Source organism: Falco biarmicus, chromosome 6 (assembly GCF_023638135.1).
Source record: "Falco biarmicus isolate bFalBia1 chromosome 6, bFalBia1.pri, whole genome shotgun sequence".
Taxonomy (NCBI): domain Eukaryota; kingdom Metazoa; phylum Chordata; class Aves; order Falconiformes; family Falconidae; genus Falco; species Falco biarmicus.
The window spans coordinates 34,636,356-34,924,713 of record NC_079293.1 but is presented as its reverse complement, the minus strand read 5'-3'; the positions used below and the strand labels follow the sequence as shown (position 1 = coordinate 34,924,713).

General features: G+C 41.0%; 3 protein-coding genes and 1 non-coding gene across 8 annotated transcripts; 3 read left to right on the top strand and 1 right to left on the bottom strand.

The window, feature by feature from the left end:
• The first annotated feature begins 74,998 nt into the window (after positions 1-74,998).
• Positions 74,999-199,619, top strand: LDAH (lipid droplet associated hydrolase). Of its 4 annotated transcripts, XM_056343111.1 has the most exons (8): positions 75,178-75,293; positions 86,961-87,141; positions 91,892-92,047; positions 112,396-112,530; positions 135,135-135,304; positions 158,992-159,232; positions 182,614-182,696; positions 196,374-199,619. In XM_056343111.1, exons 3-8 carry the CDS (start codon positions 92,035-92,037, stop codon positions 196,563-196,565), a joined length of 834 nt encoding a protein of 277 aa, XP_056199086.1. In that variant the 5' UTR covers positions 75,178-75,293; positions 86,961-87,141; positions 91,892-92,034; the 3' UTR covers positions 196,566-199,619. The 4 variants fall into 4 exon arrangements, with proteins under 4 accessions (XP_056199085.1, XP_056199083.1, XP_056199087.1 ...); XM_056343110.1 differs by lacking the exon at positions 86,961-87,141 and having other exon boundaries at positions 74,999-75,293; positions 112,396-112,512; XM_056343108.1 differs by lacking the exon at positions 86,961-87,141 and having other exon boundaries at positions 74,999-75,293.
• Positions 199,620-203,967: 4,348 nt separating this feature from the next.
• Positions 203,968-216,327, bottom strand: GDF7 (growth differentiation factor 7). The gene is made up of 2 exons (XM_056344601.1): positions 215,929-216,327; positions 203,968-213,235 (listed from the first exon to the last, which is right to left on the bottom strand). Exons 1-2 carry the CDS (start codon positions 216,260-216,262, stop codon positions 212,313-212,315), a joined length of 1,257 nt encoding a protein of 418 aa, XP_056200576.1. The 5' UTR covers positions 216,263-216,327; the 3' UTR covers positions 203,968-212,312.
• A 17,486-nt stretch (positions 216,328-233,813) lies between these two features.
• Positions 233,814-233,895, top strand: TRNAS-AGA (transfer RNA serine (anticodon AGA)). Its single transcript has one exon. It is a non-coding gene; the product is annotated as a tRNA-Ser (tRNA).
• Positions 233,896-233,965: 70 nt separating this feature from the next.
• On the top strand, positions 233,966-288,059 carry HS1BP3 (HCLS1 binding protein 3). Of its 2 annotated transcripts, none has more exons than XM_056343605.1 (7): positions 233,966-234,146; positions 239,301-239,466; positions 248,593-248,800; positions 251,097-251,307; positions 275,003-275,154; positions 275,857-276,058; positions 286,306-286,388. In XM_056343605.1, exons 1-6 carry the CDS (start codon positions 234,106-234,108, stop codon positions 276,021-276,023), a joined length of 945 nt encoding a protein of 314 aa, XP_056199580.1. In that variant the 5' UTR covers positions 233,966-234,105; the 3' UTR covers positions 276,024-276,058; positions 286,306-286,388. The 2 variants fall into 2 exon arrangements, with proteins under 2 accessions (XP_056199580.1, XP_056199579.1); XM_056343604.1 differs by having other exon boundaries at positions 233,971-234,146; positions 275,857-275,992; positions 286,306-288,059.
• Positions 288,060-288,358: the final 299 nt, after the last annotated feature.

The window sequence follows — 288,358 nt, the reverse complement described above, 5'->3', positions numbered from 1 at the left end:
TCTTGCACTGCAGTACTTGTAGTGCTTATGGACAGGACAGGCTCTGGGATTAATAACTAGAAAGAGTCAGTGGCACAGCATGTACAGCAAAGAGCCCTCAGCTCTTCCCATCTGGTCTCTAATTCTCATTCCTGAACCCTTGATCATTAAGTCTTAATTTATTGCAGTTTAAACAAAAAAAAAAAAAAGTTATAATGAGCAACATACAAGCTCATGTTCCTGGTAGCTCTCATTCCCTATAAATTCCCACTACACCTAGGAAACTGTGGTTTGATTTTCTGTATTGCTAATTGGTGAGTGCAGCCAAAGAAATTCCTAGCAGGTTTTCATCTCTTGAATTTATTTACCACCATGGAAGGGGAATGGGGGTATTCCTCTGGGAAGGAGGGAGAAACTGGAAAGCTTACATTATTTTGACCTTACATTTGAGCTGACATCTCGCACAGTACTAAATCAATGCCTTGGCACAGGAGACGGGATTAGCACGGGTGGGTTACAAGCAGTTTGCATGACTGCAGCTGTCCTGTGGCTACCAGTGGATGTCAGCAGAGGCTCCGCTTGCAAAGGAGCCAAAAGGAAAGAGACAAAGGAAAGAAAACCCTCCGGGTTCTTTTAGTATAGGCACAATGCACAAGTGCTCCAAAATGGCTTGTCTCTCCCAGCAAATGATTTAGGACTACCAGCGAGCAGTAGTACATTAAAGGATGTAGCGAAGCTGATAGGGCTGCTTGTAATTCTTTATGCTTTCACCTCTCAAAGGCAATATTTTTTCAGTTAATTTAGAAACAATGAACAAAGTCAGGAGGCCCACTGTTGGAATAGTAGTGATGCTGGACAACAGATTAAAAAGAAGCAAAACATATATCATCTGCTCCCTCTCTTCTGGCAGAGCAGCCACTGCTCCAGGAACACTTAAGTGCAACAATAAAAAGCAAAGCTCTCTAATTACTGCTTTGCAGGGGTTGGACTGCAACCTTTTAGTAAAGCAAACAATCTGGACAAGCTAAGCACAGGGTTTTAGCTAAACTCTTAACAATTTTATAAAGAACAAACAAACAAACAAACAAACAGCACACAAATGGAAAGGATTTCCTTTGTTAAATTATAGCCCATCACCTCATATAAGCAAAAGCTGACCTTGCTTCCCCAGTGAACATTCCTGGCAGTGGAGTCACAGAAGGGTGACTGAACTCCCCATTCAGGGACAGATTCTGATGCACTCACTTACACTGAAAAATGTGGTTCTTAGGGGCAATGAGGTGCTATCAAAGAAGAGAACAGGCATCTCACAGTTTAAAGAGGTTTCATCCAAGAAAAGTGGTGGGGGATGGGGAAATCCCATCACCCTAAGACTTTTCCTTAAAGTAAATGTGGACTTTTCAGGTCCTTCTAACCTGAAGTAATAAAAAATAGTTCATTTACTGGGTAGGAACCTGAAACAATACAGTTGTTTGTGGATGAAAGCTTTCCTACTCCTAGCTGATAGAAAGCAGTATCCTGTGACATAAGGACTAAGAATCCCTCTTAGTTATTCTAGCTTGGGTGGATGCTTGTTTGGTTTAACATTTTCTGCTCTTCCAGTCTGCCCAGTCTCTAAATACAAATTTATTATAACTCATATGGTAACTAGAGCTGGTCAAGTGTTTCAAGAAAATATTTTTTCATCAGAAAAAATGCCAGTCCTAGAAACTGACATGTTTCATGGGAACATACAAGTTGTAACAGACTTTAGTTGGGGAAATTTTCTTGGGTCCAGAATGGAATTTTTGGTCAAAACCACAGAGACAGAGGGAGAAAGTTCCACCTCATAATAACAAATACCTTGGTGATCACCTCTCCTCATATACCAGTTTTTTGAGGCTTCTAACTATTTTTCAGCTTACTTTCCTACAGAAATGAAAGTTACATGATTGCAGGATTTGTCTGTTTACTTCTCAGTCCTCCCTTACAACCACTGGAACCCACTGGCCAAATTCAGTATTTACAGGGGTAATTCTGCACTGTTTAGGAGTTTTGGTAAAACCAGGGGCTGAGTAGAGGACAGAAGTATAGCAACTCTGCCCACTGTGGGAAAGTCCTCTTCATGAGAACAGACATGGTGTTTTCTTGCTAGCTCGGGAAAGAGTCCGGCAGATGCAAGGTAGGGAATTGGAGCTACTCCAAAGACACTGAGCAGGGAGACGATCACAGACAAAATGAAGGAAGAATCTGAGATAATTGCAGTGGATGGGGGACAAGAAAAGGCACACGACTCATCTGTAGAAAACTTGAATTCTCTATTAGTTCTTCCCAGAACCACTTGCACTAATTTTCTGTAGGCTGTCAGCATTTTCCTGATGATGCTGTTTTCAGAACTGAGCAGCACAGAGGAGAAAGTACAGAGCTGAACAAAGAAGATCTACCACTTTTCTCTATTTTGAGCCCAAAAGTAATTTTCTGTATCTTTCAGCACTGCTTCTTCACAGGCACCCTTCTCTGCCTCAAGCACTTTCTGTCTTATTTTTCTCCGTGTCTTTTTGCTTGATTTTATTTCATTGGGATTCAAGACTATATCTCAGGTGCCCTGAAACCATTACTTTCCGCTTTTCTTGTTCCTTTGATTTCCACTAATATGAGAAGACTCTCACATCTGAACTGTGTTCCTCCTCAGTTATTTCTATTCTCCCCTTCTGTAGCTGTAAGAATACACTCACTGTGGATTATGAGGCATGACGATAACATCAGTCAGAGGGGTACAGCAGTCTTTTAGACAGGTGAAGTAGGACTTGGGAGATCAGACAAATCTCAATGGAGGAAAAAAAAGAAACAAGCTTTTGATTTTGTTTCTGTGGAAAAATACTGGGAAAAGCTACCAAAAATGAGCAGGTGTCTTACTCTAAAACTCTTCTGGTACCAGTTTAGACACAGAAAAGGGAGATTAGCTTCAATTCACCCTCTGAGTATTTATAGGTTATAAACAGATTTTGCCAAAGCAGCTGAGCTTCACACAGCCACAGGATACATTCTCTTTGGGGTCTGAATGGGCTGCTTTAAAAGTGTGATTGACGTGTATTGGCATCTTCAGAGAAACCCAAATGAATATAAAATAGCCCTAGAGCCTACTCCCTACTGGTTCATCTGAAAATATTTTATGATTGGAACAGGCTTTTTTCTTGTAGCACTCAGCACTAGAGTGGGCACATTGTCCCTCCTAACTAAATTTATCAAAGGGATGTGCAAACCCAAAATAACAAGAAGAGAAAACGAACATTGTTCATAATGAGTTATTTTATAGGGTGTTTCCCTTCTTTAGCTTCAGTGTTCTGGTAATTTAACACATGGAATAATACCAGCTAGTAATTTTGGCTTTGAATGTTGTTATTTTATGTCTTATGAGAAGTTAATTGCATCTTAGACACAGTCAAAAAGGAAAATAAAAAATCCCCGAGATATGGGATAGATTTCTTTATATTGCTGCTTTCTATTCATTCAGCACCAGTCCATGCTAGACCAAGCAGAACTGAAAATGAGGGTGGAAAAAAAGTGGACACAGCAGGTGTAAGAGAGAGCTCAGACCACAAAGGAGTGCTATCATTTTATAACATGAGCTGGTCTTCCATAGCGACCTGCAAAGAATGTGGCCTTTGAAATAGCTTCACTAGAATTAGTAGCCTTTCAGGAAATATTACTATTGTTCTGAATTCCACTTGAAAATTTAATTTGCCCCCTGTTATTTTCAGGCAAATTCCAGCAGAGCTTTATTCTATGAAATCTGCATAGGTACATAGGAAACACCGTCTTGAATCAGGAAATTCATATGCCTTGGTACGCAGAGTGATCTATTTATCATGTGTGTGTTTATCTGCTCACAATGAGAAAGCTTGCGCAGATATAACTCACATGGAGGTGCGTGTGTTCTGTATTGAAATCATATGCATTCTATAACTATATTGTATTATACCACAAAATGCCTAATTAACTAGGAAGTATTGAATTGTTAACCAGTAAGTATTGAAATGTTAACTAGTAAGTACTGAAATGTGAAACTTCAGAGTTTGATCTTAAAAACATGCATAATAGCAATACTGCAGTATAGAAAAAACATGATGTGATGCAGCTTTCATACAAGCAATAGGCCAGAAGAACACTTGCCTACTGGCCCGATGTCAGACTTCAATTCTGAACACTCTTGCTTTGAGGAGTATAAATCAGGTAGCTCTGAGCTGAATCCACTTGTGGTTATCTCAGACAGAGGCAGACAGATGTGATACAAGGATGGCTAGATTATCATTCCATCATTATCTCCGGAAAGATGTAAGTCTAGCTGGTTACATCGGTGTGGTGATCAGAAGGTGTGGTTGGCCTCCAGAGACCTGCTCAAGCTTGTTTGAACAGCAGCTAGCAAGGTGCCCATACTGGTGTGGCTGCAGTCCCACTGGTGGCATGCAAGAAGCTAGGGTAGCCAGAACTCCTGTGGGTGCCCAGTGTCCCCACTCCAGCGGGTCAGGAATGTCCTCGTGTGCTGGCATTGCACCTCCAAGCTGCAGTAAAGACGTGGCTAGCATCTCAAAGCCAGATGTTGTAATTTGTATCAATGAGTGGATTGCACATGCATTGCTAATTTACAGTGGCTCCAGTTGCAGATGACATAGCCTTTTATTTTACTCAGATTTTCCCCAAGCTTATAGGGAAAAAAATTTACCTAGATTTGTAGTCCTTTAGCAACCATCTCTTTAAAACTATTTATTTAGCTTATAAATCTAACTTTTAATAATATGAAAAATAGGTGGTGTGGGATACAATTTGGGAAGTAATTGAATTAATTAATTGCCATATTTCTGCATTGAAGGATGTCAATGTTTAGTTAAATATGTCAATGAAAATGACAGTGACTGGATCATCTGTGTAAGACTGAAACTTACTGCTTTATAAATGCAAAACTGATTTTGGATTGGATTCTGCTGAGATCAGATCAATAGTCAAATTTGTCACTTTAGCTAAACATAAAGGTGAACATATCTTCCTTTATTCTGCTTTGATATAGTATATAATGTGTATTTCTTTAGAGAAATATTCAGCAATACCATTTTGTTCAAAGTCATTGTATAATAACATTACTGCGTTTATATTTTTGTGTTATGCTAACTTTACTTTTTGCTATGAAACAATCTTTAAAAGGAAATGTGTCTTTTCCACCAGCTCTACAACTTTTCAAGTTATGACTGGCTACCAGCAGTCACACTGTGTTATTTCGTACTGCTATGTCTGAAAAGATGTAACAAAATATGGCAGAACACAAGATATGTCAGAAATTCAGGAGCTGAAATACACATTTTGGTGAAAAAAAATATGTACCAGTTCTCTGCAAAATCTATCCAAGTAGACAATATGTGATCAACTAATTGACTGCCAATTTGGAAAGGAACATATACCACTTCCCTCTCTATAGAATTAGTGGGTGAAAGGGGTCTGTCAGCAGGGGAAGAAAAAAGTGAAACTAAGGGCAAGAAAGTCCACAAGATCTGCTAATGCGGCCTCCACTTTATTTTGGGTTTGGTTGGTTTTGGTGGTTTTTTCTTCTGTCTAAATAAATTAACAGCTTATGGCATTTTTGCTTTTTCTGTGGAAAATGTGGGTCCAGAGAGACCCGACATCTTATAACTTCTTATCAATTCCAATAAATTGTTCATTAACAGAAAACAACAGGAAAACACCCTAGAAGTTGAAAGATTTCTGTTTCCCATTTGAAGTGACTTTGAGCTTTGAAATGTATTTCAAATGTATTTTTTCAAATGTCAAAATGTAAAATGCCTTAGGAATCAAAATAACTCATTTCAAGTGAAACAAAGCATTTTTTAACTCAAAATATTTTCATTTTTTTTCTGATTGAATAGAAAGCAAAATAATTTAAACTACCTTGACTGACAATTATTTCCCTTCCATGTTTTCTGAGCTGCCAAGCTAAACCAAAATTTATTACTTTCACTTCAATGTACTAAAATATGCATAAATCTATCTAGCTTTTTGTTGGATGTCAGTCAGGAAAAGCAGGTGGAAATTCAAATTCAGTCTGTACAGAGGGAAAAAAATGAAGTAGAGGTTAACCAATAATCTGTTATAGATAATGTTCATTAACTTTGGGAAGCATAACTTGGAAAAGAGCTTTTTCTCATAAAAACATGCTAGAATTATTGATAGCAATACCAAATAAGCAAGCACTTATGAACTTTCTATGATTTGGTCAGAATTTAAATGAAATCACAGTATGATAAAAAGCATCAGATATACATATATGTGTTTCAATTACACTCTAGTTTCAACTTTTGCTATAAAGTTTTGCTGTAGCACAAGCAAAGGGCAAATTTCCAGACACCTGGGGAGCCATGCTTAGCCCTGCTCCCTCTCGCTTGTAATGAGGTCATTCCTCACTCGTCACTCCCATAATACTGCTATAACTGCAATAAAGCTTGGAATAATCAGGGTAGATAAGAACCAAAAGATAATTTTTAATGAATTATCTTTTCTTTTTCTTCACTGAATATAGAAAATATTTACAAGTTTAGCAGTGGTTAAATCTCCTGCTTTTTATAACATAAAGTGGCTTGCTTTAACTTGGCAAAAGAAGAACTATGAAGAATTTTTAAAAGTGGAACTACCTCTTTCCAGTTTCTGACATTTGTGTGTCTGATCAGCTTTCGTTCTATGTATTTGTTTTGTTTATGAATGGTGTGCACACATACAGCCTAAATGCAATAACTTTGCAGATAACTAGTTAATGTAGCAGCTGAGTTTTTAGGATCTGGTTGCCACAGACTTTGGGATCCCTGCTAACCTTAGGACATGTCTTCCTTTCAAGGCAGAAATCTCCTAGACGCTGTTAGATCCAGAATCAGCGTCAGTGTAGCAGTGTCAGGGTAGGGCCACGGACAAGAAGATAAGCCCTGCTTCTCAGCAGCAGGGACACACACAGCTGTACTTCAACTGACCTCGCTTCTCATGGCGCTAGGCTGTAAAACATTTAATATCAGATGGTGTCAGTGGTAGTTTAGGTGCCTCTGGACATTGTTTAAATGCCTTCATATATGCCTTGTGTAAGACACAACTTCAGTTCCTGTGTCTGAGCTTCTTCCTGTAGGCTTTGCTCCTGATCTTAAAAGAGGACCCTTGTTCTCTGTAGTGTTTACTGCAGTGACACAGCATCTAATGCCAATCCAAAATGTTTCATGTTGGATGTACAAGCCCATTCTCAAAAGCAGTCAGACTGTGTCAATGCTGCTCCCTGTTCAAGCTGCTGAGGTGTCCCTCTCCAGAACATAGTTAAGCTCAGCTGTAGCACCGGTGTTGTGACAAGGCTTTTCAAGCCAGCCTGAAGCAAAACAATGGCAGAGGCCTCCCAACTCTTTGCTGGTACACAAACAGGGTCCAGCCCTCAGAAACGTCCCTTGGCACTGACTGATTCACTCGCACAGGCATAGTCATAGAATTCAGCTCGCTGCAGACTTGCAGAACTGATGCAACTGATCTTACACATCTAATCCATTAGACAAATGTGAAGTCAATTTGTACATCTGCAGTGGCCATTTGCTCAGGATGTCTGAGAAGAGGGCAGCTTCACTGGAGCTATTGAGCTTCTCCAACAAGCCTGCCAATTGCCTGGAATTCCTAGACTAACAGCCAAAAAAGCAGCAGGACAGTAGATGATGTATAAAGATTTGCTGCCAAATATGGTGGAGCTGGCACCTGTGACATTAGCTTAGTACTCAGTTCCCACTGTGAAGATCAGTGATTATTGCTTTAGTAAGCAGTTCTTAAGTGAGGTACCTGATATCTGTTGTTGCAAGAGATGAAGTGCCAAAGGCAGAAAGATGGGGAAGTTATATAAAAAAAAAACTAATCCTTGGGGCTCACCGTTCAACTTACCTTGGGTTTTATTATGCCTGAAAAAAATTCTTTGAGTTATTTCACCAAAAAAACAGTACACACAAAGAGATTTCTCAGTGGGTTGCTTATTAGTTGAAATTTTACAAGTTGCCAGGACTGCCTGGATTTCTGAGTCCCATTTTACAAGAATCAAAATTGCAGAAGGTCTCCAAAACGTGATACTAACCTGTTTGCAATAGCACAACACTGTTCACCACAGGAAGACATTGTCATGGGATTGGTTCATAACTCACTGATGCCAGTAAGACTCTGAAAAGATTCTTATTCAAAAACCTCCATTAAAGCCTGTGTCTCTTTGAACATCAGAAGTTGCCATGCATTTATGTGAATATATTATAGGTAGGTCAATTCTGTCAAGTGTATGTGTAGTTTCCCTAAGTTACACTAACAATAAAAGAAGGAAAGGGCTGGCAACGTGATGTTCAGCAACAGGTTAGTTGCTGTTTTATCTTCAGATTGGAAACATTAACTGTACAGTCTGAGACTTGGCAATAATTAATCCAGATGTAAAGAAAAATAACCTTTGTCTTTGATTCTATGTGCTATGCCTTTGAATAAATGCACATTAGTGAACTATTTTATATATGACTCATAGCATCGTAATTGGTCACATATTCTTCAGTTAATAAAGATACAATTAAAACATAAAGTTTGGAGAAAAGAGTAAAAGGTCAGTGTTGTAAAAAAAACCCTGTCCTTAAAACCAGAGGTTGGATGTCTTAAGATTGCCCCAGATAATGTCTCTCCCTGAAGCACAGAAGGTCACATTCTGTAGTCAAGTAAAATCTCTGAACAATGTGACTTGTGGCACATGTAAGTATTGTTCCCAGGTCCTATGCAAAAGTTGCAAAGAATGTTTCCATTACTAAATGGGGAACAGTTTACAAAGGTAGGTTTGTCTCAGCCTTACCAGCAGATGGAGTTGGAACCAGGATCTTGATATGCATCATCATTAATATGAATAAAGTTCTTTTCTAGAATAGCAGCACATAGCTGGTATACTGGTGGCATCTCAATTTATAATAGAACAAGTATGCAAGGTATAAGTGGACAGAGATTTTTATTCAAATGCAAATGAAAAAACACACTTGAGAAGCCTAGAATCTGTGCTGTAATGTCTAACGTGATTTGGAAAAGGTAAGAAAAAAGGCAGATATGGCATTTTCCATTCACAGGCAACTGACTGGGTTATGAAAGTGATGTGTAAGGCTTTAAACTACATCCAGAGAAAGTAAGCTTATGAAAAAAAAGCACTGTGCCAAAGAATACATTGTTACAGATCCTCTTTACATATAGTTAATTATTATAGTGCGTTTCTAATTTATCTACATCAATAAATCCAAAGACAAACATGTTACTTGGACAGTCTGGGACTGAAAACGTAAGTTATTTAATGAAATCAAGAAGTGAAGAAGATATGAAAAAACCTATAAATTTCCCCTTTTTCCCTCTCAGTGGACAATGCTTCAGCTGTAGGTATAGAAGCTTCTCACCTAAAATAATAATGGAACAAAAAGGCTAATTGCTTCCACTTTCATGAAAAGTATGAAATAAGACTCACCCTCTGACTATTGTATTTTGGTATCAGGACATTCCATGAGTCTTTACATTGGAAGAAGCTGTTCTGATTGCAGACCACAAACCTCTCGTTAAAATTCTTGGAGCAGAAACTGATTATCTGGCTGATACGTTACAGAAGTGGACATTAAGGCAAACTTCTTATCATTATATCACAGCTAAGTTATCTGAAAAACAAAGTAAAGTTGTACTTTCCCTGTTGACTATTAGAGATTAAAAGGTTGCCGCAAAGAATCCTTCCACTTACTCATCCTGCATCCCTCCCCTTTTGGGGAAGTGGGAACCTGTACCTTGGAATGAGCTACATCAGAAAGGGAAAAAGTCCCTCAGCATGATTTCCTGCTGCCCTGCAGCTTGTGTATGCTTTAAAACATGGGCAAAGTAGGTGAGAAGTGTTGCCATCTGGACGGGCAGTTTTCTACACTTACTCTATACAGGTGCAAATGCTTACAAGGTGTGGGGCAGTGAAGGAGCAAGAACATGCAGTTCAGAAGGATTCAGGAATTTGTGTACAAACGAGTCAAGCCATCCTGCTCACCAGCAGCCCCCAGATGAACTCTACCAGAATCACTGCAGCACTGTCTCCCTCCAGATGTTCTGGTAAGTGGGTAGAAGCAGAGTCAGACAGAGTAACAGACACAGAAGTCCATTAATTCTCAGTGGCCCACCTTGGTCCCAGTTTTGATGTCAGGGTCACTGGGACAAACACAGAAGTCAGTTAATTCTCAGTGGCCCACCTTGGTCCCAGTTTTGATGTCAGGGTCACTGGTACTGCTGCTATGAAGGTGAGAAAGTCTTTCTTTTGAGCACTAAGAGGCTTAACCACACCTGAAAGGAAACTTGTGTGATCACATAAACATAAAGCTTTTGCTTAGCTTCCTCTTCCCAGATGCTTTACCTGACCACAGGGAATGAACCTAGGAGCACACTGTCACTAGGTGGAACAGTGAAGTCCAGTAATTTGAAAACTACCTGCCTCTTCATTTTCATTTCCTTTCTACCTCTAATTTGTATTCTTTAAAGATAAAGCCTGGAGTAAAAGGTAAGTTTGTCCTTTGTGATCAAACATCACCAATGCACACACATGCCTACAACACTTGCTCTGACCACTGGAGCCTTCTCAGCTGCTTTTTAAGCTTTGCAATTCTCAGTGGTGCTTCCAGTTTGCCAAGCATCCAGCTTCCTACCCTAAGGGGCAAGCATACACCTGACTCTCACATCCCTGCTCAAATGGGTTTCATAAACTAGATACCTCCTAGTTAGATTTACCTGCAGTGTTTAATCTAGAGGAACCACGTGGCTGCATCTACATCAGTACCTTAAGCAGCATCAGCATGCTGGCATATGTCACTGCATTCAACAAGCTACTCTGTGAATTTATTAAAGTACCCCCTGGTATATATAGCCCAGGCCAGCTGGCACTCTCCTAAATTTCTGAGCAAGTCAGGAAGTTACCAAAGGCCAAGAAACATTCCCAACAGACCCTTTGCATCTGACCATCCTGTTCAATAGGAGGACATGGCCAGACTGTGCCAGCCTCTGCACTGTTAACATTTACAAGCTGAAATGTAAGCTCAGAGCTCACCTGCAAGACAGGAACCCAGAAAACCTCCAGACCAAAACTTTTCTTGAAAGAGTTAAAAAGGAGGAACTCCTCTGATTTTACTCAATTGCTCAGTAGCAGAAGCTCTAAATCTGTGTAGGGAAAATGATCCTTAGGGGATGGGTATCATCACTCACCCACACAGGACTGTATGGAATCACACTCACTCATGGTCCCTCTTAGCACAAGAAAGTGTTAAGGTCCTGTATACAAAGTGGCATAAATTTCATCGTCCCCATTTTAGAATTGCTCAGCATCTGATTTTTTTAAGTCATTTCTCAGTAGAAGAGAATGGATTCAAATCCTCATACATTTCCTACACTCCAGTGTCCTGATCTGCTGCAGGGAGGAGGGCACCATACACACATCCTGCTTCAAGAGCAGAAACCCCCTTCTAACCTACCACCCAAAAAAGACAGAGTGACAACCCAACTACAGATCCTGAAGGAAGAAATTTATACTACTAATTTCAGAAACATGCAGGTGTTCAGCATTCGGCAAGCAAAGGCAGCTCAGAGTGCTGCATATAGGGGTCCTCACTCCTGAGCATCTCCCCGCCAGGTGCTCAGGCACCTTCTCAAGGCTATGAAGCCCATGCAGGAGGCCAGGCTCCTTCAGGTGCATCATCATGTGTAGCAGGACAGTGACGTTCTTCTGCCAATCTTAGGGCAAGGCTTATGTGAGATCCAGTCTTTTCTTCCAATACTCACTTGGATACTTTGCAGATCCACATATTTCCATAATACACACTAAAAAATGATGGTCCTATTTCTTTTCTCATTTATGTCCACATAATTCTGGTACAACTCCACTGAAATGGGTGAGGCAAAAGCATATATAAACAACAGGAAAAATCAGGCTCTGCATTTCTTGGTTACAATTCTCATATGTGACAAACCATTCTGGGGCCCTCTTTTGGAAGTATCTAACTTGAAACAGCTTTTCAAACTGGAGTACTTAATACTGTCTATAGATCAGTCTTCTGTAGGGCACCCATAAGTGAAGTTCCCAGTATTGCAAGCCACTCTTAAAAATCTTGGCCATTTTTAAAAAGGATGTGTCAGTGTCTCAGACAGATGCAAAAGCAATGACCATTCAAATAGTTTGGTGTTTACAGATTCATCAATCAAAAAGAAACACTTTGATCACCTAACATGATTCAAACAACATACTTGATATCTGATACCAGACCAAGATCATACCGGTCTAATAAACTTTTGGCTCCTGCAAATTTCTTTTAAAAAGTATAAAAGAGGATCAGTTATAGAGAAGTTGATTAATATGTGCTCTGCTCAAACAGTCTTGAACATCTGTGTATTAAATTCATTTATTAAATTATACCAATCTGTATTTTAATGAGTAAAAGATACTTATTCTGCCATCCATCAAAATAAACTCAGGAAATACTTAACATTATAATCATTTTTCTTGTTTGAACATGAGTTATGAAATATGAATCCCACACTAAGAATGCTGTACTTGCCATTATGATCAAATATGTTTTTACAGGTGCACCAAATATTCTGTTTTCATTTCATTCTCAAACTGTTGAAAATATAAACCATGTTTTATATTTCTTATGTAGGTAATATTGCCTTTTTCCCCCCACATGGCACCCATTATTAGTGAGTTATTACCATGCCCTTTTTCAAACACACACTACATATCCTAAAGTTGCTTAGTAATGAAAATACAGATTTATGTAACATCTAGTATCAAATAACATTTAGGGCACACTTCGGTATTGAAAGGTTTGGGGCACTAATAACTTTCAAGTGCATGTTAATATTGCCAGATAAGGCGTATACAATCTGCTGGGTCAAGTTCAGTCTTTTACCACTTTGCTTTTTTTGCTCAAGGAGAGTTAACTTTTAGGTACAACAGGATTTAATATATGCATGCATTGAATTTTTGTTTCTTATTGTTCTGATAACTGTGATTTTTATTTCCATTTTCTTGGTCTCCTTTTATTAAAACAAAGAAAAGGAAAAAAAAAAAAACCTGGCAGACAGACAGCAAGCTCAGCTGGGACAGCAGGTGAGCTAAACTTCCCAGTATCAGTTTGACACCATATCAAACACTAAGTACAGTCATTAAAAAAATTCCTTCCTTCTATTTGTACAGAATGAATAGCCATTTAAAGACAGAACTTAGTGCTGGAAACCATATTCTCAAAGAAAACAGTATTTGGGAGAGCACAGTGAAGAAAAGCAAGATATGCCTGCAAGGCACAGAACCTCCCAGCTGGTATTGAATCCACATGCCTCTGGTGACTTCAGTGGAGCTACAAGTCCAGTCCAGAGGTTTGGCACCAGGACTCTAATAAACAGGTAAAACTCACCATATTAGTAAGCGAGGCTACAGTACTATCAATAAAGAGCTGGGAACTTCTCCATTGATTTCCGTGGGAGTAGGTTCAAACCATGAAAGAACGTATCAGCAATAGAGCCAACACACTTTAAAAAATCAGTCACATTCTGGAAAGCAAATGTAACCACCTGTTAATTCTTTTTTTTTGTAAAACAAATCAAGAGTAGGAAATAATTTGGCATTTTATTGGCAAACCCTTCAATGAAGCCATCACTTCATACAGGTGCAACCACAGCATAAGTTACCACCGTGCCAAAATCACAGCTGAGGCAATGTCAACCCTTTTCATGGGTACATGGAAAACAGCTGATATGAGGAAAGAGGAAAATGGTGTAGAGGAAAATCCATAAACAGAAGTTCCATGGTGAGTGAAAGACTCCAGCAACTCTGTTATAGCCGATTATGTCCAAACATGACACTAGGAATGGGAAAATTTACCACTTCTAACGTGAAGACAGTATTTAGAAAATGAATTTTCTTAAAGGAGATCTCACTGTTACCACTGCATTTATGATTTTTACTCCCTATCTAATCAGTCTGTATCATACATTACATTCTAAGTAATTTCTTGTTGAAAAAAACACCACATCCATCTTGTACCAACAGTTTGTGTTGATAGAGAAAGTGAAGAAAAGGCACTGGTCTGAACTCTCAAAATACACAGGACAAAGGCTTGTTTGCCGAGAACCTGTCATCCCAAGAAAAGACATACAGTCTTGACTGAAATACTTACAATAATGCAAAGAAGATATCACATCTTAATCTGAGTTATAACAACTATTACTTATGGGTATTGAATAATTTTCCACCTTATTTTTAAGCATAATTAATGTAGAATTATATTCTGAATGCTAGATTCCATTGAGAACACTTAAGCACCAGTCTTCAAAGATAAGAAAAAAACCCCACAAAACATCTGACAGAAGAACACAGCCACTATCAGATCTACTAGAAGCATCAGGGAATCTAGCAAGTTTCTATCTACTGCACATCTACTTAAAAGAGTAGACAAATTCCTCCAGTTGGAAAAGCCTACATCCTTTACTGACTTTTCTGTACTATACAGAATAAAATATGGGCATACGTACATGTGTGAAAAACCACAGAGAGCAGTTCATTTAACCACAGAAGGCATTTTTCCTGACAGTTGTGTACTTCTTGACTTCATTATTTGAAAAGCACCTTCCTGAATTGCATTCTGTGGATAGGCTGGAAATACTGGAGATGCCATATCAATTGTTTAGTTGGGATGATCAATACAGATTCCTGATAAAATGCTAATAAATTATTAATGGAATTTTCTCTCCTTTTTACCATTTCTAATCAACACATCAAAAGGAAAAACTTCAGCTTGAGTTGGCGGAATGCTTCCTGCGTCCCAATGGTCCCAACTGATTTTACGATGAATCCTCATCAATATAGAAATCCACCCTTGTCAGCCACAAATAGGGCTTTAACAGTCACAATTCTTATAAACTCCTCAACAAGAAACATATAGAAAAATAAATCTGCATTAAGTAGCAGCCCAAAAAATTAGTATAGATTGGGCACATATCAGAGATAATACTTAGTTAAATGCTGAACAAAGTTGTGTCAGAAATATTGAGGATTCTTTAAGTTAATTACTCAAGTCATTGAATTATTTTGGGGAATGTCCTTCACTGCAGGTTTCTTAGCATTCAGCTTCAGTTTTGATCATCAATTTCAGGCCTGCAACACATATGAAAACTTAGCAATTATTTTATGACAAAGCAGGAACCTCAGACTCTTCTGTAAACTTGTGAAAGTTGAATAGTTTGGTAATTTCTCCTCCCCAGTCTCCAGCCTGATTTGTAAACCAACCGGCATAAACCAGCATAACGTTTCAGGGTAAACTGATAAAAAGAGTCAGTGAGCTACTCTTGAACTATTTCTTACCTGACCCAAATCTGGAAGTTAAATTCTCCGCCCTTCCAAAAAAATTGCTCAACCTTCTGCCATCATGAGGAAACTCAAATAGAGGAAAGTTCCACTTCCAAGTGTGGGTGGCTATCCTGTTCACATGAAAAACTGGCAGCAAGTTTTCTTTCTTTTACTCCTTAGGACACCAGACAGCTGCAAAATATTTTTGGAGGAAGAATTTGTTAATTTAATTAATTTTTAAGACAATAAAATAAGAGGAAACAGCAGTGTGTTTAGGGGTGTTCCACAGAAGTAGTAACTGCTGCATCTACAGGCAAAGGAATACCACCAGGGTGTAACTCCTAGTCCCAAACACCCAGACACATTAACACCACCCAAGAATGCAACTTACAGTCTTCAGAATCAAAAATGTGTTTTTATATTTGTAAGCCTTTTCCTTTGCCTTTTATAAGGTATCATGACTATCTGTGAGACATTCTCCATTTTGGTGTCGTGTCCATGAAGTAAATGTAAACTTTGAGAGGAGAAAAAACACAAGCTAAAACTCTTAAGTGAACTGCCTACCACCACACTATTACATGTATTGGGTTTTGCATTTTTTCTATTTTTCTTCTTTTAAGAGTGATACTCCTGATTATTTCTTTGTCAAAGAGAACTTAAATTCCCTGTGCCCCAATCTGTTCCTCACATACCTGTTTTCAACTGCCATCTGAGGCCTTTGACAAGCAACACATTACTTAAACATTCTAATCATTATATTGAATAATTAGGTTTTCAAGACCCTCTGAATGCATATAATTAACACAAGGCTATGGAAAATAAAAAATCATGCTAAACGATAAAAATAGTATTATATAACATGAAAAACCTATTAGAACAAATAACTCCGAGAAGAGACACAGTTCACACTGAAGAAGATACCTAGCAAAGTAAGTAGTAATGCTGAAAAAGGATAAGAGGGAAATGCAAATCCAATGCAAATTTACAAAGTTACATGGCTGTAGCAGAGCTGAACTACACATACATAGAAAGAGGAATGTTCCTTTTCCTTTTATCTCCCAGAGTTTTCCATGGTCCTACCCACCTTGGGCCTTGGAAGTTAATGACACATTGGAGGAAATTCACAAGCAAGTATGCAGATTGTCCATACTTTTATAGTAGTTGATTTAAAATGAATGTGTGAATTTCAGAAGGTTAAGTGCTAAGCAAAGAGAGAGCACAATATCAAGATACATATATTTTAAAGTCCTAAACTCTGAACTTGTATTTAGGATGGTATTTATAGTTTCAGTGGAGTAGGATGGCAGCAGGGAAGTGTGAGATCAGGCAAACTTAACTGAGACATCTATCTGACCAAATAGTTTACAAAAGACAGTAAAGGAAGCTTCAGACTCTGAATATTTAAATGGGGCAGCCTAATCTAGTCAAAGTTATTCTTAAGAGAAAATAGTAATTTTTGCAAGGGAATAAGCTAGATCACTGGTGTTGAACCATTCTGGCTGGGTAAGTTACGTCTTTCATCAACATTTGAAAACACTTATGTCTTACTATAAAAGACTGGGTTCACACGTTAGGTTTTTATGTGTAGAGGTGCAGAGCTCCCAGAAAGCAGCAAAGGTACATCTGTGAATCATCTGAACTGCACACGCATTATTTCCACATACCTGAATCCTGGATTCATGCTGGTCTTGGAACCAGCACACTTACTGCATGTCCATTACTCAACACAAGTCCACCCAGAAATTTCTGGGAGTTCTTAGTTGGCTGTCAAAGATGATGTCTGAGAACGGGCTAATTCTACTATTAACAGACAGAATATTACTGGATGCCTTTTTCTTCCCAAGGCAACTTGGGGGTATACATGCTTCGAGGGCAACCTCAACTACTTCCTAGCCACCATCTTTCTTTAAGAAAGACCTTATCCCCCCAGCTTTAAGGAGAGGAGCATTGCTATTGCTGCCGTTGGTCAGATGAATATTTTTTTTTTTTATTGTTTGCAATAACTATCAGATTTACATCTCTCTCAGAAGCTGTATCTTGTCAAACTGTCTGCTAATGAGACCACTGTTGTTTATTCCCTGTATGCCATCTTTTTACATTTACTACACTGAGAAAAGCAATTGGCAAACAGCAGACACAACAAAGATAATGCAACTGTAGAGAAGATAACCATCATTGAAAGGTATTATTTACCAATTTGCTATAAAATCTTTTAAGTGAAGTATCAACTGAAATTTTGTCTTGGAGATAGTTGAAAATAGTCCCTTAAGACAAAGGAATAAGAGATTGTTTATAAAAGCTGGTTCTCAGCAGAGGTTTTGGGAAGGAAATAAGCATTCTTCACCAGTTGCACAGTATATTGCCTTAGGCAGCGTACATTGATACTAAAACAGCTTGTCTTATTATTCATCCCTGTTCATTTCTGCAGTTGGTTTTGGTGTTGACATGAAAATAAATGAATAACAGAGTATCTAAACAAATGTTTTGTCTAATGGAGATCTTATAAATTACATGCCAGTTACATAAAATGTCAGATTCTCTTCTGTCGCTGTGTTTTGCATCAAAACAAAGTATGTGATTTATGAGGAAAACAATTAAATACAACCAAAAGAGCATGGAATGACTCTCCCTAAATTCCACAGAGCTTCAACACGGATTTTTTTTTAAGAAGAAATAAAAGTTACTGACAAAAAGAATTTAACCTCAGAAGGCCCATGGGGATATTAAGAAACTTACACTACTCTGAAAAGAAAGACCTAGTAGAAGCTCCACAAAGTGCTTACAGAGGGGCATAGCAAAGCATGAAAATAAAAATAATTTAAAAAAAAATTAAAAAAAGACACATAGAGTAGATGTAGATTAGATTATAATAATGTAGTCCATTAGTCTTTTGTACACAACACTACAATTCCCCCAAACATACAATTACAGATATGAAAAGTTTGAGAGTGAACAGTATTTCTATGACCTCACTTACAGATTTCTTACAGTGTCAACAGAAGGAAAGAGAGTCTACTACAAGGAATGATTAAAAGCATCTAAGTGAGGCTTCTGGCCTAAATTCTTCAGTGGCACCTACAGAAGGACTTGCAGGAGTATGGATTTGCAGTGCCTAGTCTATACATCTCTCCTCTTGTTACAGCTAGTACCTATATATTTTCATATAGGTTCCTAAACATCTGTGGAACGCTTTTAAATTCAAATATTTATTAGACGTGAAGTGGAATGGTACAAGTGCTTGCACTATGTCTTCTTGACTGCTTTTGCCAATTCTTCAGTTCTGACTGGTCACCAGCTGCTCTTTGCCACCATTCAGTATGAATATTACTGATACTCCCAGAATCCTACAGCATCATGACAGGTCATGGTGGAACTTACTCACTGATTAATTACTGCTTCAGAACGCATTTCTAATTCCTCTTCTCCTCCAGGGACACACACTTGCCCAGACACATGACTAACTGTACACTCTGTGTGTTACAAAAACATCAGAAAGGTTGGTGCCTATAGTTAGATGGCCTTAATTCTTCCTGTGAGAACATAAAGGAAATCTTTCTGTTTGACAAAACTATGACACCCACAGATCCATTTGATTTGTGCCACTCAATGCAAAGCATACATTTTATTCTGATTGGTTTCTTTCAAACTCTTTAAAGGAAGGGAACAAGTAGATATTCAAAGACACTTGACAAAATTTGCTTTTCAAAAACATAAGGTACAACCCCTCCCCATACTTGTAGAGACATCTGAAACTAACTGCTTCTCAAAGAAAAAAGAATCTTGAATTAAGAAAGCTATGAATTATAAACTAATACATTCCTAGTTGTTTTAAAATTTTGTCAAATAAAAGAAGACTCGTACCAAACTAAGACATGGGTAAACTGTTGGCAGTTATAACTAACAGTGAGTTAAACCAAAGCAAAACAAAATTTTAAAAGCCAAATTTAGAAGAATTTTTAATCTTAAAGTCAAAAAATGGATTTGCATACCTCGGGAAATTGAGGCATGTTTTACTATAACCACTCAACAATAATTCTACCTATGCAGTTTTTAGAAACATGGTGATTTCATTCTTAAGTAATTTCTAAGATTCACCTATTGTAGAATCATACTGACCAGAAGGCTTTAACTGAATTTTTTACTGAGCAGCTGCAAAACAATACTTAATGCCAAATAACTATGCTGTATATACCAATAGCTAAACTTCAGAATAACTGTGGGATTTTGCATCCAGCAGGAAAAAAATCATGGCTGTGTATTCTTACTACATAAGAATGTCTATTTGAACTGATTTAAGTATTTTAAATTCTAATGTTAAATCATGAGACTCCTCTTGATTGGAAAATTTATGAGATCATTGACAGTCACATAAATTAAGCACATTAAAACACTGCTCACAAACTGAATTAAAATCTGGCTGGAAGAGGCCAGATTTCAAGTTTCATTTTAATATAAAAACTGTTGCTTTAGACTTCTATAGAATCAGAATAAATACATTGTTGAGCTCCATTGTTTTAAGTATTTTGATTTACTAAGTGATCTGATATAAACCACAACAAAAAAAAATCTTTATTTTACTTCATATTCCTTTTATTTAACTTTAAGTTCTGCTTTGAATTCATAGAGTTCCGAATTTCTTAAGTTGCAAAGCAAGTAAAATCAATAAATTCATAAGAAACATGTTACGGAAAATTGCCTAATTCAAATTCCTAAAGCACTATGGGTGTTTTGTACTGCACTTTCCCTGATATTTGCCCATTGCAGATATGTTCATTAACCTTTTTTATTTGATACTGCAGTTTCTTTCTTTTTGTGGGTTATATATTAGAAAAATAATGTTGCTACTGCTCATTTACATATTCAGAATATACTGTATTCCCATGAGTTGTGCACTTCTCTTTTCTAGCTTGATAACCTTATTAAAATTATAGGCCAGAACATGGCACGATGATTGGCAAACAGTGTTTTCTGGAAGACTGTGCTGGTTAGAACTGAAATCACCATTTGTTTCAGCATGTTCCAGGGAATGATTGCCCACTGAGATAATGTAAGTTAAGTAAAAAAAAAACAACCTTCAAACAAAATTTAACAACGAAGTTGTATCATGTATATTTAGGGGAAATTCTATGTATTTAATACAGTGTCCTGTGTTGCAGAGTGCAATACTAGTCTCTTTAAAGAGCTTTTCTTCCTACTTTTCTAACAGTACCATAAAAAAATCATTGTTAGAATTCATCATTCCAAATAGTCAAGGCTAGCATTTTATAGAAGCACAAGTAATTATAAGGAAAGGATATGTTATAGAAATAATAAAACCCTAGTATAAAGGTCAAGCTATGTGAAGTGAAAAGCTTTTATTAAAGAACCTCTAGTTCTGACCTAGAGACCCTCAAAATCATTATGATCATCCCTACCTCTCTTAAAATTAAATGGTTAGGTTACGAAACATATTTTAATATCATCAGCATAACTTTCACATAGAATGCACTCTTGAAACATCAAATCATAGCAATATCATGGGGATACGTGCAGAGAATATCAGTATTTATGACAGCAACTGCACCTAGTCTCTCACTTTATTTTGCTCTTCCTTGTGCTTCTGATTCTGTACTTTTAAGAACAATTTGGGGTCATATTTAGTTTAGTCTTAGTCTAAAAATTATAGAAACAAATTCACCCTGGATTAACCTTTCTATACACTGTTGCTAGAGCAGCTAGAAGTTCCCACTTTGACAAACTGAACATTATCATGTCTTGCAAAAAACACAATAACTGTACTAAAAAGCACCCCTCTTAGACAAGTGTTGCTAAGTTAATGAGCCCAAAAGACAGAGAACATAAAATAACAGTGAGGGGATTATAGACAGGAAGTGCTCAGGGACCACTCTTAACTGATCTGCAAAATGGCATGTGACAAAAAAAATAAAGGCTACAAATGTGTATTTGAAAAGAACACAAATGAACACAGTTCTCTAACTACAAAGGACAAATCATTGACAGCTCACTGTAACATACTCTACTGCCTTCCAATGTCAACTCTTGTGCAAAGTGTTTTCAGACATTTTTCTTAGCTATTACTTTAGCTTCACTAGCTTCACGATAAAAGGTGAGGGAAAAATATTTGCAATATAAGCTATAAAATCTAACACACTTGTAGCAGGAAAGTGTCAGTCAAACATGATGGAAGACGCTGAACAAGGTAGAAGCACATGGATAAGTGAATAACTGTGAACTTGTAGTCACTTTTTTGCTAAGCTACTGGAAAAGCAATATTGTTTAGGAAGTCAGTGGGATGTCAACGAAGTGCGTGCTGATCTGTAATGGATGTGGAAAACTCTAAGGCTAAAATTTTTTAAACATTGCCTAAAAGGTTCAACAGTTGACAAAATCAATAGGAATTCCACATCTAATGTTCAAAAGTGGATTTGAAAAACATTACTTTAAGTGCACTTTTCAACTGGAAATATGAAGTATTTATATGATAGAGAATGAAAGTCTTTCCATGTTCTCCTACAGACCTCCCAAGCATTGATCAGAACATCCATATTCTCCCCTTCTCTGCATCCACTTCATTCTTCTTCCCCCATTCATTGACACTCTTTTTCAGCATAACCGCCACATTTTTTCTATTTTCCCCATCTTTTTATCTCTATTGCTTATTGTACTCATTAAGAGGTGAGCATATATTTTTAGTGAACATGCATGTATAAAAATAATATTAAAAAATAATTTTAAAGTCATATGCAAAAGTGACAGCATGCCAGAATAAGCTTGCCCATGCAATCCTAGCTTATTTTTCTTGGGCATATGCATTTTGATACAGGCTTTAATTACATGATCACAAATAGCACCCCAGCCATTTCAGTGCTCAGATTGGGTAGTGTTTACTTAATGAACAGCTGTTCAATATTTACTTCATTATTCAATACATGGTCCTATTGTTCAATGATGGCTTCATGCCATCTTTGTTGCACGCTATTCAAACCCTTCTCTAAAGATATTTCTTAACTTCCCCACAAATTTGTTTTATGATGCTCATCAGTATAGTTTTGAAAGTTTTACAAATATTAATTATATCCACAATATCCATGTGAGTTGATGGGTACATCCTACAAATGTGGAACTGAAGTAGGCAGATTACAGCTAATAATTTCCATGAATTTTTGAATATCCAGTTTGAAATGCCTTGGGTTTGACTTACAGCTCCCACTGACCTAAGTTGCAGCAGGGAGTCTTCAGCACTTCCTCAAATTTGTTTCCACAATCTGAGGCTGAGTAACCAAGAAAATGAAGCGCTTCCTTTTAGCATCAATCTATGCAAAGTTTAGGTTACTTTCCCAGGATCGCAAACCTAAAGCTGAGATTGGAAGAGAATTCAATTGTGTAGACTAGCATCCACATCTTTGTTATGAGGCTCTCTCCCTTTCCCTTAATGAAATCTTGCTTCAGCTTTATATTCCTTCCCACTTCTGCAACAAATGGGTAACGAAGACAACCTTACCTATGATACAAACACCAGAGAGATAATCTCCATCCTGTCAGGGGGACAGAGATCCTACAAGTAAAAACATATGGATCTGTAATGAAAAGTTGTGCCATGATACATAGGCAAACCTTTAAAGTAGAATTTCCTGCTCTTTGATACCCTGAATTTTCAATCCTAATAACGTTTTACTTCCCACTTCCAGTTTTCCCCTATTATTGACTCTTTGCCCAGGTAATCTCAATTTTGTCTCTGTAGTTTCCTCTTTGTTTTCCTTTAGCTCTCCCCTACATCCCTGAGCCCTTGTTTCTCTAGACATATTGATTGAGTCCAGTCCTTTTCTTTCTCAAATTCAGCTTTTGTTTCTATTGCATCTGAACATGCAGAAAGGTTATAGCTGAAAACAGATAATGGTCATAAAGAGTGTAATGCAAGATCAGTTCCCTGCTCCTGTTTTAGTGTTCACATAAACCAGAAACTCCATCTTTGTCTCTATCACTGCGAGCTAGGGCACACTCAGTTTCTTGGTGAGGGATGGTGCCTATTGCGTAGAGAAAGACCTAATGACACTGAGACACCTGAGGATGCTTTGGAGTTTTTAATCCATAAGGCTTAAGGGGTTTTGCCTATATCTTTACTGAAGCAGGAAAAAAACCCCAAACAAACAAACAAACAAAAAAAACCCCAACCAACCAAAACAAACAAACAAACCAACCAACCAACAAACCCAAAAACAAAGGTACACCTTTTCTTGCCAAACCAACTCCCTGAAAATTTTATTTTTTCTGTCCCTAGGTTTAGGAGCACTGGCACTTTACAAAACATGTATTTCAAGAATTTCAGTGACAAGGGCAAAAATACATACTTTTTCCTTGCATCATTCTTAGAAATGGCAGAACTATTCTGGCTGGAGCTTTCCAGAAAAGTACAGCCTGGGACAGCTACTTGGCATGGGAAAGTTCAGTCAAAACAGTTACAGTTTGGCACTACTGTAAGCAGACAAAATCAAAGTTTCATAATAGGAAACATTAGGTAATTTTAATAATAGGCAGTTCTATCACCTATAAAACCTTTAAACATAACAAAATATTATGTGTGCAAACAAATATCAAGAAAAGTCCTATTAAAAAGTGTCCTAGTGAAATGAAAAGGAGAAAAAACAAACATGCAAAAATGTGAAATATCACATCCTGTCCTTGAAAAATAAAGACACATATACTTCTCCACCTTAACACAGCAAGTGTTCTGAGCTTTCTTCACCTCTGTCCAAAAACAGAACACAAAACATCGCTTTAATCTGCCAGGAAAAAAAAGAAAAGCAAATAACAAGTTAAAGTCCTTGAGCTTCCTTGCTTCCTTGTATTAAAGCATGGCAAGTCTAGGGCCTAACCTCTGACATTCTTCTGGCTGCTTTAATTTAGCATAATGAATGTCCAGATAATGTATTTTAATTTTCTCTGTGTATGACAATCTGGTGAAGCCTCTTTCTTCATATCTCTCTCTCTCTTATTTCCCCATTCTGTCAATACCCAAAATACCGAAGAACATCTGATTGCCCTGGTTTTGAGTCTCATGGGCCAGGACTTAATTCAAAAGTATAAAATGTCCTGTACTGATTTTTTAACAATTTTATTACAAAACAATGTCCTGGAATGAAATACAGTAGTGATATTCAAGGGATATCAGTTTGGAGTGCTTAAGATAGTTAAAATTCAATTTATTCAATAGTTCCTATCTTTTAAAGACAAAGAGGGTTTTATGACTGTCTAATCTCTCTTGCATAACATACTATAAATATCCCACAATAACTTCTGCATTACTCACATAATTTTATTATTTGCTACAGAACGTGATTCAGAATCATATTCATGCTGGATTTAAAATCTTCATGTAATGGCAAATATACTACATCTTTGGATTTAAGTCATGAAAAATAGATGTTCCAGCACTAGCCCTGCATTGAAAGAGAACCAACAAAGTCTGTTCTGTTGTACTAAGTGCGGCAAAGGACTAACTTGAATAAAACTGATCACAGGCTATGAGGATAGTTCAGAATTTGTATCAGCTAGCAGAAAATCCCCAGGATGAAAAGAGTTATCTAAAGTAAAGGGTTATATGAATATATACAATACAATATAACTTGTAAATATTGCTTCTATTGTTTACCATAATCCTAGGCAGTAAACTCACAGGACCTTGCTGGTTTAAATAAAATGCAAGAAGGAACTGACTGAAGGATACATTTTAATAGCCCTCTGTCAGAGAGAGTTAACACACTTGCACCTCTAACAACAGCATTTTTATTAAATCTTTATTATGTTGTATTAAAAAAGTCCCCTTAGCCCTCAGGTAGTTGGTTGATGCTGAGTTTTCAAATGAAATATTTATGAAGTTCTTTGTTTAGAAGTTTAATTGTATCTTTAAATGACTTTCATATGTTTATGTGCTTTACCCTCCAATATAAATGCCATATGATGCTCTATCATACTGTCCAGAATAATCATTATGCATTTCACCATCACAACTGTTACATAACAATAAGCAGAAAAAAAGGACAAAAGGATAACTAAGTTAAACCAGATCCTATACATACTTATTTTGTTGGTAACACAGATCGTATCTCCAACTAAATGTGCTTCTAATCATGTAACATAGCATAGTGCTGTAATACTTTCCATATTTAAACTTTTGGTCAATGTATATTACTATAAAAGATACTAAAATGTTCTGCGCACTGGCCTTTCAATCTCTCTGCCACGGGCAGGGGGAAGGACAAGGCTCTTGTGGATAAAGAACAGGGGTGGAATGAAGAGACCTAAGATCTACTCCTTAAATAAAATTCAGTTTTTCTTCTGTAAGGGCTGTAGAGATCCATCACTCTTTTGGTACAACATTTAAGGGAAAAGCATAGTTTAGATTTATTTTCTTTCAAAGTAATGAGTGATGATTTTGAAATTACCTTACTGGTTTAGGAGCTAAAGGGACATTTTCAAAAGTGAAAGCACATTAGAGATCATGCCACTTCATGCGAAAGCAGTGCTGCATTAACTCTGATCCCACTGTCTTCTACCATGCTGTTCAGGTGCTTCCTGTAGAGCAAATTTTGACACTGCTCCAGGAAGCCTCTATGATTAGTCTTCAAGGAGTTTAGACCAGATAGATAACATGATAGGAGATCTCAAATGAAGTTGTTCGCAGTTTTACACATGGAAGACACACACTCATCATCCCATGCAGCCCTTTTCTGACCCACAGCTAGGAAGTGATATAAAATCATAGAACCATGGAATAGTTTGGGTTGGAAGGGATCTTGAAGATTATCTAGTTCCAACCCCCCTGCCATGGGCAGGGACACCTTCTACCAGACCAGGTTGCTCAAAGCCCCATCCAACCTGGCCTATCAACACTTTCAGGGATGGGACATCCACAAGTTCTCTGGGCAGCCTGTGCCAGTGCCTCACCACCCTCACAGTAAAGAATTTTTCCTTATATCTATCCTAAATCTACCCTCTTTCAGTTTAAAGCCATTCCCCCTTGTCCTCTCACTACATGCCCTTGTAAACAGTCCCTCGTCAGCTTTCCTGTAGGCCCCTGAAATGGGGGCAGTGAAAGGTAGTATAAGGTCTCCCTGGAGTTTTCTCTTCTCCAGGCTGAACAACCCCAACTCTCTCAGCCTGCCTTCATAGGAGAGGTGCTCCAGCCCTCTGATCATCTTCTTGGCCCTCCTCTGCACTCATTCCAACAGGTCCATGTCCTTACATGTTGGGGGCCCCAGAGCTGAATGCAGTCTTGCAGTAGGGTCTCACAAGAGCAGAGTACAGGAGGATCACCTTCCTTGACCTGTTGGTCACACTTCTTTTGATGCAGCCTTGGATACAGTTGGCTTTCTGGGCTGCAAATACACATTGCTGGCTCGTATTGAGCTTCTTGTCCACCAACACACCCAAGTCTTTCTCCTCAGAGATGTGCTCAACCTATTCTCTGCCTAGCCCGTATTTGTGCTTGGGATTGCCCCGACCCATGCACAGTACCTTGCATTGATTCTTGTTGAACTTCATGACGTTTCATGGGCCCACCTCTCAAGCCTGTCAAGGTCCCTCTGGATGGTATCCCTTCCCTCCAGCATGTCCACCACACCACACAGCTTGGTGTTGTCAGCAAACTTGCTGAGGGTGCAGTCCATCCCACTGTCCATGTCATCAACAAAAATGTTAAACAGCGCAGGTTGCAATACCGACCCTTGAGGAACACCTCATCACTGGCCTCCATTTGGACATCAACCTGTTGGCCGCAAAAATTTGAGTGCAACAATCCAACCAATATCGTGAAACTGCTCAAATTTTTGCGAACAGTGATGCCCTTCTCCATGCCCTGGGCAGGCTGGAGAGCCATCACAGACAGAAAGTAGAGGAAAGAAAAAGGTATGAAGCAAACTTCAGGGCCAAAAGGGTGCAAAACTTGTCAAGAGCACAGGCTACTATCCGCTGCTATTCTTTCACGTAAGCATGAATGATGCTGCAAGCCAGAACCTGGGCAGAATTAAGGATAAATATAAAGCCGTGGGGGTGCAAGTGAAAAAGTTTGGTGCCTAAATTATTTTTTCTTCTTTTTTCATGCAGGGTGCAGCCAGAAATAGATGTATAATGCACATCAACTTCTGACTTTGTGGCTGGTGCCATCGTGAGGACTTTGGCTTCTATGACAACGGGACATTCTTTGACTATAAACTCTCAGGAAGGGATGGGATCCATCCATCTAGAAGAGGCAAGGGAATCTTTGGTAGCATGCTGGCAGCTTGGTAAGGTGGGCTTAAAAAGTGAAGGACTCTGGGGGAGGGGTCCAAAGTGGCAATGCTCATGCTATCGCATCCAACTGAGGAATATGCCAGAACAGCAATACATGTTCCTTAACTGCCTCGCAAGATGAGTACCAGAAGGCCAGCCACCTCAAGGGTGCGTGTGGCTATGATGGATCCACTTCCATCCCTCCTGGGAAACCTGCATGCTTGATTTACATGTCTGAAATGCCTGTACTCCAATGCATGCAGCATGGGGAAGAAACAGGAAGAATAAGAGATCTGTGTGCATAAGGGCCATAATCTCCTTGCAATTCCTGACATGGTGACATGATGTTTACACAGTACGAGGGCTGGCCTGCTGGAAGGCAGCTCTGCAGAGAAGAACCTGGGAGTTCTGGTGGGCATCAAGTTGCCCATAAGCCAGCAGTGTGCCCTGGTGGCCAAGAAGGCCAATGGGATACTGGGGAGCATGAGGAGGAGCATGGCCAGAAGGTCCAGGGAGGGGATCCTCCCCCTCTGCTCTGCCATGCTGAGGCTGCATCTGGAGTGCTGTGTCCAGTGCTGGGCTCCCAGTTCAAGGGAGACAGGGACAAAGATCATTAGGGGACTGGGGCATCTCCCTGATGAGGAAAGGCTGAGAGAGCTGGGCATCTTTAGCCTGGAGAAGACTGAGAGGGGACCTTATCAATGTCTACCAATATCTTAAGGGTGGGTGTCAAGAGGACGGGGTCAGGCTCTTTTCAGTGGTGCCCAGCAGCAGGACAAGGGGCAACGGGCACAGATTGCAGCACAGGCAGCTCCACCTGAATGTGAGGAGGAACTTCTTTACCTTGGTAGGGTGACAGAGCTCTGGGACAGGCTGCCCAGAGAGGCTGTGGAGTCTCCTTCCCTGGAGACATTCAAAACCTGCCTGGATGCGATTCTGTGCAACCTGCTGTTGGTGACTCTGCTTTAGCAGGGGGCTGGACTAGATGACCTCCAGAGGTCTCTTCAAACCCTGGCCATTCTGTGATTCTGTGCATCTGTGAATAAAGGAAATTGTGGATTCATTAGATGGGATACTTGCTTTGGTAGTTATCAGAGGGGATAGTGAAGGATATGATATCTATGGTTTATATTAACCACACATTACTATTGTACAGTTACAGGTATTAATACAGTATGTTAGCTCACAATACTACCTGAACACACTATGCAGAGTTCTTATTTTTTGGTCATGTGTTACATTAAAATCTTTTGAGCGGAGTATCAGTTTACAGCTCATGAAAGCCATTAGTTTTGCAAAGCCGGCAAAAAAAGGCCCTGTTGATCCAGAGGACTGTCAGTGTATGACTGAATAACATTCCCTGTTTTTCTACAACAGCAAATACTGCCTTGCTAAATTTGTCCTCCTGATGACAATTTTCATTGTAACAAACAGTCCCTAAAATCTGTCTTTCCTATAAGGAACTTACTCCACTTATTATCCTAACAGGCCACAACATCTAAGAAAAAATCTCACATATCATTTAAGGTAGAAAACAGTATTTTCCTATATAATATATTAGAATAAAATCTATGTGAAACAGGAAAAACTCTGGAAAGTACCTATGGGGACCACTGGTTTCAGAAATGCAGTTAAGGAGGATTAATTCTTTTTCTAAAGCAGCTACTAGTCTGTCACAAAGTCCAGCTGCAAGAAGTGATAATTTTGCAAGTTTTTATAACATTGCTCCAGCAATTGCTCCAGAACATGTATGTAACTTTGAAGTCCTGTATGTTAATTGCATTAGTTGAAAATTAATGGAACCCTTCTCATCAAAATTACTATCTTGGAAATACAAACTTCTAGCAAGACACGATCAAACTTGATAACCCTTTACATTACACCAAAAAAAACTAACTGCAGGTTTTTTCAATATTTTATAGTGTAAACAAAATTTTCTGCTATAATTTTACACCCAAATGACACAAGAGTTTCACAGATTTCAGTAACTAGTTAGTTAAATGTATCACACATAAAAAAGACATTTCCCCCCCTGTTTTGTTCCCGTACAAAGGCTGGATTTTATTCTAGTCTTATTGATATCATTCTATTTATTTCACAGTTGTTAAGACCAATAGGAAGAGAAACAGAACCATTAAATCAGAGTTTCCTCTTTTTTCCTTGATGCAACCTGATGCTTTTTGGTTTACCATGGAATGGTTGCATGGTGAGAGAGACAGATTTACTTGTGTTTTTAATAATGTGTTCTCTTGAGAGAGAGTCAATATTTGCCCTGCCTGGCTTGGCTGGCCTCACTTTGAAAATACTTAGTTATGGTTTAAAAAGATTGGAGATGGTAAAGAACACATTCATTAGGACTTGCTACCACTGGGGACATGTGACAGAGAGAAACATCCATTAGAGGAGCATCCATTTTCATCAGAGGGAATTGTATTATGCAATTTCTTTTGCAATGTGAGCAAGTTCTGCCCTAAAACTGTATAAAGCCCTTTATATCCACTGGAATGTCATGCAAGAACATGATGCTTAAAACCTTTCAATTCTCCATGTCAGACTTCATGAAATGACACCGTTTCATCTCAAATAGTTCTTGGTCCAGCACTGTCCAATAGTTGCTCCTTGTGTGTATTCATCCCATTCTGACACAGCACTCGACAGCCAGTGTACCCCTTGCCTTTGTTTCCTGCTCTGAATAAGCTTGGTACTTCCATCTCATCTGACAAGAACTTAATTGCCCTTATTGTGCTGGACTTGTCTGCTTTCTTGAAAATGCTTACCAGAACAGTACATGCTATTCCAGATAAGGTCTTATCAGAGAGCTGTATCAGGACAAATAGCCTATCTTTATGGAAGAACTGTTTTGGAAGTATTTCAATTGAAATTTAATGGAAATACCATTAAGCTTTGTTTGGCTTTGTAAAAGGTGATACAAAATACTCTGAATCACCACAGCTGAAAAAATACAGTCCTCACTGATGCTCGCTGGAAAAAAAAATTCCCTTTTGAGAGGACTTGGTTAATTATTTTGCTTATTTGTGACCCAAAATGAAAATAAAAAGCAAAAAGCGCTGTCATTACTTATTATGTACACAATTTATCACTGAACACAGCTCTGTTCCTCTGCTTATTAAGCCTCTCCCACATTTTTTTTTTGTGTTTTGGGCTTCTAAAAAGCCTTAAGTAAAACTGATGCTACCTAACAACTCAATCACTGCAGTCTTCTGCAAACCTCTGAGCTCGCTGCTGTTTTCTCACCAGTACATCAAAGCTGACTTAGGATTTTAAATATTTCATGTGCTGCATGAAACAAAAGAACTTGATTATTCATGCATCACATGGGTTACTCTCTTTTTTATTATGAAAAAAAATTAACTAATTGTACTTCTTGTTGTATTTCATTGTGCTCAGGCAGGAATCTACTCTGCTGACCTCTCCAGTGTAGCCTTCTAGTTAGTGAAATGTTACAAATGGCATGAAAGGGTGAGCAAATGTGCCGCATGAGAATGCAAAGGATCACTTTGCCTTTTACTTCTTCCTCCTTCTCTGACTAATCTCTCCTCTGAGAAACTCCTGAGGGCATTTGCCAGTGCAGTTGCAGTCCTCTGCTGCTCCAATAGTGTGTAGGTCTGTCAAAAAGATCCAGGTGGGTTGTGTTGATATTAGCTCAATAGACAAAGGCTAATTGCCCAGTGACCCTTGGAAACCATCTGGAGGGAGTCAGCTCCAGCAGTTAGCCAGGAGTGGTGGACAGGAGCAGCCCGCAAGAGTTCCTCAAAGGAGAGATCAGTCAGAGAAGGAGTCTGCAGATGTAGAGCAGGGAGGTGCTCTGTTACTGCTTTTTTTTTTTTTTTTTTTTTTTAAATGAAGTAGATTATTATTCCTTTAAGTAAATCAGGCTCACCCATGTTAGCCTTTTGGTTCAGCTCTGAGTGTTGTGTTGGAGCTCTATGCTGAAAATAAGGTGATTTTCAGAAAGCCTAAGGACTTTGAACAGACAGAACTCAGTTAAAAGCTGGGATATTTTATGTTAGTACCTTTTAAATTATTTTCGCAGTCATGCAGATGAAACAGAATCTGAGTTTGCAATGAGACCTATGCAATAGCTGAACCACATTCCCATTCCTCTGGCCTGCCGCTTCTCTCCTGTACTGCAGAGAACAAACAATAGGTCAGGAGCAGGCTGTGCTCTATCAGACAATGTTCTTCACTCCTTCCTCTTCCCCTGTGCCATTGCAAGAATGAGAGGGAACGTAATCCTTACACCACATCCAGGGTGGAACAGTCACAACTCAGTTTTTACCCACAGCAGACAGGAAATGTTCAGTCACAAATCATGAAGTCACAGGGCAAGATCATGCCTGTGGGCATGTTCAAGGCTTACAGGCTTTCCTAACCACAGCCCCTGGCCATGCCCTACCATCTGCCCCAGGGAGGCCTTGTGCAGCAGTTCAGCCCCTACTACTACTCAGTAGTAGTAAATAAAATGTAAATGTAGGTAGCTTGACTTTACAGTGCCTTTGCCTACTGTAATAACTTTTCTCAGGTGTAGGCCTATGGATGGCGTGACAGGCTCCCCCACAGTAGATGACACGAACAGCCAGCAATGGCTATTCAATTTCTAGCTTCTTAGCAAAAAGGCAACGACATTTCCTAGTTAAACTTTTGCCCTCGTCTTTGCAAGCCCCAATCCTCTCCCCTACCCCCAAAGCCCTAATCTTTTTATCTGGGGTGGGGGGAGAAGAAATAGAGAGGAAGAATATTTTTCTGATGGGCTTGTATGGTTAAAAATCATAAACAGTAAAGAAATCTATGTGCTAAGGTTCCAACAGAAACAGAGACTTGGCTGACTTCTGTAATCTGAACTTTGCATTAATTAAGTGTTTTGAATTTGATTAGAATAAATTAGCCATCTCATTTTGTCCAGCATTTGCCCCTTTCCAGCCATTTTAAAAGCCATATCCAAGAGGATCTGGGATCCTAACCAGAGGAATGAGAAGGGTGAGAGGAGGATGGGGAGTTGAGGGTAGAAAGATAAGCACAAACAAAACAGGAAAAACAGTTGTCATCTGCCCAGGATTTGCATTTGGATTGTGTGTCTGTCTTACCTTGTGAGGGCTGCACTGATGACACTCCCATTTTAATCCTGAATTCACATATTTTATGCATGTATTTTTTCATTGGAACATAATTATTTTATGAAACTAAGAAACATCAAATAAACATGGAAACAATTACTGGTGCTTTGTTCCTGCTTTTGTTGGATCTTGGAGAGGCACTTGACAAACCAGACCAGGGCTACTCTGACAATGTTTGAAGAACCAGTTCAGCCATAGGTTGATGTCAACTGTACTAATCAGAACTCTATCAGTCGATAACTACATTCACATGTTGCACTACACTACTCAGATATGCGTGGCAAGCTCCATGGGACACAGAGGCTATTTGACATTAGCTTTCTTTCCTAGACAATTTATTTTGAAACTGTTAATTCAGCTGTTGTGTCACTCTTATTTTTCCTTTAAACATAGATTCACACATTCCTGATAACAGGCGTAGAAGCGTGACTGCCCTACTCATTTTGAAACCTTGGAGAAGAGTTAATTGTTACAACACCATAACCTTGTAAGGAGAATGCAGAAGCAGGAGGAACATACCTGTGGTTCAGTTCCCCCTTCAGCTACAGAGAGCCTGAATCCTCAGCTCCCATTTCCCAGGCTATGCACCACGCTTTGTTTGTGCAAGCATGCGAGCATGTACACATAGAGAGGAGAGGGGGAAGGTGTTGAAATCTGTTCTGTGCCACAGCCAAGAATTCAAGATTCATAGGGCCAGACAGACACTTAACCAAGTCTGATTGTGTAATCTGCTAGGCAATCCACAGTCCTGGGAAGCAGGAGCAGAAGCTGCAGATCTGAATTTCCCATCTTCTCCCTCAACTTTGTATTTAAGTGTAGCTATGACTGTTATACTCCATTTTTGATTTAACATTGCCTGTGCATCAGGCAGCTCTGGCACCATGTGTTGTTTTCTTGCGTAAAAGCTATATGGCCTTCTGAGGACATGGTTTCAAAACATTCAGCTGCAGCAAAAGGTGCCTTAAAGCACAGGCTGCAGCTGAACTGTAGACACTTAAAGCTTTTACCAGAATATTTATGACCCTATAACAATCCCAGTTATTATCCTTGGACTTAGATGTTTCACATTAGTTGTGTTCTGGGCAACTTTGTGTTATTCTGGATCTCATCTTAGACATCCACAATTTAATAGATCTTTAGCTCCTGCTGTTAACCCCTGCAGTTCCCCAGTGCTTTAGGTTTTCTATCGAGTTGAGCAGAGGGATGTGTAAACTGAGTCCAGTAGTTTCATTACTGTGCCAATTAGGATGTATGTGTTCCTGTTCAGGAATTTAAGCACTGGTAGAAAAATTGGGTATGCTGAAATATTTTGCTTGTCTTTTGATCACCTAGAATATTTTTCCAAGTGGTATATGTAGCTTGAAAAGCAATTTTATGCTAAAAACTGCTGCTTTTTTAATGTGGAAGTGAAACAGAGAACCTGCAAACAGTTGCTTTTCCAAATAAATGGTGTGTTGTCAGAAAATTCCTATTCACTTGCATTAGGATCTTAGTCATGGAGTTTAATCACTTGAAAACTCAACTCATGGGAAGCACAAGACCCATGTCAGCAGGGGGAATACAGTATGCTGAGCAGAAGCTGGCAATAACATGTCTGTTGATCCTGCAAGCTGCCACTTAGCCTTTCCAATACTGTTGTGATAGTGGAAGAACAAACAAGGTTTCTTCCCAGTTTCTGACGTAACCACGTTCCTTTCCCTTCTGCATGGATCTGAAGCCTGCAGCCAAAGCCCATGGTCCCAGGCATTTCAAAGTATACACACAGTTTAATTTCTACAAAACTATCTACAGTCACTATTTCATATTGTAAAATACATTTCTTTTTATAATACCATGCCTATAACATGTCATGGTCCTAACTACAGTCCTCCTAGCCCAAGGCTTATGTATCAGCATTTTGCTCAGTAAGCCTTATTATGGTGTATCTCACTTGGAATTTTGTTTGCAAGACAAAGCTCACAGCCCCAGTGCTCTACTATCTGTATTGTTACTTGTCCCGTTGTTACACTATGAGGAAACTTGGTATCAGTCAATTTTAAATGGATTGTCCTACAATTGTAACAGACCACAAAAAGATTTCTGAATGCTTTGTTTATAATAGCAAACAGGAGTTTTGTTTCCACCCAATATTTTCCATGATGTCTACAAAACAACACTAGTGAGAATGCTACAGTGCTGAGATCACTTTTGTCATGATGACCAAAATTATTTGTTTCCCTGTGCTCCCTATTCCCCTGTAATTATCTGGTCTGTAATTACCAGACTGTAAATTCCTCCAGGTATCTTTTTCTTTGTTTTTACAGCACTTAGTATAACAGCACCCAGGATCTCAAATGTTTCAGTAATACTGCAACTAATCATGAAATTTTTGGAGTTCAGTCCAGTGTGTTTTAGTTGCAAATCTGTAAAGACAGAGAAAGCAAAGGATTATCTTTACAGTTCATCTTCCCACCTCCTTTCAGTATTGTTCACACAGTTCATATTGCTAGGGTTGGGCTTACTGTGTGGTCAGTCCGGCAGTACAGTTCTCACAAGCTTAGTTCTTTGCCTGCTGTACAAAGCCAAGCTCAATGGGCATTATTATCAGGAATTACATGGCTATGGCATCTTCTGCCTCTCTAGTTATATTTGCACATAATTATTTTAAAATTATTTAATCAAGAATATCCACTCATAATAAATAAGCTCGATTTTTAGATTCCTAAAGATCCTTTTCAGTACCAGAAGTGGGAGATTACACCAGCTGGCCAACAAGAAAGCATCCACCAACTACAAGCAGATTTCCACACAGAGCAGCTACAAGAGAAGTTAGATGACCCCATCTCTTCTACTACAGAGGAAACATTTAACTTCTGAGACATCAAATAGCCAATGCTTGAGAAGAGAGAATCTAGGAAAGTCCTAGGTTACAGCCAAGAAGGAACAAAAGGCATAGATTGCATTTGTGCAATATAATCGTACTACTCCCACCCTCTCACTGCTCATGTTAGACAAAAACTTTATTGGAAAACGTATTTGGAGTGGCTGCTGTGAAGGAAAAGGAGAAGAAAGCAGGGCTGATAGAATCTTTTGGCAATTGGATGAAGAGATAGGAATGAATTTTGAAGTCACAGTGGAGAAAGTAATGACAATAATCAGAAGAGAATTTTTAAAAATAAGCAAAATAACATCCATCGTGTGAATATAGACATCGGTGAGCAGGCACTATTGCAGGTGCTGACAGGTGGGAAGGAAAGCGAGCGGTTATGCTTTGGTTGATTCTTCTGTAAGGATGAAATGTTTTGCTGCATGTGTAAAAAACCAAAGTGGGTCAAAGAAAGGGAGGTGGCCAAAGATGAAGGTTCTGCGGTGCTACCTGGAGAACTAAGAGGCAGAACTAGGGAAGGAAGAGGGGAAAGGGTTAAAGAAGAGGGGAAGGGAAGGGAAGGTGGAAAGGGAAATGCAGAAAGCAGAAAGAGAGATGATCGAGCAGCATACCAATCAGTAACATCAGTGGCCTCAGGAACTTGCTATTAAAAATCACTCCTGTACATGGGAAGAACCGAAGAAAAAGCTCAAAAAGCTTCTCATTTTACTTTTCCTTCCCTACATTTCAGTAACATTTTTTCTGTATTTTTTCCATATGCCCAAAGTGAGTTTCTTAAATTACACTGTTTAGAAATAAACACATGGAAACAATAAACATCTAGAACATTAGCCTGCATATTTCCTTAACGTATGCATATTTCTCTCCAATTTTCCACATGAAATGAGACTAATTCACTTAAATTTCTTGGGATCCACCCTCTGTCAAAGTTTCCATGATTTCAGGGTTAGCTCAGTAGTTGATTAATACCTTTGAGAGTGTGGACTTACAAATTTGTAAGTCAGCTGCCCATATTGTGCATAGCAGAATATTTACACTGAATTCAAGTGACCTCTGTCAACTTAACCAGATGAGAAATGGCCTATTATTTCTTTTTCTTATTGTGAAAAAATAAGGAGAATATTATGCATACAGAAGTCACTCCTAAAGGAATACAATCAAGGTTTCTTAAAATATTTTTCTACTTTGGGGTATTTTCTGCCACATTTCTAATGTATTCTTTGAAATTTCAATGTGCTAGTTTTTATTCCACGGTTATTTGCAAATGTAAAATTAACTCGCCTCCACTCTGTTCACAGTCTTCCTCTGGATTAACACCAAAAGCAGAATTTTGTTAAATATGAGTGTTCCCTCACTACTTTTTTCTTGCATTCCTGGAGCAAAGAACTTGTCCTTAGACCTTCTAACCTTGCTGTCCCCAGCAGTGGCAAAAGCAGATGCACATGACAGCACATGATCGTGGCTACTTTTTGTAGTACATGCCCTTATAAACCACTCGTACCCCATAGCCATCATATGAGAGATGCCAGAGAGTCTTTCTAATATTTGTTAATGGAATGTTGTCCATTAATTTGACTAATCCTCTTTTGAACCTGCCGACACTGTCTCCAGAACATCCTGGTGCAGCACATTTCAGGATTTCATTACCTCTTTTATAAAGAACAACTTTTCCTGGTCTGTTTTCCCTTTTGTCATTATGCCCTGTGCCATTTCAGATTCTGTGTAGGTGACTCATGCCAAATTCTCACTGACTACTGTTAGGAATTACCTGACCCAATTCAACCAAAAGAGACTGTGGCCTGTTTTGCTTTTAATTTTGTGGTGACAATGAATTGTCTGGCTGGCAGGAAAGCCTGGCCCGTTTTCCAGGAAGAGGTAAAAGGGAGAGGATGTAAGCACAGCAGCATGCACTCCAGGTACCATGACCTAAGACAGCAGGTCACGGGCAGCTGAGAAGATATGTTGATATATTAAATTATTCTCAAGGACTAGCTTAATGTACGGTTTGGGCCAAGCAAAGACAGAAAAATCTCCTGAATTTGAGAGTCCTTCCCCTGTCACTTGTATTTTCATAAAGTTCTGATGTTACCAACAAAGATTTTATGCTGTTCTAACCCAGTGGTCCCCAACCATTACCAGCTCATATGCCGTAACACTAGTTAGAAAAAACCTGTGTGTACACCCTCTTTTGGACTTTCTGATTTATTTCAGATTTCTTAATGTCCTGCAAGCATGAACAATACCAAAAGACTAGTAAGATTTTACCTGTTGAACAGCACAGGCCCCATACATTTTACCATGTATTACAGGGCACCAGAGCTTGTTTACCAAGCCCCATAGTTTATCAACTGACAGCTAGATTTTATCTGTTAGAAAGACTTCTGTTATTTATTTATTCTACATGATGTCAAACTCATTACACTTCTCACTTCACAACACTCACTGTGAATTGCATCAACATGAAAATCAAGGAGCATACTTCTATTTTTTTCCTGGTCTTCAAATTCTGTGCTATTGTATTCTTTCATTCTTTTTCTTTGTTACATTGAAAAATGTTGGAATATTAAATATTTTGTTCTCTGGACATGGAAATATGTTTTTAAAAATCTGTTAATTTGTTTTATATATCACTGAACTCCTTTATGCTTTATTTTTCAAATCATGCACCATTCTTTTTCTTCTTAAATCTTCTGGTTTTATAAAATATAGACATGGAGAATGGACAGAGCATGCCAGAAGTGGTTGTATTAAGTGCAGAAGTTACATGAATGATAGAAAGACAGAATACTGCCCTCATTTCTGCCCACTATTTGCCACTCTCCACGTCACCTAAGGGTGTGAAACTGCATTTCAGTTGACCCTGGGATAGCTTACTGCTTGTTGCTATGGATTCATCATTATGTATATAACTACTTCAGCAGTGATTTTTCACGTAGGAGATTCTCATTGATGTTTATTTTTAGGCATCCAGTTTATTTTCTTACGCTCCATTTAAACCAGCATCTTCTTCATATGATACCTTCTTTTTCTGTGATCAACTGCCAGTGGTCCTCCCGTAGAATCTTATCTCCCTACTCCACCATACCCTTAAAGGTTGTTTCATGTAAAGGCTATAAAAACGTCAACGTGGATTAGCTACATTCATATTTTTAATTATCCAATCACTTGTTAAGGACCCACTTTCCACTGAATGGCTCTGCAATTGCTTCATTCCTTTCACTCACTGCTTTTATTAAAACCGACACACTATGTAGACTCTTTGACAGCCACACAGGAATCACACAAACAGAAGACAAGGAGATGAGAGTTTCACCCAGGTGTTTTGGTATCACCCCACCATATGCACCTCTCTGGAATATAAAGTTACAACTTTCTGGCCTACTGCAGGATAATCAAGTCTGTCAGACGATACTTCTTTCTGCTGCTGCCTCTACTCTCATAAATGAAAAAGGGATTTGCTCTACTTGAGAGTTACTAAATGAATTTTAATTTGGGCAGATAATTTTCTATAACTGAGCTACAGCTGAACTTATAAAAATATAGGGGGATCATTCTTATGAGTTTTATAACTTATTTTATCAGATATCATTGTTAATAGCTAAAAAATGAGTATTTCAAAAGTTGCCAAGTCCCAAAGTCAAAAAGAAACAGCTGAAACATTTAATAGGCAAGCTCTTGTTTGACAATATACCTACCTACACAAAAGTATAAGCTTAAGGCAGAAGATTCAAAGTAGGAAAAAGTTCTCATTTCCAAAAGTATTCACTGGAACAAATTACACGGCAATATAATACCTTTTTTCCTCTTAGTATCTTTAGATCAAGATTCTTCCTGCAATTACATGTTAACCAACCACAAGGTGTCACATGCAAGGAGGAGTAATTGTTTGAAATTTACCACGTATATTTTTCATAATAAAAATATATTGAATAATATAATACAGTTCTGGCCATGAACTCCAGGAACTTTAGAAGATGTACTTCTTGCAGTCTATGTTATTTTGAAATTCATGTCATTTTGATGCATGGTACACTCAATAAGACTTGGTCAACTCATCCTGTATGAAAGGCGTATGTGAAGTGCCCATTATCTTCCCCTCTCAGTTCCAGATGGATTTTTCCTTAATTGTTAGTACATTACTTTTTGTTTCATTCTTCCTTTGGCTATTTCTATTGGGAAAATATTCATATATTTCCTCTGAAATGGAAGCTGGATACCAGCGTGAGACACTGTGAGGTGAGTCTCTGTTAGCAGATGATCCCTCCCAGCCCTTTCACATACTCAAAGTGAACACTGGAGTTGGAGTGGAATACTTCAGTCCCACAGATTCAATGCAAAACAGATTTTAATCTACAGTTTGTATTTTTGCTGGTAACACACATTAAGATAATTGATTTCTTAATGAGTTGCCATATTCAAAGTACATCATCAGGAAAAATAGATTTCAGATGGAAGCTAAGACCCTGTAAGCATCCTGAAGCACAATGGCTATTCAGACTGTATGTTTTCCCTTTCAGAGAGGCACACATGCAAACAGATCGCTTCGGGCCTCCTCCAAGGCGGTACATACCTCAGGAACTTCAGTTGTGCCCCTGCCGAAAGCATCTTAATGGCCCCATTTACAGCAGTAATGAAAATGAACTATGACTTATTCTCTGCCCAACTGACACGGTAGAGCATTCACCCGTATGACTCTGCCATCTTACTCCCCAAACCAGGTGGTACCTCTGGACCTTTTTCTGGGAACCATCTCTGGTATGTACCACCCTTCAGTCTCTGTTCAAGCATCACCTGGAAGACAGCTTCTTGGCACAAGTGAAAAGCATGCCCGAACTGTGTGCTGACAAACAATATGAACCACCATGTGGCAATGCCTGGATCCATGGCAGCACTGATTATTTCATTAGTATAGATGGAGCCAATGTGTCTTGCTCTAATTATTTAATGTTAAATTGTTCAGTAGCCACGACAGCCTAGCCTGGGATACCTTCAGTGCTGCTTTTGGGTGCCTTATCCTCTAAGCCTCCAAACAGAAATACTGCAATGAACACATAAGCAATGTCTAGGACAATGCTGATTTGTCAGGATGAATGGCCAGGGCAGCTGTGTTTCCAGTAGTTTTTATTGTCATAAGAAAACCCAGTGGAGCTGTATTGGTCAAAGTAAGAGACCATCCATCCAGTCTGCTGTAGAGAAAAGAGTCTGAGATATCTTTTGTCCCTGGCAGTAATTCTTCCATAGTAACACAATGCAGTTGAATGGGTGCTTTCCAGACACAGTCTACACTATTCTCACAAGCCTGGAGAGCTTTTATTTATCTGTGCACAATGTTTGTTTTTTAATTGAACATTATGGAAACTCTGACAGTAATGTAAAAGATGATTAGCAATAAAACAAAATATAAACCAATGGCTTCTAAATTTAATAATAGGCTAAATGTCTACATTCAGACATGGTTAATCAAAACCAGTTTGTAACTTCATTTTATTCAGGTCAGCCAGTCAACAGTACATGTAATGCATACTATAAAACTGATTTAGGGCTTTTGGACACCCAAGCATCTACATAAACCAAGCAAGGATTAACTAGGTCTGTCTACTCATAAATTACTGCACATTGTTTTTAAGTGAACAGGATAAAAAGCAACATGCCGTGAACCATCTACATCATGCTTTTTTCTCCTTTGACCAATTTCCCAGTTACTCTCTCAAATTATCACTCCAGTTCCTTCTTTGTTCATCCCTGTATTGTTTCCATATAACTGTCCAAATCTGCCTGCAAGGCAACTAATCAAAAAAGGCTGAAGCACAAGAACATTGACCACTTGATAGTTTGCCCAGCTTATTAAAAATATGAGTTTGACATCCTGCAGCATGTTTTAACAATTGGTTCGCAAATTACAGCATGGCTAAATACAATTAAATTCATTCCATTGTACACAATAACTATTTAACATATGCTGTGAATCTTGTACACAGATCAGGACTCTGCAGTGTTTTTCTACAGCTGTTAGTCAACTCTTATTGCCTTGTACTGCAGACCCATCGGATCTCATAACATAAACAGGCTTGGGCTGGGTCAAAGCTTGGTTGGGATTTTAACAAAACAAAACAAAAAACCTCAAAAGACCATTCATATGGTTTTTAGAAGCAGTGATGACCTTCCATAAGCAAAGTTCTTCACTTCTCTGTACTCACTGAAAAGAAGTACTGAGCTCAGCTACCGCTGTGCTTGTAGAGGTGGAACCATCCCTAACCACTGGACAAGTGCCTTGACTCCTTATCTCAAATGCCTGAATACATGCAGAGCTGTAAGCACTTACCACTTATTCCTATAGCAGATCTCACATAACTTCATAAAAAGTTTTCCTCCCCTTTCACAGAGGCTGAGCCTGCAGAGCACATATTCTATCCAGCACAATGTATGTGATAATATATTGGCTCACATGGACAAACATGATATACTATCCATCCCACAGATACTACATGCCACTCTGTGCACCAGATTTGAGAAGCACATGATACACAACTCTCAGGGGATATGAAACACATGTGGGTCTGATTCACCACTTTTATTCCAACTGTACACCGTTGCAACTCTAATGAAGTTACACCAATGTAAAACTGTTGTACTAAAGTGGAGGATTAAACCCATATGTCTTTCTATACGAGCCAAATTTATGGGACAAAGTTATTCAAATAAAGTCACTAAATTCAGACTTCTTCAGAGTCCCATATCTGTTTAGTCTTCAGACAGTACTTTTCTTGCTTCAGGAAAAGCTTTACAGTAAAAGACAGTAGCTGTTATTTGTTAAAAGGATGTCAGTAAGAATCTGAGTTATTAAAAAAAAGTCAAAAAGACTGAGAAGATATGTGACCTACAAACATTTAAAAGAAGACGGCATTTCCTCAAACTCACTCAGCCATGATTAAAACGCCTTTTGCTTGCTTATATGCATACCTTTTTGTATAATTAAAAGCACAACCCATCACCATTTGCAAATTCTTATAATTTCACTGTGCAACTTTTCAAGTGTTTTTTCTGGCTTCTTTCCAGACAGTACACCTGCATATTAGTTTAGCAACATTTTACTGCAATTGAAAATTAATTAATTCTGTTTTATTTGGATTTGTATAAAATTCTGAAAACTTGTAAGCTATATGTTTATAAACTAAGTCAGATATATTTATCCACCAACAGATAAAAAGACATTTATAAAACATATCATACTGATTCTCATGAAGTGTCCTTTAGAAACAGGGATCTGTGCTGCTGTTCAGAGGGTACGTGACTGATCTAGTTCAATGGACAAACCCAAAATTTCAGATTAACTCCATATATATTTCTTCAGAACATTTCACTGAATTGAAAAAGTTGAAATTTCTTTCTGGCTGCAGAAAAATTATTCAATCAGCCTAAAGAATCAGGCTTCATTTCCTTTCACAATTGTGATTGCTGCTTTTAATGCTACACAAAAATACTGAGATAACATAACAACTATGCTACTACTACAACAACAACTACTTTCTTTGGAAGACATAAAAAGTGTGGCAATATTTTCTGCTTTAAAGTTATTTCTACAGTTCACCAAAAATATACTTTCAAGAAGTTAGTCACTTAGATTGTACATTTTCAGAAATAAAAACCTTTTTCTGAAAAATAAAAAAGTAATAAATAAATAATTTTATCCAGTCCCAGCCCCAGTATGTTCAATTCCAGTGCTACTGAATTCAGTTTGATTACTTAATGAGTAATTTTTATGTCATATATATGGTGACTGCAAGATCAGTTTTGTATATAAATTTCTGGGAAGTTTTACTATTAAAAACATTCAGAAATATTGTTCCAGTGTCAACCAAAATTATAAAATAATATGATGAAAAAAATCCTTACCTATTTTCATTCAAAACAATTACAGCTCACTTCTGACTATATGTTATGAATTCTTTTCCTCCTGGAAATGTCTTTAATAAAGGCATCTATTTATTTGTTTTGCTAAGTTTTTAAAAATTATTCTATACCTCCCTACTTATACCTGTAATGTGATTAGATATGGCAATCAATAAACTCTGTGACCAGCTTTATATTTAGTTATTATAATATTATATATTAATATAGTTATTAATATGGTCACCAAGAAACAATAGTGACTTCAGTTATTGAGGACCATAAATAGTATCTCATATAAATATTATTCATGAAGTACATTAGAACTAGAAGGGCATATCTAAACAGCAAAATTCCCGATATAAATACCTTTCTCTTTTTAAAAAAGTACATCTAGACACTTATTTAGGGTGTGATTCCTCTCACCTAATTCTAATACTGATGAATGTTAGGGAGCCGATTCACTCAAACTTATATGTTGTATACTTAGATGAAGTTGCTGAACACCTAGGGTACAATAGAGGACCCAATACACCCACAGAGCTGGCAGCTCTGATGTGCCATTAACATTCTTCTGAAGCAGCAGCTGGAGGTCAGTGGGGAAAATTATATTCCCATTATATTCTGAATTTCCAGTTTAATCAGTACAGTCAGCAGCACTGCAACAGCAATTCAACTCAGCCAGAACACTTAGGGTAGGATTCAGTTACTTAAACATAGGCATCTACTGCCATTAGGAAGTGTGAGGGTTCTCTAAGACTAACATCCAGTCATCCCATCCTAATAGAGATGTGTAAAATAGGACAGAGGAAATAACCATTCCTCTTCATTGAAAATAGAAGCTTTCATAAAGCTGAATTAGATGGTCACCCCTGGGATTACATTCAATTGCCTACATATAAGCATCTAGTGTCTTTGTAGATTCCCTGTTGCGCCTGAGATGACCACATGGTGATGGACATTCTGCAGTGGCAGCTAGGGTGCAACCGAATTGAGGTCTTATGGTGGGATCCAGGTATTAGAAGCCATCTTAGATGCCATTTCAGATATCTGAAACTCCTGCATGGAGCTGACAGGTATTAAACAGAACCTATAGAAAAGCCACATCTTTCACCAACTGAAAGCCAGATGGGCTCTCACATATAATACCTCATGAATCCCACCCATACAGTCTAACACCATTGTTCCATCCCTACATGGGATTTGATCTGACATCCATTAGCTGGTAGAAACTCTTGGACTGCTGGCAGGAGCTCTGCTGTATGGGAATTTACTTAACATAATTGACCAGCAAATCCATTTCACCTCCTCCTTGGTCTCCTCTGTGCATTCTCTGGGATCACTCCTTTTTCTAGCACAGTATTCCCACAGCTCTCTGGAGGATGACCAGTCACTTCACACGTGCTGCTGTTTACCAGAACATCAGTCTCACTAGATGGTATTTTGCAGTATCGGGCTCTCCTGGAAAAGATCTTACAACTAAAGCTGCTAGAAATACATTAATTTTGTGTAGTTTCACCTCTACATCCTATGAACACCAAGCCCAGGATTTGGGTTCTTCTCCCATACTTTAAGGATTCAACATTCTTATATAAGATTATTAAGCACCATTCCAAGCCTAAAATATTACAGAAATGGGTGAAGATGGCAAACCTTAGGACTGAGCCCAGGTAGGAAAACAGAAGGAACTGTTATGACACTTCATATATGTGAAAATGTATCAACATCTGAATCAAAGTAATTTCTACTTAAAGAATTACATTACAGGTACTTTAAGCAAATGCATACAGCATGAGACATCACAAAATACAAAAGCCTTCATGATGCCTTGGAAAAGCAACCAGAATTTAAATGAGAAAAACCAGATGCCTTCTAAACCTTCTTCAAGTTTTGTCCCTTCTTTTCTTCTTGTTCACAAGAAGACTGAGAGGGGCAGATCTTCACCTGATACAAAACAGTCAGTCCATCTTTATCAAAGTCAAAGAAGCTACCACCACACACACCACAGGAAAATCTGGCATGGTGCATGTAAATTGCAGATATAACATTAACTGTCACTAATTGTGAATTTCTAGATATTTCCTTCCTACACACGGTTATGTCTTTACCTGACTATCTTTCTGCTTTTTATTATTAGGCATCAAAGGTTATTTTTTTAAAGTCTGCATGGAAGAACGTCTCTCGTTTCCATACGATTTCTAAACTTATCCTTCTTACTTTAATTTGCTCCTGAGGACTTGAAAACATCTTATTGTCTGCAGTAGAAGAAACATCTGTTGAAGTCATATAGTTTATTGGCTGGAATCAGTGATAAAAGACAGTGTAGAGACTCACCAAAACATTTCATTGCTATCAATGTGAGACAAAATATTACAAAAAGCAAGCTGTTTTAAAAAAAAAAGAGAAACATGGAGAAAGTTTTGCAATCCAAACGGACAAGAAAAACAGTGACTTTAATTCATCAAGCCTCACACAACTGCATTTTGTATCCCAGCCAGCTAAGGCCTAACTGCACTACAAAAAAAAGTGGTTTTTAATTAGCTAAGAAGGAGAAACAATTTATGAACAATGGTACTTTTCTCCACAGGATTTCCTGTTTAGAGGAATTGCTTTCTGCACTAGAACTGATTTCTGCTCTTTCTACCTACTGGTCTGTTTTAGCACTTGCCTAGTGCAGCCTGATATTAATTACTACTTTTTTTTTTCTCCTCCTGGCATAACACACCAACAAGACCCCAACATCAAATTTCAGATCTAAGAGCCTCCTAGGAGGTGAGGTGGGAAGTATATGCAATGAATTTAGCACTGGCATATTTTTTCCTCTTTTTATTAGTCTTCTCCAGCACCTCTCTGTATTAGGCACAGAGAATTCAAGGAAGCAGACCACCTGGCAAGCTTACTGAAGCCCGACTATCTTACTGGCATGACAATACACAGGTAAATAATTTGACAAAAGCCTCTAGTAATGAGGAAGAACTACAAGATGGTATGTCTGAAGCTTCATTTCACAAATTACTCTTTTCACATAGGAGCAAGGATGACTATCAGTAAGGATATAGTTAGCAAGTATGGCCCTCTTCAGGTATTTTGGTTATTTGATACATTTGCCTATAAAATTTCCATCTACCTGCAGTTCTTCAAGCAGGCCTAGCCCCAGTACAGTCACCAATCCTCCACAAGGTTTCAAAGATTCATCTACTGTTCGTGCTGTTTCTTCATACTCTTCAGACCAGTCCACCCTGCTTCTTGCTTCTGCTGCATCCTTCTCCTTGTCTCTCCTCCATCCAGGAGGCTCTCCCACCTCCCTCCACTTCTTCCAGGTGTCTCTTCATAGGCTGCTCCCCTTCCCTACCCCTTAGAGCTATTTAACTACTTAGCAGGAACCAGTCACAGCTGTACATTATCCACATCGACCAACCCACCCCCCCTGAAGCCAGCCCACAGCTGTATATTATCAATGTTAATTAACCCAGCTTCATCCCTCTACAATTCCTCTACACTTTTCCTTCTTGTTAATTTTTGTATAGTTTCTTTTATTTTTCATTTCCTTTTCTGTCTTTTTTTTTTTCTTTTGAGGCTCTCTGTTGTACACCAGTTTCTGTTGTACACATATTAGTGTTAGAAAGTGTGGAATAAGGCAATGAATGAAATGAAGCTTACTGGCCAAAGCACTGGGGATCTGGTTGTCTCTTAGCATTTCTCTTCCATGTTCCTCACCACCTTGACAAAAAGTATTTTGCTTACGCATATACAAGTCTGCGAAAGATGCAACTGTGAACTATGTATGAACAGATAGGTTTTGCCTTTTTGTGGCAGATTTCTTAATTCCAAAGTTCAGAGGTTTATGACTTGTTTCTTGTAGTTCCAGATCTGCGGTCAGGATGCCCTAGCATTCACTTGGAAGGATCTATGCCTTCTTTAAATATTTGTTGTATTCTGCTATTTCAGACAACTCTGTAACATTTATGTCAAGCACCAATATTTTCATAAACCCATAGTAGCCATGAGGATCTTCTTTATACCCTTCCTTCTCAAGTAGGCAAGCATTCTGTCTCCTTCAAGGAAGCTGCAGAATATCAGAAGGATATTTAATATATTAAAATAAGTCAGTGTCACCAATGCAGAGCAGGATCTGTACAGAATATAGTTTAAGAAGGTAAGAAGTTATATGTTATAGGTATCTACAAAGTAAAAAACAGAATCTGTAGTAAAGAGTCATTACTACTTGATCCTACTCAGAAAAGTTTGTTTCTGCACTTTGCTTCTAGAGATGTTAGGAACAGCACGGAGCTGCTCTGTTTCTGTACCTGAGTTTCTAATCTCTTCCTATAGTTGTGGAAAAGAAAAAAAGTCTTAGGATACTACTGATTTAAACATAACAAGATTATGTTCCTCTGCAAAGGTGCACACTTTAATGGAACTCGGGTTTTAAGATGCTTATGGATACCTCTGGATTACGTGATGCGAAGAAGCTAAAAGATGCTATCAAGATTCATGGAGTCAGAAAACGTAGCTGTATTGTAACTTTACAATGAGATTTTAAAAGTCACACCATCATTTTTTCTTTTCTGAAAAGAGTAGTAAAGTTTGGCATAATAAGCAATATGGTGTATTTTCCAGTGCAACTTGTTGAATTTCTGTAGATGATCTTCCTAGAGCTGTACTAACTAAACTGAGCAGCCACACAATCTTGTTTCTAAACCTTAGTCTTGCACATTGTTAAGTTTCTGAGAATACAGACCTACTATATTTATGTCTATTATGGTGATTGTCAAGTACATAATGAGTAACAGCAAATAGATTGGGTCAGCATTCAGAAGGTAACCTAAGGCAACCCACCCACTTGCTGCTGCAACAGAGAGCTGTATTTTTGCTGAAGAGACCAAATGCTGAAGGGACTGTATGAACGTAACAGTAATGGAAGAAGTTATTATAAAATGTTGATATATAATTAAATGTTGCATTCTTTAAAACCAAAACCAAAACAAAACCCAAACAAAACAGGATCATTTCATCCCAGCTAAGAAGACCTGAGAATATAAACTAATCAACTTTTGGCTGCTGGTTAATACCATTTGACAGTTTTTCTATAGCCTGTGTAAAATGCAACGGTAGTCTTAGGCACCTCCTTAAGACTGCAGGACACAACTCCTTTTGTGCCAAACACTCTTTCCACAGGAACTAAAGGTGTGATTTGTCTCACCTAGCTCTGTGTCTTGATGGCAGTTGTCAATACAAAGGAGTTCCATGCCATTCTTGTGTCTTACAGTATCTCATCTGGCTTCCATATGGGTCTATTGTACATTGCATGCTGCTCTAGGTGGACATCTCAGGTACTGTAGGCCACAGGCATCAGGCACCTATACTTAGGCAACTGAATAGTTACCTACATCTTCACTAAGTACCAGGGAATCTTAGATACCCAGCTCACATGCAGATGCATAAATATTGACATATATTTAATTTTAGGTGCTGAACTGGAAATACTGTTCTGAATTTAAAGCTGATTTCTAACCCCTAAAATACAGTAGAATCCTACAATAGAATCCTACCCTTCATGTTATTCCCCAGCATTTACATCACACAGAAAAGATGCTGTTTTATAACTCTATAACTCAGCTATTGCTATGTCACTTACTCATTTGCAGGCTCTTAGGGTTCAAGTCTGTTGCCTAAACTTACATGCCTGAGATGGCCAGGAATATCTGAAACACTCACATGGCACTAGCAGATACAGCCCAGGAATGAGACGTGTTAGTTCAAGGCCACATGGGCATCTCAAGTAGCATGCTGGGGCAACTGAACTGCACCACAAGCAAAATTAGCTCACTCCTGGGAGTGGGTCTTCAAGATCAGAGATGAGGCACAGTAATGAGGTGATGCCTATTGAAATTTATGATCTATTTACCGAATAAACAGACAAGTGGAACATTTGTTCCTCCTTCAGTTGCATTGGCCTCTGTCAGATTTACACTCCCTGAGAAAACAGGGAAAAAAAACAAGCATAGCTGCAAGGCATCTCAAAATTGAATAAAAAGCAGGCTATAATAGGAAGGAATATCTATAGCCTCTGAGTTTAAGATGTGTTAAAATAGCCAAAATAGTAGACAGTATTGTATCAAAGGTTGTGTTCTTACATTTGTTCCCTAAATTACTGTCAGTAGTTTTCATCAAATAGAGCAGGTATTTTTCAGGTAAGTGCAGCTGACCTTCAGGGTCTGCAGCCCCTTTATAGCTGGTAGCCTCCACTAATGCTTTGGTTATATAGACCAAAAATGTCAACTATCATTAAAAGGTACATTATTTTTATTACAAAATGATGGAAGTGAACTCTCATGGAATTTTCAGTGGGATATACTGCAAATAAAACAGTTTACAAAAGGTAAGAGAAATCTTCCAGAATTTTCAGATCATTCATCTAACAAGCTCCATACATATGTCAAAATAAGATGAGAATGTTGGCAGATCATAATATGGCAAGGCACTCTCTGATGTTTAGTTGCATCACATAATGGCTGTTCAAAGAATTAACAGTAACAGCTGCTGTGTTTGATCCAGAGCTGGTAGCCAAAAGGAAGATTTGCTTATGTTATGCTCTTAAGCTAGTCTCACCACATTTAAATTGTTTAAATTATTTAAATTATTTTAATTCGTAAATCATTGACTCTGCTGGGGTCAGAATTTTGTTCATGAGGATTTACTATCACTGTTTCCTTGATCACTGATGATTGCCTGCAATAACTGAACCGTCACAGGTAGAGTATTTATTTCTGCATTTAAACAAGAGAACAAGATAAAAATTCCAGCGCTTTATACAATACTGTGCAAAAATTCACTAATATTTGGCTTTTCTGGTAACCAGTGAATTCAGGGAATTCAAAGAATTACAGATATTTTTATTATTTTTGGCTTCACAATGGACATTTACTTCAAGTTCATATAAGGTACACTAATTAAGTTATAGAGGCTTATGTATCTAAGTGCTTCAATATTCATTAACCTCACAAGTAATCACTGTCATATTCAGAGCTGAGTAAATGCAGGGCTATACAGGATACACATAATTCACTGAATTTACCTCTCTGCTTTGGTCAGTCTGGATCAGCTTTAAAGACTACCCTGAACTGATCAGTCACGTTATCAAGGTTATTTGCTTTCTGGTAATGTCAAGGAGATCAGTGAGGACTGAAACCCCGTTACCGCAGGCACTGTGCCCCCTTTCCTTTAATAACTGATCTCTGCAGCAGTGCTTCCAGACTTCAAAGGCAAAATCAACTAACTCTTTTCGTAAAATAGGCCAAAGTCTACCCAGAGAGTGCAAAAACATGTGTAAAATTGGATACAAACTGACAAGGTCTTCAGATGTACTGTAGGTAGTGAAAGAACTCTGAAAACATGAAATACGTGACTGAGGCTGGAGCTTGTAGAATTGCTGAGATTTTGCCAGCATAACATTCTGCTACAGACTTGGAAACACACAAGAAATTTAAACATTATAGAACAAAGCTAGGATAAAATGAAGCAAAAAATATGGGATTTTATGCACTTTATGGTGAATTATAATTTTAGGTAAATTTAGGTAAAATTTAGATCAATGCAACAGATAAATTTCCAAGATTATACAATGAAAGAGGTCCTACTCAATTTAAGTAATTAATTAGCCAATGTGGTTGACCCTTGCCAGCAGCCAAACATCCACCCACCCACTTGCTCACTCCTCTCTCCTGTGGGATGGCGAGAAAGTAGAAGGAAGGTGAGAAAACCATGGACTGAGATAACAGCTTAACAGGGAAAACAAAAGTTGCATGTGCTAGCAAAGCAAAATAAGGAATTAACTCACTAATTCCCATCGGCCAGCACATGTCCAGCCTCTTCATGGGAAGCAGGGCCTCTGCACATGCAATGGTTACTTAGGAAGACAAACGCTGTAACTCTGGACAACCTCCTTTACTCCTTTCCTTCAGATTTTGTTGCTGAGCACAGTGTCATGTGGTATGGGATATCCTTTTGGTCAGTGGGGGTCAGCTGTCCCAGCTGTGTCCCCCTGCAACCTCTTGCCCTCCCCCAGCCTACTCACTGGGGGTAGGGAAGAGGGGAGAAAGCCTTGATGCTGTGCAAGCACTGTTCAGCAAGAGCCAAAACACTGTTTCAGCCACAAATCCAAAGCACAGCACCACATAGGCTGCTGTGATGAAAATTAACTCCATCCCAAGCAAACTCAGTACAGGCAAAGTAACAACAAATGAGAATTTGTCTCCATGGCTGGATAACAAATACATAACAAAGAAAAATTCAAGTATAACTGGGTTGATGACTTGTGGAAGGAAGAAAGGTCTAGAAGAGTCACCAGCTACCAGTAAACAGGGACTTAAATGAGTATCTCATTGTCCAACAAAGCACAGGCTGCAAGAGCTTCAGTGACCCAACAAGAGGGAATGGAAGAGAAAGTGTTTCATGAAGGTGAAGGATCTTGTCATCATGCAGTAATACAGAACTGGCAATTATACCCATTCTGTGGGGATAAAAAAGGGGGGCTGTAATGCAAGAAAGGTAATTGGAAGAAGTCTAATAAACATTTTCTTGAAAGCAGTACAATATGAATAGTAGATGCAAATTCTTCCTTCTGATGAAGAGGAATTATCAAGCCAGCAAATCAGGCAAGTTATTTCAAAGTTCTTCCGGTTTTGAGCAGTCTCCATAGACCTAGGCACACTTCCCGCTTTTTGCTCTGTTTTACAAGAAAGTGGTGATTTTCTTTACATTAGCGTTTCATACAGCCCCAACCACAAGTAAGTTCACTCACCCACCTGTGCAAATGGAAATGGGTTTTCAAGCCTGGTGCTTTATGCAAAAAAGTTTTGGAAGTCTCCTTTGGCCTGAAATCCATTCAAGTGTCACAGAGGACAAAAATTTTGCCATAAAAAAAAAGGAAGACAAAAAAATCATATTTCCTTTGACGCTTTGTACCTCAGATCATTCTCTTCAAGAACTTGGCTTACCCTGTTGTCAATGCACATTAAGTTTGGTCACTGTTTTGGATTTCTTGCTACGCACAAGAAGTTTTCTCACCATTTTTTGTAAGCTCTTCCAAGAATTAATCTGGCAGGGTGCTGACCATTCTGGCCTGATCCAGAAAAACACTTAAGCCTGTCTTTAAGCACCAGAGTAGTTCTAACCAGATTGAGCTCATAATGCTATTGTTTTACAAGATGGTGAAATATCTGTTTACTCATTAAAGTCTGAATATTAAGATTCAAGATTGCTTGTTATATCCATTACAGATGTTTTCTCCTCATAAATGACAATCAAAATTTCATTTGTTTGATGTTTATATCTTTGTTCAGTTCTCTACTCTATTGGATAACTCGCAGTGAAAAATTCCAGGCTCTTCTTGAACAATTTATTGTTCTTTTCTCTTTCTTCATTATTATTAATGGGAAATTCTAAACTTTGCAGATAAGATTTATATAGTCTTTCAAATGGGTCAGAACAAGAGAATATCAGAAATGTTTAAAAGCCTGTTTTGCAATTTATGGCTTTATTAAAAAACAAAACACAAAAGCCTCAATTGCTTTAAAAAGCATAAAATTGCTAAAACCTCTGAGACTGATGCACCACAAAGGAATCTGTCTTTCAACCACTTATGTGCCCAATTAATTATAAGCACATGAGTAGCACACCACATTGTACACTTTCATTAATGACCTAGATAACACTAGACAGAACATGACTATTACTTTCAGATGACACCATGAGAGAAGAATTAAACAATGTCATGCAACAAAAAAGTTAGGCTCTATATTTGCTGCATAATAATACATTTCCTTCAGCTTTTAAAGGCATTTTTCTGACTTTACTTTGAAATTAAATGTAATGAAATTGGAGACCATAATGATCTTTCACCATGAAAAACGTCAGATTTACTATTTTTGAAGAGCTCAGCATTGCATTTAGCACACATCTATTAATCTGAAAAATCTTGCCCAGCTCTAATCTTCAATTATTACAATTTCTTGCAACAAACCAGTTACCATTACACCCTTATTCTCCCTCAGAATCATAGCCTGTAGGGTCCTGACTGATACAAGAGATGATAGCAATAAAGTATTTTCTGTCTTTTGCAAGATTTTTCTGACTATTTCTCTGAATTAGGGACTCATATTTATTCATAATTTCTAATCTAGAAATTAAATTGCTGTTTCTTACCAGAAGACCACTTCCAAGTTCAAATTCCATGTCATGAAGTCATCCCACACCTTTTGAGGCTTCTGGGCTAGAAGAACATCCTGAGTAACCCCATCCAGTCACTAATTGATGCAGGTTGCATATCACAAATTCCTTCTGTAAATTTTATAAAATCAGTAACAGAAGGGGTAAATTTACTTTACCTGAAACCTTGCAGGCTGCTCTTTATTCTTGACTCTTGCAAAGACCATGGGTCTCTTTCTAATGCCCAGCCTAAGTTAGCCGTGGCTTGTTTATAACTAGTTGTCCTTAGGCTATTCCTTAGTTTAATGAGCATTTTTCCCTCTTTGGTAGTCAATCTCTTGATACAGCTAGAGATAGCAATTATGCCCTTTTTCAGACAGTTGATTTAGATGTCTGAATTGATCTATTAATCTGAAAAATCTTGCCCAGCTCTAATCTTCAATGATTATAATTTCTTGCAGCAAAAGTTACCTCTGTTCCTGTAATTGATTATTTTCTCATCTTATTACCATGACTGCGCTCCAGATTGTGCTTATTTTTCTTAAAACAGATATGATTCAGACTACATAGTGTTTCAAGCAAGTCAAGCATTTTCTATCTTTTATGACATTCTGATTCTCCCTGTCCTGGGGATACTTCTCAGCTTTGTGTCAGTGGATTTTATTGGAAATGTCCATATATTTCTTCTGTACTCATGAATACTTTTGCCTTGGAGAGGTAAAGAGATTCAGTCAAGGTAAAATTAATTCAATTATTTTTTCTGGGTCCTCAGATTTATTTTTGTCTCTGGAAGGAACTGAAGTTAGTGGCTTCTGGATACAAAAACCACTGTGACTTAGTCATATAAAATTAATAGATATGACTTCTCTTTATAAACCATTAAAACGGTCCAGCATACTCACATAGCTTGACATTAGAGCCTATAGATTAAAACACTAAAGTCTATCAATAGTATGGTATCATCACGGATACTTTCCATTCTAGGACCCTTAATATTTTTTTTCACTCACTTTTGGGACAAGGTATGACTTTTCATAAGACTTCACTCAAGATTTTCCTCCAGCTTTTGGCTGTGCCTTTTTGAAAAGATGAGGTTTTGTATTTCAGGAGAATAACAATAATTTTTAATAAGCTTAGTACCTAAAAGTGTGCTGTGCTGTACAGTTTATAGTATTAAAAGCTTACTACATTTATTAACTTAAAGAGTTCAAATGGAAAGGAATAAAAAAGATGGAGCCAAACTCTTCTCAGTGTCACACAGTGACAGGATGAGAATCACTGAAACACAAGAAAATCCATTTCAAAAAAAGAAAAAACTTTTTTTTTTTTTGTTTTACTGTGAAGGTGATCAAATACTGGAACAGGTTGTCCAGAAAACTTGCAGAGCCTCCATCCCCAGAGATGTTCAAAATCCAACTGGACATAAAGCTCTGTGCAAGTGGATCTAATTGACCCTACTTTGAGCAGGTGGGTTGGATTAAGCAACCTCCAGAGATCTCTGACAACCTCAGCTGTACTGTGAGTTGGTGATTCTATGAAACCTGACTTTCCATTGCCAGTGTTGAAATACCGAACTAGCATGTGGACAACCGTCTTCCAAAAATTACAGCAGTAGAACATTCATTCATCTTACAAACTGAGGCCACTCTAACAAGAAAGACTTATAGGAAAGACAACAACAAAGAGAAAAGAGCATTCTGCTGCAATAACAGATGTTGACCCTAGAATTGTTTATATGTTTACGTTAGACAGTCACTGGATAACATAAACCCAGTTTCTGTACTCCTCAGCAGTGAATGCTGAGTAAACTGCAAAGTCAGGCTTCTTTGTGCTTCCTCTCATTCCAGCCACCATAACTTCCTTATTTGTAGGTGTAGAATGTTTTAGCTTCATGAAAGTAAGGTCTTCCTCCTTCTCTCCTCAGATGCCAGCTTGGTGGTTAGCATACTTTTTTGGACTATGAGATAACTTTCCAGCTCCTTCAATCCTATTTGTTAGGTGAATACCTTAACTGCAAAACTTCTATACAAAAGACATGGCTGCTGCTCCATTGCTTGATGCATAGTGGTTTAAGATATGAAAATCTAAATGAGTGCTGACTAAGGATGTCTTAATTCAACCATGACTAGATGTTTAATATCCTGGCCAAGTGCTCTTGAGCTTTTTTCTGAATGATAAGCATAAAAGCTGATAAATCAGTTAAGGGTGGGTGTGTTTTTTTTTTTAATTATTCTTTACTAAATGTATATGATACAGCAAAGAAACTAAAAAGTTCAAACATCAGTCATAAGTAAATGATATAGGAAATATGTGTATATATAATTATAGTTTGTGTTCTGTAAAGATAATCTTTGTTATGGAACAGTGAAAACAAACACAGAATCAAAACCACACAAAAAATGGGAAAGAATGGGCAGAGAGGAAAAGATAAGTAAGATTAATGTAATCTGCAGTATATTAGCCTGCTATCTGATACTGAACCTGAGAGTGTGTTCTGTAACACTGAGCTACGACTTGACTGATCTGACTGGAACAAATGGGTCAGTCAGTCAGCCTGTGACAATCGAAAAGTGCAGCCATAACTGGTCTTATACATTCAATTTATTTACACTGAGCAGGCCTTCTTCTGTACAAAGCTTCTCGCTTCTGATAGAAAATGTTAACACTGCATCATAAGATAGTTCTTAATGATATTAAAGTATATTATTTTGATCGTAGTTGCAGCATACTCTTAATATTCCTTACAAACAGGAAAGTAAAAAAAAAATAAATAAAAAAATAATAAATCTCCCAATTTCTATTTTGTAGGTATCACTAGTCTTCTTGTAGCATAGCATTTTAAGAAAATATTTATCTTTTTCAGTTGTTAACTTTTCCTTCCTCAAGAATATTTGTCAAAATCTGTCTGGCTAAAGTCACGAGACCAAGGGTGTCAGTTTTCAAAAGCGCTGTGCTGTACAAGCCTGCCAGCTTATTTGGAAACAACTCAAGAATCTCAAATAGGGCACTGTATAATGACAATAAAAAACTTAACCTAAAAGCGCTATGTCACCTCTGAAAACAGGACTAAACTCACTTGGCTGGTACCCCTAGAGCCTCCAGTGGATTTTTTTCTTACACTGCAAAGCTATAGTGCAGGTACCAAATTCTGTGGTTGATAGATCTGTTCCTCTACTGCAGTAACGGTGACATTTCATAGCTTCCAATATACCTGTTTCAGTCTAAATAGCATCATGACGAGCTCTCCTAAGGACCTCAAATATTTTTCTCTGTATGCAAGACTCTTCATCGCTTACTTAGAAGTAACCTTTCACACTCTGATTAGGTTTTGAGGGAAACCTCTGTGCTTTTGTATGGGAACTGGAAGTGCTTTGATGACAAAAATATGGATCTTTATAATAAATATAAGGAGCTGGATTCAGCTGCACACATACAAGCTGCTCATGTCATTTTAGATGAAGCAGGATTTACTGTCTAGCATGTAGATGCTGCTTGAGTAAGGCACTTTTTTTCCCTATACTCTGTCTCACCTGCCAGCCTAATGCAGATGTCTCAGATATTGTAAAGCATTTCAAACAGTTATGCATACATCTATAGGCAACTGAATAGAGATTTAATGAGATTCAGATTCAGACATCTGAACTTAGATATCTACCATATAAAGTATCTAGAAGTGAGCTAGATATCTAAGCTCCTATTATAGTCAGTGGAGATCTACTGAATATAGTCACTAGAGTAGTCTCACCTTACAACAAACACGTCTGTGCAGGCTTCACTTATGATGCCCAGGGTATTCCACCTGGCTCCAGCCACCTCCCCAGAAGGCCAAGGAGCTCCCACAGATCCTGCATCGTATCTACCAGTAAGAAGTAGTTCTCTCACATGCCCAGGGGCATCTCAAGTGGCAGGCACTTAAGTGCAGACAACTGAATCAAGCCCATATATTTTGTTTATTTACCTAGATCATAAATAGATGCCTATACTGTAGACATCTCAATTTAGCTGCCTGTATCTAAATCACAACAGGAGTTTTAACTTGGCATCTAATATTCCATAAATTTCCATAACTGGAAATAAAGTATTTTCCAAGCCATCATATTAATCAGAACTCTATTACAAAAAGCTTAAAGGACATCAGTGGCAAAATCCCTAGGTTTTTGCTATACACCTAGAACTTGATACTTAAAAGCTTTGCAAAATCCAGTGCTGTGTATCTCTGTGCTTTGATCCTTCAGTATATTAAGAGATGACATCAAATGGCTTAGTATGTGAGTGTGCAAGCACAGCACTCCAAATCACTTGCATTCTTCTGAATAAAACGAATTTTACAGTAAAGTAAATACATTGGCAGGGGTAGATGATTTTGGGTGAAATATTCTTATAATTTATAAGCAAGATTATTGATGTGATGATTGCACAGTACAGGGGTTGACCTGGTAGAAGGACCTGGGAGTTCTGGTGGGCATCAAGTTGCCCATAAGCCAGCAGTGTGCCCTGGGGGCCAAAAAGGCCAATGGTATCCTGGGGGGCATGAGGAGGAGCATGGCCAGAAGGTCCAGGGAGGGGATCCTCCCCCTCTGCTCTGCCATGCTGAGGCTGCATCTGGAGTGCTGTGTCCAGTGCTGGGCTCCCAGTTCAAGGGAGACAGGGACAAAGATCATTAGGGGACTGGGGCATCTCCCTGATGAGGAAAGGCTGAGAGAGCTGGGCATCTTTAGCCTGGAGAAGACTGAGAGGGGACCTTATCAATGTCTACCAATATCTTAAGGGTGGGTGCCAAGAGGACGGGGTCAGGCTCTTTTCAGTGGTGCCCAGCAGCAGGACAAGGGGCAACGGGCACAGACTGCAGCACAGGCAGCTCCACCTGAATGTGAGGAGGAACTTCTTTCCCTTGAGTGTGACAGAGCTCTGGGACAGGCTGCCCAGAGAGGCTGTGGAGTCTCCTTCCCTGGAGACATTCAAAACGCGCCTGGACACGATTCTGTGCAACCTGCTGTTGGTGACTCTGCTTTAGCAGGGGGTTGGACTAGGTGATCTTCAGAGGTGCCTTCCAACACTGGCCATTCTGTGATTCTGTGGTTTTGTGATTATGAGATAGTGCAACTACATGCAAAAGGGGTTTTGTGCATCTTGCTACCTATATTATATTGGCGCTTCTTTTTCTTAGACTGATATAATGTATTTTTAAAAATTTCTTAACACTTGCTTATCATACATCAAATTATCCCAGAAAATGCATGGTCACGTTTGGAAGCATCACATTTTGCAAGACTGTTTTCACATTTGAAGAAAATATTTTATTTTACTTAATGTGTTTCAGAGTACTTAATCACAATAAGAAAACTGGGTTTCTTCTTCACATGTCAGTGGCTGGCCACAGTGTTTTCAAAGCAGAAAAGCTCTAATTAAGAAATGACTGTGCACTTATAAATGACAGATAAAAGCTAGCAGGAGAACTGAAAAGGCAGCCTACTGGGGTTTGGGGATTTTTCTTAGCAGATTTCTTTGAGAATATTTCATTTTGGAAGTTCATCACTTAATCTTTTTTTCATTTTATGTACTTTGAACAAAAACACCATGATTTTCAACAGTCTATTTATTGTGCTACACATCACAATTAGTAATTTAGAAAAATTAACAGTTTCTCTAGAACACATTATCAAAGAACATGTATAACTCTTATTTACCGGAAGAATTTTTCCTCCACAAAATCCACTGATGCATATCCAAGGAACCCCTGGATAGAGCCTGCTGAAGATCTTTTGCACTTCATGTATAAGAGTACTCAATTCAAATAATGTGTGCAATGCTGAACCTAAAAGGCATTAATGCCAGAAACAACAACTGCACTATATCAAGCCCAGGAAAAAGTAATAGGACTAGAAAGGGAGATTTTCCAAAAATCAGAGGTTTTATTTCATCTGTAATATCGTTGATAAATGGAAATGCTACCATGCAAAATCTCAGCACTTTTTTGGCTGGAAAGGCACTCACGCTAATATAATGAGTCTGGATTACAGAGGTTTGCCAAGCTTAGATCATGTATAGATTAATAATGATGTCTTTTAATGTCTTAATGATCTCTTAATGAAATACATTTATAATGCTGAGATTTGGTGAGGACTCACTAAACATTTTTCATATCAGAACATGATGTTCAAAGCTAGGTTCTTAATAATAATTAACACATGTACTTTCCTTTTTCTCTTCAAAGTGCTCTAGGAACATTAGCAATTAGTTAAAAACCCGTATGCTGTGTGTACGCTATCTGTTTAGGCTCTAAGAGGCCCACAACAATCAAACTGGAGCTAGCCAGGAAAGTCCAAGCAGAAAATAGTAATTTCTTCTGTGTTCTGAAGAATTTTATATCAAGGCAGACATGTCATGAGATAAATTAAATGCAGGTGGCAGCCACTTCATACAAATACTATGAGGCAAATAATATAAACATAGTCTACACTTAAAAAATGTATCCAGAATGTTAAAGCTTAATTAATTTTTTTCCAAAAGGAAGTAAAAGAAAACGCAACCTCTGAAGCAGAAGACTCCCCTGAACCATCTGAAATGCCTTATTTTCTAATCTCTGTTCTCAGCATCCAAAGTGAGGTTTTTAGCATAAGCAACCAGAGGCTTGCAGTGCAGATTCAAAACTTGCTAAAACTTGGTACATGCAAGCTATAAAAAAAATCTGTATAAATCATACCCATTTGCTCCTGTGGCTGATATCTGGCAGCACAGGGGTTAACTGAACAAATAAGAGATTGACACTGGCTAAGTTCCTAGGGTTCATCATCTGCCAGACAAGTACAGATGGGAAAAGAAATCAGAAAGAGATCAGTTATAGCCATGCAAGACTCAGCTTGAGTACCCAGAGAACACTGTAGCTTGGGAAAAGACACTTTCCTTCAGAGATTCACAATAATATACCCCCGTAAACCAGTGAAAACTTGGTTCTGAGAAATTCCCTTCAGTGCCAGAATAATTGTTTCACAGCATTGTACTGCTTTGGATGGAAGAACTAACTCATGATAACATGAATTCAGAGACTTTGTTCTATATCTGGGAATATTACAGAATTTTTATTTTCACAAATAATTCAAATACATCTTTGAAAACTCATGCAGGAAGCTAGCTGTATACAAAGATCTGGGATTTCTAGCCAGTCTAGATTTTATGGTTGTTTCAATACCTAATGCAATCAATGACCTTGTTTTCTAAGTAGAGATGAGTAATTCCTACATTCACAGGGATATTGTAAAGATAAACATATAAAAGATTCATCAGTAACAGGGTTATGTGCTTAAAATAAATCTGTAGCTAGATGTAGCCAGTGGAAGTTTGGTTGTCTGCTCATGATCTCAGTTTCAAGGAGTAAAAAAAGTCCTAAATGTTTCTATTTAGTTGAATTTGAATTTCAGCAGTCCAAAAAGTGTTCATTTATGTAACTTCTGATTTTCTTTGCCATTTTTCAGCAATGAAAGATTTGAAATAAATAAGAGCTACTGCAAGCTTAATTAACATGAAGCCCTATGAAAAAATAATTCTAATATTAAACCCAGTCTGTTTTAGCAAAACATACATATTTTTTTTCTATTTTATTTGAGAAAGGAAGAAGTTAAGGGTAGTGGAGAATTTGGTAATTGAAAGAATGGCATGAGATACTCAATAAAAAATTGGTTGTTACAAAGGAAACACCTTTAGTAAAGGGCAGAAGCTGAAAGTCTGATTAGTTACACATTGTACTGACTGGACTTGTTTCAGCCATATACTGGAAATTTATTTTATCTTGTGTTAATTTTTTGGCAAATGAAAGCATGATGCTTGTGAGGTCTTCAGAAGTATGACCTAGAAAAAGCTGATAGCAAATTCTTGAACACACTTGTTCTGTTTAAATTACACAGATGGCACAAGAGAAATACAAAGGAAGGGGAGGAGTAAGATTGAAAAATGCAGAGCAAGGCTACGGGATCTCAAGCTGCTGTCTTCTGAGTCTGAAGAAAATGACCAATTTCCATTGCTTTTCTTGGAAGCCGCAGTGAGGCCAGGTTTCACTAAGCAAGCCTTGCTCTGTAGAGGAATGAAGCTGGGTTAATTAGCATTGATAATATACAACTGTGGGCTGGCTTCAGGGGCGGTGGGTTGGCTGATGTAGATATGGTGCAGCTGTGGCAGGTTCTGTAAGTGGTTGGGCAGCCAAGGAAGAGAGAGCAGCCAAAGAAGAGAGAGGAGGAAGAAGCAGAGAGAAGGGTGAGAGAGAGAGAGAATGCGCATGTCCTGGATGAGGAGAAGGCAGGAGAGGGACTGGTGTGAAGGGTATGTTGGTATGTGATGGTAAAAGATCTTGTTGCAGCTGGCTAGTCTGGAGAGTGCTGTGACAATTGGTGCTCTGTGTGAGGCCCTTCAGATGATGAGACTGAGTGTAATGAGCGGTGACAGCAATAATGGCTGTGCCGGGGGACATTTGAAGTTTTCAACAGTGACAGCGGTGCCCAGTGTAGTGGAGACAGGCGGGGATAGTCTGTGATCTAGATCACGTTGAGATAGGCGGGAGAGCCTGGGGACCTGGATCAGATACCAGTAAAGGTGAGCCGTTGGGATCAAAGAGAAGGAAGGCTGACTGCCATCGAGTTAAGAGGCTGAGGGTAATCGGCAATAGCAGCAGAGTACACAGCCAGATGTGGCAGCAGCCCACAGCGGTGGCGGGTCCAGAGCGTGTCCGGCCAGACAGCGGTGATGGCTGTGCTGGCAGAAGGCGCGGGAGCAGCGTGGTGCCGCGGGCGGCTCCTGCCGTTGCTGCTGCTGCTCGGCCTGGGGGTATTCTTGCTGGCGTTTATGTGCTCGTTGAAGGTGTCTCCACTTGTAGAAGAAATGGGCGACCACAAGGCTGTTAAGAAGTTTTTCAGGACACAGAATGATGGGTTAGCGTTGTATTCTAGATCTGCTGCTGCTGAAAGCTCACTCAGGTTACTGTCTAGTGTGACCCAAGAGGTGAAAGGACAAGGCACGACAAGTTCATCAGAACCCCCCTCTGAAGAAATCAAAATCCCAGATGCTAAGAAAGCAGATAAGAAGAAAGGTGATCAACCTGCAGAAGCTGAAAAGCCCAAGATAAAAGTGAAGAAGGAATTCAGGGACAAGTTGTCTGGACTGTATGAAAAGTTTATTTGTAAAAAGGTTGTGATGATTGTTAAATACCTAAGGTATGAAATGTTAAAAAGGGGGGAAATATAAAGGAATTATAGAGGACTGTATGAAAAACTTATTTGTAAAAAAAAAAAAAAGTTGTAATGATTGTTAAAAATATAAGGTATGAAATGTTAAAAAAAAAGGGGGGGGGGAATTGTAGAGGAATGAAGCTGGGTTAATTAGCATTGGTAATATACAACTGTGGGCTGGCTTCAGGGGCGGTGTGTTGGCTGATGTAGATAAGGTGCAGCTGTGGCTGTTCTGTTAAGAGATTGGGCAGCCAAGGAAGAGAGAGAAGAGAAAAAGCAAGAGTGTGTCCTGGATGAGGAGAGACTAGGAGAAAGCACCAGAGGGACTGGCATGAAGAGTATGTTGGTATGTGACTGTAAAAGACCTTGCTGAAGCCGGCTAGTTTGCAGAGTGCAGTGACATTGCCCTACTGTAGCCACCTCCCTCTTCTCTGCTGAAGAGTCAGTCTACCCAGTAAGACAAGCAATTCCAATAGACCTCTGAAATCTAAGGCAGGAAATTCCTTTCAGCACAGCTTTCAGCAATGAAATGGACTGTCAAAACATCCTCCCAGAGGATTACAGGGTTCCTGCCTAGGAATTAGCAGAGAAAGTTCGGCACTTACATTAGTATAATGCCTCTAGCTCCACTTCAGGTGTAACAAGAGGAGCTTTAATGTACATTTATGTTGAGGCTAGTTAACATTTTCAAACTCAGTGCAAGAATGTTACTTTTGTAATACGGGCTATTAAGAACTTCTAAAAATACATATGTAAGAAAATGCTTCTTCTTGTCTAAAGCAGTCTAATGCGTGTCCTTCACAGCTTGTAAATGGAATTGTTTTATTAATTAATTTTGGAGTCTTTTATTTCTGGCCTATGTCTTAAATAATTTTATTAAAGACCTTCTTATAGTCTTGCCAAAGATCCCAACCCAGTGTATATGCAATCACATTGTGCATATACAGGTGTCAGTGGGATGAGAAGGCACACACATATTGTGTCTTCTGCCCTCCTTCAGCCAATTAACTTGGTGAATTTACTGGCCAGTTTGGAAAAGTTGTTAATGCTAGAGGCTTTTTTAATTCCAATTGATAACACAGTGCTGTTCACTGGAATTCACTTAATGGTTGACTGCTGGGATAGGATTCAGTTGTATAAACATATGTGAAAGTGCTAGCCAAGATGTCCTAGTTTATGTCGCTGTGTCCTGAGGTGTTTGGACAACAGCTGCCAGACCAGAAAATGCCTGATAGGTGTCATCTGTGCCAGACCCCAGCAAATGTTATAGATGCACAAGAACATTTGAAATAGCACTAGATGCTTAGGTTTAGGCAGCTGAATCCAGTTTCCGATGACTTTGCAAATAGCATTCTATTTGGCATAACTGCCACAGCAACAAAAAAGCTGAGAGTTCAGCAGCTGTGGTAACAGCCTAACCCCAACCCTGTGCTACTTCAGAAAATCATTGTCTTGAAAACAGCATATACTTGAAATGTAAACCTCAACAGGTTCCCGAAGATTATAATGGAAAATAACTGTGTAACATTACAGAGTATCACTGAAATGGAATTGTCTGGTTTTATTACCTCAATATACCTTGTAACTTAACAGAAGTTTGTCAACAGCCATGTGCCAGCAAGCCATATGCTAACATTTGTATCATTGCTGTATTTTTTATATTTTTAAATAGGTAAGTATCCCAGTGCAACAAACAAAGATCATAACCCCTGGCCTCCTCCACTCCCTTTCCCCAAATTAAGTTGTAAATGCACCTGCCTTGGACCCAAATGATAAAACCAGCAGAAACTGGAGAGATGTGTCTGTCACCTGTGTATGGCCAAAAGGAGTCAACCATATTTTAGAAGCTTTTCAGGAGAAAAAAAAGGTGGAGTAATGTTACAGAAAGAAAGATGGAGACTCTCTGAAAAGCCTGTGCCCAGGCAGCATTCTGGAGGGACACATAAAGGAAAAGCTTTCCCACTATTGCTAACTGACAGAAAATATAAATAAGCTAGAATGAGCTGTACATTCTGTAGAATCTTCTGTACAGGAGAAAAGGATGTCCTGTGGAGTCAGAAACACAGGTACAAGGAAAAGGTAGAAGAATTTATTCAGGAAAAATGGATGAGTCATTCTAGGTACTTTCACACAAAATGTAAGGAAATCTGATGCACTGCATATTGGGAAACTGCCTGTGCTGGAGCAGGCTCCTGGCAGGGCTTGTGGACCCATGGAGACAAGAGTCCAGCTGGACCACGTTTGCTGGAAGTACTTGTCACCTCATGGAGGGGACCCATGCTGGAGCAGTTTGTGAAGAACTGAAGCCCATGGGAAGGACTCACATTGGAGAAGTTCATGGAGGACTGTCTCCCATGGGAGGGACCCCACACTGGAGCAGGGGCAGAGTGTGAGGACCCTTCCTCTGAGGGGAAGGAGTGGCAGAGACAATGTGTGATGGACTGACTGAAGCCCCTGTTCCCCATCCTGCTGTGCCGCTGGCTTGGGGGAGGAGGTAGAGACATCAGGAGTGAGGTTAAGCCTAGGAAGAAGGGAGGGGGGGGGGGAAGGTATTTACTGTTTAGTTTTTATTTTCTCACTATTCTGCTCTGATTTGATTGATAAAAAATGAAATTAATTTTCCCAACTTGAGTCTGTTTTGCCTGTGACCGTAACTGCTGAGCAGTAGCTCCCTGTTGGTATCTCAGCCCACGAGCCTTTCATTATATTTTCTCTCCCCTGCCCAGCTGAGGAGGGGAAGGACAGAGCAGCTTTGGTGGGCACCTGGCATCCAGCCAGGATCAACCCACCACAACAACCAAGAGACAGAATTAGCCAGTAGACAAGCTTCTTCCTGAAGAACAGCCTGGGAAGCTAAGGAGGACAACCTCATGATCTCTGCAAAAGAGAGGCTCAAATGCAAGGAGCTTTGCTTTATAAGGGGTAGAGTCAGATCAGAGATCGCAGACAGGGATCAGAGGGGAGATCAACACGGGAGACATCACAGCAGGAATCTGCTACAGGCTCCCTTGTGAAGAGGACTTCTGTAAAGCATTTGACACTGTCTCCCATAACACCCTCACAGACAAGTTGAAGAAGTACAGACTACATAAATAGGCAGCAAAGTGGACTGCAAGCTAGCTGAACTGCTGGGTTCAAACCTCTGTGATCAGTGGCATGAAGTTCAGTTGAAGGCCACTCACTAACAGTGCTCCCAGGGGTCAATACTGGGACCAATACAGTTTAACCTCTGCATTTATGACCTGGATGAAAGGGCAGACTGCACCCTCAGAAAAACTGGGATGACTGGGGTGGAGGTGCTGCCATTCAGAGGAACTTGGGAGGTTGCAGAGTTGGGCGTAGAGAAACCTCATGCAGTCCCACAAATGCAAGCATGAAATCTTGCACCTGGCAAAGGAACAATCCCACACATCCATGCAGGCTGGGGACCAACTAGCTGGAAAGCAGCTTTGCAGGGAAGGACCTAGGTATCCTGGTGGACAAGTTGGCTGTAAGCCAGCAATGCACCCTTGAAGCAAGGAAAGCCAACAGTATCCTGGGACTGTGTTAGGAAAAGCATCGCCAGCAGGTTGAGAAAGGTGATACTTCTCTTCTACTCAGCAGTGGTGAGGCCACATCTGGAGTTCTTTGTTTAGTGATGGGCTCCTCAGTGCAACAGAGACATGGACTTCTGCAAGTTTAGCAAAGGGCTACAAAGAAGGCCGAGGGATAGAAACATCTGACCTACAAGGCAAGGCTGAGCGAGCCAGGACTGTTCAGCCTGGAGAAGAGAAATCTCAGGAGAATCTTATCAACAGGTGCAACTATCTCATGTGGGGGAGTAAAGATGAAACCAGATTCTTCCCAGTGGTTCCCAGTGACACAATAAGCAGAAATGGGCACAAACAGAAATACAGGAAATTAAATTTAAAAAAAAAAAACAAACCACACAAAAAAAACCAAAACAAAAAACAACTTATTTACTGTGAGACTGGTCAAGCACTGGGAAAGGTTGCCCAGAAAACTTGTGGAGTTTCCATTCTCAGAGAGATTCAAAACCCAAATGGTCACAAATCCCCAAGGACCCTGTTTCAGCTGACCCTACTTTGAAAATGGGGGTTGGTCTAGATGATCTTCCGGGGTCCCTTCTAACATCATCCATCCTGTGAGTCTTTGAATCTGTAGGTGTAGTTTAAAAGTGCAAACAAAAAAGCTGAAAAATAAACATTTTATTTTGTCTGTCCCCTGCGTTACTTCAAGAGTAGAATTATATCTACCTACCTACATTTGTCCATGTACTCTATTCACCATTTGTGCAAGATTCAGGAGCAGACAGGCTGACCTTTCTTCCTTTTGATGTCTAAACTTGACTAATGCTTTAGAACTACAGCTCTTTCCAAAATTACACAAGGAAACAGAAAATCTGTCACCTACTCTGCCCTATAAAGTACTGTACTGATACAACAGTGGCAGGGAAGGGAGAACAAGGATTTGAAAATGTCAAAACTTCCTTTCATGTAATACTGATGTACATTAAGTGAAAATTATAAGATATTGCTAAATTTAAAGGTAGTGATCACAGTATTAGATTTTATTTCACCAGCAATATAGTTTTAGAATATGAAGAATATTGCATTATTATCAAAGATACAGACACGACATACATAGTTTTTTAGGGGATTTAATGTAGCTAAACTAAAAAAAGAGAACAATTTCATATATTTAAAATGGCTCAAGCAGAAAGAATTTTCATTTACGATCAGCTAAAGGACTAAAACCAAAACATCATCACAGCAGGTCTTTGCTGCATATTGACCTCAAGGGAAAAGTAGTTGGTCACATCAATAACAAGAATGAAAAAGTGTAGAAAGGTGTTTGGAAAGTCCACCACTTTCTACTGGTTTAGATTTCACTGTCTCTGGAAGTGGGTCTGTGATTTCTTAGTGGGAGACAATTTACAGGTAATTGTAAATAGCAGTTAAGGATAACATTAAATATTCTGCATTTTTATAATTTTTCTAAGCAGAAAAGTGATCCATGGGGCTTAGGCAATGGTTAGTGCTAGAGCTGACTTTTTACAACAGACTAAATTCCATACCTGAGCTGAAACCTGCACCCTCTGAAACACCAGAAAATCTCTGATGAAGACTCTTGGACAAACCATGGTGCGATTTACGACTTACAGTTTTCATGGTCAGTTTTAGATAGCAACAGGGGAAGGTAAAGGAAAAAAATAATTACTTGACTAGCTCTCAAATGTACTTATAAATGGAATTTACTTTCATGAAATTCAATGTTTTATTTCATATTACAGTTTGCAGCTATTAAATATGAGGCAGGCAGTTGCTGTGTGAGTTGTTCCAGTACACACAGCTGCATTAACAGCTAACTACAAATACATTTTACACTAGTGGGTACTTTCAAGAACCAAATGTCTCCTCAGGAAGTTTTACTAGCAACTTTTTTTCATCTATTTACGCAGTTCCAGCTAATTCCATATGTTACTTTCCACATATATGCACTTTTTTTCTGTCTTTGCTGCCTGAAAACTAATTTCCACTCATCTGTGGGGCAAGATTAACAAAGACACTACCATCTGTTCCTTGACAGGATTTGTAATCATATAACTGTTGACATGTAAAGGGTATTTTATATTTTGATTGGACATTAATTGTGCTTTCCTTGGATTAAGTATTTTAAACTGAATATGAAAATAGCCTTAAATATATAGGTCATAGCAATTATTGTGTTATTTACATTACTAAACCAGTATGCAGCAGATGGCCTCCAGGGCCCTGGCCAGAAGAACCTATCTCCTGCAGATTTATTTGGTGCTTGGAGATACTACCAACTAACTTTTCAAACCTGTTTGAATGCCACTGTGCCTCTTGTTTGCTGCCAGCAAAAATATTCCAGGCTTGTTTGTTTCAACACCACTGTTTCTCAAGGCCTTCCTGGTACCTGGCTATATAAAATGTTCATACTTGGGCCTTGTCAGAGGCCATGCCCCTGCAGTTAAATGAAATAGCACCAGGGGCTGCAAGCTGGCCACATTTACACTTCTCAGTATTTGGCCCAAGTCTCTTTTTGGACCCAGGTAGTACCACTGTGGCCATTAGGCAGAACTGTTCCATTGTGTAGGGTTTTCTCATTTATATAAGTGCCTGAAAAATACAGAGACTGTATTGCAGCCCTCCACTGTGATTTCTCCATTTCACAAAACCGAAGTTGTATGCAGTATGAGTCTGAGATGGTTGACAGTGCAAAGCCTGCTAGGACAGCTTTAGAATACCATGTGAGGTACAGAACACCACGTTTGGCGCAGTCTTGTCCACCCTGCCTATTGAGCACGGCTTCCAGTGCAAGCCCGTACCCTGAACTGTGCCCAGGATTGTGCACAAGAGTGTTCAGGGGGCCAAAGCAGGTTAACACTTGCCCAGTCTAGACAAGCAGTAGACCAGCACTGAAGGACACTCACCAGTCCTGGTTTATGCAGCAGTTAAAACTTAACCAGGGAAGTCATGCAAAACACTCAAGAAGATCTGCCCTTATAACACACTACCCCAAGCTTTCATGACAAATTCTCTTTATTTTTCCCATCCCTGAGTTAAACTGGCCCTTAAATGTACTTACTGTGTTCCACCCTGATCTACCAAAATTTTTATGCATGTGAGCTGCTTTAAGCTCAATGTTTTCAACGAGGCTGTTTGTATAAGCAAAGTCTATGCATGCACAGCAGCTCTGGGACCATTGCTTTATGTGAAACCATTCACATACTCAACATTTTGTGTTTGCTGTACTCCAACTTTATACACCTAGAAAAAGAATCACATGAGAGCAATACTATATACATGATATATAAAAAATATAAAACCTACAATTAACTTCCATTTTCAAATGCTTATGTTAGCGGTTTTAGTCTTATAATACAGGAATAAATACTAAAATATTATTTCTGCCATTCACGACATGAACATACTCAAATGCATACCACAAAGTCTGCATGTGCCCACACACAAGGGTACAATGAGCCAATCAACACTATGTCAAGTCCATTTTTTCCCATAGAGATGTGGAAAAATAACCTTTTCCTACTTGAAGTTTCCCTTTCTTACATAACTACCTGTACAGCCACCTTAGTCCTTGGAAGAAATTTATTAATTAACAATCTCTTTTTCAGTTGTTTTGGGAACTGACAATGCAACTACTTTTTGAAACATTTCACTGTCTCTAGGATATCACTATGTATTTCCAACTGCTCTGTAATTAAAAAAAAACACCATAATATGAAAAATACAAAGAATTTATTTTACATACTTCTGAAAAATTCTCTTCAGACAAAATGAGTATGCACACACACAACAGCTGAGCTGTTCACTGTGAAAACTACTTCCATGAGCAATCTAAATATTTATATAAGCCATGTATATTCTTAAACTCTTAATTTTAAGATCTTGGTTACATAGAGAGCTAAGATATTTAATTCTGAGGGAGTGAATAGTTATACTGAAAATCTGTTCAGGATCCAAATGCTGCAATCTATTGTCTGCCTTCCCAGTGTGGTCAAATGTCTCCATTTAGCTAGTACAGTGTATGTTCACAGAATAGGAAACATAATTTCAAAAAAAACCAAACAACAAACAACCAAAATTCTCATGGAAGCTGGACATAAAGATATAAAGAACCCCTTTTTCTCTCCCGTTGATTAAAAAACTACTTTAAAGTATTAGTGACACTGCAGACATATGTACTTCTTCAAACAGAATTTTACCAGTGTCCTCTGACAGATCCTATTTATCGTTATTGTAACTACCTTTAGTAAACTGTCTCCAAAAATACTATGCTTTATCAATGTGAAGACTAATGTTTTAACTGTAAAAGAATCACTGAACTTTTTTTTTTCCTCTGGACTGTAGGCTACACTTGCCACATCATCTTTCCCTCTATCAACTTTAATTTATTACATTTATTTCTATGAGTCCATCAAAGAGAAGCTACACAAACTAGAAACACCTTTCCGTTGTGTTCAAAGCACCAGAGAACAAAAGAAACAAAAAGCTGGGGGTAAAGGCATTTATATAATTCAGTGACTATTAAAGATGACTGGTTTTCATATTTACAGATAACCTACTGAAATTAATGTCATTAGGTGTGTCATTGATACATATGTATGTATTCATAAACACTGTCCCACCTTACTACTAAACTTATAAATTACACAAACAGAATTGGGAACAATTTGTGATGTTCTGAAAATACATTCTCCAGATTGAATGATAATGAATCTTTGAAGAAATCTTTGAACACTGCCAAGATTCAAAATCTACATCATACATAGAAATTTAGCTTAAAAAAATACATTCAGAAATTGGATTACTGATGATTTTAAGGGGTCATGGAGATTTTCCCCCCTGATGTGAGGACATAAGTGATGAAAACACGTATCTAAAAAGCAGTTATGGAGATGAAAGGAATGACTGCCTAATATTACAGTGGAGCACATAGTGTATGCACAAGTGATGAGCTCAGATGATGAGCTATTAAACAAAACATGTTGCCCTCAAAACACCCGCTTCATCTGTTTTATTGACTTACATTCTGCCACTATATTAGTGTAAACACTGGTTTGATTAACCTCTATTTTCATTATTTGTTTACTACATTAAAACACCCAGATTAACTACAGGTCTGTAATCCATAAAGTTAGTTGCTAATTCACAAAGCACACCTACCAAAAAAAGCCATTACAAATATCAAGACAGAAAACAAATCAACAAATAGCTATCTTATACTAAACTATTATTATTATTACTACTAAAATATTGGTGCATATGAGCAATGTCTTGAGCAATGCAAATGCATTACAGAACCCTGTTTAAACAAAGCGCATGTGAGATGTTTTAAGCCGCCTCTCTGCAGTTCATGTCGAGTTGTTCATGCACTCCCTTCGCAAGGGAAACCATTATGAAATTCATGCTAATTAGCAATTCTATTATCTCACTCAAGAAATTAAAAGTCACTGAGAATTTTCCCTCTAAAAACCATAAACAAACCACATATAGAACTATGATTTATACTTCTGTGAGGACAAAACCTACCAATTTTCTCAACTATTAGAATAAATTTAAGAATTAGAATAAATTTAAGAAAATAACCCCAGCTAAATTACAACACAGCCACTGATAAACAGAATATTGGCATGACCATACTGCCCTCATCAATCCCCTCCTCCCACTTTCTGTCATCTGCCCTCATGACAAGCAATCAGATCACAAATAGTTGAGCAAAAGCCTAAAGTTGATCCTCTTGCAGGGAAGGAAGCAATGCCAGCAACCTTGGAATTTGCACCTAACAATTACAATTTAGGCTGTTGTTATTAACATAACTTTAATGAGGAACCTGAATGTCAAAACATTGAAATTATTTTTTCAAGAACAGAAATTAATATGTAAAATCCAGGACAGAGCTGAGGAATACTGATTCCTTCGAATTTCCATTCAGAACAGACCAGGGCAAACTGCCTCACTCTTCTACAAAGGGAGAGAAAGTATTTTTTGTTACTTCACTACAGGAACTTGCCAACTCCAGTTCATATCAAATGTAATACACATAGTTGCTATTTTAATATTCACCCATGAGCTTACCTGCTGCTGACAATCAGATTTTATAAACAGTTTAATAAAACTGTGTACTCTGATCAACAGTGCCTCTAGCACCTTGATGGCCCTGTGATATTTTAAACACAAATCCAATAAACTGAGTTGTGGAATAATAAATTACCTGCAGGACTTGACAATCGCAGAAAAAAGCAATGTTAGCTGCAAATAGGAACATGAAACCTGTATCACATCATGCTAACAGTCCATTCTGTCTTTGACAGCATCCAACAGTAGGTGCCAAGGAAAGGGCAAGCACATTGGGCTCCTCCCCTGGTACAACCTACGGAAGACTGGTGTCTCTCAGGGCTTTCTGAGCCTTTAAGCAGCATCTTCATGTTTCAGCCACTGATGGATTTCCCATCCATAAATCTGCCTTATCTTTTTGTAAATCCCTGTAAACTTCTAGGAATCCGTGACATTTTTAATGAAGTTTAAGACTGCATTAAAATAGTTTTTGTTTTGAAACTGCTGCCTGTTAGCCAAATTTGCTTTCTGCAGGTTTTGCATTAGAAATTACGATGAGGAATCACTCAACTCAAAGTCCATTCAACTTGGTCTTGCAAACCATTGTACAGGCTTTGGGCATTATTTCCCCAACCTCCTTCTCCCATCAGCCTGTCTTCCAACTTCCATCATATTTAGTGCTCTCTATGTAGAAGAATCACGGACTTATGAATAACTTTGTCACACCTTTCAGTAACTTTTGTAGTATTTACCCTTTCTGAGAGGAAACTGCTAGATCTGCAGATCCCATCCAAGCAGCCAGCACATGACCATCACACAGAGTGAGAAACATGGCATCCATTTCCAAATGGTTACTAGATCTTAATTGATTTTGACCTCTGGAAGCACAAAGTACTGAGATTTCATACAGCATCTGTTGTCACTCCAAAGTCTTGCTCATGAACATCAATCATTTGTTAAGAGCCTTTCATTCCATCTGAACACTCAGTTTTATCTCATGCGTCAACATGTGTCTATCATTTTACTGCTCTCAGTGGGAATTCAAAAGTCCTTCTGCAACCTGATAATTATTTTTACTAACCTGAAACAACAGATTTTACTACTCCACTATCTGCCCCCTTTCCCAGACTATTTATGACTATGTTGAACACTACTGATCTTCATACAAATTCCTGTACAGCCCTACCTGTTATGACAATCCATTTAAAAATATGGTAATTGATTCCTACCTTTTTGTTTCCTATCTTTTCACCAGGTTGCCATCCACTTGAAGGTTGTAACCTTTGTCTCATGACCGCCTTAGAACACTCCTTCTAAGCACCTTAGACAAAAGCTTTTGCTCAAATGCCTCTCGGAAATCCAAGTTCATTACCCAGGCTTGCCTTGGTCAAGTGTGGTCACTTGGCTTCTCCAAAGATTCCCACAGATTTCCGAGGCACGATGTCCATCCATAAAAAAATTATGCTGATGATTCTACAGTGCATTGTATCTATTCCTATTCCACTTGCTTTTGTGTCTGTTATTATTCACACTGATTTGATCAACACAGGCATCAACCTGAGGGGCTCCTCTTGGAGCAGTTCAGGTTTCGGCTACACGCAGCACTCGCCAGCATCCAACACCATCTGTAGCACATGATTACACAGCATGCTCAGCAGTCCGTCTGTTTCATCCCCAAATCCCTCTGCAACTGCTGGATAAACACCGTCTGATCTTGCCAATTTCCTATTAGATTTGTTTTCCTTATACCTTCTACCATGACTGCAAATGGGAACAGCTCCTCCAGTGCTTTTCTTCAAAAAGCAGCATTTCAGCAGGGAAACCTCCCTAAGGTCCTCTTCCACAAGCAGGAGGTTTAGTTTTTTCGTTACAGCCTCACCTTCCCTGAGCTACTTTCACACCTTATTTAGCAGGCATACAGACCCCATGGCAGGATCCTGGTGGGTCCAGAAAGGATTTACTGCTGTATTTTATGTCTTTTGGAATTTGATGTGAAAAATACTTCTTTGGGGTGCCTGCTTTACCGCTCCAGTTATGCCTGGTGTCCAGGTGCCCAGGTCCAGTTTCCTCATTTAGATGCAACTTCAAACACGTTGTAGGCGAGTCTGTGCTTTTGCCAACACTTCCTCTGCCTTTTTTAAGCACCCTGGCTTGTTTTGCTCTTTCAAGGCTATTTTTTTTTCCTTTGCCAGAATTCCCAAAGAAACTGTGAGGTTTGGCCAAGCGTGACTAACAGAACCTGCAGGAGACCCCTAAGCCGTGCGTCTCGGGGGCACTCTGCTACTCTCGCCTCTCCCTAACGGGCGACAGGCAACGGGCGACTGGCGACGGCGCTCGCTCGGCGCCTCGCCTGGGGCTGGGGCTGCGGCGGCCCCACTAGCCACTGGCCACAGCTCCGGCGGGAAGGGCCGCCCTGTCGCCCCAGGGGCCCCGCCGCCAGGCAGGGCAGCGAGGCCCAGGGTGGCTGCCGCGGACCTGCCGCCCCTTCCCTCACGGGGCTCGCACGGCCGCCGGCCTCGCGGGGCGGGGCGGGGCGGGGCTGCCCTCAGCCCACCCCGCGCGGCCCAAGCGGAAGGAGCGGCCCGGCCCAGCCGCCGCCGCCGCCTCCGCCTCCCGCGGCCGCGCTGCGCGGCCTCGCCGGCTGCTTCCGCCCGGTTTCGGCAGACGTCGCTGGCGCTGGGCGCTGCCTCGCCGCCGCCGCCGCGATGCTGGGTGTTGGGGAGCCTGCGAGGGGGGAAGGTACGTGTACGTGCCGCAGCGGCGCCGCGGTCTCTCCGCTCCCCGCCGCCTCGGGGCGCCGTGTGGGGCGGGGGCAGCGCGGGGAGGGGGGGGGCGCTGCGCCCTCGCCAAGGGCGGGCGGGGGGCTGGGGTGGCGGGGCCGGCCGGGCCCTTCGCGGCAGCCGGGCGGGCCCTCCCTTCCCCTGCCCTCCCTGCCCTGCCTGGCCCTGCCCGGCGGGCGGTGTCGGTCCGGCAGCGGCAAGGCGAGCGGCCGTGCGCCCGGGGCCTGGCCGCGGCGGCTGCCTAACGCCCGGGGCGGCCATGCGCCGCGGCGGCGGGTTTATGGAGCTGTGCGCCCCTACATAGTGTGGGTGATTTCTAGGGGTGAGGCTAAGGATGGGGTAGCACATCCCGTGCGGCAAGCAGTGCTTTGTACGTGCTGCCTTGACTTGTTTTCCCTTGGATTGGGAGGAGACTTGAGGAAGCAAGTCCTAAGCAGTGCCGCCTTTTCCAGGCGGTAACTGCAGTGATGCTACTTGTAACGTTTTTTGTATGTCAGTGCTTGTTCCTGTGGAGCATCTCTTGGAGCTGACCGACGCTCATTATTGAAGCGGCGAGTTATAAAATGGGTGGGAAGAAAAAGTCTGTGGCTTGAAGGGCCTATAAATGAGGAAAATAAGATTGTAAAGTCTTCGAAGTTAAAAGTGGGTTGAGATTTATAGGTGGCAGGAAGTCTGTGCCTTTTAATAGAAGACCCTAACTGGTTTGTGAAAGCGGAGTCCAGCAGGCATACACACCCTTCTTCAGGAACCCTCTATCAGGTTTGCTGTTGGTACTGGTCCCAGAGCATCATCGTTGTTAGTGAATACAGGCTTGAAGGTAGCTGCTGCAAAAGAGCAGAAATGCGTGCACCAGGCAGGAGATGAGTGGCAGGCTCGGGAAGCGGTGTAAGTGCCGGTGTGGGAATGTATGGTTAAAGAAATCGAAGTAATGATGAAGCAGTGTTGAGGCATGGCAGTTGTCAAGCGCTTTCTTACTGGTAACTTTTTTGTTGCATTTGTAAAAATAATTAAATGGCTTCTTTTCTTGCAACTGAAGTATAATATTAAAACCTTCTCATCAGAAGACTTGAATGGCTTGAATGATGCAGGCCCTTATTTCATTTAAGCTGCAGGATACTCCTGGCCCTCTGGGACTTTATGATATCCAGTTAAGGTCTGAGAGTCCATCCGCATGGACCTGTTGCAGAATCTGGATATGAATTTGTTTTGTATGTCTCTGAGAACAGAAGCCTTCAATTATTAATTAGGATTATTGCTGTTCCCTGTTTTCTTGTGGCGCTTGCTTATGATGTCAGTGAGGGAAGTGGTCACACATTTACAGAATTGGGTGAGCGACATTTAGTATTCACCATCATGGGATTGCTACAAAGATTGTATAAAAGCAATTGAAGACAGTGATTTTTTTCAAGAATCTTTGAAAGTACCCTAAGCAGATGCTCTTGAAAGAGGCAAGGACATAGGATTCTTCTTTATCTAGACCCACTGTGTAAGTATCCACTCAGCCTGCAACAAAGTGCAGCCCAAGAACTTTCTGGAACAGGTGTACTGAAGACTTCAAGTTTCAGTCTTTTCCATCAACTTATCCTTGCCTTTAAGCCACGTGGAGATCTAGTGTTCACAATATCCAGCCTTAGGCAGTTCTGTGGGTCAATTACCCATTAACTCAGGAGGCACCTGTGATGGTTTTAAACACACTTTCTGCTACTTCTGTTTGGTATTTCCTATTTTTAAATTAGTAGAGTCACTGATGCTGTTTATCTGGTTCATGTGATTCACAAAGGCAATTACAATAAATTGTGTATGGGTAAGGGTAAAACAAAATTTCTAATATGACTGATGAGCCAAAGAACAGTAAATTTGACAGGATTTACTCTAAAGCTTCCTAATAGCACTGCTCTTATAGGTTTTTGTGGGTTTTTTTATTGATAGCTTTGATTTTTTTGAAATTACATAGTTGCCATTATCATGATTTATTATAATGAGGGCACCTTGTCTGGGAGGAGGGGTGGCCCCCACTTTGGATGATATCTTGGTTCTATTTACCAAGTATTAGGAGTAGAATTTCAAGGTTTAAGCTTTAGTGGTGGTGTGCATGCATTGTACAGGCAGTGTGCATGCAGGATATGAAGTAGGTTTTGCTTATTTAAATTGAGCATGCTCATAATACCAATATAACTATGTTTTTTCTGCTCTTGACAAACCACTGTGTAATACTGTGATTTTTCAGTGAAATATTTGACTAAATTTGATTCCAGCATGCACTTTGAGTGATAACATTTAGATGTCCAGTAAAGTTTGTAAACAGCTTACACCAGGGGAAGTAATTCTGATAAAAGAATATTCATAATAGGAAACAAATGTATAACATGAAAGGTCTGAGCTTAACAGAATCTTGAGCTAGAAACAGATTCACGTTTTCATACCGAAATACCAGCCTGAGTACATAGTTGACTAGTGAAATGAACAAGAACACTACTTATTTACCTGGCTAGGATTGCACAGCCACCTAATGCAGCTGCGCATTGTGTGGCAAGTGCCTTGTTATCATATGTTAGATAATCCTGATGCCAGAACAATGTCTAACCAGAGATGCTACAACTCCAGGTTTGGCAGGATTTCTTTCATCTGCATCCTCATTTCTTTCCTCAGTGTCCTTGCTTCTTCCTGCTGCTGCCAGTAACCATGCTGTTTTTCTGGTTTTTTTCCTTTTTCTGTCTCACCTCCTGCTTCTGTTGAGGTCCTGTTCCTGTTGTCCTTTGTTTAGACAGATCCTTTACTCAAATTATTATTATTATTATTATTTTTAAATAAAAAAACACCTTTAATGATACAAACTTTTTGTGGAAATCCAACTCCCCAAATTTTACTTCTCAAAAAATTATTGCACTAAATGAAAATAAGTATCAGATGATAACTGAATTATTTTTTGCACCAGTGATGAAGACAGGCTTTGTTTATCTATGTATTTGTATGTAGTCATGTGTTGTCAGGGTTTGGCAGCATTATTTTGATGGGAGGAGCTGGATCCCTGTGCAAAATAGTGATGCCTCACAGATTACTCTTGTTTTGAGGAAGAAGCTATCAGTGTTGCCAACGTGATGAATTGACTTGGATCCTTTTGCTACTAGACCTGTAGCCTGTATGTTAGAGCACTGGCGTGTGCAGGCCTTCCTGCAGCACTGGTTCTGGGAGAAACATTTTGGCTGCTGCACTGCCTTGTCCAGCGTGCCTGTTGAACCCTCTGTCCCATCCACCTGATCGGTAGAATGATGAATACCACCATTGCTTCTTACTGGGAAAGACTTGTACTCCAGACCTCATATTAATAGTACAGACAATTCTGTTACTGTAGTGACTCAGAAAGGGATCTAATACTCTCTGGTACCGTTCTGTGTAGTCTCCTGTATACATCTCCTGTTCATTGATTCTTCTGTTCGATTTCACTTGTCCTTCGCACTGAGCTGCATACAGTGTATATGTTTTCATGTCCCTGCTTACACTGCCTTCCTAGCCTGTGTACATTAGTAAATGAATATCAGAATATAGTAAAACCTGCAGTAAATATAAGGAGGATGTGGTAGAGAACTGAGTGGAGAGGAACCTAATGAAGTTCAACAAAGGCAAGTGCAGGGTCCTGCACCTGGGGAAGAACAGCCCCACGCACCAGCACAGGCGGGGGCTGACCTGCTGGGAGGCAGCTCTGCGGAGAAGAACCTGGGAGCCCTGGTGCACAGCAAGTTGCCCATGAGCCAGCGGTGTGCCCTGGGGGCCAGCAAGCCCATGGGGTCCTGGGGGGCATGAGGAGGAGTGTGGCCAGCAGGTCCAGGGAGGTGATCCTCCCCCTCTGCTCTGCCATGCTGAGGCTGCATCTGGAGTGCTGTGTCCAGTGCTGGGCTCCCAGTTCAAGGGAGATAGGGAACTACTGGAGAGGGTCCAGTGGAGGGCTAAAAAGATGATGAGGGGTCTGGAGTATGTCCCTGATGAGGAAGGGCTGAGCGAGCTCAGCCTCTTTAGCCTGGAGAAGACTGAGAGGAGACCTTATCAATCAATGTCTACCAATATCTTAAGGGCGAGTGCCGAGAGGGCGGGGTCAGGCTCTTTTCAGTGGTGCCCAGTGACAGGACAAGGGGCAACGGGCACAGACTGCAGCACAGGCAGCTCCACCTGAATGTGAGGAAGAACTTCTTTCCCTTGAGGGTGACAGAGCTCTGGGACAGGCTGCCCAGAGAGGCTGTGGAGTCTCCTCTGGAGGTACTCAAAACCTGCCTGGGTGTGACTGCACAAGCTACTGTAGGTGAACCTGTTTTAGCAGAGGGTTAGACTAGGTGTTCTCCAGAGGTCCCTTCCAATCCTCACTATTCTGTGATGCTACCTCAGACACAAACCTCAAACACTGGTTGAAAGATTATTAGAGGATGTTATGACTAGTAAGTTGGTCTACTGTAAGTAGACAGAATTTTGACTAATTCTTTTATGTCCTTGTTATAAAGCAAGAAAACCAGCAGTAGCTAGAGAGCTAAGTTGAAAGTGAGATTAACAGTTGATGTACGAACACATGCAAATTGAAATAATAAAACGGGATGGAAAGAAAAAGTTTTGAATTCAGTGTGTATGTTATGCTAAGGGAGAACAACTAATGTGGAAATGTGGAATAAACATATCAAAAGGGGTAGTTAACGTAGGGAGATTCATTTTGAACAGCACAGCGAAGGATGGAGGAAGCCTGATCAAGGACAGCATGATGCTAATTGGATTGGTGTATGTTCGTGGGGTATTTTTGCTTTGATATCTGTTTCTTGCTGGTATTCATTATGCTCTTTGAGCTTTGCCTTACTTAACAAGAATAAAGAAAGAATATTGCTTTCCATTGAGAGCACCATCTTATTCTCATAGGAGTAGAAAAAGAGTTATTTAACATAAGATGAAATATCAATTGCTTTTTACTGCTTTTGCTTGTTATTACTGCTGCTGAAAGATTGAAGTTTCTTGAAATGCTTAACTTTCATGTGCTGTGGTTTAAATGCATATGTAGGTTACTGCTACTTCAAATTCTTGCATTTTTGTGTTTCATGGAATGCTGTACAGATTACCTGTATGACTTAAATGGTTGCCCAATGGAAATGCGAGGCTTGTAGTTTTGTGATGTAGGAGAAAAAATAAGAGTCTAGAACATATGGTTTCAGAGCCAAATAGTTCTTTGACTTTTTTTCCTTTGGAAAGGTGCAAAGTTCTTGTTTTCCCTAAAGATAGCAGGAATCAAAGGGCAAAGAAACATCATCTGTGTTTCATGAGCAAGCATTTTTTCCAAACCCTTAGATCATAAGTAAACCTATTTGCATCTGCATGTTTTCTCTCCCTCAATACCATTTTTAGTTTCTTCTTGTGCATGTGTCCTTGATTATCTGTTCTTTCACTTTTTTTGCAGTGTATCCTGCTATTTCTCCTATTGAAGCAGTATCCTGTTAAAGGTCATTGTCGTCTCTTTGCCCATGCAATTCACATACCTGTTCAATTTTTAAGATGTTCTGTTCTGGGTGGTGATACATGCTTGTAGGGGAATGAAGGCAGTGAGTTGATTGGCATTGATGGCATGCAGCTGTGGCCTTGCCTCAGAGGCAGTGGGTTGACATGGATGATGTGCAGCTGTAGCTTATTCCCACTAAGTGGTTAAATAGCCCAAGGATTGTGGGAGAGGGGGTCAGACAGAGGAGGAATAGTGTTGTCTGACCTCTGGAGGAAGGAGATACAGCACAGACAGTAGAATCTGACCAACAGTAAAGCCTTGTTGCAGTCTACTAGTTTGATTGTGCTGCAACACATGCTTAAGTTTGAAGGCTGCTAATCTTTCTTTCCTCTGTATCCAAAAAAGTGTGATGGGTTCTTGTTCATGAAGTATAACATTCCCACCTCTAACTTTGGTTTTAACCCAGTCTGTGATCATGGTGTTAACATCTCAGTTTTGCCCAGTGGCTCCCAAAATACTGGTGTTCAGCATCATCCACACTGAAATAACAATTAAAGAAATTGCATACTTTGTAGATTATACTGTATTTGTGACAATTTTCTCATGCTATCCATTCCAAATGGGGATTTATTTTCCTTTGATTTTCTAGTGTAGAATTCTTGCTTTTTGCTTGGTTTTCCTGCAGGCAGGTAAGAAAGTTTATTTACAAGATCCTTTTGACATGAGTCCGTTTTTTCTGTGAAATTTGCTGGTCAGAAGACACCTGGCATCGTTTTCTCCCTGGAAACCTTCTTTACCATTGTATTTCATTGTATTTCAGCCACAGCTTTCTGTATTCTCTAACATAGATATTCTGTCGTTACTTGACTGAGGTTTTGCTAACTTTTCAGTCTAATCTCAGAATATGTATTTAAAGTATGTTTATTATACGCACCTGTTATTTATGCCCACCACCTTCTGTTTATTCATCTGTGAGATTTCAGTTTTAAACTTCCCAAGATTTTCCTCTGGGTCCAATACTTCAATATTTGGAGGGAAAGCTGTCTCTCAAAGCTAATTCATTTGTCCAGTATTGCTTGAAAGTGTGTGCAAATGAACAAATTTTTCTTCCATTGGGAATAATCTGTTTCCCAAAATTCCATTTTCTGTTCTAGAAAATACACCATATTACACCAAATTAAACCATGCTATTTGTTTTCATGCAAATGAAGCCATCATTACTTCCTTCAGTGTGCTTGTTTCTTTAAGCAACAGATTTCTTATTTGTTTCTTTTCAGGTCATCAACATTATTAGCTTTATCTCAGGCTTGCATATTAACTGGAAAATGTGGGAGTTGCTAGGAGTATGGCTACCGCTTTCTTGTAATTTGTGGGATTCCCGACCTTGATAATACTTACGAAGTTACTTCAAGAAAAATCAAAACAAAACCAACTTGCACTCTTTTGGTCTCATTTTCATGTTGGTAGCTCTGAACAGTTCACCAACAGTTTGTGATGCTTTAGCTCTTTTGAAAAAGTGAAAATTACCATCTGGATGTGATTAAATAGATTGATAGAACATGATATGTAGGACCTCATCCACTGTATGCTGAAACGTGTTTGATAAAACATATTCCACTTTTAGAATGTCATGGTTTTTTTTCTTTTGAGTATATTTATACTTGCTGGTGTTACATGAAGCCTTGGGGAACCCTCAGCCATACTGGGGTAGCTTCTTGGGATTTGCTTATGCTTGCTCTGACTCCAGGGCTACATGTTTTTAACCGAGCGTTAAAGTTGCAATGACAAATGGAGGACCTTTTGATCTACCTAGTAACAAGGGACATGGACTCTGCTATTTGAGCACTGGGCAAGCATAACTGGGTGTTTGAGCTTTGCTAAAAGAGCATCAGCACAAACAAAAACTGGGTCTGTGATTGCCAAAGAAGAAAAAATTGACCAGACATAAAACTTAGTGTCTTGTTGCCAGAACTGCAATGAAACGTTGGATCTTCTTGCTGACTATGTTGAGTGCAGCAGACCGACAGCTGGTGCTTTCAAGCTTGGGACTGCTTTCATAGAGGTTGCCATTGTGACCAGTTCCCTTGGAAGTCTTTCATTTGCTGTTTCATCCTCTTGACAGTAGTCTGGAAATAAAGACCAAGAGAGTGCTGCAGTAGTTTTATTATGGTAATTAAGTAGAGCTCCATATTTATTTTTTTAGTCATTAGTACATGCTGAAGTTTTTAAAGCCAAAACTCCGAGAGATGTAGAGATTGGTTAAAAGTTATGGTGGGCCTTCCTAATCCATTTCCTTAGGGTTTTGGCGACTCTCTCTGTTGAATAATTTTGTACCAGACCAATACAGACATGTATCATTGTGGGAACCGAAAGCGTTTTCGGATTTCTTGATTCCTTACCCCCAAAACTCTTTAATGTTGTCATACCACAGCAAAACACCTTGTTGGAACATCTGTTCCTGTTTTGAATCCACAAAATCTGGACCTTTCCAAGATAACACTTTTTTTTTTATTGAGTCCTATGCTGCTTTGCTGAAAAGCTGTCTCAGTAGATGGTTTTATAATGCTTGGCACTGATAAGGGACCACTTGTCCAGTACAAAATTGATACCCAGAAGTTATTTTCCCTGCTTTCCTTCCACCAGGACAGTATGTGCTTTCCTGGTGATTGCTACAAGGTAACAAGTAGTAACAAAATCCAAATTTTGTGATGATGCTGTATATCCAGTTCTTAAAACTAGATTTCTTCCTACTTGGGTCTATACACAGTCCCCTGTGTGGTGTCTGTAAAAGGTTTGGAAAGGAAAACTGATTCAAGTTTCCATTCTGCATTTTAGGTTTTTATCATTGCAGCTCTAAGCATGAGTAAGCTGTACCCCATTTCCACACATTTCACAGATATTTTTGCACAGTCGTTGGTGAAATTCTTTAAGCTCTCTTACTGCTTGAGGGAGGGGCATGGGGGGAATGACAGAGGAGCAAAACAAATTGAAAGTATCAGGTTGCTAAGTCATTAGGCGAAAATAAGGCCTCCTAGTTACTTCAGTTGTTTTAGACAAAAACATCTTGTTGCTCTGAACTGCCTTAGGTATACATGTTTGGATTTTATTGTGTTATTTCATATGAATAGATTGCTTTGTTTGTGTCCATAGTGTTAACTTTTTAGCTTTGCTCATTTTTAAAAACCTAACAGTTTTTATTTACTAATTCAGAACTAGTGTGGAAGGGACTATAGCAGGTCTTTGCCATCATATGACTTTGACAGAGACCTGTACTGTAAAGTACAGTGAAGAAATGTTCCAGTTTTATGTACTTCTGGCTGCTGCTGCTTTTCTTATACACAATTGGTCAAGATTTGTGACTGATGGCACAAAAGCTTGCGAAGTCTTTGACCTGTGTTTGCTGTAGAAAATCTGGCATGCTCTGTTTGTTTGGAGTTTGTCCAGAGGAATCCTTGATGAGATCCAAGCACCCTGTGTTCCCCTCTTCCTCCCCTTGTTCATCTTTGCAGGTTTTCTATCAGATTGGTCAGTCTGTCCCTCCTGCTTCTTGTTCTTAGCTATGAGCATGCTAGTTCCAGTCTACAAATCAAAGAGCATATGTCAGATCTGGATAATTATCTTCTGGGGATAATGTTGCAAAAATTGTTAGAACCTTAGCATAGCAGGCAGCTAAAGGAATCTTGCTTTCTGTTTTTCCAGTTATTCTTTTGCATTGAATATTGCAATTTTGAGTATTGGTATTGAATTCAATCACATTAACGCTAACCTGATTGGTGAGCCATTTTTTTAAGCTGGTACAGCTAATCCATGGAATAAATCTCCTTCAGTATCATATGTTTTTTGGGGGCTGACCTATTTTAGATTCTTTTTCTCTGACCTATGTACTTGGTCATTGTCATCCACTGTATTTATGAAGCCCTCTGCATTTGGTGAGGTACCAGAAAAATTGTCCGAGACCCTAGTTGCACCTCATGCTTTATCTTTTTCCAGTGTTTTAGGGCCACAACAATTGTAAACTGTTGATTTATAGAAAACTGGAGAAAATTTAGTCCATCCTTCTGTTCAGACCAAAATTATTTTGTCCAGCAGAGTCTTAAAACCCTTCAACAAAAGAGGTTCCACTGCCTTCCTGGCAATCTTCCATTGCCTTCCTAGCAATTTTTTTTTTTTTTTAAATGTCAGGACTGTCCAGGCACAACTTGTGGCTTTTGCCTCTTGTTTTACGATCTGCCGTTGCAAAGAAAAGTTTGGTTGTGCTGTCTTTGCAGATCTCTTTCAAATAGCTCAAGGTGCTATTTAATTACAGCTTGTCCTCTTCTTGGCAAAGCACAGTTCATGAAGCTTTTCCTTAGAGGTCATGTGCCCTAGGCTGCTCACCCTCTGGGTAGTCATCTACTTGACCCTCCCAAGTTTCCTTGTATCCTTCTTGGCCTTGTGGGGTGAACAAAACTGGGTCCAGTATTGCAGGTATGTATGTTCTCACTACTGCTGAATAGAAGAGTAACTTCCCTCAATCTTTTGGCAGCACTTCTTGAATTTATTTCGGTCTGACGCGTATTTGCCTTACTGTGTGGAGAGTGCGTTGTTGTCTTTCGGTTTGGCATCCATCGTGATAAACCTGTCTTTTTCAGCAGGGCTGTTACTCAGCCAGTTACTTCTGAGCTGCTTCTGAAGCATGGTTTCTGCTCCAGGTGCAGACTTCTGTGCTCTCCACTGCTGAGCATCATAAGGGATTTGTTGGCCTAGTCCTTAAGGTTCTTAAGGAAACAACCCTCTGAATTGAAGCTCTGCTCTGGCTGTATCCACCATGCCAGACAATTTAGCATTATTTGCATTTTTTGTCTCATCCAAGTTTCTGATGAAAATGTTGAGCATTATAGGCTCCAGTGCTGACCCAAGATTACTTGACTTGTTTGACATTCAGATGACAGCTAGTAGTTGACTATCTCTTAAGCTTGTTCAGTTACTTTTCAAACTATGTGGGTCAGTTTATTCACCCTGTGTTTCCTTAGCCTGGAAAGGAGAATGCAATGGGAGACAGTGCCAGATGTCTTAAAAAGGCAATGTGTATTGCATCTATGTCTCTTCCTTCCATCTTGTAGCCAGGTGTTTCATCATTGAAGGCAATCACATTGCTTGAGCATAATTTGCCATTGGGAAGCTGGTTTCCTGTTCTGGATTAACATCTTTTCCTTTATTTGATTAGAAGAAGATATGCTGCTGTGATTTTTTTTTTATTATTTTTTTTTTTTCCTGAGGACTCAGCTGAGACAAATCAGCTTATAGTGCCTTGGGAGCTCCTCCTTACCTTTCTTGATTGAAAATGGCAGTGGTTTTAGGTACTTCCCCCCCCCCCCCCCCCCGTCTCCACCCACCTGCCCTGGCCTAGCCATCAAGAGCTCCCCTGGTTTAATGAGTCTTTATTAAGCAGCAGCCTTGCAATTGCATCAACAAATCCTTTTGGCACTTTCTAGTTTATCTATTCTAGTCTTATGAATTTGCATACATCCAACTTCTGTAGGTCATCCCTAAGCTGTAGTCCAGCCCCTTTCTCAAACAGGACAAAGCAGGTGGGGTTGCTGAATGCATTGTCCACTCAAGCACTGAGTATCACCAAGGTTGGAGATTCTATGGCCTCTCTGAGCAACTTATTTCATTACTTAATAATCCTCTTTGTATGTGTGGGGAAACTTACTTGTCACTGGAATTTCCTTTGTTGCAACTGTTGACTCTTGGTCCTAGTCCTTTGGACATAAATCACGTGATTCAGTGTTCATATAATCAAATGGATTCTCTTCAATATGTTGATGTCTTGCTTGTGCTGAGGAGTCCAAAACCGGACAGTGCCCTCCAGATGGAGTCTCTCCAGTGCCAAGCACAGGCAGATAATGGTGTCCCGAAACTTGCTGGCTACTCCTGCTAACGTAGGCTTGTATACACTTGGCGTTCATGGTTGCAAGGGCATGCTACTGACTCATTTCCAACTTGCTATCCAGTAGTGTCTTTTTTGCAAGGCCAGCTTCCTAGCCTTCAAGTCCCCAGCCTTAAGTTCTCAAGGTTGTTACAACACAGTAACCAATGTGTTGCTGCATTGGGTTACTGAACTCTAGGTGCAGGACTTGTCACTTGCCCTTGGATTTCATGTGGTTCCTGTTTTTCCAGCTTGTCAAGGTCCATTTGGATAGCAGCCCAGCCCACCAGTGTTTCAGTTGATGGCTTACTCCCCTCTGAAACTGGTATTATGCACGAACCATCTGAGAGTGCGTACTGTCCCATTGTCCAGGTTTTTAATGAAGACATTGAACAGTACTGGCCCAATACTGATCCTTGAAGGACATTGCTGGTAAGTTAGCGGGGGTTTTTGTGTTCTGGTTTTTGTGTGTGAATGGAAAAAGAAAAAACCCAAACATCTTCCTTTTTTCCCCCCTAAGAGCACCTTATAGTCCCCTTAGTCCACATCTCGCCAGTTTAAGAATAAGAATACTATGGGAGATGCTGTAAAAAGCCTTGCTGGAGAAGTGAAGCTAAACAGCAGTTAGTGTTCTCACCTCATCCACTGAGCCATTCATCTAATCGGAGAAGGCAGTGAGGTTATTCGAGCATGATGTGCCCTCACTAGATCCATGCAAGGTGTGCTCCAGGTTGCTTTCATGTGCTTGGGTACAACTTCACAGGGGATTTTCTGTGGTGTAGACTTCTGAGAACTGAGATGAGGCTGACTGGCCTTGCACACTTCATCTTGAACACGGTTCACGATGGTTGCCTTTTTGTGGTTTTCAGGCGCTTCCCCTCAGTTACTGTGACATACCAAAAAGGACAGAGAGTGACCTCACAGTAACCCTGCATGGGCACCGTGGGATGTATTTCTTACGGCTTTGTGGAATATCATATGTTAAATCTGCTTCAGTGATCCTTTCTCACTGTTTCATGCAGCTTACCTTTTTCCTTTGATTACCATTGCATCTCTTGCTTCAGCATCATTTTTTCAGATCAGGTACACCAACCTGTTTGTCCTGTCCTGTGACTGGGTATTTTGTAGGCTAGGTATCAGTCAACTTACTCTGGTTACATTATGTGGTGCTAGACAGAGTTTGTCTTTCATTAAACACTGTTTTGGATGCAGATCACAGATTTTGTTATTCCCAAGTTATCTTTCAAATAAAATGTCAAGCCCAAGTAATAGTGTAGGATGGAGCCATTAATATGCTGTCAGGACAGTTGTGTAAATAATTAAGCACAATGTGTGTAAAGGAGACAGGTTTACTGTCAGCATTTTACTTTGGAGTCAGTTGAATCAAAGATGGATATGAAGAGATCTAGTCATATGGCAGAAGTAATCTGCTGTTTGTGGCTAACAATTTCCAAATATTCTTATCTGAAACAATGACAGGTAGGTGGAGTGCGGATCAGTAGTAAGACACCTAAATACACATTTCGGTTTGTAAGTGCAAGTGTACATCTAAGTTCTCATTGTAGGCTTTGCTAGCTGGGGGATGGTTTGTCTCATCCTGAGGTAGAAACCTAGTGGCTGTTCCCATGGTTCTTCACCGATCAGTCCATATACTGTCATGCAGATCTTAGCATTTTGCAATTTGCTTTCGGGCAGACACCTACATTAAGGGTGTGTTAATCTAGTGCTAAAGCCCTACCCTTTAAGTCAAAGCAGATTTATGTATCCTAGCAGAAGTTTCGTTACTAGATTAAGTACTGTTGACAGAAGCTGTCTTTTCTTGTAGTGTTTTTCCATGTATGTTTAGAGAGTTTATGGGCAGGGGCTGGAGAGAAGAAAGAAAATATTGCATTGGGATGCAGTTAGTCCTCATTTCCTACATAGTTACATCTTTCTTTCGCTCAATTATTTTCCTCTGTGATGACTACTATGAAACTCCCACCAGTCAGGTTTGTGGTTATGTCCTCTTAGCTTTCTTAAAGCTGCGGTGCAAACTGTGCCCTCTCTGCCAGCTGCCTAAGCTGGAAGGAGTCTAATCTCTAAAGACCTCTGTCCATTAAATGTGTTTTGAAATAGATAGGTCGTTTTAAGAGATTTCTAGGGGAAACAGGCAATTCATGCCAAAGATAGATGCCTATAATGGAGATGCTGTTCTTCAAAGCTTCATTTCTGAAGAGGAAAGGAGATCCAGAGGGTATTTTTGGGTACTGCTGATTTAATCTTAAAACAGGTCCGAGTAATATACTAGGAATTTATCTGTCTTCTCTCTGGTTTTCTATTCACTCGATTTCTGTAACTAAAGGGCATAAAGTTACACATTAAAATCCTAAAAATAAATAAACAAAAATCCCTCAGATATTATGTAGAGTTAATCCTAGGAAACCTCTTGGGATTGTCTCAGGTGGGCAGTTTTTCAGAAAACCTTTTCTCTAGTGTGCGGTCTTGTTTTAGGTACTGCAGCAGTGTGCATACTAGAAATTAGAAGTGAAGTTAAAAACTGGACCAAAGCTACTGCAAGAGTCTGTGTGAACCTGAAAAGCCTGCCATTCCAGTCCAAAACATATTGCTGAGCTTCTTTTTTATTGTTGCTTGCTTTATGACCTTATGTTGCAAATGCTGTTTGAGAGTGAAGAGTTGTCAGTGGGATTTCCGTTTGGAGATGTCCAGTGAAATCAATTCAAAATGAAACTTTACAACTGATTTTAAAGTTTATGATCAGAAATTTTGTATAAAATCTACTTTCTTGGATAAGGACTTGTAACTTTTGCTTTTTGGCTTGTAAACACCTCAGGAAAGGGATGACAAGGTTACTGTTTAGTTGCTGATGTAACTGGAACCACTTTGAATAGTGCAGCAATAAAAGCAGGAATAATGCATTTAAAAATATACCTTATTATAGTTGAACAAAATTAATTTTTGTTGTTCAACAAAATATGCCTCAATTACTTATGTTCCAGCCACTCTAAGTTAAAGATGACAACATGGTGAATAATGAAGTAGTAAAGATGTCTCCTTTGGCATTAAATGAACTTTTTTATCTGGGGGGGGGGAAGGGGGGACAGAGGGAAGTTTCATCCAGAGACTTGTGCTGTAGTTTAAAGTATTAAGCAACGCTTCTTCCTTCCCTTCAGTAGCATTTTCTGTTTGTATTCTACTCATTTTTTTCATGGTGGTACTTGTTAATTCAAAATAAAACATATCTCTTCTGCATTGCCTGTTGTTTAACTTAACCTTTCAAAATTTCAGATTAAAACTGGGGGAAGTAAGGAAATGTTGCTTCTACAAGTGTACTTTTAAAATGTAGTCAGGTGTCATTATCTACAGTTTCATTTGGATCAGTTCCTTTCAAATTGTGTAACACTGAGAATTTTCTGGTGACAGTGAAGGTAATGCCTTCCACCTCATGGTCCTGCAAAGTTTGTAGATCGTAGGTGTCAGTTTACACACCTAAAATGTCACAAACTGACTAGGAAATAGAATTTGGATACTTGTACACAAAAATGAATGGCCCTTTTTCACTAAGCAAAAACATTTGAAAGGCCTAATGTTATCCTTAACTAGATATTTTTGATGTTTTAAAGGTCATGGTGGTATGCAGCAATATCCAGTTTCATTGTAATGGGTTTTTTGTTGTTGTATCTTCTTTGACCATAGTCTCATTTTGTTTGAATTTATCCTAATTCCATGTGCTGATGGATTACTGCTATATAAGTTATATATGAAATAGTGGCTTTTGAACTCAAGAAGGATCATCAGCTGAAATAGCATTAAAGGTGGCTGTACTTTTGTCTGTTAATTTCAAAATGAAGCCTACCAAAAAGTTTTCCCGCACTGGCTGCGTGTGAAGTCTTTGAGAGTTCCTTTTGGGAATTGCTAGCCTATAATCTTGGGATTTTTTTGTGTACTTTCTAATTACAATTTTTTCATTGTATACACTAGGTAGAGACACTAAAGTCTGATATTTTAGGTTATTTATTAGACTTAATCTTTGGGGTTTTTTTCCTGGTGTGTGAATTGAATTACAATGTAATTAGATTGGATACAGTTAAATTGGACAGCCTTTCCCATTATACCTAGTCATGTATTGGATAAAGAATGCATAGTCATTCCTGTAATAATTCAACAAGTTTTTCAAGTCTAAGCCATAGCTGTTGCTTCAGAAGCCTGAAATGTGGTTCTTAAAAGATTAGAAATACTCTGTAGAGCTGAAATAGCCCTTGAAGTTGACATAGACAGCTTTGTGGACTGATCTCTGTTCTAAGTGATGCTCGTGTGTGATACTATTCCAACAAGGGCAGGCTTCCTGTCCTGCATTTGGTAACTGCACTTGTTGCAAATGGTAGAATGGTTATTTTGGCAGATGCTTGTCTATGTTGGTGTTCATCTTGATGACATTCTAATTCATAAGTAGTCACTTGATGAAGTAGCTTTTTTACTGAAGGAAACATATGGGAGTTTGGTCAGTCAGCCAGTTTCAGCATGATAGCCTAATAATGTTTCCATATGTGATAAATACATGAACCGATGAACATGCCTTTATTTGGCAGCATAGTTTTATTTTCCATCACTGCATGCAGGTAACCAGGTAATCTAAAAAAATTTACAAAGGTGAATGTAAATATTTGCCTGAATTCATCAAAACTTGATTAGCTTTAACTGACAAAGCCTCCTTTAATCCTTTCAAAATTTCTGGAGAACTGAGTGATGCTCTGCTCCCATAGTTAAAGCACACAGAACTTGCAAAGACATCCATGCAGTAGTTCTGTTTGGTGTTTCTTCTTTTGTTTGCCTTCAAGTAGGTTTCAGCTGAACCTTTTCAGTGGGTGATATGAGTAAGAAATGATAATTATTTTTGTTTTTACTTTAAGGTAGAGTAGATCTTGCTGTGTAATTCATCACCATATATTCCTGTGGCAGAAACTGAAAGAAGCTTTCTTTAATATAATAGTAACATGCATCAATTACTGTCACCTATTCAAACATCAAATACTGAATTGGGCCTCTGTTTACTGGAGATGACAGCTGTTTGGGGAAACTAGTTTGGGTTTGTTTGCAGTTAGTCTATGGGAAGGTATAAAAGCAAAGAGCCAGTTATGTAAATATTTGCTGATCTGTTACAATAGTATCTTATTCTGTCTAACAGCAAACAAGAGGTCAGCAGAAGAGCCAATCCCATTACATGAAGAATTCATCTACTGTTGTGGAGCTGCTACCCATGTCTTAAAGTGTGGGCCTTGGAAAGACCTCTCAAAAGATGAAAGCAAAAATCTACCCAGGCTCTTATTCATGATTATTCCCGGTAAGGGTCATCTTTTGTTTAACTCTAGAAGTGCAATGATTGGAAAGGTTATGTTCAATTTCAGGTCTCACTAGGTAAGTGGTAGAATTTGATCTGTGCATATGGCAAAAAAATCAGTAGTATTTCAGTGGTGAAATTTCTTTGTTATATTTGATTACTACTGTTATCTATAGTTGTAACTGTGCAGTAAGGTAAAACAGAAATTAGGATGTCTCACTTAGTTACTCTGTGGTGGTGGTTTGCTGACAACATTACAGGTAGTTTTTGGTTTTTTCCATTGCTCTCCTTTTATTTATTTCTTGCACATTGAAGTACTGTAATGTCAGCTGTGTGCCAACTGAAAGATGGAAGTTACAGTATTTGAGGGAAAATTCTGTATCCAGTAGATTTTTAAAGTTGAGTGTGCTATTTTTAATAGTAAATTATTTTTACGTTAGAATGCATTGAATAGTTCTCAGTTATATTTAAATCTGTTCATCCTAAAATGAAAGGTATAGATTTTCATTTACCATATGTTAACATTAACAGATAAGTCCTAAATTCATCTGAATTCATTAAATTCTGCTAGTGAACTGTAGGAATTTGGACAATAGCAGAAGTAGAGCTTGAGCCCACTCACTTTCACTGCCTTAAGAGTTTGCAGATTTTTTTTTAATGCTTCCTACTATCTGAATGTCTTGAATACTATTGTTACTTCCCCAAGAATTAGTGGTGTAAATAATGAGGCTTCTGATTATCCACATCTTTGGTTTACTGTTTCTGTAAGAGTATACTCTGTTGCTGTTTATGGGCCAGCATGCAGGTTGGACCTTAGCAGTGAAAGAGAGCGCAGGTTCCTTTTTGCAGTATTTTTGCAAGGTTTTAGAAGCCCTGTGGAATATTTTATGTTAGTTTCTTTGGGCACAATGATTTTATGCCCTTGCCTCCTGGAGTTGAATAGTGTAGCTTGTAACTCAGTGACAGTAAAGTTTAAATTCTTCCCTTAACTGAAAAGAAGAAATAAGCTTCCTATGATTATATCTTGTTACTGTTTCATGGGAACAACTTTTTAAGCCAGATACTGCATAGTGTAACTCTTCTTAGTAAAAGACTGACTGTAGGTACCCAGATTCTCAAACAGTTTGCCAGAGGTGCAAGCCTGATTTGATGCTTTTCAGTTGCAGCTTTCTTCCAGTTAAGGCATTTCTGGAAGGCTTAAGTGAACAGCTAAGTGTTTATTTCCCCCCAACTTCTAGAGCTTTCATCTGTCTTCAGGTTGTGATACCCTTGTGTTTGGGTTGGTAGCAGAGCCTATAACTAGGGTAAATCTGCAAAGCTAAGAGCACAAAAGTTGAACATTAGCGTCCAAGGCAAGGTACCTCTGCAAGACATGTAAGTTAATTCTGCTCAAAATATTTTCTGGGCTGTGTATTCATCACAGGAAACTTTGTCATGCAAGAAAATACAGTGACAGTGGCAGGGCTACAGGGAGCTTATTTCCTGCTGAACAACTCTGTGAAGACTTCTTAATAACATCTTACTTTAACTAGATAGGTATCCAGAAATAGACATCAGTGAAATGTTCAGAGTGCTTCTATCGTGGGTTGGCAAGCTTTTGTGAGGAACTGATTTATGGTTTTTCTCTTATTTCAGAATTATGTTGGTAACAAACTGGAAGCTGTCTTAATGAGGAAACAATTGAAAAATGCAGCAACCACAATAATGCTGTCTTCATTTTAGATATCCAAATTCAGTAGTGAATCAAGTTACCCAAGCTCCTTGCTATAGCTGGCAGGGAGCTGACTAGGACCTGGCATAACGTAATGCAGTTTTGCTTCTCATAAATCAGATGTTTTTTTCTTACTGGTATATACCTTGTTTTTAGCCTTCAAGGGAGTTTCTGTCTGCCAACACAAAAAACACGGCCTTAGGAGAAATCCGGACATTTGGGTCATCTGGCAACATGTTCGTGTACCTAAAGAGTTAGGATTAGCATTCCCTTCATGCTTTTGTAACTTTCCAAGTAATGAAAAGTGGAGTCCTTGTGGAATCCAGCAATTTTCACACTTGAAAGGCATGTATCCCTAGTTGAGATTCTTTATGGAATGAAATAAAGAGGGGCAAAGGGATGCTTGGTACAAGTCAAGGAAAAAAACATCCAGACAGGGCAACTCACTGTCAGAAAGAAGAGTCTCTGAAAGTGGTTAGTCCTACTGCATGTGATACATTGGTCTGCATATTGAACTGCTCTGGTACGTACTGTTCCAGTCTTAATGAATTTCATGCATATGATTTTGTTTATATGTAATCAAAAAAAATGAGGTTGAAGGTGGGTATAGAAGAGAAAGATGATAACATTCTAAGTTTGTGCTGGAATCAAATCGTTGCAAGAGATTTGAGAGAAAGTCCTGTGTACTTATTTTTTTTTTTTTAGTCAGATTTCTTCATAACGGGGAGGGTTTCTTTTTGGTCTGACTTTATTATTATTTTTTTATTTAAAAAAAAAAAAAAAAGGAGGGAGAGGGAGGAAGCTGACTCCAAAACATTCTTCTACTCTGAAATCGGTGGCAGAATTCCCATTGACTTTAAATGAGGCAGGATTCTGCCTCCTGAGGACTGGTAGCTCACTGTGCTTGAAGTAGTTGGAATACAGAACATGCAGCAGAGTTCAATCTCATTTAACTACAACAAGCTAGTGGTTTTATTGATGGCAGTCTGTGTAAACTTATATAGTAAAACATTATTAAAATTATTAGTTGAAATGTTTAATTCACTTTTTTGTTCCGTAACATTTTTTCCCTGTGTAAGCAAAACCTCTGTATAGGAGTAATAATGTGTTTACTGAAGTAATTACTGTGTGAAAGGCCCAGTATTTCCTTAGTCTAGAATATATGCATATACTTGTTTGCCTTTCTTAACATGAATTCTTTTCTGTTAAAATCGATGAGTTTTACTCATAAGAGTAAAATTAAAAGTGTACAGTTGAAGGATGAGTTCCATGGTTTTCTGGAAATGTAGGTGTTGGGGAAAGGACAGGAATTACTTTTCCTCTTGTGTCATAAAGGTCTGTTTACCCTTTTGCAATGTTTGTTTAGTGTAAAATTAACAGTGAAGTATAAAATCTACTGCAGCAACATCTAACATTGCTTGGGTTCATTGAAAACCAGGATCCACCAAGTGTTACAGAATATTCTTTACTGTTTTAAGAGTATCTGTCTATTTGTGTCTGTGTATTTATGAAAACATTTAACTCTGTAAATAAATACAGTACAAACTTTAAAACCACCGTGCTGTTTAGCTCATGAAGTTTCACTGTTCATCAAGTTTGTCTTGCATTTCATTGCAGGACTGCATTGCAATACCTTCATTCCAGGCTTCGTAATTTTTGTTATTATTTCTGTAAACTAGGCAATTTTGTTATTTGAATCTTGTACTTAAAAAGCTTAAGTTCACAGTCAGTAATGTATAATGTAAATAACATTTGTTGTGGTAAAGCATGCTACGCAAGTTTAATGTGCAGAAATAATTTCAGAGTTCTGTTCTTTGGCATGCATGCAGAGTATTACCTACACTTGCCAAGTTTCTTGATCTGCCTGCTTGCACTTGGATTGCTCCTGGGTTATTGGATCATCTTACTGTTTTACCAGTTCATGAAGTGAATTGGTGATGTTTAAGGCCTATGAGAACTTAAGCAGACACTTTTTTTTAATTACAAAGTTTTAATACCCTGAGCCAGTCCTCTGAGTTGGAGAGTTGCTTGTGGTGTTCTGCACAACAGTAAGTGAGGGCTTGAATTCTGACCACCTAGGAGCAGTAACATGTACTTGCATCAAGACTGTTGTCACTTGAAGACTACTTAACTGTTTGTCAGCAGTGAAAACAGTGCAAACAATTTGCGTGGATTATGACAGATCTTTAAGGTATTCTCCCTTGAAGTGAGACTTCCTCTTAAAGTCTTTGAAGTTCTATTTTTGACTGTAATGTAGAGACTCTTGAAAAGGTTTCAATAAATTACGAGGCTTTGTCTTCATCTGATGTTTTGATATTTAACAATCATCCCTCTCAATTTGCATAAGAAAAGTTACATCAGGAATCACCATGTAATAATACTACACACTAAGACTAATTGTATAACCCTGAACCTTGGTTCCTTTATTTTGGGTTTGGGGTTGTTTTTTTTTTTTGGGGGGGGGGGGGAGCATGGCGTGGTTGGCTCCCACTAAAACGGTGGGGTTTTTTTAAGCTGTTAATCATTTACTTAGCTCAGCAGTTGCTGGAATTAGTAGCTCTTCAGAGGTCTACTGTCACCATGAGACGAAGGGGTTTGCGTAATAATAAAAGAATCTATTTCCTCATTCTACAAGCTGTGTAAAGCTTGTTTATTCCAATTGTCTTCAGTTTGGTTTTAGAATGTGCTTTAATTTATGTGATTAAATGTCCTTGTTGGTACGTAATCTGTGTGTTTGTCTACATCAAGTATTTGTCTACAAGAACTGCATTGGCTCTAGTAAAGACATAGTGTTGGCAGATTAAGTTGCAGCATGGAGCTTCTGGCAACCTTGGCCAGAATGTAATCCAGAGACCTGTATGTGACTCTTGGTACTTAATGTGTAATTAAATCAATTAAAAAAAAGACAGATCAGAACTGTTTTATGTGAGGCAAAATCTGATTTTGGTGTAGAGACCACTGAGCTACTCAAGGAAGGTACTTCCATCCTCTCAGAAACTACTTTTTAAGTGGGCAGCCAGTATCTCCTCCCCCAGGGCACAGTGCTGTTCACCATTTGCCTTTGGAATACAACTGGAGGAAGGGGAATGCTGCTGGCAATAGACAGCCAGGTGAAGAGGAAAGATGACCTTTTACCTCCCGAGCAAGGGGACTTCTGGGTTATGTTCTGCTCCATACAGTTTGTGCTCACAGTCACTGAATGAGCTTCAGCAACCATTCTATAAACAGAGTCAAGAACCTGTTCCTTCTGAATCTATTAGACAGTAAAAGCTGCATTTTTCCTCCTTTGGGTTTTGTGGTTTGGGGTTTTTTTTTGACTGATTAGTGTCAGCGCATCAGTAGTAGGAAAAAATGTTTGTCCAACCTCACCTCATCTTTTACCTCTGTAGTTTTGTCACTATCAGCCTGGTTATGAGAGCTCTCCTGTGGTTTGGTTTGGTTGTGTTTTGGTTTTGGGGTTTTTTTGTTTGGTTGGGTTTTGGTTTAGTTTTGGGAGGGGTGTGTGTTTGTGTTTTTTGTAGGGTCAGGCTAGGTCCACATCACCTCATTCAGAAAGGCACTCTAAGGTCCAATTCCATCCAGCCTAATATTAAACACCTAATTAAGGTGCTAAAGTAAGGAGCGTAAGTTCCGGGGTACTTTGTTTAATCAGTAACTAGGGATGAGCACTACCATGAGCGTGTTTGCCTACTGAGAGGTTAGGTTGCCTTGAGATGTTCTGAAGTCTGTGGAGATAATCAAAACTTGACTGGGTGCATACCTGGGCAACCTGCCCTAGCTGACCTTGCATGAGCACAGGGTGGGCTGGGAGATAGATCTCTGGAGATCCCTTCTGACTTCAGTGATCCTTCAAATGTGACCCAGGGACGGGGCAGCCAGGCTCCTTGTCCAGGTGTGGATTCTGATCTGGAATTTTGTGGTGCCTTCAAAAGGTAGTAAAGATAAGTACATGGATAATCTTAGATAAGTATTTGATTAGAATTAGCCACTCTTGAAAGCTATAATTTAAGGTACCTTCTCCTTGCCTTTACAGCCATACTGAATAGTATGTGCCTTATCACTGGAATTGGGTTTGTTGAGTGCTGGGAACCAAACAGAATTAAAAATTGGTAAGGAATAAAGAATGGTACTTAAACGTGGCATGGAAAGACTATGCCAGAAGAGGGAGCTGTTTTAAAGAGTAGGAAAAAATAGAGTGTTTTTTTGAAAGTTTACTGCTGTAATAGCCAGCTATACCATTTACCAGCAGACTTGAAGCTCTCATCTGAATGCATAGGTAAGCACTGACTGTTTCTCTACTGTATGTGTATCACAAAAAGTTAGTAGTTCTTGTAAGATTGTTCATGTGACTGTGATTCATCAGTTACATTGGTTGTTGAGGATCATAAAAATGTCTTGTACTTGCTTTAGGAGGACTGAAATACAGGAAGTCCACCCAGAATGTAGAGACTGTAAGGATTAGAGTGCTGGGGCTTCCATTCCCAGCCTTTCCACTGGGTTACTTTTCAATAGATGGCTAGTAGTCCTTGCAAATTGTGTACTAAATCACCAAATAAACCATCAAATTTGCAAAATTTATATTATCAATCACCTGTGTCTCTAAGCTAGCATTGTTACAATCAGCTAACACTAAGTAAATAAATGAACAATAAAAGCACAGCTGCATGGAGTGAGACATCAAATACTTCCTCTCCTGGAATGTTTAAGTCATTGACCAACTCAATGGGCAACTCCACTCTTACTGATTGTGTGGATTTCTTGTACCAGGATGTATATCATCTTGTGATGTACAGCAGTAAATATCCAAATGACATTAAGGAAGAATAACTAATCATATTTAAGTACATCAGGTCTTTCTTAAAGGAATCGTTCATTTAACTTTGGATTCTGATGGTTTGAGTTAAGTAATGTTTTCAGATGCAATGAGAATTTTTAGAAGAAAGCCATAGAGTAACTGCATTGGTGCTAATGTTGAAATAAGCTATACAGGACTCCTGTTTACACACTAACTTGCACTTCATTTTGCCTAATTCTGTATCACATAGTTTTGATGACCTAAAGCTGAGGCAGAAAAGCTGTTTCCTGTGTGAATGTATATTTGCTGTCATATTAACACTGTGCTTTATGTATTTATCTTTACTTCTACTAGTGTAAGATATAAGTTGCATAGGTTCTATTATCTTTGCTTATTTTGACCATACCTTCAATGCTGCTATTGTCCATCCTCAGCTGAAGCATTGGAGGAGAGAAGGGAAATTTAGGTTTTGAACGGTAAAGATGGTGTTATTTAACACACCTAGTCAAAGGAATCAATTTAAGAGTCCTGTTTGGTTGGATTATTGGCTCCTTTGACAAGGCACATGGAGGATTATGCAGCTCAGAATGGCATCTAGTCCAGATGGCACACTTGAGTCATGTGTGGCTAATCAGGAACCAAAAAAAGGTTCAATTTTGCTTCTAAAATTCTGTCCTGAGGTAGATGTTTATATCCAAACAGGGGATCTTGCTCAGCTATCTGTGTGTACACAGATGCTCATTCTATTTATTTAACAAAGGCTCCTCTTTTACATATTAGCTTAGCAGCAGCATTCATCTGTTCTGTGGTATTTGCTTCAAACTTCACTTCATCCTGAAGATATTAAACTTGAGCAGAGTATTCACTGTAGAATATCATGCCTGACCGGGAGTTAGCGAGGAGAGGATGGCAGATTCCCTGCAGCTCTTTCATGAACAGAGGAAGAGAAATGCTATGCTCTTATCGTGGCCTGTCCTGCACAACTGCAGTGTAGGACTTGATGCGACCACTTGATGCCTTGAATGCATGGCTTGCCTGCTGACTGCTCTTTGCACTGGCTCTAGGAAAGCTAACTGCTAGTCACAAAAGTTTGAAAAGCATCCTTCCTTGTGTCCCACCTGTCTGTCTTACTGATCTTATGTGATCAACATCACTTAATTGGAGCCTTTCAGGAAAGTCTCTACCACTCCCTGCTTTTATTAGCAGTTGAGATTTACGTAATTGAACTCTTTGGATTGGAGCAGTCTGTAAGGAAACTAGGTGGCAGGACTGGGCAATTGATAAGAGTTCTTGCATTCAGGTAGCTTTTAGAACCATCAAGTAAGGTATAAAGCAGACATTGAGGAGTCTAATTTAGTATGGAAGTCACAAATTGTTTGTAGAGTGTACATTAAGGCCCGCCAGGCATTAGAAATCTAAGAGCTTAGTGCTTGGAGCGCTTAGAAAACTTCCTAAGGCCATTATTTCACAATTCAAAATGTTTGTCAACAATACTGGCATAAGACATTCCTGTTCCCACCATACTGTGCCACTTTATCCGTGGGTTATGCCAGAACAATAGTTTGAGAGATCATACTGTGAATTAAACAAATACGTACATTTATTTCTGGGGTCTTTTTAAAGCTGGAACAGTTCTCTGTTCGGGTTCACAGCACGCCTCCACAGAGTTGTGCCAGTGTAATTCAGGAGCTTGTGACCCATGGTGGGGGGGTGGGAATGATGGTCAAGGGAGAATTCTGGTGGGACTTCTTCAGCTGGACGTGCTGCAGAACTTTCTGTTGCTAAATTATGGTGTCAGTCATATGTCAACATGCAGCACATACATGTGGGTTCACATGCTCAGTCTTGAGACTTCTGTAGAAGTTGGTACCCCACCAGTCACACCAGGTGGTAATGATTTGCTGAGAATGCTTCTCCCTTGTGACTTCTGCTTTTGTTTGCATTGCAGCTTGATGAAGCTGCCAACTCTCCACATTTGACCCTGAGGTCTCAGATTTTGACATGGATAATTTGTATTTTACATTGCTTTGAAATTATTTTTTTTTTCTGAATAAAAAATGAGACAGTGGGAAAGGAGTTTTCTTACTCTCCAGTAACTGGTATACATGATGCAAAAGCAATCTGTGAGAAAAGACAACACTGTAAAGTTAAAAGTTTCTGTAACATAGCAATCCAGGTAGAAGGTTCTACATAGAGCAAGCTAACATATTTTCCCCTTTCCCTATGACTATAGGTCTTATCAGCAGATAAGACTAAGAGCAGGGCTTTCTATTTCAGTGAGGCATAAGTACAGTGGAATACTTCTGATTCACATGGTTGCACGGGATATGTATTATATATGATCATATTTTGTAAATTTGCATTTGAACAGGAGCAGAAACACACACAAAAAAAACCCCAGCCCAGCCCTGTCTTCCTAACATTGCCAAAGCCACTTCTTCCAACTTTTCTATCCTTATTTTATCTCTAACATGAATATTCATGGATTAATTATGAGATCAGTCTTACTTTCAGCTGACCATGTATTTTTCTCAGACAGCAATGGATATAAGGTGCTGCTAACTGATGGAGCTCTTAGTGGTTAGTAATACTTTTAATTTTAATGCATAGATTATTTGGTCTGTTTATTTCTGATTTATAAAATGGGAAAAATGAAATCTCTTTCAGTCAAGTGCTTGAGGACTCGTCAGTGGGATGTTCTAGCTTGACTCACACCAAGGTTCTTTGAGGGCTCTCCCTTTTACTTTACTCAGCTAAATAGTTTGACTCCCTAAGAACATTATTTTTGGTGGATAACACTAGTTTGTACCTACTTGGTTTCTGCTTTTAACCCCCATAAAACTTCGAATACATTTGTCAATTTTCCCCAAATTTTTCGAGGGATAAGGGATTCAAAGTGATACCAAAAAAAAGTTTGGCCAGAAGACATACATGCTGTAAAACATAAAAAAAAATGTTTTTACAAATATGTTAGGAACAGAAAGAGGGTCAAGGGTAATCATCCTTCATTGGATGCAGCAGGGATCATTGCCACAAAGGGTGAGGAAAAGGCTGAGGTATTTAACACTTTCTTTACCTCAGTCTTTAATAGCAAGACCAGCTTCCCTCTGGGTACTCAGCCCCCCGAGCTGGAACACAGGGATGAGGAGGAGCAGAATAAAGTCCCCACAGTCCAGGAGGAAATGGTCAGTGACCTGCTGCTCCACTTAGACATGCATAAGTCTGTGGGGCTGGATGGCATCCACCCAAGGGTGCTGAGGGAGCTGGCAGAGGAGCTCGCCAAGGTGCTCTCCATCATTTATCAACAGTCCTGGCAAAGTGGGAAGGTCCCAGCAGACTGGAGGTTAGCCAGTGTGATGCTCACCTACAAGAAGGGCAGGATGGAGGATCCAGGGAACTACAGGCCTGTCAGCCTGACCTTAGTGCTGGTGAAGGTTATGGAGCAGCTCATCCTGAGCACCATCAATGCAGCATGTGCAGGACAGCTAGGTGATCAGGCCCAGCCAGCCTGGGTTTGTGAGAGGCAGGTCCTGCTTGATGAACCTGATCTCCTTCTATGACAAGATGACCCACTTAGTGGATGAGGGAAAGGCTGTGGATGTTGTCTTCCTGGACCTTAGTAAAGCCTTTGACACCATCTCCCACAGCATTCTCCTGGAGAAACTGGCTGCTCATGGCTTGGACAGGTGCACTTTACGCTGGGTTTAAAGCTGGCTGGACAGCTGAGCCCAAAGAGTGGTGGGGAATGGAGCTATGTCTCGCTGGTGGCTGATCACACAAGGTGTTCCCCAGGGCTCAGTGTTGGGGCCAGTTCTGTCTAATATCTTTATCAATGATCTGGACAAAGGGATTGAGTGCCCCCTCAGTGAGTTTGCAGATGACAGCAAGCTGCGGGGGGAATGTTGATCTGCTTGAGGGCAGGAAGGCTCTGCAGAGGGATCTGGACAGGGTGGGCTGATGGGCCAGGGCCAGTTGTACGAGGTTCAACGAAGAGAAGTGCTGGGTCCTGCAGCTGGGTCACGACCCCATGCAATGCACCAGGCTTAGGGAAGAACAGCTGGAAAGCTGCCTGGCAGAAAAGGACCTGTGGGTGCTGGTTGACAGCTGGCTGAGCATGATCCAGCAGTGTGCTCAGGTGGCCAAGAAGGCCAACAGCTTCCTGGCTTGTGTCAAAACCAGCATGGCCAGCAGGACAAGGGAATTGATTGCCCCCCTGTAACTTGGTACTGGTGAGGTCGCATCTCAAATACTATGTTTACTTCTGGGCCCCTCACTACAACAAAATCATTGAGGTGCTGGAGCATGTCCAGAGAAGGGCAATGAAGCTGGTGAAAGGTCTAGAGTACAAGCCTTATGAGAAGCAACTGAGGGAACTGCGGTTGTTTCACCTGCAGAGGAGGAGGCTCAGGAGGGAACTTCCTGCTCTTTACAACTGCTTGAAAGGAGGCTGTAGGCAGGTGGGTGTCTCTTCCACTTCTCTCAAGTAACAAGCATTAGGACAAGAGGAAGTGGCGTCAAGTTGCGCCAGGGGATATTTAAATTGGATCTTAATAAAAATTTCTTCACAGAAAGAATTGAAACAGGCTGCCCAGGTAGGTGGTAGAATCACTATCCCTGAAGGTTCAAAAAAGCATAGATGCAGTGCTTAGGGACATGGTTTACTGGTGGACTTGTCAGTCCTGGGTTAATGGTTGCACTTGATGATCTCAGAGGTCTTTCCCAACTTAAATGTTTCTATGAGTCTGTACTGGTAAAGTACCCCCTGAAAGAAAAGTGTGTGTTCTATCCATGTTCTGTATTAGAAAATTCAGCTCTTAGGATATTGCTGTCCGTTATTTTTGCTGCTTACGGACTACATGTTTGTGACTAATATTTTAAAATATGTTGACAGTTGTGCTTTGTTTACTGGGTCAGCCCACCAGCTTCCATTGTCTTTAGAAATGAAAAAAAAATATCTGTCATTAAAATTAAAAACTTTTTCATGCAAAGAAGAGCCTCTGTTTCGGATCTAGGCTTGAAATTTGCCACTGTTGTTGAATTTCCCAGTGTTCCAGAGGTACCTCCGATGGGGGCTTGGTGCTTTTGAGCTTGTTAAGTTTGAGGAGGCAGAGCAGTGATACTATGGTTGAACATCCGACTGTGCTTGACAGTATTTTCCCTCCACTAAATCTGGGTGGCAGATGTGACTTTCTGAAGTAACTTACTGAAATAACTTACTGAAATTACTCAATCCGCGGTCTGTCTTCTCTCTGTCCTCTCCCTGCTAATGAGGTGGTGTTTTCAGCATGGATCCGTCCTGCCTGGCTGCGTACAGCATAATCAGGGGAGGAAGTGATCCCTCTACTGCAGCGTGCAGAGGCTTGAGTTGGCTGGGGTTATGGAAAAGTTGTGTTCTAGGGCAATTTGCTTGATTTGACTGTTTAGAAAAGGGTCTGTTTCTCTTCATGGGATGTCTGAGGCAGGAGGGAAGAAGAAATTACTTCCTGAAGTACCTGCCTATGAGGGAAATACAGCATTCATGGGCATTGTGTACAAATAATGCAAGGAAAATGTATTAAGCTACCAGTGTATAATGTACTTTTTCCTCCCTTGCAGCTGCTGCCAGAAGTACCTGAGCTGATAAGGATTTGCCTTGCTATTAAATATTTTGACCTAGTTATCTCTGAAAATAAAAAGTAAATATTCTCTTTCTGATTGTAGTTAACACATGGCCTCATTTCTATCTGAACAGTAACTCCTATGGATCATTTCAGCTACATTAAAAATAAATTTGGCCCATTATGTTCAATATCTCGATTGTGGAAAACAATAGAGCCAAAAATTCAGTAAGTCATAACTCTTGCAGTTGTTTTCCTGTTATGGGCATGATAAAAGATTTTGTTCATTGTCCTGATTTCAGTTTCTGAAAACAATCTTTGATTATTCCTGATGGATTTAAAAATTCCCATAGTAATAAATAAATAGGTAGTAATACATACTTAAGAGCTGCCTTCCACCTTTATGTTTTGGAACTTTTAAATCTGTAATTGCAGCCTTCTCTTAAGAGGCAGAAGCTCTTCACAGTAGGTTTTAAATGGCTAAACATCTGTGCTTGCGAAGTGACTTGAGTTTATGAATGAGGAAGGTGTTTGCCTGAATGAAATGTTTTGGTTGAAGTCTTCATGGAGCATCTGCTTAGGACCAGTACTAATACCTGAACCACAAGGCCTTTTCCTCTACCAGACACGCTGTGGTGCCAATGCAGACAATTTTCTCCTTGGTAAATCTTAGTTTATCCATATGCAGAGCAGTTTGTTCTTTTGTCTTGCATTTCTGAAGACTAGTAAGAAACGCAAATGCAGAATTCATTTGCAAAATCACCTTAGACTGTTTATTTCAAATATTACATTCTCTTGACAGTCTTGATGTAAAAAAATTGCAGAAACACATTTTCAAGTCTTTTTTCTGCAGTTAACTGTCTTCATGTTCTCCATTGCTATTTGTTTCCCATCTGCCATTTTATTCTAAAAACTATCTTACAAAACAGAAGCAAACCCAAAAATGTTATAATCCCAAAGCCCCTAGACCAATGCTTTTCTTTTTCATAACTGACCAGTGTGGTATAACATAGGGAGATCTCTGATGCAAACTTGAAAACTTACTTTCTGGTGCCATTTGAATGTATTGCTTGCTTCCTTCTTGTATATTATTCAAAAGTGGTCAAATCTTGAGAGCTGTACAAAACAAGTAATTTGTGGTTATCTGGGTTTTGAATTGTTTATTTTTCTTGCCTTTGTCTTTTTCCTGCTGATGTTGTCTCATCAGGGATGTGTTGTTATTCAGATGTTTCATGGGCTTTCTTGTGAACCCGTTTGACATCGTCTCATGTTCGTCTTCGCACACTTCCTTTGTTCTCTCCCTTTCTTTCAGAAGGAGGTTTGTTTTCTGTTGGTCCAATTCTGCTTCAGACTATGAAACCGACTGAAAAATTCCCACTAGAAATTCTAGACCCAGCACAGACCTCACTGCAGCCCCTCTGCTAGCATCAATTGTAGGACAGATTGGATCAGACAGAGCAACCACATCAGAGGTGTTAAAAGTAGCTGTATCTGTCTTCATCTGCCTAAGCATCTGCTTAAGAGACTGTGTATGTGTAGGTGTGTACTGGGAGTCCTAATTAATTGTGTTCATTTTTCATTTGCTATGGAGAAAATGGAACAAAAAATACTTAATTGTAAGCATTAGAAAATCCTGCTTTCTGCCTTTAAAAAATGTGACACATTCAGTATTCCATTATGAACTCAACTTTTTTCAGTTTTGTATCTCAATCTTGACTCCCTTCCAAGAACCATTAATATACAGACATATTAAAAAAACCCCAATAATAAAATCAAGGCCTTTTTGTATTTATGTACCTGTTTTACCTGGTTGAAATGTTAGATGTAACTATGGAAATACATCTGGGGATTTGATAACACTTGCAATATCACTTAATCACAAAGTCCAGTAAGCTGGCCGTGGGCAAAATCAGGGTTTCAGACTTTGTATCTTATCTTCCTGGATAGATGCTGTTAATCATTCATATGAGGAAACAGACATGTACTGTCACAATTTCTAGCTGGGATTTTTTATTCACAGACTTCAGGCACCATTGTCACTTGGGCAAAACCAGCTGTGTTAAGTTAATGCAAGTTTATTGACTGTCCATGGGATTTCTTTAGAGGTAAATGAACCCACATTTGTCCTAAAAGTGGAACAGTGTTGGAGAACAGCAGATAAGCTTATTTGCTTTGCAAAATGCATATAAAGAATGTGTATTATAAAATCCAATATGTATGTCTTATAGCTGTATCAAAGTAAAAACTCTTGAGTGTGTGTGTAGGGAAAAAAAGTGAAATGTTCTTGAAAAACCTTTCTAATAAGCTGTCTTACAGGCACCTGGTTGAATCCTTCTGAGATTCCCTGTTTTCAACATAGGCAAATATATTAAGGTGTTTTCCAGGCAAATTCATGATTCTGGAGTTACAGAGGATCAAACAAGAGTTTTCACATGTGTTTCTGTATAATGCCCTTGTAATTATTTGCTTTTTGGCTGATGCTGCTCATCTGGTGTACGAACTATAAACAGAACATAGGATAAAGAATGCGAGTCCCTTAGACGTGCAAACAGGTGAAAACTTAATTGACGTGAGTTTATGATGATCATTCAAATGTTATTTGAGATGTTTTATTTGAAATCCCTTGACCCTGCATGTCAGAGAAACCTGTGTGTTTCCTTTTAAGGCCTGATCATCAGCCATGGTGTCAGTTTCTGCAGTTTTCTCCCAAGTGTGAGAACATCATTGTGTTTTTTACATGCTCCATTTAAATCCTCCTGACATCTGCGTGGGCTGCTTTCCATTCATTAACATAGGGGAGTTGCATCTTCCATGGTGGCTGGTCAGATGCCAGAGACAGATTAAGTTTCCTTGAGCGAGTAACTTGTCATTTAGACTGCGAGTTGGAGCTGGGACTTTGGCAGCTCTGCGAAGAGGCAGTGAGAATCATTGCCACAAAAATGATTTTTGTGTGGTCCTGCTGTGCACCCCTGGATTTCAAATTTGATTTATGGCTGCTCATTTAAGAAAAAAAAAAAAAGTCTGCATTTGGTTTTGTTGCAGGAGATTATCATATAAATACTGCAGCATACATACTTAATTCTGAAACTGTGGATTATTTCTAAAATTGAACTCATGCTAATTGCTGGCATATTTTCCAGTTCTTCAAAGTTCTCTGTAAACGCACTGTTGGCTGTGTATTTCCCTTCTTCTATTCATGTAGCTGACTTTATTCTTTATGGCCCTGCTGAGGTCCCAGAGCAGACAGAAAGCAACTGCTAGAGAAGTGCTTGAAGCACCACAGCTGAATGCCAGCTACTGCTGATACAGATGGTCAGACTTCTGGAGGCACAGCTGAAAACACTGGGGAACATCTCACAGGACAGTGCACAGAACCCAAAAGTTCGTTTCAAAACAAGGTGCAAGAAAACTTGTTGCTGTTTGGGATGATTTAGCTACACATAAATTTCTTCTTGACTCCCCACCACTCTTGGCGTTTACTATAGACCGCTTAAATAAATCCTTTTCAAGTTAGATATCCCTTCCAGAACTGCTAAGAATTGTTTTACTTTTATGTTTCAGTCTCAATTTCATTTCAGTAAGCTGTATATATTTTTGACCTACCTCTTTCTGGACAGAAGGCTTTTCATTTATGTTTTGGTGTATGTTTTTGTTTCTAACCTGAAATATTTTGCTGTTGTGGTTTACATTGTACGCTAAGTCTGGGTTATCTAATACTAGTGTTCTCTTAATAATACTTTACATGTTACATTAATGTTTTCTGTTGCAGAACACTTAAAAAAGGCTTGACAATTTGTAAGCCACAAAAGCTGTCATTGCTTGTGGGGAGTGGCTATGATCTGTGACTTTTAAATGAGCATTATATATTCGTTGTTTTGCATTCAAAATTAAGCTGATTGAATTGCACTGATGGCATACTGTATATAAGTTTAACCAAGTCTGGATAACTTCTTTTTTGTAAGTGCACCATCCAAATATTGGTATGTATTTCATTTTAAGACAAGATAAATTTGATTTTATGACATGTTGTGTAGGAAATAATGTGAAATCAGGATAAAAGTTACTCTTTAGCAGTGATACCCTGGGGCAGATACTTAGTTTGTACAAATTACTCTCTCTTTATTGCTAGCTGTCTTCATATGAAGGAAGTGCTTGGCATTTAAAAATCTTGATTTGATGGAAAAAGCCTTAACAAGAAAGTGTTTGAAAGTGAAAGGCAAATTCATGTTTATAAGTAATTTTCATGGTTTTAACTATGTGGATGATTAAAGACTAGAGGTTCCAGTTCTTGAAAGCCTGCATCTGCAGTATATAGAAGTAGAGAATATTTACCTCCTCATATAGCTCAAAATTACACCTCTGCACATTCAGTCTTGCTCTAGCTGTGGGTGGAACAGATCAGAAAAGGAGGAAGTGGATTCCCGTCTTCAAACTAAAAATGGAAAGACTTTGAACTTAATGCAGAAAAGCTGGGTGAAATGTCGTGTATTACAGAGAAGAATAGAGAAGGTGGCAGGAGTCCTTTGGTTATTGAAACTTACGAGTACACCAAATAAAGTGACCCCACTGTGTTCTAATTCACTGTGCAAATTGTCCATTTGACATACTCTTCCCATGAAATGCTTAGAGATCTTTTGTTAATTAAGCTAATATGCAGTGTATTGTAGCTTTGTGTCTTTTTCTGTTATGGTCACCATTTGCAGCTATTGTTCAAAAGACTTTTGAAACAACATAAACACTGTTGAAAATTAAGCAGAGTTGAGAGTAACTGCTTAAAATGTGCTTCTTCATTCAGATGACTGCAACTTGAGATTTGCTGGCATGCATGAATGATTCCGGTGCCCTGAGGTGTCTGAGGATTGATGCGGTATTCAGATAACTGGGGTAACCTTCAAATCATGGAGGTTAACACTGCATTTACTTGTGGTTTCCATTTTTTGACACTGAGTTGCTGAGTGAAAGAACATAGGCAATTCTGGTTTGATGTACTGGGAAATCCTTTAAATGCACAAATGACCACTGCATTGCCTAAGTGCCTTTGTGATGAACCTGGTAGTTCTTTTTCTATAAAATAAAATAGTTTAATAGAGCAACATTTCAACTGCAGTAGATGAACCCAAAATATTGTTGACCGCAGACTGCTGTGCATATTAAACCCCAGTTATTTCCATTAGCTGTTACTGTTGTATCAAAAAAAAATCTTTATCTGTTCAGGTTTTTTGTTTGTTCCGCTTGAAGTATTTTGACAGCAACTAAACTAAAAAAAATACAAAACAACTGACTCTGCAGACATGCAAATTTAAGCTATATTAGGAGATAAACATTCTCTGCTTATAAATATTTTAGATGCAAGCTTTCAAGAGCAGGGACTATTAATCTGCATTTACTTCAGTCAGTGCAAAGCTGGAATAATTCCATTGAAATTGAAAGTCCAATAAAGAATAAATTTATAGCTGCTTTACACGTGGTGATTTCTCTATAGAAATCTTTGCTTTTAAAATCTTTGTTGATTTTCCTTTCCATTTGTGCCAGCAGTTCTCATTTGTACCCCTTCAAGGCATTTTTAAGTATCAGTAGCAGCAGCTCTTAACAGCTGACCCTCTCAGAATGTATTTTACTGTGAGACAGATGTTTATGAAGAGTGGGGAAAGGAGGTTTCTTTCCTATTTATGGATGTTCTTTTTTACCTGCCTAAAGTACACATCACATTTATCACAGGATAAAAAACTACTTTCCATCAAAAAAGTATTACACTGTCTTGAGCTTACTATAGTATTTGATGCAAAGCCTCACTGTTTGTAAGCAGTTCTTACTTCATTGCTCTTCAGCCGATGACTGAATCCTGGAATATTTACATGTTAGGTTCACATGGCTCATGATGGGAATGAGCACCCAAATGTCTAAGACGGCTGTTGCCATATCTGTCCCTTTCCTAGTTTTGTATTATAGGAGGAGGGAAGAATTTAAAAAAACAAGGTTGCTTTTGAGATAAATTTTATGATTCCTTGATCTCAAAATATCTAATCACGTTATATTCCAGAGCTAAGCGTAGTGCCCAAACATCATGATCATTTGTACTACAGAATACACACTTTATTTTGGATTGCTGCTACTTTCATCTTCAACCTTGCTGAAAGGTAGGTTTTCTCTATGTGACATTAATCCAAGGATCTTGACAGATGATGTCTAGGTTTGATTTTATTATCTCTGGAGCCCTCTATATTATATCTTTTTCATGTATGAAAAAGTGGTGCAGATGTAGAGATGTGTGACCCCTGTGAATTAAAAACTTTCTTTGGAAAAGTTTGCAAAAATTTGATCATGCGTTCTGGAGTTTATACATACAACAACTGTTGTTTGGTTGTTTTTTTTTAATTCTTCTTTAATATCAAGTTTACAAAGAGATGCTTAGAAACACATAATAACTGGTACTTTTTTTTTTGTGTTTTGGTGTTTCTGATTTTGGTTGTTGTTTTTTTTCCAAATCTGTGTACTGCAGTAAAAATAATGTTGTTTTAAGATCAGTAATTTTATTAAGGTTTGAAAACCATCAGAGATGCTTTTTACATGTAAGTGAGGGATGAAGCATGTGTGATGTGACCTAGAGCAGAAGGCTTCCCTCCTCTGCCCACATATCATCACTGGTGTGAGCCATGACATCAACTCCTACGCATGTGTTTGTGCTGGAGGTGGGTTTGGGTGCCTGGTGCAGTGCTGCGCTGTGGTGTCAGCTGTGTTGTGGAAGCCCTGAACCGAGGGAATGCCTCGTGGGAGAGCAATGAACATACTGTGTGTTTCCTGAGGAGCAGAAGGGTTGAAGTAAAAGAAGGCAAAATGAAAATGCCCACTGTAGAAGGAGAAGAGTTTTTGTCTCCACACACCATTTCTACAACTACTAATTTGATTACAGCTCTGATTTGTCGTCTTTGTCACTATCAATACTTACATGGCTCAGCCTTTTTATTACAAGCAGACTGACACAAAGGAGTTTACGCAATTTTAGTGAGTTGGTGTTTTTCCTCTCGTACCCTTTTAGTAACACATTTGTGTTATTTTGGAATGTCTTTGTCTTAAAAAGTGGCTGCCTTTTTACCCAATACTGCTCTTGCTGCCTTTTGCTGTTGATGATAACCAAACTAAGAATTGCCTAGTATGTGAATGAAAGAGACGTAACTGAGCAATCCTAACCATAATGGTGGGTTTTCCTGGTGTCTAAATGATAATAAGAAATCAGTGGAACTACTTTGGAAAATTAATAAGTAGAGAGAAAGAATACAGTTTTATGTCTGTGTGGGAATTAGGAAACAAAATCTGCTTTGTCTTCATGTGGATTTACTCTCCAACTTATGTTACTACTAGTATCCAAAAGAGAAAGAAAAAACGACGAATAGAGATTATAGTTTTGTTTGGAAATCCTGAAATCCCTACCAGATAGATGTTTTTGACTTTGGGATGCTATTTTAGACTTCTACTTCAGCAGTGGTGGCTGACTGTTGATATTCTCACTGTTGAACAGTGGATTTAGAGCAAGGTGGTCAGCTCTCTCAGGGCAAGGTGGATTTGTTCACACACCAGCCTCTTCTGAGAAGTTCTCGCTAAAGCTGATGGCTTGCAGGACGGGGGAAACGGTTCTTCTGTGGTTCTAGATCACAGGTGTTGGAAAAGAAAGAGCTTCTCAACGTCCATGGAAGAGGACAAAGAGAATATGAGGTTGCAAGCAGAAAAAAAAATTAATCCAATCAGTTTAAAATAAAGTCATCCTCTCTTTTATGCTCAGTACAGATGTTTGTATTGCCAGAATATCACACGCCTGTTTTGAAGTGGTAACACTGAGATATTTGAAGTGCAGACATCTGGATCAAGTGATATGTGATATAGTCTTTGTGGTATTTTTATAAGATCTGGGGGTTTCTTTGCCCAGTTTTCACGTATCTGTGACTTGATGGGATAGATAAGCCAGCTGGTTGACCTCTGCTGGAAAAGATTTTCTGTTGTGTTGAGCTCGAATTTTAGGTTCTGAAATTTCAAAGTAATTCTGTAAAATGCTTCTCGTGGGTGCCATTGATTAACGGAATTAAACCGGTTCAATAGCATAGCCCTTGAAATTGGGAAAATAAAAATTGGAAAAGTACTATAGAAAATAGATTACCAAATTGCTGTATAATGCTGTTTAGTTTGTTCTGAAGCACATTACGTGCTGTTGGAAGGTTAATATTGACTGTGCCTTGTATGTTTTGTTTTTTGGCAGGTAACCCTGGACTGGCAGGTTATTACAGGACCTTTATACAGGCCTTATATTGTGGACTAAATCAGCAGTATCCCGTTTGGGTTGTGAGCCATGCTGGACATTGTAAGCCTCCTAATGGTATGGAAATGATAGAAGGTACGATACTGTAACTTACACATACAAATATTTGTACCCTGCTTGATTTCACTAGCAGAACTTGTGCTCATTAAAAACAGCATGACATGATTTTTAAATGTCTCCATTACATTTCCACAGAACAGTTGTATGAGAAGAGAAGTTACTGAGGAAAAGAGTACTCTTAGGTAAATTAGATTTGCCAGTCAAATAAGTGCTATTAAGAGAATAAGAGTTTGCTGATGGCAGTCTTCAGAGACAAGTTATAAACAAGGTCTAGAATGTGTTTATGTTGAGAAGAGTAGATTAGAAAAATACATTTTTAACTGAGGTGTCCAATTAAGAGATTGAGTACTTTAGGAGAGACTTCATTATCTCTGAATTTGAAAGTGAATTTCCAGGAAGCAATAAATATTTCTGAGGTGCGGTTTTGGAGGGGAGAGGTTGCTTGTTTATGTGTTGAAAGTCTTTTGATGTGCAAATCACCAGCAAGATATGGTAGCCATCTCAAAGTGGATATTTTTAATGTACAGCATTGCAAACTGGGGGGACCCAATAAGGAATCCTGTCCTGAACGCTACTTAGTCAGAAGACCTCATGTACTCGGTCGTCACTGCAGTGATACAGTAAATCAGTATGATTCCTTAGGACCAAAAGGCTCAGCAGTGTGAAGCAACCTGAAAATTTTGAAGAAACTGTTGTAGCTGTGTAGCATAACTTCCCCTCACTAACATTTGCATCTGAGCTTTTAAGCCTTTTATTAGTGGTTTATTTAATTTCAAGTTTGAAACTGAAACCTGTATTTCATTGATAAGAGTCCTGCCAGTCATTGTGTTCAGGTGTCAGACTACCAGACGTTACCACTTTGTCCTGATAGGTGAGAAATACCTAAGCTTATAATTTTTGTTAACCGTGGGATTCAGCTAGAAGTCTGGCAACAGAATAGTGCTGAGTTTGTTGCAGAGAATGTTAGTGGGTCTCACAACCTGCCCTGGGATCTGTAAGTGTGTAGTTAGTGAAAAGAGCCTTTGATGGTGGGAGATGTCAATGGTGGCTTGAGCTGGCTGAGCTTGTTGAAATTGAGGGGTTTTTAGATGGAGCCAATCAGGGATGTTGTACAAATGTCCCACTTCCACTGTGACAGTCCCTGTGCTACAAAAGAGAGTGTAGATACGGGGGAAGGAGAGCATCCTGCAGGGAGAAGGGAGCTGGTATCAAAGTTGAAACCAGACCTCCAGCTGACTTCACTGTGTGCTTTTGCACAGACAATGCTCCTGTGAGAGGAGGGGATTTTCAAGAAAGTGGTAGCTTGTAAGGATGGACACGTCAGAAGTGAAGTATCTGGCTGGTGCTGTGTCAAGTTTTATTCAAAGTGACTTGCAGAATGAGAGTGGACAGTGAAATTTCTGAATTTTTGGATGGTACTTCATAGCATTTCATTACTGGGAAGATATTAGATGCCAGGGAACTACAGAAACATCTTGCAAAATGTCATTAGAGAGTAAAAAGATGGTAGATGAGTGTCAGGGCAGATAAATATGAGTTAATGCCTGTGACAAAAAAGATCTTTTTTAACTGTGCATGGGTGATCCTGAACTTGGAATTCATTTGTAAAACTCAGGAAAGATGCTGGCATCATCACTGACAGTTTTCTAATATAATCTCTTATTGCACAGCAGCAGACGAAATTTAAGTTGACAAAATGTTGGATATAAGCAGTGTTACAGACAAGGCAGGAGGTATTGGTTTATTACTATATATAACCATAGTAGACCTTCATCTTGAATATTAGAGTACACATCTTAAGGACAGCATTTCAAGAGTGAAGTTGGTGAGCGTATAGAGAAGGGCAACTAAAGAACAGGGAGGAAGCAGCTTTCTTGTTGTGAGAGTTTAAATGGCTCTTTGGTTTGGGGAGCAGAATGCTTCTCAGCAGCATGACTGAGGTTTCCAAAATCATGACAGTAAATAAGGTAAATGCAGAATAAAATACACCAGGTTCAGTAACGGAAATAATGGTCATTTAATGGTACTAGCTGCCTTAAAAACAGCTAAGAGAAAGTATTTATTTATGTGACAGGTAAAAAATTTAGCAAACTAACAGCCAAAGCACTATGCTGTGGGCAAATTATATTAGCAGACTTAAAGTGATAAAACAACCTAATGTACAGCTAGTCCATAACAGCTGCTGAAAGAGTCATGTTCTTTGTTGTGCAGGTGCACTGATGTCCTTGCTTTGGATACTGCCGTCGGTGCTGCGGGCACTGACCTTTTCCACACTTCTGTGCTGCTCCTGGTCCCAGTGCCATCTTGTGGCAGGGCTGTGAGCCTGAGAGATTTGCTGCAAGGGGAAGGGATGCAGAAAGTGGCCAGGCTTGGTTTCTCTTACTGAATAGAATCTACTCTTGCCATGGCTGAGCTTGGGGAACTTGCTTGCCTGACCCATTAAGGTGTTTTCTGTGTTCTCAGTACCATGTGCCAGGATCTGTTCTTACTGGTACACATAACTGTAGCACCATGGAGCTTAGAAAAGTATAGAAAGCCACTGATGGATAGTTTTAAAAATAATGAAAAGGCATTTATGAGATTGTTTTCATATTTATTTTATTAGCAGCACAAGAGCAGGAAGCTCACATCCTGTCATTAGTATACATTTACACAGTATTCCAGAATATTCCATGTGGAGTCTTTAAGCTAATCACGTAAGGGAACCCTGAAAAGTTTAGTGACCTTTGGAAATTATGATATTACTACAGTTGCCATGGGTAGTACTCTGTGCTTCGCAGTAGCTTTGAATGTAACAAAATAAACATGGTTTGTTTCATTCAAACTCAAGAGAAAGCACAAAGTGGCTGGAAGGCCTTATATTTTGCCAATTTGTGACAATGTGAGTTGCCTGCAGTGAAAGAAGAGATTTGGGGTAATTCTTTCTCATCCTTATGATGCAAAAGAAATGAAAAGCATTTTGGATATTAGAAGCTAATTCCTTACCTTTTACTTAGTTACTGCCAAAAATGTAATTTTCATGAATTGACTATAAAGGCATGATTAAAACCACAAAACTAAAAATAGAGCATTTTTGCAATTTCCCAGGTGACTGAAAGGAACAGGGAGTCATGGACTCGTTGCTCATGTTCTGCTTCTGCATCCCCACAGGAGTCCTTAATTGACATTTTGTGGTGTTACAGTGAAAAAACCCAGAACCCCAAGGACCAAAGGAAGCACATGCATAGGGATGGATAATTGTGTTCTCCACAGTTCTTTGTTGCTTTCTAGGTTCTGAATTTCTCAGGCAAAGTTCCTGTAACAAGAACTGCTATATAGCATTGTGAAAACCATGTCAGTTATTACTATGCTACATAGAACTAGAAGGGGATGTTTTGTCAAAAAACTGGGCACAAAACTGTTACTGTAAAAAATTCCATGTATTCTTTCATGCTTCTGATGTGCATTTCATGATGCTTCATTTAAAATAGCCTCGTTCAAATCCTCCAGGGAAGTTCAGTATTTCTTGATAAAAAGGATGAGGACATAAATTGACAAAGAAACATTTGAATCTGACACCATTGATTCTTGAGGTTTTTCAGATGGGACTCTAGCAAATCAAAAATGAAAAAAAAAGGGAGAAAGGAAGCTACTAGGAAAGAAGAATTCATACTGATTAATTCAGAACAGTGATCTACAAACTTTTTTGCTCATGCACTGCTATTGGTAAAAGATTTCTGTCAGTAAAATTTTTTGAGCATGCACCACCATTATATCTTTTTTAAAATATATAAATTATAAAGATTACTTATATGTTATGCATGCGCCTCACTGTGCACACACCCCACTTTGGAGAGCACTGATTTAAAAGTGTGCAAGTGTTTAAATAGTACATTTAACATATAAATGATGCTGCCTGTAAAGTAGTAAAGGGTTTAAAATGAAGCAAACTGTGTTGGAATAATATGCCTTGTTATATTTAGATCAAGTAGATTTTGAAAATCTCTGAAGTACTAAAGCAAGTTTTCCAACAGCAGCTGTCAATCACAGACTTCCTAATTTACTGGAAGCATATCACATAGCGATTTAAAACCCGAACAAAGCTACACGCTTCATTTTTACTTCTGTATGATAGCCTTCTATTCAGAGAGCTCTTGCAAGCTGTGCTCCACAGAGACACGCAACATTAATTGAACATTTCATTGCTGTAATTTTGCTCCTAGCTATCAATCCACTGTGCAAAAAGATTTGAAACTTATTTTTTATTCAGTGAATGCAATACAAAAGTTATGCCTTGGTTTCAACTTCTTATCCCCTCCTCAGCTTTTAAAAATACAGTTGTTTCGAACTCTGCTGTGACTGTAAAACAGGCCAACATCAATTCTTAGATATAGGCAAAATTACAAAAAGGAGAGTAGTTTTCTAGCACTCTCTTTATTTTAAATCTGACATAATCTGTATATGCTTTAGAAATTTTCATGTGATCTTAAAAGTGCTGCTTTTTTTCTTTTCAGTACCTGAGACCTTGATGTGTAGTCTTTCTAATGATTAAGGTGTTTGTGCCTCTTGATCAAATGCTACCTGGAAACAGGTTCTTTTTTTTTAATACCAAAACCCCTGCCTACTCACTCTGTTTACCATGACAAATACATTGTGATTGTATTGTAAGCCTTTTTAAGGTGCAGCTATTTGCACATCATTTGGTTAACTTCTACTTTATAAAGATGTGTTCATAAGAAAGTAAAAATGTATACAAATAGATCATAATTAAGATATGGTAAATTTTTCCTTAAAAATTAAAACAATAGGCAGGTATACCCACAGCTGATGTATTTTTTTAAGTTCTGGAGCTTCTTTTAATGTGTCACTCCGTTGAAGAATTTGCATGACACTTCTTTTGAGATTTCTGATCTGATAAGATATTCTCCTGCATCTAACCAAGTAATTTATTAGATGTTGTGAGGGTTTATTTAAAGTGGAAGTTATTGTTTTCTTTATTAATGCGTTAGAAGTACGCTATAGCTCAGTGCCCTCACTGTCCAAACAGAGGCTACTGCCTGAATGCCGGTATCTGTAACTTAGTATTTTCCTAGGGATTAAATGGGTGGTCTTTTGATTTAGTTGCAAGACAAAAGGCAGGTCATGTTTTTGTGGTTTATAGCTGTCACTGAATGTTTCTTTTTATAGCAGTGAAATCAGAATAAAATAATTTTTGTTGCATTGCCCTGGTTTAAACATACAATTTCCCTTAAACACGAGCAGAAAATAGATAAGAAAAACTTTAACAGAAAAAGGTCTTTGGTGCTTTTAAAAGAAATTAAATTGTTAAACAATGTTACTTGTAAATACTTTGTAAACATCTTGATTAACAAAAAAGGGTAAAATTGAAAAATAAAATTAAGATTAAAAATATTTCATGTTTATTCACACTCAAATTATTCTGTCAAAATGCCAGTATAGCTGCTCTGCTTGTTGGGGTGGGCATTATAATACATCATGAATTGTGGAGACTGAAGCTCTGCACTTTATGAAATGAAATCCATGACTACTGCAGAAGGACTAAAGACCCATGTTTAGAAGTAGCTCCTCTGATGACAATGAACGGTAGCTAGTTGGAAGCTTTTCAACAGCTTTTTAGCTCCTTTTGATAGGAAGTAAACTGCTAGTTTAAATCAACACCTATCAATAACCAAATCCTGAAATTATTCATCGCTAATTTTACACTCATTGCTAATTCAGTTGCTATGTTACGAATATCCCACTTTAAAATAAGGACTAAAGGACTTAGTCTCACCCAAAGTTTTCTTAAAAGCTGTTGAAAATGGGAGATTAGATCGGAAACCCTTGATACTCAGTTCCCCTTAACACATCCCTCACCCCCATTTTTTAGCATCCTGGTTGGCTTTTGCCACTAAAGGTTGTATAGGCAGCAGGTGTACCTACATAGCCATGCTTAAAAATGGACTGAATCTGTGGACATCTGCTGTGGTTTGATAAGAAATAAGAAATACAATGTCTCCGACAGAAATAAGAATAGAAGAACACAGGGTTGGTTTTGTTTGTCCTTAGGATGACAAAGATACTTGTCTTTAGAGCAAAGTAAGATAGAGAAGTAAAGAAAAATGAAATCAGCATTAAATGATTTATTGATTTTTGGTAATATACTGTGTATGCCAAGTGCTATCGAAATATGGAATAGTGTGATTCAGGAGACGTAACTGATGCATTTAAATATATACCCAATAAATGGCTAGTCATCAGTCATGTCTTAATGTTACAATATTTGGTCACATGATAAATTATATTAAAGATCAACCTCTAGAACTTTCTAAACTGTACAGATGAGTATTGAGCTATACACAGTCGTAATACAAATACTTTTTATTGTTTTAGCAAGGCATGTTTATCCTTTGGAATGGTTTGTCTACTGAATTTTCTGTTGTTTTGGTTCTGAATCAGTATTAGGTAGCTTCTGAATGACAGGGAATTTGAAGTGACATTCTTACTAGCCAAGTTACAAGATAAAATTCTAGTTTGATCTTTCATGTCCTATGGACTGTAGAAGATCATAGCTTGTCCTTAAAATCTATTAAACTATGCTTAGTTCATTTCCCATGATAAGAAGAGGTAAGTAAGGATTGATTTACAGTCCATCAAAAGAGTGCTTCCATTCCTTTTTCTTTATGCAGGGAGAGTAGGGCCTTCAGACCGTTTTGAAACTGAATTATATCCTTAAGAAGCAATATGGGCAAAAGCACAGAAGTGATGGAGGGATTATAAATTATCTATGAAGACATTGATTATGTGATCCCAAAATGTTAATTGCCATCAGTGAAGTTTTGAAGTGAAATGAAGTTTTGTATAAAAACTAAAATAAAATTGTAGTGTTACAGGAAAATTTTGAAGCCATGTGCAGCTTGAATTTATTTGATATATTGCCTCTTAGTTGTTACAATTAATCTGAATGGAGTTTGCTTTTCCAGCCCTCTGACTTCTAATGAAACTGCAGAGTTGACTGAGTGAGATTCTACCTCTAGCTAAAGTGATACAAATGTACACAAAAAAATGACAGAAACCATTTGTGTAAAACTGCATTTATACTTCAGCAAGTTATTCATCTTGTTGATTGCTAGAGAGTTGTCCGCCAAATGACAGATATAACTGTGGGCATGGTTACCAGATATGAGACATAAGTTTCTACCATCATGATGTGCTGTGCTTGCAGGAAAAAACCCTAAAATAGTAGTCTGAGCAAGACAAGGAGCATGGTGTTCTATAATAAGAGGGTTGTGAGTTATTTCGAACAGTGATTCTCAAACTGTGGTCTGTGGGCCACTGGTGGTTCCCAGGGCACTTGCATGTGGTCCAAGAAGAGCTGTCTGATCGGATGGAGTTGGCTCTCTCACCAGTTTCCACTTGCTAAGTGGAATTAATGGTAGCTAAGAATACTTTTCCAATAACACTTTTTTTTGTGTAAGCATTTGCTGCAGTGGCCTTAGAGATGTGTCAACGTGAACGTGTGGTGATGGCGGGGAGAGTGGGATTGTGGTCTGCACTGCTGCAGACAGGAGAGGAGGAGGTCATGAAAGTTAGGTGTTCCAAGAACTGGGCTCCTAAAAATAGGGACTCATCCTTAGCTAAGAGCCTTTGTCCATGTTGTGTATAACCCCAAAGGAGAGAAGTTACACAGGCACAGGGAGTCAGTATACGTTTAGTAATTTTAGCTAGCTTGTGACTTTCATTTATTTTAAGTAGTACGGATGTTTTTAATGATTGCTGATGTTGGAGAATACCTACACGGCTGAATCAGGTGAATCAGAGCTATTGGCAATCTGTTTGGTCAGTACAAAACCACTTCAGATTTAGTGTCTGTAGTGCTTAGAAGGTTTTTGACCAGCAAATCCTTGCGTGGGCTTCAGCGCTTTTTGGTTAGTAGTAGTGGTAGGCATCTGGCCGCATTGAGTATGCAGTGACAGCTGTGTTTAAAAGGCATTTATGGCTTCTATTGTACAAGTAAAGGGAGAAAAGCAGTAGAAAGGCAGCTGACCTGACATCTCACATGCCTGCTTTAAGCTTATGCATGCACACATTTAATTCACATTAATTTCTATTTCAACATTATTTTCTGCTTCCTAGGCATATAAATTAAAATATCGGAGAATCATTGAAAGACGGATTATCTTTAACATAAATTCTTTTGGGGTTTAGTCAGTTATGTTTAAGTATTACAGACCTGGAGAACTCTGTAGTCTTGTTTGCATCCCAGAACACATAGGGGTGCAAATAAAGTTCTGCTTAATTTTAACGCGGAATTAGATGGCAAGATGTCTCCCAGTCCAACAGTATCACACTGTAGGTACATTAAAAAGAACCCAGTTCTAAGCATGCCAACCAGCTAGAATTAGGCTAGTTCCATATCTGTTTCATAGCCAAGTTTAATTTTTGTAATGTATAGAGAGGAGAAGCTTCCTGTTTACAAAGCTGGCACTGATTAATCACCTTGAGCTCTTCACATGGTATTCATCGACAGCAAGGGATCCCACATTGGAGTGTGCCCAGAGGAACTGGTTGTTTTCGCAGGTCAAGACAGGAACTGTCACCTCACTGCGCTGCCCATCCTGATACAGGAATTGCTGCTGCCCAGAAACCTTATTCCTTCTTTGACTTGGAAAAAGCAGCTTAAGGAGGGAAGTGTGTGCACATATGTAAATGTTACTATGAGGCATTTAATTGATGAGGGTTTTGGCTTTGCCTGGTAAGATCTGCATTTTACTGTATAGTTTTAGTGCTGGGTATCTACTGTAAGGAAACAAATGATCATTACATGTTATGAACCCACTGGAATGTTTTAAATCTGAATGGGTGAAACATAAGCAGCCTAGGGATGCTGCAGTACTCTGTTTATTTCTTTCCTTTGAGCTACATACAGTTAATTACTCATAGAGGTCCCATAATCATGCCCATAATTATGTAAATAGATCCTTTGAGTGAAATTTTGGCATTTGGTGTTGACTTTATCAGTTCTGCTTAATTTTAAGCAGGTTTTTAAAAATCTTGTTCCATTCAAAATCAAAACTAAGAAAATAAAAATTTGCCATTTGTGAAGTGTTTCTAAGCTGCTCTGTTGTTTTGTTTTCTGGCCAACCGAAATGATAACAATTGTAACTGATCATAGCATCGTACCTTAACAGCCATGTATTTATTTGCAATGATCACTTAAACATTATTATGCTGATTCTGGGACTATTTAATGTAGCTCTATATTCCATTGACTTTGATGGAATAGTGACCGATTTTGGTTGTTACTAAGAAGAGGACTTTGTCTTTACATTTGTTATAGTAACATGAAAAATAGGTTCTCTGTAGTCTCTGTTTCTTTTGAGCTTTTCCACTGAGTCTGTCAACGCAGTATCTGTAGACATGATTTAAACGTGTCCATGAATAGTTTTCTAATCTATTCTGGTACTCTATTCAACTAATTCCCCTGTTAAAAGAACCAGATTTTTTCATCCATATCTACAAATAGGGGTAATATAATTCTATTTTTAAAGATGTGTTTTTAAGTAAGAACTTTGGAAACCTGTTACAGTCTTCTGGATCCTTATCCAGAAAAGTTTTGGGGTTTTTTTATTTACATTCATCCATTGGAGAGTATAATGTCTTTACTACATTCCAGGAAACTCTGGATGTAGGTTTTGAGATTCTTTATGCATCATTTTCCACCTTTCACCCCATGACATAGGTATGTTCTCCAGCTGATACCATCACTTCTGATTAGATGCAGATGGCTGTTAGTGGGGCAAAAAAAGTGTTCAAGAATGTGAAGCCTATGAAGAGGTAACTTTTATATCTTTTGGTGTCCTGCTTTTAGAAGGCATGTCACAGTTCACTGAGATGAACAATGCTGTGATGTTTCAGAGTAACTCCTTTAAATGTTTGCCGTACCATTGCAGGGAAAGTAAAAATTAAAATAATTTAATAAACAAAATAGTGAGATGATTCAGATTATTTTCCTCAGGGAAAATGCTTAGGAATCCTTTAATCAAAGTCAGTTTGAAAGATATATTTGCATCTGCTAAAAGAATGGAAACAAACTATCCCCATAGCAGAGAATAATCCCTTCTGTCTGGAAGTGTAACATGTCTGGATTTGTTTTGATAGTTGAGGCAAAAAGTTTATTCAGTACCTAGGTTAGCTGTAGGAAGAAAGCTGATCAATACTTCTATTTATTAATAAGATTCTCTACATTATGGTATAGACCTTTGATTTAAATTTTGATACCCACAAAGCTTGCAACAAATGATGTAGAACTTGATGGGATCAATCCAGTGTTTAATGGTAGTTCTATTTTTAGTTCACCATGATCTGCAGTTGTAAGACTGAGGAACCATCAGCAATGCACAACTTAATTACAGATTCTAAAAATAATTGTGTTGGGAACATGGAGTCTTTCTGTTTGCTTTGTTTTTAGGAGGTTCCCTTTCTTTAAGGAGCAATGTAGGCATTTCAGGGAAACGCAGGCAGACTATGCAGGAAGAAGTAATTGCAAATTACTTCATTCTTAGATAATCAGCTTCATCAATGAATTACTCTTACTTGAAGTGTATCTACTTAAATCTCTCAGCAAGATCCAACTAGGGGCTGTGTGCTGCAAGGAACAATAAAGGACAAAATGATATGGTGCTGTGGACTCAGGTTGAATGAGGCGGTCTCATTGCTGCTTGCTGAATGAAGGAGGTGGGTTTTTTCCCCTCCTTTTGATACTGCATGGGACTATTCTTTTTCCTCAAGCTAGACATTTTCTTATCTTTCTAAAGGTTGAATTTTATGTTTTGTGCATTAATACATTGATTAAAATAATCTAATTTACTATAACAAATTACTGGGTTGGTCATGTGACTGCTTAGTTGCCAAATTAATCCTCATTGGGTTAAATGTTACAGCAGACTGCTAAAATTCTCTGGGATTGTTGCAGTCATTTATTTCAAAATAACTGTGGTTTCAAATGTTTTAGCTCTGAGTCTTTGCTATCAGAGACTCCACTGACTTCTTTCTGTAGTAGTGTTCACATGATTTAGATGAAGAAGTTTTATCTAGCAATTAATTATGAAGAGACCAATTTCAGTATTTCTGAATCCACTTCGGTATATAAACTCTGAATGATCATTTGCACATCTGTGTATGTGTAGAGTGCAGGTCAAATTCAGTTGCTGTCTTTTTATATAAATTTTACTGTAAAGCCGCAGGCAGTTTCTAAGAGTTTGTAATGAGCTGTAGCTTCAATGTCTGCTAATATAAAGGAATGAGAAAATCAACATTTGCCTGACTGTGACTCTAGCACTGCTTTGGGTCAGGTGAACTGATTTCCTTTCTATGTAGCACATCTCACCTGTGCAAAACAAAGACCAAAAAAAATCCCTTAATCATCTATAATGACAGATCAGTTTTATAGTGGTGGCATTTTAGTCTCTTTCAGCTGTAATGTAGAACTCCAAGAAAAAATAAAGCCATCACAGTATCTTTGGCATGTTGCTGTACTTGCTATGCTAGGCAGTTCAGCCAGGTGACTAAGAATGAAACCTTCAGCATTTTCTTCAGGAAGGTTAAAAAGGAGACTGCTATCTTGGTAATAGAGAATTCATCTGCCAATTAATTTTTAAATAGTGTGACAGAACATGGGAAAAGAGAAGATATATATCAGAATTTGAAGTGGTTAATTTGACAAAAATGTGTTTTGTCCCCAAAGATGTAAAATTTGCACTATACAGCACATGGAAATGGTTATTTAAAGCATCAGCAATTGCTGGAGAAACCTGCTATATTTAAAGAAAGTACAAGGTTCAATTCTGTTTCTTCAGGTTTTCCACAGATTTTAATAAATTCAGGCTTTTACCTATGCAGTTTTATCCAACTCTGTTGCCCTGTGCTGTGCAAAGTAATGAAAGACAGAGCATGGAGTGCTCCTCAGTCAAAATCATGACCTTTTCCGATGGTGGCAGAAAGTGTAACTCAGTGAAGAGTGTCAGACCAGAGAAGCAGATTGTCCCGGCTGCTGGATTCACTTCAAGTCACGTCAGCCAGCAGCAGCCCCCTGTTGCCCTGACATCCAGTGGGGATCCATGCTGGGAGTTGCTCAGCCACAGCTGGTTCCCTTTGCTGTCAGCTTGCACTCCTTGTGCAAAGAGGAGCTGAAACAGAGACAAGGCTTTTCAGGACAGGTAGCGATTAGAAGCATTGATTGAGCGCTGTGAGGTAGCACTGCATTGTGTAATATTTTGCAAACGTTTTGTGCTACGACCCCTGGTAGCACGGGGTCGCATTCTCTGCTAGAATAAACTGACACAGCTCTTTGCAGTCAGCGGTGCGGCAGCAGTTTAAAGTATCAGGGAATCTAAAATAATAATTTTGAAAACTCTTACAATCCATTGATTTTGAAGTATACGGATAAAAGATGGGAAAATGTTATGTTTGCCCAAGTGGGTCATTTACTCCTTAGAATAAAAAGGCTGCTATACAGTATTAAATAATTTGGATCTGTTTACTGCAGGTAGTTATTCTAGATAGTAAATTTAACATTTCCATGGACAAATGAAGATGGAAACCAACACTTCCCTTTATACCTCTATTAAAATAGTATCATCCAAGGTGAGTATGCAAAAAAAGGACTTACGTTATACTGAATGCCATCCTAATGCCATCGTAGTAGCTAGTGAAGTAGGAAGAGTGTTACTGTTGTATTAGTACTATTCTGAAGAATCCTATTTAGTTGAACATTTCAGTCTTATCCTACATCACAGTTCTAAATAAAATTTTGGGATCGATTTTCAAGAGAAGATGGACTGGCCTAACACATTAAAAGTTTTAGCTTGGATTCAGTAGAAGCGTCAAGCACTTCAGCAGATATCATCCGTCGGTCTGGTTGCTGTGAAGTACAAATTCTGTATTGTTACTTGTGCTGCTGTATAATGTCCCTCCAGGTATACACTCAGCTGCTTGCTTTTTCCCCTTTCTCCCTCCTAACTCTGTGGCATGCTCCTTGTGATTTTCTCCTACTTTTAAAATCATTCTTTTTATTCCCTGTCAGTGGAATAACGTGGGTTGTCTTCCTTGGCCAGCTGTCTGTCTGTGCTCCAAACTTAGGCTCTCCCTTGTTTGCTCTCAGTCCCTCTTTCTCTATTTGTATGTTTAAACTTCCCAAAGTTTTAAAGTGCTGTTTTCAGTAGGTATGACTGTAGACTTGCCTACTGTGGCACAGCACTTCATTTATCATACACCAACTGAATTGATTCCTGTGAAGTGATATTCATCCAGTTTTGTTCCCTTCACTACTCTTAAAATTACCACTGTCTTGTCTTTACCTCCTGTGCTAATACCTACCCAGTCTTGATGGTGTACAGAACATCATTATTTTGTTTTTCTTCTACTGTTACACTGTGCAAATGTACGTTATTGTTGAAGTATCCTAGTCACTGAAGTTGCTTTCAGTTGCTTCATTCAGGAAGAAAGCTTTATGCCTCAGTTTCAAGACTGAATTTTCCCTGTGTTACATTGGAATATGTTATGTCTGGCCAATCATGAAAAGGTCTTTATACTAATATGCTTTCCAGTAAAGAATTACCTTAAGGAACAACGTACTCATGTACTCTCCTCTCTGTGCATTGTTCCTGGAGAGACTCGTATGTCTCATGCCTCAGACTGATGGTAGTAATTCCAATAAGCAGCGAAGCACATTTGCCCTTGTAAAACTTTGTGATACTATTTCAGATCATATCTGAAATGTGTATTCCTAAGAAAAACATGAAAGGTAGACATTTGCAGGAGCACTACCTGCTAGTCAGGCAAAGCAAGGAAAATTGACTTTCTGGAGAGTGAAAGTGGGTTTGGGGGAGCTATACTGATTTTTTCAACTTGGCCTTTTTTTGTAGTGTAAGCTCAGTGAATCAGCAATCTAATGGAAATTGCAAGATTTTATCTGTGTTGCTTGGACAGACATTATTGGTACAGTGATCCTATCCAGAGGCTCAGACTGAATGTGGAGCCCTTTCAGGTAGAAGCGCACACCCAGTGCATGCTTTTTCCTGAAGTTATTGTTACTGACTTAATTTTCTTAATCACCAGATCTTCAAGTAGAATCAGAGAATCATAGAATCATTTAAGCTGGAAAAGACCCTTAAGATCACAGAGTCCAACCATTAACCTAATACTACTAAGTCCACCACTAAACCTTGTCCCTAAATGCCACACCTACATGTCTTTTAAATGCCTCCAGGGATGATGACTCAACCACTTCCCTAGGCTTCCTCTTCCAATGCTTGGCAACCCTTTCCATGAAGAAATTTTTCCTAATATCCAGACTAAACCTCCCCTGGTGCAGCTTGAGGCTGTTTCCTCTTGTGCTATTGCTTGTTATTGGGGAGAAGAAACTGACACCCACCTTGCTACAGCCTCCTTTCAGGTAGTTGTAGAGTACATGAGCTGTGCTTCCTGTCATTGTTTGTGAAGTCTTTGCCAATGCAAGGCTAATTAATTGCTTTCTTCCTAATCCAATGTCTTGGATTGGGATAGCTTGGATATCTCTTTTTATCTTATTTTTTGCTGCAAGGCCGGAGAGGTGTGCTTCACTTCAGCACCTGGTATGGGAAGGCTGAGCATGGTTATGTTGAAACCTGCTCTGGTGGCTTGTCTTTGCCTCTCTGTTACTCTGGAATGCCCAGAGACCTCATTACCCCAGGAAGAGTAATGTGTTCAGGGGTTCCCACTACACCAGTGTTACTAGTTTTATTTGGTACCTGTTTGCTTGCATGTAGTCCTATTTCAGGCTATGTTCAGTGATTCTTCCTTAATAAGCTGTGGTAGAGCTCATTCATTTTGGGATTACTGGAAGATGGGAAATTTCTGGAGGGTTTTTGAAGGGCTGCCAGTACTGAAATTATTTGTTATTTTGCAAGTGTAGACATGCCCACCTAGACATGAAATGACTTTGAAACTGGGAAAAAATGGGTAAAGCCTAGATGAAAGTCTAATTTATGGTAAACTAAGGGCATGCTGTTTTCTTGTGCTCTGTAGTTACTTGTCTATTTAATAGAGAGTATTCTGCAAAGTAAAGTGGCATGTAGAGTAGGATACCTGGTGTGGTGGTATTACCTTGCTCATGTTTTACAGCCAACTCAGCTACATGAGCATGGTGTTACAGGTCTTTTTCTTTAAAATTATTAGGTCTGCTGAAAAGCGGTCCTTAATAGTGCAAGTAGTGTGCTGCCATCAAAAGTGCAGCCCAGAAGTGAAGAAAGCATGAGACTAGAAAAGTCACAAATTCTATACTTGTTTCTGTATCAAGATACATTTTACATAGCAGTCAGCCTCAACAAGGAAGTCCCTTCCAGTTTTGTGTGAGCAAGTGAAGAAGGGAATTCACAGAGACTTTCACTTGGCTTCAGTGTGGCCAGAGAACAAGAAACATAACATGAGCAGTCAGCTTTCTGTAGGCTCAGACCTCTTTGCTTTTGCTCCTTGAGGTCACTTTACGATGGATATTTAGATCTGCTGCTATACAGTGATGGCTCTCTAGCCTCTAATGTGTGAAGGTTTTTTTACTTTGTTTTCCTTTCATTTTTTTTAGTCTTATAAATTACACTTTCTGTAGTTACTCACCTTACTGACTGTAAAATGCAGTCATTCAAGTACAGAAAACTTATCCATCTCTGTTATGTAAACACCCCCCACCCCCCACCCCACCCCTGTTTTATTTGCTTTATGCATATTAAAGTGTTTCTGGAGGCATAGACTGGTGTAGAACTTCATACTAAAATGCTGAATGCTGGTTAATGGTGTTTCCCTTGCCAAAATTGGAGACAACCAAGAAAATTCTGCTTCTAAGTTTGTACTGTTATCTCATCGTACCTTGGTAATAGTTAGTCTAATCAGAGGGAAACAAGACTGTGAATGCAAAATTTAAAAAAGTCTCTTACTGATATCTTAATTTAATAGGTTCATTATACTCCTGTATGCTTTAATAAAAATTCGGGGGTTAGTGTTTGTCATGTTTATTAGTTCATTCTGTCAGAACATGCTTGTACTAATTTAATTATAGTACAGCTTCCTTTGAAAAACAGATTAGGTGTTAAACAAGTGTCCCAGCAATAGGTACGTAGATAGCAAAGGAAATCAGTAGTTCAATTTGTAAATTAAGGTCTTGTTATTTTTCTAATAAAGAAAATAATACATATGACCGCTTCAGTATCTCGAGTAAATGGTAATTTATTTGTGGAGGATACCTTTACAAAAAGTAATTGCTCCAATAAACACTAATGAGTGGTGTGTTTATCTTAAAAGTTGCATGAATAGTTCCTGAGGGTACTAGGGCCAGATTAAGGTCTAAGGGTTAATCTAAAACACAATGCTTTAAGACCTGGTTCCTGGTATCAGGAGGAGTTATTCAGTATTTATTGAACATTCTTTCATGGTTCCCATCACATTTATTTGGCATGTTATTGCTTGCTGATACAAGTTATCCAGGGTTCAATAATCAAATGAAGGATTGGGTGAAGCATTCAGACTTTAAGCAGTATATCTTTAGGGGATGTATTTTCTCACACAATTGCCTATACTAGACCCACAAACCTGAAATCGCAGTTTTTAAGCTTACAGTTGTATTTAAACGTTTTCATATGGCATCATGCAATTGTAAGGAATTACTGTGTTTTGCTGTAAGAACAAAAGCAATCAAATTATTTATTTCATTAGACTTCTGACTATGCATGGCAGTTTGACAGGTAATCCTTCTAATTAGTTTATTTGTGGGGTTGCTTTCTGCCTGTCAGTACATGCAGGCAAAGATAAAGCTTTCCATGGGTTGCTCCATATAAATAGTAGTTGCTCAGTCTCAGCTGTTGCTCCTCCCATGAGTGTATGTATTTGTAGTGGAAAAAAGGTGGTGGGGCATAAAGTCTAAAACACTTGGCCCTGTAGGTTGGTTGCACTTCTGGTATTTGATGGAGGCGCAGTGGATTTATGGTGGACCTGAGCAAGCTCTCCAGAGCTATTTAGCTGGCCATACATGATTGTGCTTTCCCTTTTAATATGCTTTGTTGCATGCAAATGACCTTTCAGTATCTTCTTCCTTGCTTTTCTTCCTCTTGATACTTTCTTATGATGATACTGCATTTTTGTGTGTTTAAACTTATTTCTTCTAACTATTAACATGAAGCAATATGATGATGTCATGTAGCTGAAATGAGCAGCACTGTCAGAGGAAGAGGTGAATCTTTTTCCAGTCCCCTGGCTCAGTCTCCAGATACTTGCTTGTCCTTATTCCGTGAAATGTCTAGTTCTGAAAATTGTTGACCACAAGAGTTTAGATGGGTGGTTCATTAGATTTTGTGTTTAGATATCCTGGTACTGCCTCCTACAGTAAATGACCCAGGGAAGAAGAAGATACAGAGAAGGTAAGGCAGTGGTTTTTAGTTTCCTTTCCTTCATGGCATATAATTACAAGTCACCTTTTCACACAGTGCCTTACTTGTTCATGAGTCATTTGGAGGCCTTGTGTATGAGCGAGTTCTGGGACAGACTTTAAAGTCAGTCCATGACAAGTGGACAAGTGTCTATATGTACTGAGCACAAATATTCCGTCACCTGTTATGACCAGGGTAGTTGAGAGTTTGGATGCGCAAGCATTCCCTTGTGGAATAAGAGAAGTACGACGACCTGCAGAAATTTTATGCACAAATTTGAGGGCAATGCTGGAAAATTTGGCCTCCAGTATTGTTTTGAATCATCCAGTAAAAAGGGGTCCATGATTTTTGGAGGCTGTTTAATGAAGGGCTAAATTTTATGAATCTCCAGTCTAAAGTCTGCTCATATAACCCAATATGCTTTTTTTTTTTGCTGCCTAAGAATTTCCCTTGCATACACAGCAGAAAAACAAACACAATTCTCTGTTATTTCCCTGAAAACCAAAGTCCTCTTTCCTAGCAAGATTAACATGTCAACTAATCTTAGAGCAAACACTTTATTTTAATCTATCATTGTTTTCTGACTGTGGGTTTAGAGGAGGTCAGAAAAAGAGATTAATTAAAGTGATGGCGCATTTGTTTTTTCGAAAGCACATCAGAAGATTAATGCTTTGCCAAAGAAAATAAAGAAATACATTATTTCTTTTAATGCACTTCAGCTAATAAAGTCTTAAAATCACATGCCTTGGCCCATATGGGGTGTTTGCAGCATAATGTACAAGTTGTATAATTTCTGCTATCTGAAAACTGCTTAAATGAGCTCTCCTTCAGCCATGCCATTTATCCCACACCTGAGGTGAAGTAACTCTGGTCCCTTCTCTGATGTAGAGCCATTGGAGGGTTGACTGCCAGTGTGTTTGTGCAAGTCTGTTTGCTTATACAAAGAACCCATTTAAGCTTCTCCACCCAAGAAATTCATGTTGATTTTGGATAATCCCTGAGCGATTTTATTCTGTAAAATAAATAAATAAATCTTCCAAACCGGTGACGCAGTCCAGCTCTCACATATTTTGGACTATTAGAAGTGTAGCATTTATGTTGGGGAAGCATGAACTGACACGCGGCATAAGCGATTTTATATTTGTCCAGAAGTAAAGTAGGATGTGTATTTCAGTGTAGGGTTATGTGACGTTGAGGTTTCATCTGACAAGAGTGTAGAGTCAAGTCAGTGGTGAGGAGAGTTCTGCGTGTGGGTCACCGGACCCCACGCCGCATGCTCATCCTCCAGTGTGGCTTCTCTAGGAGTAGTGCCAATGTGATTTAGTTTGGCAACAAACCAGTATTGCAGAAGAAAAGGAAGGGTTGTATTGAACAGCTGAAAGAATTCTTTGGATTAGCATTGGCTGTCAGGGCTCGCTTTCAGTCTAAGAGAGATTGTACATATATGTAATAGAGGTCAGTAGACGTGGGAATCTGAGCATCCTTGTTCTGCGTGGTGCTGAACAGGGCTGTGCTAAGGATGCTTTAGCCCAGTGCAGTAGAACAGATCTCTGTGATCATCATCAATCGTAACTAACCTGTCCAATTAAAAATTGCTTCTGCAAGCTCTGCTCTCCCCTGCTTCCTTAAGAAAACACTAGTGCACAGGCTTGAGTTGAGTATGCTCAAGTCCTAAACTCAAGTCTGCGTAAATGCGGGGAGGAACAAATGGTTATTTTCACTCTACTCTAAATCCCCACCCGTATCCTTCCTTGGGGTTCTTGGTTTGGCAGCAAAACAGGTTCTGAATAGGCACATCTCTTCTGAAATCAGTAATAGCTATGAATATGTTGCCCTGAATCTCTGTGCTGCTTTTTCTTAGATAACTAAATACTAAATTGGATACCTAATGTCTTAAGAGCTAAAATGATTAACTGTAGTTATCTAACATAGTTATCTACCTTAACATGGAGGATGTTGAGACTGGCCTAGACTGTCTTTGCTGTATTATTTGTTAATTGCATTACAGTAGTTATCAGCATCTCTTGTAGCAGATACTGACTTGGCGTAGTGAAAAGCAGCCATTAACCTCATGAGATTCAACAATACAAATACATTTTTTTTCCTGTTTCCTGCTTGATTTCTGGGGTCTTGTGAGCCATGAGAGGTTCTATAGAAGATGTGTACACCTGCTTTACTTCCTTTTCCCTTGTTCTAACCTGGAAATAAGCTGAAATTATTATAAAATCACTCACTTTCAAGAAATAAAGCTATGAATGTACATCGGGTCTGGCTGAGTGCTGTGCTTGTTATCAGTAGCTAGGAAGGTGTGGGTAACACGGGTGTGTGGCTACTGCCCAGCAGCGCTTGCACAGCACCAAGGCTGTCTCTCCAGCCTTCCCCCACCCAATAGGCTGGTAGTGGGCAAGGTCTTGGGAGGGGACACAGCCAGAACAGCTGACAAAGTGACCGAAGGGATATTCCAAACCATGTGACATCTGCTCAGATATAAAAGCTAAGAGAACGGAGGAGGAAAGGGGGGCATTCGTTAATTATGACACTTGTCTTCTGGAGCACCCTCTACACATCCTGAAGCCCTGCTTCCCAGGAAGTGGCTGAGCATCACCTGTGATGGGAAGGGAATAACATCTTTTGTCTTCCTTTGCTTTCGCATGCATGACTTTTTGCTGTTGCCTTTATCTTGACCCACAAGTTTTTTTTCCATCTTATTTTCTCCCACTCTGTGCTGCTGAGGAGGGGAGTGATAGAGCAGTTTGGTGGGCACTTGGCATCCAGTCAAGGTCAACCCACCACAGAATGGAATGTCAAACATTAAAAGACATGCTGATAAATCACTGGAGATGGCAGAGCCTGACTGAAACATTATGGAAATGATAGCAAATGTTTACTAGGGAAAACTGGCCTGCTCAACCCAACACACGGTAATATGCATAGCTCAATGTAACATGCTCTTTCACTTGTTCCTGTAATCCATGGGCTGTTGTATTTCTAGTATTCTGTGTTTTCTGTGTGTTATATGTACTCTTAATTAGACTTACAATGTAGACAGCCCACTCCTGCATAAGGTTGGGCTGTTGTGTAATTAAATAAAAAGTAGGAAAGACAGCTTTTGCTAAAAATAGCAACTAAGTTTAAAAACAATGTTTTGGCCTCAGGCTTTTATTTAGGGTTTCAAAAAACAGAATGAGCTCTTTGTTTTCTATTACTTTTAGAAAGCTTTAGAAACCTTACTTTTATTAAGAAAAATGTTACTTCTCATCTAGTTTTACATTCCTTGAGTGTTTTTTAGTAAACCCCTTTTTCATATAGAGTAAACAACTGTAAAATAGGCTGGAATATGATCATTAGTACTTTTAGTAGATTAGTTTAACTAAAGATCTTTGTTGTGACCTTTGTGGTAGTAGTTTAAGCTCAGAAAAAAAGCCATCAGAACTCATTCTTGAGCAATTATTTCAATTTGAAAGGTTGTGCTTCATACAGATGATCAAAAAGGCAGTACAGTGACAGCCCACTTAGGCTACCGATACTGTCACTCTCAAACCCCTGATAACTTCACTACAGCAGCGATGATTTTTAATATTTGAGATTACTGACCAACTGCCGTCAAATTTACTATATACAGATTATCATTTGATGAACTGTGTTCACAATCATAGGCAGTAAACTACGTAGTCAGTGCTTTCTCTAAGCGGGCAAAAACCCCACTACATATGAAATGGATCTATGATGCTCTCTAAATTTCTCTTAGAGGAGTTTTTCAGTGCGTTTCAGTTTTTTAATATATGTGTCTTTATAGTATCCCTGCCTGCCGGATGCTTTCTTCCACATCTATTTTTCACATAGGGAGCTGATGCAGGGGTCATCAAAAGAAACCAAAGCAGGAAGTTAAACACCTTATATTTGGTGGGGTGCTTAGGGCTGCGTGTGCACTACCTTAGTTAGCTGTTCCTGAATTGTTAGGGGTGGGTGGCTTTTGCCAGGAACTTATGTGCTGTCTGTAGGACCATGGCTCAATAATGCTTCTGAACCTTGCCGCCAAGAGATTTAGCTTATTTCAGACTAAAGCTGTGTTGCAAGTCAACATGTAAGGAGCATAAAAGATCAGAAATTTAAGCTGGAGTACGTAATCAAGCCCTGAGGTGATAGCATGGATTTAGGAAATTAAGTCATATTATTACCAGTGCATCTCTTTTAGACAAGCTATAAGCATATGTTCCTTCACGCTTTCTGCCTCTTTTCTTTCATTCCTTGATTTTCAATATTTCTTCTTACAGTCTTTTCCATAGAGTACTCCAGCTCGACCTGGCTTAATGTAGCTTTTAGTGAATCCTTAACATAGCTTTTAGTTTAGTGGGTAGAACACCTTTCTAGCAGATGAAAAAGCTGTGAACCCCCATAGATTGGGGAACTTAGAGCCATGTCACCTACCTCACGAGCAAGAGATAGGATGCCCAAATTGCTGTAAATTCTTACAGGCATCACACTGTCCATGTATTATTGTTGACTGGCCAGGAAGGAAGTAGCAAAGTCCTCAACTGTAAGTGATTACAAAGCTCCTTTAGGAGGTCCCTAGCAAAACAGCAATTAAATTGCACAATAACCTAGAACCATGAAGCTCTAACTTGATCTTCCTCTTTGTGGCTGGATTGAGAATGGTAAGAATATGCAGAATATATAAAGTGCTAGTGTTCCATGTTGACACAGGCATTTCATATTTTTCCTCATTCCATGGGACTTTTTTGTGCATCTTTATTTTAATACAGATTTTGAGTATGTGATGGCTCTCAGTGCATGATTACATATGTGATAGTTTGTCTTGAGTGCAGGGACTCTTATTCTGGGGCAGTACTGCTTTTATGTAGGTTCTTATCTCTCAATGTAAAGTTGGATTGATTTAAGCAGATCCAGTGATCAATGAAGGCTAGATGATGTGGTATAAAGCTTCATGTGTTTCTGTATCCTTCCCTGGTTTCCCAGCTACTCATAAGGCTTCACATCCTGTACATGTAATTCATCAGTCTATATTTACCAGTGGTGGCAACTCTAAAATTATTTTTTTAAGTTTGGTGGGTTGGTGTTTTTTTTTAATTAATAAGCTTGATTATTCCAGAGTTTTCCAAAGAAGGGAGGGAGATACTTGAAATCTGTATCATTAAAACAAAGGACTTCTTTTCTTTTATGTTTCAGACACAGATATTAAGGAACTAGAGGATGTTTTTGGACTTAACGGACAAGTAGAGCATAAGCTGAACTTCCTCAAAAAGAATGTATCAAAAGATATAAAGCTGGTACTGATTGCTCATTCTATTGGTTGCTACATTACACTGGAGATGATGAAGCGAGCATCAGAACTTCAGGTACATTGACCTTATAGAATGGAAGTTGTATTTTTAGCAAAGCAGTGCACATGCTTAGTCTATGAGTAATGCCATGTCTTTCCTTTCAATTAAAATGAAATATACCCATTAATGACTAATCCTAATAACATATAATAGTTCGATAAAAAATTCTGACTGAATTTGAACCTTTAAGTGTCCTTGTAAATAATTAGTAATGGTAACAAATATATTTAGGACTTTGTTGTCTTCTCATCTTTAAATTTATAAACACATCAGTGGATAATTGTCAATTACATTATGTTACTGCACCAAAAATTGACTGGCTATGGTCTTAATGTCTTCTTATCTCAAGGCAAGCAGATTGCTGGTTACACATGGGGGAATGTATGGAAAAAAATATAAGTCATGATTGGTACTACAATGAAGGACATTGTTTTTAAAATATACGTATCTATGTATCATTGCTTATGCAAGTTAGTCGTTGTGTAAGTCAGCAGGAGTGAGAGGTGTTACTGCATGTTCATGTGTATCTGAACATTTTTCATTGTCACTTTGAAGCAATAAGGCAGCTGAGGCAGGACCATGTCCTTGCAGCTCTGGAAATGGGTGTTAGTGCTCAGTAGTAACTCACTGTACTAGTGGATGATGAATGAAGAATACTGAATTTTTATTCTTAAACATGCACTCTTGCTGAACCATTGCCTCTTCCTTTACGTTATAGAATCTTCAGTGGATGGAAATGCAGTGTTAGCGTAAAGTCTGTGTTTAATATATGTGTGAGTAGGTTCTTCCACTTCATAACCATTTCCACTCCACGTCCAACTTTTTTTTTCTTCCTTTAAAGGAAACAGCAACTAAAAATGTGAAACATGAGGTTAACTTGGTATATTTCCACAGACATATTTAACTTTGTGATTATAAACAAGTGCATTTTTTTGGAGAGAACTTTTATTACTGTTTTATCTTTTCAAGAGGGAGTGTTCTAGAAAATATCATATGTGGTAATTTGTCCAAAGATATCAGCCTTTCTTTGGGCAACATCTGTACAGCCTTTATTATACGTATGATTTTATCTGTTTTCAATTAAACTATAAATTGTTGAGTAATTTTTTTACACCTGGCTCACTGGAAGCTGTCAGCTAGCTGTTCATCAATGTTTTGAAACATAATTATCTTTGGGATGCTCTTAGACTGCATGGTGCACTATGTTCATGAAGTTAATATATGACAAACTACATTTAAGATGCATTTAACAATAGAAAATATTTGTGTAAGCCAGCGTGTTGTTCAACCTTTGTCCCTTTGCCAAAAATAAGTTAACTGTTAGGTTTTATAACATATGAAGTATGATAATAAGAAACTTGTGTTTCCATCTCTCCCTTTATTTTTACTGGAATATTTGATTCCCACAAGATTTTGAGCACATATGTGTATTTTAGTAGCTAGATAATTTGATTTTATTTTTGTGTAGTTCTTATGCGATATTCTTTTATTACATGAGCTTTGGTTTTGGTCTTAAATTCTCTGCTTTAAGAGCCTTTGATTGCTCACAGTTTATTATTCTGAGCTAGAGGTTAATGTGTTGTATTTAGTGTTCCAATAATTCAGTCAACGTTTGTATTTGGAGAATATGTGTAACAGATTTGATTTTTGTTACACGATTTAAAACCCTTTCATAATCTAACCAAATAGAGAGTAGATTGTCCCTCTCTTTTACATTGATGAGAGGGAACCTGGTGATCTTGAGATAGCATGCATGAAAAGAAGAAAGTACTATCTCCTTATCTGTCCTTCTTGGTTGCTCTTCAGCTGTTGGGTTTGTATGCTCCTAATTTCTTGGGGCCTTGTGCTCTGCAGGTTAATGGGGTACTGTGGGTTTTTTTTTTCTTATATTTCTGTGAAATAATGCTTTCTTATTTCATAAAAAGAGAAATGGAACAGGAATTGCCAGTTCACTCCAGGATAAATTCAGTTTTGGACCCCATCCCTATTTTCCTATTGGCTCTCAGGGAGGCTTCTGTTAACAAGTTCTTCAGGAGACCCCTTGACACAAACTTAGTCATAGGTTGATGCCTTTAACTAAGTCTGAATAGTAAAGAAGGGCCACACAGGTTACATCCATACTTGTAACTAAATGGGGCTACTCCATGGATGTGAGCACTGGGCCAGCTAGGCAGTGATGTTTTTGAACTAGTCTTTAAGAGACTTTCTGGCCCAAAGCAGCCAGCCACTCCCAGGCACCCTGGCATGCCTCTGGGCTCGGCAGAGGCTCAGGACCATTCCCAGTAGTTAGTCTGGATGCAGACCTCCTGTTTGAAGGCAGGATTCAGGGGAAATGCAGCCATGTGGACACAGACCATCCTATGCCACCCTGTTCAGTGGCAGGACCAGGGAATAGTTCCTGGGTGGTCTGTTTGCTCATACACACGTAACCGTGAACACCTCTCAGTTGTCATGCTGGGCATCAAATCTTGTTGAGGTTCACCTCTTCATGGGGAGTGGAGCATCCAGAGTTTGTCAGACTACTAAAAAAATTTTGACACCGGGAAGGAAAAATGTTAATCAGCCTTACTCTGTGGAGATGGAAAAAGCAATAATGTACAGCTTACTTCATACTTGATCTTAATCTTATAATCTTCTTCGCTCTTCATTCAGCCAGCAGAACTGAAAAAATGAAGCTGAGTGACAAAATTATTTTCTCAGTTGGTTGGAGCCTGAGCCTAACTCATAAATATGCTACATCCTCCAGGCATATTCTTCTAAAATACAAATCTTTACTTGGAGGATTTCCTTGTGCTTTGCTGGCAACACTACTGAGTGTTTCCTAAAACAATCTGTTTGATCATTAATTTAATCAAAAGATTGACACATTTCCTTGCTAATGAAATTCAATCTGTTACAGAATTAGTCTTTCATTTGCAATGATGCTTTTGAAAAGCCAGCACCTTTGTGGTAATAAATTAACACTTATTAATGAGTGAAACTCTTGTCCTGTAAGTGGGTTCATTACCTGGTGTGCAACACCAGTTTACCGACCGAGTAGAGGTATTCCTTACTTCTTTATTCTAGTTTGTGCAGAGTAGAGAGCTAAGTGGTAATCCACAGATGCCTAGCTCCCTGACCGTCAAAAATTTACACTATTTATATGGTTTAGCATACAAAGGCATCAGCCTTCATTGGTTACAAGTTACCCAGCTCCTTCAGTACTTAGTACTCCATTTCCCGTTTGTCAAATAATTTTCTCGCTTCTCATGTTAATTAATTTACATGCTCAGTTGCAACTTCTTTTGGGTCTGGGGGATTTCTTGAGTCAATGGTCAGTAAGTCGGTAGCTGAGATCTCCCCCTGCCGGAATTACCTTTCCCCTGGTTTTGCTGAGCTCTTTGCTTGTGATGAGTTTCCCAGCAGCTCATCTGTCTTGTGGAGGTGCTTCCTTTGTGAAGTTCCTTTTATAAAGAAAAGGATTTGCCGGTCCTTAACTAAGCTCTTAGCAGGACATACAAAGTGCTTGTAACCTGAATTAACCGTTAACAACTCATTCTCTTTAACTGGGTTAAAGTCAAACTGCTAAAAAGACATTCAATTTTATTAATCATTTGATATCACTATCATACAATGTAAGCATTGCTCTTCCTGTAAAACACATTGAGGAGGAAGACTTTAAAACCTCTGAGTATGTATCAGTTTAAGCGAACAAAATTTCTGTAATACGTACTTCAAACCCATGCATTGCTGCTATCTTGGTGGTGCAAAAGAATACTGCATAAATCTAGAACTGGGTTGATTTCATAAATAGTAGCTGACAAAATGTAAGTTTGAATAGTTGTGTATAAAACAAGTTCATGCCTTGGAAACCCTGTCACATCATTTTGTGCACACGTTCGTGTGCATCTGCCTTACCTTTCCTTCACTGCGTTCTCTTCCAAACAGAATCCTGTTGGTCTGTACTTTCTTTTGAGAATTCTGATGAGCATAACATAGTCTGCATTTAATGTTTCCACAAATTTCTACAGTAGCATAACCATATTTTCATGTTTTTCTTTTGTCTGTATATGCATTGCATTCAGGTCATTCACTTGAGGAGCTACAACTTGTTCAGGATCTGCTAATGTAAACCTTTGAAGGTTTCTGTAATGGGTCTTATTACTGATAAATCAGCACTGGATTTATCTGATAAATCAGGAGGCTGTCCACTAACTGAACTTCTTGAGTTAAGCAAACATTTCTTCATTGCTGCATATTCTAAATTTTTTTTTATGATGTGTAAAGTGTTGGTGCTGTTAATTCCCTTTCATAAATAAATTAAACATGGCTAACAGGAAGTACCTGGCATTTTTTGTTAACCTTTTGAATTACTGAAATGGGCTATATATCCCTGCTGTTGTACTGTCTGTTTGGCTGGTTTCTAATCCATAGAAAAAACATTTCTTTCACCCATTATTAGTACTATTAGTGGCCACAGGTATTGAGACTGATCTCAATGGGAAGCATTTTGTTAGAGCTTTTTGAATGTAGTTACTTTAGAAAATGCTTCTATACCTGCATGGTAGCTTTATTTCTTCTTTTTAATTTTTTTAAAAATATTTCATTTTAAAAAGCGAAGGAGCTTTCATCTACAGAACATTGTTGTTGTTACTTCCGATGTTAGAAAAAGCCAGAAATACATTTTATCATTCTTTTTTAAATTTAGCTGATAATAGATTTTTATTCTGTCATTCCAAAGGTTCTGTGGCTAGTAATAGGGTCTTTTATTGCCCTTAGTGTTCCCCTAAATCACACGTTTAGTGTGACATAAGTAGTCCTCATTTTGGGATTTCATACTCAAACCAAAAGGCCAAGGAGGCCTTTGAGGGAGCAAAAAAAGACTGTACCACAGTTTTGCACAAATGAGTCTTAAATTCAGCTGCCTTCAATGAGACATCTGTGTTAATTTAATTCTGGATATTGTAAGTTGGTCCTGAATTGGACTATTTCTATTATATATATATATATATATTCGGCAGTTCTCTCTATCCGTTCTTGATAGATAGCAAGTCTTTCAGAGCATATACAAGGAAGCACAGGTGGTCTGAGCCAGCAATTAATTTAAAATTTGCTTTAGTTGACAGTATACACGTGGCAGAGTCTGCACAATCCACCTGTTAACAGATGACAAAGTTCTGATGAGTCTGTTTTCTCAGTGACACCTCAGGCAATATCAAAAAATCCAGTGGAATAGCCAGTAAAGCAAGCAATACGAACTCGGTGCATTTGCAAGCATTATGCAGCTTTCGTATTTGGAAAAAGCAAGAAGTAAGGCAGATGGCAGATGATTTATTAAACCTGACCAAATCAGGTAAATAAGTTACTGTATCTTTAAAGCATCTAAAAAGTTTCTACAAAGATTTGTGGAGATATATTTTTTTAAAAAAAGGAAAAAATGAAAACAACCTTCATATGAAAACCTAAGACAAATATAAAACCGTTGCGCTCTGGGGTGGGAGGCTGCAAAGCAAAGAGCAATAGTGGGTGAGTTCATGGCAAACAAAGATTTGTTAGAGAGATACTGATTTTCGACTGAGACCCTCATAAAAGGCCACCAGCCTGAATTTAAAAACTGAACAAAACTTATGAATGCTGTCTGTGAAAGGCTGATAATTGTGGAATGGCGTTGAGAGTGTCAGCTCACCCATGAGACCACTGGCAACCATTATTTTCACTGGCTTGATGACAGACTCTAATCCTAACAGTCCCAGTCATATTCTTTTCTACCTCTCCCCGCCAAAAAAAAGCTTTAAAAAATGTAAACTGTAAGAAAATGCAGCAGTCGACAGGCAGGTGTGGTTTTTTGTATAAGGCCTACTGGACACCACCTTTGCGAATTGGAACAGGCACTGTCCAGGTGCCATGTACTGTGTAGGTCTGCCTGAAATTACTTTTCTCTTCACAGCCAAACAGCCCACCTTGTAATATAGAGGACAAAACAATGTAAAACATCTCAAGGATACAAAAAAAAATTTAGAAAATTTAAAATGTAATGAGAAATAAACTGTTGAATATGATACATCTTCAGATGTAAAATGCCTAAGGGCAAATTAAATCAGGAGTAAAATTTTTTGTGTTCATCTTTCTCCACATTTAAGAATTCAATTTTTACCAGGGAAGATTGCCTTCAAGCCAGCATGGTGTAAACTATGAATTATCGACAAATAATTAAACCTATCAGGAACTGAAATTTGATCAGTAACATGAGACTGGTCTTCAGTCATGCTGTGAAGATACCCGACCATTATTTATTTGTGTGTGTCTGATTTTCTGTTTTCTGCTTTCTTGTTTTAACCAGGTAAATTAGCTTTTAATCATACATTGTATAGTCTGTTACACGTGGTGCCATCTTTTGACTCTTATGTTGACCAAATATGTTGTGATCAACGGTGTATAACTGCCTGCTAGTTAACAATCCAGTTCCCTCTAAAATGAGATAACAGGATTTATGCTTTAAAATTGTTCCACCCCTAAAAAAAAGGAGGGAGATAGATTAAAAAGTAAAAGAGTTTTCTAGGGGGCTCTACTTTATATGTCTGTCCTCTGCAATCCAGACTTGTTCTTGCTTTTAACTGCAGAAGTAGCCAGCAAGAAACAATGAAAGGTGAGGCTCAAGCTACCAATATAAGAGAATAAAATTCTGGACATTTTGGCAACACAAAACTTCAGGATTAGGAACATGTAAAGTTTTCCAGGTTTCACGGTGGGAAGGATTACCTGTGAACTACACCCTTTTCAAGTTCTGTGTCATCACTGTTGCGATCTTAAACTTCTAACCCAAAACCTAGAGTTTACCAAGGAAGCATGAATGGAAGGTTTGGATGAGGCTTATGGTTCTTGTCAGCCTACTTGGCCAAAGCTCATGCCTTATTAGCTGGTCCAAAGAAAGCTTTTTGAAGTGAACCTTGACTTGAATTGCTTTGTTTTATTCTGCTCACTGGTATTTTAAGCCATGTTTGTGTTCTCTTGTGTTGTTAATACACTGTGGCTCAGCTCATGTTAGCCACATGGAAACTGTAGTTCATCATATTGTCAACACCTGAAAGGGGGTAGCTATTTGTGGATTTGCCTGGCCGAGTTCAGTATCTGACCAAGAAGTGTGAATATAGAAACTCAGTTTAGAGAACAGGTGAAAGATTGCAATATGACAGTCTTTAAGAATAGAAAATATGGGATATACATTAAATTAAACAACACTCATTTTTAAATCCACTCTTTTAATATCTACCAAATACAGACCAAATGCTATATACTGTCAGTTTGTCTTATTTGATTCCTAAATGTCTCTCCTAAAAACAGAAGTAGAGATACTGGAAATAAAGGGTAGGGTAAGTATTAAAGCTCTGGTTTGCCTTCTAGAAAATACTTTCTAAATATATATATATAAAATTCATTCTTAATACTGCCTTATGTGTATTTTGAAAACAAATAATGCATTTTGAACAGTGCTGCAATGTGTATACATAGCATACCTGCTGTGGCTTTTGAAGTGAGTGAAGCAGGTAGGTATCACCTGCTCTGTCCTGAAACTTTACGGGAAATGCTAGGTTACATATAGGTCAGTACTCTTCTGAGTTAAGAAAACTTAAAATTCCAGAAGTATTGAAGATCGGATGGGACTGGTAAATAGTAGAGTGATAACTAACAGCACAAGTTACAGATTTAATTAAAATTGATGTCTGGTGCAATTAAAAGACAGGCCTGACAAAACAAGGAACAGTGCCTCTGTCAGAACGTAATTACTGAGCATATGAATGCAGGTTTCTGTTTTTAACATTGATTGCATTTTTAAGAGTGCGGATTCGGAGTCAATAATAACATTGCCCTAATATTAGCTTATTTAGATCATAAGCCTGTGATACAAAGGCCTGAGTAAGAACTAATTCCTAGGATTTTCATTGGAAAATCATGTGTTCTTCATAATGTTCACTGAAACTGAAACTTCTATCACCTTGTTTAACCTGTTTGGTTTACTGCTTAGTTGAATATAGAAGCAGTATGAAAAGCAGGATTTTGATCTGCGATGAGTCAAAGTAGGATAACATAAGAACAATAATCTTGATTTCAAGAGACTTAAATTTTTTCAATAACTGTTTATTTCACTGCTAATTAAACATCTGTTTTCTTTTCAGTTGTATGTAGTCAGAATTCAAATAAACCTATAAAAATTATTTTTTCTAGGAAGTTAGAAGATGTTAAAATAGCCAAATGTACAAACAGAAAAGGAAGAAAAATATACTGAAAAGCAAAATCTGTGATCATTCATCAAGAATCCAAAGTAAAACATGAGAATGAAGAGGAAATGAAAGACTAAAAATAAAAAAAATGTCTAGAATGGTAAATGGCATAATAACAGGGTTTTTTAAGTAGCGTGGATTTTTTACAGATTCCTTCATAAAATCTTGTGATTTTGAATCTCAAAAAATTTAGATTTCTATTGTAATAACTACGTGAAATAATTCTATAAAAGTGAGTGAATCATAAACATATGATAAGAAGTAAATTTCAAAACCGGTTAGGATTTATAGCATACGTTACAAAAGAGCTCAACACCCTTTTGAAAGCCAGATTTCCCAAGGAACTTTCTTTGCTGGGTGATGTGATCTTTTGGTTCTGTATGCATATGTATATGCATAGCACTTGAAAATCAGAGACTCATCTCTTCGGAGAGTTGGACCAAACAATCAAAATTCAGTATCAAGATACATTGCACATAGCTTGAATTTATTTTGTTTTCCTACTGCAATTAATATGCTTTTATAGAAGATAATAGAGCCAGAAATCAGCATTTTTCATGCTAATTTAAAATTGAGTAGAGAAAAGGGGAAAGCAGTCAATTAGGGCATTGAAGAATTGTTCACAAAAGGAGCATGTGAAGGGGACATCGTGGAGTTTTTGAACACAGACTTTGAAAACGTGTAGTTAAACTCTGAGCATGGCTATAACTCTAGTAACTGAGATCTAGTCATTAGAAGCTCTATATTAAAATGTAATTTCACTGGCAATCCTGAGCCCTCACCAAAGAAGCGGAACTACTTCTTCAGCTCTTTCCTCTCATTGTATGTGATAAAGTTACTCAAGCAGCAAGGAAGGACTTGGATTGGAACTTGTAGTTAGAAGATGTTACTTAGAATGGACAGTGTTGTAATTAAAAGTATTTTTTATTCTGTCATATTGTTAATTTGTTCATTCCCCATGGGTTGCAGTGAGTTCTAGGCATGCTTACTTTAGAGGCTAGAATGGAAAAATTTATTCCTCTGCATTAGCTTCTATACTGAGAACGGCATGTTCTGTTTGGAGAGTTCACTGCGGGAGTGAAAGGAATCAGAAAAAGACACAAACTATACAAAAAAGTTATAAAATCTCTGAGCTTAGATTGCACATTCACTGCGTGTAGGACATTTCTAATACACTATTGAATTAAGTTCAGATAAATACTGGAGAATTTTTTTTTCCCCGTCTTTTTAGTATTTCTTTGATTAGTGATTATTTTAGGGGCATTTTTGCCAATGCCTCAATGGATCTTTTCAGATACCTGAGGATGTGTTGAGTGACTGTAAACCTATGCTTCGAGAACTATATCAAACCTTAGATTTCTTCTTAAGAATCACCCTCTGTGCTCTTATGACTGAGGTTATCTTCAAAATTAAATGTAATAGAAGTCCACTTCCTTTTCCATTTATTTCAATGTATAAACATTTGAAATGCTTGATTTCTGTTGTTTGGATACAAGTCTACTTAATTGTGACATTTTTGGGGGAAAAAATCATTAGAGTTTGCTCTTTCATGTGGAATTTGGTGTTAAGCATACATTTAAGTGGAAGTCCAGGAACCACAAATATATTTAATAAACTTGTTACTTTTGGAGTACTGTAAGAAAGTTCAATTAATGTTAATGAAAATAGGCTTCTAATAACTTTTTTACATTTCTAGTCACTGGAAAATTGTAAGAAAATTCCACTGCATTTCAAATTCCAAAAGAAAGCATTAATTCTGTATAAGGAGTCAGATTCACTGAGTCTTAATTCTTCAAATTCTTGTTCTTAGTTCCACTTACTACTCGGTGGCCAGTTTTATTTGTGTGATAAATCAGATGTGATAATTTTGCTCTTTCAGCAGATTCCTGCCTATATTCCATTTGTAATAATAATTAAGGCTAAGAGCAAAGGAATTTTGTAATTTTCCCTTATTTAAAATACTTACAGTTCTGGGAAAGTCAATGCGAAGATGGAAAACCAAGCTGACTGAGAGGATTCCTCACCCCCTCCTCTATCTTTTTATCTTATTCTGATACCCTGACAAGACTTGGGGATAGAACTTCTATCATAAGCCTCGAATATTCCTTGTTTCTTTTCTTCCTTTGACAAAAATACAAGGTTTGACTTTGTGTTCTGTTTGTTCTCAGTGTGTACGTCCTGGCTCACTTATCCTTCTGTTCACAGATACAAGAAGTCAGAACTTGTTCTGCTCTTCTTCCTCCAGAGTGTGTCATTAAATTAAGCCACTTAGAATGGTTAAAATGGTAATGGACTTCCTTCCAACACCAAATTGCTCTCAATCTTTTCCTTAGCTGTCTACTAACCCTTCTAGCCAAGCAGGGCTGTGGACTGTGTGCCTTTTGAGGGCTAACTTCAGTGAGTGGTGAAGTACACCCTCTCCAAGCGTCTTAAGTAGAGCACTTGAAAACAGAAGTCAAAGGATCTTGAGGCAGTGATGGAAGATCATGACTTTCCTTTTTCATCAGCAAAATTAGATTATAAGTGTAAGGCTGGTTTCTGATTCACCTTGTTCAGCCACGTTTCCTTAAACTGAATGGATTGTCATTGAAATTTATTGGTAGGTATAGCTGTATATTGATGACTGTGAAAGCTGTTGGTTCGAGACAACAGAAAATCTCATTCTTAATACTTTCTTTTTGTTGAGCCGTCTCTCCACTTTAAGGGCATATTACTGGTTCATCGTAAGTAGTAAGTGTTCCAGATTATGTCTACACGGTTCATGTTTACCAGTCCATGTACCTTAAGGGTACCTGCAGATGCAGTGTAGTGATCTCATGAGAGTGCTACACTGAAAAAATAAAATAAAATCCCACCCTGTACTTCCAAAATGAAAATGGAAAGAATTTCTTCTGGAAAGTGGCAGCTGCGTTCTGACATTCATGTAATGGGAGCAACTGAAAGCTTTATGGTGTGTAACTGTGACACTGCATTCCAACATAAGCTACTCCCTGCCCTTCTTCCAACCAATAAACTATTCTTCCTCTCTTTTCACTCTCTCCCCTCCTAATCTTCTGTTTATATGCTTTAATCATAATAGCAACAAATCCATCCCTGCTGGTATTACCACACCGTTGCAAATTTTGGCCATCTCCTTTGGCACTTCCCTTGTAGATGGAATGATACTGCCCACTTCGATGGGGCTTAATTCTCTATGTAAAATACTGCTCTGTCAATGAATATTTTCTCTATTAAACTACTTTCAGTCCAACAATAAGATACAGATTTTTGGGAGAACAGTTTTCTCATTATTACCTTAACCCATAAAAAGACTTTTTCTTTTCGTGTTTTTTCAAATATTTTGGGCAAGGTTTCAGTTACCCAAATATTTGTAGTACAGAATAATTTGCATTTCATCCCTGTGAGACTTGTAAATGTAATAACAGCCTGTGTGTTTTAATATTTTTTATATTTTTAATAATTTGCAAATAGTTCTGTATGTAGAGCTGACCTGTTGAGAAATAGTTTGCAGTGTCTGTAGAGAACACTTTTGAGTTCTAGTCTTTTGTGTGTTTAGCAGAATTCTGGGCTTTGTCTGGAAAAATTGTTAAGAGTACTTCTTGCTGGAAAATATCTCAAGTAATGTGAAACAACAGATAATTTTTTCCTGTGCCATGACCCACTTGTAAGGTGAGGTATGGATGGTCCCTGTCCTGTTACTGTTAAAAAGGTTTCAGCCTTGCAAGTCAGGTATGGAAGATACTGACAACCTTCTGAAAGGTGTGATTGAAAGTGTATTGATTTCAAAGGGAATTGTCAAAGGTCTCAATTTATTTCTCAATCCATGAGGTTATTCTGTCACTACCATGATAATTTTACGGCAGTCATCGTCTTCATGTCTCCAAGAATAGATAAGAGAATCTTTGTCTCTAGAGCTGGGAATGTTGTGTCTTTGGTGAGATCCACATTGAGTGTAGACTGTCATATTTAATAACTGAAAACTAAATCCTTTAATCAGAATTTATTCACGGGGCAGAATTAAGGCCCATTACGTTGATGGAAATTTTGCCCGTCATTTCAACAGGAGCAAGACCACACCCAGCCATACAGTAGGTGGAATCACAGAGGACCAGAAGCATCCAGTAGGATATTGGACATACTGCAGTCTCGTCAGGGCTCTTCCCTTTTTAGTTACTTGGCTTGTGACCACTGTTGGCAAAAGTGATTTCTTACTCTTAGCAGATGAAGTTAGATACTACCAAGATTTCCATGCCTCTCACTTTCTTGCTACTGAAAGATGTATCCTGAGTTATTTTCATCACATTTTAGTTCTTCTGTAATTAAACTCTGCAGAGCAAGTTTTACTATACTCCTAATAATATTATGTAGAGTTAATGCTGCAGAAGCCTGATTGTGATTCACATTTTAAAAGGCCTCTTCATACAGCTGGTCCAAAGCGTTTGGATGCGGGATTCTAACATATAAGGCTCAGAATCAAATTTATGCTAAGTCAGTGGAAAGTGGCCTTAAAGTAGACATAAATGTAATCACACCTCACCTTGGTGCAAATGACACTCAGGCCTACATACCTAAGAATGTAATCATTGTACCCAGCACTGTATTCATTGTCACACTGAAGACTACAGTTTGAAATACAAATACATTTTTTTAAAAAATGCTGGTCCTTGAATTTTGTTTCCATCCAAGTGGAACTGCCAGAAAGCACTGGAGGCTTGGGGCATTAAAGATGTACTTCAAATAAAATTGGATAATGTATGTTAAATAAAGAAGGTGCCAGGACATGGAAAAACTGTGTGATCACTGTAGAGCATTTTAAACAGATGAGACTGTTGCCTGCTATTCATGTCATCAGGTAGAAGCTGAAAGAAAATAGTGAAAAAACAAACCCAAGTTTTCATTCATTTGAAAAATATGGTTTATATATATTTGAACACAGTGGGTCAAATTTCGATGTTGAAGGAGATGCAATTTATATGATAATATTGGATATATTGAATGTAGGAAACTAAATTAGTATGAGTAATAGATGGGCACACTGGGAGAAAGTGTAATTTTTAAAATGGTGTGGAACCAGCTGCATTAACTTTTATTTTCAAGGCATCCTAATAATTGCTTTTTCTGCTAAATTCTTCTTTTCTTTTTATCACATAGAGTAGAAGCAAAGCTGTGCTACATACACAGCTGAGTTAAGGAAACTCTTTGCTACTGAAAAATTGGTCATAGTTCTGTTGGTTTACACAAGGGCGTCCTGACATTTTTTGTCAGCTGGGAGGTTGAGTTTTTCTGTTTTCCTGTCATTGAATAGCATCAGCTAGAAGTTAACATCTACTTAGATCTTAAAATATTCCTGGTTGTTTTTTTTCCAGTATAGACTGTAGAAGTACGGCACAGGTTAGCTGCCTATGAGGAGCTTCAGTATGTCATTAGTAAGGAATAGCATGGCTATTTGTAGCTAGTGCATGTACTGCAGCTAAAAGAATGAATGCCTTTGACTAACTTGTCCCAGAACCAGTGATGTACCTCAGACAAAGAATATACCAGAGGCAGAGTGTGAAAGCAGGACATGCTTCTTAAGATTTTTTTTCATAATGCGTCTCTGATTAAAGCATGAAAATTAATGAAAAGATGTGGCATTGTCATTGAGCCAGTAGAGTGGGGAAAGATAAAAATGCAATTTGTTGTGATGCATTGTATTACGTTTGACTACTTCAAAATGCAGGTGCAAGAAGACCCGTGGTTGGGAAATCATGAACCAGCATACACAAAAAGGAAGTTTCCCCTTAAATTTCATTAACACTTGCTTGGCTCACATATATTTATGTACCATTTACATAAGTGACTTTGTCTAATATCACTGAGGATGGCATTGTCCATACAACTGTTTAATCTTCCCTTTAAAAAAGGAATATCTTAGGATGACCTTATATTTTGCAACAGTTAATGCCACAGTAGAATACTGTTAAGTTGTGAAGATTATGCACAACTTCATCTGATGAATATCAGTGTGTCCTGTATCTTTCATTGCCCTGTATCCTGAAGGAAATCAATGTTGTTGAAATATTTGGAAACAATGCATTTCTGAGGTTTTCAGGAAGACTTGTACATACGTTGTTTCTGAGAGAAATCTTCTGTGGAATGTATAAGGAAGTATATGTGTATGCATACTGTTTCCTGAAGTACTAATATAGCTGATAGTTTATGTGTATGTCCAAATAGAAATAGCTAAAAACATTGGATATGTGGTTGTTTGATTTTGTTACCCTGAATCCAGTCTGTTGTAGCCTCCAAAATTCTCTCTTCTGTAATTCAAAATGATAGAGACATATGTAAGTTGACCAGCTTCCTTAAGGTCAGTAATAGTCATGAAGTTTTGTAGACGTGAGAAGGGGTCTGCGTGGGTTCTCCCTGCAGTCACAGAGAAATGAGTGGTCTCTCTCTCACACACTTTCATAATTCTCATTTTGCCTGTTTTGTTCAAATCCAGAATAGGAATTGAATTGAGTATCCCAATCAATTGAATTGTGCTATAAGTAATTTGAATTATAAAAACATGAAGCTAAGTATGAAAAAAGAATACATCAGATGCCAAGAGGCAGAGACATCCCTGACATCAGACAAAGATAAACAGAAACCAGCACTAGAACAGGCAGCATCTTGTCACACAGCCAACCTGAGCTTAGGGTGCGATGCAACACAATATTAAAGCAATAGTGTTTTGTTAAAAGTATGAATCTCTAGTTACTTTGCAGATCTGTAGAGGAGGCATTGATCAGAGCTTGGCTACCACTTCTTCCATGCCTCAGCTCTTGCTGACTGTGTTCTAGTTTGATCTTTGAGTGACAATCTGGCCAAGGAATGAGAGTGAGAAGACACCCATGTCAGCAGAGCACTTTAAAGAGGCAGCCTTGTCTATTCGACACATGTTGTAAGAATTAAAAGTCTGGGTGTGCAGGAGGGGGACTTGAAAATGTTATCTTCATATTTTTGTACTTACTATTTCTTACACATCTCATGAGTCATATTTGTAGATAATGTTTAAGAAAAGTCTTTCTTAAGAGCCTCCATCAGTACTTTTGTGAAGCTGAATGACACATGGAGAGAACTCACACACATTTTAGTTCAGCATAATATGATTTATAGGACAGAAAATTCTAAGCACTATCATACAAGGTAATTTCTAGCCAGCTGTGTTGAAGAAAGATGAGTTCAGACTGTAGAGGGAAAGCCTAGGAAGATAATTTATCTTGGCTCATTTAACCTCATCAAACAGAGAATGTGTATTATGAGTGTCTTCTATAAGCATTACAAAGAGTAAATACAGAGAAAAACTAGAACTGTTATGCAGTTACCTATTATGTTATATTCTAATGCAATACTTATGTAGGATCATATGGATATAAATACATTCCAAAATTTAAAAAACAGTTTCTGGACAAAAAAATATTAAATCTGAAGTAATCATCCAAATAAGTAATAGCAAGAAGACTATATTGTTTTTAGTGAATGTGAATAGTTAATGGAGGGGACTGTAAAAAATAGAAGAGAGTATGTTTGTTACCATTGCTGTAGTTTTTGCACCATGTTTAATTATGTAAGCTCATATATTTCAGTTATATATTGTAAATGTCATTCATATATATGTATATGTATGTATGCATTCTAATTACTAGTATGAAGCCTGTCTTACATTTCAGTACCTGAACTCCTGTTTATGGACTTTCCCATGTGCAGAATGCAGTACTTCCAAGAAATACTTTTTGCCCTTACTGGAGGTATAGCTTCTGATGCCTCAGTTTCCTTCCTTGGAAGCAGTGAAGATTGACCACAGATAGACAGTATATAGTGTTCTGCATAACATTGAAAACTTGCAGATGGCAGCTGGTGTATCTTGTTCATCAAAAATTTCAGATCACAAAGCAGTCCTCCATTGGCACTGATCTCTGTGTTTCATTTTGGTAGCATTTTCTGTTGGCTAAAAAAAACACCTTTCCTGGGATTTGTAAAAAAATTTAATAAGTTCCATATCAGAAAAGGGGGCCCATGCCAGTGGTAGTGCTGTGAGTCTGCCATCTTCTCATCCTGTGCTGGATCATTGGGTTTAGAGGTTTAGATCTTTTTACAAAGCATTATGAAATATGTCATTGGGTGCTGGAGGATTTCTTACGGCCTGATGGGAAGAAAATGCAGAATGCACCGGGTTTATGATCAGTCTTGTGGTAGAGTGTTAAAAGTTTATGTTATTAACGTAATTCTTTGAATTAGAGAGAAATATATTTTCTGTAGTGTTCTCAACTTCATGTTTCATTCTAACTTTTTGGAGGAGGGGTAAAAACTTTGCAAATAACATTTGATTGGTTTTCTCCTGAAAGGGTATGTTTCTTTTCTAGGCATAACCACTCTGCAAAGGTTCTGCTAGCTTGATGTATAACTGAAACATGCTGTAATTTTTTATTTTTTTTTAATCGAGTAACCACTTAGACAAAAGGAGGGGTCGAAAGAAAACAAAAATCCCCACGTTTTAAGTCAGTGCATTTACTTTTGATTCTTCCTGAATTATTAGTTCAGCATATATAATATGGTGTAGTTCCAGGACAGTGTGGCTGCATGAGAGGAATGAGTGTATAATTAACATTGTCGGGCTTTATGTTTATATTTTTATAGCTTCCTGACACAATATTCTGGTTTTGGAAATTGAGGGTGGCTGTCACATCTGTGTAAGGTGGCATTACTCTCTGTTGCACTGTTCCTGTTGGTAACAGTTCTACAGTTGGAATCTGATAGCTTGGTGCAGCATAAAAGTTGATGTCAATAGAGACTTCTGATACCTCCTTTAACATTTGAATTTTTTCATTTCTTTCTGTTGCATCTACTTAAGTCACTTGTCCCACCCAAAATATTATTTTGCATCCTTTGCATTTATAACCCTTAAAAATGTGTGGAGTTATGGTTCGCTGCCCATTGCCTTTTTGCTCCCATTTGCCAAGCTGTTAGTATTATTTTATATATATTTATATAAAATTTCCATCAGAAATATTATTATCCAGGCCCTTAATTAATTTTTTGCTGTATTTGTGGCTGGCTTGTTTATTTGTCCATAAAAAGCATGCTAAGTCTTCTCTGTGGGACTTAATTTTTATAAAGCACTTTGAAATGTTCAGTGATGAGATTCTTTATTAACTGTGTTTGAGATGCTTGTTCTGTTGCCTATCTAATATGCCCAAACATTCATTTAGGGTGACAGGAGATCTATAAGGTAGAAGGGAAGAAAGTGCACACAGTACGCTCTTACCTCAAACCAGGAGTGAAATAATTTTTTGTCACTTGTGTTCATTCTTTAGTTCTTTTGCTGTGATGAAATCATGCAGGTTTGTTGATACTGAGCTGTAACAGGCAGCTTGCTGATAAACCAACCAAATGGCAGCTTGAACAGCTGAAGAAGAAACCATTCAAGATTTTAAAATATAACTCTATTATATATTATATTATATTACACTATAATACACTACACTAATCTATATTTTATATAATTTATGACTGAGCAAAGTGAATGGGCAAGTCCAGAACGTCTCGCTCCAATGAAAGGAAAGCCCACGCCCCAAGCCAACGCTGTCTGGTTTGCCCTATGCATTTTCTTGGAAATCTGCTCGACACAGCTGTGATAAAATAAAGCAAGGACTACTTCCCTGACCCTTGTTGTTTTGCCTGTAGGTTTCTGCATACTGAGTAGAAGAAATTGTGATTAATGTGGCATTCCATGTCAAGCATAGACTGTAGATTACCATTAAGTGCATCGTTATGTTATCTTCGAAAAATTTACTAGCTTTCACTTGATAGATAATAGCTATTCCTCTGCCAACACAACAGAGGAATAACAAAGTAATATGTGGGGTGAACTAATATATATCAAAAGAAGTGTTACTTCTGACAGAGAAACGGCTTTTGCTTTTCGTCGGATTTTGAAGGAATTTTAAATAAAACTTCCTTGCTTTTCTTTCTATCCCTGTGATTTGAAGTCATGCACGTAGTGATGCTGTTGCTACGGAGCAGGGGTGTGTGGCTGCAGGGTCTGTGGGCGAGCTGCAGAACTGTGCTTGGATGCTTTACTGAGTATCAGTCGGTGTGATGGGTCAGTTATAAAACATAATAGATTGCTTCCTTGCTTCTGCCCGCTGGTTTGATCTCTGGAGTTCCTCGTGGGCTCTGAGTTGCATAACTGGCGTGTGAGCTGAGCCTTCTGGTTTTTGTGTTGGTGGTTATTATTTTAACCATTTCTGCACACCTGGTGATTAAGAACAGATTATGCAGCAGAAGCAAATACTCTCCAAAACCTTCCCCACTCAAAAGTCAGTGTGAGCCTCTAATGACTGCTGCTTCTGCCACTAAAGCAGGGTGTACCAGCTGTTTATTTCTGAGGAAGTTTCATTTTCTGATATTTTCTTCAGCGGATCAGAGTCATGTGTTACGAATTTCTTAAAGATCTGAATATGCTTGCAAGGTGTCATGGGCAGGGATGGTCTGTCCATTGGGAGCCAAGATATGAGACTGAGAAAGCAAATTCACTGACTTGGAGTCTCTTCTAAAGCAAATCTTTAAAATGGCTCCTGCTCCTTTCTGTCAGTTAGCGTCTGCCTTTTCACATCCTGCCTGCTTTTCTCTCCCATTTTGTCACTCTGTATTACGAGCAAGCGGCATGGTGTAACAGCTGTCTCTGGGCCCTCAGCTGTGTGATCTCAGGAAGGTACACATCTGAGGTGCCTGAATCTGTAACCAGCATTTCATACACATACTCAGGACTACCTGATTTCAAATGTATTAAGCTCCTCCTGGCATTTGAGGAGTTAATTGCTCTGAAAATGGAATAATTTTTTTTAATATGCTTGTAAGTGTAAGTTGTATGGTTTTTAAGCATGGTTTTACATCCTCAGCACTGTAGTTTACCAGTCCCTGTAACAAATAGTATTACCACTCAAACTTCAAATCATAGCTGATGAACATATTTCAACTCTTTCAGTAGAAGACAATAATGAAAAATATTACTGTGGGGTTTTTTTAGCTTTATCTGATCCGCATATTTTTAGTCTTTTTATAAGGAAACAAACTTTTCACAAAAATCCTTTGCCTGGTATGGTTGAGACTATTATATTGTACAGTGTTAAACAACAATTCACTGTAAATTTAATTCTTTGGCTTTTTATACTCTGTTCTCATTTTAATCAAAACAAAAAAAAAATCCAAATGTTTCTGCAAATCCAAAAACATGCTGAGATAGCCATTAGCTAGCGAAGACTTGAAGGTACTCAGTTGTCACCTTGTCATCTTCTTTTAGATAGGTTAATAGCTGAATACAAACCCCAGATGTACAGAAATATATGTGTTCTTTATTTAAGTAGTTTGGAGGAAGTCTTTGTTTTATTCTTTAGTATTTATATGAAGCAATCATCACATGAAATGAATCATACTCATTTAGGGATCCTGCCTAAACAAAGCTTCTTGGTCAATGCCATACTTTTGGGGAACAGACATGTAATATTCTTTGCTCTGAGGGCTCACTTTTCCTGTGAAATAAAGTTTCTTCTATGTTGCAAAATTTTACCGTGCAGGTCATACATACCTGAAGTTGATGGACTGATTGCTCTAGATACCAAGGTGTATAAACAGTGACAAAAGTGAAACTTTGAAATTCCCCACGTCTTCCTACTGTGGTGTGTGAAGGAATAACAGGCACAGTATATTGGGCTTTGAGGGTGGTTTGTTCTCTGGACGCATGCTCGGGCCATGCCCCATTCATTTTTTCAGTGATACATATTCTGCTTGACTAGGGACTAGGAGCTGCCTTGGCACCACATTGAATTATGTGAAGGGCTTTCAGATAATGTTAGCTTTTTGTTACTTACGTAATATATGTACTTATGTTTACTTGTTGTTAACAAGTTCTAAAACTTCTGAGACACTGCGTCATATTATAGTTCCTTGAACCATTCAGATCTTGAGCCCTGTGTGATTTATAGAGTTAAAAATTAATGATGAAAATAGAAGCAGCTGCCTGGTGACTAACCCAAAGAGCATCTTTGTCTTGCATATTGAACTTTAATGCATGTGTCATCCTGAGTGTTGAAGTCTTGCAGTTTAATAGTATGTTAAATAAGTTGAATGACAGTTTTACAAATACTGTTTATTGTCACAAAAATCAACAGTGACAATTCCAGTATAATGTAAGGATACATGTACTATTTTTAGCGAGTTGACCAAAGCACACCAAGACTAGGTGATATGACCCACAGCTCTCAGTGACTCCTGGGCACAGGGTGTGTTTGCTTTCAGTAGAGTCACTGGCCAACTTTCAGTAGTCCCCTGATCCGCTCAAGTCTCTGTGACTAGTGTCTCTACTTGCCTGACTCTCTGCCTTCGCATGTGTTTAACTGATAAAAACACTGGACTTTGAATTTGGGGTAATTTGGTTAATCTGGATTTCTCTCTCTAGCTGTATGCAATATTGTTTGTATTTTGCCTGATTGGTATCACAAGGAACATCTATCATTAAGTATGAGAATGGTTTCCATAAATAAAGGGGTCATTAACCTTCACACATTACTTAATGGTACGTACTGTGACATTCATAGCTGTGATAATACCTGGTGCTTATGATAGGCAGTGTCCTCCATCTTCAGAAAGACTAGTTTTATAATAATTCTGAAAGTTGTAACTTGAATATAATTCTGTGCCATCTACTTTATTTCAGCTAGTGTAAGTTGGATATAGGTAAGATTCTGGCATTTGAAAGCTAAAAAAATAATTAACTGATATTGACCCTTTGAATCTCATTAATGTCCTTCATTTTACCTGTATATTTCTACTTCACTTACTGCAAGACACAAATATGACATACTTTTTAATGAACATATGTGTCATTATATTAAAATATGTTAAATCTGTTGTATCTGCAGTTGAAGCAAGCCTGCAGTCAAAATCCTGGCTCAGGAAGCTAGCAGTAAGCTAAGAAATAGCTGATAAGTATCTGACAAATACAGATGTTACATTTCTCTATTACTGTCTGCACAAGATTAAAAAAAGGAAGACATTAAATAAAATTGTCTTCCATCTTACCACCATTTCATAAATTTGTGTGCCATTAAAAAATACAGGAATGCACGGGACACTCTAACAGCATTCTTGGTTTGTCCTTTTTCCTCCAGGGTTTACCAACTTCCCCCAGTGGTTAGTACAGCACTCCAAGCAACTAATCCTGTATCTATAAACTGTAATGTCAAAGGATTAATGTGTGCCAGGGAACGCAGGTCAAATCTGCTTTAGATCACAACAGTTTGAGTTCAGCTCCTAGCTGAAGTATCACAAAACTACTATATAATTTAGTACAAGTCTTGCATTCGTATACTTCAGCTGCTGGTTGCCTTTAATAAAAAGAGGCCCAGGACTGGTTTCCCTGAGAATGTATTTTTCTTTGTCTAAAACCAAGGCAGTATCAGCTGGAAAGTTGAAGGATTTCTTAAAATAGTTCTGTATTTGATATAAATAGCACTTTCAAAGTCTGCTTTTAAGACACTGTGGAAAGTACAGCGTGGCAAGTTACTGATGATGGATGCATGATATGGAGGATTCCCTGTCTGCTCTCTGCCTGGATGAACATGGTGACTGGAGGGATGTGGGGGAATGGTGACAAGTTCCTGCCTGCTACAGCAGGTGCATCTCCTCTGTGCCTGCCCCACCAACCCAGGTGCCCGTGCATGGCAGAGATGAGGCTCGGCAAGTGGAACTGGATGAGGATGGTGGTTGTTCTAGCACAGAGGTGCTGCCAAGTTTAAACAGGCCTACACCCTGCGTCAAAACTGCTGACAGGTCATTGTCATAGGAGACTCCCTTCTGAAGAGAACAGAAAACCCGATGTGCAGACCAGACCCACTTCTGAGGGAAGTCCGCTGCCTCCCTGGGGCAGCCCGGGTTGAAGATGTGAAGAGAAAGCTGCCCACCCTGGAACAGCCCTCAGGTTACTGTCTGCTGTTGATTATTCAGGTAGGCAGCAATGAAGTTGCAACAAGAAGTCCAAGGGCAATCAAGAGAGACTTCAGGGCCTTGGGACAACTGGTTAAAGGATCAGGAGCACAAGTAGTGTTCTCCTCTGTCCTTCCAGTTGCAGGGAATGATGAGGGAAGAAACAAGGAGAGCCAGGAGATCAAGGGGGTCGAGTGCCCCCTCAGTGAGTCCCCTCAGTGAGTTTGCAGATGACACCAAGTTGTGGGGGAGTGTTGATCTGCTGGAGGGCAGGAGACTCTGCAGAGGGATCTGGGCAGGCTGGATCCATGGGCTGAGGCCAGCGGTATGAAGTTCAACAGGGCTCAGTGCTGGGTCCTGCCCCTGGGTCACACCAGCCTCACGCAGCACTACAGGCTGGGGCAAAGCGGCTGGAAACTGGCTGGGGGGAAAGGGCCTGGGGGTGCTGGTCACAAATACTTTTTACAAAATAGTCTAATGTGTGCAATGTGTAGAGTGATATGTGCAATAAGCAGACATATATAAATACATCTATTTTATTTATGCTGTCACCAACAAAGCACAGTGGTTTATACCTAATTATCTGCAAATGCAATATCTAGAACCTCTTTTACTTTACTTTCTTGATACTTCTGTTACATTCTGTAGTCTTCTGTCTGTGAGGCATTTTCCTGTATGAATGCTTACAATATGCTTTTACTTGCAGAAAAAAAGTTGCAGATATCCTTTCAGAATATTTGTTTGATCTTACCATTGGAATATAATTGATAGTAGGTGTATTCATTCATTTTTGTTTAGTGTGGATGGGTTTTTCATTCTATTTTAATGCTACAGTGCATTCTGTTACCGTAACTCGTTTTAAAATACGTGTGTTTCCCTATGACACAGTGATACTGTGCACTGCTGTGCACACCTTAGTGAAGGGGCTGGGTGCTTAGACTCTTTTTCTGACCAAGCTTACCTATGTTGAGCTGCAGACTGAAACCCCCACATGTTGTCAAAACAAAGTTCCCGTTCACAGAGGCTGACATGTTTTTAATTTGTTTGGTTGGTTTACTTAGAGAAAATAGGTTACCAGATGGAATGGGAAGCACTGTACTCCTGCTGACGGGAGAGCCGGGACAGCCCGAGGTGGCATGCTGCCCGATACCCCTGGCGGGTCGCCGTCCCCTGATGCCGTGCTTCCTCCTGCGGGCCACTCTCCTGCTCAGTACTCCCCCTCCTCACCCATAAAACATCAGGAACATGTACTCGTTTGCATCGTCTTTTAAATAATGTAACCTGGGCCAACCACAAAGCCCGACTAAGTGTCTGAGGTGCTGCATGCCTGGAAAGCCAACTGCATTTCAGGCAGAGACTCATTTAAAAACGCAGCCTCCTAGGCTGGGCTGTGGTGCGTAGGCCTTTGCTGACAGATGTTTTCTCCTGGCCTGGCAGGTTCTTCGCTCTGTGCTGCTGTTTCCAACCATAGAGCGTATGGCTCAGTCCCCTCAAGGAAAGCTCATGACCCCTTTGCTGTGCAAACTTCGTTACGTTCTGTACATGCCCGTCTACCTGCTGTCCTTCCTACCAGAGGGAGTCAAAGCCTCCCTGGTGCGGTTTGCTCTGCGAGGAATGAAGACCTGCGATGAATCATCCATAACAACTTCTGTGAATCTCTTCAGTGTGGACTGCATCGGTGAGCACCTCTTATTTTGTTACACCAACTTTTTTATTGCTTTCATTTAGTAAACGTTGATGCAGTTTTGCGGGCAAAAACTTTATACTAAAGCATGAATAAGTTTTGAAGGACAAATCTAATTTTTCTCAAACTAAGAGCATGGGTACAGGAAAATCTCAAATGAGTCAGTTAAAAAAAAAATCTTAAGGGGAAAATAACAAATAAAATATTTTTCCAAAGAATTTATATATTTTTAAGAAAACTGATCTATATTGCTAACAGTATCTCATGATTAAAACAGTTTTGCAGTCAAGTTTATGTTACTTAATGTCTGTTTACGTTTTGCATTTCATTCATACTGGACGGTGAAAAGAAATCAGTCATCTGTTTCACAAAGAGTTCTTTGCATATGTTTTTTTAAAGCTATGATTTAACCAGCTGTATAGATTTTGTCTTCTGAATTGGAATATTGGTAAATTCAGAAAAGGGCCTTCAGCCTACAGGGATACGTTGAAGTTACTTTATGCACAGAAGAATTTCAGCACTTTTTGGGGCATACAGAGAAAGATAGAAGATCAGCGTTCCTCCAGCGCATATTGTACACGTATTTTTCACATTGTAGTGAAAGAAACAGCTTTAACAAAGGGAATAATTTCAGATGAGTTATCTTAAGCTTAGAATGAAAACCAGAATATGTATCATACTATACTCCAGGTATTTTGGTAAGTCAGCAGTTGAAAATAATTTGTAATAGAGTTTGCATGCATAGCGAGATGGAAGTTTTGATTACATTAATAGTAGTAAGAACACATTTCTACATGTCCAGTTATGCTGCAACTGTGATTGCAGCGAGGTCCTATAGCTTTCACGAATATCTGTGGATGTGTTGGTCTGTATTGGAGGCTTGCTGTAGGACTGCACAGAGACTGAAAGACTGAAAACAGGATGGACAGTGAGGGTTCTTACTGCCAAACCTAGACAGCCTTGTTTATGTTGTACAAACCTGGCATAATGACAATCGCTGTGTTGCAGAACCTGGTGCCTGACAGAATCAGGCTCCGGGTTGATAACGTATATTTCTGATAAGGAGTACTGTGGTTTATTGCTTGAGTTCCTATTAATGTATGGCAGTTTTATGATGACCGCGGAGAAAGCAAGCATTCAGTTATATGTACAGTAGCCTTTCAGGCTTCTTCCTTTGATAATTTGGTCTCAGAGAAAGGTATGTGAAGGGCTGTGGGGTCGCATCTCCACAAGCCAGGAATCCTTCTCTGGTCCCCACAGATAAACTTTTACCTCTCAAAACACATTATCCACGTCCAGGGTTGTATTGCGAATGGTCCTTGGCCTGCATTAACCTCAAAAAAAAGCACAGCCAGCCATTGTCTGTGAATGCTGTTTGGCCCAGACCACAGCCATGGCAGGCATAATTTAACAAAACAGATTTTATGTGCTGCTGTCGGAGCCTGACTGTCCAAGCTCTTCAGTCCCCAGGTGAATGAGCCCAGCTGATGTGTGCATGTCAGCCTGTTGTGATTTTCTGTGTGCACCAGTGTCTGATCTGTGTCCAAGCTGTAAGGTAAATTAAGGCAAGAAACCAGGCTGAAGGCTCATAGGATGTGATCTCTGCCTATGTTCATTTGTCAAATATTGACTGAATTTGTTATACCAGAATGAAACCCCCTGTGAGCCAATGTCCTGAAAAACGTGCATAAATAGGCCTTATTGATGCAACTAGTTTCTTTTGACTTGGGATACCATCTCTTTCAAGCAGAATCCCCTTTGATTTCATCTTTGGAAAATTATGATGTTTTACAGCCCAGTGACTCAGGACCACATGTGTGGATTAATGATCTTAGGGCTTTCCAGATATTGCCTGTTAACCTTCTCTTGTATTGTTTGTGGATAATAGAAAATGTTAGCATTTGGCAAAAATTTTCTAAACCTAGCACAACAACCAAGTCTGTCTTATGGACTGCTCACCTGTGAGTTACTGAAGCCTCTGAATTTGTGGTAAATGTTTTTCTGATTGATTCCTTGTCCCTTAATAAGCTGCTAGATATGGTTCAGAAACATTCAGCAAATGAAGTTGTTTCTCCTCTCCAGGAAGGTTGCATGTCAACTCATTAAAAATATACATATTGCCTTTGGCATGTACAGCTGTTGCATTACTGTAATTGTAATAAAAGCTGTGATTAAGGGCAGAAAAGATGGTAAAACTTTCCTTAAAACTAATACGTCCGTTAAAACAAATCAACCTGCCAGGGATTTGTTACCACATCCAAAGCTTAGTCACAACAATGTTTTCTCTCCTCTTGAAAGGAAATGAGATTTGAAAACTTAATTATAGCGGAACTCTAAGACTGAGTGCCACTCCCATTGACATCCAGAGTGAAAAGCTCCATTCAGTGGCAGCAGAGTCAGACCCTTGGTTGAAAGAGTCAGTGAAAGAAGAATTACATTACCTCTCTGTCCCACTGTTTCAAATTGTGTTTGTTCCTGCTTCTTATTCAAACTCATCTTTCCATTGTCCTAACTTTACGGTTGATGATACATAGAAGCCCCAGTCACAGAGCAGAAAGCATTGCGATGACACTGTGCAGAAAGGTTGCATCATGTAACATCTTGTCCCAAAGGGGAAATAGTACAGAAAGAGGAGAGACAGCAGGGACTGTAAAGAAAATGGATTGTAAGGAAGGGTGGGAAGACATAGTGCACAAATAATAAAGGACCTATTATAAATAAGCAGAGGGGTCTGAAGGCAGTTTGCCTACCTGGATTAAACTTCTAGGAAAGATATCTTAGGGCAGAAAAAGCATTACAATGAAGAAACTAGCATTTGAGTACTTGCATTTGTGAACCTAGGAGATGAATAGACAGAAAAAGATGTTAGTGACCTTGATTTATCTGAAACATTGTCACTTTGTTTATTCAGGCTAGCAAAACAAGGCTACCTCTATCTAGCACAGTGGTGGTTGTTCTACAAATCATGTACAGCCCTGCAATGCTGGAATACTTTGGCACTCCAGTCCATTGAAACTGGTAAACATTTCTTTGGTGACAGATGCCAGTAGCAGACTTACAGTGACAGTAAACCATTCTATCTACACGGGACAGGATTTATTGTCCAGCCATTTGACTGGCAAACTTCCTCCATTTGTTTCTGTAAAATTTCCACAAAAGTACAGACATTACATAATGGGTAAACACTGCAAGGCTTTTTTGAGAGGCAGGCTCACAGGTCAGAGGTTAACGTCTGGATGACAGTGAAGATACAGATAAGCACAATAGCAAGAAAAAACTCCCATCTGGCCCAAATGAAGTGTGTCCTTTGTGATCTTGAACCTGTGACTTCCCCGGAGGAATCTCCCTGTTTGTTTAACCTGTTTGGGGAGCAGGGGAGCACTGTACTCAGGGGCAGGGGGAGGTCTGCTTTGTGCACTTTGGGCAGGTTGGGAAGGGGGGGTACTGAGAAACCTGAAATGAGGGTTTCAGATGGGTTTAGACTGTCACATGAATGAAGGCTGGAGACAGTAAATTTGCAGTTTATTTTCAGCGTCCAAGAGATGTTGTAAGACAAGGAACTAAGATTAAAATTAAGAGTTTGGATTAAAATTTTTTCTTGTTCCAGTTGTGGAGACATTCAGATTTCATGTGAAGTGTTTACGTTTCACACATTTTACAGAGAAAAAGGGCTAAGGCAGTTTGGGACATTCTACTTTTATTCCCACAGGACTGTATATGAAACAAGAGTCCCAACTGCAGTATTGAGCCTTGTCTCCCAGCAGTAGCTAATTCCCTCTGTTGGCTGTACAGGATGACAAAATTACATCCCTGAAGTGCCATAGAGTAAAAAGCTTTCTCATAAGATAAAAATTGCAGAACTGTCAAATAGCACCTGGGAGATAAATTTGTATCAGAAGGCAATGAAACATAGGCTTCCAGTTGCTATGAAAATGGAACATAAGCATTTAAATTGACTACGTTACTTCAAAATTTTACCTCCAGGGAGCCAACTGGAAAACTACATTCTGAGTTTGAATTACCCCAACCATGGGATCTGTCATGTCTTGAGATCTGCTTCTATTCCAGTTCTGTCTTCCTAATCAAAGAGATTTTAAACGTGACATTATGGGTGGTCTTCACCTGACCAATGTGGACATCATGCTGTCTGAATAGCTGACATGTAAAGCATGACAGGGAATCACACCCTACAAATGACTGTTCCTCTTTATGGACTGCAAAGGGACCCTCTGTCTACTAGATACCTAAAAGTAGAGGAGATAAATCCCACTCCGTATTTACTGGCTGTTCGTTTTGCTGCAGACATCAGGAAACAGCGTAGTCTGAACTGTCTGTGCAGCCTTCACCCTTGCTGCTAGGACAGTAAGATATCCTGTCCTTTGGCTGCATGAGCATTTACAGCTGCTGGTTTCTAGCAAGAGTCCTGTTTCCCACCTTCTTTGAAACTTCACTTTACATCTTCACCTCCGCTTCCCGTAAGATGGCAAATAAGACAAGTAAGACAAGATGGCAGATTTTTGGAGAGCTCTTTTGGGGGACTAAAATGCTGTAGAAATAACTACCCATCTAACTGAAGTACTTGGGTAAGGACAATGCGTGGTTTTATATTCATGGCACTCATTAGTGCCTCCACCTATTCCGCTTATATTTTTGAGAGTTAAAAAACAGTGTTTAAAGTATTAGGTAAGCACTTGATAAATGAATTCACCTGAAATGGTGAAATAAGAGTGCTTTGCCCCATGAAGAGTATTTTTAAAACCTGTATAATCACATAGCTATTTTTTTGTTTGTTTGTTTTTAAATTCAAATGGTGTTCTTTTCTTGCACTGAAATTAAAATTTAACTTGTAAAAATAACAGAAGATATGATGAGCACCTCTAAATTCAGCATGGAAGGCAAAGCTCTTTTGGTTTTGTTTTATGCAGCAAAATTGAAAGAGCTCTGCTTTCTGTGCTGAATGGAACTAAAACTCTCCATTGGGGCATGCAAGGCCAGGGGGGAGTTGCACATTATATTCTCATCTAGGTTTTATTATTTCAAGCACTGTACTAGCACATTTAAAAAAGAACCTGACATTCAAGAGAAGCAATGAGCAATGAGCCCAGCATCACATAGCTGATAAGCAGCAGAACTGTACATAGACCTACGTCCCAGGGCAACAGTTGATCTACTGAACCTGCTTTAACCATTAGTTTAACCTTATAAATATATATACATATGTTAGTCATGAGCAGCTTCCATGAACCACATTGGTTAGACAGGCTGACATGCATGCAGTGCATTTTAAAGTAGAGACACAAACTGGTACTACGAAGGATTTCAGGTAGCACCTTGCGATCTCACACCTACATTTTTTATAGAGGGCGGGAGAATAAAAGTTTTCCCTCCTCCCTCACTGCTGGACAACTGTGCAAAGATGTTTGAATCTAGACCAGTACATTTCCGAGTTGATTTTCCAGGCTAACTGAAATCTAAGTCCTGTAGTAAAAAGTGATTGTCTTGTTTCTTCTGATGAATGAACATTTTAAACAACTTGTGGCTGTAATGCAGAAATTATTTCAAGGTTATTTTTCTACTTTTACAATTAAATATGTATAGAATTTCAGACATGATGTATATAGCTAGACAGAATTTCATGGAGAACAGAATTTGCTGATGTGGGACATAAATTACATCTACATAAACTAAACACTATTAAATCTCTACAGTGTAGTGTAGTATATCACAGGCAGGCAAAAAGGATGAATCAGCAGGTCTCCTTTCTTCTTCCTACATGCATTCTTTGATACTCAGTGGGGCAGAAAGAGGTCAAAATGATACAGGAGATAATCTCCCTCGCTCTCACTAGCATCTAACATTCAAGAGGAGTCATCTTTCCTGAAATCAGGTAACTCTACAGCTGTCTCTTACAAGGTGTTTTTTGCCTGTATCTGAATTCACTACTGCCAGTTATTGCCGAGGGTCAAAAAGCTGCTTTAGGTGGCCCAGCAGTCTGGCCCGGCATGCTAAATCTTCTGATTCTGCAGAGTTTCTCGGCAGGCTTCTGTATGCTGTCACAGTTGAGTCCTATCCACTTCTGACATTTTAAGTGATGATTGTAATATGTATTTCTGCAAAGTGTTTAAGAGCGTGTTTCCTTACCTGTGGAAACACAGTAATATTTTATCACCTGCTTCGCAGGAGAAGGGGCCAAAGAATAACAGTCTTTAATATTTTCATGTTTCCTCTGCTACTGTTTATTTTCCTGTGTGGTGCCTGACTAAAATGTTTGTTTAATGCAGTTGGACAACTCACCTTACCAAGGCAGCACTTAAGCTGACGGAAAAAACTCACATCTGCTTTATTCTTTCTGTGAGTGAACTAAACTTTTCCTTATTTCATAGTAGGATGCTCATATTAAATTACTGGAGGCAGGCAATGACTTTTATGTATTTATAGTCCTATTTATTTTTTAAAGTCAATCTCCTTCATAATTTACCCTATTTCCAAAAGAAAGAAAGATGTTTAACAAGGACTTTTATTACTTGCAAAAGCTTTTACTTTCCTGTGAAAGCCTTGTGAAAATAATAGTAATAATGTGGAAATTTCTCATTATTTATTTCTGTTAATTATTCCTCTTTTTCTTCTTGGAGGGAAAACCCAACGTAAAAACCTCCCATCATAAATATTACTCATAAGGCGTGAATGTTTTGATAGTGGAACTGGTGATCATTTCCATGAAATGTGAGGCACAGTTGGGATTTGGTTGGGAAAGGGGAGATTGTTTATTCACCCCTGGTGGGGTTTCGTCCCCAGGGATATGATTTACTCCCACAAATTTGCAGCGAATCTAATGATGTGTTGCAAATGGCATGAAAAAGGAAGGGGTAACATCAACAAATCAGAAAAGATGTTGAAAATAAGTGTGTGCCAGTTAAGTGCTAGCAGCTTTGTGCTAGCCAGTGCCAGGTAGCCATCTGCAAATGGGCACTTTTATTTTCCCTGGGCCAAATACAAAGACCCCTGAATTCAGGGGAAGGATTCCCTTCTGCAGTAGGCTCACACCTTTTGTCTCAGAGGTGTCTGTCTAAACTTCCCCAAGGAATATCTGGAGTAGGGCTTGTAACTCTCTCATAACTTGTGTTTACTTGTTGGGAATTTAGCTTGATTCATCAAACTCTTTCATCATGCAGTCCCAGCAAAGCACTTAAACACAAGCTAAATTCATACACATGGGTAAACTATAGGCATTTGTGTCTTGGAATAAGGTGTGGGTTTCTTGAACGTGACGTTTACAAAGCTACTAATGAATGCAGTACCTGTCATTCCATGTGCCTAAAGGGGACACTGGTCTTGATGTAATTCCTTGTAGTCAGCTAAAACCATATTGCAATCTGCCTTGCTGCTGCTTCTTGTCATGAAAATGTCCACCAGCTTTTACCATCTCCCTTGCCTAATTCTTTTGCGTGACAGTATTGGCAAGAGGATAATGCCTGCAGAGTCTTCTTGGATCTTTGGAGGAAATACTGACTTGTCTTGAGGAAACCCCATGGTGCAGGAGATTGCTTGCTTGTTAGTGCAATGGTCAGGTCTATTTAAAATGAGCTTTAAAAACAGTGGTTTATGTTTAATGAAGGTTGGTGTAGAGTTCACCCGTCAAGCCAATCAAGGCCACTCCACATGAGAGGAAGTTCACCTGGTTCAAAGGATGGGTAGTTCAGTTGCTGAATTTCATCAGGGGTTCCTCAAGAAAGAGTCAGCATCAGGTCCCTATCCAGAAAAGCACTTAAACTGACCTCCATATGCAACTCACATGCATAAACCCTCATCTAGTAGAGCATATTAATCCTAGTAAAGCTCAGACAGGAACCACAGTGTGGAGATGCTAAATCGCTGCAGTGTCCATCCTGGCCGCTCCCTGTGGGACTGAGCACCACCAACACCAGACCTTTCTATGCTCCTTTTGCAGGGTAAGAGAGCAGACACTTTCCAAAACCAAAAATCTGGACTCCAGCAGAAATCCCGTCATTACAGCCATCTGCCAGGGTATGTGAGATCTTAAACTGGAGATTAATTTTTCCAGCTAAGGGATAGTTCTGTCATTTGAAGATGATGGGAGTTGTTCCAAAGTAACTTAGGGCAGGATTTCAGTTTCCATCACACACCCCACTTCACCTGCACATGCTTAATCACACAAAATAAATGTTTTTCACACTTCTCAACAAAGCATCTATTGTTTGTAGAGCACCTGGGTGTAATTGTTGAATAGCTTCTTATTTTTGCCTTCAGTCTCTACTGTGGTTTCTCAAGCACAGCTGCCTGATTTTCTTGTATAGTTTTGATCTTCCTGCAACTATAGTACCAAGCATATTGTAGAAGTCCATCATAACAATTGCAGCTATTTCTGCCTGTTTATGTCGATCATGGTTATTTATTAACTGGTATGTTTTCATTCTAAATTCAAGTGTAAACTTAAGCAGAACCCAAAGTCAATGTTTATATCTTGTAAACCTCTAAACATCAACATTTTATCTAATGTGTGTGTGCATGTGTGGAAGCACATGTTCCTGCATTAGTCATCCTTGATACTAAGCAGTTCCTTCTGTTTGATGTTTTAAACAATAAGTTATACAATATTTCCGAGATTGCTGTTGGCAATAATTACTGGTAGAAAATATGTTTTCCCCATAGGAAATTACACTACTGTTTGGTATTATTAGTTCTTACCACTGTTTTCTGACTCCTTCTGAGAACAGAGATTGCTTCCTCAAGAGCAAAGAATAAACTGGAAAGGAAACTAGTGTTACCCCTGAAGAACCTTACAATTAGATGGGTGAACTTACCAGGAAAAAATGTGACCAGCTAGTAGTACATTCCCTGAGTTCAGTCTCCTTTTTGCAGGGCATTTCGATTTAGCATGGGAATCCAACCTAGAATTGATTCATCACTTTGCAGTTTAAGCAATTTTGCTTTAGAGTTTAGAGGACTTTTGAAAGAGCCATGTTACAGCATGTCAAAGTACAGATGAGCTCTGTTGCACATGAAAATAGTAGGTTTTGGCAATAATTGTCCCATTGAAGTGATACTGTTTTCTTCTAGTACCCTCTGCTTTAGTCTCTCAAAAGGATGAGCAAATCTCTGTATTCATATCTGCAACTCAAGTGTTGAACAGTCAAGAATTTCAAATTTTAGACTCTAAAATCTTTAGAGCAGAAATTGTGTTTTTCCTGATGGTCTGAATAGCCTCTGACACACTGAAGTCAGCTCTTGGCTGGGACTTTCAGCATTCCCACACAGTATAACTACTTCTTAGTTGCAAAAAAGATCTAATAAGGCAGTCGGTTAGGACTCTTTCCTTCTGCTACAATTTTCAGCAAATTACCAATTTACTTATATATTTTCCAGTTTACCTTTACAAATGCCAGGAATGAATGGGAATTAAAACTTGCCAATGATTTGCATATTTTTTAAGTATTTCTCAAGCATTTTTTAATACCAGTTTATTGTGAAATTATCCTGCTGCCAGGCAGATTTACTAAGGGAGGCATCAGCGAAGCCTTCTGGGAAAAACTGGACTAAGAATCTGTAGAGGTTCTGCGGGAGTCTCTTGTGTGACAGAAGAAAGCATCCTTTCAGGCTTTTCTATCTGCAGTACTGCCAGTACCTGACAATGTGTCCCCAGTCTCTACTGTGGTCCTTAGCCAATGCAAACAAGTGTCTAAAGTAATAGCAATAATAGCAATTAAATGGCAAATAGTGAAATAGCAGATGCGTTCTGTGAAAAACTTGACAGTAAATGATAGTTTTGTAAGGCAGAGTATCAGAACTGTCCTGGGAAGCTACAGGGTCAACATGGGAAAGAAAGATGTATGAAAACAAGCTATAGAGAGTGAGAGACTAATGAGAGTGTAATGAGGTTGCTTGTTTTTCACAAAACATAAGACATGGTTATTAAAACCACTGTACTTCCTCAAAAGAATATTTGCAAGTATACATGGGTGTATAGAGGTTGGAGCACTTTCAATCAGACCAGTGTCATGGGAGCTTTGGCTTCCTTGACCATGAAAAAGTGATTAACATTGAATCATTTAGTAAAGAAGGCCTGATGATGAGTTTAAGGGGAAAGATAAAAACAAATTCTCTATCATGAGCAAAAGTGCACTCATGAAGGATCTAAAATTATGCTAGAAAAAGAGATTTATAAGACATCAAAGAAATACTGGCAGGAAGATGGTAGATGATCTAGGTGATGTGCAAGTAATGTAAACTTCAAAAGTATGGAAAATAAAGTAGTCTTGCAAGCTTTTAAAAATCATCAAAATTAATAATTAATTGGCTTAACAGACATAGGTGAGAGAACTGACAGAACTAGAATATCAATATAAAGGGACCTAAATTTATTGGTAAAGAAGAGCAGGGAGAAAGGAGGATGTATGGACCTGTATTTAAAGACAGGGAGACTTGCTGAATATTGTGTCCACCAGACCATGACAGATGGATTCAAGAGACTTTTTCTGAGGAAATTCCAAGCCATCCAAAGAGCAGTATGTAGTGTGCTTGATGTCTGTAGAGGAAGGAATTCAGCAACATTTAGACTGTTCATCCAGTTTTCATAATGCATTGCCTTTCATTTATGTATTTATGCTAGGACAGTAATAGTTAACATGTCTACAAACATAGAGCTCTATTCATCCACTAATCCCCTTAAAATCCTGTCGTAGTTGGTGGACACTTGTCTAATCTATCTAGGTGACTACTTTAGGATAACATGAATTGTGTTCTTTCCACTGACTGTGAAGGAAGAAAAATTAAGCTTTAGATATCCATATTTAATGAGGTGAATCCCATGACAGATGTCAAGAAACTATGTCCTTCAAGGAAAAAAAAATAGATAAGAGTTGTTTAGACTAAACAAGGGACAACTGATAGACGTGGTAAGAATTTTCAAGTAAAGAACAATTTAATTCACATGTCCATGATAGACAAGGTAATGTGTAATGGAGTACCTTGCAACAAAGGTGATTCAGTTTAGATTTTAGTTAGTTATAAGAATAGAATTGTAGACTGGATTTCCTAGGAAGGTAATAAAACTTTCATTTGTACTTCCTAAGGACAGGATGGAGAAGTATCTGCTGAAAATGACACAGTATCATTTATTCTCCTTAAGACTAAAAGACCGATGGAAATTCCTCCAGCCCTGCAATTTCATACACACTAATTAAAGATCCAAGAGTAGGATCCAGAATTTCAGAACTCTAATAAGAGGCAATTTGCCACAGTAAGAACCAAGCAAAACAGATGAACAGACGCAACATATAGTGTTTGAGGAAACCAAAATATAAGCAAAAAACGTCAGGCACTAGTGGAAAGCAGATCTAAAAATTCAGGAAATGTCTGAATATCTGAATGAATCTACGTTCTGCAGGCTGAATGTATGATAGAGAAATGCTATAGTACGACCTGGCAAAGATAGGTGGGTTGCCTCTAGAATCAGCTAAATGAGCATAGGACTGGTGGTTCTACTGGCATATGATTATCTGTACTGTTTAATGAGTTTCCTGGTATGGTTTTAGCCTTCTCTAACTAGCATTCTTCTAGTATTCAGGCATGGTTCAGGAGTTAGCACTGCCATGTACCTTTCCCAATAAGCAGTTTGGGTAGAGGAAAAATTAAAACTGTGAAAACAAGCCGTTCTATTCCAGCTGGCCTCAGGGCCACAAAATAGTTGCTGGCTTCTTTTAACCTGCAAAAGCAGCAACAGTTTGATTGTTGAAAAGCAGTTGTGAGAGAACAGACTGTGGAAATTTGACTTCTCAGTTGTCAAAGCAGAAGCTGGGAAATTGGTAAGTCAAAGTAAGAGATGGTGCATTTAGTGTTTGAAGGGGGGTAATACAGATTAGGAAAAGGCATTTTACAAAGGTATTGATCAGTGAAAAGAGGAAAGGCTATCAAAAGCAAGCCAGTGTGGAATATGGTCTTTACAGAACACTGTTTATGGGACAACAGAGCAGATTGTTTTCTAACAAATGAGTACTTGATGATGATAAAGGCAGATAAATCATTATTCTCCAAACCATCAAGCCACGTCTGGAAGTACTGTACTATGCCTTGGGTTTGAGAGTAAACCTGTAAGTCTCTAACATCAGAGAAGGCAAACTAATAAAAAAGTTTTGTTCAGACTTTTATGTAAGAAATGCGGACTAAGTAAGCAAGTTGTAGCCACTTTTCAGTGTTTTACCTGAATCTAGTAGAATTGATGTTCAGTACACGTGACCCTGATAGTACAGTACTAACCTAGCAGGATATCTTCCTAGAGACAGTAACAAATATTGCAAAAAAATGAGTTCCAAATTTGAGGAATGTAAGCATTATTATACTAACTGAGATATACTATTGAGTTACACAGGAACTAATACCTGGAAATGAGATCAAAAGTCCATCCTGTCCAGCCTCTCAATTCCAGTAGCAGTCAAAACAAAATGCTTCCAAGAAGAGGGCAAAAACTCTGCAACGCAAAAGTGTCTGCCAGTTGGTAAAGGCATCATTCTTAGAGGTAGAAGCTTAAAGACCTGAAGCTTTTCTAGTGGTATGTATCTCTAAACTTTGGCTGTAGCTCGTTAATAGAGTTCCCAGTATTTGTTGACTTCCAGTGTCTTTGTTGTCACTTGCTACTTTCTTAGCCCTGAGAGGTTCTCACTGTAACAGGCTGTATCCCACATGCTGTATCATATGTGGTGTGAAATGGATTTCCTGTTACAGGTTCTGATTAATTCTACCTCTTAATATTCATTTGTAAATGAGTTGCAAAAGTTTTTTTAAGAATTAAAGCAGTATCTTCTGGGCCTGGCTGCACTTCAGATTTGTGTTTTTTAATCATAATGAGCTGTCTTTTATTAAATGCGCCAAACACAAAGGAGGACAGAGACAGCTGGAAAGTGTTATTTTACTGAAAAATGCATGAATTAACTAAATGACATTCAACCTGGAAAAATAAAGTTAATAGAATACATATGAAAAAAAATATCTAAAGCATAGGTTCTCTGTAGGTGGGGAACAGAATCAAGGAAGCAAGAAGTAGTGGACGGGCAAGGTAGGCCAGGAGGGGTGGTAAAAACTTACCATGCTGCAGGGTCTCAGAATACCCTACAGAAATACAGAGAATACCCACAGCCTGCACCACAGTCACGAGGGGGTCACTGGTCTCTGTTACAAACTCCTCCAGTTCTAGCTAAAGAAAGTTTATTCATTTCTTGGTGAAAAAAGATACATAGTATACAGTGGTCTTAGTAAGACAGCGTAAGAAGCCCCTCCAGTCTCTGTATTCATCTGCTCAGGGGGTCAGTTGGTCAAAATATGGTGAGAGTAGTGGCACCAGATTTGCATTTGGGAAGCGTATTGAAGGTAGGGCTGTAGTCCCCTTTTCCTCTGAATTTGTCCACTCTGGGAAATCAGATAGTACGTTCTTCCAAGGTTAATGTTGTTGAAATTGTGCTGTCTGGACCCTGAAGTAGAAATTTGGCTTCATGTTTCTCCCTGTACCCATTCCAGAGCATAGCTCCTACTAACTTACAAAATAGAACAATATTTTGATGTGTGGGACTTAATAAATTTACACCTACAGCCACAATCTTGTTGATAGAGTCAACATAATCTGAAGCCAACAGCAGTAGGGAAATGAAGTGAGCTCGGGTAACCCTTTGTAGTCTTATGTTTATTTTAGACTGATGAACAAGCTGTTGAAGAATGTGTGTGTCCATCCATTAAAGTGTGGAGATTGGGGCTATCTTCACAGCCATTCATTTTTGTTGGAAAAGGAACTATTCTGATTACTTCCTGAAATTCATTAGCCAATGAAGTTAAAAAGGTAGTTGTTTTGTTTGCTGGGGTTTTTTTAGTTTGTCATTGTCTCTGTTGTTTCATTGGTATGGCATCTCTTTCTATTCTTTCTGTCACAGTAAATTCATCTCCTTAGCCTAGCAAAGAATACAATATTGTATTTATGTAATTAAGATACCGACTACAGGGCAAAACCGCACAGAACAATATCTAGTCATGTCAGCACAATAGAGTTGATTTTTAAATTAATCAAGGGCACGTATATCTCTCAAAGTTTATTAGGGTTAAGGCAAAAATACTTATCTGTAAAAAATGAAAGAGGGTTATGTGCATCATGTGTAAGTCTTTTTTTTTTTTTAAGATTTCTTTCCATACAAACATAGTTTCAACTCAAGATTGAATTTCCACAAACAACGTAAAGAAAGTAATAATAACCCGGCTAGACACGTGTTTCTTCAAAACTTGGAAATCTTCTATTGCGTATGTCACAGTGCTTGACTGCACTGTAGATATATCAATGTGTTTGAAGTTCAACTCAATAGGTACAGGTATTCATCTAACAACTGGCTAATTGAATTGGTGGTTAAATAACCCTAAGCACTGAAAAGCTTGATTGATTTCAGTCATTATTGTTTGTGAAAACTAATAATTTAGCTGAAGGATATTAAGTCCTTACTGTGACACTTTGGGTTAAAGAGCTACCAATGATATAAAGCACTCTTTTCTTTTCTAGATCCTTGATTTGAGCCCAATCAGGGTTCCTCTATCACAAAACCCCCACAAATAAATCAGACGCATTTTGGCACAGTTTGTCGTCTCTGCTTAGCAAATGTATAAGACTAAACTGACACTGATCCTTAATCACCTTTAATCCATGGAGAGGGAATGATCCTACCAGGGCAGGAAAAAGGTCATTGGCAGGATCATGGGGAGAAACTAAGTTGGCAGTTAATTTTATAAGCCTGACCTGAGAATAAATGAAGGGCTTCCATTTTCAAGGTAATCTGTGTGTATAGAAGATTTGCATATAAAAAGTCAGGACATTTTAAGAAGGTATTTATGTTTTAAAAGCACAATAGACATGGTATTTGTCTATTAAAACTTTTGATTTCACTTTTGAGCTCTAAGGCCATATTGTTTATGATAATTATATAATTAACAATAGATTTTTTCATTATTAAACTCTGGTGACCTGGTTATGAATTACAAGGGGTATCATCAACTTGAAATGGAATAGAATGTATTAAAAATGCTTTGAGGTTCTGTAGCTGTCACCAGGTATGTTGACCAGTTTCTGTAGATTTGTAACCAGTTTTTTCTTTTTTTGAGAAATGCCTTTTCTTTCCTAGTTGCTATGTGAAAAACCCACATGAAGGAATATTTACAGAGGCCATGATGCTGCAAAGATTCATGTTATATGCTTCACATTCTGTGCTTTAGATTATACCACTGACCCAGGCCAACTCATAATGTATCAGTCCAGCATATGCATACAGATCTGAAGGAATGGGATTAGACAAACAAAAATAAGAAAAAAACCTGCTGAAATTGGCTTTAGACTGTTAAACCAGATAAACGAATTGAATAAGCAAAAATTCGTTGGCACAGAGCTAAAGAGCTTTGATATGTTCCATTCCTAGAAATCCTAGGCTGATTCAAGACAAAATCTTTAGGAGCCTGTGTCCTAGATAGGAATCTAGAGACCAGAGGTACTGGGTTGTTGCCATGCAGGCAAAGGATGAGAAAAGAATAATCTTTATTCCTTTCTTCCAAAGTCTTTTCAGGAGAGGACTGCAGTTCATGTATCCTCAGTGGATAGAGATGGCTTCTTGAGTCAAATCTCTGTGAGTCAGGATTTAGGACTGAGCTCCAGCCTTGATACTGCAAACCATCCAAGCCAAGTGCTGTCAGGTCATTGTGTGGGTCTCTGACCAGAGTTCTGAAGCACCCACATTCAAGTCCATGAGAACTCCGTTCTTATTTCAGGATATGAATATCCAGGTTACTAAAGGAACCTGTACATTTGTTGTTCATCTCATTTACACATCTCATCATACCTATGCTGTGGGGTTCTTCAGACACTGAACGTTTTTGTGATTTATCACTGGTTAAGTTCCACCTTCAGCAAGCAGATTGGCTTGCTTTCAGTAGAAAACTTATCAACTTGCCGTAAAGCTCATGCAAACACTGATTTATTTATTTTTTCATTCATTGTATTTCAATGCAAACACTCACCATTTTATGACAAGGTCAGCTTATTTCTGTTGAACCGAGTTATCAGTTAGGGATTGAAGGAACACATACCTCTTTCAAACTACAAGACAGTTCTAATCCTTCAAACACTTAACATTATCACTTTAAGCATTCCTGTTGAAAGCAGAGGCAGCAGATCTTATGCAGAAGTGTGTGCGTGCGTGCGCGCAATATTGTGTCCTCCAAGCCTTTTGTGTTGGTTTCGCTGAGTCAGTTTAGAGAAACATCTGAAATTCAGCAAATACAGTTTTCTCATAGGGACACATCTTGACTTCCAATGCTTACAGGCTTGCCCTTAACTCTGGTTTTGATGTGTTTTTCATTGGATAGCTTTTAAGATTTTACTATTTGCTCACTGTAAAATGCAGCATTCAAGGTAGTAGTGAGCAGTTCTAAAGGGACATGATCAGTCTGGCTCTGTAAATTCCATTATTGTTAAAGAAATACATTTTTCAAGGACTAATTAATAGTCATTATGTTTACATAATGCTTTTCACTTCAAGTATTTTTGAGACAGTCTACAAAAACCACTCCATTGACATAGCAGCCTGAAGTATGTTTATAAAATGCGGAAACTGAGACATACAGATTTTGTAATTTGCACAGGGTCTCAGAGGACTTCAGTGATAGTTCAGAAAAATTCCAGGCCTCCTGACCTTTCATCCCACATTCAGGCTTATCTTTCACATGTAATGATTTTTCAGAATACTAATTTCAAACTTCTTTTGTCTTTACTAAACCCCAGATGTTACTCTCTCCAGTGAGTAGTGAGACACAGTGGTGAATGCCAAACAGATTGAAGCTGAAGCTACATTTTCACCCCAACTTCAGCATGTACACCAGGGTCACAACTCCGATACAACTTCCACACAGCCCGTTATGGGAATTTCCTGTGTTTGCATTTTGAGCCAGGGTCCTGCAGACTCCTGGATGTGCTTTATTTTGTGCAGTGACTAATTCTGCAGATTGCGATGAGACAGCTTCATCACTCAGGAAGTTCAGCACATGGGCTCTAGTTTGATTTTTATATTGTACTTGAAATCATGACAGTCAAAACCAATAAATATTTGTTCCAGGACTCTTGGTAATGATTCTGGGAATCTTTAGAGATTTTCTGCTAAAGCAAGCATTAGCACAGGTTGGAAGTCTTTCCAGAGACTGTAACCCCAGAGAACAAGCACTGACAAAGTGATCTCACAAGACGACCTTCCTATGCATAGCCTAGTAAAGATTTCAGAGGCCATTCATTTTGTATGCCTCAGCTTCTGGTTGTGCCCGGTTCACAGCCTGGTTTTCAGAGCTGCTGAAATGCTCATAGTAACAGTCCCTGGGAGCCTTTTGAGATGGCTTTCCAATTACATACAAAAAGGCAGTGAATTCTTCTGAGTTATTTCCTTTGAAAAAGCAGCTCGGTATTCATGAAATAAGGAAACAGAACCAGTTTTTTTGAAAAGGAAAGAACTAAATATTCAAAAAATGCCAAGGTTAGCAGAGTATAGCATTAGGAAATAGCAGAGAGGTTTCTCCCTGAACTTGTGACTTAGCTTTTGAGAAAAATAGCTTTTCTGAAGAAGCCCAGTTTGACATTCCGCAGCAAGCAAGAGAGAAGGTTATTGTTCCTGCTCTATAATGGTATCTCTTTCAATACAGCTTTCCATAGACATTAAACATCTTACAGTGTAATGTGGATTAGAGGGAAGCAGTAGATTTAGGATATTTTGCCCTTAATAAAGATTTCGACAGTGTCTCCCATTATATGTTCTTATAACAAATTTGGGGAAATATGACATACCTGAAACAAGTACCAGACAGATTTTGGACAGTTTGGAAAATGGGATTCAGGAGGATTTTTGCAACTGGAAAGATGTAGCCAGTGGGGTTTTGTAACAGTCTTATCTTCATTCCTTTAGTATTCAGTAGTTGTGGTAGGGATATGACTGACAGAATACAGTGTGTGTTTGCTGAGTTTACAGATAGTGCCATGCTAAAATATGCTGCAGATACACTGGAGAGGAACAGGAGCAGAATGACCTTCGCAAGCTAAGAGAAGGGGCTGGGGGGCTGGGAGGGGAGAATGCTGTCATTCCTTAAAGAGCCGAGTTGTTCTGTACATAAGTTAAGCGCAAGGGATGGTAAATTCACTCACTAGTTAAGCAATAGTTCTGCAGGACAAAATCCTGGGAATATCGTGGGTCACAAGCTGATGTGGGTTAATATGTCATGTTGTAAAGTAAGACATGATTTTTTTATGTATGAAGAGGTACATGGGCTGAAACGGCTCTACTGTTGAAGAGAGAAACACTCTCTAGCATGAGCTGAAACAGTGTCAGTAAAATTCAAGAGAGAGATGAGCTGCTGGGCATATCCAGAGGAAACAAAGCAAGAATGATAGCAAACCTAGAGAATATTACATGAAAGGAGAGATTGTGGGAGTGTAAGTTATCTTGCCTTTGTAGATATTTGCCCTAAGATTGATTGTATTAACTGTATTAACAATTAGAGAAGCTCAGGGCAACATGCATAGATGTCAGTGCAGCAAATACGTATACTTATCAGTTTCCTGTGGCAGTAAGGTTCATAGTTAATTGCATGTGACAGTAAAAAAGTACTTCCTTTTATTGGTTTGCATTTTGTTGTATTGTGCTGTAAGAGAGGGAAAAACAGTGTATTGTGAAGTATCATGAACATGATGGCAAGAACACATCTTTCATTGTGCTGCTTTGATTGTTTTCACCACCATTCTCAGTTTTGCAGTGTCCTACAGAGGTTGTGCCTGTCAGCATACACAGTTTTTCAGGTGTGGTCATGCTGTGTGATTTCTATAATGGTACTGCAGAATTCTTTATCATCCTCCTACTACTGTTTATGAAACATAATATATGATTTGATTGGAATTTTGAGTAAATGTGCACAGTGAACGACTGTCATCTTAAGGGTGTCCAGTTTCTGATTCCATTCTTTGCATTAATTTAGAAGCTTGTAATGGAAAATAATATTATGATTTTTTCCTGCATGTATGTTGCTTACCATTTCTTCAATTCAGATTTCATTTGCTAGTGCGTTGATTTTTTCTCTCTCCTCTTCAGGTCTGTCCCACACTTCTCACTTCCTGGTCCTCACAAACTGACTAGCATTGTGTTCTGTGCAAATGCTATCCATAATCTACTTATCCATTGACCAGATCATTAAGAAATAAGTTACCCATTATTTTAATATGAAGCTGGACTAGAATCTTAGGTCAGGTTTCATCTCATCTCAGTTTAGGCATTTAATTCAAGTTAAGCTCTAAAGGCTTTATGACTGAAAAGAGAGTCATCTTGAGGAGTGATTTAACCCACCCCAGAAATTATCAAATCACCAGGTATGTTCAATAATTATTTAAAGATTTCAGTAATAATCATGACTTTTTTTTGTATTTGTGATCAATCTAGAACTTATTCCTTGTTGTGATGAAAACCATCTAATCTAATCTACTCCTAATCTTTTTCCTTTGCTTTCAGACTATTTTTTAACACATTACAACCTTTCATTTTACAGCTGTTTCATTTCAACCAAAGTTTATTGTGTGAAATGTAAAAGAGAGCTTTTAGAAGACCAGCAATTTTTGTCATCTGGTTGTGTTTATTGAAGTGTTCAAGAAATAATAGATAAGTAAAATGCTATTTTCCCTTGTAAAATCGGTAGTGGTTAGACAGTATTTTCTAATCCCCAAGCCACAGGACAGGGTGACTCCTAAGTAGCAGAATTGTTATCAACTCAGCAATTCTGTATTTAAAGTTCTTTAAAACTCTTAAATGTATCTTCTAACCTTGATATATTCTATGTTCTCCACTGTTGCTATTTGTTGATACCTCACTACTCAAAGAGAAATTGTTATTGCCAGAAAAACAATATAGAGAGCAGAAGCCCCCTGAATGTATTGCACAAGAAAGTTGAATGCAAAAAAAAAAAGAATGCAAAGTAATTTAGCTTCCAAACAGTGTCATTATCCTCTTTAGCTGCTCCCATAGCCTGTACAAATTCTGTTGTAGCCCTCTTGTTTCTGATATACCTGAGGAATATTTTATTGTTTATTTTTAAATCTTTCAGTGTTTGTTCTTGGAAACCTACTTTTGCTCTTTGCAATTTCCTCTTACTTAACGCTTGCTGAAGTTTAAGTTCCTGTTTATTGGTTTCCCTAGGATCATGTTTCCAAAATTTGAAGGATTTCTGTTTGGTTGAAATAGACTCTTGAACCTTGCCATTCATCCGGTTTAGCTTAATCCTGCCTTCCTGGTTCCCTTCCTTGCACAGTACACAAGCCTTCAGAGATGGTTCCTTTTCAAGTACTGTCATCATTGCCTTTGCTGTCTTACAGTTTTACTTTTAGGGTATTTATGATTAAGTTTACTAAATGTGTGAATTCCATTTCTTTTTTTTACTGCAAAAAACACACAGAAATATGAGCAAAACCCACCAAAAACAAGAGGTAGGACAGAGAAACCTGTAAGATGGAGAAGGGGAGCAGGGGAGTACTTACTGTTCCCACTTTTGCTGTATGACTGAGCTGGAGGGGCAGAACTGCCTTCAGAATCCTAGTAACATTGAATTGAACCGGTGTGTGTCAGGTTCTGCACTGATGGCCACCAGTATTTTCATCCCTGCCTACCATCCACTGCTGATGCTGCAAAGTAATGGTAAAAGTTCTGACTGTGGGTAGGCTAGCCACTGTTTCCTACTAACAAGACTCTTATTCTGGACTGGAAAACAGAAGGCCTGGCATACTAAAATCCTCATATAATGGGTTGGGTAGAAGTCCTGTTGCCACATTGTGCCAAATCCAGGCTCTTGCACTTACTGCTTTGTGAAATCTTGTAAATCCACAGTAAGCCACATCCATTACCTGAAGGACCAGTACCTAGGATAGCAAGGTCTGCTCTCCATGTTCTGCCTTTCATTCTGACACAGAGCAGTGCTTTTGATGGACAGACAACTTGATTTATACATAGGAGTTTTGAGCATTAAGGTTGTATTTGTCACATTAGAAACAGGAATCAATCTGAAATTGATTCAATACCTATGGAATTCCTCATTGTCTTTCATGCCTGTCATTTAAAGTTTTGCTAGATAATTTTTGAAGGTGCATTCTAAGATGCGTATCCTAAAAACAAAGGTGTATAATGCATCAGCATTTGGAGCTGAATTGAGAAAAAGGCAGCCAATGTCAGGTTATCAACTTAACCATACTGTAGATGGACAGACTTTTGCCAGCTGCGCCACAGGATTAGATGACTGAGTTGCTAGACACAAAACTGTGTGGAGGCTCCTTTGCCCACTAGAATAAGACGAGATGAGCACATTTACTGGATTGTCTACATGATATCACATCAGCAACCCTTTCATCTTGTCTAGGAAAGGAAGAACTTGCACTAGCTGCGTTCAACATTTAATTAGAAAAGACAGAGCTCTGCAGGCATATAAATGAATTGCATGTTCTTTGGCTGGCTCAGAAGTAGATAATACTTTCTAGGATATTTTTTTTTTCTCACTTGAGAGTACTGGCTTTGTCTTTTAACATTTGATCTCCGGAGCCATCACTCATCGGTCCAGTGGTGTTCTGTTTCCGTAGAGCACTGCTGGAATTCAGCCAACTCCATGTTTTGGTCACCACCGAAGACCTGTGTGATTGCCATTTCCTCCCCTGTCACACATTGTAAGAATGTATTACTCCTGTCTCAGAGAAGTATCAGATTCAACACTGTCATTAACTATTTGTGCACAAAACATCATTGGTTCAGATTTACAAAATAGTCAGTGTCTTTTAATTTTCTCCTGTTTTTCAGGAGAGGGTTTAGTATTTAAGAATACTTTCGGTCATTCTAGGACCTGGTAATTGTAATCCTTTAAAGTAATTTAGCCATTCAGGGTCTTCACTGGTTTTGCAAACTGGTGAGAAAGGAGAAAAATATTGCTTTTCATTCCCACATATAGATTATGAATGTCTCTGTAATTCAACAAGCACAGAGGCTTCAGATTGTGTTGGCAGGAGAAGCTTGGCCATCTTAATAGCACAGTAAGTTGAATGGGCAGGAAAAAGGGGTAAAAGAGGTGCTGATTCTTTGCATAGTCATATCTGCACATTTCTTCAGTACAGCACTGATGTCAGAAATGGATAGCCCTTATTAAAACTGGGCAAGTCTGAACAACCTCTGCAGGACCTCTCACTATCTGCAGACATACTGCAACATTGATGGCCATGTAGCGACTCTTGATTCTGCAGTTGAATACATCAGGTTTATTCTAGTAGCAAAACTCATAATCTAACAGGTATGTGCTTGTTCAAAGCCAGGTTTTGGACTGTGCACTAAAATTTCTTGCCAAGCTTCTGCAGGTTCTGTTGTAACAGAAGCCAGGCTAGGTAGACACAGTGTCATCTTGCTGCATCAAAATGTTTAAATTTATGAATATTTTAGGCAGCCAGGCAAACTGACCCACTTTTCAGAAATGCTTAGTTCCCACTGCTGTCTGACTTACATGGGACCTGCCAGAACTCAACACCTCATAAAATTAGATTGCTTTTCATTAGGTATCCAAATGTTAGACTCAATCACTGATGCCTCTGAGACAGTACCTTGCAGACCAACTCACAATAAATTACACTGAGCCATTTTTAATACTTTGCATTCCAGAAAGGTAAGACTTAGACATTTAGTGTCCAGTCCAGCCCTGTCAGGGTAAGTACCATCAGTATTATGCAGGACTGCAGTTTTCAATGATACTTTTATTTGCCATTATTTTTATTATTTATGCTGAATATTTGGATGACTTGCATATTAAAATGACAGCAATTTAATAATCTATTGATTGGTAATGCCTTTTAATGTATGCATTGTATTTAAAAGTCCCCTCTTGCAAACACTTCATGGGTGATTTATTATGCTTACCTTTACCTTTCTAAAAGTATGTAGTGAAAGCTAGTCATCAAAGTTCCTTCTCTGCTCAGGAGAGAGAGAGTCATCACCGTGGGCTGATTCAGAAGTCTGTAAGATAGATGGATAGAGTTACATTCCAAAGGTGACCTTCCCTTTCCATTAATTATGGAATTAATTAAGGGGGGGGGGTGTGACTGAATTTAGTCTATATGCCTTTTTAATGATTCATTTAGGTCAAAGAAATGCTGCCCTTTCTGTCACTGGGATTCTTTTCAGTGGGATAGTTGGGATGATAACTCCTCTAGTTGCCTTACTTTTTTGCAGGGTTGGGCATGTATTGTTTTTTCTAAAAGATTTGCTGTGTACTTATATTATTGCTTGTTTCTTTTTCTGCAGCCAACATCTTGTATATGGCAAGTCAAGAAATGATGAAGGTTGTGGAGAGAGACAGTACAACCATAAAGCAAAATTTAAAGAAGGTAACTATTTAATCCTCAGAGTTTTCATGGGAAGCCCACATACATGAGGCAATGTTATATTTGTGCAAAACCAGAATTTCAGCAGGCTTGCTTTTGCTGTTACGTGAGTGTCATGCCGTTGACTTTGGAGAAGCCATGAAAGGCATCACTGGTCATTAAAATGTCATGGAACCACATCTTTGTAGATGTAGCATTCACCACTGTCAGATGTAGTATCCCATCTGGTATTTTTTCCTTGGTGGAGGAGAAACAGTCTGTGTTTGCTGAGCCTGAGGTGTCGTTCTCAGTGAGGCCGGTAGTTACCTGGGTTCTGATCAGACAGACAGATGGTCAGCCAGGACGTGAGTGCAGGCTGATTGACCAGATCTTCTGACTTTGCTGCTGGTCCAGTCAAGCAGAACATGTACCATCTGTGCTGTGTGGTGTCAGTTAATATCATGGGATTTTGCAGGCTTGATTTTTCCGTGGTATCAAAACAATAGAGAGGAGTCAGCAAAATTATTATGACTCCACTGTTTCAGCCACTCAACTGTAGTGTAAGGGAAAGGCACAGCAAGTGTGTTCCTCGGACACTGGAGCTACCGCTGTACAAGTAAATGAAGTAGTTTTTGCGACCTTTCTCCTGCACTGAACTTTCTTGTCTGTGTGGATTTATTGTTGAAAGAGATGCTGGTACAGTTTCAGTCTGGACCAATAGCATTCACCCAGTCAGTTCCCAGGCATGGTTCAGGGGTTGGCACAGGTCCGGAACTGTTCCTGACTGGAGTTTTGATGTGGTCACTCTGTTTTGGAGGCCAAGAGAATTTAGTAGTGTGGCCATTGTCAGGCCATCCCAGATGGCTTATGAGCCAGAAAACTGTCACATTTAATAAGCTACTATTGGTGTAGCTTCTGTGAGTAGATAAACAGTACAACCATATCATTTCACTGTGTCCCCTTTCTTCTCTCTATTTTTTTGTATCATCCTTGTCTTTTTGCTGGAAGAATGATTCCAGCACTTAGCACTGGCAGAGATTTTCCTTGGAGAATGAAATTTTCTGGGACAGAGGTCCTAGATCTCTGTAAGATTACTTTGTGCCTTGTAAATAGATATGGTACAAAGTTCACTTCATGAATCAGTCTTTCTTTTTTTGGCTGAAAATGGATCTGTTTTTTACTTATCCCATTTGCCTTCTCTGCACTTTGAAAGTTATGTTCAGATGTTTCAGTTCAGGTTTTTTTAAAGGAGCTGAAATAACACACAGGAACAAGAAACACTACAGGGCACTAGGCATTCCTGTTTTTTCACATTTTTATTGCAGTTCATTCAAAATTCTCCTGCACTTCTGGGGGAATCTCAGTGAAGAAACTGAAGGGCTGATCTTGTAGACTGAAAATATTCTCATTTCTCACTTTCCATGGGTTGATCCAAAGCCCAATAAACTGAAGGGAAATGGTTGATCTTACTGACAGAATGACCCCTCTAAGAGTCTGTGAGCTGTAGGGTCTGCCTGTTTCCCAAGGGTGACCCCAGCACAAGTAGTGCCCTCACCAAACAGGGTCCAGTCCCACAGTACTGGAGCAGGGCAGGGTAACAGAGTCTTTCAACTGTCCCAGACAAGGGAAAACAATAAACCAGGTCCAGCATCCCTCCAGAGAATCCAGTCAGGAGCAAAAAGAGACAGGGCCAGGGACAGAACTGGAGACAAGGCAACAATGTAGGTCCAGAGTCCATCCAGGAGGCACGGCCATGACGGAAGGCAGGTTACAAGGTAGGATCCATCCAGGTGACAAGCTATGTACAACGTAGGTCCGATGTCAATCTAGGACACAGGGACAGAGGCAGGGCCAGAGACACATACTCCTACGACAGTACTTGAGAGGCAGAGACTAAAGGCGAAGGACAGAGATGTAGGCAGGGAGTATGGATCAGGGTCCCAGGCAAGGCTGATAAGGCCTGTTAGTGCCCTGAAACTGAGGGTAAGACGGCAGGTTACTGTGTTAGTCAGGGTACAGAGGAGAAGAGTACAGGAGCGGGACTTCAGGTGCTTTTTGAAATCTTAATCGCAAGCACATGTGCTTGAAGTTAAGCATAAAAGCTTTGTTGGATGAGGACAATAGTGGTGACATTCAGCTGCAGCTCCAGTGACTTCAAGTGGTTTACTCAGATGCTTCACATTACAAAAATACTTGTTTCTTGTACTGAATGAAGGCCTATAGCCAACAGTAAGAGTTTGCAGGTGTCCTAGTCTGCTTCATCTGTGCTTTTGTTGACTCTGTCAATGTAAGCATGCCCTCGGCAGGCAGGAGCTTTTTTAAACCTGTGTTAACTTTCTTTTATTGATTCTTCATACTTTTGTATGTATGTCCTCATACTTTTAAAGTGGCAAACATACTCAAGAAAACAAGAAGCTAAAGCAAGTTTATAAGCAGTTGGCAAACTGAAGAAAAAGCAGGTCTAAAAATGAAGCTAAAGGCTTCTCTTTTTTCATCTTCCTAGTAATTTCTGGGAACGTAAGAATTAAGGAAAAAATTTTGAGTTGGCATTATGTTAAATTTGAAGTGTATTGACAATAAAAATGGGCTTAACTTATGAAGGTTGGAAGTTTATAAAAACAGGAACTATAGTCCAAGTTGCTATAGAACTGGCAAGCTGTCACTTCAAAAAATTTATACTGTTTAGTAGGCACTGTGATCGTATGCTAAAAGCCAATCTTAACACCTGACTTTGCCAACTGCTGTGGAATAGAAAAGTTATTTCTGGATCTTATTTGCATTCTGTGATCTGAAGAAGAAAGAAGAAGAGACACTAAATTATTCCGATCTTTCCATGCCCAGGTTTAACTGTAAATATTACTAGTTAGGGACCAGGAGAAATTTTATCTCCAGGCCCCAGATTCTTAGCCTAACAATGCTAATTGCTCAGATTTATGTTGAAAGAATGGGAGCTGGAATATTGTTTGGATAACTGAGAGGTATTTCATTTATAATCTTCTTAAGGCAGAAGTCGCGCACGTTAAATAGGAGTGTAACTGTATAAGGAGGATGGAGACCTGTCTTCTAACAAAGTAATGTATGAAAGGGCATTTAAAATATTGGTTCTAAAGCTATTCATCTGGATCAAGCAGTACATGAATGTAGACATCTTATTACAATGACACAGGCAGTTGTGATAAATCACAAAATCCAAACAAATAAGGTAGGGGATGCTGATAGAAGATTTACTCAGCTTTGACAGTTAATTATCATTAGCTGGTTGTGTCTAAGCCAGCTGAGCTACGTTCTTTCACTATAATAACACCAACTCCCTTTCCTAACAGAAACTGGAGGCAAAGATACTACTATACTAGAGGAAGTTTATTGTAATTCTTGCACAAAAGGAAGTGGATGTAATTCTGTATTCTTAAAAGATGGATCAGCACTGAGCATCATGGAGCTATTACAAATAGAATAAAAATTAAAAAAGGAAGGGGAAAATGGTTATGTTGTGCATTGACTAGCATGCCTGTGATGGACAATGATATTTCCATATAGAGGCTCTCTGCAGCACTTAACTTTTTAAGTCTGCATCATGCCACATTCATTGCTTTACTTTAAGATTTAGCTTCATTGACTTTTCCTGTCAAGTGAGCTTATAAACCCATTGTAATCAAGAAGGTACTGCATTTAAGGGTAAAACTAGGTTCCTTATAGAGGAAATTTTGTTTAAAAAAATCACCCCTCAGATTTTGTATTTGTTGAGATACATTTTGTTCGTTACTCCCTGTGTAATACACAGTAGTTCTATTTTTAATTGTAGGATCTGCTCCAAAGCCCATCTAAATCAATAGAAGAGTTTCCACAGACTTCAGGAGGTCTTGAATCAGTTTGGCAGTGAATTTTCTGTAGTCATTCATAATTTCTTAAGACCATAAATCATCTCCTTCAACAACTGAAAATCATGTTCTTTTGGTTAGTATTTTAAACCCAAAAATGTTTATACATTCCTTGAATTTAGTTTTGCCAGTGGTCTGGTGTAGCAGATACATCAATTATATAAGGAAAAAGACATGAAACATCTGAATTAGAGATACAAAAATGAAAAAAAAATCTGTTGTCTGAGAAAAATAAATTTTAATCAAATAGGAAGAAGTATAAACTCGAAGTTTATGGACACATGAACCTTTTTTCACTTAGTTTGAGGAAGTCTGTATTGTGGGTGGCTTATGGCCACCCCTATATAGATGGTTAAGTGGGGAAGAAATTCACTTTTGAAAAAATTAAATGAATGAAGTATATGTTTAACACTTCCTGCTTATTTCAATGGTGTATTTAGAATTAAAAATAATACAAGTTTATATCACACCAGTAATACCACAGAAAAGGTGTTCTCCAAGAGTATCAACTACACAGTGGTATGCAGAGTTTTAGAGTAAAAATTGCAAAAATGAAGGATTACCTTTCCACAGAAAAGTGCTAGGTTTTTCTTTTGAAAAATTGCCTTTTCTAGAGAAAATTTTTAAGACTGAGCAACCAAGAATTATTTTCATCCCTGAAGCAGCTGTTTCGATGTTGCCTGCTGTTTTTGGTTGAGTCTCTGTAGACATCCACAGGGGTTTAGTAATTATTCCCAGCGACAGGAGCATGATCTAAGATAAGTGGTTAAAAGAATACTACAAATACTTTGCCTGCCCACAGACTGAGTTGCTTGCCTACGTTTGTGAAAAAACTTCCAAACACTCTTTCTGAATAGGTGCAAAGTGCTCTCTCGAGCCAAGAACACCTCTTTTTTGGCTGGTCTCACATCCTTTTTGGCCTGCGCTCCCTGGAGTTACAGAGTTGAAGTTAGGGAAGTTGCACATGTGCTTGGCGATTTTGGTGCCTGTGTCATTTGACCACAAGAACAACCTTCTCTTTGAAGCACCCAGAATGCCTAATCAGCGATCAGCAGTTCCTCTCCTCAGTGGAAAAGGATCCCAGTGAGCATTCAAAAAGTTCAATGTACCACAATATACAAAGTGACTGAGCTCCTGTTACCATCGTTCATGCTGTGTGGTATTCTAATAAAGAAGTGATGACATGAATTCCTAGGATTTTTGCAATGGGTATGAGGTGTGTGCTACATGCAACGAGAAAAGACAGCAATATTTCCCCAGCTTTCTGAAGAATACTTAAGAAGTTACTGTCTGACCTGTACTACTCCTTTACTGCTTACTTTCCCTCCCTTTGCCACAGAGCTCATTGCACAGCAGTGAACAAAATTTATGTCATTGTGGCCAGATGCTGATCCTGCTGTTGCAAGAAAGATCTGACTGATTCACCTTAGATAAAGTCTCACTGAATGTAGAATCAGGCTTATATTCAGAAGGAAATACTGTTTGCAGTAAATATGGTTGAAAGAATCTGGCCTGGTAACAGTATTGCTTAAATAATGGTTTCAGGTCTGTTTGTTTTTATTTTGGTATTTATACACACTTGACTTCTAAACTACTCATGTTCCTGGCACATCTAAATATATACCCTCAAATCACTTTTAAGTCTTGAAAAGTAACATAGATAATATAAATAAGTTAATCACCCTGGTTTGTTGATAAACCCTGTACATCCTTTTTAAAGCACATTTTTACTTTGCATTGAATTTGACCCTTCATTATCTCTGAGAAAGTGGAAATAGAAATGGCCTCTCTTGATTGCTTGGATCTATATGCAGAGGAGCCAGCAGCATTGCTAACAAACGGCAACAAAGTTAAAGGGGAACCCTACCCCTTCCTCAATTTACCATATTTGCAGTTAACACTAACAAACGCATGAAAATGGGGAGCCTGCATGTGCCTGTTTGGTGGAACACCATACCTTCCACTGGGGAGAGGAATAATGCATCTTAATTGCTCTGAAAGTAAATTCTGCCCTCTCTTTCCAGGCAGAGAAGCTAGTTTTGTTTATTATTTCTGTTGGTTTAACAAAACTGACCACGTTCCTTACATTAAAACCACCACAAATACCTGAACTACCTATTACACCTTACTACAACCCCTGCAGGTTAGTATTTAAAAATAACGTTGTGTACAGCAGATTGTCAACTGCCTCTTCTCAAAACAGTCCAGCAGAAAAAGGTTGGGTTCACAGTGCCCTTGGAAAGTTGAGAAATCGCAGTTCTGGTAAAGCAAGATGAGAAGCATGTTCCAAAGACCTTGCCATCAAACACGCTGATCTCAACCACAGCAGGATCACAAGGGGAGAGAGATGGTGCCTCGGAGAACCAGATCCCACAGCATTTAGGGCTTCCTAGGGCAATGCTAGCTCTTTGAATTCATCCCAGAAACAGATTTGTAAAGCCAAAGTATAACTGAAGCAAGTCCGAAAAAAAAGTGTGTCCCAAACCAGTCTGTTCCCATGTCATTTATATTATTATTTTTGCAGGATAAGGTGGAGATGCTTTCATAATTCCAGAAAAGCTAAGTCATTTTCTATAAACCATGATTGAAATTGAAATTAATTCTGGGCTAATGCCTTTTAAACTAATTTTCATCCAAGAGTAAATGAAGCTGGTTACTGTTGAGAGATGTCACCCAGAGAGAAGCTGCTGTTTTAACTAGTGAATGCATGTGGGATTAATACTGATAAGAAGTTAATGTATGAGAGACAAAGATTTCAGCAAGGTCACTGGTACAGTCTTGCTTGCCATTGCACTTGTGCCGCTAGTTTATATCCACAGAGATCAGTCCTTCACTCTTTGCCATAAGCTGGAGTAGTGCCTGCCCATGTAATAAGATCCTAAAGTTGTTATAACATGTACCAAATTCCAGCGAGATAAAGGAAAGTCAATTAATATTTTTTAACTTTTTTGATTTGTTTTTCAGTGTTGACCTATGGCAGCTACAGAAGAGGCATAAATGAAATCTCTTTGTAATTTATACTTCTGTGAACTGTCATACATACTAAAACAAGTGCCAATGGAGTCAACTGCAGGAAATCTTTATTATTTTCTTAGAAACTCTTTAAAATGTAAACATCCTGTTGATACAAATCTCAGATTCTTCTGATGTTTACTTAGCAGCTGCCATCATTGTGCAGTGTCTGAGTACACATACCATATTACAGGGTACTAGGCTGACAGAGCCCTATTCTGACTTGTGTTTTATTTTACAGAAGCTAAGGCTGAAAATACTTCTGAGCAATGTAATGGTAAAACAGCTTACACATTGCTGTTATTTTACAACCGTTTGAAACTTAGAAATTGCACAACTATTTCAAACACAGTATTGAAATAGCCAGCCAAAGATAACCCACATCCCTTTCACTGTGCCCTCGCCATCAGATCCTGAAAGAGGAATGTATTTGTCACTCATAACAAGCAGGGTATTGCATTAGGAATCATATATAAAGTTCTTGTTGTCTCCAGTGGTAGCTGCCATTTCCTTTCTGAGTGGGGAATACCTGGATTCAATCTCAGCATTCAATATTGCAAAAGAACAAAAAATAATACTCTCGCCCTCATGGCAGAAAGCTTAAAAAATGCAAATATTGAAAAGTTTAAGCCCAGAAGAAAAAAAGAATGTTCTATTTCTTGTTTTGTAAATCTGTTTATTTTTAAGCTTGTCTCATTATTTTGGGAGCCTGACTCACCATTTTTGAATGCTTAGGTTGGCATCAGTTTTCCATTGCTGGTACAGTGGTTGTGCTGACTCAGGATCTCTTTACAGCTATGCACAGTCCACAGGAAAATACGTACTTTACAGATCCATGCAAATCATATAGCGCATGCCAGTGTTCCCAACCATTAATGAAGTTCCCATGTGCCTCTGGTTGCACATGGTTCATTAACTATACCTGTCTGCGTGCTGCAATAGCAAAACTCCTGATCTTAAAATGAGGATGAGAACATTTGGGTCTTGGAAACTTTTGCTTAAATATGTCTAAAATGAACCTGTCTTAGTATGTTAGGAAAATAGGTATCATCCTAACATCTCTATATTTTGTGTCTGTGTATGGCATAGGCAAAAAGCACAGACATTTTGTCATTCAAAGGAAGAAATTCAATGCCACAAATGACAGCCAAGTATCTGTCAGGTTTCATAGGCCTTGTACCACCATCTGGATCACTGAAAATTTCACCGTAATTGAAGTCCTGCTTTTAGATTTTATTGCATAAACCATTAATAGGGAAGCATTTTGAAAACAATTCTGAACAAACTGTTGGCAGTTTGTAATTAAGAAACATGTATCTTAAAGTTTTAGATTTACAGGCATATGCACAGAGACACACAGAATGCACACACCAACATCTGCACATGAAATAAGCGGATAAAATAGCTGCAAGCATCAAATAAGTTTCCCCACGTCTTCCTGTTATAAAATTAGTTCGTTATAATGTACCCAAACATTAGTTGCATATATGACACAAGTGTCTATCCTTCCTTGACTGTTTATTTTTTATTTCAATCCAAAGGGTTCCACAATGTCTACAAATAAGGATCAGGGCAAAATGCATTGTTTTCTTATGGTAAGAATTCTTGTCTTGGAGAAGGAAGATATTCATTCCAGTGCTGAGGTAATACAGAGGGAGCTAGTGAGTGAGGGGTGAACAGAGAGGAGGAGGAGGCAGCAGGAAAAACCAAAGGCTCTGTTTGCTTGGCCAGAGGTAGGCTTGTGGTGCTGTATGAGGTGGTGGATTTGATCTACCCAAGCCAAGACTGGCACAAGACACACAAGCTGCCTGTAGCAGCAGTGGAGACCAAACAGGATACACTAGCATATCAGTCTTAAGTTGCATGAGATCATAGGTTGGAGAAGACCCTTAAGATCATCAAGTCCAACCATTAACCTAACACTACCAAGTGTTTATGTGTGGCACCTGGATCATGCTTTATGAGTTTACTTGTAGGAATCTACAGGTGCAGTAAGCATTAGAGGTGTGGATGACCCCATTAGAGTCAATAGAACTCTATTGAAGAAGTCAAGGTGGAATTTGGCCCTTAAACACGGACATCTGATTTGATTTGGGGCACTGTGAGATACCCCCATCTGGCCTCCAGCTGTTTTGCCGGAAAGTTGTGGGTCTCCTATAAATTCTGCCTGTCATACCTGTCAGTCATGTGCAGGTGCCTCGGATATCCAGAGCATCTTAGATGGCAGTAGGTACCTACACTTAGGCAACAGAGGTCTTAGTGGAGCCTGAAGTGCAGCTTACAGTAGACACCTGCTGTTTCAACTGAATAGCCTTCTAAGCACTGATGGCTTTATTGAGTTTATCTTTCCTGACTGTGTGCTGGGAATTTGGATGCCTGGTAAACATGTAAACACTGCAGTGCAGTTACCTGTATTTAGAAGGATTTATGCTGAACTGAAACCAACCCTGACACTAGGAATGACTGATAGTTTCAGAGATATTTGAGGAGTAGGGCTGGGAACAGAGGTTCTGCTGCTAAAAAAGAACTTTTTTAGACTGCTAAAAAAGTGGAGAATCGCTTGGGGGGGAAAGCAACTAGGGTCAAAACTGAGACTCAGAATGGGATGGAGAAACCAGAAGACTAAAATCTAGACTTGGCAGAGCAAGAATGTGGGACAAGAATAAGAAGCAGAAGTAGTGGACATTGGAAATTACTAGGTAAGGAGAATAGAGCTGAAACAATGAGCCAAAGAGTGATAGAGTAGTCCTGAGACCAGAAGGAGACAAAGCAGAAGTCATACTTTGAAAGACGGGGAAAATGACTGGACAGCAAGGCCAGTAGCTGGTAAATATTCTGCCCTTTTCTGCTTGGAATGGAACCTACGTTTCCAAGAATCTTATTGTTTCTGTTCTCAACAGGTGCCTTTAGCTACATTTGCCTTAAAAACAGGAGCAGCACAATAGAAGAGAATTCGTAGAGATAAATAGCAAGTGGTGAGGCCCTGATGTTCCCAGTATAGGCATCTCAGAGGGTTATTACTTTAGCCAGCAGTTGTCTTACCCATGGACCAAATGTCCATTAGTGACTGGAGTTCACAAAGTGTGATCCTGAAGAGCATCTTTGCCTTAGTTTCAGTTGAAAGGAGTTCAAACACTCTGAGACTACTCCACAATGTGAACCAAGGCATGGTAAATCTGGACAAACATGACATTTGCTTCAAAAACACACAATAGATCCAAACTAAATCACCAGTTTCTTTACTGGACACCCCCAGTGTGACACCCAGCAGGAGGGTGTCCCATGTTTTGGCCAGTAGCTGACAGTGCTGCTTCTTTCAATTACACCATTACTTTTGAGGGACAGAGGCCTAAAGCAGTAGAATTGTAGGTGCTAACACTGTTGCCAATATATTTAGGTGTCACATGTGAAATACCTGGTTCTTGGTTTACCTCCTTGAAGTCTAACAGACTGTATACACAAGCTCTGCTAAAACCAGTTGATACGGCATTACCAAGCATTTCAAAGTTACAGAGCACCGATCCTAATTCAGACACCTTTTATGTATGCATAAAAGCATACATAATTTCTTTCATTAAAACATCGCTTTTCCTTTTTCCTCTTTCATTAACCAAAAGAGCTGTGCAATGAAGGAGACGGCAGGGTGTAGCACTCCTACCTTATTTGTGGCAGAAACAGTGAAATGCCTGTCTAAAGAAACAGGGAACTATATGAAGTAAAAATGGATAGCTTCATGGTAGAGGCACCTCAGCTTCATATCCAAGAATGAACTTTGTGAAGTCATTAACATTTTTCATGGATGGTCACAGTTTGTCATCACTTTTCTGAGTGACCTTGAAATCTGTTTTACAGACAGATAGACAGTGTTTCAGAGCACCGCAAATGAAGTCCAGGGTGCTATCCCTTGAGCGTAGTCAATACTGTGTAATGCTATACACACTGGAAAACCAGCTGTAGGTGTTTCAGACTACACGACATACTTTCAGATTAATGTATGTAGTTCGACATTGATTTCTGCTCTCCCTGTCTGCAAAACGGAGATAGTAATGGCCACTAAGGTGTTGCAAAACTAAATCAATAAATGCGAGCATGCAAATCCTCTAGTGGTGTGTGCCAGAGGAATGCACATAAGAAAATAAATTCTGTCTGTAAACCATGAAATACGTAGTAAATAAATCTCCAGACCACACACAGAATTTTAAACGAAAAATACTATCATCAAATAGCAGCTAATCAGCTGAACATCATCCTGTCGGTGGATTGAATGAGTCAACGATCCTTTGGATCATGCAGTGAAAGATGAAACCGCAATGCAAATATACCGGAGGCAAGCTAAGAATGCACATAAATCTTTTATTTAGGCATTTCCAAATCTGTGAGTTCTCAAGTTTACAACCTTACCTGGAGAACAGCCCATTTTGCAGCTCATGCAGACTAAGCCAAGTATTTTATCCACCTTTGTAAGTGTAAATGACTTTTCATCTTTTTCTAAATGACCATGTGATGAGACTCTATGACTAGCCTATGAAAATGTCATGGACTACTCCATTAAACTGGAGTTGTTCCATTTCTTTTCTTCTCAGTTTCATGGTCTTTATTTTTGTATTTGTTGGTAACGGAGCCCAGAGTTAAACATAATTTGGTCAGATGTTTGGCTTTCAGAAAGCCTTAATGCAGCTGGCCATTTTATGTTGGCTTTTTTGAAGAATTTTTGAAGAATTGTGACATCCTGTGATTTATGAATCGAGGGCGAGATCAAAAGAAATGTTCTGCTAAAGCAAACGACATACCTTGTTTCCAGCAATTAGTGAGTGACAAAGGAAACCAATAAAGTTTGTTAACATGGGATGCTTTATGTTCTATGTTTTACATATACATAGAAGTATAACTTGGGTTGGTGTCTGTGCAACTGAGATGTATTTTGAATGCAGCCAGTAATAATGTCCAAGATTTTTGTATGCTTCAACAAGGGAAAAGTGAGTTAGACAAAAACTTGTAACATTTTGTGAAATGCAGTCTGGGCTCTTCGCCCACCTCTGCCCCAGTGGGTGCATTTCTTTATGTTCCACATGGCTACAAAAATGATGGAATTGAAGATTTTTGTGATGAAAGGAAAACTTCTTGTCCCCTAATTTATGTTAGCATTGCTCAATTATTCACTGAAGTACAGAAATGAAATACGAAACAAATGAGAGTAATGGAATTGGACCAAGCTATGTGTGTGATATGTTGAGCAGTCAACATCCTTCTGGTACCTGCATTCAGATATTTCAGTATAAAGAATCCTTGTCATTAATCTTGTTCCTGTGTAGTTTTAAATCCATAGGTTTTTACTCTCTCCCAGACAACCACTCTCTCTTCAAATACTTTATAAAAATTGAAAAACATAGTTACAGCATGCAAAGTTGAGATGAAAACAGGGGGAAATGATGACTTGGGAAAGAGTGACATTCAGTGTTTCTAACAGAAAGAAAAAACACTTCACTGAATGTGGTATTTGCCTGGAATTTATGACTTTTGTGTTTAGGTGGTCCCTGTAGCACCTGCTTCATGTATGTCATTGAACAAGGCTATTAGGGCAAGATCAAAACAAAATGGACTTTGATAGAAATTTAGTTCCACATTACAACACAAAAGAAAATTGCTCATTGATTTCCAGGAGGTGCCTATGCTTTATATGGGCAGCACTTCACAAAGAGAGAATAAAGTTGGGGTTGTTCAGCCTGGAGAAGACTCTAGGGAGACCTTACTGCAGCCTTTCAGTACTTAGAGGAGACTTAGAAGAAAGATGGGGACAAACTTTCTAACAGGGCCTGCAGCAGTAGGACAAGGGGAAATGGTTTTAAACTAAAAGAGGGTAGATTCAAACTAGATATAAGGAAGACATTTTTTATGATGAGGGTGGTGAAACACTGGCACAGGTTGCCCAAAGAAGCTGTGGATGCCCCATCCCTGGAAACACTCAGCGTCAGGTTGGACGGGGCTCTGAGCAACCTGATCTAGTTGAAGATGTCCCTGCTCATTGCAGGGGGTTGGACTAGATGACCTTTCAAGGTCCTTTCCAACCCAAAGTATTCTATGTTTCTGTGTTTCTAAGATTCTATGAATATAAAACTCTCCAAGCAAAAAAAGTTTTGCTTCTCAGAATGACCATAATTGCTGTTATTCTAACATGGGCAAGTGAATCTAACACCGACGTTAAGAAAAATAGATCCTACTCCACCTAAGGCCCCAACCAGGCAGGTGGTTTGAGATCATACCTAACAGATGCCAGTAAGACTAAGCTACTCGCAAATGTGGAGTAACCTCCTACTTTCTTTTAGTTTATGTCCAGAAGCAAGCCATAATGGTTAGCCCCTTCAACTGAGACATAGCATCAAGTTTACTGGTAATTTTGCTATTTGATTAAATAGCTAGAAAGCTAACACAGAAAACAGCTAATAGGTAGGGAAAACACAGCAGCTTGCTTGTTAGGGGTGGACTCCATGGACAGCGAAAAGTTTTGATCCATAATCAATTTTTTAAGACAGCCAAAATTCCATCAGCAGATCTCTTGTTTTCAGAGTTAAGCCTGTATTGTGTTTCACAGTTTTACAGATGAAGAAAATGAGTCAAAGAGCAATTAATTGGCTTCATCGTAATTGCAGGCTTGGAAACAACCAAGAACTACCAGTTTGCTATTCCGCGTTGTATATCTTGAGTCATGGAGCATCACTTATTTCCAAATAATTCAGTGCTCTTTGTTTGGATATTGGTTGCTTCATCAGTAACTTTTCAAATTAATGATTTGATGATATGCTTTGATTTCTAGCTGATCTTCTACTATGGAACTGGAGACAGCTGGTGTCCACAGCACTACTACGATGAGATCAAAATGGATTTTCCAGATGGGGACATTCGACTTTGTGAGAAAGGGCTCCGCCATGCCTTTGTGCTGGATGCCAGCAAGGAGATGGCTGCCATGATTACAGACTGGTTACAGGATGATCTGACCAAATTATAAACATAGATTCAGTGATCAACAAGAAAACTATGTAATTATTTTGTGAACATGTAATTTTTTGTGAGAGAGTCTGTCCTATTTTTTTCTGTTTATTATAGATTATGGCTTGTTTTCTATTGACATGTTTTAGAGAAAGCTGAAGAGAGACTGGCTGGTCCAAAGTATAGTTTTATTGATTCAGTGGTGATGTACCTTCATCCTGCATCTTGAGGACTCTGCAGGACTTGGCAGAGGGTGGAATATTTATTGTCTGCTAGCACTCTAGACAACACTGGTACTAGATTCACTGGCTACAAGTGTACCTGAGTTACTGTCACCTCACTCATCTGCTGGGAAACTGCCAGGGATGTGTTTAGGGCATCCCAGCTGGCTTGCCTTGGAAAGAAATACCAGGCTACTCTGTACGGATAAAAATCTCCCTGGGGACGGATCCTGACAATGGATCCTGGTATGTTGTGAAAGACCTGACCCTCTCCATATGTCTCATCCGTCCATGTAACCCTGGTGCGTGACAGCCAGAACAGCCCAAGGCTCCAGGACAACCCTAACAGTGTATCCTCCAGGCCAGAGGGGGTTGGTGATCAATCAAAGGTCAGGCTGAGTTCAGGATGAGTGCAAGAGAGGTGTGTAGATGAGGTGTGCAGTCTCTCCAAAGTCTCAGAAGAGGTTTAGGGTGCTGCCTGGACTCCACAGGGTATTAAAAATACCCATAAGGTAACTGTGGCCACTCAGTGAACACATACAGAGCTCTTGTCTGGAATATTGCCAACTGTTTTATATTTTGATTAACTGTAGAGAAAGTAAAGGACACTTGTCAAAAGTGCCAGTATTAAAAGGTTAAAATAGATTTCAGAATCCATATATAACTACTTATAGGCGGCCTAGCTCTCCTAATGAAGTCCATGAGAACAGTACTTGCTCAGCAACTTTGAGGAATTAAACCAGTTTTGATGCATGCCTAAATTGCAGTTCTTTGCCCTAAGGACTGAAGTATAAGTTTTTCTGCCAAGCCACAAATTAGATAAGCCCACAATGAGAAGATGACTGTTGCTCTCCTGTGATTGCACCCATGAAATGTCATGAAATGTCACTGTTGAGAACCAGATCCTTGCTATAGCGCATTGCGGACAAGTAGACTGTTCCTCACAGTTGTTCATCCCTCTCCTTTACAGGTGGCAGAAAACTAGAATAAGACATCCTACCAGTTGTGATAACAGAAGAAGTTACAGGCAATAGCTAGAAATGAAAAATAATGTAAGTGAAAGGAACAGAGCCAAGTGTAATCAGGAAAAGCTTTCTAGCCTTGAACCTGTGAAGTAGTGTCCCTGTGGAGTTCATAGAGACATTTATAAATAAGCGAAACACTACAGAATATAGTCAGGGGAAGTCCTGCCCTTGCAAACAGATGAATTTAGATGATGCACTGGCTATCTAACTTACATGTTTTATTAACAGTTTTAATGTGATGTAGAATGACCAATTAATTCCTGGGTTTTCTTAGACAATTACATACACACCTTCCACTTCTCTCTTAATCGCCCTTGAATCTTTCACTAATATCTAGAGCAATTTGCAGTAGAATTCACTTCCTGGATATTTTGGACTAGTTTTCAAACCTGCGGACAGACAGTGGATTTAAGTGACCTTTGCATCAGAAACTGGTTTAGCTTTTGAGACTAGCCAGTGGCTTTTCAGATTACACTGCCACATAATAAACAGATACTGATGCTTGAGGCAGAAGTGCTGCGACCGCAGTTGCAGCCGCGTGGGGAGGAGCCAGATACGTTCAAAGTGAAAGGACTGTGCCCATGCAACTGATTCTGTTTATTGGAGAGTCATGGGACTTCTCTTCTTTTTACAGGGCCATATTCAGTCATGATCAAAACAATTCTTGTTCTCACTTTAGGAACCCACAGTTGAACGAGTCTGTGTGTGTTTAAATAGCCCACAGATGTTGGCATCTTCTGTTGTTCCTGTTGGATGGCCTTACAGCAGATGCCAAATACATCTGTTGGCCTAGGTGCTCCCTGGGGCAGAGTGAGGTGGGGGCATTCACATATGTGGATATATATATGCACACGTATATATAGACATATGCACCTGTTTGTATGTTAGCAACATAAAAAATACAGTTCACTTGGTTGTTTTGGTTTACACATTGATCTGGTTGAAATAAGCATTTGTTTTTCAAAGTATGTGGAATCAGGTAATCAAGCAAGGACTCAGTCTGTAAAAAGTTCAGCTGTTGTAGTGGATCCCCTGAGGACAGAAAAGATCGTGCATTAACCAAAGATGACAAGCAACTATTAAAGTCTGGAAACTGAAGCACCTATGAGAAGCAGTTGTTTACAGTGCATTATTCGTATACTTTGTATGAGGAATTAATTTAGCAATACTTGTATTTGACTTGTGTATGCCTTTTATACAAATGTTAATCCATTACAGTAGATCCTACTGACTGCATTAAGACCTAACCTGAGATTACATCTGGTCAGTGATGACCAGATCTACTGCAGGATAATGCCTTATGATTTTCTTAAATGAATTTTCTCTAATATTATCAAAACTATATTGATTCAGTTGCTACCTTCTTCCTAGAAGCTGTTGCTGTAAGGCTAAGATGTGAAAATTTGCTGCTCTCTTCATTGCAGAAAAGCACAGGTCTAGTTGTCACAGCTGTACTTCATCAGAGAGGCAGATCTCAAACAAGGAGAATCTAGCTCCTCTGAAGCCCATGGTGTTCACCGTGACACCAGGCAAAGAGTGTCAAAAGTGCTTGTGGTCCAAATGTGCTAATTTACCACGAAAATACAGTGTGGTCTTGCCTGTTTTAGACTGTTCTAGAATTGTGGGGAAACCTATCACAAATGAATTGACTGTATGCAGTAGCACCTAATCTCTGTCATTCACATTTGTGCTTAATTCTCACCACACGAGTAATCCTGCTAGCTTCAATGACTGACTCGTGTTCAAGTGTTTTGCTAGATCTATACCTTTTATGAAAAAGTACACAAATCCAGTAACAAAAATAAAGACATTTATGGTAAAATGTAACTTGATTCTTTATTTTGATAACTTGTTTAGTCTCTAGTTCACCTTCTTCATTACTTCATGTGTACAAAATTTGCAAAAATACTTGCCAAACCCCAGATTTCACATGCAATGTAGGCATCTGCCAAGTGCAGAGAAAATCAGTGGGTGGTAGGCACCTGACTCACTTAAGCATTTTTATCCATTATACCACTCCAAAATAATCAGTGTTTCCCCTTGCTCCCTCCAGCTCCATGTTTGCTGCTTTGAACGAGCTATAGAGCGTCTGGATTAGTGAGGTTTGTCCCATCAGGAAGCTTGATGAGTGTTTGCGCAGTGTTTATGGTGAAGAATTTGGAGCTGGACTCCAACCTAAACACCAGTTTCTTAACTCACAGGAGACAGATTGCATACATGAGCCACAACAGATAATCTCTTCTCTGCAGCTGAGGTCATTTACGTATTTATTTTACAGAAAATGGGTTTATACATGCATCTACTGCCTGTCCCTTTCTTTGGTCTAGCTAATTGTGAGCAAAGACTTTAAACAACATGTTCAATGTTATCATTAATAAAGTCACTCAAACTATTACTGGGTTTGGATAAACTTACTAGACCCAAGAGACTTGTTTTACTCTGTGTCACAGGTCACACTCAGACTCCCAACTACACTATGTTTCTGAGGCTCTTCACTTGGAGACAAATGTTCTCTTTCCTGGCACATTTACAAAATAAGAATCCAGAGAGCGTTTGTGAGTGACCAGGAACTATTAAAACAACATGTATTTCTGGAACAGCTGATGGGGTTTGAGTACAAGCAGCAGATACAGCAGTAACACTACAAGCCAGCTGCCAGAAGCGATCTTTGCTCTCAGTAGCATCATGCAGAAGTTATGAAACAGGCTAACATGCATGCTCAGATGGGACAAGCAGGGAGAGAATTAAAGACTGTTTTCAAGTACTGAAGCTGATAGTAAATGGACTAGGTTTTTCCATTCCATCTATTGCAGGAACATGCTTGCAGGAAAGTAATTGTGTTGTGGAAAGTAGTTTGCAGCAGCTAATAAAATGCAGAATGTTAAAATGCTGATTCAGTCTGTATCTGACTGCAGTGTGTGCCAGTCAGACACTCGAAGATTTTTTGCCAATGTATCTGAAGCAGTTCACAATGAAACAGGCAGTGGGGGATGCCCCCACTCCTCCAGTTTATGAACATCTTCAACAAACTCACCTGAAAGCCCCCAAGCTCTAAAAGACGCTGTGCTTCATGTATTAAGAGAAATCCTTACGTATGAAGATGAGGTGGCTTGGAACTGAGAAAAACAGGCTTTCCCAGTGTCAGGACTCAGCCACTCCTTTTCCCTAAGAGGCACCTTGAAAAATTTATAAGGATTCAGCTCTTCCGATCTAACTTGTTGGAAACAAGGAATAGCATTTACAGAATATAAATGTTTTGGGGTGTTAATGTCATCTGCTCTCATCATACTGCAACTCATCAGTGTTTATTAGGAAGGAACCTGTATTTTCACCTACAAAATAAAACCAAAAAAAAACCAAAACCAAAAACAACCCACCAACCAACAAAAACAAAAAACAAAACAAAAACCAAACAAAAAAACCACACCAGGTTTTGAAGCATCCAGAGCAAACTGGAATGTGTAACTCCAACTACAGCCCTAGTATAGCCTCAATAAAGTCAATAGGATTGCACATAGGCTTAGGGAGACCCAAATGATCAGTTAACTGAGACTAGGGCAACAGAGGTGACATGACACGAACAAAGAGCTTCACTACAAAAATATTACATGCAAGACAGGAGTTTCCTTTTATCCTCGTATCGCCTTCTAGTTTGCACCAAAACAGGACAGTCCAATGCAGCTGGATTCCTATGGAATTAAGCACTTTGTGATAATGAGGATTTAAGTTTTCATAGTAATGAAAACCTGCCTGCCTAATATCAGTTATTGAAAATAAGATTAAATTCTCGTACTAGAGTACTTTGGGACTGCAGCTGAGCCTCACAGCAAACATGTCCTAGTGATGTCCCCAAGCATCTTCTGAACTTGCTGCATTGTGGAGGACTGAGTGGGATGGTACATGAGAGGCTTCAGGTAAGTCTCAAGCAGATGCTAGAGCCTGGTCCAAAACCTATTTACATTAACGTAGACATTAAAAGTAGTTTCACTGGACTTTGGATTAGATGCTAAGAGGAAAACTGGTGTTAAAGCAAAGCTGAGCTGGCTCACCTGACTTACCCCCAATTTGTAAGGCTGTACTCCCAAAACAGTTGTCTAAATTCCCTGTCTGGTCTAACTTAGATATCTGCTTGTCGGGGTACCAGATCTCCCTCTGGAGGTGCTGGCAGGCACCAACTAATTTTTTTTACTCCATAAGGGGCTCAGGCATTTGCTGTAGGGTTAATTCACTAGGTGCCCGAGTGAGACTGTGCCCTGTTTCAGTAATGGCCTGCATTTTCTTCTCACCTGCCTTTGCTGTGCCTCTGATTTCTCTCACATACAAACTGACCATGACAATGCTCAGCTTTCAGAATATGTATGAGGATTAACTTGTTTATGCTGCAAATCATAGAAGTCTGAAGTGCTGTGTTAGTACATGAACTAAAAAACTGCCTCCACTCCACCAAAGGCAAACCTACTGCTCCTGTTGATTTCAGTGAAGACACGATGGGATTCCTGTGGATAACCATTTGCTCTCCCCCTTCAATGTTTTGTTGAAAATAACAATAATATTTTCCTCTAAAACTGAACACAGAGTGGGCAGGGGGGCATGGGGGCAATGGCTATCCTGTCTCCCTCCACGCACCTAGCCAGAGAACTTGTGCCAAAAGCCCTCTCAGCCAATGTGACAGTAAAGGAGCATGTGAGGATGCAGGATACTGCCCAAAAGGTGGCTCATGCTTGGTCCATCACTCCACGTGCCACTGGGAATAGAAATCACCATGCCTTCCCCAGCTTAGCCTTGTATTTGTGGGTGTGCCTAAGATAAAGGGACAGCCTAGAAAATACCAGTCTTGTAAGAAATAATTTTTAAGTCCCTCAGGTAAACCTCTCTTTTCAGTTCTCCATGTGTTTTTTCTGAGTCTTGAAAACTGGGAGTGCTCTGCTATGACTAAAACACATGCCTGATGCACTGAAGACTTCTTCCATGCATCCAAACATGCCTTACTCCACACCTGCATGTTCACAGTACTGTATGCAGTAGGGATGTAGCGGAGGCAGTCATAACCCTATTACCTTCACTCACTGTCTCCAAGGCACTTCAGTGATGTCCACCGCAGGAGCACATGCCAAAGCAACTCACTCTCCCTGAAACTTCTGGGTTTGCCACTATGATGTCCTAGTGAAAGCAGATGAGAAAAAGGCCGTATAGCTATTTGACAGCCCATTCCTGAACACTAATCTAATGTGATGGATTAAGCTAATCTTACAGATTCCCTGCTTTCTGGGTGTCCCATAACTTTTAAAGTCCACCTACTAGAAATGCAAAAGGATGTCATTTCCCAGGGTGCTTTATTAAGCTATTAAAAAAAAAAACAAACAAAAAAAAAAGAAATTTGAAAGAAGGAAGAACAAACTAATAAAAAACGATAGTCAGTTAAAAGCAATCTTTAACAAAACATTTGCTGAGGTGGTAATAGCAGCATAATCTCTCAAGTATTAGGAAATGTATCATGTGCACCAGTAATACCCAACAGGAATGAAACTACCAGACCTGATTTGAAGGAAAAAATCTCTCTACTACATTTTTTCTAGGTATTTCTTAATTTCTCAAATTTTCAAATTCCTCATTTCCTAAGGGGATGTTTTCACCAGACCTAACCACATTGGGTTCCTCCCTCATCCCTCCAGCAGACCCTTGCCTTGGGCTCCCTCTGCGGGGACCACGGCGAGCTGGGCTCCTGCAGGGTCAGAGTCCTGTGCTCAAGCCAAACCCATCAGGCTAGCTTTGTGTCATCAAAAGCGTGATGTGAGCAGGGAATGTTCTTCAGCTCTCATATTTATCCCCCCAATTCAATGTTTCTGAGCCTCTAAAGCTGTCTGTTCAAGGCAGCAGAGAGAATCCTGTTTGGCTGACTGGAGCTAGGTAGCTACTAGTCAAGACAGGTGAACTCTATTCAGAAACACAAGGGAAGAAAAGGGATGTACATTTTGATGATAAAGCCATGGCAAACACACACTGTTCTGCAACTCTTTTTCTTGGAAAATACCTGAGGTTGCCAAGGAAGGCAGTTTAAAATTAATTAATTTAATTAATTAATTAGAATTAATGGCTTTTTCATTTTGGGTTTTAGCACCTTAGGTAGCCCAGGAAGTAAAGGTGACTTAGGAAAGCTGCTCTGAAATGAGCTGTCTGGTTTCAGGACAGAGGCACAACTCTTCAAAAGAAAAAAATCTTGCAGAGATCTATTTATCAATAAAATATTTAATAAACTTATCTGTACAAAATATTAAAAAGATTATTGAAGAGTATACAAGAATACTTATTTAACAAATATATACTGCTATATAATATATTCAAGAAAATATAGATTGCTGTTTACAGTTCATTTACAATCCCATATGTACAATCTATTTAAACTTTAGAATACATACAAACAGTGCATTTACACCATCACTTACAGAGCTATCTTCTTTAAGAGATATTTCACACACTCAGACCTGAAAAAGCTGAACAAATACATGGATAGTTTAGAGGCACACACAGGGATATGAGTATTGCTTAAAAAATTTTAACTACTAGAGATACAGCTACTGGAAATGCAAGTCCTTTTTCAGTTTCCTTTCTAATCAAAGAAAAGAACATATAAATAAAACCATGACTGACCAGCAGAGAGGCTCATTTTGTCAGAGGAGCTCCAGATAGTGTTGACTTGACTTCAGAAAAAGAGCATGCAGTGATGGGATATGCATGGACGCAGCAAATTGGATCAACAAGTTGGGCTGACGTTGCTCCTGCCTGCATCTGAAATGAGGAGCACCAAGAGCAGAGCAGGTCTTTCCTGCATGGACATGCATTCAGTTCTTGTGAGCAGCATCTCCACCAGCTTTTCCAGCAAGGAGCTGCAGCGCAACATGGAGCTGGTCACTCCAGGTAGGCAAAGCCCCTAACTACTCCTCAGGTTGCAAGAGCTCGATTTGCAAAGGCACTGCGCAAATGTGGGTTTGACTGAAACCCATGGGAGCACTGGATATTTGGCACCTCAGAAACTCAGACCCGTCTTTCCCAGTGCTATATAAAAGGTCAGTTACTCACAGTACATCGGATGAATGTAACCAGGGCGATCGCCTCCCTCTCTGGCCAAGGAGAGGATTTGCTGCCCCTACAAAACGCCCCATCCCCAGCTGATCACCACCTACACAACCCCTTAACTTTGGCACCTCTTCCAGGACGAAAGCCTGGCCCCTCCATGTGCGACCATCCCTTTTCCTGGCCTGTGGATGTTATTTCATGCTCTACTGCTGACAGCTGAGCTCCTGTGAGCCCCTTGGTGCCCAGCAGTTCCCAGCACACAGCTGGCATGCAGCTCCCTGGGATGACCAGCTTTGGAACAAGGCAGCCCTAAACTTTGCCTCTATTTTTTTCCCTCCTGCTTCCCTCCTCTCTCTTCACCAAGGCAGGATGGAGGAAATGAATGAAATTCTGTGGGGAACGTTACCATCTCCCCAAAAACTGGGACCAAAACCAATGCCACAGCTCTCAGGAAGGTTCTCATTCCTCTGATGGTGGAGACCTGGGTGGCACCAGCATAGGCCAACACCACAGCAACCTGGAGGGGAAGGGAGACCCGAGCCCTTCCACCTTCCTTCAGAAAACCACTTGAGCCTGTGACCTGTTGTGAGCAGGTCCTCTCCTCCCATTGGCTTCAACCCTGCCAGACCTGTCCCCTCACTGTCCCCTGCTCGAGGGCACAGGCTGCACCCCAGGCTCCTATGCTGAGACTCAGCCTTTCCTGCCCCACTCTCCCCCCACCCACCGAACACCACAGCAAGTCTCCGTGCTCCCCATCCTGAAAACCTGAAGTATCAGCACAAGTACCAAAGCAGAAGAATGAGCTCACAAAATGTATGAATGAACCAATAACTGGTGATGACAGAAAAATGAAGAGCAAAACCTGCTGTAAAAACAGTGAAAAATGGCTGGGTTTCGTTTTCAGCCATTTCTGGGAATGGATCGAGCTTCGGTTTAAGATTTTTCAGTATCGACCTCCATGAAAACTCTCTGCTGCCCAACGCTTCCTCCTCTAGTCCACTCAGCCAAAAGTTAAATGCGGTGCACCAGCCAGCCCGCTGGTATGCTCCCCACCACCACCACGTACATCAGGCTCCCCTCCAACACGGTGAGTTCAGGGGGCTGCTCAGATACGTGTGCCAGTAAAAGGAAAAAGCAGCTGCATGGCTACACATCTTGAACTGCATCCTTCGAGATGTAGGGTGGGGTCCTTGGTCAGTGGGTTACACCAGCAGGAGTTCCTAACTTTGGTTGTTTTTCAAAGGCCCAGAATGCTTGCTGATAACTGATAAGGATAATTGATTTTCAGAGACATCTTTGTGCCTCTGTATACCTTGCAACATGCTGTACTAGGAATAAAGAGCCTTAAAAGACCGAATGCAGCTGGTTTTACCATGGAAGATGTAAACCAGCTCATGACAAAATTCATGGTGTCATACATATATCAGCCTGGAACATCTTGCTTTTTTACCAGCCATTAATTCAAAGACAGGAAAGGCAGAAAATCTCCCCCCACGATGCAAGGTCACAGGCTTGTGACTATCAGTAACACCCCATCCATGGGACAGCTACTCCCAACTCCTCTCCCTGATGTGTTTTTGTGGAGGACGCACTCCAAGTAGTAAGGCATGCTGGTATGCTCTCATGCTGCTACCCAGCATCCTCATTCGGACCCCCTGTAGCTGTAAAGGGATCCCCCATGCTGAGGAAGCTGCTCTGATGCCAGTGGGACACACACGGTCTCTCCATCTGCTGGTCATGGTGACTTCAAAGAAGAACCATGCCACTCTCAAAGACCAGAGCCTGGTTTTGCCCACACAGATTTTTCTGCCCACTCACCTCCCCTGAGGGTGATGTGAAGGGTGAAAAATCCACGCCGCAACTTCAGCTTCACCAAAGACAGGGGGGACAGCAAGCAATTTGGTGGAACTGCCCAACCAAGGTCCAAGTGTAAGCCTTTTGGTCTGACCATCTTTCAAATCCAGTGGCACAGCCCATTTCATGACAAGCTCTGTGCAATACCCAGACCCTCACTGCCGCTGCCCCACGCAGGTTTTTTTTCTCCCTGCCACATGGCTGTGCTGCCCCAGTGCAGACAAAAGAGAAGGCACTTGTATTTCAGGGCTCACTATGTGCTCGGCAGGAAACCATGACATTTCCCACTTGGTTTAGTCCAATGTGAGTATAAGCTGAATTGGTATTTACGACATGTCTGTCACATCAACACACATCGTGCTTTTTGATGCGAGTAACTGTAGATGCTGCTATCGCAGACAAGCACATCAAGCCAAAGCTCACAGCAAAACTGTTAAGTCTGGAGAGCAAAGACAAAGGCAATCCACCAGCACCCGTGCTCCGTTCCACTTGCCCAGCTGTAGCCCCGTGGGATCTGCATCCCCAGGGCATCTTAAAGTGATGCCCCAGCCTCTCCCATCTCATCCTGCCTCATGTGCCTGCTGTTGCATGGGGTCCAGCACAGGTGACTCTCCCTAAACACATATGTTCGGGTTTGTGGGATAAGGGCTTAAAACTGCCAACAGTAAAAGGAGTTGCTTGTTCTGCAATGGGAGTGTGACCAATAAATCACTGCAGACCTACCCAGTTTTCTCCAGTAACAAGAGCTGTGTAATCAAGACATGAGTTAAAATCCATATGGTGCAAATATACACAGAAGTCGCTGGCACGCAGACTTGAGCAGAAGGCTCAAGGCTTGGGGTTTGCTTTTAATCGGAAGTGGTGCCTTTCCAGTCTTTTCCTTATGGGTACGCCAAGCACCAGCAACAGCCAAAGAGGACATGGCTTCATCTGCCAGCACTGACCAGAAGCAAGGCTGCTGGGATCAACACAGCTAGCCAGGACAGAGATGCTGCAAGCCTGAATCAAGCCCTTCTCCATATGAACGTCCTTCTCCCTGCCAGGGGATTCTCATTTCCCTTCTACCACTGGATGTGAAGTATGATGTAAAAAAAATAAATAAATAAGGGGGGGGGGGGGGGGGGGGGGATGTTATACAATCACTTTGTTTTAAGAGAATTAAATAAAAAATTATTCCTTAAAATAAAAAATGAAAAAGGATAAAATCTGTGTTTGCTGGGAATTATTTCTAGGTCAGAAGCACCCCTGGTCATCAGGCAGTTAAACTGGGCATAAAGCCATTTTTCTTCGGACTGTCCCTGCTATGGGACTCCACTGGACAGGGGGCTTCAGGACACAGAGCAGGCAGTGCCTTAAGCACAGGCTTTAGTTTTATAGAGCTCAAGGAGCCCCAAGGCAAGGCACACACACCAGTCCTGTCCCGACCGGGCGTCCTTCCCCAAATCACTGGTGGGGGAGACAGTTAAGCTTACATATCTAAGTCCTCTTCAAATGCTTAATATTTCTAGCTTCACTGTAATTAAATCCTGCAGATAAAAATGTGCTGAAGGTCAAACAAATCCTCCAGGAGAATATACTCTGCATGGAAACTGGCTTTTTTAACTGGAAAGGTCACATAAATACTGTAGATTGTGAACCTAAAATTATCCATTAAAAACACTCTGAGTCCACTGAATTCATATTTGTCCATGTTCAGTCTCTAGTCTCTTATTTATAATGCTTACATGTGCCCCAAAATCAGCTCAGGCAAGAGGTGACCGATCAGAAATACACTGCTTCTGGACCATTCCTATGGCAGAGGGTGATGCTCTGCGGAGGACCAGCTCCAGGGTTGGGGTACTGGACTGGGCTACTACCACCCTGCAGACGATGCCCAGCTTACCTGCCTCTGAAGGCAGGAGTTACTCCTCCCTGCCCTTTGAAGATACAGCCCCCCATTGCTCCCCAGTGCAGCAGGGCTGCAGCATCTCAGCTGTGGGAACCTCCCTGACCACAAAAGGCTTTTGCACGTCACCAGGGCCTCAACACTTCCATTTGCAACGGCTCTGGTGGCTGCTGCCCAAGCCTGATCCAACTGTCTGGGTGCAAGCTCTGAATCTGCCTGGGGATGGAGAGGCAGCCCTTGCAGCCAGCACACAGGTATTCATAATAGGAGGACTAGTGGCTTTTGCTCTGGAAATACTCCTCCAAGAGCAGTGAGCAACATGAGTGCCAAGTGCTGCAGTCAGTGTGCTTGCCCAGGGGGGAGCAGCACAGTTACTCACCAAGAGCCCCAGCCCCACTCCCTGCCAGCCTTGCCTTGCTCATAGTCATCGTCCTGGAGCAGTCCCAGGTGCTTCCCTCTCCTGTCCCCTTAGGCAAGCAGAGTGTCCAATGCCACCCTTCACCCTCCCGTTGTCCTCCGGAGGTTGTTTGACCAGGAAAAGAGCAGATGCTTTCTTAAAAGAGTGGCTGGTTTGGTCACCATGGCGGTGTCACCATGGGTGTGAATGCAAAGGGCCACACTGCCACTGGGCTCACCCTGGGTGGCTGAGGTTTGATGTCCCACCAAACATGCCTGTTTAGGGAGAGGTACCTGCAGCCAGGAGAGCCAGGACTGCTTCCCACAAGGGCAAAACTATGGATGGAGTTTCTGCCAGCCGTGGCCTCTGCACCGTCCCCAAATGGTCCCCCACACACACTTTTATCATAGCGCTCCAGGTGATGAAACTGCAGTGACTGAGCCACAGGTTTTCTCCCCAGGGCCAGCAAAGCCATCGTGGGGTTCAGGACAGAGCCCCAGCAGCACACAGCACCCCAGCACTGGGGTCCTGGTAAAACATCGTGAGACCCAAACCATCACCCCGCTCTCCATCAGCCATCTCCAGACCTGAGGTGGGTGACATCTATCTATCTGTCTGTTCATCCCCTGCAGCTGTGGCTGAACAACAGCCACAAGGACCAGGGTCACTGGCATCAGCACCCCCTCAGACGTGGTCCCACAGGAGCAGGTCTCAGGCCACTCGTTTGGCCAAGACTCACAAAAGCCACCAGGTGGATAGAGCTGCCTATAACTTGCCTGGATTTGAACTGCTCACGAGCTTCTACTGCAAACACTTGGAGGAAGGGGAGGGGGTAAAAGAAATGAAAACATAGAAAAAGTTGTCTCAATAGTGAGAAAAACTATCAAGCAACCAACGGCAACAGAAAAATTAGGTACTTTGAAAGCCTGGTAACTTTATAAATGACGTAGCGTTCCTAGAGCAAGCAGCTCCGGTGCTGCTTGTGCCAACCTCCTTCCCTAACCGCCTGCGCTAAAGCCAAAGGTCAAAGGAAAGCCTTGAGCCCTCCCGCCAACCCCTCCTCACCGCTAGTTGCACCTCGCCCCCCACAAATGCTGACAGTGAGAAAACCCACCAGCACAGACCTGATTCTTCCTCACCCCTGCTAACCTCCACCTGTGAACACCCCCTGGGTATGGGTACATCGCACTTAATATATATTTACATTCATGCTGAGGTAGGGAGCCAGATTTTCCTCTTGGATACGTGGATATAAAGCCAGAGAAGCTCCGCAGTTGTCAAGGGGGTTACACAAGGCATACGGGTACCACACTTGCTCTCCTGAGTTGCCAATGGCCACAGCCTGAGGATGCAGAGCAGACCTCAGCGGGGTAAGGATGGAGGGGGGCTGGGGAGTTCAGTCCTGCAGATATATATATCACTGTTATTGATGGACATGGTTTACTCCCTGCTGACGTACTATTTTTTTGAAGGGAGGGGGCTGTTGGACCCTCACTGAGGCTTTCCCAACCTTTGAAATCATTTGGATCTCTGTAGAGTTCTTTGAGGTGACACCCTCTCTGCCCTGGCTAGGTTCAGCCCTCCCTAGCAGAACACCCCCAAGATGGAGGACAACTGGCTTTATATAGAAAAAAATCCCACGTTTTCTAGCATGAAAACCCCCAAAAGCAAGCTACCATCACTAATGAACACTGATGTTTACACACCTTGACCACCAGTTTAAAAAAAAAAAAAAAAATCATCAAAAGCAGAATCTGTGCAAATACATCTCTGGTCTAAGCCAACCCAGCCATGAACCTGAAGTTCGGTACCAAAAGCCACCAAGGTGCAGCAGAAATGCTTCCCAGCATCCAAAATACACCTTGGCATCGATGCCAGCCTTCTCTGCTTTAAAGGTACAATTTATGCTCAGCTCCTGAGTTACAAAAATCCCGTAGCCGTTTCAGCATGGGTCAAAGCACCCACTTTAAGTAGCAGTCTCTGAGGATGGCATTCAGCCGTTTGCATGGGAAACATCTGTTCCCAGCAGATCCAGGCTCCCTAAATGGAGTGGGGAGAGGCAGGCACACCGGGCAGAGACGGAGCTCACTGGGGAATCGGTGCCAAAGGAAGGTATGGTGGAACTTAGTGCTGTTAGACATTATTTGGGAAAAGAAGAACCCGAGTGAAATCGCTCTTCCCCAGGGAACTCGGGACATTTGCTTCTCTCCAAACACACTGAGGACAGCTGTGTGACTCATGGGCCTGATGCCAAGTGCCTAGTGTGCCTTGGAAATGGGGTTTCGTGCAGGAAAGGGAGCGGACTCGCCAGCCAGTACCTCCTGCAGGACATCAGCAACAGGGCCAGCACTTCGAACCATACGGAGCCACGGCATCCCCAGCTAACACCTTCCAGGGCCGTTCCCATCCCTGCTGAGAGCACAAGCTCTGCTTCAGACCTGACTCTCACTTTAGCCTCCAGTTATGGGGGACTTCTTCCCTGTCCCCGACAGAGTCACAAATCTCTCCCCACTGCAAACAGGCATGGACCAAATTATTTCAACCTGCCACAGCCACGGGTTCTCCACGCCCTGCCTTCCCCCCGGGGTACATCCTTCTGACTCCGGCAAACCCAGGGCAGCGATTTAAAGGCAGCCAGAAAAACTCCTTTAACCCAGAGAAAAGAGTGTTCCCACCTCCCCTGCACCCCACTGCCACAGCCGGAGAGTGATGCTGGCCCGACACCTCTGCTGCAGCCACCGCTCTGGTCCGCCCCCCAACCTCGAGACAATTTTGACCAGACCTTTCCCAAAACCTTTGGGAAAGAAGGTGTCAGCTCAACTTGGGCAAACCAAGCAGACCAGGTGGAGCTCAGTGGCTGAGCGGGCATTCCCTGGGGGCTCTGCCAGGCTGCGTCCCCCTTTCCCGGGGGGAAGCAGGCAAGGCGCGGAGATGGCAGCAGCTCCAGGCAGGGAGCCCAGCCTCCCACCACAGTGCATCACCCCCAGCTGAGCCTGCGGAAACCCGGCATGGGTGGTGGGGGTCACTTTCTTTGAGGGGGCCCAGGAAGAGGCCAACCTACAGCCTCACTGTCTTGGGACAGGGCAGAGGGGGCATCCCCCATCCCTCCCAGGCTTATGGCCAGCACGGCCCCAGGAAGACAGGGGACACCTGCTGTGAGCTTGGCTTTTGGAAAGGCACAGACCAAAATGTGTATGTGTGTGTGTATATATATATATATATATAAAAATTTGTATTTATATATATAAAATGGGGCAGGGCTGCTGGGTGGGGAAGAGCAGGGTGGGGAAGGGGAGAGCTGCAGAAGTTGCTACCTGCAGCCACACGTCTCCACGACCATGTCCTCATACTGTTTGTAAACCACATTGTTCCCAGAGTCTATGTAGAGGATGCTGATGGGGCTGAGCTTGGAGGGCACACAGCAGCTGGGGGGAGTAGACTCTGGGTCCATGGAGTTCATCAGGGTCTGGATGATGGCATGGTTGGTGGGCTCCAGATGGGAGCGCAGGGGGAAGTCACAGACCCCCTCGCAGTGATACGCCTCATAATCCAGGGGGGCAATTATCCAGTCGTCCCAGCCCAGCTCCTTGAAGTTCACGTGCAGGGGCTTCCGGCTGCAGCGGGTCTTCGCCTTCTTCCCGTGGCCTCTGCCTCCAGACCGGGCAGGGATGGTGGTCCGTCTCTTCCTCCGCTTGGGGTATGCCTCCTGGCCAGGATCAGGGGGCTCTAGGAAGGGGGGGCTGCCCAGGGCCTTGATCTTATCCCGGATCTCCTTGAAGAGGTTCTCCTTCCTCTGTGTGCGGGAGAAGGCCACAAGCAGGGCTCGCTCATGGGGCTGTGGCCGGGGCTTGCTGAAGCCCAGCTGCCAGGGGGGCAGGAGCCGCCCCGACTGATCCGAGACGATCCTCAGCAGGAAGCACAGCAGCTTGCCCGAGAGAGACCTCTGCCTCTGATCCCGCAGGGCTTCCCAGACATCAAACACCTCCCATCTGGAGGAGCCCGCATCCAAAATGTCTGCAGCCCTAGAGTCCAGCAGCTGGGGCTCCTCGCCATCCCAGGCTGGGCAGGTGGAGAGGAGGAGGTGGTGGAAGGTGCCTTCAGGGGACAGGGCCAAGCTCCGGTTCTCAGGGAGGGAGCGCAGGACCCGCAGCTCTGCGCCTGTCACCTCCTCTGCCTCGGGCAGGCTGGAGATGTCGAAGAGGTATCGCTGCTCAGGGGCAGATGGGGAGGCATCTGGAAGATATAAAACAAAAAATAAAATAAAATAAAAATATATAAAACCCCAACAAGCTGAAGCCAAGCTCTGATTACAGAGGCGCAAGGGACACAGAGCTAACGGGGCAGATGACTGCTGAGCAGCAAGGCTTGCTGAGCAGCCCAGGAGGGACAGCCTGTGTGCCCTGTGTCAAGGAGCATCACTCTGGCTGGAGGCACCGGGGGGGGGGGGGGGGGGGGGGGGACGACACGGGACGGGGGGGGGGACGGGACGGGGGGGGGACGGACGGGACACAACAAAAAACCAAAAAACCAGGAAGGAGAAGGCAGAGAGGGAGGGAGGAATCAATTCAAGCAAGTGGCTCCTCATCAGCACTCTTCCCTGCGTTCTGAGAAGGCTTCTGTGGCTCCTCCCGGGTGTTTCAGTGCCCACAGCTGCATCACTATCCTGTTTTGACACGGAAGTCCCATCTGAACCTGCACAGTACAGCCCCATCCCCAATCAGCAGGTTGTCACCACCCCCAGCCCCCAGCCCCAGCCATGCAAAGTAAAATGCTGTGAAAAAATCTCATTTTCCTTTGCAGGCAAGCACAGGCACACATGTCAGGGAAGCAGATGCTGTACCTCGGGGTGTCTGACAGAGGCATTCCCAGGAGCTGAAATTGAGCCCAGCTTGAATTTGTCACTATGTTTGGTGGATCCAAAGCCCAAACACAGACTCGCACAGTTTCTGGCACTGATTAAATATACTCAATGTGAATTAAAAAAAAAAAAAAACAAACAACCAAAAACAAAGGAGGTGGAGTTGGGGAGAAGAGATGAATGAGTTCTGGGAGGGTTGTTTTTTATTTTCTCCCTCTCTTAACAAGAAATCTGATCCTGACATGCTGCAAACATTGCTGCTGTGCCCAAGTCCCTCCAGCCCGCTGCCAGCAGAGCCCTGCCCGACACCCCCGTGCTGCAGCCCCCTCCTACGGGCACTGCCGCCGGGCTGCAGCCTGCACCGCCCTCCAGGGAGGCAAGATTTTTCTCCCTGTCATTCGTTATTATTATTATTGTTGTTGTTACTTTTGCTACTATTATTATTGTTATTATTGCTACTGTTATTATTATTACTGTTATTGTTATTATTAGTTTAAAAGCAGATCTAAAATTGCTGTGAGGAGCAGATAAGGAGATCCCTTTGAAAAGTTCATCTGGTTTCGTTTTGCGCTGAAAATTCCCAGGACCTGTGCGCAGTTTTCCGCAGGCTATCCCAAGCCGGGCACTACCCACCCTCCCACCGGAGCATCCTCCCCCCCCCCGTTCCGCCTGGCTCCCCCGCCGTTTCCCCACCAGCTTTCAGCAAAAACCTCCCCGCAAAGACTGCAGGCAGGATCCGACCCCTGCTGGGCTTGGGGATGGGTTTGGGGAGCTGCGGGGGGCTCCGCACCACCAGCCGCCGCTCTCCCAGCCCGGGGCAGCCGGCGACGGGCACGGGGGGAGGCTGGGGCTGCTTTTCACTTTGTGTTTTCATTTTATTCGATCGGGATTTTTTTTTTTCACCCATCCGACTGAATTTCGTCGGCAGGGCGCAATGTATATGTATGCATACATACATATATAAATCGTTAAGTGCATATACCTGTTTATTGCATTATTATCATTAGATCCGCGGGCATGAAGGGGGCAAAAGAGAGGGAAGAACGAGAAGGGGCCCGCGATGCCGAGCTCAGACGGCGGGGTCGGCGGGACCTCCGCAGCCCAGGGCTGAGCCGCCCCTCACGGGGCACCGCGCCGGCTTCGCTCCTTTCCCAGCCCGGTCCGGCCCGGCCCGCTGTCCCGGGGAGTTTCTCAGGCTGCAAAGACTCTGAAGAGGCTTCTCCCTGCCGGTCCCGGGGACGCTGCCGCCAAACCGCGCCGCACACCTCGGGCGCCGCTCTCGGGCAGCGCATCAGGTGGCAGGAGGTGCCGAGAGCTGCCCGCACCGCTGCCCGCCCTGCCCCAGCTGGGCTGCACCTCGCACCCCGTCCCCAACCGCATCCTCAGCTCCGACAGTCGTCCTTGACCCCGACTGCATGCGCAACCCCATCGCCACCCCCATCGCTCAAGCACAGCCTCATACTTCCCTCCATCGGCAACCCTCTTCCCCAGCTCCGGGCACAACCCCTTTGTCATCCTCATCACGACCCCGTGCCCGCGCGCAGCCCCCTTCCCACCCTGTCCTCACCCCCATTTCCACGCTCAAGCTCCTGCACAGCTCCATTCCCGTCACACAACTGATGCACGGCCCCCACCCCGTTAAGCTCCAGCTGCATCCCCGTGCGCTACCGCATCCCGTGCAACCGCCCCGGGAGCAAACCAACGCACGACCCCGCTCCCCGCACCCCACCCCCTCGCACGACCCCGTGCCCAGACCAACGTGCAAGCTCCATCTCCGTGAGCAGCCACGTCCCACAACCCATGCTCCAAGCCACGCGCAAACCCTTCCCCATCCCCAAACCCACGCAGAAGCCCGATCACCACAGCCACGCACGAGCAGCGGCTCCATCCCCGCACAACCCCGGCTCCATCCCCAAACCCATTCCCAAGCCCCGTCCTCAAGCCCAAACCCACCCACATGCCCCCGCCCGACGGCGGGGTCCCGACGGGGCAGCCCGCCCCTGCCCCCCCCTGCCCCGCTGCGGGTGCTCCTCGGCGCTGCGCGGAGGGATGCGCGTCCCGCACTCACCGCTGCGCGCCCGCTCCGCGAAGCCCGTCACCGTGTCGGCGCGGCGGCCGGGGGCGCGGCGGGCGGCCAGGCGCTGGTAGAGGGCCACCATGTAGTGGTGCGGCACCACGGTGCCGTTGCGGAGAGCCCCGTCTCTCCGCGACGGGGAGGAGAAGGGGGAGGCGGCGGCGGCGGAGGAGGAGGAGGAGGCGGAGGAAGGCGCGGCTGCCGAGGGTCGCTGGGGAGCGGCCGCCGACGGGCCGCGCACGGCGGCAGCCTCCAGCCCGCGGCGGAGGCGGCAGGCGCCCAGCAGGCAGAGGCAGAGGGCGGCGGCGGCGGCGGCGCGGAGGCGCATGACGGCAGCCCGGTGCTCGGCGCTGTGCTGCTGCCGCCGCCGCTCCCCGCCCGCTTTTGAACATCGTCTTCGCCCGCCGCCGCCGCCGCCGCGGCCGCCGCCGCCGCCGCCCGCCGCCGCGGAAGCGCCCCCTGCCGGCCGGCCGCCCCGCCCCGCCGAGGCGCCGCCCGCGCCCCGGCCCCCGCCCCGCCTCCGCCTGCAGGTGAGACCCGCCGGGGCTCCCCCCCTGCCGCCCTCTGGGCTCCCCCGGCCCCGGCCTGCGGGGGCACCCGCCGCCCTGACCCGGAGGGCAGCCCTCCGCCCCTCCGCCCCGCGGCCCCGCGCTGCGCGGCCCCCCCAGCCTTGTCTGCGGGCGGGGGGCGGCTCTTATTTTTGGTAAATCCGTATTTTGGGAGGCGGCCGTCGGTCCGGGACTGGAGGGGGGACCCCGCCGCCTCCCTTTGCAGGGGCCCGAATTTCGGAGAGGGGACTCCCCCGGGCCGCAGTGGAGGGGCAGCCTTTACCCCGAATCGGGGGGTAACCCGCCACCCCCTGCTGGGGCGGGGGACCCCGATCCCCTATCGGAGACGGGGAAGCTTGGCAGAGGAACCGCCGCCCCCCATTTTGGGCGGGACCCGCCGCCCCACGTTGGAGGAGGACACCCCACCGCCGTTTGAGGGGCGGGGGCGACACACGGGACCCCCGCCGCGGTGTTGGAGGCCCCCCCCGCGGTGGTACCGGGCGGCGGGGGCAGGGAGGGGGTGCGGAGCGACCCGCTGCGGGGCGGCCCCGGGGGCCCGGGCTCCGCGCTGCCCCGCGCCTCCGGCAGCCCCGGTAATTCCGCCTCGGGAGACCGACACAGCCGCAAAACAAAAGCCCCGGCCGGGCTGCGGGCTAATGTTTTTCCCTTGCACGGAGGGTTTCCTTGGTAAAATTCAGATGTTTCCTTGGGTCTCGATTAAAATAACAAAGTGGGGTATTTACTAGGATGTTATTTCAAGTCTCTTAAGTCCCTGGTTATGTCTGTTGCGATTTCTCTGCAAATACAAAAACAAGTGCTGCAATGATTTATTTGAAGGAATGTAGGTGTTTGGCCAAAACAAACACGGCATTTTTTTTTCCCTCTACCCCCCACCCCACCCCACCCCCCCAAACAATCTCTTCCCATGAGCATTTGTCGCTGCAGCCTCTCGGATTTCTTTCTGCTGTAATTTTACAGGTGCTCTGTCCCAGTATCTCGAGCGGGTTTCATGCCAGCCAGCGGGTTTGCTCCATACGGCCACCCAGCGCGGAGCAAGGGAGGCGGCTCTCGGGACAACATCTCGAGAAACCCCTGGCCTGGCCCGGAGCCCTTGGCCCACCTCACACAGCACCTCCTGTTGCGTTTGCACGGGGCTTGCGCAGCCTTCGCACGGCGGTTGCGCGGCGGTTGCAAGCGTTGCGCGGTTTGTCCGGGGCCTTGCGCGGTGCCGAGATGCCACCACCCCCGCCCAGCAGTTAGAGGACACCGGAGCTGCGGCGGGAGGCAGAGGAAGGGCAGGCAGAGGAAGGCTTCATTAACTGTTTTTCTTCCGTCAGCCTCTCATTAAATCCAGCCTGATGCTGTTCAAACACTAAAGGTCACTTTAAAAAAACATCCGACAAGACCTTCCACCCCCTGACATCTCACTCCCCGCCCCCGGACACGGTGCTGGGACCCCAGCTGGGTGCCCTCACAGCACCAGGGCAGGCAGCAACAGGGCTGAGTGCTCAGGGGACCCCTTCCTGAAGATGGGGAAGGCTGAAAACCTGCACCTCTCAATCCCACCTCCACCAGTGGCCCCAGACCCATGAGCCGTGCTCCTGATGCCTCCACCATGGGGTATGTCAGTGCTCCCTTCCCTGGGCAGCACTGGGAAGGGAACAAAGGGTCAGCAGAAGGCTGGGAGGATGATGTGACGGGAAGGACTGCCAAGCTTTAGAAAATGGGCAAACAAGTCTATCCATAAACCTCTGGGTTTCTTGCAATGGTTTCTAGAGCCTCCTGCCTGGAATCCTTTCATGCAGCCAGTTTCCTGGGAAAAAGTGAAAAGTACAAAAGCGGTCAACGCAGGCTGTGCCTGGGGCCACCCGAGCCTGTTACCTCCTCCTGTGTGTTGGGTTGCGTGTACCTGACACACATGAGGAACTCCAGGCTTCACTAAATTCCCAGAGACTGGAGCTGTCACTGCATTTTTTTCTGTATATTGAAAGTTAAAATCACATTGATGCAACAGACAGGTAGGCTACACTCTCTGGTTTTTCTTTCCCCCCAGTTTTTTCAACCCCAGACCAGTCACGTTCTCAGCTGCCAGTGTGGGCCGCAGGGCCAAATCCCTGCTTGGTGCGAGCTGCTGGAAGAGCTGAGCAATAGGTTCCTCAGTGGCGATTTGCACCACACCATCCTCGGCCCTGTGCACAGCCATCCCCGTGGCAGAGCAGTGCACTGCTGGGTGATGAGAGCTGTATCCCTGTCCTCACTGTCTGTAGGGACACCCAAACACAGGCACGCACATACTCACACAACCCCAAGCCGCACGTACACACATCTACACACACCAGGCACACATGCCCGCACCAGCTGGCACGCACACACACACGGGTACACAGACCCAAGGAGCAAATCCTGCCAGGCTATGACAGAGGGGAGACAGGAAATCCCACAGCTCATCCTCTCAACCACACAGCGCTTATCAAGGTGCTCAAGCACTGAGTTTCCCATCTGTTCTCCATTGCAGCTTCTTCTAAACCCTTTTGGGCTTTCTTGAATTTCCATCAGCCCAGCCCAGCCCAGCTGCAGGACCTTCCCAAGCCGCCCCAGCCCTGTGCAGCGGCACAGCAGCTCCTGCCCCCAGCCCTTCCCTACTCCAAGGGCAGGCTCCCTTCTCTCCCAGCGCAAACCTTTTGTGCATAATTTCATGCTGGCAAAGAGCCATCTTCTACCAGCCCCCTTCCAAAACCAAATTAGCACGCTGCTGCAGCAGCAGAAATTGGAGGGGAAAGGCTGCAGTTTTATTTTACAACTCAATTAGCAAGTTTATACAGAAAAAACACCCATATAACCAAGGGAGGTTTTATGTCCGTTCAGCTTCAACAGCAAATAGACTTGTTCCTCTTGAGGGTACTCCTAATTGCTGTGGGTACAGTGATGTGCCCATGGTGGCCCTCAACCAACATGGTGACACTGGCTCCAGCCCTGCACATTTGCTCCATCTCTCTTGGCTCTTACACTTTGCAAATCCTCTGAGTACCTCCAGTACGAACTGAAAAACACAGTTCTGAGACTGTCCCATCACTCTGTTCACTAAGTATTAAACAAATCAGAAGTCTGCTGGAACCTAAGATGAAGGGCCACATATGCCTCCAATACTTCCCTGAGAACCTGTCCCAAATAACATGGAGCCAATGGCTTGTACACCCAGGAGAGATCCTGACTCCTGTACCTTAACTGCTTGCATGTGTCCCACCACAGTCTCTCCCTTCCTTCACTGACAGGCCCTCCAGGGCGGGTGTTTGGAAAGAAGGGGGCGGTCAGCTCACTAAGCCTGTGGGGTTTTTTACTGGGAACATTTTGGGGATGCTGATTCCTTCAGAATCAGGAAGGAATACTTCCTGCCTGGCTGACACTTGGGCTTGTCCCCTCTGTTGCCATCTCCCTCCCTCTGCTCCCTCTCTTGGTCCCAAGTGGTGCCCTGCTTGCCCTCCTGCATTGCCCGTGGTGGTTGGGGACCTTTGTGTGTGGAGCACTGATTCATTTCCATGTGTGGGGTTGAGTCCTGGGCATGGTGGACTCTCCTACCATGGCTGCATCCTCTTTTGCAGCTGTGGGCAAGGTCCCAGCCTGGAACTCTTGCCTGCCAGAGAGGGGTTGCTCTGCAGAGGGTCTTCAGCAAAGGAAAGATGTGGGCATCTGATTTAACCAGAACCCCATCAGCTGTGGAAGACCACTTCTCAAAGGAGGAAACCGAGGCAGAAAGGAAATCCTCAAAATTTCCTCAAACCCCCCCTCCACGTACCTGGTGTCATAGCCATGTTCCCACAGCCCTGTACCTCCACAGATGTTCACCTTGCCTGTCATCAGCACTTTTTGATGGAATGAAAAATAAACTGCAGTGACAAATCCCCTCCCTGTTTCGAAACTGGAGGTGTTTGTGGCTGTTTCCATTAGCTAAGCCAGTGGGGCTTAACCAAATTTGGAAGTCTTGAGCAAGTTCAGATTGGTCAGAATGTTGATGCTAGTGGTTATTTGGAAAACTATGTTTTCATGTAGTGACCACAAAAGAAGCTTCTTGTGGCTTCACTTAACAATGTCTTCTAGCGAGATGGCTACAAGTGACAGCAAGGCCAGCTCAGCAAGCAACCAAGTAACAGCATTGTTTTCATTCCGAATCATCCAGCAGCTCCTTCCAAAACTTGCTTAAACTGAAGCCAAGCAGACTTCTTTCTGATTGTCTGCATGGAGATCGCTAGGGAAGATAAGACAAATCAAGGTACAAAATCCATGCATGAAACATCAGATGGGTTCGAAGGCCCCACAGGGCTGCTTTCCTTCAGGCCCAGAGAGCTTACGTCACCTCAGTCTGGATGTCTAAAGCTATGTTTGTCTCACATCACTTTCTATTTGAACATTGTATTCTAGCTAGCGGACAGGAGACTTATGGAAACGCTTTGCTGAGAGTTCAATCCTTCTGGAAACATAAAAGCTTTTTGGATTAGACTTTCCATTCCCCTCAGGGAAAATTGTCCTATTCAGCATCTGGTCGACAGGGTCTGGCATAAGCCACCTGAAGATAGCAAGTCAAAACACAGTTGAACACTCAGTCAATTTTGGGGAAAAAAAAAACCCACCAAAAAAACCAAAACCAAAAACAAACAAGAAAGAAAAAAAGCCCATTTACTTTTTGAAAAGTGCAGTCAGCAGGTAATTTGTCAATGCACCAAGCCACAGATGCCGAATAAGGGTGGTGCCTCACCCCGTGTCCTTATGGTGGTAGTCTAGGCTAGCATCTGGTTGGAAGGGGTGGGATTCACCTTGCTTCATTTTGGCTTCTTTCTCAGTCTAACTAATCACCTTCCTCCCATTAACAGTTACTGAAGGGAGAGCCGTAGCTCCAGAAAGTGATTCCTACAGCACTAACCGAAGAACTCAGCTGAGACAGCTGTTACAGACATTCTGGTCTTCTTGTGCAGAAAGACCTGAGTTTCCTCCCCACCCCTGGCTGTCCTGTGTGAGATGTCACGGGGGGAAGTGCTCTCCTACAGCTCTCCTCACAATCTGCTTCATGCTTCCTTGGTTTTACATGTTCCACACCTTTGAGCTCCACACAGTCCCTTTTTCTTTCATCAGTGATTTCCCAGATCATCACATTTCTCCCCAACTTCTTGTCCTGAAACTCCCACCCTCCTTCTGAAGGCTCTTCAGATTTGGGGCATATCAGACAGTTCTGAAAAGGAGACCTGGCTGGGAGAGCATCTGCCAGCAGGCACCCAAGGGAGCATCAGAAAGGGAACATTGTACACAGTACTTCATCCTGATCTTTCCAGTTCCCAGGAGACCCCTTCTCTACCCTCTCCCCACCCCTCCCCAGCCAGCACAGCTTATCATGGCTGTTGTGTCATTCTCGCCTCTCTGCCACTCAAGGCAAAGGATGTCTCCATACCAAACCCAAGCTCTTTGGTTTGCATCTCAAAGCAAATTCTAACCAATAACTCCAGCTCTGGCCCACTCCTAACTTTCTGGATGCAGGTGTTCACCACTATGAATGCGGAGGGAAGGTGGGGATTTTGTCCCCTTTAGGTTATTGTCCCATCTTTTGGTATTCTTTATTCCTTGCCAGACAGCTACTTTTGCTCTCTCATTCACATCAGTGCTCTTAACCCACATTTTTATTTTCCACTGCAGACAAGCCAAATGGAGCTAAACTCTGAAGTCCTTCTTCACAGCAGGACTTCTCAGTGACAGGGGCCTGGCAAAGGAAGTCCTCCCCCCAGGAACTGATTTCCCTCCCTTTTGGGAGTATCATCTTGAGCAGAAATCAACAGGTGGATGCATCCTACCTAAGTGCAGCTAACAACACAAGGTACTTCGTTGGAGGTGTCAGCTTTGGTTTCCTTGACAGTTACTCTGGGGACACCAACAAGCCATGGGGATCAGCTGAGGCATGCAGAGGGCCAGAGCAGACCTGCCACCCCCTCAGCTCCAGCCCAGTCCTCCCTTCGCTCCTCTGTGTCTGCTGCTGGGCTGGGCTGTGCGGAGGAAGGTGGGTGTCTGGTTGGGGAAAAGGATGTGGTCCAAGGTCCTGTTTGATTGCAGCTTTGCATAGTCTGGATCACTCCTCTCAGAGGCCGTGTCTCTCTGACCTTGCCAGGGTAGCATGTTCTTCCGTGATGGACATGGGTGATTTTGGCCAGACACTTGGCAGTTAGTAGAGATGCCTCTCACCTAAAGGCTCCACAGAAACCAAACACAGGGTAAACTGAGCAGCTCATTAAATACTTTTTACCACCACTGTGTGTTCTGGCCTCCTGTCCAGTTCTGCGTTTTAACCCCACAATTTCTGTGTTCCTTTTCCATCTTGCCTTTTCCAACTTTTCTTTCTAGACATCTCAAGCCCTGGCCCTCTTTCTCCTTCAGCTGTTGAGTAGCATGAGGAGCTCCGAGGATAGGAAACCACCCCAGAGGGCTATCTGGACCCACCTCAGCAGAGGGAGTGGGTGGCTGCCGTGGGACGGAGCATCAGCGCAAAGCCGAGTCCCGGGGAGCGCCCGGCTTGCAGGCAGGGATCACTCCCAGGGCAGGAGCACCATCTCCCGGTGACGGGTTTTGTAGCAGCAAGCCTCCACGCAAAGTGTTTCCCAGTGCACAGCTGAAATGTAGAGGACACCAGCAGTTTGGAACACAGACACTCTGGTTTCTCTCCCCCTTAGGCTGTGAAGCAGCTGTACAGCGCCCCAGTACAAGTGTGTATTTTGTATGAGAGGGAGCGGGAACACTGGCTGTGAACAGGAATACATTACGCAGCCACATCCCTTTCCCTTTGTGCCATGCTGTCAGATGGACTTCTGAGTGGGAGTCGCAGGATCAGCTGTTAAAAAGTTTTTACTGCAGGTGAAGCTCCATCTTATTTTGCATTGCTCTGACTCTGTCTCAAAGAGCCCTCGAGGCAACAAAATGAGCTAATCACATCTTGCTTAAGGGTCCTTTGCATAGTTTTTCTGTGTAAGTCAGAACACGCTTTTTGTCCATGCCTTTGCCTAGGTAGATGCATTATGAGGATATATATGCAATGTACTAAATCCTGCAATCCTTGCACATTTATTTAGCGCTCCCACTAAAGTTAAAGGCATGCCTCTAGGCAGTGACAGCTGCATGGATGAAGCCACCGATACATGTCACTGGGTGGGATGTCAAATGCCCTGTTAATAATGACCTTGATTTCCTAATACATTCTAGTGGCACGTGTTCACAACTGCGTATTTACAGCTCTTCACAGAGACTGCAGGTTGGTGTGGGCTGTGCTGACATGAGTGTTTTGATAACATACATTTCTGCCTTTTATATTGGATGCAGACAATGTGCTTGCTTTGCCTTGCCCACTTGCCCTGTTCCTTCCCATTCACCCACTCACGTGCAGGTTCAGGCACCTGAGACCATCTGGTGGCACCTGAGGCATCCGGACCTCCAGTTGCTGCCTCAGAAAAGGGTGGGACTGTCCTATACCTTCCGCCTCACCTACCAGCACCATGTAGATGTCTTGGGTGCCTTGCAGCCTGCAGAGACACCAGGTACCTCTTTTAGCACCTGAGCAAAGCACATTCCCTTATGAGAAAATAATCAGAATTTAGTGAGCAAAAATATATAAGATGGGACTTTCCAATATCGAGGAGATCCTTGAAGAGCAGCCCGCTATTTGTGGGTCACTTCAGCAGTGTCTGGGGAGCTCTGCCTGTTTCTGTGGTTCACGTATTGATCCCACCAGGTTAGCAAGTCAAAATATGCCGTTTGGGGCCTTTTGCTCTGTGTCCAGAAGAAAAGTGCAGCTGAAAATTATGTGATATGACTGTCTCCTGCATGAAACAAAATGATTGTCTGGCAGGCAGCTGCCAGTTTGCTAACAAGCCATTTGCACTTGGAACAAGGAGGTGTGAAATTCTCCTTCTATCCTTTCTGCAGGGCCTCACCCTGCAGCGCTGATTGAGTTTGGGCTGACAGTTTTAGGAAAAGCCAAAGGCACAAGGACAGTTAAAGGTCTTCCTGGACCTTAGTGATTTAGCTATGTGGAAACTGCAAGCAAACCCAGCTCTGAATCTTCTCAGTAGTTTTTTCCTCTGCACAGTGATGGCTTGTGGATACAGTATTTGTAAGACAGGTTGTGAATGTAAAGACCTGTCTCATGAGCTCTCCTGGTGGATGTACTTGTGCAAGTAGAGCTAGCCACTTAGGCTGCACCTATACAGGTAAATTAAATTATTCCATGTCCACATGGATAAATTCCCTTAGCCTCCAAGGCTGATGGCCATGTACAGGGTGTCAGTTGAGAATGGTCCCTCGCCTGTGTCAACAACTGAACTGCCCCCAGGAACCATTCAGCACAGCCCTAGGCTGAACACGTGCCAGGGATCCTTTTAGCAATGTGACAGTGCTGACGTTTCTCCCTGGTATTATTTAATTTACCTATGTAAATGGAGTGCTTGGAGACCCTGGAGACCAGAGTAGCTGATGAGCTTTTGAGTTGGAAACCTAGCTCCTTGTCATGATTGTCTGTAGTCTTGCCTTTGTTCCTTCAAACGCCTATTCCAGCAAGGTTGCGGTGAACCTTAGCTATGCAACAAACAGTGGCTTTTCTTTTGAAGAAAGAAAGGTCCAGACTTTTGGTATTTGCTGGTGAGCTAGAAAGTTGGCAGCAAGAGCGATGAAGAGCTCTGCCCTGGAGATGGACCTAAGCCAGCACTGTCCAGGTCTTTGGGACAGCCACCCTCCCTCACATCCCAGTTTTTCCCCACTCTGTAGTTAAGGGTCCCTGCCTCCCTTGCAGGAATCTTGGGCAAAGGATCAAGGAAATACTACAGGTATATTTCCAACCTTGCACACGGTCAGTACAGACATTCCTGATGGAGTCCTGGGAAGGAAGAGCACCTTCCATGCAATCAGTTTTTCCATGATTCCTGAATGTCCCTTTCTACTTCCCAGCTCAGCACAGCCCAGATTGTGTAATGCTTGGGTGGCATTTATCATTCTGGTTTTGTAATCATACCTTTGCAGACCTGAGTGACTGATTTCAGTAGAGGATCCAGCCATATGAAGAGGGATTGGATACAGCTGGTTGTAGGACCAGCTAGAACAACGTGGTCTCTCAAGGAGGCTTCATTTCCCTTCTCAGTCTGACTGTTTCTCTCCACAGGTGGTTAGTTGCTGCTTCTTGTGTTACAGGAACCTGAAAACTTGACTCATAAGCAAAATATCCAAAGTGTGTGCTACGACATTGTACTATAAATGACTACATCTATCTCCAGAGCTGTATTTTCCTCTGTCTTTCTGAAGGACAATCATCCATTTCTATAAAATCTCTAACACCTGTATAGTATCATTGTAGTAGTTACTGTTGTGGAGGAGTGTGGTAAGGAAGCACTTAGGGTGGATACATTTCACGTGATCTACAACACAAATGTGAGATTTGCTAGACATGCATCAGTTATACCACTCTTCTAGCTCGAGAGACCACATTGACTTGATTTCCAATTACTGTCATAAGTACATATATATTTGATGCACACGAGGACACCAGCTGGTGACACCTGCTTCTAAGGTCATGAATTTCAACCATTTAGGTCTCATTCCATTGCCCACACACAGACGCTGTAAACTGAGACATACCAGAGATCCAAGACATCTGTCTGGAGATGCAGACATAGCACAAGACCAGCATGAGACCCATAGCCCTCTAGGGTAGCAGCTGGAGGCCAAGTGGGATACACCAAGGTCTCTTCAATGGCACTAAACCATAGCTGAGCAGCTGAATTGAGACCTGAACACTGGAGCTGGTTGCTACATTGCCCCTATAGCCACTGGAGAAAAGCAGGCACTTTTAGGGCACAAATCATCGTATCTTGAAGTGAGCACCTGAAACAGATCCCAGTACTCCCAGAAACACCCTTTTTTCCATTAACTACAAAGCCAGTCTACCAGATCAGCACAGAGGAAGATGCTGAGCAGGTCAAAATCTAATTTTCAGCATGAGTAATCTCACTGTGTGTAATGGATAAGCAAACTGCTTTGTAACACCTTTACGATTGGAACACTAATATCTTCATTAAAACCCACAGATTTCAGAAGCCCATGCCCATGACCTGGTGAAACCCAGACTATGATTGCCAGCCACTTTCTAAGTAACAGTCAGAGTGTCTGACTTAAAATGTTTGTTGTAAAACATCTGTGATAAAAACTCAGTTCCTGGATTAAATAGCATTGACCTGGGAAGATCTTTACCTTCCTACTACATCTGTGTATGAACAACTGGTTGATGAGACAGATTGTACTGGTTGTGCTATGAGACAGAGGCACACTTACAGGTCTCCTTTGACAAATGGGTAACTCTAGCCTGGCTTGTTGTCACCAAGAAACGTTTGGGTTGTTGCAATCTTTCATAGCAACTGCCAAATTAGTTATCTTGAATTGAAAACAGAACAGCAGAACTATTGTGACTCAGTTTACCAAAAGATCTGTATTGTACTTCCCTTTTACTTCCATCCCACACTGGAGGTACGCAAGAAGTCACTAGCCTACTGGCAAGCCAAATCAAACAGGTATCTGCTGAGTTTATGCTTCAGGCTTTCCCTTAGATGGACGCAAATGCTGGCCTCTCACCTCTTGAGCTGCCAGGATTTTACAATAGTTGGAGGAGCTGAAAGCTGTCCAGCTATCTCTTCCTCTGTTGTATTTGGTTAAAACTGGCCATCGGGTTATTACAGCGTTATTAGGTGGGGAGCAGACAGCTAGACTGGCAGACACATGGAGCAACAGACAGAGCAATTGCACACACCTTCTTTTTTTAGGAAGAGATGCTGAAGTATAACCTACTAGCACCCTCTTGCCTCCTAGCCCCTTCTCTTTTCCTTGCTACTTCAGAAAGTTGAAATTTTTCCATTTGGGAGAATTTCAGTCAGGTCCAGAATCACTCATAAAATGGAGGAATTGTTCCAGCAATGTCCCTGGAAAGTTTCCTAATTTTAAAAAGAAATCCAGGCACAAAATCTGGCCAGCTCTAACATGGCTGGCTTGAACTGTGTTGTGATGGGTAGTTCAGCAGAGGAGCCTGCATCTCCAGGAACCTCAGCCTTTTCTTACTCCTGCAGGCAGGATCTTCATAAAGGGAGTCAGCTCCACCCTTCATGCAGGTAATGAGCAACCAGGGGTCAGCACCAAAGTCAAGCAGACCTTGGGCTCTTCTTTATCTGCAACCAAATAAATTGGCATGGACATAAACACTTCCAGAACTTATTTGGTGGGCATGAGGGAAACCAAGGTAAAGTCCTTGGGCAACAGCTTAGGTCGTGTGTGTGGAGAAGATGTACTTGAAAAACTTGGCAATGTATTTGGGAGTCTACCTGGAAACTTGTGCAGTTATTGACTGTTCCTTCACCTTTCCCTGATCTGGGGAAATACTCTTTTCATTGTGCCTATTTGGAGAGCCAACTACCCCAAAACTATTGTTTCTTTTTGGGGGGAAAAAATAGTCTACTGTATCTACCTACTGTAGATGTGATTTTTGAATATAGACAATTTTCTGTATTTTTAAGGCTTGATATTATTAAACTAGGGCAACTCATCTTTTCTTCCTCACTAACTACCATGAAATTTATCCATGATTTACCTAGGACCCCAAATTTAAGAGAGATGGGATTTTAATTCCAGGGCTGCAGCAGGTTAAGAGCCAGGTTTATCTTTCACCAGGGATTACTTATGGTTTCTGCTAGATTATTCCTGACATGTGGCTCATCATATCACAGGTTAACTGTTTAAGGGTGGGGTGGGGGGAGCATGAGGCATAATGAAGAATGGGTATATAACTCTCCTCCCTTCTCTCCAAAATAAATCTATCCTGAGTTTAGGAGGTATGTAGATAAAAAGGCTGTTTTGACAGGCTACCAGCAACCTTACCACATCATATAACAAGAGTGAACGTTAAATCCAACATTTTGGCTACCTTTGAAACTCACAAAGAAGCCCAGTCCTAATATAAAATCTCCTGGTGATTCACATCTGGGTTTTGTAATTGTCATCTGAAAACACACAGTGGTAGGAGTGATAAGTGATTGGTCATCTCACTGGAATCCTAGTACTCTAGTGCAACCTTTTTCATTAATCAAATAATATTGTATTTCTCCCAACATGAATCAAGGCTGAAAAAATTTCATGCTCAGTTTTTAAACTGTGTTTTCATAGCCATTTATTTCATTTTTAAATATGTTCCTCTGTCCTTGCTTCTCCCAACCTCCCCCATTTTATTTACTATACCCTAAGCAGGGCTCCTATTTCTCCTCATCCTGCCATGATTACAGGCAGAGTCCTCTGCCAGAGATTCAAGAATTGGTGGAAAATTCCCCCTGGGTTTATAAACTCACTTTTGTTTGCCTGCTGTCTTGGGAGAGATGAAAAGCAAATCCACGATCTGCCAAGAATCACACCCAGGCAGGGATGCAATGCTGCAAGAGCTGGTCCCTGCTCTGTGTACGGGTGACAGACGTGACCCTGGGATGAATTCATGGGGTCACACCTTGGCTCTGATGGAGACCCCTGTCCCCTTGTGCCCTCATGGGGAACAGAGGTATTAAACTGTAGGGCTGCAGGCCTTTGCATTGAACTGAATGAACGGATCCCAGCCACAAATCACTGAATATTTTAACAGGCTTTGGGAGGGTTTTTTTCCTTACTTCAACCCTTTGTGGGAGTTCAGGGCTTGTCTGAAGATGGCCAGTGGGCAGTCCTCCAGCACATGTGGTGAAAGGCTACCTGGTGCAAATGTGCTTTTTCCATGTCCCAGCCAGGGCTGAAAGGACAGGGAGGACTGTCCCCTTCACCTCTCAAGTCTTGGGTCTCCACTACAGCTGCTCTCCAATGCACTCCTTGCTGCCGGTCTTTACCTTTGCCTACTCACCAAATGGGTCCCCAGTTTGGCACAAAGCTGTTCCCCAAGAAGGCCAGGATTTGGTTGTCACTTTATCTCACAGGCATTGGACCGCAAGCTCTGCAGAGGACTTGGCTATCTCACAGGTGTCAGATCACAAGCTCTGCAGCCACTTGCCAGCCCCCAAGCCTTCTAAGCTTGCCCACCTCCTTGCAAACTTCTTTCACAGGTTTTTTAGGTTGCCACGGGTAGGGCCAAGGGGGGAGCTTGTGAGTCACATCTGGCAAAGGAGAGCAAATGCATTTGTGCCCCTTTCTGAGTTCTGGGGAGGGGGATGATTGCTGCACCTCCATCATTTTTCCCTGTACTTCCTTGCCTGTCCTGCCCCAGGCCAGTGGAAGCAGAACGATATATTCTTTGGCAGAAGAGCCCAGTGCTAATGCAGGGAGAGGTCACGGAGAACAGGAGCTGTAGCCTGCTAATTTCTAACCTTTAGCATTTCTTTCTTCTCCCCCTTTTTCATCCCACTCCCACTTGGTCCCCTACAATCCTCTTCATGCTGAGGCAAGTGGCTGAGAAAACTCCTCTGGGCTATGTGTCAGTGAAAGGCTCTTAGTTCAGCTGTTGGAAATAAAACTGTGCATAAAAATTAAATACAAACATCAGCCCCAACTGCAAATGCAGTCATATCATTACTGGCTTCAGCTCCATAGGAAATCCCAGTGTAACTAGTCCCAGAGTCAGGTTTTGAGCATGAGCTGAGGGTTGGACAGGAGGCAGTGGGATCACCTGTGCAAGTAAAGGGTGCAGGGTGAGACCTGCACCAAAGGGTGAGACACAGCTGGGGACCACAGGTGGCACTAGCGACCTGTCCCTGGTCCATAGGTTGTATTTGAGTGCTCTCTAGTGGACAGAAAAATGAGTCCAGAGGCAAACACAGCTGGCGCTCGCTTTCCCTGAACGGAAACCCTCAGCCGGGGTGTCTGTGCAGTGTCTGGGAGCAGGGTTTTGGAGGGCGGCTCCAAGCAGGATCTTCTTGGTCAGTGACCGTGCAGGGCAGAGGTCTGACGTGGGAGCAGTGCAGGGTTGTGGGGGACGCACACCTCATCGGAGGTAAGAGCTCGCACATGGCGCACAGGGTAACACCCCAGCTCCTTCCCTGTTACACGGCCCTTCAGTGCTTCTCCTTGTGTGGAAGGAAAACCCTGCAGGGCCTGCTCCTACCTGCTCAGTCAGCAGGTAGAAGAGCAGATATGTACTGTGGAAGGAGAGTAGAAACATTTTTTGGTCATGAAAGGAATTTCTTGAAGAGGTAGGCAAAATAACACTTGGAACAGTCATTTTTGACCTTGCCTTATCTAATCAGAAACCACTGAGGCTCTGTCCTGGTTTCAGCCAGGATAGCATTAATTTTCTTCTCTGTACCTGGTACAATGTTATGTTGATGGTGTTGCTAATACACTGACATTTTTACTTGCTGCTAAATAACATTTACACTAAGTCAAGGACCTCTCAGTTTCTCAGGCCCCCCCAGCCAGCGAGAGGGCTGGAGAGGCATGGGGAATGGGGAGGGGACACAGCCGGGACAGCTGAGCCCAGCTAGCCAGAGGGATATTCCATACCACTGAATGTCATGCTGAGTATATAAGCTGCGGGCGGGGGGGGGTGGCTGGGAGTGGGGCTGATTGCTGCTTGGGGACTGGCTGGGCATAGGTCAGTGGGTGGTGAGCAATTGTATTGTCTATCACTTGTTTTGTTTTTTTCCTCTTGGATTTTATTCCTCTCTCCCTCTCTCTCCTTTTCATCACTATTATTATCATTACTATTATTGCTATTCCTATTATTATTACAATAATTCATTTTATGTCAATTATTAAATTGTTTTTATCTCAACCCACGAGTTTTACCTTTTCCCTGATTCTCCTCTCCATCCCACTGAGGTGGGGAGTAGTGAGCAAGTCGCTGCGTGGTACCTGGTTGCCAGCTGGGATTAAACCACAACAGACTGTAACACAGTACCACACATACCTGCAGTAAAAAAATATGGAATTGTGTATGGGCAGTTATTCTACACAAATCCATTAATGGTTTTGTTACAGAGGTGCTGCAGCTATGCATAAGTCAGGCTACTGAATGAAGACTGCATGAATATGTTGATCCAATTTGCTGAGGGTCCAGAAAGGAACAGAAGAAAAAAAGGAAAAAAAAAAAAAAAAGAATGGATAAAAAAACCCTCAAGCAACCCACCAAACCAGTCAGCACTGGAGAATTAGGAGGCAGGAAAAAAGCTGGCAGTCCCAAAGAAAAGAGCCTTGAAAATTCAGAGTTTCTTACTCTTCACTCATACACAGTTGAACTGAGGGAAGAGAGACCCATGAAGGTGCGAGGAGCAGCTGAGGGTAACCCAAATATTGGCAGGAAATAGTAACTTCATTAGTGATGACTGTTACTGGTATTGGTTCTCAGATTCACTGCACTTTCTCCCATAGGCCTCCCCTTGCAGGTTTCCAGTTGACGATCAGCTACACTAACGAGTCCCAGTGCCACTGTCACTGTGTGACACACTGTCAGTGTGGTCTTTCTGCCAGGAAAAAAACATAAATAAATGGGTCCAGTGGAAGATATTTTGTATGTAGCTTCCAAAGCAATATGGGAATCAAACTCCAGATATTCCGAGAGTTTGCTTCTGAAAAAGGCAAGTTTGTTGCTCAGCTCCAGCAGACAGCTCTGTCTGCATATTACAATTTTCTTCCATCGGGTTTGATTTTTGTGCACCTTTTGCTGAGATTCACTCTTCAGTCAGCACCTGATGAAAGACCCTGCTGTAACCTCATGGGTAAGTCATCTAATTTTTTCCACAACTTCAGAAGCTAGCAACACTGAGGCATTTGTTTTATTTTCCAGCTACATGATGCTTTTGATGATATGGGCTGGGGAGTCATGAAAATGCCACGTGATGAGATTTGCTAAGAAATCAGATAAATAGGCAGTGCTTGGACTTCTCCATGAGCACCCCAACGTGGCACGCACAGCCTCTCAAGGTCAAAGACAGGACCCAGCAGCATACTGGGGCTGAGCAGACACTTCTGTTTGGGGAGAAAAGCCCCAGTCTGAAGCATCTTCACAGGCACTTGGCGATGTTTGGATGGACACTGCTCAGCAAGTGTGACAAGCGCTGCCTCAGCAGGGGCTCACAGCTCAGGTCCTGCTCTAGTTTTGCTGTCTCGAGCAGCAAACTGCCAGCTGCTTACTCCTCGGTACTATCTAAATAAATTGATCATCCAGGGAGCCAACCGGCAATAAAAATGCCATTAGAGTAGTAATTCATTTAGATATATAACTATTTAGGATATACTCATGCTTTCAGGAACTCCAGCCCAGAGCTTTGTAACCCTTCAGAGGCCACAGGAGAATGATTCACATTTCAAAAGCATTTTTCAGTGGCTTGCGGCACTTCTGGCAACCGCAGCTCCTGCGCCAGAAAAGCTGCAGCCCTGTGATGGTATTCACACTCTGCTTAACAAAAGGTTTCCAGGGGCAACAGCCAGGTAGAGAAAACAACCGGGATTTAGCAAGGCACTCCACTTACAAAGTTTCCTTTTTTCGTTTGTTTTGACTCATGAGTTTCAGGCCCCAGACTTCTCCTTTCACCCGAAGCTGCAGAAGATTGTTCTGTACCTGCCACCTTTGGACTCTTTACAGACTTCCATTGCATCCCCAACACCTCCAGCTGTTTCCTTCCGGGATGAAAAGTCCTGACCTACTCACCACATTTTGTTTTAGGGGCTGCTTCTCTCTGGGGGCACCCCTGTGCGCCGCTGCGGGTACTCGGGGTGCAGAGCCCTTTTGGGGAGCAGCTGCACTGATGCAGTGGCAGCGTCTGGCTTCTATTGCTTTTCTAATATTCCTCAGCATCTCCTTGGGTTTCTGCTGTGACATTGAGGCAGACAGCAGAAAGCTGTGCCTGGCATGGTTGGTTTTTTCCTCCGCGCTTCTCTGTGCAGAGAAGCACTGAGATAAAAGCAGCACCCAGGTGCACCCATGGAAAGGAAGCTGGGCTGCCCAGGCCAGCGGTGAGGGGCAGCGGGGAGAGCAGCTGCTTGCTGCTTTCTTTCCAAAGTAGGGGCTGGAGCAAACGGCACCTGCGGGCACCCCCGGGGGTAGCGTTAGGTCCGCGGGGGCTTGCAGTAGCCGGCGGGGGACAGCGGGCTGTCTCGTAGTGCAGCCAGCGCTCTCGGGCGGCACCGTGCCGATTGTTTTAAGGCAGACGGATGCGTCCGGGCTGCTTCCACGTAGAAGGAGCGCACAAGGGTGCCGCCGAGACTTGGGGGAAACGTTTTGGTGCCGTAAAAGAAAAAAAAAACAACGAACCAACAGGGAAGCGGGGGTAGATTAGTGGAGCTTCCGTGCCAACACAGCCGCCCGTCGGTGTAGTCGTGGCCGAGTGGTTAAGGCGATGGACTAGAAATCCATTGGGGTCTCCCCGCGCAGGTTCGAATCCTGCCGACTACGCAGCAGGTCGCTTTTTCTCACCCCCGGCCCGGCCGTTTTCCTCCCCCCGCCCTTCCCGGCGATCGTTTTGCACCGCAGCCGCCCGCCGGCAAACATCCGGCAGGGCGGCCAGTGCCAGCCCGGGGAAGGGGGGCGGGACCCCGTGACAGCGGGACGCGGCCTCTCCAGCCGGGCCGGCACCGCTCCGGAGCGACTCCGAATCCCCGAGCCATGCAGTACAGCGCGGCGCCCGCCGTGCTGGTCACCACCAGGTACCGGGGAGGGGGCCGAGAGCAGCGACCCCGCCGCGAGTTGCGGAGCCGCCCGCTGCGGCCTTCCCGTGGCGGGGCAAGGCCCGCGCAGCCGCCCCAGCGCCGGGGGCGGGAAGGGAGGGGAAGGGAAGGAGCGTGGCGGGCGGCGCCTCACGGGGACCCCGGGCGGGCACTGAGGGGCGGCCGAGGGGCCGCGGAGGCCGGGACGAGGCCCAGGTGGGAGGCGGGTTGGTGGTGCGGGGGTTTGTCCGCGGGACGTCTCGGATTTGTGCGGTTTCTCGAAGTGTTTTGGCTGAAATTCCACAGCCGGGAGAGACCCCTGTTGCCTGGCCCGCCCTGTGGGACGCCCGCCGTTCGGTCCTTTCTTCCTGTGGTAACTTCCACATTGACATCCTTTCCCTTCCGCATTGGCACGGCCGGGGACGCAGCCAGTGCTCCCACCCTCTGGAAGCATCTTTCCTTGTCAGCATGGCGAGGTGGGCGGGAAGGAGCTATAACTCGTCCTGAAGCGTACGCTGGCGTCTTTGAGGTGTGGTGTCGCCTGCTTTTGACTGGCCCTGCTCCCGCCGCCATGCCCTTCCCATCCCTGCCCACTGGGCCACAGGGAGCCTGGCTGGCTGGCAGTTAGGCCAGCGATGGGCAAAATAAGTTTATTCTGTTTTCCCACATTTGTGACACCATGCCCGAAGTGGGTGCTCTTTTCAGTTGCATTACATTCTTACAACCTGTATTTTCCTAGACGTGTCAAATGATCCTTCAAGAGAAATGCTTCAAGAAGAAAATGCTTGTGGCAGTCTTTATAGAAAAATTATAGAGCTATATCTCTCTTTCTTTTTTTTTTTAACCCACCACAAGAGATTTGAGACCACCTGTAAGCAGTTTCTGATCAGATGTGACACCAGAAGCAGAAGTGTTGATTCATCAAGGTCCTGGCTCTCACACCTACCTCCTAGGACATAAGTAGCACCTGTGTCAATCACATGAACTTCAAAGCCATTATTTTAGTCCTTAAATATTTGGCTGTATCAGGGCCTGACTTCCTTTGGAGCAGTGGCGTTGAACTTTCAAGTGTATCTGACTTCTATACATGTCTTCTAGGACTAACTTTATATTATTGTATATTTATTTCCAATATTTATATATTGGAAAGGGAAATCTGAACACCTGGATTTATTTTACAGTCAATAGACTTTGCCACTTGCAAATTGTCCCACCAATACTGGAATGCTTTCAGTGATAAAACTAGCTATATGCATCTGTGTGGAATAAAGGCTTTAGCAAATGAATGTATTTTCTAGTTGTGAGGTAAGATAGTTCTGACCTTTTACACTCTTTTTTACAAACTGGGTTTGGGAATAGGATTCCTAGTTGCTATGTTAATATAAATAAATATGAATCTGTATATTGTAGTTAAGACTATACAGAGAAATAAAAGTGTTTGCTGGCTAATTTGTGATTGATACTTTGCCTGCACTTAGTGAATAAACTAGTTGTACAAGTTTTTTCTCCTTTTACTATGACCTGGGTCGTCACAGAGGCTGTTGGAGCTGAGTGCTGCTGATAGGGCTGGCTTTTATCAGGACAGAAAGTGCAGAGTCTGCTCTCCTGGCTACACAGACACTGGAATAAAGTTTCTGTCGTCACAGCACTTGTAGCTCTTTGCTTTGCTTGCAATGGCTGCTTTCCCCCCTTTCCCATCTTGGACTTTCAGCACAGAAAGCAGATTAATTAAAGTACAAAGCCTCTACATTGTATGCAAATAAAAAGACAGGAATGAAAAGCTCTTCTGTGGCTCTTCTGTGAACTGTGGAAACTGCTCTGTTCAGCTGACCTTTATATAATTTTTCCTTCCTCTGTCCTGTGCCAACCCTGCATGATCTGATTATGCAAGCACAGTGATATTGGCATGAATGGTCTTGTATTCAGGTGAAGTAATTCATGTTAGGGAAGTTAACCATGTGCCCAAGCCTCCCCTGAACAATCTGCATTGTAGACAAAAGTGTAACTGAGAGATACACAAGTCAGGTTTCAATAAGGAATAGAAGCAATAAACGTGTATGCCATTTAAACAGCCAGCTTTCTCCTTTTGCTTCTTTTTTCAAAGCTACTACTGTAAAAATAATTGTGTTTGATGTGAAAAATGCAAAGAAACTATTCTCTGACTTGGGATTTGTAGGTGCTGCTTCTGTTTTAGTAACAATAACACTGTCAAATTAATTAAAACCCTGGGACTGCTGATTTTGAAACTAAGACATTACAAGGGCTAGTGTGCACTTTGGCTATTAGGCTGTATCTGTCTCAGCCTCCCTGTTGATTTCTGTTAGTTTAGAATCGTGTTTTAAAAACTACACAATCCTGTTGCTATGGAAAGGATAATAGGGGTAGGTTTCCTGTAAGAGCTGAAAATGAAAGTGATCACAAAGCCTAAAGCAAACAAACAAAATGTAGCCATTCCCTCTAATCGCTTTCCATTACAGTCGTTTTAGCTCAGACTTTGAACAGCTTTAAAGGAAGAACCCTGGGTGTAGTTAAGGTACTTACTACATGACATTTTTAGAACTCTTTGATGCAGCAACTCTTTTAACAGTGAAGTTGTGGTTGTGCCATCTCAGAACATCTGTTCATGGTTGGTATTTTGAGCTAAGTTAAGGCCATTCAGGAAGGATGGTTTACTGGTGGTTTTTCCTTTTATTTACATCAGAGGTGAAAAGCAGGTTAATTTGTCATTTGTACTCCGTGGCTGTGTTAACAGAAGTCAGTCTCTCATGAGTACCATCTGACAGACCTTTTTGCTGTCATAGCTGCAGTCACAACTTCTGAGTGACTACGCATCTGGAGAGCATTTCCTCTGCTGCAGGTATATTCTAAAAAAACCCAGATCCAACTCATTTTATTGGCAGGTGTCCTCTGAGTTAGCATTTTGGCTGCCACTAAAGGAGACAACACTCCAGATAATGACTATTACTTACAGGTTTGACAGGCTGCTGTGTGAAAGCCAGGCACCTATGTATTTATACATAAGCACTATTGATTCTGTGTTTAGAGCCCAACAGCATGTAACTGAGAACAAAATTTTGTCTGATAGTGTAAAGTCAAGTCCTTAACTGGCAGAAAATGAGAACAGAATCAGAGCAAACAGATGGCAGTCGGGTACCTAGTATAAAATCTTGGCAACAGTAGAGCTCTTGTTAAATCCATAATGTTTTAAACATGGCTTGCAAATAGGATTGGGTACAAGTTGGGCCTGTGCCCTTGTATGTTGCTATCCAATTTATAAAGAACTGTTGAGGTGCTCTCTTTAAAAAGTTTTTATTCAGTTTTGCATTGGAGATACAGAGGTTGCCTTCTTGGGAAAACTCAAGTTTCAAAAGAACTAGTCAAGTTTTGACATGAGAGGAGTCTTTTGAAACTTTATTTGAAACTAGATTGTTTAAATGTCTTTAAAGTGTATTTTAAGTTTGTACACCTCATGTATCCTTAGGCAAAATGGCATCTGTGTTAATATATCTAAATTTCCTAAAGAGGCAAGAATGCTGCTAGACACCTCTGCAATCTACAGGAAGTCCAGGGAAGATGGGACGTGACATTAGCCATACGGCTAGGATTAAAAAAGAAAAGAAAAAAAGGCAGAAAAAATGTTCAATGAAAATAAAATTGTGGTTTTTTTCTTAAACAGTCCCTTCTGATTTCGTTAAAAAACACTTATGCACGCATAGGAAGGATGCACTCAAAGATAAGTTCAGAGAGTATTCAATGCTCTGGATGATAAACTTCTTTCTGATTCTGGCAGAACACTTGATTCCAGTGACAGCAGTAGTGAGTGTGCTGTGGCTTGGCGTAGGGCTAGCTTTGGGGAAACAGTCACTGTGGTTTCCAATCTACTGAGACAGACTTTATTTCATTAGATGTACAGTTCTCTTGTGCCCCAGCAGCAACTGCTCAGTCTTGCTCTTGATGTGCGAGGACTATAATATGATCTTGGCATTCCTGTTGCAAAAATGTCATAAATAATTGTTGCATGGGCATCCAGGGGGGAGGTGACACCACGGTTCAGCGGATCTGAAGCTGGCAGGAGAAGAAAATGCATTGAGTGAACTGCAGCAACAGCTCCCTTGTTGCATTTTCCTCCAAGAGGAACCATGGGTGGTTCTGACTGTTGGCAACTCTCAGAGGTTAATGCTGTGATTCTTTGTCTACTTTAACTCATTACGCAAGGACAAGTGGCTTTGTTTCCACTGGGATCTTCTATGGGAAGGCTGAGATACTTTAGCTAGTGTACCCTTTCTGCTATTTGCCAACAAGACTATCAATCAGACAGTCAAAACCAGAAGGCAGTTCAAAGAGATCGTGTACTCCTTTAACTTGGTTAGTCCTGGTAGGTGTTTGTCTAATTTTCTTCAAGGACTTCCACAGATGGAAACTGTGTGGTTGGCACAGCAGTCTGCTTCAGCACTTCTCTTTGTTTCAGGCTTTAGTCTAGTTCCCTGGTTGGCTCTTAACAAACCTCAGGTTGTCCCTGCTCTCCAGCAGGCTCCTTCTTCCTTTTGTGGCCTTTTTCAGCTGTTGTCTCTGCCACTCCTGGGTTTGTCCTAAGAAAAGGAGATGTGGACAGGGCTTGACATGAATTCTAGTGAGCGGACCCTTGCTTCACAATAAACTTTAATGAGAGGTCATGAGATCTTCTCATCTGCCCTGCTAGGTAGGACAGCACCTTCAAATCCTGTGAGTGAAGTCCTGTTCTGAATGAATCCACATCTGTTCCTAGAAATGCTATGTTCCTGGCATTTTGTCTGCAGTGGCCAGTGGCAGATGCTTTGGGATAGAATATAGCAGGGGTCCTCAACCCCCCCCACCTCCCCCCCCACCAGGGGTTGAGGGGGGAAACCAAGCAGCCGCAGATGGCTGCCTGCCACTTCATCCATGCGCCGGACCCCTGTTTAAAAAATTTGAGGACCCCTGGAATACAGGAAGCAGGCCATGTCCAAATTTGTATTGTTGCAGAGTAGGAGCAGTGCTGGGGTAGGATCGTCTGGTGTCCTGTTGAAATATTAGTCTTCACATTGACTTTCTCAAGATTTCAATTGGATCCTAGGAGAGGGTCAGTTAAAAGTCTTTGTGCCAGTGCCTGAACTCTGCATGTATTTTCTTCCCTAGGCAAATTCAGAATACGCACACGGGGCTGGATTTGTCAGTGCCAGAATACCGGGAAATCCGGGGGAAGATGATGTCTGGCCATGTAGAGTATCACATTGTTGTTGTTACCCGACTGGCTGCCTTCAAATCAGCAAAGCACAAGCCTGAAGATGTAGTTCAGTTTATGGTAAGTGTTTAATCAGTGCTGTGTCAATGATAACTTTTTTAATGAGCTTCGATTAACTATTTTGGTCCTGGTGTAGCAGATACTTTGTCATCACAGCCTCCCTGGGTCAAGGTCCTTGGTAGGACAACACAGTCTGTACCATTTCTGCAATAGAAGTATTATACATATGTTAATTGAACTTTTTATTCCAGGAGCTTAAAACAGCAATGACTCTGGTTGCCTTTAAGGCATTTTGCATTACAGGTCAACAAATAGAAATTAATTAAGCTTTTTATAAGTCTTGCTACAAAATTAGTTTCTCTGATAGGCGTATCAGCACTGGGACTTGGTGCATAAACATGAAATAAATATATAATAGTCTACGTGAATGGAGAAAGAATCATGTGAGGCAATAACAGGAATTAACCTGGCAGTAGGGTTATCCTTGACCTATTAGCCTTGACATGGCTTTTAAAATCCTTAGAATGAGAGTTTTACAAGGAAGTGTCCATATAAAACATTATTGAGTTGAATTGTCTTTTTCACGATACCTGCAGAGTAAAGGTTTCGAAACATAGCACATGAGATTCATTTCACCTGTTTTAAAGTCACCTATAGCATGTGCATTACCACTTAAGCTGTCTCACCTGGGACTGCCTATTGAGTCGATGGAAAAACACGCATTTAGGGTACATTTAATTTGATCTGTTTTAGCTGTCTGCTGAACTGCTCCCAAGAAGTGCGTTTCTCTGCCGATTGACTATAAAGGGACTCTAAGGGGAGGTACCCTGTTGCACGCTATGGACATCTGCTCTTTTTTTGATGTTTTGAGGATAACTGTAATGTCAGTGATGTGAGTGTGTGGTTACCTGCTAGACCATTAGCCCTAGTGTAAGTCACACTCCATAGAAGGTAGCTCACAAATGGATATTTACAGTCTGATTTGCAGATAAAGCCACATCTGTCAGTGTTGTGAAGAGGTGCATGGTGAGGAGATCTCACACATTTATTGCACTCCTAATGCTATATATAACTTCATGGTAAAAGCAGCAATGCTGGTGTAAGAGTCTGTTCTGTTCTCCCTTTTTGTCCCTGACTGCTTGTTCTCGCTCCTGCAGTGTTTCCTTCTGTGTGTCAGTGCCATGTGGCTGTTCTGTGATGTCAGCTGAGGAACTGGTCCTGGCTAAAAAATGGGTGTTTGGGGAGTTGTTATTTGTTATTCAGTACTAATTTACACATGTTTCTTGAGCCTGTGAGTTGCACAGCCCCATTAAAGTTTGTTTAGGACAGGGGAAGGGCCAGACAGGCAGATAAGGGAAGGGGATGTAGAATTGCTTTTTTTGTCTGCAGCAATGCCTGCTTGTATTATGTGATATTTCCATGCAGCTCTGTTCAAGAAAGAGCCTGACTAAACCTGAGGTGTTAAATGGGCTGTTGTCATCTAACATTTTGCTTCATTTAAAAAAAGTACATAAGATCAGCTTGTCTGTAATGAGGAGAAACAGAGTTCCTACTGTGGCCCGCCTGCTCGCTGAGATTGTCCATTCCTGTGTCCATTCTCTAGGAGGATCTTCAGCACTTATTTGCTCTTGTCAAGTGAAATGAACTTTTCTGATTTCTTCTCTGGTCAGAGCTCCTGACATTTCATTCTTCATAAAGAAGAAAACTGGTGTAGTCTGACAGGAGTAACATTTGTCTCATCAGATCTGGTATTTTTCACCTGACTAAGTCTGATGTATTATGTAGTTTGGTGTGTGAAAGTAATTTAAAACTATGAGCTGGGAGGTTGGAGGATGGAAGCTTTGCATCAATTCATTCTGATGAGTCTTTTCTGTATGTGTTACTGGGAGGAACAGAGGGATTCACCTGTCCTAACTTATCTCTCTGTAAGTTGGATATTTTCATCTGTCTCTCCGTGCTTTTATGGTCAATGGAGAGTAAGGGAATGAGGTGACTCATCCTCTGGGAATGCTTGTCTTCTTTAACCGTAAAGGGAAAGCATTCTACATTTTAAACAGCTGGGACAGGGGGCTTTAACTCTAGGCTAAAATACTTAATACTCAATTGAGTTGCACACAACTCACTGTTTATACCACCAGAGGTTCCCTGGGCTTTTCCATCTAGCCTTCAGAAGGTTGTGGGTCTCCTCTAGGTCCTGTGTGATACCTGCCTGCCCGGCACAAGCCCCTTGGAGACCCCAAATCATCTCAGATGGCAAGAGATGCCTGTCTTCAGGCAGAACATTCTGTCTCTATGATTAGATGTCTGCATTTGCTGTGGATTCCTAAGCTCCCATCCCAGTCAGTGCAGTACTGTTGAGAATATAGCTGAGCATCTAAAGTGGGGGGAATCCATTTTGCATAACATACATGGTACCATGTGAGAAACCTTAAGTTATCCTAGGTGTCTGCACAGGGCTAGCAGATGTGACAGAGGACATAAAGGTATTGGCAGCACCCTGGAGCAGAATGAAGTGAGATGCAGTACACCATCCAATGTACCGCTAGCTGCCTGTGTTCAGGTGAGTTCAGTTTCAGTCACATCTTCCCAAATGTAGTGACTATATCTGACTGTGATGAGAGCCGAGGAGCCTCCTGTGTGTAGGCAGTTGTCTTAACCCAGAGGCAAGTCCCAACCTTGTGCAGCCAGGTGAGGTGAGTTGCACACGTAGCGTCTGTGTTCTACTGGATGGTGTACCAGCACAAACAAGAACCATGGCCCTTCCCCAGAGAGTTTGTCAGTGCAGTGTAGGAGAAGCAGGTGGCTGGGGACCAGCAGAGAAGAATGAGGTTACATTAGGCAGCAGATCTGACACGTTGAATTTGTATCACAGGGCAGAGTGAGATGAGACATCTGAAGGAGGAGAAAGAAACAACTCTGTGCCTGTTCTGCCTTCCCAAGTATGGGAGCAGGATAGGAGAGGGAACATGTTTTTTTGCTGTTGAAATTGTCAAATTTGAGAGGTTGAAGGAAGGAGACAATGTAAGTTAGAGAAGATGGGTAGGCATGTTAGGATTTTCATTGGTTCTGGATATGTTGAACAGATTTTGGCTACCTCAGAAGCCAGGTCTGTGTTTTGAGACCTTTTGTCTTTCTTATTCCCGGTTCCCCTTTTCATGAAATACTAGCTCAACTGATTTTCCTTGTCTAGCTGTTCCACCTGCTTCCAGTTGCAGTGGCTGCTTTCCACACTCGTGCCCTAGGTGGCAGCAAGGAAACTGGCTTTGTGTGCGTTAGGCTGTGAGCAACTGCAGGCAGCGATGTGACTGAGCAGAATTTATTTCTCAAATAGCTTCCCTGTATGCCCTGGAAAAAGATGGTGAGCAAGACAGCGTCCTGCAAGTTAACTGTGATCTGTGGGCTGCGATTTAGACCACACTGGATCAAGATATGTTAAGGGCCTGTGACCAAAGCCAGGTGAACATCAAGAAGATTTCAGATCTGACCTGTGGAGTTACTAGCCTTGACTGTGGGTCTAAACAATCCAGAGTTTCCCGTTCCCCAGCCTTAATGGGACTATGCAAAATCAGTATCATAACGTTTTTAATTGAAATATTTCTGAAGCATTAACAGAAGAAGAAATTAACTTCTGTGATGACTTTCAGATCCAAATTCTTAGAAACAGGAAGGATTTTTTTAATTAAAAAAATGCCATTTGTAAAATAGGGCAAATGGGTTGCAGAACTGCTTAACCATTAGGTTATATTTGGTAACTGAAGGAAAAGTCAGCTGCATTTCTTTCAAAGATCAGAATACTCTTGCCCTATTGAAATAGTGAATTTATTTTTATCTTTGGTACTGCATCAGAGGTACTGCTGCAAAGGTGGTATTTAATTATTGCCTGACGATCTCCCATTTTCTGTGAGAAGGAAAGGCCTTTTTTTTCTTAAATGTGTTTCTTCTAGCCACACCTTACCTTTTTTAGCAATTAACTTCTCCCTTCACAGCCTTATTAAAAATCTACCCCGCCTATAGTGCCTTTTCTTTCTATCTGTGCCCAATTCAGTTGCCTCTTTTTCATAAGTTATGTTTGTTAGCCAAATTCTTTCTTTTTTAAAGCTGAACAACTAACTGCTGGTGTTTGACAAACAGCACATTTTTGGGAGGAATTTGCTATGGAACTGTCTTCCTCTCATTAAATGAGGGGGTGTAAGTATGTGGGTGTGTATTCATCTATGTTTTTATGATTGCCTGTTTGCATATGTTGGCCTTCTTTCTGTGGGCCTCAAAATCTGTGTGTTGGAGTTGCTACTTCCTGACCATACAGGTATGTTGTGAAGATAATTCCTTCACGTTATAACCTCTGTGGTGTGAGGGGGGGGGGGGAAATCCCTGCTCAGTGTAGCAATAGGTTCAACAGCCATTAAGAATTTGTTGATTAAAAAGAAATATTAGAGTGCTTGCTCTTCTACTGGGCAAAACAGATGGGGAGAACAGCATGTGATCATGTAATTAAAATCTACCATAATGCATACCCACGAGGTCACCAAGCAACATTAATTCTGGTATGGCTTGAATTAGGAGTGTACAAGTGAAGGCTTGGTTTGTGCTGTATGTGAGAAGGGATGCTTTTGATTCCTACATCCAAAGCTAGTGGTTGTTTTAAAGTACAGTGCTGCTTCATCTCAATTTTCTGCAAGTGTTAAGAAGTGGGCTTTGTGAAAACAAAGTCACCGTAGCCATATGTTTTTCAGTAAATACTATAAAATGAAGAGTGCTCTTCACTAGCATGCATTGGCTGGCCAAAGGGCTTGAGTTAGCTTTGAGATCTCCATTTTCTTGAAATCCTTGCAGTAGATATAAAGCATATGAAGTTGAGGTCAGAAATGGGGCATTAAAAAGAGCATTAAAGGGGAAGGAAACATTGAATCTCATTAATACCGAATGGGATGAAATTCTATGCACAACTGAGAGTCCCAGCCTGGTATCCTACAGGCATTCTGGTGTGTGTACTCATGTATGAGGTTCTCATGATGAAGGGAACAAGGCACATGCATGAGATTTGAGGGATTAGCAGCAAACTTCAGGCTTTTGCTTTGAACTTCCCGGTGGTTTTCCTAACCCTCTAGCTATGTTTGATCATATTCAACTTACTTATATGTTCCTGGTGAAAAAAAATATTCAACCCATCCCTGTCTCTTTTTAAGTTCTATGGTGGATATTAATTGTTACAGGCAAATAGGGTCTTGACCTGGCAAATATGCACATGCTTTGCTATATTTGCATGATTAACTCTTTTGAAGTGAAGTAGATTAAGCCTTTGATATTGTGACTTGACAGAACTCCTTGAAGTGCGTGCACTCACACTGACTTACAGGTGGTGGGTGTTTAGCTCCACAGTATTCACAGAGTTCAGTTAGAGGCATGAGGTCAAGACCTAGAGGAGTTACAGGAAGCAGAAGGAAAATATTTGAATATTAATCAGCTATGACTTTGTTTACTTAATTGATAAAATGGATTTTAAAGCCACATTTATTTTTTATCCTGACATTTTGGGCCATAGAATCCATCAACTATTTTCAAAGGCTTGTGAATGGTAACCAGAAAAAGCAAGATTTAATTTTGTTACATGCTGATATGCCGTTCTCCTGGAAAACTGTCAGAGGACATCAAGTTAAAAGTGTCCGAAATTGTCACAGCAGAGCACTGCTTTCTGACTGGAGAGGTGTGAGAATGCTCTGTGATGCTGGGGCCTCAACCTGAGAAAATACACTCTGCAAGACTTGGCTGGTGCTTTGTAAGGCCCCTGCATGGCCTCTGTGCTGCTGCATCCAGCTCTGGTTTCCCTGGCACAAGAAAGATGTGGACCTGTTGAAGCAAGTCTAGAGGGGGCCGTGAAGATGATCAGAGGGCTGGAGCACCTCTCCTGTAAAGACAGACTGAGAGAGTTGAGGTTGTTCATCCTGGAGAAGAGAAGGCTCAGGGGAGACCTTACAGCAGCCTTTTAATATATAAAGTGGGATTATAAGAAAGGTGGGGAGAGAGTTTTTACCAGGGCCTGTAGTGACAGGACAAGGGCCAACAGTTTGAAACTGAAAGAACGTAAATTTAGATTAGATATAATGAAGAAATTTTTTTATAGTGAGGGAGGTGGACAGTGGAACAACTTGCCCAGCGAACTGGATGCCCCATCCCTGTAAGTGTTCAAGGCCAGGTTGAAAGGGGTTTGAGCAACCTGATTTAATGAAGGGTGTCCCTGCCCATGGGAGGGGGGTGGATCTTCAGAGTTTTTTTCCAACCCAAACCATTCTGTGATTCTAAATATATCAGTCTGACGTTGTTGGATTCAGCCAGTCTGTCTTCTGCATTTCCCGCACAAGGACCAGGGTAAAGATAGCAGTAGTGTTGAGCGGAGATGTAGAGGAGCCAGAAGCAGCCAGGGGTTGAGGCAGAGGGACAGCAGGCGAAGAGCCTCAGCGGACAGGGCCTTGCAGAGGCCAGCATTGGGCTTAGGTAGGTGGGGAATGGTTTAGGCTGGAGGTTTAACATCTTGCCTGTGTGGTAGGTTATCCCAGCAGAGGGCATCCCCGCACTGCTGGATATGAGCTTGCATGGTGTGCCGCAGGTGTGGGGTAGCTGTTGGTGTGCTTTGGGTGCAGCCTTACCGCACTCTCTGCGCTGTATCATGTGTTACGGTCGTGGTGGTGTTCAAAGCCCACGCAGATTCACAAAGGCTCAATTAGCGATAGGATGCGAGGGTGTGCGTTCACTTTATGTTCAATGGTGTAATTAGACATAAATTGAGATTTAGGAATAATTTACAGCGTCTGATAGAGGAGGAATAAAAATTAAGCAGAGATAGGAGTAAGTTTGTGTCTCTCAGTTCAGCGTTACTTTTTGGGTATTTTAAAGCTGTTTTGGCATAGTCTTGTTTGGCTGCTGACTTGTAATACTTTAAGACATCAATTTGTTGTTTATTATGAAAATTAACTAGATGTTAAACATTTTTCACAAATCAGACTTGATTTGTTTTTTCTGGGTGGAGAGTAATATTGTTCATTCTTTAAAAAAAGTACCAGTAAATTCCTCACTGCCCTTACATTTGTGTTTACACAGTGGTTTTGGGAGAGGATGTGGCATTATACCCTGTTCAGAGTGCTACTGGGACCTAGCAAACTAGAAATGTAAAACAATTCAAAAATTCCAGAGTTGCTTTCCTCTCTGGTTTTGTGGTATCTTTCAGAAGGAGGACTGCCTTATTCTGGGAAGATCTCTTTGTTGCCATCACTTTAGTGCTTGGCTGCCGAATTGTGTGTCAGATCCTGCATGCAGGGCACAGTGTTGCTCGCATTTACCTGTGCTGCTTACAGGAGACAAGTCTAAAATTCTTGTTTTTCATTCCCCTGACAACTCAGGTTTGCTTTTGTGCTTCAGATCTTTCTTGTAGGGCTGCTTACCATTTGTGACTGGACACTGAACCCACAGTGAACATTTTACAGCTGGAATGCAAATAGTTTTCAGATCAGCTTGTTTGGTTGATAATTACTGCAAAAAGCAGGGAAGCATGAAAGCGAAGGTGGTTATTACTCTTTATGCCTACATCTGATTTAGTAAGCTAGTCGAGGTGTGTCTGTAATGTCAGGACCTGTTCTCTGGTCTGGATGGCAGCTAGCACATGCTAGCTGCATCCATAGTATTAAACTTCCACACCATTTGCAGCGAGCATTAGTACCCAAGCTGGCTATTGTGTGGTCTCTGCACCAGGCTAAATCTTGGGCTGAAGAATTATCTGGAGGAGTGCTAACTGCCCAGAATCAAAATCGTGCTGGACATTGTCAGGTCCCAATAGATACTATAAGGTTCCTAATAGATACTGTCAGGTTCCAGTGCCTGGGAATATGGCTGATAGTGTTTAGTTTGCTAGTGTAGATGTGGTTTATGGATTCTGGGTTAATCTACAATTTGTTTCCCTTCTACTTCCATGCTTTTTGTTGGGTTAACTTTCTTTTTTCACTGTGTTGGTGGAAGAACTGCCTTCTTGTATCCCAAGATGCGGTGCTTTCCATCCTTTTTTATGTTGCAGTATTAATTAGGATTCACTGCACTAGAGTTCACCAATATGTGTTACAGGAGGGTAAGAGCTGGATCCTAGCAGAAGATCTGTGCCATACACACTCCTCTAGCACTAGTTTTTTGGGTTATTTTTTTAATTCTAACTCTGTATTCATCAAAACATTCATAGCTTATAGGGCCATGGAGGGCCATGGTGAATATATTGTCTGTATGATACCACAGTCACAAAACATGACAGTCCTCTCCATTGTGCCTGTAACATCACTTAGAGATAACATTTTGTTTGTGTGTGGGTTTTGTGTGTTGATTTTTTAAAGTACTGAATTCAAAACTTAGTGTGGCATAGAAGCCACACAATTTCTAACCAGCATTCCCATGGTTATTGCTTTCCGTGTAATATCTTGGGTCTTATTTCTCCTCAGGCTTCCTGTCTTTGTCTGCAGAAGGAATGACTCCATTCACTGTTGGCATCTTCCCCCTATATGGGAACCTGTAGGCCATGGCCAGGTTGTTGGTTTTTATTTTCTCGTGGAAAAACTGAATAGTTAGTGGTCAGATGAGGTCTCTGCCTTTCAATTTCTGTATTAGGTGCTCTGCAGGGCAGCAGACGTGCCAGTTTTTTAGGTGTTAACAGCCAGAAGGGCACTAAAACCCACCAGGGCTGAGAAATGGATCTTCTGGCTCAATGGTGAAAAGATTCAGGCAGCTTTCTCCATCACATAACTACCTACTTAGGCTTCTTTTCCCTCCCATCTCTCAGGGCTGGGCATTATATAAGTCATTTTTAGTGGACAAGGATTTTTGCTGTTAGAGAAAAGTATCTGGAGCAGTGACCTTCCCAGTATTTCATTAGTTGATGAGTCAGACAAATTGACACTGGGATCTGGCAGTGAACTTCAATTCCATTAGGGAGCAGATTTTAATAACAGGATTAGAAGATGAGCAACATTGTTTGGGGATTCACTGTGTAGATAACAGGCTTTTACTAGGCTATATGTAAAGCTCCTTGGTAATACATGTTTTTCCACTTCATTTTCCAGCATTAATGTTTCACAGTGCTTGAACTGCTGCTTTGCTTCTCATGTCTCCCCTGTAAAAAAAACTTCCTTACCCAGGCAGCATGTTTCATTGCAGGTTTCCAAGAAGTACAGCGAGATAGAGGAGCTTTACCAGAGACTGGCGGCACGATATCCACAAGTTTCTCTTCCACTCTTACCTAGAAAAGTTCTCTTCGTGGGAGAATCTGACATTTGTGAACGAAGAGTTATGTTCAATGATATAATGAAATTCATCTCAAAAGATGAGGATCTAGCAGCAAGTCCTGAGTTACTGGAATTTTTAGGTAACTAAAAGATGTGAGTGTACCCTCTCCCATGAATGTGATTGATAAAAGCATTATGAAGTTCTTGACTCATGTGGTCAAAAACTAGAGAGTACCAGAATAAAGGCTGCTGCTAAAAATATCCTCTTGTGCATCTACAGTGCTGCATAGTCATGTTTTGTTTGCTAGTGTTTTCCCCTTCTCTCAGTGGACACGTGCCTCATTAAGAAGACCATGCTTGCTTTGAAGGTACCGATCCCACCATCTCTGATTTCCCGTAGGCATATACCTAAGCTGTGATTCCTAGTTAGCTGTGAATTAACATGCAAGTTTCAAAGGCTGAATAATCATATATTGACAGTGGAGGGATGGACCCTAAAGGGGCAGTGCAGAGTCTCCCTAGTGATCAACTGTTCCACATTTTGTCTGGTTTTCATTCCTAATAAAATTGTTAGGCCTGTTGAAGAGGGTCCTAAAGCAATTTATTGACCCTGAGAAAGATTTGAATAAGAGACAGATTCTTTATTAGTTAAACCCATTCTCTGGGCTCTGTTTTTTTTTTTAAATTACTTTTTGTTAGCCTTATGCCCTCCTTTTGTATCCTCTTCCAGTGATTCATATAGTTCCTTTCTTATGTTCCTTGGACATAGCAGGGACTCACTGAATGAATGGAACAGATGAGCTCTCTGCTTTTAATTCAGCTGAGAGATGCTGAGCAGGGAATATTTCACTCTAGTGCTGTGCAGGATTCTCACTATAGCATTAGTTTTAATGAAGTGAAGTTGCAAGGTGCTAGCAAGACACCATGTGTGAACAGCTGATTCTGCAGAAGGGTTAAGCGTAGCCAGATTAGAAGTTCGGTGAGCCAGGCAGCTTCCTAAAGCCAAGGGGGGAAGGGGCTGGGGGGGGGGGGGGCAAAATTGCACAATATTTGGCAAAATCCTTTTGCTAATAAAGTTTTGGAGTTTTGGTTTGGTTTGGGTTTTGCCATGGTAGTGTTCTCTTTAAAGTAGACCCCTTGCACAGAGAATTCAGAATTCATGTTGATTAATCTTTGCATGCTGATTAACCTAATGATGGTGCACATGTCTACAGCTGAATTAGCCTGGACTGTCTTTTACTGTGGACAGATTGGGTGCAAGCAACGTGACCTGTTCATTGAAATCTGCCTTAGAATAATCACAGTCTCACCCTACCAAACCAGGTGGAACACAGATCCTCAAGCTAGTTGTGTATACTTTCCTTACAGGTGCTGGAGACATAGTCAATATATTCAGGGGTGTTTAGGGAGAATCAACATGGTAAGACACAGATGACTGTGGGGATAAGAGAAGCATCATCCTAACATTCACTGCTTACCCCAACCAGTATTGTCTTGCCTGTAAGGGGAGTATAAGACCACTTGCTCAATGTAGACACCCATATTTAGTCAGTGAAGACTGCCCTGGGTGATTTAGCAGATTCAAGCGTGAAAAGCTGGGTGAGAGGAGGCTGCCATGTTACTTTAACAGGATGAAACCATTAATTTTATCCATCATGGTTTTCATTAGCCTATTTTTAGGTAGTCTTATTGTTTTACATTGCTTTCCTGAACATCCAGGAACACCACAGCAAGGAATAGTTCTCTCCTCGTTCTCCTGGGCTTTACATGTTAACAAGTATGGTTAGAAGACTTGGTCAAAGTGCATGTTCCAGTCTGCTGCATTTGCTCAGCTGGATGGATCTTGCATCCTGAAGGGAGTCAGAACTTCAGGGTTCATTTTTGAAAGTAAATTGAAGAGCTGCTGAGTAAACTTTTTCATGTTGTCTGATGCTCTAATTTTAACTTAAGTGAATTAAATTAGTAACAAAAAGTGGACTTTATCTCAACATGCTATGTGAAAGTTAGCTACCTACATCTAAGCAGAGTATTTATAGCCCCTCTGTAGCCAGTGGAGAGAAATAAGGATTTCAGAAGGAAACTCCTTCGCAGAAAACTTTATTTGGATGAGATGAATCACCAGGTGGAATTTCTGTTGTTTCCATTGACTATAGAAGAAACATAAATAAGCAGATTAGACATGAGCTGCTATGTCTCAGATAAAGTTAATTTCCTCTGTCCTTATCTGCTTAACTACTTTAAATCAGTAAACAGATCAGATACATAATGACACATAGTGGATAAAAGGGACAGTCAAGAATGTTGATAGAGTTTCACAAAAGCTGATTGTGTTCTTCGTTCCCCAAACAAAACCATTAGGAACAAGGGCAAAATATTAAATAAAATATGGTTGTTACGCTGTGTACTCAGTTTTGCATTTGTTACTGTATTTTGCAGGAACAAAATCTACTAGTGCCATTGACTTCAAGGGTAAAAACATTCCTGATGAGAAGGAGAAAGAAGAAGAAAATGAAGCACTGGATTTTTTCAAAGAGGAGAAGACACCTGACTTAATCTCACAGCTTTCGTCAGTGGAAAATGCCAAAACAGGGGAGAAAAAAGAGGAGGAAGAAGAGGAAGAAGATTTAGACCCTCTTGGTATAATGAGGTATGGCTGGTGGTGCCTTCATTATTTGGGTTTTAGCCTAGTTTTCTAAACAAGTAGGGCTGTTCTATGTCACTGTCCCCTTATCCCAACATTTTATAACATTGACCACTTTCAGCTGAATTTGACTGAGGAGGAGAGGCCTCTGCAGGTCATGAAGGAGGTGCCTTAGTAGAGGGGGAGACTTTGCAGTGCCTCTTTAGTGCATTCCTCAGGAAATCCAAGTGACAGAGGGACATTGTGAATGCCTTGATAACAGTCTTGGCTACAGTAGGCACTTCACACTGCAGTGTTCCACCACAAAACATAAAGCCACCAGGGTCCATTGGATGTGCCACTATGGCGTACACTGATGTTTACAGTGTCGAAACTGCTTTCGAGCTCACTTGTGTCTAGAAGGAGGTGAAGTTATAGCAGCATAAAGACCAAAAGAGCCAATACTTCAGTCATGATGTTCACAAATAGGCTTTTCTTTCCTTCTTCCCTTATCTGAACGTGTCACATGCTAAATGCTGCTAAGGCATAAGCAATAACAGCTTGAGAAACAATAACTGAATTGAAACTTGCTGGTGTTAGTGTCTGGGTTTGCTTATCTGTCCAGTAATTTTCAGACAGTTATTTTCTTCAAGATGGAATTTCTTACTGAATTCCCAAAAATATTTTTAATGTTTTTGGAAGCAAATTTGGTTTCTCAATGGCTGGGATCATGAGTAGTGACTACTTTTTTGAGGGTGTCTCAGTCTGTATATGCCCAAGTAGGAAAGGCTTAGCTGTTCTTGATCTTCAGTATGCACCGACTGACTGAACTGAATTGTTTCAGCCACCCACAGTCACCAGCCACTACTGAACGTTCTTTGTCTTGGACTTTGACAGTGCTTTCAGAATGCTTCTTCATAGCAATAGGCAGTAACTGATAGTAACAAGCCAGAGCCCTCTCTTGATGTTTCCCAATTACCTTGAATCGTTTCCAAGGGGATCATTCACTCCAGGCTCTTAAGCCTCCCACACCAAGTTGGGTCAACTACAGTGATTAATACTGGAAGTGCCATTTGGACATTGCTCCTGCTATTATAATCATATATAATTGCTGATGTCCAGGAATCATCTTTTTTACTTGAAGTACTTAATCCTTTAGATATCACAAGAAAACTTCAAATATTATTCTTTTGACAAAGCACATGCTTAATTACTCAGTATCAAAATTATTCTTTTGTTGAAGAAGAGTTTTAAAAAGTTAAGTAACTATTTACAATGAGAAGTTTGATAAAGCAGTGCTTCCCACAAAATGGTCCTTAGCTGCTAAGTTTACAAAAGAAGCTGTCCTTTTTTGGATAGGAAAATGATCTACTGGTTTAGCAAATGCAATGTTGTATTTTCCAACTTAAAACAAGTAGAAGCTGTAAAGAACTTGCTGTGCCAAAACAAGCAAGAAGTTTGCTTTTCTGTTCTGTACAGTTTGACATAGTATTTGAAAGTCTTGATTATTTTGGTCTTTTAGTGCATTGAAGGATGACAAGATCTGGTATTTAATCCTTGTGTAGTTTATTGCTTCCATTCCTTTTGAGAACAGAATTCTTACTGGATCAGAGTAACTTCTTTTCTGTAAGAAGTTTGGTCTTCACTGGTGCAGGGCTGCAGCATGACATGTTAGGCAGTTTTTCACTCTAAACCAGTGGTTGCCTATCTATAAAAAAGATAAAATTTCCACATGTATTTATTGTTATTTTTGTAAATCTCACATGAACAGTGTCAAGGCAGAAACATGAAAGTGGAACCAAGAATCCTGTATCTGATTTTAAATTGTCTCTTATTCTCCTGTAACTCATCCTGCTTCCATGGAAGGTATTTTCAATTCACATCAATGGAGATCAGATTGCACCTAAGCATTGTATCCCAGCTTTATACCATCTAGTAGTAGGTGTCTAGGTAGGAGACCAAAGGCAGGAGCTTAGCTGTCAGTAGATGGGCGTTTCTTGGGTGACCATTTTCAGGTGTCTTCTGTGTACATTATAATGTTAGGTGCTTACAGGCTTTAAAGACAGAGCTTGCAGGCCTCACAGCTTCCGTGCCTCAGATGTGCCTGAAGTTACTTTGGGATGGGAATGAATAAAAAAGGAGCTGATGCAGGCTGGATAAATATGTTTAGTGGTAAACTGCTCCCTAATGCCTAGTAAATTCAGGTTAAAGAAAAAAAATAATCCCCTGTGAAAAACCTGTGAAAAGATGTAAAGTCAGCACTGAACCAGGCCAGTCTATTCCAAGTAGTATCAGTGGCCAGGGTGCTTTGAGCAGCAGAGCTCTGACCTAAATTGAATCATGTGTTTGGCATAATCTTACAGGGTGTTTTTTCTGGATGAGGATGAAACTGCTTCAGTAGCACAGGCCTCCATATGTTGTCAGCATGCTTCATTTGGTAACAACTTTCCCTCCTGGGCCAGAAGGCTGTGACTTGGATTTGGCCCAGCACTGCTGCTGTGCTGCTGAACCACCAGATATCCAGTTAAATATACTGGCCTTAGGGGTAAAATGCTAAACTAGGGCCTTTTTTTCTGGTTTTGTATTGCTGGTGATCATCCAGGTGGAAGCTCATAATGGTCTGGTTCCCTTTGCCTTGAGGAGACATCCCAGTTGTGCTCATTCTCTTCCTCACGTTCAAGGCTGTGTCTGAGTCGCTCCTCCATGTCTGGTGGGCATTTCCCTTGCCAATTCTGCTCTTAGCTTTTGTGGGTATAAATGATGATCTACAAACTTTGTGTTTCTCTGCTGTATTGTTTTCATGCCCAAAAGCTTTCTTTCTGTTTTAGCAGGGTGATCTTGGGCCATGTCTTGGATTCTTAACAGAAAGACTAGTTTTATTCTTGTCCAAGTCAGTGATGGTTCAAAAACTGTAATACCTATTTCTGATTAAGTTTTCTGCTTTTAACACCCCTTCTCCTTTATTTTTTTCCCCCAGGCCTGGTTCTTCCTAGAATAAAAGGTGTGCAAAAAAGGTTACATTTGTGGGGTGCAGTGTTGAAATGCATTTTGAAATATGTTTTTGAGGGGTGTACTTTCTCCTCTTCACCCTTCTTGATAGTTTGGGAGTATTGTTATTCCAGTGTATTGTCACCAGTTACTCTGCAAGTTTTCCCGGATGTTTGTAGAAATCTTCTCAGCTTTGGGCAGAATATACAGGTCCTGTAAGAATAAGCATTCTTAATACAGAGTAAGATGGTCCTTTGACATCAGCTGTGCAGCATGGAGTTAATATAGTGTACTTGCTTTTGTAGTAGTGGCACATGTCTAGCTCTATTTCATTTTTTTTGGCAGTGTACATATACAGTGACTTGTAAGTCACAAGGGCTCATAGCCAAACTATTTTTTTCAAAGTTAACATCTCCTTTTTTTTTTTTTCTTTTTTTTCTAGTAAGCCATGAGCATTAGAATATCCCTTTATTAAAATGTTTTAATTCCTTTATAAGTGGAAAATCTGATATTTTACCTCACGTTGTAGGGACAATATTAGGTGTATTGACATCTTTGTCTCTATTGTTCTCCTTAAAGTGAGTGCAATAATGCTCTTTATCACTGTTCTCTAAATCTATCTATCTCAATGTTTGCAGAGACCTATTTTTAGTGTCTACCACGGTGCTTTGACAACATACCTGGGTTTTTAGAGGTGCAGTATCTTTCAATACTGCTGTCTTTTAAAGGATTTTCCTTGTAAATCACAAAATAGTACTGTGTGGCTAGTAACAATTGCAGTCACAAATTTCTCCAACTGGAATGCCTTCAGGAATGAAAGAAGCAAGAATACTAGATCCAAAAGGGGCTAATCCTCTGAAGGAAAAGGCATGGAAGACAGCCACAAGATGGAGGAGCTATTCACCCACAGCTAGGATATCCTTGGTGATACTGCTGAAAGTTCTGCAATGGAAAGAGGTATAATTTGCCAGTGATTTGAGAGAAGATTTTGCATGGAGTGAAGAGAGCTGTGTGAAGCAGGAATTCGGAGTCAGCTCAGCTGTGTGAGGGTGCGTTGCCGAGGCTGACTGGGCAGTATCTGGCCATGTCTATACCGTTATGTTCTCCTGTCCTCCAGGTTAGATTTGCTATGTCCAGAATGCCCACTGGAAGTGGCTGCTGGCCTGTGCTGCCTCCTGGGCTGTGATTTGGGTGGTTTAGGAGAAGGCAGCTTGTCCCATGTCAGGGAAGTATCAGGGACTGTCCTAACAGCTGAATTGTTGAACTGAGCTCCTGTGTTCAGGCCCAAGGTGTGAAGGAATTACTAAAAAAAAAAAAAATAGTATGGCCCTGAGCTCCTCTGCCCACAAGGGTTAGCTTTCTGCCTGCTGCTGTGTTTGCTCCCAGTCTGCCCTAAGGGTTCTCTAGGGTCTTGCTTTCTGTAGGGAATTCAGGCAGCCAGTAGTGGATTTTTTTATTTGATCCAAGCACAATCAAGTTAGACATTTCTAGCTTTGAATCTTAAAACAATTTAAAAAACACACCACAGTAACTGAATTGGGTTTTGTCTTCTCCCTCTGTGTATAAACTATACAGTTTTATTGTTTGTAGGTTGAAGCCAAGAGCTTTAGCATCTCTCTCCTCTCTTTGTAGTTAGAACAACTGAATATAGTACTTGTGTTCAGTTTACTCCAGTAAACCTTAGACAGCAGCTGATTAAAATGACTCAGGACCAGCTCCTCTGAACAAAGCAGCAATAATTTTGCAAAAGGAGAGCAACTGCTTCATGGGTTAAAGCATGTAGCAGCCCTTTCAGTGCATGCATTTCTTCAGCTGCAATTTTCTGAGGTAATATTTTGTTCACCAGCTTGGGAGAACCCACCTTTTCCTGTGCTTCCCTTTCCTGTCTTCATCAGCCCTCTACAGCCCTTGCAGGAGCCTCTCCTCCACACATGATTCCCTCCCTTCCGTCCTTTTTCCTTTGCTTCCGTGAGTCTTTCAGTGATAGCTATCTTCCCTCAGACCTAGGTTTTTCCTGGCAAACTGCACAGAGCCCAGTGCTGGGTATTCCCCAGGCAAGAGTTTTTCTGTCTCCTCTTGGGTCCTGGAGAGTTTCTGTCTCCACTCTCTTCCTTTACTATTGTTCAGAGGATTTTCCCTCATGGCTTCTCCTCATCTAAATTTGTACTTTTTCAGAGAAATAAAGACACATGGGTAGGGGGAAGCTTTGCATCTGTTGTGTTTAAATGCAGATACAGCTGAGACCTGACAATACTTAGGAAGGGATGGGGCTGGTGAGGGCTGGCCTTTTGGGAGCCTGCTGCTGGAAGTTTTTAAAAGCCTTGTAGCAAGTTGTTGCTGAGGTCAAGCTCAACCACTCCTGGTGCCAGAGGTTTGCTGTTGCTGGGTTTAGTTGGTAAGGAGATTATTAAAGGACTCAGGGCCTTTTCTGGCTGCAGATGAAATGGCCGATGGCTTTGAGCAACAGCTTGGCAGGGAACGAGCAGCCAGGCAGCCAGCCGTGGCTTTGCCAGAGCCCCCCAGAGTCAGGCTGGCTGCAGGAGGAGGTAGGTTGGCGCACAAGCCAGCAGTTGTTTCTGGGTTGCATCCTACTTCATGTTTCCCAGCCCCTTAACAGCAGCCAGGCTAGAGTTTGTCTCCTGAGCTGTTCATTTCAGTGCTCCCTTTCCCTTTCCCTTTCCCTTTCCCCTTCCCTTCTGTGGCAAAAGAACCTAGGATGGCCTCAGCCTTTTGTTTTTAGGGGAAAAAATGAATGGCAACGTTGGTTTGATCTTGCTTCCTCTGCCAGAAACCTTGGGCTGCCGAGAATGGCTGACAAAGAGGCAGAAATTGGTTTCAGGGGAGTTCTGCAGTTAGCATCTTTCCAAGTGGTTTTATTGATGGAGTGCCCTGAGCTGTAATAGGTGAGGGCAGTGTGCTTGCCAGTGGATTTTCACCTCCAAGGAAGAAAATTTCTGCAGGCTAGAACAGTGTCGTGGCACAGCTGCTGTCGCCTGGACAAATTGTCTGAAACAAACTTGTGAAAATGTATGTTCAGTTGCTGTGCCTTCTGGTCCTTGGTTGGCAGGGTTGTACTTCTGCTGCTCCTCAGGCATCCTCCTACTCCTTAGCCACTCATAAATTCACAACTGCCTTTTGATCTAGCCAGGTACATGGATGACTTCCCCTCTGAACACAGTAGTATTCATATACAGTAGAAACACTTGTCTGTCTGTCCTGATCAGCTGAGAGGGAGTGTCAAAACATCGAAGAAGAGAGAAGATATAGGTTATTTTTTCTTTAATGAAATTCAGATAGTTTAAACAATGAACAAGAAGAGAAAGAGGGAGCCTTGTTTTCCTAGTAAGTGTCTGTATCTGTGCTCACAGCTGTGAAGCCTTTGGAGATTTAAACAGGCAGATCTTTTATTTTTCGTCAGTCATTGAGTCACAAGCTTAGCTTGCAAGGCATGCTCGACCGTCACTTTGCCAAGTGACACAAGTATTTGTTGCAATTCCAGTCCAGCTGCTGTCAAATTGGCAACTTGCAAAATCCCAGTAAACAACCCTGCTCGTCTTCTACTGAAACATTTCTGACAGCTGAAATTTTCCCAAAAGCCAAGGATATAGATTGGTATACTTCCCCATCAAAGAGAGGAAAAAGAAGAAAAAGCAGCAAAAGGTGTGTATTACCTGTCCAGTTAAAGGAAAAGCCTCACTTACGTTTCATAAACTTGTCTGCTCTTGACCCATTTTACGGGCAACTTTATAGCCTCTCCTTGGAGGTGTTTTAACTGAGTTGCTAGTGAGTAAAGCAGGATGGCAGGCATGCTCTCCTTCATCCTTCCTGAGGAAATTCAGTCCCTCCAGTTTGTCTGTGCTGAACTTTTTTTTTATGTTTATAGGTGCTTTGTGTTGTTTTCCCATGCAGTGGGCTTTCCTTTCTCTTCTACTTCCAATCCCATCTCCTGAGCACAGCTTCCCACATGTTTCTTTACTGCAAATTTTGCTGTGCCCCCACGGATGGAAGGTTGAGGGTGGTAGGAAGAAAGCAATGGAAAATGAAACCATACTGAATCTCACAGAATTGTCCGTATACATTCTGTTTTGTGTGTTGAGTAGAAGAAACATATTCTCTTGGAATATGTTTTCCTTGGGAGAACTCTTCCAAGGCCTGTGTGGCTCCAAGTAGTGGAACTGAGAACCTTTTCTAGCTGTACTTTCCAACCAGTGGAATCAAGCTGGGTGTGTGAAGGACTCAGTCCTGCTCTCTCATTACTGTTCTGTGGTAGTGCTAACTGAATGTAAGTGTGCTTAGGAGAACTGAGATTTTCTGGTACTCCTGGGCTTGTAGTTGGCATATGTTACTAAGCACACCTTCAGGAGCGTGTATTTAACAGGTGATTGCAAAAGCCCTGCTGCTATGTCCACTTCTGGCTATCAGAACTGTACCTTGGGAGCCACTCAGACTGTCAGAGAGATTTGGAGAGGAGTGGGTGCGTAACTGACAGATCTAAAGTTGGCTACTCTGTCTATTCTTTTATTGTGGAAATAGTCACTTCCCTGACCTAAGGAAAAGTTCTGAGAGCCCTCCCCCATGCCAGCATTGTCCTTATCTGCATTCATATTTCCTGGTCTAGTGTAGTTTTGGTCCCATAAGATTACGCAGTCATTATTTCCCCAGTTTTTATGTTGCATGTTGAAGCAATTGCTTAGTTAAACTTCAGTGGTGAGTTTCTGTCATGGCTGGCCTGAGAGATTCCAGTACATACACAGCTGGAACACAAGGACCCTTTGGGAAGGAGTTTAAGTAATTATTTTAATGTGCTTCATTTTCTTTCTGATTGGAACACTGAATATACTTTAATGGGTCTTATAAATAGTAAATTTCTGTTTATACCATCGTCCTAAACCCTAAGGACTGCAAATAACTCTATAGTCTGGGTAGTGTTACAGCTGTGTATTGCCATCCAGCAGTGTTTCCAAGCAGAACACAAATGTAACTACACCTGGGGTAAAATGCAGCAAGGACTTAATAGCTTACTGCAACACTTCATTGCAGCATCAGACAGTAAGTGAAGAACCTGTAGTTCAACTGCAAATGCAGGGGGAGTTGCACCGATGTAAATACTCAACTTGGAATTTGACCAGCTTGCTGAAGTAGATAGGTCTGCTTTTAAGAAAGATGTCACAGGATTTTTAACAGGCCTGGTTCCTTGTTTACAATGTATTAAAGCAATAAAGCTTACACTTTTCTGTATATAGAAGAATTGTGGAGCCACGTAATGTCAGGGAACTGGAATGAAATATCATTGCCACTAGCTGGCACCAGCTCTCAAATAATTCCCACAGTCCTCTGAATGAACTCTCAGCTTTTGATTTTCCCATCCTGTTTAACAGCAATGTGCGGTCATTTGTAGCAGTGCAGCACTGAGCAGTGATGAAGGCGTGCAGAAGCTGCCATGAGCTATTCTGTAGGCGTATTAAGCAAGTCCTTGCATAACTGAGACAGGTTCGTAGGAAGCAGGAGATCCTTTAGAGAGTGTACAGGATAAATTTACAACTACACAGAATCAAAAGTGTCTTTTTTTTTTTTACTTCTGCTTTGGAAGAGGATTGAACATGATGTAATTGGGCAGATTTAAACATGTTTTGTTTCACAGACTTTACAATAGTGGGATGACTCAAGTCAATTAGAATAAAAAAGCATTACCTCATCGATTAGCCTGCTCCTTCCACCAAGGCACGGGAAATCTTTAATCGACAGATGCGGGGAGCTGCTTGTAGATGAGACAGACTGCTAATGAGGGATGGATTCAGAGCTGCCCCATTGCTTTTCTGTTCACCAAGTATAACAGAATTGTTTGACATAGAAGAAGCTGTCTATGGAGTGAATGTGTGCTTGGTTTAAATAGAGGTGGGAGACTTTTCCTTTCATCTGATGCTGTCAAGTTCCTAATTCAGCAGACTTAATAAAACCATTGTTCTCTTTTCCCCATGGATCTGCTGCAGAAATTTCTGTCTTGGTTTCAAAGGATCAAAGAACTGGCTTTTGGAAAACCATTTTTGGAAGCGATCTGTAAAACTTTGCCCAAAATGCATGAATTAGCAGTTGTAACTATGGGCTGGTACTAAACACACCTGGGGATCACATCTCTTGCCACTGCCCTTTGCAGCAGTTGGCCAGATCTGGGATCATCTGAAGTGCCAGTGAAAGGAGAAATGTTTTTTAGGACAGATACACATCTGGGATTCAGTAGCTCTTCGTTTTGTACTTTAATTTCTCAGGTCACATCACAGTACTTAAAAGTTAGATCTCTCCATTATCCCTTTGGTAAAAGGAATAAAACTGATTTTAGAGGTCTGCTTGGGGAAAAGTCTCCCTTTTTACAGAAACGTGGCATTCAGATTGTTGTTAATGACAATTGTCATTGAAATGAAAGAACTGCTTTCTGTTACGTTCCATAAATTTTGGGTAAGACTTGAAACCTTTCCTTCCATATTGCCTGAGATGCTCAGTCATGTCTGGATCATACGGGGGAGTACAATTTATCATCACAGTGAAATATGCAGCTGTGGTAGGTGGTTTGACTGTGGCTAAACTAGTAAATAAAAGCAGACAGGAACTGTTCTTACTCTGTGCCAACTAGCATGAAGTAGCTTCTGTCCACAGCTAAATCCTTCCGCTCCCCAGAGCAAGGTGGCCACATCCAAAACAGGAAGGACCCTGAGCTTGTGCTGATCCCTGAACTATGTCCAGGCATCATTCGGGAAAGCAATAATTAGAATAATTAGCCTGGGCCAAATTCATGCCAGGGAGCATGCTACAAACTCACAAGACAGATGCTGTGTACCATTGTCTCAGCCCAAGCCCTGACCATGTTATCTGCTAGTATAGATGTTGGCTTTATTTACAGGGCAACTTGAAGAAGGTGCACATTTGGGAGTCAGGATTGGAGCCACTGGGGCCCTGTAACAAGGCTTTTCTTGGTGCGGGTGGTGCTGAGCATATGCCTTGGCACTTAAGGATGCTCTGTGATCATAAAACACCAAGGACGTTTTGCAGCAAGTATGTAGCTGGCTGCTGTGGTTCCTATCAGCTAGGACTCTTTTTTTTGGTGATGGTGGGCACAGCTCAGGAGCTAGCCTAGGACTGCAGGGGTGCAGCCAGCTTGTTCTGACGTATAACAGAGTTCAGTTGTGTGGGTGTGAACCATGGTGTGTCATTTATCTAGGAAAAGGTCTTTGACTTGGGGTTTTGCTAGTATAGGCTATTTTCTGAGGTCTCATCTCTGAACCATGATTTTCTGTAATAACTGCTACTTATTTGGCACAATACACAAACTGGTCAGAGTGGCTTGATGGAAGATTTCCAAGCTTCTCTCTTCTTTACTTTATTGCTTTTTGTCTGTAATAGCATTGAAGGCATTCTTGAAGGCATCATTAAATACAAAACATGGTGTCATGCCCTCAAAACCAACTTACAACATTATCTAGACCCATTTGCTAAAGGTGTCTCACTTCTCATCTGTGTGATGGGTTATCAGCCAGCATAGGCTGTTGCTGTGTATAACAGTCTTGTCCTGGAAACTTGTTCCTGTGTCATCCATCTTTTTTGTCTTGGCTATGAGTGATAGAGCCATGGCCCCGGCTGTTCATGTAATATGAAAAAAGCAAATGCATTCTTAAGAGGCTCCTGAGGGCTAACCCTCATTTCCTCCCTCAGGGGCTTTTACAGCAAACCCTGACCTCACTGGAGTTGTTTTTATTTGCTCAGTGGTGCTGCCAAGAGACAAGGGCAGTGCCACACAATGCAGGATGCTCAAACGGGAAGGAGAAGAATATGGTCCAGAGCTGCTGGCCAAGGTCTCAGGGGAATTAGTTTCAATTCGTCTTTTCAAAGACATCCTGTTTAGGCTGCAGACAGTTCACTTCTGGTTTTCAGGATTGTGTTTGTTCCCAATCTGTAAAAGAAGAGTGCTGGCATGCCCTGTCACATAGTGGTGCAGAAAGAGTGAATTCTGAAAGGTTGTGAGGGTTTTGGGGGCTATCCAAACATTGCAGCCTATTAGCAATAAGCATTGTTTTAGTTGCTCTATCTGGGTGGTGAAAGGTGGCTTATCTGTTTTTCCTGGGTGGGGCTGGTACCCAGGACCCCCTCCAAAAGGTGATGATGTTGAGAGGACTGCATCAAGTTTGTCTCCGTACACAGTCCTTTGGCAGTATCTCATCAAGGTTTGCTCCTTCAAACACCACCACATGCCTTTGTTCTGTGCCCAAGGCATGTTGTAGCACAACCCTCACATTATTTCAAGCACTTTGAACTGAAAATCAGGCGCAGAATAAATAGGAAATCCAAGTCACCACAAAGAGAAAGGGAAGACCAAGACTAAGTGTTTTATAGTATGGATACAGTCCTGCCCCAGCTGTCTTTTTCAGCAGGATAGGTGCGTATGTGCTGCCTCCTGTGCTCATTGCATCTCTGCTGTGGAATTCTGCTAGTCATGGGAAGGCAGGCAGCCTCAAAAGCCTTCTCTTCCCTGGAGACACCACAGGCAACTGTGGTGGGTTGACCTTGGCTGTATGCCAAGTGCCCACCACAGCTGCGCTGTCACTGCCCCCCTCAGCTGGGCTGGGGGGAGAAAATGCAATGAGAGGCTCGTGGGCTGGGATAAGGGCAGGGAGCCATCACTCGCCAATTACTGTCATGGGCAAAACAGACTTGACATGGGGAAAATTATTTTCATTTATTACCAGTCAAATCAGTAGGATAATTGAAATAAAAACTAAATCGTAAACACCTTCTCCACACCCCTTCCTTCTTCCTGGGCTCAACTTCACCCCTGATTTCTATATCTCCTCGCTGCCAGCAGTGCAGGGGGATGTGGAACAGGGGCTGCAGTCCGGCCATCACATCTCTGCCACTCCTTCCCCCTCAGGGGAAGGCTCTTCACACTCTTCATCTGCCCCGCCGTGGGTCCCCCCGCGGGGCGCAGCCCCTCAGGCCCGGCCGGCCCCGGCGCGGGTCCCCGCGGGGGCACCGGCCCTGCCCACAGCCCGGCCCCGGCCCGGGCTCCTCTCCCCGCGGGGCCACGGGCCCTGCCCGGAGCTGCTCCAGCGCGGGCTGCCCGCGGGTCACAGCCTCCCTCGGGCACCCCCTGCCCCGGCGTGGGGCCCTGCCGGGCTGCGGGGGGGGAGCTGCCCCCCGGGGGCTCCGTGGGCTGGGGGCACAGCCTGCCCCGCCGGGGGCTGCGCCGCGGGCTGGGGGGAGCCTCTGCCGCGGCGCCGGGAGCCCCCCGGCCCTGTCCTGCCCTGGCCTGGGGGCTGCAGGGCTGCGGCTCTCACGCATTCTCATTCCTCGCTCCCCAGGCTGCAGTTATGCAGGTTTTTTCCCCCCTGTCTTAAATATGCTTCCTAGAGGCGCTACCACTGTTACTGATGGGCTTGGCCTTGGCCAGCAGCGGGTCCATCTTGTAGCTGGCTGGCATTGGCGCCATTGGATGTAGGGGAAGCTTCTAGAATCTTTTCACAGAAGCCACCCATGTAGCCCCCCGATACCAAAACCTTGCCACCCAAATGCAATACAGCAGGCACCAGCATTGTCCCTTGGTGGTACAAAGGAAATGAACAGAGACAGGACTGGGGCCAGGAGCTGTAGATAGGAGCTGGGTGGGAAGCATGGAGGGGCTTGGCGAAGGGCATAAGGCAGCTGCATGAATCAGCACCTGGCACTTTGGCTATGTTTGATGTACTATATGTTTACAGCCACACTGATCCTGTGGTGTTGGTTCTCTGTCCTAGCCATGTGGCATGTAAAAGGTCTGTAGCATTTCTTCTTATGGATCCAGATCCTGAAATGTCCTGGGTCTGTGTTTTCTGTCTGAAATCATCACTCTTTCCTCCAGCACTGCCACAGCCGCTGTAACAGCAGGGAGTAGAATCTTAAAACATTGAGCAGTTATTTGTAGTTGCTACTCCCCTGCTGTCATCAGCGTCATTTCTTCATTTTTCCACTAGTCCCTCCTACTCACAGGGATTAGCGATATAATTTCTGCTCCCTCTGTGTATTCAACAAGAGATCCCCCTTCATAAATCTCAGTTAATTTCTCACATCTCTCCTATTTACTAGATGGCTTAGTTGCACAAGATTCTCCACTAATGTAAAATAACATATACTTTAACATACTTTGAGTCCATTTAGGATTTGAGTCAGCAAACTGGCCCAAAGGATCAAGTTACTTGCCCAAGATCACACCATGAGGCAACAGAAGCTAATCCTGCAAAGAGCTCTCCTTGAGCTAACAGAACACTATTCATTTGCTGCTTTTTGTCCCTGCACAAGCCTAAGGTCTCACAGAGTCTAGCATTTGAGAGCCTAGCATTTGAGAACCTGAGATGTTTGCCAGCATTTCAACCAACAGTCTGTGTTCCCTGATCCATTTTCCCTGCTGCATCCTTTGCAGCACAGGAATCTTCAGCATTTCTAATCTAGCCAGCCCCAAGGGGGGTGGCTGGCAGTAGCAGATCATCAGGTAGCTACGCAGGAGCAAGGAGCAGGGTCTGCAATGAATCAGTTGGGTAGATCTGCAGGCTTGTGTCACTTACGTCAAGTCATAATTTTCTGGGGATAAGAGATGCTCGTTGAAGGCTTCGCTGAGATTGTCCATCTGCCATTTCTGAAGAGTGCTTTGGGAATAGCAAGTGTTGCTCTGGGTGAGCTGAGCTCTGAGAGATTTTTTGCCAATATGAGAGGAATTATTTTGGTTATGATTTTAGAATATTGTCATGGCTGTTAAATAACACCAGTGCTGAGCTGGATCTCATGTGTAAGCCAAAACCACTTGTAAAGACTACTTACTTCTTCCGTCACGTGTTTGTGGATTGTTTGCATTTATCAGGTTTCTGTGATTCAGCCCCCAGCCTTGCTGTGCTCCGCAAAGGGCTCACAGTGCTTCCCCACTTGAACCCATCCATTCAGCATGACAGCCAGCTGTTGTGTGCACTGAGCTCAGTGCCCAGCCCCTGAAATTACTTATGTTCCAAAAGCCTGTGTGCTGAGAAATCAGGCCAGTTAGTGATAAAAACGTAAATAGGAATCCAATTAAAAAAATGCAGAACTATGTCAGCTATTTTTCTGCTTGCAGCAGAAAGAAGCCCCTTGGCAGCTGCCTCTGCAGAGCCTCAGTATCTTGCTTAGGAGGGAGAGTTGTATGTCTCTGGTGATTCCTGGTGTGACTGTTTGACCTCCAGCAGTGTCTGCAACATCAGAAGTGGAATTGCTTCACGCAGTAGGTATATCCATGGTCTAGGGAATATTTTACCCAGAGCAATTTTATCTTACCTCTGTTAAAAAAAAACACAACAAAACCCAAACAAACAAAAAACACACAAGAAACCTCTAGACAGGAAAGCTGCATTTTCTTTTTATGGAAGAGGTTTTGATCTCGTCATCAGCAGGAGAGGCAGCAGGCAGAGCATGGGGCTCCATCTGCAACAGCGGTATCATTTAGCTCTGACAATGTCTCACTGTGTCCTTTTGTATTTTATTTCCTGTGGAGCCATCTCTGTGTTGCAGTGAGAGGTTTATTTTACCCATGGTGCAGCCAAGAGAAAAAAGTGACCTCTGTGAACAGCAAGAAGTGTGGGGGGGGGGTAAGGCAGTGGGGAACCAGGCTCAGCCCCATCTTCCCTCCTTGGGCTGTATCATGGAGCAGTCAAGACACTGCGCTTTTGAAGCAGTCTGCCTCTTGAGTGCAAATCCTGCTTGGCTGTTGATGGAATCTGCTCACTGCCTTGGTAACTATCCCTCCTCTGGCTTTCATAAACACTCTAGATGTGGTGTGACAGGTATGTCAGGCAAAATTTTAGACTGGAACATCATTTGCAGTTTGTTAGAGGTTTTCTGTAGGTTGTGGGTGGATTTGTGCAGGTACCAGGCAAAAAAAAAGAAGGGTGCCCTTCAGACAGAGTTTTACGGGGAGCCTTTGGGATTAGAGAGGCCAGAGGTTTTTGATGCAAACAACATCTCTTTGTTGCATTACCTGTTTGAGGCTTTTCTGTTCACAGGCAGATGAAAACTGGAGTTGTGCCCACAGTCTGGGTTCTTGTACCCATTCTACTTTCGCATGCCATGAGGAGGAAATTCATGTGAGGCAGCAGGACAGGGGGAATGGTCTCCTCCTGAGGAGCACAATATGAGCCTGTGAGGCTGTCAAACGTAGGTGGCAGGAGATGCTGCTGGATATAATTACATTTTGTTTGCAAGGAGATAAATATCAGGTAACACAGAATTAAATCTTTATATAGTAGATGTGGAACAGTTAGGTTGCCTGTCCTTGGGAGGAGGTACCAAGCAGTTGCAAGTCCTGCTGATTTGACTTTACCAAGACCTATAGTGACAGGACAACTTTAAAACTTTCAGTTTAAAACTGAAAGAGGATAGTTTAGATTGGATGTAAGGAAGAACTTTTTTACAATATTGCCTGGTGGAAAAGGACCTGGGGGTGCTGGCCTACAGCCAGCTAAACGTGAGCCAGCAGTGTGCCCAGGTGGCCAAGAAGGCCCAGAGCATCCTGTCTTGTATCCAAAATGGTGTGGTCAGCAGAACTACGGCAGTGATCGTCCCCCTGTACTCAGCACTGGTGAGGCTGCACCTCGAATCCTGTGTTCAGTTTTGGGCCCCTCACTTCAAGAGAGACACTGAGGTGCTGGAGCGTGTCCAGAGACTGGCAACAAAGCCGGTGAAGGGTCTGGAGCACAAGTCTGATGAAGAGTTGCTGAGGGAACTGGGGTGGTTTAACCTGGAGAAAAGGAGGCTGAGGGGGGACCTTACCGCTCTCTGCAACTACCTGAAAGGAGGCTGTAGGCAGGTGGGAGTCAGTCGCTTCTCCCAGGACAAGAGGAAACAGCTGCAAGTTACATCAGGGGAGGTTTACATTGGATATTAGGAAAAATGTCTTCACTGAAAGGGTGGTCAAGCATTGAACAGGCTGCCCAGGGACATGGTGGAATCAGCATCCCTGGAGGGATTTAAAAGACATGTAGATGTGGCACTTAGGGACATGGTTTAGTGATGGACTTGACAGTTAAAGGTTGGACTTGGTGGTCTCAGAGGTCTTCTCCAACCTAAATGATTCGATGATGAGACAGTGGCACAGGTTGCCCAGAGAAGCTGTGGGTGCCCCATCCCTGGCAGTGTTCAAGGCCAGGCTGGATGAGGCTTTAAGCAACCTGGTCTAGTGGAAGGTGTTCCTGCCTGTGGCAAGGGGGATTGGTCTAGGTGGACTTGGACCTTTGAAAAGGGCCCTTCCAACCCAAACCATTCTCTGTGTTTCTATTATTTAGAGGTGTGAGTGCCCAACACTTCTGGAAATGAGGCATGAACTATTCAGGTGTTCAGTGTTTTTTCAGAAATTATGCAAATGTCTAACAAGAACCTACAGTGGTATGTTCATGTGTTTGTTTGGCTTTTTTCACAGTTGTTGAAGAAGCCAGACGCTTCTCCAAAATGGTCGCTGTTTGCATTTGTCACTTTTACTTGCTAGTTGTAAGAACTATTGCCACAATGCTGGATACTTTCGGTACCATCAGTTTCCTATTTGTGAGGCTTTCTTTTTTTTGTGTGTTTGCTCCTGAATCTGTTGAGTGTGTGGCAGATAACATGCTCACTAGCTAGTTTTTTCACACCCTGTTTGTTTCAGCTTGGTTGACTTAGATTGTGAAGCTGCTCAGGACATTTTGTGAAGAATGTCTCATAAAGGGACAATATTGGCAGGTTGATTTCATTACAGTTGTCATATTTATATTCTTGTCATGTCGCACATTTTATTGCGTTATACGGCACTAGACATCACTTTACAGGCATGCAACGCAGTACTTGCCCAAGAATTTATTGTCTTTCAAGCTACAGACCTGTAACAATTATTAATTAGTGTAAGAGGATGGATTTTTTTTCTTAGAGTATAATTTTTATAGGGTCAAAACACAAAGCTAAGGCCTATTCCTGGAAGTAACTCCATTAGCTTGAATAGTGACCTGAAAGGAAATAGATCAAGGAATAATGTCTGGCAGAGTTTGTTAAGTCCAAACTGTTCCTCCTAGTTTTTTTCCTGATAAAGCTTCCTTTCTGCAGAAAGATTTTCTGTTTATTTAAGATTTAACATGACTTTTGTCTTTTATTGAAAACTGACTGGTAAACATCCTTGTTTATTTTGTGTGGTCAGCAGGTACAGGTGGTTATCATTTGTGATCAGCTTCAGCCTCTTAACTTCCTCTTGCTTCGCTAACTTACCTACTGTTACCTCTGCTTAATTTCATCCCTTTTTTCCCTTACCCTCCCTTCTGCATTTTCCCACTTTCCCATTGCAGCTTTCTGTTTCTCCTTCAGTTACAGCCTGTGGTCTTTTTCAGAAGCATAATTTGACCAATAGTAGTAATCTTTGGAGATAAAACAGAAAAAGAAGAGTCCAGGATAGAGGTCTGGAGGGTAAAAGGTACATGATGCCAATGGGGGGAGAAGCAGGCTGAAGATGACAAGGAGGCCTAATTGTCAGTTTAGAGAATAAGCAATATTCCAGATTCTGGAGGTGTCTGATACTGGCCATAAATTTGGGGAAATGGATTGAGGAGGGATGAAAAGGGGGATGAAAAGGATGATGTGGAGCAGAAATTGCAAGGACTAGGCACAGGGAAAAGAGAATGTGCTCCAGAAGAGGGAAACAGAGCAAAAATCAATGTTTCTCTCCTTCTGTCAGTTTGAAATCAAGTACTGCCAAACGTGCAAATAGAGTATTAAGGGCATAATAGAAGCTGGTGTACACCAAGCCCTGATGCTGCCATCATCATGCTTGCCTTGTAGCTCTTTTACTAATTCGTAGACTGAACAGCAAGGCATAATATTCTCTCCTTCTCATCCCATGAAAGACATGGAGAAGAACCAAAAAGAAAGAATTCTGGTTTCGTCCCTCCTTGCTTGAGGCATCTGAGTGCCAAAGTTAATGCAGAGATAGCTCAGGTCCTCTCTCTACAGAGAAGCAGATACCTGCAATGCTGCAGTGACATCCCTGTCTGCAGGAGCAAAGGATAGGAGCTTCCCATTGTCTTGGTCCCTGCTTTGGAAGAAAACGGTGGAAGGTCTCAGGACTGCTGTGTCAGTCCTTTGATAAGATATCTTTATTAACCGTCCATAGGCTTATAAAAGGAAAACAGCAGCATGAGTCTGGCAAGACTTTAGTAATGAATGCTTTTTTATCTGCCTTTCATTAACCTTACCAAGCATCAAGGCAATGCTCACCAGCCCCTACTTCTTTGTGTTGTACTTTTGTAACTTTTTTCTAGTTTCTAAAATAGCTTTATTTTTAGCCCTCTGTAACATCCCTGAAATTCTAAAACATGTTGAGTAGTTATATCCAGGGTGCAGAAAGATGCCTGGCAAGTTTTTTCCAAAACATGTTAGGGCACATTATCTGGTATTGCATGTTTGAAAATGTGCATCGTTAACATGAGTATTAGGATAAGAACTATTTCACTGTTGTCAGAAACCGTGAAAGTACCATTATTCTGCTTTGCAGATGAAACACAAAATAGTAGTGAGTATTTTTGGCTTTTTCACATCGTTATTGGCAACTTTATTACGCCTGTCTTTGTGTCCTTGCTGTGGTTTAATTTAGTCATGATTGTAATTTGAAACTTATCTTTCATTGTCCTTAACTTGTTTCAGCAACTCTCACATTCTGATTTAGTCTAGAAAATCAAAGGAAAACGATAAAGAAATTTCTTTTATGTTAATTTTCTTTCTTTGCAATCTACTCTGTAACCCTTGTTCCCTTGCCAGACACATGAGTGCCTGTGTGCTTTATTAGTTACTTAGTTGAAAACTTTTTAGGAAATCTTTCCGTATTATGATTATTGTAATGAGCTGTACACTAAACAAAAGTCGTCTGTCTGTGATCTTGTTGTCTGTTTTCAAATTATACTGAAAAAGGATATAATCAGAAAGCTTAAGGACAGATTATAAAACCAGCTTGGCTTCTTTTAGGAAGAACAGGTACTCCTGAGTGCTGAGCCCTTCAGAAAAATCTCTCCACAAAAGCAGGCCCCTAGATGGGACCTGAAAATCTATTCCTTCAGGCTTTCTTTCCATCTGTTGCTCTGCTGACACAATAGTCCAAAGCAGGCCTAATCTGGGGGCTGCAAACAAGAGAGATATTGCCTGCAATTGAATATTCTTCTTCCTAGTGATTTCTAATAGGAGATATATTCTGTCTATCATGCATTATCTTACTTTGGGACATGCCAGGGCCATTTAAAACACTGCAAGTTACTGTGATGTCCACAAGAAAAAATTACTGTGTGAGGTAAAATATCCCTGCGGCCAGCACTTGTCACAGTTGCTTAATGCTTAGCAGTCAGGCTGTGTTGAGCTGACGGGCTTAGAATTTCTATTTGGCATCCCTTGCCCAAAGCAGATGAGAATGACCCCTTTTGTCCTGTCTGTTATTATCAGGCAGCTTTGGAAAATGAGCACTGTTGAATGAAAAGAAAGCAGCAGATGACATTTTGTTTTCTGCATGAACTAGTGTATAGGTTCTTTGTTTTTCAGAAATGGTTTTCAAGGAGATGTGCTAATATTGCTGCTATTTTAGCAGTAGTTCTGTTGTTCAAGCCTGAACATAGATTTGTGGGAGTTGCGGTGTCCATTTATATTAGTGTGAGCTCTTTCCTTGTAAATTCCATGGGTTTCTAAAATATGAATATGTATATTCTGAATAAGTCTTCATAAATATTATTGTAACATCTACATAAGTAGAATCTTATTTCTATAAAAAAGTGATGGTCATATTTTCAGAATAATAAGTTCTGAAAATTTTTGTCCGTGCACTGAGATTACATTTACTCTGAACAGTTACATTCACTGTTTTAACCCCAGCAGTGAGCCTGGGTTAGGGACTCGTGTCTGTACTGAGCACAAAAGACAAGCCCTTTGGTTTAAGCTATTTGTCACCGAGCATGAGGTCTGGAGATCCAAGATTTCAAAATACAGCTGTCATACATACAGGTCTGGAAATCTGACTTCGGAGTGTCTTAGTCATCCTCATTGTTGTTTTCTACAGTGAGACATGGAGGCAGCCAAACAAGTGACCTACATTGTGTTGGTAAACAATAACATGAGTATTACGTTTACAAAACGGGTTAGGTTAAGTGAGCGTCTCCTGCATACAGGGTTTTGTTGACATTTTCATGGGTGATTTGAGATTCATTTGGGAGCCAGGAGTCTCAGCTGGATTTTCCAAGTGTGCCAGCAGCCTGACTAGGTGGATTCATATTCCCTAATTTTTCATCATCCCGTTTTGGCCCATGTCAGATAGCAAGCTAGTCTTTATCTGTAGTCACTTATGAAGCAGTTTGGCTCCTTTTGGACTCAGAGCAGAAGACAGTGTTACCTGAGTCATTCTCTCAGTGCTTTCTGTGTAGAAGAGAGCTCAAATGACTAAATAGGTTAAGCTGAACAAAGGATACATCATCTTTAGGGCTGGTTTGGTTTTTGTTAAGATTTTTAAAATTCAGTAGAGTGATATTCCAAGGTTCACTTGTTTCAGCAACAAAAAATTAGCAATGATAAGGGTCCTCTTCTGCCAGTTGGATGCGGGTAGTTTCAAAATGCCTTCCCAAGAGCCTCTGCATCCCTGCACTAGTTTACTGCACCCTGGCACATCATGATCATTGAATTAACTATCCTTGCAGCTTCTCCTCTGCATGCCTACCAGCATGTGTCCTCACAATCAGCTGTTCCAGCGAAGTCCCTGGTCCCCTGTTAATGGGGAGGTAGCCTGAACATACAGAGAGGGGATGAGTGGGCAGGCAGGCACACGCTCAGACCAGCTGAAGCTGATTGTGAAACCAGAACCTCAGACAGACTCCAAACTTGTTACACACCCTTTCTCATCCATTAACCTCTGCTCAGCAGTGCACAGCCTGGACTGGCACAGCTAAATACAGAACCGTGGGAATCCTGTTTCCCAGTTAGAGACTGACCTCAACAGAGTCCCTGTATGGATATGCTGGAATTACTTGGCAGTCCAGCTGTGGCTTCCTTAGAAGGGTTGGGAGGGGAAACAACGTGAAGGCAGAAAAACAACTTCCTCGTGTTCCTACTGGTAGCAGTCAAGCCCTTTGGGTTTGGCCCAGTGCCTGTAACCGCCAGTGGAGTCCCATGGCAAAACAGAAAGCAAGCCAGTGTAAGTGGCTGGTTTGATGGCCAGACTAAACAGAGGGTTATTACCAGGACCTTTCAGTTAATTTCATTTTGGTTTAAGTGGTGTTCTTTATGACACTCTTTATGGTTCTCTTCTGTTTCATCAACATTTCCGACCTTTCTGGTACTTTTTGTTGCAAATAGCTAACTATTAGTAAACTCCTTGTTAACTTCACTGGGGTGGAGACCTGTTGCTTGGAAATTTGTTGGCTTATGTATGTAAGTACCTGTGGCATAACAGGACGTTATACATCAGGAGAGCTGTTGTAATTCTGAATGGGTGAGGGGTCTTGTCAAAGTCTTTTTGGCATTCTGTAGGATTGCAAATCCCCATCTATATTGTCATTCACTTCTCAAATAATACTTTGCAAGGCATGAATTATGCAAATAAAGGTTACTTCTTCCCCAGTAGATTGGATTTATTTGTGTCTACTAATTCTATTTTTAATCAATCTGCCAGCTCTGAAAGACTCAGTCTTACTGTTCTTCTGGTTTTGTTGTTCAAGATAATGGCTCTCGTTTTTTACGTTTTCCTTTAATACTTAGGTTCATTTGAGTGATCGATTTCTTACCACAGTTAATAAAGCAATGAATCTGAGTTTGTGTAGAAATCCTGGGTGAAAGCTGTGTGGCTTGTATGTATCATAACTTTAGATTTTGTCAGGTTTTGGAAGAAGGCTCTTTTACAAATGCTTCAGTTTGAGGCAGTTCCTTGGAGCTGACCTTTCAAAAGTAGCTCGGAATTCAGAAGTCACTTGAGGTATATCCATAATGAATATATATTAAAAAAAAAAAAGACACGGAAGTTTCATCTGCTTTAAAAAGACTTATAAATAGGTCAGCAAATTAGTTGACAACTGCAGATACCTTTAGTATATTGAATAGGGTGTATTTCCAAATAAGGGTGTATTTCAGTTCTGCATGGGGCTTGCTCTTAGGCCCCTAAAGCGCAGCATTTCCCATTGCTGAGAGATGAAGTGGTGGTAGTCAGGTAATATCATCCATGAGTTCTATTTTGGTGATAATAAACTTGTTAAAATAACTGGAAGTAACTGGACTCCACTCTTTTGTGTGTAGCTATAATCAGAAGAGGATTTTACAAGACTCTTTAATGTAGTTGGAATGTATGTGTAATCTTTTGACCTTGTTCTTAGTTTTTGATGACGATGGCATGTTAAGTGCTGATAATTGGGTTTGCTCTAGGCTGAAACCTGACCTGCTCTCTGGGAAGGAGAAGATCAGATCTTCTATTGTAAGAGGCACTCAAAGGGGATACTTTAGAAATGGCAAGGCCATGACTGCTAAAAGTAAGGAACTCTGAAATATGGCAGTTTCTTAGGAAGAACACTGTCCTAAGGAACTCTTGTCTTTCAGCTTAGTTTGAATTGGACTTTTCATCCAAAGCTTTTTGTCCTGTTCTCTAAATTTTTTTTTAATATCATCTGGTTTGCCTCATAACGCAAGCTACCCTACTGTGAAAGCTGCCTTGTAGCTTCATCTGGTAGAATATGACTCCTAGGTGTAAGAGCAAGAGGCACACGCTTTTCACTCTGTTCTTGCGGGGGGGGATTCAGCTCCCCTTGTTTGAGCCATATGCAAATGAGGCCTGTAATCCAAACTATTTTTTAGCTTCTATCTCCAGCCAGCGGGAAGAGGAGGAGATTTTCAGAGATTTAGTGCATCCAAATATGTGTTCAAAATAGATGGGATTAATTGTCCTGTGGAGGTGCATGTCTCTTTCCACTGAGTAGAGAAGCAGCCTAAAAATTAATGTTGTTTCACTGACAAATTTTAGAAAACTAAATTTAGAGGAAGTTAATCCAGTCCTTAGTTCAAGAAAGTACTGAGTGACATTTGTAGATTCTGCAAATAGCAGTCTGTCCAACCAAGCATCTTCCAGTCCCTGCTTGCTTCAACTTGAAGATGATGTAGTCTTCATATCATGTCTCCTCTGAGGAGGATGAGGGGAGTGTCTAACGCCTTTATGAAAGGAGTGTGCAGCAGTCAAAAACAGCAGCAGGCACTGGCAAGGAAATGGAGCCAAAAAGGTTTTTAAAAACCTGTCCAAAGGGATCAATGCAATGGTCCAACCTGTGCTTTGCTTTTCAAGCCATCCCTTTTCTATCTGTCTATGACAGTGTTGCTGGAACTGGTCTTCTTTCTTATTTTAGGCTTTCTGTGTGGGAGGAGTAAAGCTGCTTAAAACAAATGTGATTGAGTGGTAGTTTGTGCAGTACAGCATTGTTAGCCCTGCTCTTCCAGTTCCCATTGGATTTCTTGATAGTTCTTAAGAATACAAAACATAAGTACAGGTAGAGTATGTCAGACCAACAGTGTTTGCAGCTCAATATCTTGTTCCTGCCAGTGACTAACAGATGCCTATGTACCTTTCTCTGATCCTTTCCCAGCCTTCATCTATTTTCAGCTTATGGGGTTTTCTAGCCATAAATCTTCCTTGTTAAATGAAGAATTGTAGCTGACTTTCTTGTCTCTTATGTTTTAGAACTAAAAAACCAAAGAAGGCATCTGCTTCTCCAGCCAAGGAAGAGAAGCCAAAATTAACGATTTTTGAAGAGGAAGGAGATCCAGATGAAGGTCTTTTTGGCCCAGAAAAAGATTTCTCATCAATTGGTCCCAGGAAGAAGATGAAAGAGAGTAAATCTTGTTTATATTTGTATATACACAGATTGTTTTATTTAAAGCATGTGTATAACTGAGGTTTCAAAGTGTAGCAATACAGAGTATACAGGCTAAATAATGACTTGGGAATGTTAAGGCAAATCTTCAAAATCACCTAGAATCATTCAGAAAGAATAAATAAGATGTGTAGTTCCCGTAGGTCAGGGGTCCTCAAACTTTTTAACTAGGGGGCCGGCGCGCGGATGAAGTGGCAGGCAGTCATCTGCGGCTGCTTGGTTTCCCCCCCAACCCCCGGCGGGGGGGGGGGGGGGGGGGGGGGGCAGGGGAGTTCTGTAAATACCGGGGGCCAGATTGAGGACCCTGGTGGGGGGGCGTATCCGGCCCGCGGGCTGTAGTTTGAGGACTCCTGATGTAGGTATTTACTGTTGACATTTTGGGCTGGGATATTGTAGGTCAGTGGGAGCTGGCTGTCCCACAGTCACTCATGCCACACTAACAAGTGATGTGACCTACTTTTGAGTGCAAGAGGAAAGCAGATTTACCAAGTCCTAAGAGTGCAAAGAATGACTGCACTTGTGGATTTGAAGTCCCTGTAAAAAAAATAAAATTGTCTACATGATCTTTTTTTTTTCGGTCCAGTAGCCAGATTTACTAGCTAGTATTAATTGTGTTATATAGCATGATTTAACTAGAGCATTTTCTGGTTCCCCATTCTAGATCTGAAATTATTTGAAAATCCAGACCTTGGTGGGGTGGTAAGACTGGGTGACTCACTGCTGCTGCCAGCTGCCTGTAAGAACAGAGAGTATGTGCTGAACACAGGTCCTGAGGAGGACACTGAGGAACTGCTGAGGTACACATCTCAAATCTGTCTTGTCGGATGAAGGTGATCTGAGAAGTTCTTTAGACTTCCAAAGAGGTGAATTTGTGTAAATTTAAGCTGAAAAGGCTTAAATACTTTGAATGCTAACTGAATCAATACTCATGCTTACAGGTAAAAGGTAAGATATGTGTCATGGACCTTGGAAATCACACGCATTAAAACAGAAATTAGGAAGACCCTTTGAGAAAGGTAGGGTGCAAGGTATTATTCTGTAACTGTAAAGGAAGGGTCTTGGAGGCCCAAGGCATGCCATCTAGTCCTTGTTTTCTAACACGACACTTCTGCTTCCTGCAAGCGATCCTGGGGGTGAAAACTGACTCCATTATGAAAAGTGAGAAACAAAGAGGAATTCAGCTTTAGTGAGCTGAAATCAGGGGTTCTTGCCACAAGAGGAATGATTTTCTGCTGGTGGCTCATGGGCACATGCATGCTTCCAGGAAGAATCCTGTGCATACCTCTGCAGCTATAAAAGACTCTCATTAAAATATCACCCTGCTTTTAATTTTTAATCTGGTGGAAAGGAGGGCTCGAGCTCAGAGTCATAGGAGGGAATAATGTACTTGCTCTTACCTGCCCCCTTGATAGTGTAGCACTGGAACATATCATCACAATGTATTTTATTCCTGGTATCTCTCACAAGGCTAGTTTGCCTGCACTGCTAATCCTCAAGAGATCAAGCAGGAAGGCAATGTTCAGAGAGAACAGCAGCATCAGGGAATCTGTGCTGCAGTAAAGAGTCAGATTCATGCCTTCTGGATCTCAGGCTGGCATGTGAATGATGAGGCCAGCCTGCTCTGAGCGCTAATTCTTGCTCACAAGCTCCTGTTAGGAAGTATGATTTCCGCAGCAGGTACTAAACCCAGGAGAGAGAATCTGTGTGTGGTTTCAAACCTCTCCTGAAGCAGGCAGTTTTGCAGGTATTGCTTTCTACATATGCAAAGGTGCTAACTATTTCAGTGGTAATACCTGACTTAATTTAAACAAAGGTTAAATTGGGTTGGATGCCATCTCCCATTACATCCTGACAGCCCACCTGATGTTTATAGAAGCTGATGGGGCAGGACATGACCTGATTTAGTGCTGTGGTATACTGGGAGCAAACAGGTATGTGCTTTCAACATTTTCATGTTTGCTTTCTCCTCTGCTAGCAATCTCAGCACACAATGCTTGATCCAGATTGTTACAGCTAGAAGTGCCTGTTCCAGTCCAGTCCTGGCATTATTGTCCACTAGTGCAGTGAGCTTCTCCATCTGTCATGTTAATATCCTTTGAATTATATGTTTTCTTTTCCTCTGTGGCAGAGAAAGGTCTCTGAAGTCTGCTCTGAGACCAATAGACCATGCTTTTGGATCAGTTTGAGGTCATCAGTCTTAGCAGCACACCCAGATGGTTAAGGATACCCATGGGAAAAGATTCCATTTCTCTTAAATTTGAGAACTTTTCATTTATTCTTGTCCCAGCACTTTCAGTAGTTGACAAGTCATCACGGTCCAAATGCAAATGAAGTAGTTTGATGGGAAAGTTGCTACAGGAATCCAGAGGCAACTCCTGGCTGTGCAAGAAGTATAAGCAGATAGGTCAGGATCTGGTGACCTGTTCAGGTGCCTAACACCCCCTGAAATCACCCTAATAAACCTAGTTCACAGTGTTATCTGCACATGATAGAGAGCTGGTGAATGGAATGCAATGTGATTGGGGTTAAAGGAGAAGCTGTTAAAGGGGAGGAGAGGAGTGGCAGTGCTGTTCTAACCTAGTAGAATACTTCACCTCACCTTTATGTAAATTCATTGCAGTCACCTGAAGTCCTGTAGCTGAACTTTCTCAAGTGCTTATGCACAATGCACTTTGTTTTCTGTTCAGCTGGAAGCCTTAGCAGAACTGTCAGGTCTCATAAACATAGAAACAACATTTGAATCATCTCCCACCTTCCCTTACAACCAGACTGTTGTTACATGTTCTTGCAGGGCAGTGCCACAGTCCCTTTTCCAGGCGGTGACCCTTTGTGGTGAGAGAAATCTTCAACATGAGGTGAACCCTGCAATCTCTCTGGCATGGGGGCCTGAGTATATTTTGAGGCCTAAGAATAAATCTTGCCTTTGCCCAGTAGTTGTTGACAATCGCTCTCCTGTCCCAAAGGGGACAGAGGAAGTCTCTCCCCAGCCCTCAGGTCCGTTCACATGCATGTGGTAGATTCAAGAAGTGTCTGACTTACTGAAAAATTTACTTACCAGTGAATCACAGGCAGAGATAGGAGAGCACTGCCTAAGGCAGACAAGGTAGAACCTTTTTCTTCCGAAGGGGAGGTGAGAAAGAGATGATGTTCAGAGCGGAACACAGGAGCAACCAAGTCCTTTGTGATCTTTATGGTACCTGTGTGGTTGTAGCAGCAGTAGCACCACAGCACTCTCAGCACAGCAGTCAATCCCCAGCAGTGACTTGTAACTCTTGAGGAAGAGACTATTATGGAGACAAATGAGTCTGCAAAATGTGCGTGGGCTGTGCTTGTCACAACATGAGGGAGAAGAGAATATGATAAATGTTCTTATTGCAAACTGAAGACTGTGCTTTCTGTGTATACCTGCTCAAGTGACATGAGAATTACTATTTTAAATAGAATCACCTACTTTACATTAACAAGTGTTAAGCTTTGAGAAGAACCAATTTCTTTGTAAGTTTAATGAAAGATTTATTTCTATGGCAAAATATCCATGTCCATTCAAACAAACATCTTCCCTCTTCCTGTCCATTGATCAGCCTTTTACTGGTTACAAATTTCTTGGCCTACCAACAAATATTAAGTGATAGTGATGGAGAAACTAAGTGAATTACCTCACTCGAGCCACTGGCATTACAGATGCAGGCACTCTGTCCTAGCACTACGTCTGCCATAATACATGAGTGAGGTGCCTGTAGAGGACTGTAGTTGCAAGTCCTTCCAGAACTTGTGGAAAAGAGGTAAATTGCTGTGGTAGAAACCAGCAAGGTCATGTCCCATCATGTTGCCTTCAGGAAAAAAAGGAGTATGTCATACTCTTCCTTCATGGGATGTGCTTTGAGAAAAGGAGGGAGAGGTAACCAAGTCTTTTTGGCTTATCTCTTCACCACAGGGATACAAAGGAACTCAGGCCCTTCTGAGAAGTCCTGAGTCCCTTTGCTTTTGACTGTTCCAAGGTGGAAGGTGACCAACTGCAGTGAGGTGAAAGGGTATCTGATCAACCCTTTCCTAGATGTTAAAAGAATTATCCTTGGGAATGGATTTAGGATCAGGCTTCTCTTTTTTTCTTCATTTTCCTGGATGACATCATACTAGATAATGATTCTTTCTGGATGCATTCAGCCATCTACCTCCACTCTCAAAGCTCCTCCTCACATCTAATTTCCATTTAAGCCAGAAACAGAAGTCAGACGCTGCAGAAATCAGTGTCCTGCAAACTTTCCCATCATAGATTCTCATGCCATCTTATTTTCTCATCTGCATCCACGCAGTGGCCACAGATGTGCAAATTAAGTTTTCATGCAACAGGACTGCAGTTGATCTCTTCTTCCTTATTAACCTAATTTGTGCCTGCCTAGTGTTATGGATCAGGTTTTTGTGGAAAACCGGTGCTAGAAGTGACTCTGTGAATGTTGCAGCAGCATTGTGGGCCCACAGAACAACATAAATTATTACACATCCTAGCCTGAAATAATTATCACAGTTGTCTGAGCAGCTTTGTAGGAGAGATTTAATTAACTTCACCTTTGATAATGAATAGGGAGTTGACCTGGAAGGAAGCAGCTGTCAGCGTTAACATTTGTCTTTTTCCAGTGCTGAGAAAAGTGTCAGCAGTGGGATCCTGGTTCTGCTGCTCTGTAATGGCAGACCTGGTGTATTCTTTCTTAGGATTACACTGATCTAAGACTGCTGGTTTAGAAAGGGACAGACCAGCTCTTATCTTTGTGCTCCAGCTGCATTGTCCTGTCTGTACCCTTAAAAGATTAATTTGGTCTGTATTTACCAGTTGATCTGTTTTTACACAGCTATGAGCTGTGCCATCAGTGATAAAAATGATGACCCTTTCAGAAGCATTATATATTTTTAGAGACTGAAGCTGTTTCTGAAACTGCATCCTGACAATGGTCATTTCTAAACACCATTCAGTCCATACAGCTTCTTGAGCAGGTTTGTTAGCTTCAGGCTTGCCAAGAAACTGTTGCAACCCTTGAAGCAGAAAAAGTTTGTATGTTCTTCATTCTGCAGGCCATTCAGACTAGCCAGGAGTCATATAGGACACCAGTCACCTCCAGAACCACATGATGAGTAATGCTTTCTCACTGTCCTGAGGATATGAGAGCAGCACCACAGCTGGGAGAAAAGCTTTGAGAAACTCCAGAGGATTTAACTCTAGATCCTTTGGGCAGACAGTTGTTTAGGTGATGGGCAGGTGGCAGAGGAGGTTGTGGTAACTGGCTTGGAAATTTCCTGACCACTCCAGGGCAGTTTCCCTTGCTTGCGGAGACCTGATTGTGAGGAAAGAACCTTGATTTGGCTGCAGTGGCTTTCAGTAAACAAATAAATTCTTCTTTTCCAACCAGTTTTTGGTGGATTTCATTTGCTGCCCAAGAGCACTTTCTGTGATGGTTTTCAAGCATATTTTTTTTTTTTTGTTTCATTTTTCCTGTGATGTATAGAGATGCTACTTATGAACACTGGAAGAACTACCAAGTAAACTTGCCTAACAGAATAGAAAGGCTTTTACCGCACAGGAAACGTTAATTCTTGCCCTATGCCTAGGAACATGTATAGGTTGTATAGAATAATGCAGAGAGGTGACCTGGAGTCCTAGCCTCTCCTAGTGTAGCAAGAGATGCTTTTGCTAGGCTTGAGAGTCTCCAGAATTCAACTGTCTTGCCCCAGGTTACTTATATTTTTGACAGACATCTTTAGCTGGGGGGATAAAAGCTGCCTGCTCCCCCCTTTGCCTGGTGATGGGGGAACTTTCTCAAGAAGCAGGAGACAGAGGTTTGAACTCCTTCGGGCTGGGGGAAAATTGAACCAGCTCTCTGGTTCAAATTGTACAAATTGAATTATCTCATTTCCTGGGTGAGTGATCTAACCAGTAGGCTGTTTTCTTCTTGCAGGCATATGCATGTAGGACTTACCTGTACTAATGAGCCTATTCTCTGGCCCTCAGCCAGACTGCGCCGCCAGGCTGCATCCGTGCTATTAACACTCTCCAGCTGCAGAGCAAGGTGACTGTACGCAGCTGCCTGCTGGGAATGGTCCCTCCCATGCCAGCTCCAGGTTGTGCCTGGTAGTTTTTCACAGGAAGGCTAATCTGACCCAGACCAAAGCTGTGCCAGTGGTTCTAAGATTTCAGTAATGCAAACTGTCATGTTCCAGTGTCCAGACATATTTCATGGCACTGGTTAAAGTACCAGTATGAATTTACCTGTAATGGATTGCAGGAGAAAACAGGAAAAGGAGGGGAGATACCTCCTACACAGTCCCCTATGCTTTGCACTCCTGTGGTTAACTCCAGCCTGTATAATTTCCACGGGCCTTGTTAGAACATCACACCCCCTCTCTACTGCCTATAGCAGAAGAGGTGGTCAACAGATACTTCAAAGCCTCCTGCCTATTTTTGGGCACAAGTATTTTCCCAAGTCATATATGTTAATACACCTCTCCCCAAGGCTTCACTAAGGTATCTGTCATATTTGGTGTTAACACCAGACAAAGTAAAGACACCAATAATAAGATAGGGAAAGATAAAAGTCTATTCTGCAAGAACTGCTGTGAGTTGCATAACCTAGCTTCAAGCATGATCCTTTTGGATACTTTAATAAATTATGGTAGTCTTTGTCTCTTGATTTCATTACTGATTCTTCTTATTAGAGCAAGCAGAGGTCACTGTCCCCATCATGCTAGGTGCTTACACACATGTAGTCATTCCTGTTCCAAAGATCTTGTCCAGATAGACAGGATAGAGTTCAGGGAAGTGGCATTTAAAATGGTGATGTTCTGATGGCAGCTGTGTCTGTCTCAAAGTCAGAGCTGGGTTACTCTCTTGAAGCCCACATGCTAGCAGTCACATCATAGGGCTTTGCGATACACTTTCTTCAGTAAGGGTTTTGGTTGCTTTCTGTGTCTGGAAACAAAGAGAATTTCCACCAATAGAGTCTGTGAATCAGCACAACAGTATGGCAGGAATTTTAAACAATGTGCTGCTGCTTTTCCATTACAGAGAAAGAAAGAGACTAATTAGAGAATGATTAATTACATGGATTCTGCGCCTGATTGTTTATAAAAAGATGGGGGTGGGAAGGTTCTTCCTTTAATCTTGTTATTTCAGAATAGTTGCTGATTTTTTTCTTCCTTCTCCTGGCCTGGAGTTAAATATGGTGGTAGTTATGCACTGTAACAATTCATTTGCCTCTCAAGAAACAGAATTCCTTGTTTCTATCTCTGCCTAAGGCATTTTGCATTTTCTCTCTTCCGTTTTTCAAAGACAGTTGTGTCTCACATGATCAAACAACAGTGGATCAGTTTGCCTAGCAGTGCAGCACTGAAAAGCAGGTTTTGAGACAAAGGCTGCATATTATCTGCTGTGTTCTCTGTAAAAGACTTCTGTCTAACCAAGGTCTTGAAAAAATCCAGGACAGCAGATTTATATGATCCACTTCCAGACTTGCAAAAATCATCTCCTGCATAATTTTGGCCTAAAAAAACCCCCACCCTCCCCACCCACCACCCCCAAAACCCCACACCTTGCTGGACTGCATCTTTTAAGGGTACTCTGTGACTGTGCTGAGTGGTTTTGTTGCTGTGGTTAGCACAGAAATTAATCTAGAGCTGCACAGGAGCAGAGAGTTCAGGAAGCTGTACCATCTGATCAGGTTCATGAGCTGTATTTACTGCTGCCCCTTCTGGGCAGTGCACCTAGTTCTCAGGCAGTGCACCTACTCCAAAATCATGCTTCCTCTGTATGATATATATGTATATGTATGTATTCTTAATCTGGTTATTATGGTTTCTGTTATTTATGAGCAAAACTTTATGACATGGACACTGATACATTCTGTATTTGTTCATGCCAAGAAGGGAGGCATCAGATCAGCTGAAGAAAACCAGGCTTCAGAAATACCAGCCCTAACATGTTTTGTTTATTACACAGCAAAGAGAACAAGAACATGTCTTGGCAATGTGATCACAGGTGTGATATCTCTTAGATATCAGCGTTTGCAGCAAACAAAAATGCCTGGGCTTAAACTGAATTAATTTCTTCTATGTAGATGAAGTATTCAGGAGGAAGAAATACACTGACAAGGTGCTTTGTAAGTTAGGTGGGATATGTCACCTGCAGGGAATCATGGAAGCTAAAAGACATCAGAAATCTTATCTAAATAAAAGAGAACATAATCTCCAGGATTACTTGGGGGATGAAATTTGAGGTGCTGCCAGCTGTAGTACAAGTCCACAAGGTAGAGTTCAAGGTGCAGAGCTCTGGAACAGTGGCCCTGACTTGTCCATCCGTTGGTCTGTTTAGGTATTTTTCCTAGTTTTAGATATCAATGTTCAGGCGGTTGATTTTACAAGATTAGCCTTGGTTAAAACTGATCCTTCTTAGATTCCCTTTAGGAGTCACAAAAAGATCTGACTTCAACAATGATTTTACCTTAAAGGGTTCTGACCATCTATACGTCAGAAAATTCAGGCTAATCCTTCTTCACTTTATAGCTAATTGATGGTGAGTGTGGTTTGTCTCAGCCTGAAGGACAGTGTAAATTCCTCACAGCTTTTATTAAGGGTGAACGTAAAAAAAGAAACCCTTGAAATTATGCAGGTTTTCTTAATACTAGTGGGATCCTTAGCTGAGGGTGCTAGAGCTCTTGAAGTACCTGTGGTTTTAACATTCAGTGTTCACTAGGGATGGAGTAATAAAGTGTCTCAGAGACGATGATTCTTCTGTTGATCATCTTCCCCATGGTCCTGGCCAGTTACTCTATAATCAGTTGCTTCCCAAATTATGGAAGAGCTCAGCTTTGCTTTAACTGCTTACTTTAAATGTTGGCAGGAGGCCCCACCAATTGTTCTGCTGTGTAGTAGAGGCATTCACAGTATCTCTCCTAAAGCTACTGGTGAACAAAGAAATAAAGGGAGGGATCACAGTCCCATTTAGTCAACAGAACTTATCTCAGTGGCTTCACAGGTATCTGAATACGCCCCCCCAAGTCACCCTTGCTGCCTGGCAAGTGAGGAAGATATGAATTACAAAAGGCAAATGAGTGGAAAGACCAAAAAATACCTGCCATGAAATGAGGTGAGACTCATTCATGTGCCAGGGTCTGCCTACATATGGGGCTTGTTTTAAAAAAAAACATGAAAAGGCACCTTCCTTCAACTCCCTGGAGTATGGTATCCTGTTCCAGTGAGTGGAGCTGCTAGAGGGCTGCTCCAGCAAATCCCTCCCAGTCATCAGGGGCTCAAGTAAGAAGCTTCAGAGAATCCTCCCAGAGAGAAACAGCTGTTGTCTGTTCCCTTAGTCACGTCTCCATTTGCTCCTTGCCGTGAGATAGTTATGGTGCTGTGACCAACAGAGAGCATCCAGCCTATCCTCCTGGAGGGAATGTGCCACCTCTTGATGTAGTGCTGGAGCAGAGACAGAGGGAGGGGATGGGTTGCACATATACCGCCAGCTCCTTCCTTGTTTAAGAATCACTTGACCAGACTTTCTTATCCTCACAAGTCCTCTAAGAGTGAGCTAAATAAAACTATTTGAAGGAAATTTAAGCACCAAAGCAAATTCCGGTCCCTTTGGAATAACTCTGGCGCCTTAATTTTGTCTCCTAGTTCATTTGTAGCTTTCCTATCAGGCTACCCTTTGGCTGAGGCAGAGAGAGTTTTATTGCTGGCACTGTTACAGCCTAATGGGCTGATTCAGTTGATACCGAAGTTTCGTAAAAACAGTTCTTATAACAGTGCTTGTAAGCAATTAATCAGTTAAATCTTTTCACTGCCTAAGACACTATGGTCGTGGAGAAAGTGTATTTCACTAGAGCTGGGGTCTGGCAAGGAGATACCCACATATTACAAACCTACTGTTCTTGATCTTTGGCTCCTGGTCCCCCATGTAAAAGTTTTTGCTTGCACTTGATGTGCTGTAGCTTTCTTGGGTTTGTATGCTACAGTTAGAGGTGGAGTCTTTGCAAGTCTTGTATTTTGTAAGCACATACGAAATACGCATTTTATCAGGGGCTTCACTTTTGTACCTGGTCATTACACAGCTGATTATCTGCATGGATTTCTAGTGGGGCTTTGACTGCTTAACAATTATTTATCAATCAAGCCTTTGGGAAATTAACAACAATGTTTACTCCTTCTGGTGTTTTGATTGACCACTGTGCTCATAGGACCAAAAGAAGAGGTTATTTTGATTCGGAACACAAATTACTGTGGCCTGTAAAGACTTCTCTAGCTACGCTAATTTTTACTTTGCCATCTCTGCTATATCTTTTAGAGATGTTATGTGTCACAACCTTCCTTGCCTTTCCTCCACATACTCACTTGTCTTGTGACCTCTTGAAGTCACAAGAAAATCTGTTATAAGGGCTCTCTCGAAATCTTTAAGAGCTCCTGTGGGAACAGAGCTGGGCATGCACAGCAGTGCTCTGTCTCTTGATAAGGTCAAACAATGCAGGTAGAAAACATCCTTAACTGTTTCAAGTGTTTTGGATTATTTCACTAGGAAATAAGGGGAAATGATCGCCAGAAAGACTTGTAGCCATCACAGAATGCAAAACGTCTTCAGTTCCTTGTAAGCAAATGTGTTCACAATATTTTTAAAGCCATTAGTGTTTCCAGTTTCTCAGGATTGAGCATGGGGGATGCTCAGTCTCAGAGAGATGGGGATGAAGCGGAAGCAGAGCTGAATGTGAAAAATTTTACTATCCCATGAAAATTTCTGGGAACTAAAGCATCCTGTCACAAATCAAAACCATTTGCTTCCCAAACTAAAATCAAGTTATTTTACTTTTGATAATTGCAAATTGCTTTTAATTGAGACATTTGAAAGCATGCTTTAATATTCATTAACTTTGATGGTGAACTGAAAAACCACATTATAAAAAGACAGTTCTTATTTTGGCAACATTGAAACTTTTATGGAACACTCTTCCATAAAAGAGAAATTAATCAAAGTTGATCCTGCAGAAAGTTTAATTTGCAAGACTGAATTTTCTTACAAAACAAAAAGCAGCTCAGAAATTCCCAAGATTTTACTGATGTTTTCTTTTCATTTCAGAGTTGAAGATGATTTAGAGAAACTTTTGAATGTAACCTCCAAACCAAAACCTAAGGTACCATCAAAACCACCACTGCCTCAGAAGCCAGCAGTTGCCCCCAGGAGCACTAATTCATCTCCACTGGCAAAGCCAAAGGAGAAGAGGATTCAGACAATGAATGAAGTGGACATTCTCCAGTATATCCAGGAAAATGAATCTATCAACAATCAAGATACGAGTCTTTTTTGAAGATAGTATTTTTAAAATGCAGTGATGCCTTCTTGGCCCAAACTTCCAGTGAGCTCAGGTGACAGTAGCAAAAGTTGACCAGATGTCTCTACTGTCACGGTGCTCATTTGTGTACCATGATATAGAAGAGCAACAAGTTTGACTAGTAGAGGCTCAACATGTTTTCAGAACAGTGCAGTTGGTATAATGTTGCCTTAGATTTTCAGGGTTTTACAGGGGATGTGGACAAGGACATAGCACTACAGATTTTCTGCTACTATTTTAGTATCAACATAGTACAGTTTTAGCTAGTTTAGTCCTGACTGAAAATGCTAAGCGTGTTGCACACATAGCCAATAAATGGTCTGAAGCAGGGCAGGATGCTGTTCCTGTCACTTTAGATAGTGTATTTCAGCTCACTGGAAAGGTCATTTTCCTTTTATCCTGCACATTTTTGTAGCAGTCCTTTCCTCCCTGACTGGTATTTCAGCGATTTATAATCAGGAACTGTTAAGTATAGGTAACAGTTCCTCTGTAGTGGAGAGAAACACTGAAATCCCAGCTAAGCCTGACAATCTGCTGCCTTTGTTGTTGTGCAAATGCCAATTTATAAGAGAACTTGTAGGACTGCAAACTTTTAGGATGCTATGCACCTCTGGCCCCTGGGGAGAATACCAAATGACAAGATGGCTAAGAGTGCAGCTGCAGATGTATGCGGAGGCTGCAGTGTGTAAGAGGTTTGGATGCTGTAGGACTCTTGTGAACCTACTCAAGATTCACAAGGGCTAATTTTTTCCAGCCAGGTCTTCCTGGGCTTCCACTGCAGTTAGTGGAGTGAAAGAGGTTTCTCCAGGAGGTGATTCAGTGCAAGTGTCCTGATGCAGGAACTCTGAATTGCTGTCTGGAGTCACTCACTTGCTCTTTCTCCTTCCTTTCTCCCAGAACTTAGAAGCCATGGTGATTAATTCCACTTAGATAAAATGATTTTTTTTTTGATAAAACAGTGGCCTGTTCATTACTATGGCAATAGTTAAAACAAGGGAAGGCAAACTTGGGATTATCCAGAGGGAAAAATAGGAAGAAAATATACTGGAGACATTTTAATATGCAGGAAAAGAAAAACATAATAAAACAGTTATCCTGGACTATGCCTCTTATTCCCCAGCTCAGGCACTCTGGCTGAACATGCTGAATTTACATCTAATGTGGGTTGATACCTGCTATCATGTCGAAGGAGATTCCTGAACTCATTCCACGTGTTCTATCCAGATGTGAAAACAAGCCACCCAGAGTGAAAAGTTTAATATATTTAAGCCATATTACTATCCTCAAGTTTGCCTTTCTAATATAGAACAAAATAAATAGAAAGCATTATATATATATATATATGTTTAATAATGAAATTAACTCTTTTAGTATTTCCTTTTTAAGCCAATGGAAAATATGATAAAGGTCTTTTGATTTGATAGGACAGATAAAACGCAACCATTGGCTCTTACCTATGTACAGTATGTTTCAGTATAATAAAACATTTTGCTAACCTGCAGGTGTTATTATTGTTCTCTAGGTTGTACAGTAGCAGCAAATCAGAGATAAGAGATGGATTGCATTTAAGATCTGAGGAGCATTACATGGAGTTAAAGTGCATGCTCCACTAAACCCCTGTGTAACTAAGTATGAAACCAAGAATGTAGCTGCACTCATATTTCCTTTGAGAGCTGCTAAAAGTTAAAACTATATGTGGGCAGAGGTGGTACCTGATTATGTCTGTTCTCATAGTGCAATTAGGAAGCTTGTTGATCCCATCCTGCAGAAGGGGAACAAAAGCATGAGGAGAAAATAGAT

Bases quoted from the DNA above. Each gene is read 5' to 3' on its own strand.
- GDF7 (XM_056344601.1), bottom strand. From the start codon at position 216,262: ATGCGCCTCCGCGCCGCCGCCGCCGCCGCCCTCTGCCTCTGCCTGCTG. The intron at 213,236-215,928 runs GTGAGTGCGGGA...TATATCTTCCAG, and splicing joins CGCGGAGCGGGCGCGCAGCG to ATGCCTCCCCATCTGCCCCT.
- LDAH (XM_056343108.1), top strand. From the start codon at position 75,260: ATGCTGGGTGTTGGGGAGCCTGCGAGGGGGGAAG. The intron at 135,305-158,991 runs GTACATTGACCT...CTGGCCTGGCAG, and splicing joins AGCGAGCATCAGAACTTCAG to GTTCTTCGCTCTGTGCTGCT. The intron at 182,697-196,373 runs GTAACTATTTAA...TTTGATTTCTAG, and splicing joins TAAAGCAAAATTTAAAGAAG to CTGATCTTCTACTATGGAAC.
- HS1BP3 (XM_056343604.1), top strand. From the start codon at position 234,106: ATGCAGTACAGCGCGGCGCCCGCCGTGCTGGTCACCACCAG. The intron at 251,308-275,002 runs GTATGGCTGGTG...CTTATGTTTTAG, and splicing joins GACCCTCTTGGTATAATGAG to AACTAAAAAACCAAAGAAGG. The intron at 275,993-286,305 runs GTACACATCTCA...TTTTCATTTCAG, and splicing joins GACACTGAGGAACTGCTGAG to AGTTGAAGATGATTTAGAGA.